Genomic DNA, 281,531 nt, shown 5'->3' on the forward strand with positions numbered 1-281,531 from the left:
GAGAGTTTCACTTCTTCTTTGCTGATTCAGATGCCTTTTATTTCTTTTTGTTGTCTGATTGCTGAGGCTAGGACTTCTAGTACTATGTTAAATAGCAGTGGTGATAGTGGACATTCCTGCCATTTCACCTCTATTCTTAGAGCAACAAGAAGGCATGGAGAGCCAGGGTTCCATTACAACCTGTGATTATATTCGAATTTGGGTGAGAGTAAGTAATAATAATTGTTATAATTTAAAAATAGCTAAAAATACACTCAGTATGGGCCAGCCACTGTTGCAAGTGCTTTCCATATATTAACTAATATGCATCTCACACAAACCCTATCAATTAGTACTATTTTGATGCCCAATTTATAAGTGTGGAAAGTGAGATATACCAATATCTCATATTATGTAACTTGTCCAAGTTCACACAGCTCACAGGTGGCAGAGCTTGTGAGGAGACCCATTAGGAGGCTGTTGCAGAATTATCAGCAAAAGATGCTCAGGGCTTTGATGGAAGTAAATGGCAGTGGGGAGTCATTAGGGTAATGGCATTAAGATATATATGAGCTGTAAAATTTATAGGATTTACATCAAAAGTACTACATTTCTAATTGTTTGGTATCCTTAAAAATTACTCATTATGGAAAGAGCACTTAACATGAGATCTGCCCTCTTAACAAATATTTAAGTGTACAATACGGTATTGTTAACTATGGCCAGACACTTTTCAACTTGACTATCTTGCTGTTACTCAGTTTTCTACTAAGACTCTTTCTCACCAGTTTTTCCTATTCCTGTTAAAAGTATTATCTGTAATTATGCAGACCGAAAGCCTCAAAGTAATTTTTTTCTATTTATCTCTCCCTTTTTCCTAGTGAGTGAATAGTCACAAAGCCCATGCCAGTTACCTTTGGCAAAGTCTTCACAATTCATCTCATTTTTCCCATCCCCAGTGTCCTCCCTGTAGAAATTTAAGTGCAAGTCTGCTCGCACAGAAGGCTATCAGCAGGCTGTCCTGACTGAGTCACACAGTTTTACCTTGGTTCTGCATCTAACCCTCAGCTAAACCAATGCTGTAACTGAATTTTGGGAGAATGCAGAGAATGGGCTGTGTATTGCTGTTAGATCCACTTTAACTAAGAGATGGGAACAATTTAAGAAGTGATGGAAGAGGGTAGGAGAGCTTAAGGGGCAAAGGAGAGAGAGAGAGAGGAATAATCACAGCTAGGAGGACCTGAAAAATGTGGTTTATTGGAAGCCAAATTCCTGCTCTGGTCACAGGATTTCCTACTCATGAGAAAGCCTTCTATTTTTCTCTGGCTGAAACATTAGTACCCCAGGTTTTACCACCAAAGACAAGTTATGGACATGAAAATATTTACAGATTCAACACAAAAAGCACTGGGCAGACTTTTCAGATGCATACTCTCGAGTTCTTACATTTATTTTTGTGTTTTATGACATCCACGTATTGAGTCTATATGTCAGTCACTTTACTTCTACTATCTCGAAGTTGAGAACAATCCTGTGAGGTAGGTATTAACATCCCTCACTTTATTAGTAAAAAACTTGAGGGTCAGAGAGTTTTGGCAATTGGCCAGAGGTTACAGGTGGAAAATGAGACACAGAATTCAGGTGCAGCTATGTCTGCCCATGTTTGTCACTCCAGCCCACTGTCTGTGATAGCATTGAGGCATAGGGTATTTAAAGAAATATCTTTAGAAATTTTAACATTTTAAACCTGGAGTTGAAAGCACTGATTTTTCAATGAATTCATCTCAAGATAGTCTAGTTAAGGTTAAGGAATTTAAAAATATCCCCTAAAGTCTCTCCTAGTCTACGGTTCTGTGACATTATTTCATTTGTTTTGACTTAAGTAAAAAGAAAAGATGATCAATAAAATGCCCTTTCCACACGTAAGAACCACACTTAATGAAACGATTACAGTGTTGTTCATGTGAATCCATAGGCTTTGAAAACAATCTTTTTCTTCTATTGGAGGAATAAAGTCATAATGGGTTTTAGAAATTATGTATTTACTTAATAGATGCTTAGACACAAGGGGATGTTTGTAAAATTAAATTTCAGAAAAAAGTCTTAATGACATCACAAGAACATTTCTATAGTAATGTTAATCAAATACTATAGTATAGTAATCAAATAGTTTTGATGTATGGCTAGTCATTTCTTGCACAATGCAATGTGAGACTATTAGCTTCTATTTACTTGGCTATCAGCTAATCTAGTCATAAATATGAAATAAATCATTCAGAATAACTAAGGTAAATAAGGCAAAATATATTGAAAGAATAAAATATACTTAAAATAAATACATGTTTATAACTTGCTTCTCTGATAAACATACTAATATTAAAATGCATTCTTAGACTACATAAAGTGAATATGATTATTTCAACTCTGTTTTAATGGGTAACTGAAAATAATTATTAAAAATTGGTGCAAATTATGGAGGGGAGTGGGAGATACAGGCTTCCGGTTATGGAATGAATAAGTCACAAGAATGAAAGGTACAACATAGGGAATGTAGTCAATCAGGTTGTAATAGTGTTGTATGGTGACCAATGGTAGCTGCACTTGTGATGAGCACTGCATAATATATAGAGTTGTTGAATTACTATGTTGTACACCTAAAACTAATGTAACTTTGTGTGTCAACTCTCCTTCAATAAAAGAAATTGGTGCAAGCTAACTGACCAAGGATGGTGAATAGTTATTCTGGCGTATTTATATTCCTACTTTTTAATGCTATACATAAACACCATAGAGAAAATGTATTTCGTACATGTAAAACATAATAATTCTTGTGGTTGCCTTATTTTTGTATTGATAGTAATTCAGATTTCCTCCCTACCTAGTTCGCTATTTAAAACATCATTTAGGGGGGCACCTGGGTGGCTCAGATGGTTAAGCATCTGCCTTCGGCTCAGGTCATGATCCCAGGGTCCTGGAATCGAGTCCCTCATCGGGCTCCCTGCTCAGCGGGGAGCCTGCTTCTCCCTCTGCCTCTCTCTCTCTCTGTCTCTTATGAATAAATAAATAAAATCTTAAAAAAAAATCATTTAGGGGCATCTGCATGGCTCAGTTAGTTAAGCATCACCTTCAGCTCAGGTCATGATCCCAGGATCCTGGGATCGAGTCCCACATCGGGCTCCCTGCTCAGTGGAGAGCCTGCTTCTCCCTCTCCCTCTGCTACTCCCCCTGCTTGTGTGCTCTCTCTCTGTCAAATAAATAAATAAAATCTTTAAAAAATAAAAAATCATTTAAATCAGAAAACTGCAACAAAATTCTGTGCCGGTTCTTCATTAGCTGAAGTTAGTTTATGTAGATCAACTTTCTATCAGAAAGCTTGTCTTGCTTTGCCCCTAGAAGGTGATCATTGCCTACAAATTTTAAAAAATCCAAGGTTCTTTTTTTCTGCACCTGCCCTTTCATTTAAAATAAAATGATCTTTTGAAGTCATAAGATGCAGAGCTGAGGAGCAAGGATTCCAGAGCCCCACTGCCTGAGTTTGAATGCGAACCTGCCACTTCCTGATGATGGGCTCCGTGCAAGTATCGTGTCTCACGTTCCTTATCGGGATGACAGTAGCAGTACGTGTCTCATAGGACTGCTATGAAGAGAAAATAAACACATAACACACATAATGCCTGGAATACAGAAAACACTATTTAAATAGTCATTGTTACTGCACAACCTGTTACTCAATGGTTGTTATTGAAGTATAACATATCTGCAGAAAGGCATTCATATCACAAGTGTTTAGCTTACTGAAATGTAATAGGCTGACCAATCTTGTGTAAACAGCACATAAATCATGAAACAGAAACTAGTACCTGAAAAGTATGGAAACTAGTCCTCTTCATGCCCACTTCTGGTCACTACCCACTATCTAAGGGTAACCAGTATCCTGACTTCTGATTAGTTTCATTAATGACTACCTGTTAAGCCTTGATATTGCAGCAGTTAATAGGTATTTATTATGTTAGCATTTCATTTTTTTATTTAATATCCAAGACAAACCTACTTGCTGATGAACCTTTTAATATGTATAACAATAAATATACATAAATGTAATATATGATATATATAAGATAATAATAACATATAATATTTTAATATATTTTGCTTCCTAGGTTGAAAAAGCTCCTTGAACAAGAAAAGGCTTACCAAGCCCGAAAAGAAAAGGAAAATGCTAAGCGGCTCAATAAACTAAGAGATGAGCTTGTGAAACTGAAGTCCTTTGCACTCATGCTGGTGGATGAAAGGCAAATGCATATTGAGCAACTTGGCCTCCAGAGCCAGAAAGTACAGGATCTTACTCAGAAACTGAGGGAAGAAGAAGAAAAGCTCAAAGCCATCACTTCCAAATCCAAAGAAGACAGACAGAAACTGCTCAAGTTAGAAGTGGATTTTGAACACAAGGCTTCGAGGTTTTCCCAAGAGCATGAAGAGATGAACGCGAAGTTGGCCAATCAAGAGTCTCACAACAGGCAACTTAGGCTCAAGCTGGTTGGCTTAACTCAGAGAATTGAGGAGCTGGAAGAGACCAACAAAAACCTCCAAAAGGCAGAGGAAGAACTTCAGGAATTAAGAGATAAAATTGCCAAAGGGGAATGTGGCAACTCCAGCCTGATGGCAGAAGTGGAAAATCTCCGTAAGCGTGTGCTTGAAATGGAGGGTAAAGATGAGGAGATCACTAAAACTGAATCCCAGTGCCGGGAATTGCGGAAGAAGCTGCAAGAGGAGGAACACCACAGCCGCGAGCTCAAACTTGAAGTGGAGAAGTTACAGAAGAGAATGTCTGAACTGGAGAAACTGGAAGAAGCATTTAGCAAGAGTAAATCTGAGTGTGGCCAGCTCCATTTAAATCTGGAGAAAGAGAAGAACTTAACCAAAGACCTGTTGAATGAACTGGAGGTGGTCAAGAGTAGAGTTAAAGAACTGGAATGTTCTGAAAGTCGATTGGAAAAGGCTGAATTAAGTCTAAAAGATGATCTTACAAAGTTGAAGTCATTTACTGTGATGCTGGTTGATGAAAGGAAAAATATGATGGAAAAAATAAAGCAAGAGGAGAGAAAAGTGGATGGACTCAATAAAAATTTTAAGGTGGAACAAGGAAAGGTTATGGATGTAACTGAAAAACTAATTGAAGAAAGCAAGAAGCTTTTAAAACTGAAATCTGAAATGGAGGAAAAGGTGTATAATTTGACAAAAGAAAGAGATGAGTTAATAGGTAAACTGAAAAGTGAAGAAGAAAAATCCTCTGAATTAAGCTGCAGTGTTGACTTATTAAAGAAGAGACTTGATGGGATAGAGGAAGTGGAAAGAGAAATAACAAGAGGAAGGTCTCGGAAGGGTTCTGAACTCACCTGCCCAGAAGATAACAAGATTAAGGAACTAACACTGGAAATTGAGAGACTGAAGAAACGCCTTCAACAGCTGGAGGTGGTTGAGGGGGATTTGATGAAGACAGAGGATGAGTATGATCAGCTGGAGCAGAAATTTAGAACTGAGCAGGACAAGGCCAATTTCCTCTCTCAACAACTGGAGGAGATAAAGCACCAAATTGCCAAGAATAAGGCAATTGAGAAAGGCGAGGCCGTGAGTCAGGAAGCAGAGCTGAGACACAGGTTTCGGTTAGAAGAGGCCAAAAGTCGAGACCTAAAAGCTGAAGTCCAAGCTCTTAAAGAGAAGATCCACGAATTAATGAACAAAGAAGATCAGCTTTCTCAACTCCAAGTGGATTATTCTGTCCTTCAACAAAGGTTTATGGAAGAAGAAAATAAGAACAAAAACATGGGGCAGGAGGTCCTCAATCTGACCAAAGAGTTGGAGCTTTCTAAGCGCTATAGCCGAGCTCTTAGGCCCAGTGTGAATGGAAGAAGAATGGTGGATATTCCGGTGACGTCGACTGGAGTGCAGACGGATGCTGTCAGCAGTGAGGCAGCAGAAGAAGAAACACCAGCAGTATTTATACGGAAATCCTTTCAAGAAGAAAATCATATCATGAGTAACCTTCGACAGGTGGGATTGAAGAAACCTATGGAACGATCCTCGGTACTAGACAGGTATCCTCCAGCAGCCAACGAGCTCACTATGAGAAAGTCTTGGATTCCATGGATGAGAAAAAGGGAAAATGGGCCCCCAATCACTCATGAGAAAGGGCCTCGAACAGATGCCAGTCCAGGGCACCCAGGAGAACTGGTCCTTTCGCCAAAACAAGGCCAGCCTCTGCATATTCGAGTGACCCCAGACCATGAGAATAGTACTGCAACTTTGGAAATAACCAGCCCGACGTCTGAAGAATTTTTTTCTAGTACCACCGTCATTCCTACCTTAGGGAATCAGAAACCAAGGATAACCATTATTCCATCACCAAATGTTATGTCTCAAAAGCCAAAAAGCGGAGATGCTACTCTTGGCACAGAACGAGCCATGTCCCCAGTCACGATTACTACATTTTCTAGAGAGAAGACCCCAGAAGGTGGAAGAGGTATGTTTGCAGACAGGCCCACATCCCCCATTCAGATAATGACAGTGTCTACATCGGCAGCACCAGCTGAGATGGGAGTCTCTCCGGAATCCCAGGAAATGCCCATGGGAAGGACTGTCTTCAAAGTCACCCCAGAAAAACAGACTGTTCCAACTCCTCTACGGAAATATAATTCCAATGCCAATATCATAACCACAGAAGACAATAAAATTCACATTCATTTAGGTTCTCAGTTTAAACGATCCCCTGGGACTTCAGCTGAAGGATCGAGTCCAGTTATTACTGTCCGACCTGTCAGTGTGACAGCTGAAAAGGAAGTTTCCACTGGTACGGTCCTTCGCTCTCCTAGGAACCATCTCTCGTCAAGACCTGGCGCTAGCAAGGTGACGAGCACTATCACCATAACGCCAGTCACAACTTCATCTACTCGAGGAACCCAGTCAGTGGTGAGTAGAAGACACTCCCAAGTGTAGGCCTAGGGAGGGCGAAGTGAGTCATGAGAATCACCCAGGGCCCAAAATGAAAGAAAAGCACATGGCTCTTGCTCTACCTGAGTCCACTAGCAGATGTTTCCTAGTGGACAAGCTACACCAAGAAATGAAAATAAAAACGGCCTAATATTTTAATAAATTGAACTAACTGGGGGGGAAATTTTCTTTTTTTTCATATAAATTATGAAGGCCCCCCAAATTCTGGCAATGATGGCCTCTTCATAATATCACCATATGGTAATAATCAGGTTTAAAGTTTAATTTTTATATTTAAAATACTTTTAAAAATGAAGACTGAGAGAAATGGTCAATATGCAGGAAGAATGAAAACTGCTTCCTGGCTTACATTTCTATACCCTAAAATATTCAATATGTGGTTGTGTATGGCCATAGTCATATTTTTACCAAAATATTTTATTCCAAAAATAAGATTAAAAGATTTAAATATTAAAACCTATTTTTAAAAGTAAAAAACAAATGAGTCTGTATGTCTAAACACTACATTTTATTAATAATATCTTGCAGAGAGCAAGTGCTGGATAAATATTTATTTAATAACCAACTAGAAGGCTAAATGAATGATTACAAAAAAGTGTGTCCGAAGTATAAAAACCAGAGCTTAAAAATAAATTCTATTTTTTAAAAATACCTCCAGTGATTGTTTTCATTTACCTGGGACAAACTGGTAAATTAAATTATAAAAGAATGCGTACTATTTAGATTTTAATTTAAACCAACAGAATAGAAATTATGATTCTTAGACTCTGAACAAATTCTATAGCTTGTATTAGACATTCTTAAAGACAGGAAGCTTATTTTTAAGTATAGAGACTGTGGCTTATTCTCCCACATCCTCAATATAATTTACTTAAATTTTCTGTGCACCAGCATAGACTCAAGAAAGACTTCAAAGTGTGAATTACTAATTGCTTTGCTAGTAAAGCTTTTCATTATTGACCCAAAGAAGCTGAATAGCATTCAGAATTGTTCACACATTTCAAATGGTTCAATATAATATTGCTTTTTAAGCAACACAGAGCACAGTTTGGTGTGCATGGTTACTTCTCTCTAATGATTTTTATAAAAAGATGGTGGAGGTGAAGTTGTTGTAATTTAGAGCAGATTTTCTGCTGCAACATCTTCTTCCCATTTTAAGGGTCAGATCAAAATAGCTTTATTTTCTTTGGTAACATTTTTGACTACTGATTAAACCCCATATACAAACAAGACTTCAAATAAGATTTACAAGGCCTAAAGGATGGCCCACGTACTCCAGATATATCAGATTCCATAAAGTCAAGGATGACAAAAAGTTTAGGACACCTCTCTTAGAAATTGAATAGCGAGGCTAGTTCATTTGTGCATTTATTCATCCAACATTTATTAAGTGTTTAGCTACACTCTGGGCACCGGGTTTGGTGCTGACTGCAAAGAGGACCTTCAGAAGTACCCAGCTTAGCAGGAGAGGCAGGATTGGAACCTACCCAATTGGGACCTACCCTCCAGTAGTTCTATGATAGAGGTGTGTACAAAGGAACCCACCAGAGAAGGCTTCCCAGAGGAGCAAGTTTTCACAGATAAGGAGAGATTTTTTTTAAGAAGGAAAAGGGAAGGCGTATGTAGAGAGAACAATCTGTGCAAAGGTATGGCAATGTGAAGGAGCCTGCCATATTTGGGGAACGGTGAGCATTCCCACTGTGCTGCAGCCGTTGGGTGCAGAGACAAAATGCGAGAGCAGAAAATAGAGAGGCAAACTGGGGTCAGATATTGAAGAGAGGTGCATGGCTTATTACGAAATTGACCTTTAATCTCATGGGATAGACAGAGGGAGCCATTGAAAGGGCATTGATGATAGAAGAACGACATGATTTATGTGTTAGAAACATATGTCTATAAAATAGTTTAAAGCATAAATTGGAGGGCACAAAGACGGAGGGCAGGGACACTGTTGCAATTCTCTAGGCTAGAGATGGGGTAGGCTGGAACTGTGGTTGTGAAAATGAGGACAGAGTTGTATTGAAGATAGGATCAAAGATTTCATGACAATCGGCGTATAGAGAGTGGCTCTGGGGTTTCTGGTGTGGCTGTATGGGTAGATAGGATGAGAAACATAGGGGGACTACTGTTTGGGGAGAAGATAAGTCATGTTGGGGGCATTTATATTTGAGATGCCTGAGAGACTGTGGAGATGTCTGGCAAATAGTTGGAAATGTACATGTGTATTCCAGAAGATCACTGGAGGCTCGAGGTCCTGGGACTCATCAACACATGGGGTGACAACTGAGGTGATCATCAAGGTGAATGTGGAAAATGAAAAGAGAGCTGAGGATGGAGCGTGGTGACACCCACATTTAGAAGAAAGGCAAGCTAGGCCAAGGAGCCAACAAGACATTGGATAGGAGTCATCAGAGACAGGAGGCAAATGGGTGAGACTCCAGTAAGAACATATCACAGCGAGAGAGTTTTAGGAGAACTTCAAGAAGAAGGGTATGGCCAGCAGTGACGGGAAAAATGACAAGAGTCTGGCATCATTAAGAGGCGAGGGGAGAGCTGCTTCATCTAAAGAAAGTAGAGATAATTTGGGGGACAGTGGGAGTAAAGTTGCCTGAGTTGATGCCAGGTGGCTGTATTTTCTCTGTGAAATAGGAGTTAAGGTCACTTCAGGAAGGGTAGAGGAAGCAGGTCAGGGGCTTGAGAAAAGAAGGAGGTCTGGCGTAGATGTTTCAGGACAGGGAAGAGGAGGCAGTCAGCGTGGATGAGATCCCAACTCCAACTTCCTAACAGTGTTACCTGGGGAACGGTCATCCGTGGGCATTCCTGTCCTGCCGATGTTCAGGTTGATGGCAAATCACGGCGGAAACTCACCGACATCTCCCTTGTGTCTGTCTCTCCTCTCTTACAGTCAGGACAAGATGGGTCATCCCAGCGACCTACCCCCACCCGCATTCCTATGTCAAAAGGTATGAAAGCAGGAAAGCCAGTAGTGGCAGCCCCAGGAGCAGGAAATCTGACCAAATTCGAGCCTCGAGCTGAGACTCAGTCTATGAAAATAGAGCTGAAGAAATCTGCAGCCGGCAGCGCTACCTCTCTCGGAGGGGGGAAGGGCTGAGGGCAGTGGCTGAGGGGGTATGTCGTGCCGATGCTCCTGCTGCCATGAACACCGACCTTCGTCTGTTTGTGCCAACTCCTTACGTGCACTAACTTCTGTTTTAAATATCTTGTTTATAAAGTAATCCACTAATAGCCATGTGTCTTTCCTATTTTGTAAATGTGTTTCGATGCCAGAGAGAAGAACGAACTAGCAGAACTGCTGCTTGCTGGCTGCTCTGTTGAGGATGCCGGGCCTGAGGCAGGGCTGACTTCTAGTCCCATGATTGCTTCTAGAAAGTGGGCCCGTAGGGTGGCCCGCCTGAGCCTCGGTCTCTTGATGTCAGTAAGATATGGGGGCTGGGTCTCATCCTCTCCAGAGCCAGATCCCATATTTCCTAATTGTAAATCAAATTTAATAGGCCTTGTTCCACAAGAATTGATTTTTCAGAAATTTTATTATGAAATAGGAAATAGCTTAACAGTTGTCATTTGCCTCTATTAAATCCCGAATTTGCTTCATGTGCTGGAAAAAAACATCTCCTAGCTATCACAGGGCCTGGACCCTTAAAGTTTTGCAAAAACAAAAGCCTCTGGGATGATTTCAGGAAATAATTTGAATGTGAAATAAAATGGAAATGAAATATGGATTCCTAAAAACAGAGTTTTACTTATTTGTGTGTGTCTGTGTGTATTATAGGGGTTTTGGCCATCTCCAAAACATTCCCAGAATTTTATGGACAATAATTTTTGAACCATTAATGTCAAACTCATGCTCTATTCAAGTGTGCAATTGATTTAAATTATGGAGCCGTTTGAATAGAGCTGCCAAATGGCCCTTCTACCCATTACAACCTCAACCAAGGTTGTAATGGATAGAAAATAGAAGAAAGTAATTGTGATACATTAATGCCAAGAAAAAAAATGACATCATGCATAGCTTAATTGAATTCAAATATTTTCCTCAGTTGAGTGTGGACTTTACTTGGAAATATAGAACTAGTTCATGAGTGTGTGTGTGTGTGTGTGTGTGTGTGTGTGTGTGTGGTGTGTGTGGTGTGTGGTGTGGTGTGGTGTGGTGAATTATTATTCCTGTCAGTTTTACTTATCTTTGTATCATTTTCATTCATTTCAAGCATGTTTTAATAAGCATGAAACTGTGAATGCAAAATGCCAGGTGTCTTTGTGAGATTAACCATGTTATTAAAGTGGACATTGTGCTTCCTGTCAAATAACCACAAATGAGCTCAAGGCTAATAATCCGCAGCTTAGCATCTGAGATCTCGTGTAGGCAGCACCTTTGTCAAAATTCTTAAGCCAATTGAGTGAACTTTATAAAAATACAATAACTACAAAGTTACAGGTTGTTATTTTTCCACTTCTGAATTGTGAGAATTCCAAGATTATTTGGATAGTCCCTGCCTCTGATATTTGGGGAAAGATAGTTGTTCTTTTAAAAAAAAAAAAAAAAGATAGTTGTTTTTTTTAAAAAAAAATATGATTTAGCTTTTATCATCAAATCATCAAGCTTTGTGATAAAGAGGCTCTTCTCTGAGTTCTTTCCACACCGATTTCCTAGCTCTTGTAGAAGAACTTGGACTTCAATCGTATATGATGGTGGTGGATGCCTCGCAGAATTCATATTCTTTTTAATCAGGTCTCTATTGCCTACAGCTCATCAGTTCTCAGCATATGTATTAAGAGATGTTGAATAACCGTAGGAGACATGCTATAATAGTGGGATTTCAAGGTAGAAGGAGAGAGACTGAGAAAAAAGATTTTATAAAATGTGATTTTGAACAAGTGTAAACAAGAGATCTTTCCATTTCCAATACTGACTTGCCTATTTTTAAGAGGAAATTTTCCCCTTTTGTAAAGTATACATCCATCCCTTGGAAAAACAAAGACATTCTCTGTTTTTCAAATGCCTCCTTGGCATTGAGAGTATTTAGTGCTACTGTGGTGTAACATACTGTATGTGAACAGTGTCAAAAGAACGAGACACTGTGCTCCTTCTGACTCTACCTGTCATTCTCCAGTGACTTTTATCATAATCTATTGTCACCACTGCTGTCTTTTGCTGTTCCCCGCTCACAACATGCTTATGTCGTTTCTGCCGGGAAGTCCATATCATCTGCAGGGAGAGTGCTCCGAGGGGCTGAACAGTGCGTGTACAGGATGTTTATACATCTGGATGCTGGAAGAGAGCCACCTACAAAGTACAACTGCTAAGAAAACTTGGCAGAACAACACATATTCACTTTTCAGAAACGGTAAAGAGCAGCCATGGCAGTTTTTCTTTGTAATTTTAGAACCAACTCTACATTTATTGGATAGCTTTGGTTTAAACCACATATTAGAAATGAAATCCACTGGGGATAGGAAGTGGAGGATTAAATGCACTCCAATTCCAGCTTCTATTTGTGAGGATAATGTTTTCGTGATGCAGCTTAATGTGCTTTTATAAGAGTGAATGGGATTAAAAGTTAGAGTCTTTTCCCTGTCCTGGAACATAGCATCGTGCAGTAAAAGGGCTCACCAAGGCTGCTGTGTACAGCTGTTGCTCAGGTCCCACCCAAGGCAGGGGAGGGAGGGCCATTTCCATAGATTTCAATGGGATGGCTCCCCCTGGGGGTGTGCAGGGCATAATCTGTATGGCTATAGAAGCCCTGGGCTTCCCCTCCAGAGAGTAATTTTCATGGGTTGACTATTTCAGCACAGTATGGTGGTGGCCATTTAGCATGTGTGGTACGAGAAGTGTTCCTGTATGGGACATGACCCTAAGGGTGTTTATCCTTTCTTGAAAATAACCTTCCTGTCTAGGTCACTTGCTTAAACAGAGTCCTTCGGTTTCTACTGGCATTTTTATTATGTTTTCAATGAGGGCAAGCGAATGGGTGGCAACTAGACTCTAGAGATGTTCGTGTATTCATTAAGGGTAGGTCTTACTAGATGTCTTACTTGAACGTCTTCAAGAAAGAAGGGAAGGGATGCCTTTGATGTGTAGTGTGGAAAGAGTGTAGCTTCAGGGAAATGAAAACATGTCCAAGAATATAGGATGTACCAAGATTTGAATTTCTCATTCCCTCAGAGATTTGGAACACTGAGGAAAGCATGAGACTTTCCTGATCAGAAAAGCCCCAGGGACATTAGATAAGAAGAAGGCACTTAGGTGGGAGGCTGGAGGGCAGAGAGAAAGGAAGAGGTAACAAGATGGGCACAGACGGGCTTCCCAGTAAACAGGAACATACAATTCCAAAATTTCCCCAACCTGGATGAAGTTCAGTGTTGCCCTCCTACCTCCTCCTCCATCCTCCAGGGTCTCATGATTGGTTATGTTCTCATCCTCGGCTATTTCAGTTTCTCCTTTTTTTTTTTTTAAGGTTTTATTTATTTATTTGAGAGAGAGAGAACGAGAGACAGAGAGCATGAGACGGAGGAGGGTCAGAGGGAGAAGCAGACTCCCCGCCGAGCAGGGAGCCCGACGTGGGACTCGATCCCGGGACTCCAGGATCATGACCTGAGCCGAAGGCAGTCGCTTGACCATCTGAGCCACCCAGGCGCCCTCAGTTTCTCCTTTTTATCTGCTAGTTGCACACATGATATAAATGTGCTCCGGACTCTTCCATTTGAGCACAATTCCTCCCTCAGCTGCGCAGTCCTCTCTAGGGGCTGCCGGTTAAGCCACGGACAGGACACTTGACCTTTTCTGCCTCCACTTCTACATTTCCATTTATTCTTCAACTTGCTCTTTAAATTTTTATTAAATACGGAGTTAAACTATCAGCCAGCACTAAAAGAAAATGAAAACAGCTGTTCCTGATCTCACCCCTCTTTTCCCTCAGTCCGACTCCCAGGAGAAAATCATTCCTAACCCTTAACTGTTTCTTCTGATATTTGTCTACATATTTCTAAATAATATACTTGTACTCTTTATTTATCAATCATTATTTTTTTCAAAAAAGATTTTATTTGTTTATCTGAGAGAGAGAGAGAGAAAGAGAGAGCACGAAGTGGGGGGAGGGGAGGAGGGAGAGGGAGAAGCAGACTCCCTGCTGAGCAGGGAGCCTGACCCAGGGCTCCATCTGTGGGGCTCAATCCCAGGACCCTGAGATCATGACCTGAGCAGAAGGCAGACGCTTAACACCGAGGTACCCCTCTCCTTTATGTTTTTTTTTTTTTTTTTTTTTTTTTTTGTAGCACTTTTTCATTTTTCCTTTTTCCCTTTTCCCCATCCTCCCAGTATGATTACGACACAAATTTTTTGATAAATCATCAGTCAGCATTTATATATTTATAAGTTTACAGTGTAAATTTAAATGTTGTTCCCTGTTGGGGTGCCTGGCTGGCTCAGTTGGTGGAGCTCACGACTCTTGATCTTGGGGTTGTGGGTTCAAGATCACGTTGTGGGTAGAGATTACTTAAAAATAAAATCTTAAAAAAAATAAAAAAAATATTGTTCCTGCTGAGCCAAATAGTATACCATGTTTGTGTTCCCTTCCTCTTACTCCTTTCACCGTTCAAAGGAATAAGTATTTTAATTTTTCATCTGCTTGCTTTTCTATGTATCTATCTTTATTTTTTCCAAATGCTCCAATAGATCTGCCAAACACCTATCAGTAATTTTTCCAAACACTTAAATACGTCAGTTTCTTATTTTTACCTGGAGGCTTTCCTAGTTCAGCTCCTTAGTTTCCTACGTTAGCCTTCTGCTTCCCTACTTAGTCTGGACTGGTCATGCTCTAGGCCAGGTAAGGCTCTTGTCCTATTGTTCTTTTGCCTAAGTTGAATCCTCTGTTTCCTGGATTTCTTCTTCTGCTTCTTTTGCTTACACACCTGTCTGTATATCTATCTCTCTTGAAGTACATTTGACCCCTGAATAACATGGGAGTTGTTGGTGCTAACCCCCAGCACAGTGTAAATTTTGACTCCCCCAAAACTTAACTACCAAGAGCCTACAGTTGACTGGAAGGCTTACCAATTGCATACACAGTCAATTAACACATACATCATATGTTACATGTATTATATATTGTATTCTTACAGTAAAGTAGAGACAATAAAATATTAAGAAAATCACAAGGAAGATAAAGCACATTTATAGTATATTCGTATACTGTATTTATTGAAAACAATACTGTATTTATTGAATTACTGTATTTATTGTAAACAATCCACATATAAGTGGACCTGCACAGTTCAAATTTATGTTGATCAAGGGTCAACTATATATCTTTTAGGAGTTTCTAAAGAAAAAAATCCTTCAGTAACTTCCTTGGGGTGGGCTACCTGTATTCTGGGGATAGATCAAGGGAAGTGAGATGGGGAATCTTACAGTAAAGTGTGCAAACATTTTTATTCCCCTGCACTCAGTCTATGCTGACCATTCATATACTTGGGTCTAGTAGAACTGCTTAGGTCAGTTTTTTTGTTGTTTTTGTTTTTCCTGGAAAAATAAACCCTGGGTCTCTGGTAAGGGTGACTAAGACATCTAATCTCTTTTGGTTTTCCTTTGACCTCTCTGACCGCTCCACCTCGGTCTCCCTTGCTGACACCTTATTTTATGCATACAATCTAAGGGTCACTGTTCCCCTCATCTCTGCCAGTTACCTACACTACACGCTCATTTTATGCACTCCCATAGCTTCAATTATCACCCATATGTTGATGGCTACCAATCCTCTATCTCCAAATGCATACCCAACTTTGTACTGTATATCTCCAACTTAACTTGTCTAAAAGCAGTTCTCAACACCTCCTCCAACCCTCGTCAAGTCTTCTCCTCCTCTTACTATTCTGCATCTCAGCAAGGGTATTCTGATCTACCCAATCACCCAAGCAAGAAGCCTGGTAGCCATTTTAGGCCTCTCCTCCTCCTTCACCTGTCAAATCCACTCATCAAGCAAGTCTCATAGTCTAACCCCCTAATGCCTCTATCAGCTGAACCCACATCTCCATTTTCCTTGCTACTGCCTGAGTTGAGGTTTTAATTACTTCTCATCTGGATTACTCCAATATGCCCCCTAATTGGTCTCAAAATCTCTAGCCTCAAAACTCTCAGATTCATTCTTCATTTTGTTTTCCAAAGTTCAAATTGATCGTATCACTCCCCTATTTGAAAACCCTCCAAAGGTTCCTCATTACCTATAGAACACAGCACCAACTCCTCCATATGGCCCTTGAGGCTCTCTGTGACTGGGCTCTCTCTCTCTCCCTGCTCTATGAGCATCCCTCCCCTTTCCTTTTCCGTGCCTGGACTCCTGCCCCCCAGGCAGACCGAATGGCTTGCATACCAGGCCAGGTCACCTTTCCTTGACTTGTTCACTTTGTCCCTTCTCCCTACTTTTCCTTCTGGTGGTTGTGTCCATCTCTGTTCAAAATTTCTTTCAAAAACCTTGTCTCTACCAGAGAGACAAGCCATTATTTCAGAATCTAACCTGGGGTTTAAAGCCTGTCTGTTTCTGTAAAAAACTTGGCACTTACTGTAGAGAAAGAAAACCAGAACTTGAAGGATGGCTGGAGGCTAGAGAAGAAAGAGTTATTCTCACTTCTCGCTTCCTCCCTTTGTCTGCAATGCAAACCTGTGAGAATGATGTGGAGGGTCCTGACAAATCATGCGTGGGAACATGGAAATAAAGAGATGATAAAATTAGAGGAAATTCACGTATCACCATTCTGGATAGTGTAAGTTACATCTTTCCCTTCCAAGGCACTATAGGCCCATAATGGGTGCAGAACAGCCAGGGATCCTGGACTGAGGAGTTGTCATCTCTGAAGCCATCACATATGTGGAGAACTAAGGGGGACTGAGAGCTTTCTGTGACATACAAACATACTTGAATGAATTATGAATTGCTCTTTCCTCACCCTCTTTAACTCCCCTGGAGGGACATGAAAGACACTTCTGGAAAGAGAAAATTTCAAGTGATTTATCATGCTCTTCAGGTTCATGAAGGACCTTCTACAATAGGTCAGGGGGCACCTGGGTGGCTCAGTCGGTTAAACGTCTGACTCCTGGTTTTGGCTCAAGTCATGATCTCAGGGTCGTGGGATCGAGCCCTGCATCAGGCTCCATGCTCAGTGAGGAGTCTGCTTGAGATTCTCTGTCTCTGCACCTTCCCCCCACCCTGCTCACACGCTCTCTCTCTCTCTCTCTCAAATAAATAAAATCTTTTAAAAAAATGGGTCAGGAGAGGCTCTTGTTTTAAAAAACCAAACACCACCACCAATAAGCAGACTTCAGATTTAGGATAGATATTAAGGTGAACATCCAGAGAAAGTGGATTGCTGAACAATGCCTAGATACCTGAGCTAGAATTGAAAACCAGGGGACCAGAGTAAGGTTGTGTGACCTTTGGCAAATCGCCTTACTTTGACTTATGGTTTAGCATTTAGCTATAACCTTTTATGATTCTGGCATTCCTCCTTATAGTCATAATATGATAGGTTTCACTATTTAGTATGCAACTTAAAACATTCTACCATAACACTTTTCCTAAGAACTAGTAAATAATTGCTTATCTGGCAAATATAGTTTTGGCCTCTCTACGTGTGCTAATGTTATGTATGTATGATGGTCAGAATTGCAAAATCAAGGGCTGGTAACAGCTGAACCAGACTTTAGAGGTCAAGAAGATAATTATCTCTCTTATTAAAGATGAAAACAAAACCAAGACCAAGAACAAAACAAGAAAGCCCCAAGGCTTAGAGATGTCTAACCATCTTACTAATGATTATGCCAGATTTTCTGTACATTACTCATTATTTCATATGATGAAACAACTTCAGGTAAGCAAAGTATATATTTATATATAGACTAAAATACCCACACTCACTGGGCCAAAATAATACTGCCAAAGGATTTTGAGATATTAAGATATCTACATAGAAACTATATGTGTCAAAGTTATCATAACAGTACTTTGATGAATATTGTTGTCCTTATCTAAAAAGCACAAGGCCCTTCCCAACTTTCACATACAGTGTTATTTTCCACGTGATTTTGTGGCCAGCCATAGACTGAGATCAACGCTAGGCATTTAGCATCTGTGTCCAAAAGGGTAGAACCTAAGCATTCTTGGCTCAAATAGTTAACTATTTTTCCACTGTTGAGTTCCTATTTATAGTTAATGTTATATGTGGGATGATAATTAGTTCCAATTTGCTTGTATCTGGAAACAGTGAACTATTTGAGAGATAAGGATTAGCTTGCCTAAAAAAGAAGTTACCAGTCATAACTGATTATTGGTAATTCCTGCAACCTGTAGGGGTAAGGGGATGATTTGGGCTGATGATGGAGTGGGAAATGTTTTGGAAGGAAGCAAATAAACTATTAGAAGGTTGAGAAACCCCAAGAGAGTGTATATCATCTGGGTCAAAAGTTTCCTGAAGCAAATGACAGAACTGATTAGCGGAAGTATTTTTAATTAGCTGAGCTGAATCCAAAAGAGGGAATACAAGTCCAAGTCAACAGAGGAAGTTTGTTGGACTTCCTATTTAAAACAGATGTTTTATCAGGACTCTGATTAATTTCTGAATGTGATAATAACGGGACTGAATACCGAAGCAGTTTATTAAAATGAGAACCTTAAAAGTAAACAGTATCTAGGCATTCCTACTTCTTTCTAAAAGGTCTAGGACATTTTTGCAGGTGAATAAATGACTCTGTGGACAACATATTAAAGCTGGGGTTTAGTAGCTAGTGGAGAGGAAGAACAACACAGCTCTAAGCCTGGGCACTGCCTTTCAGGCAGAGCCCATGGGGAGTAGGGAGGCATGGAACCCGGAAAGCAGGTCATAAGCCAGCCAAACTGATGCAAAATCCAAGAGGAAATGTTTTCTGTATAATTTGGTATGCAGTTTCCTGTGTATGAAATAGCCTTCCTTTGTGGACGCAAAGTCCTACTATAAGTTGAACTACTACTCTCTTAGTCTTCAGGGTGTGAGCTTAAAGGCTATCTATTAAAGTGATCTTGTCTCATTTACTAGAATAGATTTTTAAAATTCAGAGCTCAAGTGTCCCCTTGCAGAGAGTTTGGCAGAGTATAAGCATATGTATTGCTTGGGAGGAAGGCATTGACTTTCCAGGGAGCACATCTTTACGACTCCACAGCCAAGGAGCTCTCCTGGGAGGAACCAGACTCACAATTTGTTGCCATGTTGCCCCATTCTAGCACTTGAGAGTCTCCCCCAAATTTCTCCCCAAATCCCAGCTTGCATATACAACTTTGGATCTCAAGTCATCTGGCTGGCCAGTAGTTTTGGGTTACCACCAAAGGAGGATGAATAGTAAGGTCAGAAGTCAAGTATAATTAGGAATTGATAATATGTTAAATTTCCTTTCTGTGGACCATTTGCTAAGAGCTAGTGTACTAAAAGAATGAATTCATATTATTGTGAAGCATCATTTCACAATAATATCATAATCACAAATAATGTATTAATGTGTTACCCAAAGTTTCTTAAGGAGAAAATATCAAGATAACACTTGAGAGGAACATACAGAGGAAAGTGTAAGTACTTTCGGTAAACTGTTAATGTCAGAAATACATAAAAACCCAATGTCCCCATATGTGTATGCTGATTAAGATTTAGAGGTTTTTCCTTCTTCCAATTAGGAAAAAAGAAATGATGTTCTTAAATGTTTGCACATCAGAGAGCCCTAAATTTAAGTGCTTTGCTATTTTGAGTTTGCTTATAGAGGTGGAAATTAACTATGGCCTTTGGTCTCAACCTGCCTGTTACATACTCTACAAATTACTAATATCAGAAAAATGGTAACTGTAAAAAGAGAAAAATTAATAGAAAATTATACCTGATTTTACTCAGGTTACTTTAGAGGCCCCAAATAACCTATATTTGGGTCTTAATTCTGAGATGAAATGAAGACAGAGTAAGAAACGGAATAAGATTTGCTCACTGACTTTGTAACTTCAGTAAAATTTATAAATTATTTTATTGTATTAAACCATAAAAAAAAAAGCCAGGGAGAAACTTGGAAACTCTGCCCCCCTTTTTTTTATTAACATATAATGTATTATTTGTTTCAGGGGTACAGGTCTGTGATTCATCAGTCTTATACAATTCACAGCGCTCACCATAGCACATACCCTCCCCAATGTCCATCACCCAGCCACCCCATCCCTCCCTGCAATTAAGAGTCTCTTATGGTGGGAGGATGGGTTAGCCTGGTGGTGGGTATTGAGGAGGGCATGTTCTGCATGGAGCACTGAGTGTTATGCACAAACAATGAATCATGGAACGCTACATCTAAAACTAATGATATAATGTATGGGGATTAACATAAGAATAAAAAAAAAAAGAGAGAGAGAGAGAGAAAAAAAAAGAGTCTCTTATGGTTTGTCTAACTCTGCCCTTAAAAAAAAACCTTAACTAATGGCATAATCCCTGAAGCATTTTTTTTTTTTTTTGCCAGCAACCAAGGACTCTGTATGCATTAGACAGTTTTGCTGTGTAATGAGTCACCTCAAAATCTAATGGCTTAAAGCAAAACTTTTTCTCTCTCACAATTTTGTATATTGGCAGGATGATTCTTTTCTGAGTCAGTTTACAGATTTGGGGAAAACATAGATAATAAGCAAGCATAGATTTAATAAATATGTTTAATAAGTTTCAATTAAAATAGATCTTCTATCATATAGATCTTTTCTCACAATCTCTGGAAACAAGGTGAACTATGTCTCCATGTGTATAAAACAAAATAATTTGGGTTTAATTGTATTCCTTTAAATAAAGTTTATGTGTATAAATATGAAATACCCTCTTTTTAAAAGGATTTATTTATTTATTTGAGAGAGTGAGAGAGCACACAGAGGGAGAGAGAGAGAAGCAGACTCCCCGCTGAGAAGGGAGCCTGATGCAGGGCTCTATCCCAGGACCCTGGGATCATGACCCGAGCTGAGGGCAGATGCTTAACTGACTCAGCCACCCAGGTGCCCCTGAAATACCCCCTTTTATTATTAAAGTAGAATAAAATAAACTGTTAACATTGTCAAGTATTTTTGAGACAATCTTTTTAATAATGCAATCTGATTAGAGGCACCTGGGTGGCTCAGTCAGTTAAGCATCTGACCAGCTCAGGTCATGATCTCAGGGTCCTGGAATCCAGCCCGCAGTTGGGTTCCATGCTTAGCGGGGAGTCTGCTTGTCCCTCTCCCTCCCTCCTGCCCCTCCCCCAGCTCGTGCTCTGTCTCTCAAATAATAAAATCTTTAAAAACATTTTAGGAAATAATGTAATCTGATTAATAGCATTAATATAGATACATATATGTATATATGTATCATGTAATATTACAAGCTTGCTAATTTAAATATAATAATAATAATAATAATAATAATAATAATAATAAAATGAACGGTTCAATGAAGATATTGTTTCTTCTATGTATGGACCCAATTACTGAAAATTCTGAATTCTGAAAATTCTAATTCTGAAAAGCTATTATGATTATGAAGATTGCAACATGTTAAGATTAAGGCAACTCTAGGAATTTAGAGGTTTGCATACTCAAAGTGAGAGTAGTAACACAAAATGTTAGCATTGCAAGGCACTTTAGAGATGATCTCTAATACCCTCATTTTGTGGTAAGGAAACAAATGCTTGCCCATTCTGAATTACATCTAGAATAAGAACAATTCTGGATTTCACTCTTTTTTTTCTTTCCTTTTTTTTTCTTTTTTGAGTAGCTAACACAGGGCTTGAACTCACAACTGAGAGATCAAGAGTCAGACACTTAACTAACTGAGCCACCCAGGTACCCCAGGAATTCACTCTTTTAAATTTAAGTTCTCTATGCTTTCTTAAGGGAGGAAAATGGGGAAGATACTTTAATTCTATTAGGGAGACTTGAGATCTATGCCTTTTGACTCTTCGAAAACTATTACTGAAATTTTAAAAAAGAAAGTGTTGAGTGGGAAGTGGCATTTGAATCTTAGATCCTGATCTTTAAATACATAATATTTTAATTAGTGTTTTTAGTTTTTGCCTGAATATTTTGATATATTTTTAGGTGTTGAAAAAATTTAGAGCTATAACAATTTTTCATTGAGAAAAATGAGTTGATTTTTAAGGGTTTGTAGTATTGCCAAAAATCATATGTATGTCTTAGAAGCATTACAAAACCTTCATATTAAGTATATAAAACCTTTATGTATTTCATTTTACTTTGCTTTGCTGTTTTATCCCAAATTCAAATCAAAAGGTCGAGGGAAGGAATGGAAATATCGCCACCTAGTGGTCAGCATGAAGTGAAGTAAAGTTAATAAACCCAAATTAAGAAAACTTTGAGAAAGGACCATCCACAGTACATAATTAGCACAAATCTATAGGTCTATGATGTAATATGCTTTAATTAATGTTTATTTAGATGTTAACTACTTAAGTAAAAATAAAATGTAAATATTAATTATTTGAAATTAAAATGAAAATAATAGGTGGAAATTTCCTCATGTTATTGATAAACCCTGACATTAGTTTCTATACTTACAACACTGCCATATATTGTCAGGGAGGTAATACATTTTTCAGGTGAAGAAACCATCTGAAGCTTAGTTATTTCTTTGCTTTGTTCTTTATAATCTCAACAATGACAGGACTCTTTCTCGTTTTGATCACTTATGTAGTTCCATGCCTAGCACAGTGATGGGCTGTAGGAGAGCCTCAATAAGTAGTCCTTGACTGAGAGAATGAAAAAAAAAATGATACATTTTCATGAAGGCATAAAGGTTAAGGTAAAAATGAAATCAATCAAATACATACAAATATCATACACCCATAACATGGCTGGTACTATCTCAGTATATATTTTTTTTACTTTTATAAGAATGAATTTAGATTTAAAAGCATATACATAAGGGGCGCCTGGGTGGCTCAGCTGGTTAAGCATCTGCCTTGGGCTCAGGTCATGATCCCAGGGTCCTGGGATCGAGTCCCGCATCGGGCTCCCTGCTCAGCAGGGAACCTGCATCTCCCTATCCCTCTGCCCCTCCATCCTGCTTGTGTTCTCTCTCTCTTGTTCTATCTCAAATAAATAAAATCTTAAAAAAAAGGGCACTCACATAATTTTGCAAAAAGCAGCAGACCAAGATAAATGTGAATCATCTGTGTTTAGTGACTTAAGAACAATGAATATTTCCTTATTAAAACTCAAATCCACACACATAAAAAAAGAAATTAAAAATATGCGAATATTGCTCAGATTAGAAAGCGTATGACTGGAGTAATAGAGTTACTTCTAGAAAATAGTCTGGTTTCCCAGTATGGGGTTTATTATGTAGTAATTAATATCCTTGTGTTCAGTTCTTTCCTTGGGTAAAATCCACCTAAAATTATTAGAATATTAAACATTGTATCTAAAAGACTTTAAGAATCTTGGAAATAAAGCACATATGTCAATATAAAGAAATTACCCAAGAATACTGAGGAACTGCAGGGAAAGCTATTGGGCTCATGTACCTGTTTCTGTTTGTTTTGCTGTTTAACATCTACAGTCTTTTAGTGAAATGATGTGGTATTGATCTTCACAGAAACTACTGATTTTTCAGTTTAATTGAAAATGCTGTATCTTTCTTTTCTTTATAGAAAGCATCGTCATTCACCAGTTACGTATGAACTCCAGATGAAATGGTAAACCAAGCACATACTGGGTGTGTGTACTTCCTCTGAATCCCTGTTGAATGAGTAGTATTTCTACAGCCCTCCATCATCACTAAGGTCCTCCATGCTACTGATCACTACTGGAAATAATTTTCTACTTCCAGTGATTTTTTTTTTTTTTTTGAGGATATAATAATGTAAAAACTGAAAATGGCATTGCTGATAATATGAAAATAGGTAGCAAGAGCAATTCAATCTTTGTGTCAAAATAAATTTCTCTTCCTTTTACAAAGCTTTTAGGTCCATGGGCACATGCTATGTAATTTATTTTTATAATACACTTTATAATGTGATTTTTTTCCTAAAGTGTTTCCTTTTTCATAGTCTATGGCACATATATCTATAGAGTACACTGTCAGTTCTTCAAAGTATTGGTACTGGTGCATTCAAAACGGGAACCTATCATTATTTTCCTTCATCACTTTTTTATTTCTGAGGGAAAAGAAACTACAACACTCTGCATATTTCCTGGGGTAAATTCAGGAGATAAAACAGAAGCAGGAGATTCTAGAAGAGGTTTTATTATTGTTTGTACAATGCTGTGATTCTGATCATGGTTCAACAGTAATAAATAATGTTGATGTAAGAGTTTAATTTTAAATACGTAAAGCCAGTTTTTAAAGTTGCCCTATCTAGTGTTCTGTGCCAAAACCCCTGGATAAATTGAATTTCATATGGAACAAATTAATAAAAGGAGATATGTAAGTTTAACCAGTAAGGGTTATGGGAATAGCTTCGACTGAGAGTTCAATTATATTTCTGTGTGCATTGTTTGCTTATATGTACAAGACTTATAATAAGGACTGTGTATCAAGATATTTCTCACAATCTGCCCAAATGAAAGCCCAAAAAATAAAAAACTGACCTAGGTAATATCTGCATCTTTCAAAAAAAAAATGGTAAGAGAAATCCCATGATAGATAACATTTTTTTTCTTAATAGACAGGATTTGGATAGATTTTCATAACAGCGTGTAGGTTGCAGAATATATTCTTTAAAGATAAAAGCACAACATGCAATACTCAACTCTCAGCATCAGAGCTGCTGTTGAATTTAGGTTTATATGAAAATGTGCATCTAAAGTCTACTTGAAACCCTAATAACACAGGTTTTTAAAAAGACTTTGCTAATGTGGACATGTTTTCAATAAGGTCTTTAAAAAGATAACTTTAAAGATAAATGAAGAGTTGACATATCAGTTTCTGAATGCAGAAATCATATATGATGGAACTTTACCAAGATTAAAGAAAATGCTTCTGAGTGTCACATGGATGACTGAAAACCAAGCAAGTAACACTGTTGGCCCATTTCTCCAGCTGACAGTTTGTATTCAGGTTACAAACCCATAGAGGCAAGTCTACATTGAGTCTCTGGAATAGAAAAATTAATTGAATGTCCTCTCCTATGTAACTTTGGAAGGTTTTAAGTTACACTTTGTGGAATTAGCAATCATATTTGGTAGAATTTAAATTAACTATATTTTATGGAAAATTAGTTTGATTTTTGTAAGTAAAAGAAATGCCACAGTAGGCTTGTCCTAGCTTGAATGATTTTCAATGCATCACATATCTTTCAGGGCTTTTGATTAATGATTAAGAAAACTAGAGTGTGTATGTGTGAAAATTTAAAAAATCGTTGCTATGAGTTTTGTTTTCTGAAAATGTTTCTGAACTGTAATGACATTTTCAAGTAGAAAAGAGTTTTTATCTTGTATTGTTATCTTTTTTGACACACAGTTAAGTTCCCTGTTTGCCTATGTTTATACTTCTGATGGCAAAATATTCTGATAAATCACAAATTAGCATTTGAAGAAAATAGCTTTTTCTCAACTTCTGGGAATTTTAGTACATGAATAGTGAAAAGGCTAGAGGATAAGACTTTACTTCTTGACTTTAAGATATTACAAGTGATTTATGTCTATTTGGATCTGAAGTTTTTATTTCTCTTGAATTTGTAATGAAATTTGGTACTTGCAATGCAGAGTAAGGATGGTGGTGCTATCTGAGTCACTTAGATGGATGCTGAGCTTTTTTCTGCTCATGCTGGGATTAAGTCCTCTGTTTAAACCCAAGTGGAATCTGAGTGACAAATGAGTAAAATTAATAAAGAATAAAAAGTTAATTGTTCTGAAATAAAAGATTAAAAATTAACAGAAAAGTGAAAACACCAAATAGTTATATCCTTACCTAATGAATAAACAAACAAGATCATAAATAGTCTTATCCCAATATCCACATCCAATTGAAAAAACTGCCTCCATGTGCAATCCTGGCACCATCCTAGACTCACATAATTTCTGTCTTTTATTATAAGTAAATCTCCAATCACCAATATGAAAGGGAATCAGTTTTGAATGGAATAATTATATTTTCTGAAATGATTCCAGTTTAAGGTACAACAGCTGAACTAATCCATTATTTTGCCCCTTTCTTTCTGATAAGAGAGTATTTTTTGAGGTATCTTCTGCAGATTTTTTTCAAGTATTTCATAAAATTTTAAGGCTTGATGAAGATAGTGGATACATTTTCCAGATGTTAGATGCCTAGAATGTTCACAAAATGTGAAGAATTAATTGTCTCTTAGGACAGCCACACACACAAAAAATTCATGATGTAGAATTACTAGCTTAAGCATTAAAAAAGATACCGGCGCTATTGAAATAATTCACAGGTTCTAAAAATCAGTGGCAGAGCAAGAATAAATGTTGGATCACAGAATGCAATATGTGTATATCCTTTCTCTTTATGCTGTGGTTGAATTTTCCTGGAAATGAATAAAAAACATAGCAAGAGTTGGGCGTGTTCATGAATTTGATGAGCAATAGTTCTAAAAATAACAAAAATGCAAAATGGGAGTTAAAAACAGCAACAACAACACAAACTGCCACTTGAGGCATATATCCACCTTTGGACTCCAGCGCTATCCCCCTGCTAAAAATACTAATTAGAAGGCAAAGAGGAAAAACAATAAAAGTTATTGTAATAAATTCATAAAAATTGGGAGAGTTTCATGGAACTAACTTTGCTTAGTGAACACTAATATTTTATTGTCTTAAATTTTCAACATTTACTCCATAACTATATGATAACAACTGTGTTTGTTACATAGGGAAAATGCAAAATGCTGTAGATTAGTAAGTTTGAATCGAAATGTTTATTGGTGCCATGATATAATACATTTATTTTTTGGTGTTGTTTTTTCATTTATGTTATTTGGGTAATTTTACCTTAACATTCACAGATTTTGTTATTTTTAATGGTGCAGATTGTATTTATTTAGATTTTGTTTAAAAAACATCAGATGTTAGCTTCTCCAAAATAAGAGGCTTACAGTGTGATAGAGACATTCTTAAAAGTCTTGCAGTTGAATGGATTTTCAAAAGCAAAAGAGTGCATTGAAAAATTTTGGAGTTACATTGTATTTTCACAGCATTCTCAATTTTGTCTTCTTTAAGTTTTATTAAGTACATGAGAAGTTTATTATTTTTCACTACAGCCAAGTGAATTTATGGGTATCTACTTGTCTTTTATATGAATGTAATATCTTGCTTTCAGTTCTTCACAGGTTATTGAAATTATTTAGCCAATTAAGACATTCTCTTTGTGTTATTTCCAAAGTCAACCATGTTTATCAAAATCTCACTATAGAGATTGAGAAAAATAACAATTGTGATATAAAAACATTGTGCAATATTCTTTTTTGAGTTGGAACATAATATTCATAAAATTAAAATCATTTAAAATGAGTATTCAAACTTCACCTCTTTTTATTTAAAATCATTTGCTCTAAAATAGTTTTCACTTCTGCATTTCATATTTTCTTAAAAATATGGTGTTTTTCACTGTGAATAAGCAGAAATGGTACAGCAGATCTGCCAAAATGAGATACTTTTCCCCTGAGTTACAAGCATAGTGTGATTTAGTAGGATGAACACTGCTACACAGCAAGAGATAGAACTGGTTATAGGGTTTCCCTCAGCCCTTTATCGTCACCAAATGCACTGTCAGTCAATATTCAGATACTACTTCACTGCTTTCTGCTGTCAATCTAAAGGTAGGTTACTCAGTAGAATAAATGCTCCTGAGGTTTTGCCCGCAGGCCACAGCCCAGCTTCTAGAGCGGCAGTTGGGTAATGCTTTCAGCAAAGTGGGATGGGGGTGACAGTGGGACTATTCTCTGACCCCTTTTATTTATCAGCTTTGGTCTATAGCCAATCCCCACTTATCTTTGCCTTACTGGGGACAAAAGAATGGCCTTTTCCTGTTTATTGTTTAAAGATCTGCATATCAATAAAGCAGGCAAGCACGTTGTCTAAACAAAGATGCTTTCTACAGGGGAGTTGCAGATGTTGGGGGTCTTGCCCACAAGGCAGTTTGAGGCCTCTATTTGGAGGAGCGGAGCCCCTCGGGTGCACTTGGTTTAAGAGCATTGGCCAAAAGTCATTGTTTATTTTATGACTTCCCAGGAGGAGGAAGGTCTCAGGCTTTCTGTATTTGCTCAAATGCATTTGTTCCCTTGAGCCCTGGGCGAGAGTCACTTTTAATGAGCCCCAGGCTATTTCCGTGTGCAGAAACTGCAGCAAGTTCCCTGGGCTCCATGCATGTTGGCACTAGGGCACATTGCACTATACTTTTTTTTTTTTAATGTCATTAAAATTTACTTTTTAGGGGCGCCTGGGTGGCTCAGTTGTTAAGCGTCTGCCTTCAGCTCAGGTCATGGTCCCAGGGTCCTGGGATCAAGCCCAGCATCGAGCTCCCTGCTCTGTGGGAAGCCTGCTTCTCCCTCTCCCACTCCCACTGCTTGTGCTCTCTCTCTCGCTGTGTCTCTCTCTGTCAAATAAATAAATAAAATTTTTAAAAAAATAATTTACTTTTGAAATTTGTATTTAATGCTATCCCAAGGAACCTATAAAAGTTGTCACACTTTGAGGCCTCCCTTCAACTGGGGCAACCCTCACTGACTGCATAGTTCCAGGCAGAGCGACCTGTCTGCAGATAATGGTTGGAACCCAGTTCCCTGGAGTTCCCGTTTCACCTTTTTTTTTTTTTTTTTTTTTTAAGATAACCAGTCCTTCTTTAGTTTCCACTGGCATTACTTGCAGCATTTCTTTCAGAGACAAGTGTCTCTAAGGAGAAAAGATTTTTTTCTTTCTCTTCAGAAGTCCATTTTCCCATTCTGCCTACATTGGTTAGCATTGGTGTACAAAGTTGTCTCTCGAGTTTGACTGTAAGCTTCTTGAAGACAGGACTTGCATATTCATCAGAGTGAATACAGGATACTGGATAAATGTTTGCAAAAGGCAATACAATTCCTTCTAGGGAGAGGTCTTTTCCCACTCTTCTAGCTGCCCTATCTCCTTTCCTCCAATCTTCACAGACGTTTTCCACGACCATAATCACGTTTTCATTTTTGACTTTTCTGGCTTGGAGGGCACACGTCTTTCTCCTCTTTGACAGCAAGATATATGTTTGGTCAAAGTGGCAGGGTGTTTTGTAGGCACCCAACTACTGACTCCTAACCCCAATTGCTCCTCTAGGAGGAGTACTTCAGCCAGGGTATTCTATGCAGGATCTTCCTTACCAAATTGTTATGGCTGCTGATTCTTCTGTGCCCACTGAAGATTTTAGATGCAGAGTATCTGGATTAAACAAGAAGACTCTCAATAATCACTGATCTTAAGGGAAGATAGGCTCCTGGCAAAGACAGGGGTCCCTCACCTTATCAGACCACTAGATGGCCTATGCCATTTTAACAAGAAAAGTGTGTTCAGTCATTTTCAATTCACAAAAAGGCCAAGCATTGGTTTCCACATGGAGCACTGTTCCGAGTAGACAGGTGGGACAAATGGACTGTATAAGCTAACTCTCAAGAATGGGGAGTACCAGAGATCTTGGTTTCCAGGGAAACAACCTAAGATCTTGAGAAAAAGAACATGATCAGCCAGGGTATGGGGTCTTGCAAATCATCAATAATGAGTGTTGTATATGGTTCAACGTTCTCTACGTTCTTTTATTTTTGATCCTATTCTTTCCTGCATGGAAAACCATAATATCACTCAGACTTTAGGACCCATTTCCTCACAGTTTAGTTTTTGACATCATAAAGAGGATGAGGTGTGGCATCTCCTATAACCCCTTGTGCACACTTCTTATATGGAACTGACCTCATTATATTTCAGTTGTTTGTTGGCAAGTTGTCTCTTCCACTAAAATTTGAGTTGAGAGTAGGTTTGGTTAGTTCAACAAGATTTACTGAATGTCTTTAAGACCTTGGCATTTTTCCAGGTGTTGTAAATACAGAGACAAATAAAAGCAGTCTCTGACCCTGAGAAGCTTTATCTAGTAGGAAAGACAGACATAAACGTATTTCTCAGTATTATGGTAAGTGCAAGGATAGAGGTAAGTATAAGTTGCCTTAAACTCAGAGAGAAACTCTTAGTGCAGCTGAGGGCAAAGAAAGATTCCTCAAATTGGCTACTGTCTTGCTCTTGAAGGATGAGTAGGAATTAGCAAGGCAGTTTCAGTGGAAGTGGGGTCTGAAGTAGAGTCTGAGGTGGGGAAGCAGTAGGTTGGACAGGTTAGGAATTGAAGACAGTGAGTGCAGATTATTCTTCTCAGAAGATTCAGTGAGAATAAAAATGTTGTGGAAGTTTGCTGAACCCCTACCTTTTCCCTTCACCTTGCATTGGTCAGAGGGAAGTCTAGGAGGTCATAGTTATTTGTTGTCATAAACATTTAGTTCCTGGGGCGCCTGCGTGGCTCAGTCGTTAACCACCTGTCTTCGGCTCGGGTCATGATCCCAGGTTTCTGGGATCGAGCCCCGCATCGGGCTCCCTGCTCGGCGGGAAGCCTGCTTCTCCCTCTCCCACTCCCCCTGCTTGTGTTCCCTCTCTCGCTGTGTCTCTCTCTGTCAAATAAATAAATAAAATCTTTGAAAAAAATAAATAAATAAAATAAACATTTAGTTCCATTGACAAAAAAAGTGTTTCCTTTCTCGGGCTCAGTAGAAATGGACTTTCACATTTAAGTTCATTTTGTGAAAAGTCATCTTTCAAGAATACGTTAGAGCTATTTTAAAGAAATAATAACTTCATAGGTAGTAGTGACCCAAGTGTTTCAAAAAACAAATAATAATGAAATGCCTGTCATACCTTCCCTGTCCCCTCAGACTTCCCATAATTTAAAACTTGAAGAAACAGAAAAATGTATGTCTAAAAATAGTCCAAAAGTGATTATAAGTGGTTAAACATGAAAAAAAAAATTTTTTTTAAAGTAGGCTCCATGCCCAGTGTGGAGCCCAATGCGAGGCTTGAACTTAAGACCCAGAGATTAAGACCTGAGCTGAGATCAAGAGTCGGATACTTAACTGGCTGAGCCACCCACGCACCCCTGGTTAAACATTTTTAAAGGTCTACTTTCTTGTGTCTCTCTATTTTCATGGAGTAATAAGTCTCTTTCTTCCTCTGCCTGTTCCCTTTAAAAAATAATTTCACTATAATACATATAATAGATGTCAGTTGGCTGTCAACTCAGAGATGGCAACATCATATTTGAAGGAAAGGCCTTATCTATAATTCATGGCACCATGGGACATAATCAACTGAGAGAGTCTATACAGTGGGAATCATGAAGTCTGAAATCCTATTAGAGTTATATTTTTTCATTTAAAGAAAGTGTGGAATTATGAGAAAGGAAACCTTAATTTCCTTCCCAAAACAAAGTTCTTAAGCTGTCTACTCTTTCCTCTAAGGAGGCTCATCATTAAAATATCTTGTTTGACTTGTTATTTCTGACTACTGACTAAGATTATTATTCATGAACTTGCAAAACCTCTCATCACACCACCAATGACCTCAGGCTAATCAGACAATCTCGTGAGAACAAAAGGATTTTCTTAAATGCCTACATGAAAAAGTTTGATAAATACGAAATACGTAACATAAAATACAGGAAGAGGTCAACTTTAAAAGCAGTAATTTTTCAAAGTCAGTTGGAACCAATCTCTGATGCAATAAATATAACAAATTAAATTTATTATACAAATTCTCTATCATTCTTTCCTTAAAGATCTTCTCAGATAATTAAACATGAATATGAATTAGTCCCACCAAAGTTCTCTAAAGTAAGCTGCCATGATTAACTGAATAGAAATTTTTTTTCCTTCAAAAATAAACAAGCAAAAATACTACCCAGTCACTGAAAACAATTCAAACAATTTCGAGTCCCTAAGAACTTTCTCTGAAACTCATGCTGGTAAAAACTATGGTACATTTTTTAGGTCTCTTCAACTTTCCTAAACATTGTTATGCTACACATGTGAATGAAATGTCTTGAAATATGGCTAGAAACTCGAGAGCTTAAGCAGCACCAAATACTCAAAGGAATCTAACAAGCAAATCTGTATGGCACTTTGGCTAAACAGTAAAAAGACCAGTTTCACAGGGAAATACAAATCAAAACCTCAATGAGATACCATCTCACACCAGTCAGAATGGATAAAATTAACAAGTCAGGAAACGACAGATGTTGGCAAGGATGTGGAGAAAGGGGAACCCTTCTACACTGTTGGTGGGAATGCAAGCTGGTGCAGCCACTCTGGAAAACAGTATGGAAGTTCCTCAAAAAGTTGAAAATAGAGCTACCATACGACCCAGCAATTGCACTACTGGGTATTTGCCCCAAAGATACAAATGTAGTGATCTGAAGGGGCACGTGCACCCCAATGTTTATAGCAGCAATGTCCACAATAGCCAAACTATGGAAAGAGCCTAGATGTCCATCAACAGATGAATGGATAAAGAAGATGTAGTATATATATACAATGGAATATTATGCAGCCATTAAAAAATGAAATCTTGCCATTTGCAATGACATGGATGGAACTAGAGGGTATTATGCTAAGTAAAATAAGTCAATCAGAGAAAGACAATTATCATATGATCTCACTGATACGAGGAATTTGAGAAATAAGACAGAGGATCATAGCAGAAGGGAGGGAAAAATGAAACAAGATGAAACCAGAGAGGGAGACAAACCATAAGAGACTTTTAATCTCAGGAAACAGACTGAGGCTTGCTGGAGTGGAGGGGGGTGGGAGGGATGGGGTGGCTGGGTGATGGACATTCGGGAGGGTATGTAATATGGTGAGCACTGTGAATTGTGTAAGACTGATGAATCACAGACCTGTATCCCTGAAATAATACATTATATGTTAATTTAAATCAATCAATCAATCAATCTGACAGCTATTAAAGGGCAAAAAAAAAAAAAAATTACCAGTTTCAGTTTCCTCTTCATAATTCTTTAAGTTACTCAATAGTTATTCAATTTTTTTCTTTAATGTTTCTCGTTACCTAGTTTGGTGGCTTGAATACACCAATTGAGCTACAAAATAAAAATTATTATTATATAAACTACCCTGTCAAAAGCTATTTATATACATCTTTTCAGATCAAGGGGTTTGCATCTGCTTTATCATTTTGGATTTACTTTTATATTTGGGCTCATGCATTCATGGCACACTTACTGTGTTGACCTGGTAGTTGGCATTAATATCATTTAGCCACATAAATTCTCCTTTTTACCAGGAAATCAGCAAATGAACAATCATTTGAACAATACAAATGTTATCTACATGTATCAATACACACACACACACACACACACATACACCCCAGTCACTCCGAGGAACCACAGTGAAAAATGCATGTATTGGTAATCCATTGTGAGACCCTCGCTTTTGTTACCCCAGAAATGCTGAGTAACATTTTCTTTTAAGAATTTCTACTTCATCAGATTAAATGAAAACAAAAAAAACCAAAAAACTACCTGGTAAGGACAATCATAAAACAATGTGTAACAAAGGAAATCATTAAGTTCTGAGTCCCCTGAGTTAATGATGTGGATGTGAAAAAAATAATAGCTCAGTAAAGCAGCATATTGTGATGGCACAGTACAGAGAGGAAAAGGAACTGTAAGGATATCATCAAGAGATTGAAAAAGGTCATTTCATCTATTTGGCCCTCATCTGAAAATGTAAGTTTTAGACAAGAATCTAAGGAAGCTTTCAGTTCTAAAACTCTGTGTTTCAGTCAAAATAAAATTTCTAATAAGAAAAAAGGAGACAAGGAGTTAATCTTTCTTATAAACAAACAAAACTAAAGAAAAAGCTGATAAACATATTGCCATCACTCAGATCACTAGAACAATTAACAAAAATCTGAGGGCAAAATAACTGACCGTTTATACAGAATGCTGAGATAGCAATTCTCTTAAGGAACTATAACATTTAGTGGATGTGATAATATAGGTAGAAATGGGGAGAAAAAACTTGCCTTACACTTTATATTTTTCATCATGTCCAATATTGTTACACTCATTTTTAGGAACCAAAAGAACTTAGCAAAAGAAAAGTATTCCATGCCTTCTCCATTAACTGTGATAGATGAATGTTTTCCATTTGAGCCCTAGGTTGAAAGTAAACAGGAATAGATCAAAACAAAAAATACTCACCTATGTTAACAGTGCTAAGAATTTGAGAGATAATGGATGTCATATAAAAGCAAAACCAAGCAAGCCAGTTGTCTGCCAGATAAATACTCGATTGGCTCACCTCTTGAGACTTGTAGTCATTTTGAAAACATATTTAATTTTAAATTTGAGGCCTAAACACTCTTCATTTCCCTTTCCTTGGTTTACCTTACAAAAGGCATAAGTACAAAGTCTGAAAGAAAATAAAGTTTGGGTAAGTCAGATGATGTGACTTACTCTCCGGTCTGGATTTCAAAGATGCCAATATAATGTGAAATGTATATAATTTTTTTTAAAAACTTACAAGTATTTGCTTATCCAGAAAATTTGGAAAATACATAAAAGTGCAAAAAATATATAGTGCAAAAAATAGATTGCCACTACTTTTTTGTTGGGCTTTACACTCTATACCTATACTACTTTGGTATCATTTAGCTACTTTTTATATATCAGGAGTTATCTCCTTGGATCATCAAATACTTAGCAGTTTTAAACCGTCTACATAGTATCTCATTTTATAGTGATGCCATAATTTGTTGAGGTTTTTGATTATCCGTAGTAAAGACCTACAGCTTATTACAACAGACTTCTTAAATCAATGTGCAAAAGAGAAGTGGACACAGAAAATAAGGTAAAAGGTAACATTAAGACCATTAGTGGAGGAAAAAAGTGAGAACAAGCGGCAAGATAACAGGGTTAAACAACTGGCATGATTTATTATTGACTTTAGTACAAAAGGGTCACCCACCACGCATGTCACTTAACGTTTACATTTGCGCCTTGGAGGTTTATTTAGAAAAAATCGGTTTTATAACCCAAGCATCCCACCAGGCTCAAGCTCCCTTGGTAGGGTCTTTTAAATGCGCCGATTCCCTTCAGAGAGGGCTTCGAGTAAGACAAAAACCAGTCTGGCGCCGAAGTCACTAGAAAGACTTGTCAGCAGCGCCAGGGCTGATGAGAGTGATTTGGGCCAGGCGGGTCGGACCTGCGATCTAGCACCGCCGTTGCTATGATAACCACAGCAGGAAGCAGAGGAGTGAGAACAGAAGCTTCGGAGACTGAAGCCAAGACACACCTATTGCGTAAGCGTCGAAACCTCTTCGCTCCCAGGGACGCGCAGGCGCAACGTAGCTCCACGCTCTGGGGGTTGAGGCCCTCACTTTGTCGTCACAGGGCAAATGATTAGGGTGCGTCCGCCTTTTCCCTCCCCCTTCTATCCTCCTCCCTTTTCCCCTCCCCTTGTCCCTCAGTCTTCTCCCTCCTTCCTCTCTCCCTCCCTCTGGCGTCCCCAGCCGACTCCCGCTTCCGGTCGGCGGCCGTCTGCGGAAGGGTGTCCCGCCTCTTCCGCCTCTACAGCGGAGGTGGCGGCGGCGGCAGCGGCGCCTGCGCGTCTTCTGTCAGGGTCAGCAGGCGGGTCCCCTGGGTGGTCCACCTGCGTGTCGCGGAGCCGCGCCGTGGGGGTCGATGGCGATGAACTATAACGCGAAGGATGAAGTGGATGGTGGACCCCCGTGTGCTCCCGGGGGTACCGTTAAGAGCCGGAGACCGGATAACACGGCCTTCAAACAGCAACGGTTGCCGGCTTGGCAGCCCATCCTTACGGCTGGCACGGTGCTACCTACCTTCTTCATCATCGGCCTCATCTTCATCCCCATTGGCATCGGCATCTTTGTCACCTCCAACAACATCCGCGAGATCGAGGTGAGGGGAGGGAGCGGCGGTGGGTGTCGGCGCTGCCCCGGAACCGGGTCCTCCCCGTCTGCTCCACTCCAGCCTCAGCTCCCTGGAGGTTGACAGGCTAACTCTGCCCTCCCCTGCGTCTTCCCTCTCTTCCTCTCGTTCTCCTTTTTCTTTCTGTGTGTTTCCGGAATTTTGCAGTTTTGTTCGAGCTTCCTCTTGCGATTTACAGGGTTTCAGACGGAATGAATGTTTAATGCAGGGGGTGGGTCGGGTGAAGAACGCCCTTTTAATGCGCGGTTCGTGTGGTTCTGTTGGGATTTTTGCCTTCAATGGAGGTTAAAAAACAGTGGGGAAAAAAAGAAGTTCTGTCTAGATGTAACTCCGGGAGAACTGACTTGGTCGGAGTGTCATTACTCGTGTGGGGATTACAGAGATTAACGCGTTGGCCATTGTTAGGGAAAGGAGCAGGGTAATAGAGGCATTGATGATTTTTATGTAAAGAAGTTGTGTTACCAAGTCACGTATTAGGACATATAACCGAAGTGCGCACAGTACCTTTCATTTGGGGCTCATAACTGCTTTTAGTTGTAAGGCATGATATAGGTAAAAGATAACCAGAATCTTCAATTCTAGTTTTGCTTTTAGGCTGCGTGTAATAACCATGCCATGCCCTACGTTCGCCCTAGTTTGTTTTTTCTTTTTTCCTCCTAGAATTTAAATTTTAAAAAGAATCAAGGACTACACAGAATTAGTTGTACATTATCTACTGAACATTTTACTGATATAAAACATGACAAACTTGGAGAAGCATCTTGATTGTCAGAGCAGCAATCATAGTATCTTCATCTGTTTGTAGTGGTTAAGGTAGGTTGATACTAGAATGTAAATACTTCCTAGAGATGTCCGATATTAAAATCTGCACATTCTCTTTTCTTGTACACCAGCGGGTATTTTTATCTGTTTGAAAGGTCAGGAACTGGCATCAAGTTCTTTTGATTTCTTCTGTCCTATCAGGTTATGCCATTTTTTCTAATTTTATTAAATACTTTAAATTTGTGTGTGTGATTTAATAAGGACTTTCAGAGTAATTTTATTTCAACTACTGGAATAGGCATGAAGATACCTATTTTACAGTATAATCTACAATGTTACTTCTAAAAACAAAATATTTCCTTTAATTGTACAATGCTCACTTTGAAGTTAATAGTAATAAGAATAGTATCAATAGCATAGTTTTTAAATCTTTTACTAAAAATTCATTTTTGGTTTATTAACTGGAGAAAGTGCCACAGTATGTTTCCTCAGCATGTATTTTTATTTGTTTTATCATTTTTATCTCCCTAATAATCCTGCAAATACGGTATTCACTCAACCAGACTAGAATCACACATATCAGGATATGAGCAAAATAGTGTAATGCAAGGACCTATAGGCTCTAGGTTGGTGTTAGGCAGAGCTGGTGTTAAATTCCAGCTCAGCTACTAACTAGCTCAGTTTCTTGGAAAACTTTCTCTCTCCATGCCTAAGTTTCCTCACCTGTAAAATAGGTGAATAATGCCTATCTTAAAAATGTGAGAGTTAGAAACAATACAGATAACATTCCTGGCACTAAGTTTTTACAATAAATAGTTACTGTCAATATGATAATCACTGATCAGGAGATGAGAAATGGAATCAGAGAGGTTGATATTTGTTACTAAGCTAGCAGAGTATTGTATGTCTTGATTCCCAGCCTTAATCTTTTACACTATGCTGGAATCCTAACTGCATTATGAGTAGTTAAGTAGAAGAAAATAATTTAACATTAGAAATTTGATCATTTTACTTAAATTTAAGAGATTAAGATGAAAGTGGCGATAATTTGGAATTTTACACTATGGGAATTTACTAAATTATCAGAACTCAACTTTGTTAGTATTTACTATACCATGAAAATAAATACGTACTTTGCTTAAAACTTAGGGTTCTGAAATAAATAAAGTTCTTCACACTAAGTAATTGTTGAAATGGAAATTTCTTGACTAGTTCTCATATATGTAATTTTGATTTCGAGGTGCCTGAGGAGTCTCCTGCACCTTGGTCTGGTTAAAAGGGCACTGAAGAGTCAAGGCAGTAGAGTTGAGGTCTCAGCTCTGTTACTCTCTAGTTTGTGATCCTAGGTATGTTTTTGAGTCTTAGTTTCTTTTTCTTGAAGAAGCAAAAAATTCAGACTAGATGATCTCTGATACACTGTTCAACTCTAAAAATCTATGACTTCCAGCTTTAATGAGGCTTAAAAAAATGCTGCGTATTCAAATTGGATCACCTTTAGAACCAGAGGAAATGAAAATTAGGAATGATTAGGAATTTTGTACCAACACTGACAATAGTTATATAAATAAAATCACAATTTTTTAAAAATTTGGCTGTTAGGGGCACCTGGGTGGCTCAGTTGGTTAAGCAACTGCCTTCGGCTCATGTCATGATCCTGGAGTCCCAGGATTGAGTCTGCATCAGGCTCCCTGCTTCTCCCTCTGACCCTCCCCCCTCTCATGTTCTTTCTCTCTCTCTCAAATAAATAAATAAAATTAAAAAAAAAAATTTGGCTGTTAAATATATAGAAAATTGGTTCTGGTTCAGGTGTGGAATACTAGAAAAACCTAGGGAACTTTGCCAAAATATACGTGCTTGTTTCTGCCAGCTCTCCACCCTATATTAGCCACTAGTTTAGGTTAAAATATGTTGAGGGTTGGGGTGCCTGGGTGGCTCAGTCAGTTAAGTGACTAACTTTGGCTCAGGTCATAATCCCGGGGTCCTGGGATCCAGCCCCACATGGCATGTCGGGGCTTCCTGCTCAGCGGGGAGTCTGATTTCTCCCTCGCCCTTTGACCTTGCCCTCTGCTCAAGCTCTTGCTGGCATGCTCTCTCTCAAATGAATAAATAAAAAATCTAGGAAAAAAAAATATCTTGAGGGTTATTAAAAGTAAATGAGTAATGAGAAATTCTTGCCAACTTCTACACTGTTAAGTTGCTCACATTTAGCTTATTTCCTCAATTTTGAAAATTTTAAGAACTTTCATTGCTGTATTACATCAAATTACTAGGCAAGAGGAGACTTGTCAAATAAGAATGCTTTTGTAATAGAGCATAAAGTGCTAAGATCAGAAATCCAGATTTTTTAGATACAAATATCAGTGGGTCTTTACCCTTCTCCCAGAAATGTTACGTTAAAAAATTATTCTTGTAAAGTGCTTTGGACTCTCTTGGAAAAGGTATAAGAAAGATATTTTTAAATTTTAATGCTTATATTTGGCAGTATTATCTCTCCAGCCCCCATACTGTTGGGCTTGTATATCTTGTTTAGTTGGTTTTTAGATTTTCCACCATCTAATTCAGTGAAGTTATTAGAAAACTAAAGTTGTTAATTTTATCATTCATAAGAAAATATTTTAAATATTTAGTGTGTCACTTAACACTAAGATTTAATATCTTCATTTATGATTAGCAGCAAGGAATTTTCTTTAATTTGGCAGTTGTAGTATTCAGGCACATCCTTTTATGGCAAAAATAATGATTTTCTAGCCTAGGGCCCTTGTTGGTGAGGCTGAGCTATTACTTGAACAGAGCTAACTCGAAAAAGTTAATGAGGTATTCTTAACTATTGCAAAGGCATTTATCAGTGTGAAGTTATGTAGTTTTAAATTAATGGTTAGAATTAGATGAGTACATTTTTTCAAAGTAATATTCAGAATATATTTAAAAACTAAATATTTACTTCAAATTAATATTGCCAAAAATGTTCAAGAAACATTTTCATTAAATTTTAGTGGAATCGGACCCCTTCTCCCCCCTCAACATGTTTGATAGAGAAATCCCAACTCTCCTCTGCTTTTATCTTACTGTGTCATTTACTGCCCTCAATTATTTAATCCTGGTTATTTTCTGTTTCCCTCATTCCCTAATTATATTCCTGTATAACTTGGACTCTTACCTAATAAGATTTTTAAAAGGATTAGATTTCTCTTCTGCATTGTATTATTCTTTGTTTATACTTAGCCTACAGCTAAGAGTCAAGGAAGAATAAATTGCTGTGTAGAAATGATAGTTAAAGATAAGGCACTATATGTTAAGAAATTTAAAATTTTCATATTCAGATGAATTGCAGTGGCTTAGAAGCTGACTCTTGGAAATTAAGAGGTTTGTAGTGTGTTTTGTTTCTCAAGCAACTTTAGTTCTTAGAGCTGCAAGGCATGACAAAGTAAATATGGCTGGCCCAGACCATTTTGTAAAGCTCAGGAACTGAGACTGGTTCTATAGAGGAACATTTGCAGTTGATTTGATGATAGAGAACACTAACTTTGGACCCCAATTATGTGAAATGTTATCCCCCCCCAAGATAATTTCATTCTTATTAGTAGACCTGTGTTACCAGAAAATTGTATGCTAGTGTTAATATATTTTGAATTTCATCAATAAAAATTTGTGTAAAGTTGTTTTCTCTTGTTATATAAAGAACCTACATAATATCCTCAACCTTTGTTTTCTCTTGTTATATAAAGAACCTACATAATATCCTCAACCTTGCTTCTTGGTTTGCAAAGCCTAGAGTGTTTACTTTCTGGCCCTTTAGAGAAAAGAATTTCCTGCCCTTGATTTAGAGTTTTAAAGAAACATACTGGCAAATTTAGCATTTGTTACAAAAATAGCAATGTGTAACTTATACTTTCTAATTCTCAATAATCTTTCAAGGTAGGTATAATGATCTCTGATAATTGCTTGTGTTCAACCGTCTTTGTACATATTTCATAGATAAAAAAGGCCTTAGCTAAACATTAATACTGGCTGAGGTGATACCATTCTTCATTTCTTTGCACAGTCAGATAAAGTTTATGCAACCTTTAAAAAATTGCTTTTGAAATGTTTACTTTGGAGAAAGGATTCCAGCTAAATTCTTTAGTATGGAATTATTAGTTCAAAGAAACAAAAACTTAATCTAATTAATACTTACAATGATTTACCTTATTACTCAGCATTTTGTTGGGTGACCTGTTTAGGTCTTATATTGATTTCCTTTAAGACAGTTTTACATTCAAAAATGGAAGTTTTCCAGTCCTTATATAGTGTAAAAAATGCATGTCCTTCAAAGTCCTCCTTTCCCAGCGCATTAAATTCAGTTTGTTTCTGAGGAGTAGAATGTATTTTTAGAGTTACTAAGAAGAAATGACAGTTTTATTTAGAGGAACAGTTACAGCGGTAGCAAAACAAAGCTGAGAAATATGATAACCTTTAAACTAATCTAGTCATCTACATCTGTTCTGTTTTACCTCTGGTTCTTTGTGTTTTGTATTTAAGCTAATGGGCAGGTCTACAGTTTATCATTGTATTCTTTATTATGCCTTGTATGCTTTTGACATTTAATAAGCATTAATTTTTAAAAATAAGGGAACTGTAGTTCCTCTTCCCCCTGGTAGCCTCTTTCTTCCTAGGATAAGTTATGGACTGTTGTCTTTAGTATGAACTTTTTTCCCCTACCTTTTCTGAGGTATATAATTGACAAATAAAAATTGTATATTTTAAGGTGTTCAGTGTATGATGGTTTGATATATGTATGTATACATTGTGAAATGACCACCATTATCAAGCTGATTAACACAACCATCACCTACCACAGTTAACGTCTTTGGTGAGAATACTTTAAGGTCCACATTTAACAAAAAGATAAGAGATAACAAGTGCTGGTGAGGGTGTAGAGAAAAGGGAACCCTAGTGGAATGTAAATCGGTACAACCATTATGGAAGAGCATCAGAAAATTTAAAAAGGAACTACCGTATGATCCCACAGTCCCACTATTGGGTATATATCCAAAGGAAATGAAATTAGTATCTGAAAGGGTTATCTGCACTCCCATGTTCACAAGCTTTGTGTTTATATCCAATAGATTTTATTACAATCTGGACATGAGGTCAGGCTACCCTTGAATTTTAGCTGATAAAGGATTTAGTGGGTTTGGGTGGTAAAAACTCATAGAATGAGTTAAATTTATCAAGAGTTTTAATTGACATTGGGCACATTCTGTATCAAAGTGCTGCTCTGGACATAGTGAACATTAGAAAAATGTTTGCGAACAGAGCCTCTTAAAATTTTTTTTTTTTTTTTTTTTTTTTTTTGGTCAAGCCTAGAGTCGTCCTTCTTAAGGACCCTAGAATCTTTTGGGGGTTATGAGATTATACATCTAAAAGGAAAACTAAGCCTCGCTAGGTGAGTAACACAAGCAGAACATGGCTTAATAGTTCAAAGGAAGATAAGATCACATCTGTCTTTAATAACCATGGGAGGCTTTGTGGAGGAAGTGGGCTTTGAGCTGGAACTGTAAAGATAAAGAACACTTCTAAATGGGAGGTTGGATGCATTCCAGGAAAGGAGATTAATATGAGCAAAGGTGTAGGGACAGAAAATCAAAAGGTGTATAGAGAATATAGGAGTAAGGGCAAATAAGCCAGTGCCATATTGTGGATAGACTTCAAGTATTTGATAATGAGTATATTAAACTAGGGAAGTGACATGATTTGATACAGTGTGTATCCGTTAGGATTGGGTTCAACAGTGAGGAATTAAGATTTTCATTCTCATGTAAAAATCCCTTAGAAACACAGTTTCTGGCTAGGGTGGAGGTACTGTTTTACTGGGTCCTCACTCTGTCTAGTTTACTGCTCTGCCATTCTTAGGGATTGGAGCTGATGCTAACAGTCCAGAATGGAGGATAGAGCTCTGTTATTACATCCTTTTCCAGGCAGCAGTGTGAAAGAAGAGCTAAAGAACAAAGGGATAGGATATGCCTTTTAAAGAAGGTTTGAGGAAGCTGCCACATACTACCTCCACTTAGTAACAAGGCCACACTAGCTGTAAGGGCAGCTAGAGGCTAGAAATGTGGCCTTTATTTTGATAACAAGATTCTCAGCTGGTAATTGAGGTGTTGTTTTTTTTTTTAAAATTAAGGTTTTTATTTTAATTTCAGTGTAGTTAACATACAGTGTTATATTAGTTTCAGGTGTACAATACAGTGATTCAACAATTCTTTTTTTTTTTTAAGATTTTATTTATTTATTCGACAGAGAGAGCGAGAGAGTACAAGCAGGGGGAGCAGTAGAGGGAGAGGGAGAAGCAGGACCCTGAGATCATGACCTGACCCGAAGGCAGATGCTTAACCATCAGAGCCACCCAGGCGCCCCTGATTCAACAATTCTATACATTACTCAGTGCTCATCATGATAAGTGTACTCTTTAATCCCCATCCCCTATTTCATCCATCCCTCTGCCTATCCCCCCCTCTGGTCATCATCAGTTCTCTATAATTAGTAATTGAGTTTTAAGCTATGGAAGAAAGCACAGAAATTGAGGTTGGAGGATGTTAGGAGTCTCTGCAAAATAAGGCTATATATAGAAAGATTTGTCTGGTGGTAATATATTGACCAGATGATGGGAGCTAAATCATCTAGATGTAAGTCTAGAAAAATAGATTGCATTTTTATATTGATTATAGTATTGAATTGGACTTGATCTCATAGTAAAAGGCAGTATGTTTTTGTATGTGAAAAGCAAATCCAGGTGTATCACTTTGCTGATAAGTTTTTTAAAAAATAAGTTAATAGAAGGAATTTTGAATATCCTCACCTTCTTCCTCTTATTTTCTTTAGCCTCTCTTTTTTCCTTCTCTGTTCAGCATATAAGTGTGTTCCAGTTTTACCTCTTAAAAAATAAAAAGTCCTATCTTAATTCTGTTTAGTAATAAAAATATTAATGACTTACCTTTGAGTTTTTACTGTGCTAAGAATTTTACATACATATGTCATTTGATATGGTGACACAATGGTAATGTTGTTATTCCTTTTTTTTTTTTTGGAAGGGGCTGTTGAATCTGAGATTAAGTCATTGCTTAATCACATAGCTAGAATTCAAATCCTAGCACTCTCAGCTCTTGTTTTGATTCTTGTAGGTGCTGGTCTGTATTCTCTTTTTCCACACAGTCTGTGTGAAAATAAGGGTCCACACTTGTTGATAATGTACATTCTCATCTTTCATTAACTCGTTCCTTAATTCACTGTATCTGAAGTATGTTGTGTAGTGAAAAGTGCTATGAAGAGAAATGAAGGAAAGGGAATAGGAAGGGTTGAAGAATGGTTCACAGTTTTAAATAGAATAGTCAGGGAAGGCTTCAGTAAAGTGGTATTTGAGTAAAGATCTAAAAGAAGTTGGAATGAGCCATATTGATAACGGAGGGAAGGATGTTCCAGGCAGATGAAAGAGTAAGAGCAAAAGTCCTGAAGAGTGTGTTTAGTAGGAAGTTTGAGGAACAGCAAAGAGGCTAGTGTGGCTGGAGTAGAGTGAGAAGTGGAGAGGAATAGTAGAAGATGAGGTTAGAGTGGTAAAGTAGTGGGCTGCACAGCACATGGGCCACTATAAGGATTTTGGAAGCCACTGAAAAGTTTCACACAGATAGGTGACATGATCTTACTTATGGTTAAAAGAGTCACTCTGGCCATGATATGGAGAATATTACCTGGGGGATAAAAGTAGAAGCAGGTATGGGGAAGCAAGAATGTCCTGTCTTCTTCAAAGTCCCTCTAGCTGGACTAAGAATCAAATTGATGTTTAATAGGAGAAAATAAAATTTAATAGCGTACATATGGGGAATCCACACAGACATGGAAATTCCAAAAACAGGCAAAATGAGGTATATATGTCATAATGAACTAAGGAGAAGGGTAGAGGGTCTGGAACTTCAAAGGGAAGGAATGTAGTTCACAGGAAGATAAGTAATTGCTTGGTAAACAAATTTTGCTGGGCCACTCAGAAGCAATGGGACATAAAAGACTGATCAAACAGGCCTTGCTAGGTTCTTCCCTGTCTACCATTTCTAGTTCATTGTATAATGTAGTTATCTATGGTGATAGCTCTCTTCCTGGAGCAGGTCCTCTAAATTATTTTTAGGCAGTTGTGGGGGAGGTAAAACCTTTTCCTGAATCTGCTGGGTTTTGATGGCTTTTTAACTTAAATGATCTTTATACCACAGTGGCCCATCCTGGAGCAGCTTGCTTTCTGTCCCCACACAGGGAAACTAGATAAGGGTCTACTGCAGTAATTCAAGCAGATGATGGTGGCCACAGTAGAATGGTTGCAGTAAAAAGCAGTTAGATTTAGAATATATTATGTGGATATCATGTATAAAATTTATTTGTTTACTTACTGCATATTGAATTGTTAAAACATAGGCAAATGTATTAATAAATTAAATTTTTTATTAAAAAATGGAATATATTATGAACATAGAGCTAATAGAATTTTCTCAGATAGTGAACATGTGGGGGGTGAGAGAAATTGTAGAATCAAAGATAACTTTAAGATATTTTGACCTGCATTAGAAAGATGGAGTTATAATTTATTGAGATAGAGGAAGACTGCCGAAGTAGTCTTGGTACAGTAGTAGGGGTTTTTGCAGGGTGAGAAGCTGAAAAAAAAAGTTCTGTTTTTGACTTATTAGGGTGAGATGCCTTTTAGACATCCAAGTTGGAAATAATGAGTAGGCAATTGAATATATGAGTCTAGGGGGAAGGTTGAGACCTGGGTTACAAATTTTGAGGGTTAATCAGCATAGATGATTTATAAAGACATAAGATGGAGTAAAGTCAAGAGAGTAGTTACAGGTCAAAGAAAAGTGAGAGCATCTAGGCAGCCCGGAGTCACTCCAGTGTTTGTGGAGGTTGGGGAGACGAGGAGGAACAGCAAAGGGGATTGGAAAGGAGCAGCCAGTGAGGTAGGAGAAAAGCAAGGTAAACGTGGTGTCCTGGAAACCAGTTTTAAGGAAAAGCATGTGGAGAGTAATGCCCAGTGCTCCTGCTGATAGCTCACATAAAGGGAGGACTGAGAGCTGACCTTTCATAACATGAAAAGCAGTGATGAACCTGTCCTACAGTGAGTGCCATCACCATCCACATGGTTTTTCACACCAGAAATCCTGGAAGTCAAACTAATTTATCATCATCCCATCTCTGGGTACTAAGTTCTATAGATTCTACTTTATATTTTTTGAATTTGTCTTTTCCCCATTTCCACTGTCGTTTTCTTCGTTTGTGTTCTCAACATTTCCCAACTGGATTATTGCGGTAGTACTCTATTTTCTTTGCTTCTAGTCTGTTATTTTCTTTAGTCTTTCTGCACATTACTGACAGGGTGATTTTTTTTTTTTTTTAAAGCTAGTCTGAATATTTTGTTTCTTGCTTAAAGTTTCTCCTACGGTTCCTTCTAGTATTCAGGCTTATGTTCAGACCCCTTCACGCAGAATGTAATTTTCTTCAAGATAGGCCACTTTTCTGCTTCTTTAGCCTCACCTCCTACCACTCCCCTACTCTTTGCTCTAGCCATAGCAAACTACTGTAGTTTCTGGAATGTGGCATGCTGCCCGATCTACCTAAAATGTCTTTCCTTTTCTTATTCTGCCATTTGTTTCAAATTTCATTCCTGTCAACACTATGGAAAATGTTCCCTGATTCCTCCCTTCCCCACCTGATATAAATGCTGCTCAGGTTCCATAAGTACTAGCTTATGGCCTTTTATAACATTATCAAATTGTATCCTGTAATTATTATTATTATTATTTTTTAAAGATTTTATTTATTTATTTGAGAGAGAGAGAATGAGAGAGAGAAAGCACATGACGGGGGAGGGTCAGAGGGAGAAGCAGACTCCCTGCCGAGCAGGGAGCCTGATGCGGGACTCGATCCAGGGACTCCAGGATCATGACCTGAGCCGAAGGCAGTCGCTTAACCAACTGAGCCACCCAGGCGCCCAGTATCCTGTGATTATTAACATGACTTCCTATTTCACTAGTCTGTAAATTCTTTTGTAGTATGAACAATGTTATTTTTCCATTCATTATGTGTATTCCCATCCTGTAGTACAATGTTTGGTATTTAATAGGGGCTAAGATGTTTTAATGAACAAATTAATTAACTAAACTGAGTACAATCAAGAAATTTTAAAACCATTTATTGAGAGTTTATTGATCATCTGAATGGTAACGTGTTTCTGAAGGAGTTATTGAAACTAGCCAAGGAAAGTGTTACAGGTTACAAGATGAAACTTGTATTAAGATGATATCCACCCATGTCTAAAGGCAAAACAAATTTGCCTGTTGAATAGTCATCTAGAGAGTGCTGAAAATTTAGCAAACAGATTGATTGGCAAATGTTGCAGCAAGGAGGAGGGTGCATAATTTTAAAAATGGCATGAAATACATTCCCTGCTCCTGTACATAAACACAGGCTTTTTTGAGGTTTATTTTAAAAGGAAGTGCTGTTGTATACATATTAGTTCTGAAAAATTGGAAACCATAGACTGACCAACCATTACATAGATTTGTAGTTTAATTTCTAAATTGGAATTTATTTAAGAATGATTATATTATAGCATCTAATAGCATTGTTCATCAGTACACTAAGTTGGCTATTGTTCTAAGTTCTCAGGTCTCACATTATATACAATTATGTTTAGTTTTGAAAAAAACTTTTTTTTTTTAAGATTTTATTTATTTGACAGAGAGAGACACAGAGAGAGAGGGAACACAAGCAGAGGGAATGGGAGAGGGAGAAGCAGGCTTCCCGCAGAGCAGGGAGCCCAATGTGGGGCTCGATCCCAGGACCCTGGGATCATGACCTGAGCCGAAGGCAGATGCTTAATGACTGAGCCACCCAGGCGCCCCGAAAAAAAATTTTTAACTTAATTTTTTTATTAAAAGATACAATGTACTTTACCCCTTCCTTTAAAAATATTAGCATGAGGTCTCAAAGTTTGATCTGTAGTGGAAACAATGAGAGTCAAATTCAGGGATACTAAATATATTGCTAAGGAAGAATTAGCAAAACTTGGAGGCTAATGCTAAAGTTGATGTCGAGATTTTGAACTTGGATGCTTGGGACAGTGGTGATACTGTAGCCAGGGCACAGGGGTGCAAGAGCACCTGGCTCCAGGGGTCCCAAATAGACCAGTTGCCGCTGACAAAATCCAAAGACAGAAGAAAGAGGAGTGGTGGTGAAACAAGAAAAGAATCTATTTCAGTGTGGCCAACATGTGATGGTAGTGGACTAGTTTCCCAAAGGCCATCTCCAAAGTGTTGAAAATACTTCTAGGTTTATATAAGGAAAATGTGGGACAAAGGTCAGTGGGTACATGCAGGTGGGCAATAAAGGTCAGGTGCGTCATTGTCTTGGGAGTCAGTCATGCTGTCTTGCTGGCTCAGGGCAGCCCTTATTGCTGAGAGGGTAATTTTGGTTCCCAATCATGGGGATGCTTTGCCTGTAGGGTCTTTTGCTTGAGTTAAGCGATAAGCTGGAAAGAACTTAATCAATTAGAAAGTACAGACTGAGGTCAAAATGGAGGTAGTTGAAATAAGTCCTCTTTCAGTACCATTTACAGGTATCAAAGACAACCGTTGGGTATGAGATTAAGGGATTCAATGAACTATCATTATTGATTTTCTTAAAGTAAGTTTTTAGGGAAGCACAACCAGACGCCCCAACAAAGTCGTTTTTAATCTGTCTTTAAGTTTAAAAATATGAAGATTTGGTATTTAAAACATCAGCATATTCACAATCGACGCCAATTTTATTCTTTATTTGGAAGGTGTTATTAATTTATTTGAGAGAGAGCAAGCAAGGGAGGAGCAGGGAGAAAGTGTGGGCTCCTATCCAATATGACTGGTGTCCTTATAAGAAGAGACAGACATGCACAGAGGAAAGGTGATGTGGAGACAGAGACATAGGGAGAATCATGTAGCGATAGAGGCAGAGGTGGAGTGATGCAGTTGCAAGCCAAAGAACACCAAGAATTGACGGCCACTACCAGAAGCTAGAAGGAGGCAAGGAAGGAATCTATCCAGAGTCCCAGAGGGGGTATAACCCTGCTGACACCTTGCATTCAGACTTCTAGCCTCCAGAATTGTGAGAGAATAAATTTCACTTTGTGTAAGACACCCAGTTTGTGGCAATTTGTTACAGCAGCCCGAGGAAACTCATTTAGTCACATACCAGCTTTTCGGTTTGGGGTAGTTATTTAACCTCTGAATTTCAGTTTCCTCTCTGTAAAAGATTAAGAGCAGTTCTGGCATGGAGAAGATGTTTGGGAAATAATAGGTAGTTTTGCTATTGCTGTCCTTTCTTTAAAGATAATTTACATTATTACCTAATTCATTAATTTATCATTTCCAAGTGTGAAATTGAAACTCACTGATTGAATTAGAAGTAAAATCCTTGGGGTGCCTGGGTGGGTCAGTTGGTTGAGCAGCTGACTTTGGCTCCAGTAAAACACAGAGTATCATTATGGCTCCAGTTTACCTTCTTTAGCCTTATTCCCTTCCAATATGAAAACTGTCCATAAATCCAAAATGTTTATGCTCATTGTCCTGAAATATACCTGTGCCCTCTAAGTATTCTTTTACAGGGCAAAGGGGACTGATGATTCTTCGGAAAAAGCAGGTCAGTAGAAGAAACTCGGGCTTGGGGTCAGAAATCCTTGGTTTTAGCCTAGTGCAAGCTATTGCTATTTGTGTGACCTTGGGCAGGTTTCTGAATGTGTTCTTTTTGTGTACAGTGGAAATAACAATATAGGATTTTGGTGAGAATCAGATGAAATACAGTATGTGTGTAATAGAAAGGAATGTGTAAACAATATTGAAGCTTAGGTATGATTGCTTTTGTATCTATTTTGTACCATACATTATGCCTTGCATGTAGTAAGGCTTAATATGTTAATGATAATGGTTTTTTAAAAATTCCTTTCAGATTTTCCTGAAATCAAAAGACATGCCAATTTTTTGTACATTTTGAAAACTATATCGAAAGATTGTAATGAAAATGTTATAGCTATCCCCCCTTATTCTTGGCTCCAATAAAATGTTCAGTTTTAATATACTGTAGTATAATTTATAAGATTTCACATTCCATCATATTAATTATTTTTGTTCAAATAAATAATATATATTCTTGCTTAATCACAATTAGTAATCCTTCTTTCCTACTTTGCCCTAGAAACTAAGCTGAAAGAGAGTGATTTGAGAGGTTTTTGTTCAAAGGCGTACAATATGGTAATAGGCACAGCTGGCAGCTTTTTTTAAAATCCTTAAATTAGTCTTAAAAAAGCAAAAATGTGCAGTTTTTTAAAATAAAAATTGAAAAAATTTCAATATAGCTTAATACAGATTTTAAAATATAGTCCTATCTTCTAAATGGTCTCATCTTTCATCTCTTCAGAATCATAAAACTTGGCTTTTAAGTGGGATATTGTGCATGAATAGGCCCTGAGTGGAAAGCTGTGGCCCAGCAGGCATAGTATAAATTACATATGCTTTGCCTCTCTTCATTTAGGAGACCTGTGTTTTTAGCTTGTTTTAGTTATGTATCTAACTTCTCCTAGATATTTGGTGTGAATAAAAATTTTCTCTAAACAAAGTTTTATTAGTAAGCAAATAAGCTTTGATGGAGAACATTTCAATATCAGAATTTGACAAAACCAAGATTTATTAAATAGTTTCGTAGTTTTTGACAAGCAATCAGATGTTGGGGCGCCTGGGTGGCTCAGTGAGTTAAATGTTGGACTCTTGAATTCAGCTTAGGTCATGATCTCAGGGTCCTGTGATCGAGCCAGCCAAGCCCTGCATCCAGCCTGCGCTCAATGGGGAGTCTGCTTGTCTCCCTCTCCCTTTGCCCCTCCCCTCACTTGCCCATGCTCATGTTCTCTCTCTCTCTCGCTGAAATAAATAAATCTTAAAAAAAAATATCAATCAGATGTTGCAATTAGTTACTGACTCTATTTTCCGTATACTGATTTTAGCCTTTTTTTCAATTATAAGGAAAAACAACATATATAAAGTTTAAATGTTCAGTTTTAGAAATAAAGATTAAATGGCTTTTTTTTACTTTATTAAGATAAATAAAAGGCTGTTAATCATAAAATTCTTATTTATCAAAAGAGTGAGAACACAAGCAAGCCACAGAGTAGAAAAAAACATATTTAAAAGGACTATTATCTGAGGATAAAGGACTATTAAAGGACTATTATCCAAAATATGCAAGGAACTCTTAATACTCAGCAATAAGAAAATGAAAAACCCCATCTTATAACAAAAGACCATAGACTAGGTGGCTTAAACAACAGATAGTCATTTCTCACAGTCTTTGAAGCAGAGAAGTCTAAGATCATGATGCTGGTAGATTGATTTCCTGATGAGAACCCTCATCCTGGCTTGTAGGAGGTCGCCTTCTTGCTTTGTCCTTACCATGGCAGAAAGAGAGCTTTGGTCTCTTTTCCTCTTTATTAAGGACACCAGTCCTGTCATAGGGACCACACCGTTATGACCTCATCTAAACCTAATTACCTCCCAAAGGCCCACCTCCAAATGTTATCATATTGGAGGTTAGGGCTGCAACATATAAATTTTGGGGGGACACAATCAGTCTATACATTCCACCCTTTTGTTCCTCAAATTCATGTCCTTCTTGCATGCAAAATATACTTTGATTTCATCCCAACAACCCCCTGAAGTCTCAACTCATTCCAGCATCAACTCTAAAGTCTCATCTAAATATCAGTTAAATCAGATATGGGTGGCACTTGAGGTATGTTCATCCTGAGACAAAATGTCTTTCCAACTGTGAACCTATTTAACCAGATAAGTTATGTGCTTCCAAAATACAGTGGGGGAACTGACAGAGCATAGACATTCCCATTTGAAAGGGGAGAAAGTTAGAGGAAAAAAGGGGTGACAAGTTCTAAGCAAGTCTTCAAAATCTAGCAAGGTAAATACTATTAGATCTTAAGGCTCAAGTGTAATCCTCTTTGGTTTGATGCTTTTCTACCTTCAGGACCCACTGGGCCAGACAGTCTTGCCCCAAGGCTCTTTCTTGGCTGCTGTCATTATCCTTAATGTCTATATTTTTAGCATCCCTCCAATCTCTTCCAGCCTCTACCCCTTACACAGTTCCAAAGCCACTTCTATCTTTGTAGGTATTTGTTACAGCAACACCCCACTTTTTAGTACCAAACTCTGTTTTAGCTTGGGCTGCTACGAAACAGAACAAAAAAACAGAACAGAAAACAGACTGGGTGGCTTAAATAACAGACATTTATTTCTCATGGTTTTGGAGTCTGGGTAGTCTAAGATCAAGGTGCTGGTAGATTCAGTTCCTGGTTAGGACCCTCTTCCTCACTTGCAGATGCTGCCTTCTCACTTTGTTCTCACGGGACAGGGAGAGAAAGAGAGCTCTGGTCTCTGCTCATAAGGACACTAATCCCATCATGGGGGCCATACCTTCAGGACCTCATCTAAACCTAATTACCTTCCAATGGCCCCACCTCCAAATATAACCACATTGAAAATTAGTGCTTCAACATTGAATTTTGGGAGGATACATTTGGTCCCTAATATACAGATTGCAAGTAGTATATGAAAGATGCTTAACATATATCATTAGAGAATTGTAAATTAAAACAAGATACACTGTACACCTATTAGGATGGTGAAAATCCAAAAACCTGACAGCAGCACATGCTGGTGAGGGTGTGGAACAACAGGAACACAGGAACTCATTCACAGCTGGTGGGAATGCAAAATAGTATAGATAGTTTGGCAGCCTCTTAACAAAACTAAGCATGCTCTTACCATACAATCCAGCATTCCTACGCCTTGTAATTTACTCAAATGGGCTGAAAACTTAGGTTCACACAAAACCTGCACACAGATGTTTATAGTAGTTTTACTCATAATTGCCCAAACTTGGAAGCAACCAAGATGTCCTTTAGTAGGTGAATGGATAAATCTGTGTTGCATCCAGAAAATGGAATAATGTTCAATGCTAAAAAGAAATGTTCTATTGGGGCACCTGGGTGGCTCCATCGGTTAAGCAGCTGCCTTCGGCTCAGGTCGTGATCCCTGGGTCCTGGGATCGAGCCCCACGTCCGGCTCCCTGCTCAGCAGGGAGCCTGCTTCTCCCTCTCCCTCTGCCTGCCACTCTGCCTACTTGTGCTCTCTCTCTATCTCTCTGTCAAATAAATAAATAAAATCTTTAAAAAAAAATGTTCTATCAAGCCATGAAAAGACATGGAGTAACCTTAAATGCATATTATTAAGTGAAAGAGACCAATCCAGATAGGCTACGTACTGTGTGATTCCAACTATACAACATTCTGGAAAAGGAACAACTGTGGAGACAGTAAAAAGATCAGTGGTTGCCAGTGGTTAGGGGAGGGAGGGATGAATAGGTAGAGTACAAAGGATTTTTAAGACCATAAAATAATTGATACAATAATGGTATATACATGTCATTATACATTTGTCAAACCCCATGAAATGTACAACATCAAGAATGAATCTTTTTTTTTTTTTAAAGATTTTATTTATTTATTTGACAGAGACACAGCGAGAGAGAGAGGGAACACAAGCAGGGGGAGTGGGAGAGGAAAAAGCAGGCTTCCCGAGGAGCGGGGAACCCGATGTGGGGCTCAATCCCAGGACCCTGGGATCATGACCTGAGCTGAAGGCAGACGCTTAACAACTGAGCCACCCAGGCGCCCCAAGAAGGAATCTTACTTTAACCTGTGGCCTTCGGGTGCTCATGATGTGTCAAGTAGGATCATCAGTTGTAACAAATCTACCGCTTTGGTGGGAGATACTGATAATTGGTAAGCTTGTATATGTATGGGGGCAGAAAGTATATGGGAACTCTGTACTTTCCACTCAGTTTTGCTGTGAGCCTAAAACTGCTCTAAAAAAATAAAATCTATTTTTAAAAAATTCTTATAATGGAAACAAAGGCTCATATTAGCTATCAGGCCAGGTCTTCTGATACCAGCTGGTGTACTGCAATTCAATTCTGATACTAACCACCCTGAAATAGCATCAGACTCCACAGCTGTAAGGGCATGGTTCCCAACAAGATTGCCACCACTTTAGACACCAGCTGCAAGTTAGGTCCCCAGGCTACCCACACTTCTGGTCAACTAGCTACAAATCCAGGGGCTCTCTAAATCCACACCCCCCCCCCCCCCCCCGCCCCCCCGCCGCCCAGACTTTCCTTCAGATGCCAGTTGCAAGTTTAGAGGTCTCCAGGCCATCTGTACTTCTGACCAATTGGCTATAAATCTGGGGTTCTTGTGATCCTTCTCAGTTTCAGTAATTTGCTAGAATGACTTAACTCAGGGAAATGCTATACTTAGGATTACAGTTTTATTGTAAACAATATAAATTAGGACTAGCTAAATGAAGACAACACGTTAAGTTGAGGTCTGGGAGGGTCCTGAGTATAGAATCTTGTGCCCTCTCCCTATAGAATCAGGGCACATCACTCTCCTGCCACATCAGTGGGTTAACCAACCAGGAAGCACCCCTGTGCTTCTGTTTCCAGAGTTTTTTTTGACATTTCATGACACAGGCATGATTGATTGAACATTGGTCTCTATATGATTGAACTAAATTTCCAGCCTTTCCCCTCTCCCCAGAGGTTGGGCTGGGCCAAAGTCCCTAATCACATACAGTCTTTCTGGTGACGAGCCCCTATCCTGGGCAGTCTCTAGCAGAAACTCTAGTGTGTGAATCAAGGGGCTTATAAAAAACAAATACACTCCTGTCATTGGAGAAATTCCAAGGGTTTTAGAAGCTCCCTGACAGGAAACCAGGACAAAGACAAGACAAATTCTTTATTTTACAACACCAGGTTTTTAAGAAAATGGTAGCTCTTGAGATACCTACTAGTTTTTTTTTTTTTTTTTTAATATGAAAATGCACCATGGAAAGCTGAGGTGACTGAAAAGTATTAAAGATTGGAAGATTTAAGAGCAAAACTGATTTACTGATCTCTGTATCAACTTGGTATTTTAATTATTTAGACTTTATGTAGCTATTTAAATCTTAATACATCATGCAGTTAGAATTTTATATCTGATTTTATGCATAAATATATTGCTCCTGGTAAAAAGGAGAGAGGAATTTACTTGGAAAGATGAGCTAGTAGGATAACATAGGACCCTTTTCAGTTTTTATTACCTTAGGTTGTCAAAATAAATTACCTTAAAAACTTTTTTTCTGGGCTATGCGTTGCTTCATTGGACTCATTTTTTTTCTTCTAATAGCAAGTTATTTCACAATGTATCCACTTTCTCCAAGGAAGTGCTTACTTACATTTTTCTCTTACAGATTGATTATACCGGAACAGACCCTTCTAGTCCCTGCAATAAATGTTTGTCTCCAAATGCGACACCTTGTATTTGTACCATTAACTTCACACTGGAACAGTCATTTGAGGTCTGTATTCCCAATGTGTTAGAAAAGCCCTGCTTTTAAAAATATTGATATTTTATTAAAATTTTTTTACTACTTATTTCATTTTTGTAGAGAAGTCCGTATCCTTTTGAGGAAGATTGTTTTGTTGGACTATTGCATTATGCTGTCTGGTAATTAAATACATGTATCTATTTAAATAGTTTAGTACTTTATAAACTACATTTAAAACATTTTATCTTTTCACTGGAAAATTTTATTACTGTACAAATCAATGTATCATTTATATCAAATAAGTTTGCTTACTTTTAGTACTAAAGTAAGTTTACTTTGGAAATTTACTAAGTCATTCATTATTTAATTGTATTATTTTTCTGTTAGATATGAATTACCATAAATGCAAACACATAGTGAAACCTTATTGATCTTTTATGTCTTGATAAGCAATTAGAACACTACTCTGTGTGTGTGTGTGTAGTTGTGTATCTTTTGCATTCATAACTTATTGGAAATTGAGCAGATGCTGAAGTACATAAAGATTCAGAATAGGCATGACAAGACCAGTTTGTGCTTTCATTTACCTAAAAATTGAGCTTAAAAATTGTTTTATTCTTCAGGAAGCAAAACTACTTTAATATTTGTCAACTTTTTAGATTTTTCTACACTTAAAATTTTCTTAAAGGTCCGGTAGACTTTTGTAGTCCCTGGTATGTGGTTGCCATCTAGTGGTTGTAGATGCTCTTGCACTGAAATAAAGGACAATAACACTGTCTTAAAAAACGTGAAAATACATTTGGGAGAAGACAGGAATTTACTCTACCTTGTTTCAGCAGACATAACATATAAGTTAAAAACATAAAAATTCAGATTTTTTCACTGTGATGAAGAAAACTGTAAAGATGGATGCATTAAGTTCTGCTTTTGTCTGAACAGGCAGAATTGAGATAAAACAGACTTGTAATGATTAGAAAGCTTCAGTAGTTTCCTTCCCCATCCAAAAACATCTATTTCAGAACTTCTCTTTCTGAAAAGCCCATTCTTTTATGGGCTCTGTGTTCCTTCACAAGTCCATACTGTGCACTGGACTAACAGCCTTTTCAAAGTTATTTTGTCTCAGTATTCATTGAAAGGATTTCTTTTTCAGTTTATGAGTTGAATTTACTGTACTGCTTCTTAATTGAGATGATCTTTTTTTAAGCATATTCTTTGTTTCTGTGATATTTTTGATAACCAAAAGTAGTTTTTATGTAAACATTTTCTTTATATGGAATGGGAAAGTTTGCATAATTTGACCTTTGAAAATCAAATTTTAAATAAGTAATTGTGTATGTGAAAATAGCAAATCAAATAAAGCCTACTTAAAATGTTATTTTTTTTTTATTGAGTTATTTTTGATTATAGACTATAGAGGTAGCAACCAGAAAGGAGAGAATAGCTTAATGTTTTTGGTACCTCTTAAAACCTTAAGTCATTCAAGATGGTTTTGCGGTGCCTTCTAAATAATTGTAGTGTATGTAGGTCACCCTTCTTTCCCAAGTCATTCCAAATTGGCTCCTCCAACTATATTGAAGTATTTTTCTTGGTTGTTATGTATTGATTCATTATCTTAGATACTTTACTAATTATTAATTTATTAGTTACTAATATTATATAGTATCTTGTTGAGAAATGTATTATGTCTCAGTTCAAGTTCAGAATTTACTTGGGCAATAAATGAAAGATTGACCATTATCCCTTTGAAAAGTTGACTGGGTGGAGACCAATGTGAATTGGAGAAAATTTGAAGTTGAAAGTAGAATAGGCTAATAGATACCTTGAGGGCTTTTTTTTTCATGCAAATAGTACTTCTTTTTTTTTTTTTTTAAAGATTTTATTTATTTGACAGAGAGAGACACAGCGAGAGAGGGAACACAAGCAGAGGGAGTGGGAGAGGGAGAAGCAGGCCTCCTGCCGAGCAGGGAGCCCGATGTGGGGCTCGATCCCAGGACCCTGGGATCATGACCTGAGCCGAAGGCAGACGCCTAACGACTGAGCCACCCAGGCGCCCCGCAAATAGTACTTCTTTGAAGTCTTTAAGGATATTTCAAAGTTTATTCTTGAATTTTTGTAACATACCTTCTTTAACCTTATTTACAATTTGTAGTGTTTTAGGTTGTTAAGAATTAGTAGGATTCACTCCAGGACTTGTTTTTAGTTATCACAAATTCTAAACTAGTAAAGTCCAAATGACATAGCTTTTATGTATGCATGAAACAAGTTTATACACAGTAGTTTCATATGAAAATTGTTTTCCTTCTCTTTCTCTAGGGCAATGTGTTTATGTATTATGGACTGTCTAATTTCTATCAAAACCATCGTCGTTATGTGAAATCTCGAGATGATAGTCAGCTAAATGGAGATTCTAGTGCTTTACTTGTAAGTAAAATGATGGGAATATGAAGATGTGGTAGATATAAATAAGAATATGTGGTAATAGCTTAGTTAGAAATGTTAAATTTAATAATGTTAGGAGGAAATTAAAGTGTTACTTGTTATTTGTAGTTTGTTTAGTGAGGGTTTTTATTTTTTTATTATTTTTTAAAGATTTTATTTTTTTATTTGACAGAGCAAGAGAGCACAAGCAGGGGAAGCATCAGAGGTAGAGGGAGAAGCAGGCTCCCTTCTTTTTTTTTTTTTTCTTCAAGATTTTATTTATTTGAGAGAGAGAGCTCAAGAGATTGAGCAAGAGAGCACAAGCTGAGGGAGAGGGAGAGGGAGAAGCAGGCTCCCCGCTGAGCAGGGAGCCTGATGTGGGGCTCGATCCCAGGGCCCCGGGATTATGACCTGAGCTGAAGGCAGATGCTTAACTGACTGAGCCACCCAGGTGCCCCAAAACAAGCTTCCCTTGTGATGCCCAGCCTGGTTTGGGTTAGAGGATCTTAGTTCCTGACTATTATTCAACTTTCATAGTAATGGTTGGTGCCCAAGTATTTTATGTTATTGCTGCCAATGCAGCAAACCTTCAAGAGTTACAGAGCTACTTAGGATTTCTAGAAACAGTGAATCTCTTAAATGCAATTTAGGACTATATTGTGATCAGAATGCTCCTGGAAAGCATGTGTCTGCTCTATGTTATCTTTACTGGTTTTATTGCTAGTTCCTAATATTCGGGATCTCAAGAAGTAACAAGTCTATTTAAAGATTCTGGTCAGGTCTGCAATATTTTGCAATACCATGTGAGGTTTTAGGACTCAAATCCAGAGAAGGTGATGTTCTGTGAGACACACCAAGTTCTTAGATCTTTCTGAATTTGTTGAGTGGGATTATAGATTGGGCGTGTTTAGAGTTGTTTTACAGTTCTTTTATTTAGATACACCCTCTCTTTGCTAAGAGCAAAAGAAGCTGAGATTGAGTCTTTTCCTACAGGTTGCAAGCAAAAAGCTTTTGATGCATTTGTTTCTGTAAAGCCCAGATAGTAAATATCTTTGGTTTTGCAGGTCATATGGTCTCTGACACAGCTACTCCCCTCTGCCACTGTAGAATGAAAGTAACCAGTAGACAGCACTTATCATGAATGGGTGTACTGTTCCAGTAAAATTTTAGTTATAAAGTTATAAAAACAGGTGGTGGGCTGGATTTGGCCTGTAGTCTGTTATTTATTGATTCCTGAGCTAGACCAAAATACACGATTTTAAGACCAGGTGGCTTTCAAAATTTTTAAGATTTTAAGAATGGACAGATTGAAGTCTAAGTTAACTTAAAACATTGTGTGTAAGGTCTTTCACAATCTGCTATCAACCTACCACTCCATTCTACTTCATTGTTTCCAACTCTTATCTTTAACGTACCTTTGGCTTGGCTGCCTTGGGTGATGTATGCTTCTCCCTAACCATTTCTGGGACCAAGTAGTCTGCCCTTTTGGCATTTACATTTTATTTGCCGAGGATGCTGGTTTAAGTCTTGCCCTGGAGGTCCTCTCACCTGGAGGCCTACTATCTTCTATAGTGCCCTTGGATACAAAATAACTTCTCTACATATTTAGTTCATTCATACCCTATCCCAAGTCACTTCTCACCTAGCTTAACAAACTCTCCTCACATCATGCATTCCCAACTCTCTCCACATTATCTGCCCTGGCCCTACTCTCAGGCCATTTTCTACATAGTTGCTATAGTGATCTTTTATTTTAATTTAATTTAATTTAATTTAATTTAATTTAATTTATTTGAGAGACAGAGAGTGAGTGAGCAAGAGAGAGTACAAGCTGGAGGAGGGGCAGAGGGAGAGGGAGAAGCAGGTTTCCTGCTGAGCAGAGAGCCCAATGCCGGGCTCAGTCCCAGGACCCAATCCCAGGACCCTGGGGTCATGACCTGAGCCAAAGGCAGATGCTCAACCAACTGAGCCACCCAGGCACCCCTATAGTGATCTTTTAAAAAATGTAAATACCACTTAAATAATCTTTCAGTGGTCTCCTAGCATTTGAAGTAAAATCTCAGGATGATCTGAACTATGCATAATTCTCCAGTGTTACCATATGTCATTCTGCTTGTTCCCATACTCTAACTACGTTCCAATTTTACCTTCTCATAAATAACAAGTTCTTTCTCAGTGGCATGTATTATTCTCTCTGCTTAAAACCCTCTTCTGCCTGCTTGTCACATGCTTGTCTCCTATTCTTTTTTAGGTCTTAACTTATGTGATACCACCTCCAGAACAAAGTTTTCCTTATCATAGATTCTCAAGTAATTTATTTTGCCATCCCCCATTAATTACTTGGCATACCACTTTCATACACCTACTGCAGTTTGTAATTATATATTTACTTATTTGTCTTCTGTTTTCCCGATTATACTGTAAGCTCATGAAGGCAAGGAGCATTTTAATCACCATATACCAAGCACCTTGCCAGTGCTTAGCACATGGAAGGCATTTAATAAATACGTGTTGGATGAATATAGACACCTTCATCATGGGTCTTATTTTCATATAATTGTTGTATATGGATCTATTTCCTCTATTACACTGTGAGCTGCTTACTTTATTTATTTTTTCTATGTCTAGCACCTTGCAGGATACATGGTTTATTAGGTACTCAGTAAATGGCGTTCCTAAACCAGTTACTGAAAAATCTCTAGCATTGCTTAGTTCAGGATCTCTGGTGCATAGGTAATAAATAATATTTTCCTTTCTTGTAAAACTTCCTGAAGAATTCAGTGGCTAGAATATATTTGCCCTACTGAGAGTTTATTTATATTTAAAACCTCACCCTCCCACCTTCTTTCCTTTGACATGGGACCATGGGATTAACCCAGAATTACACAATTTGAGATTATCTAGTTGAACATGTTCATTTTCTAAGGGAAGCCCGGGTAAATCAAGAGACTTGCCCAAAGTTACATAGTACATAGGTGGAACTAGAGCCTCCAGTCTACTTTCAGTTGAAGATTCCTTTTATTATGTCACAACTGGATTGACAATAGACTGCTTCTTAATTTTTCTTGAGCAGAAAACTCTTCGTGATATGATTATTGTGTTGATACGAAAATTTTTAAAAAGTCAATTTGATATATGCCTATATGACAAAATATTTGCAAGGAAGGGTTACATAAAAAGGTAATATGGTGATGTTAAGAAATAATTTGAGTATTTAAATGTGGTGTTATAGTCTTTACAATACAGACTTATTCTGTATGCACTGCAAGTGAGACACATACAGGGATTGAATTTTTAATCAGTAATTATGGGTAGCTTATAGGTCTCCCAGAGGCCTATGTGATAATTTTTCTCTTCTTTTCCTTCTAAACATTAGAATCCCAGTAAGGAATGTGAGCCTTATCGAAGAAATGAAGACAAACCAATTGCTCCTTGTGGAGCTATTGCCAACAGCATGTTTAATGGTATGATACAGATAGAAACAAAGATACAGATTATAAACATATATAAATTGGAAAATTTGTATAATTTATTGATATTAATTTGATAGTCTAATAAACATGAATGAAGTTGAGAAATTGAACCTTTTTTTTATTTTTAAAGATTTATTTATTTGAGAGAGAGTGCATGCAAGTATGTGTGCATATGCAAGTGGGGGGAGGGGCAGAGGGAGAGAATCTTCAGGCAGACTCCATGCTTAGCGCAGAGCCCAACTCCACACGGGGCTCCATCTCACGACCCATGAGATCATGACCTGAGACAAAACCAGGAGTCGGATGCTTACCTGACTGAGCCACTCAGGTGCCTGGAGCAACTTTAAAATAAATATATCAATTAATTATTTAATGGGATGTTATAATGTTTTGTGACTTTTTTTTGAGAATTCTTGTATTTTAAGAATGAATCTCTCTCTGGGAAGAAAAAGCAGAGACATTCTGCTAGCCTTCATATTTCATATATTATAAAATAAAAGCCAGGCTGCCTGTTCCACCAACTCTGAATGTTTATACCAATACAAAGAAGCTATAGTTGATCATTTAAAGCAGCACTGTCTGATATTCATATAATGTAAATCATCAGTGTGAGACATGTATGTATGTTAACATTTTCTAATAGTCACATTAAAAACAAAAGCAAGTGAAATTAATTTTAATAATATATTTTATTGAATCCAAATACTACCTTTTTACCTATAAATGATATTCAGTATATAAAATTTATGAGTAAGATATTTTGTATCTGTTTTTTTGTATTGAGTTTTTTATTTCTGAAATATATACTTACAAAACATATTCATTTAGACCAGCCATAATTTCAGTGGCTCTGTAGCCATGTAGCTAGTGGCTACCATATTGGACAGTACAGATAGAGAAATGCATAAGCCAGAAACTATTTAAGAATGTGTTTTTTATTTTATTTTATTTTTTTTATTTGAGAGAGAGAGAATGAGAGACAGAGAGCATGAGAGGGAAGAGGGCAGAGGGAGAAGCAGACCCCCTGCTGAGCAGGGAGCCCGGTATGGGACTCGATCCCGGGACTCCTGGATCATGACCTGAGCCGAAGGCAGTCGCTTAACCAACTGAGCCACCCAGGTGCCCTAAGAATGTGTTTTTTAAAGGAAAGGAGGAGAAGCAGATTTACCCTGCAAATTATTTTATTTGGGTTAATATTAAAACATTTGACCTTATTACGTATCAGTTAGCCATGTAGGAGAAGTGATCTCTAACTGTATTGAGGAAAGAGAAGTCCATCTAGGATGATAAAGTTACCATAGATAATTCACATATAAGTAAATCAAGAGCAAATGTACATTATATGCCTGCCTACTCTGTTACAGACACTTCTGGGGGCAGATACCAGATCCTTATTTCTCATAGAGTACCGTAGGTGCTATGGATCTTCAGTATTTTACAGTTTCTTCTTCTTTCTATTTAGATACATTAGAATTGTTTCTTGTTGGCAATGAATCTTATCCTACACCTATTCCTTTGAAAAAGAAAGGTATTGCTTGGTGGACAGATAAAAATGTGAAATTCCGGAATCCCCCTGGAGGAGAAAGTCTAAAAGAACGATTCAAAGGTAAAATTTACTAATATTTCTTTAAAACGTGATACAAGCTAGGAGTTTTAATGAAGTACCTAAAATTTTCTATCTTTAGAATCTTAAAAATGTTTATGCTTTTTTAAAAAACAACTTTTCTTCATACCGATTTAGGTAAAATATGTTGTATGTTCTAATGTACTGAAATTCTAAAGGAAATGTATATGTACTTCTAATCTTGAATTTTTCTAGTATTTTCTTATAAGCATTTCAGCCATTGTCTTTTTTTTTTTTTTAAAGATTTTATTTATTTGACAGAGATAGAGAGAGGGCACAAGTAGGGAGAGTGGCAGGCAGAGGGAGAGGGAGAAGCAGGCTCTCCGCAGAGCAGGGAGCCCGATGCGGGGCTCGATCCCAGGACCCTGGGATCATGACCTGAGCCAAAGGCAGCCGCTTAACCCACTGAGCCACCCAGGCGCCTCTCAGCCGTTATCTTTTAAAACTGCAGGCAAGGGACGCCTGGGTGGCTCAGTCAGTTAAGCGGCTGCCTTCGGTCCGGATCATGATCCCAGGGTCCTGGGATCGAGTCCCACATCAGGCTCCTTGCTCAGCAGGGAGCCTGCTTCTCCTTCTCTCTCCCTCTGCATGTGCTCTCTCTGTCAAATAAATAAAATCTTTAAAAAATAAATAAATAAAAAATAAATAAAACTGCAGGCAAATTTGTTTTGAACAGACCCAATTTTTTATTATAGTTATAAGTTAAAATTTATTTTTGATTCTGTGCCTCAGTTTCACAGTGCTGCTTTTTGGTATATACTCAAGGGCATACTTTTAGTATTTTCCTAATGGAGGTAGTCATCAAATCTTTTTGATTTTTTGTTACATGAGGAATTGGTTTGTCTCTAGATTTTAAGACTTTCTTAGAATATATTTATACCTTTGAAAATACGAAAAATACTCAGATTGTGTATTGTATATTTTTGTTTTATTTGAGTGAATTTTCAGTGAAACTCTTAATAGAATTGAATATTTTGTTCCCTCCTCTCACCCCCCCCCTTTTTTTAAGGTACAACAAAGCCAGTAAACTGGGTTAAACCAGTGTACATGCTGGATTCTGAACCAGATAATAATGGGTTCATAAATGAGGATTTTATTGTTTGGATGCGTACTGCAGCATTACCTACTTTTCGTAAGTTGTATCGTCTTATAGAACGGAAAAGTGATTTACATCCAACATTACCAGCTGGACGATACTATTTGAATATCACGTACAGTATCCTTTTTTGGCCATGTGCACAGATTCACAGAATTTGAAAGGAGTGTAGTTCAGCCTTATCTCAGTTATGTGAGATGATAACTCTGTTTTAGTTTTGATCTCTGCATTTTTATAAGAGTATGTGTGTATATATGAGAAAGTATCTTTTCATTTTTATCTTCCAGAAGTCTTAAATTTTGATATACTTTGTACTAGGATTCAAGCATATTATTTGGTAACATTATTTAAGATGCTGGTTTTCGGTTTATTATTAAGCTAAATATTTCTACAATGGAGGTAATTGAGCTTAATTCAAAGGCTGGTGAGCATAAGTTGATGCTAAATAAGCATTGGTGGTAGTGGGCTGTTTTAATATATATTTTTAGATATTAAAAATCAGTGGATGTTAGTTCATATCAACATAATTGTTTATAACTATTGTTCCGTTCATAGTACCAAAACATTTTTATCATTAGCTGTATTATTCCACATTAATAATTCAGGTGTACTTTTCAGTGCTTATTAATATCATTTATTTCATTCTAATTATATATTAACATTGTACTAAGTACTGTCCGTGCATTGTTTTATTTAACTGAAGCATTATGAGATGGGTATCATCTCCATGTCATAGATAAGAATACAGGAACATAGAGCATTTAAGTAACTTACCCAAGGTTGTACAGGTAATAAGTAGAAGAGTTGGGGTTCATAATCAAGCTATTGCCTCCAAAGGCCATGACTTTACTGTCAGCCACTGAAACTGTTACGGGCTGTATCCCTAGCTACTTTACTCAGGTAGTCAGACCAAGCCACATTGGCCTGGATACAAAGTCTTCCTTAGCTGGAAATATTGGACACTACCATTTATTCTAAACACAGTCCTTATATTTTTTAATCTGTAGCCCACTGCTTACATATATCATGAATGAAAAGTTTCTCAAATATTAGCATTTGAATGTTTGCTAATGATCTTTGCATTTTTGAGTTTTCATAATCCAAATTAGCCATAAATGTATAGTTTCAGTTTTATAATGCATTAGCAAATGGTTAAATTAATAGACCTAATTTCAAAAGAAATGTCTTTTTGGATCTTAATCTCTTGATTTTGCACCCGAGTATGCAACTGAATAAGACCTGATGGTGACAGGCTAAAAATAGCCAAGTTTTGGAACCTAGGCCCGCATGGGAGCAGTTTTACACAGACAGATCCAGTTGAAGTCCTGATAGATAGAACATTATCCTGAGGCTATTGCGAAAGTAGAAGGCAACTCTATCACAGTTAGCATCCAGAAGATCTAGTAAGGTATAAGGGCATATACAAGCCTGAGAGTATAATAAAGGGAAGTCTTTGGAGTACTCAGTACTTTGTCTTAGTTAACAGACTATTTGCATCCCAGGCATTGAGGAGAGAACTGTCAGGAGGAATGTAGGCTCTCAAAGATTGATGAGACCGGGATTTTGGTCTGCAAAGCATCAAGGGTAGTTACAAAAATTACATATAAGGTGGGAACCTAGATATTAGAATTAAGACAGAAGCCCATTTGGGGGGGTTGGGATACAGAGAGAGGCTAGATGGGTGATTTGATACTTTGTCCCCCAGAGTGTTTTATTGTTAGAACTCTTATTATAGTCATTCCTGCTTCAGATTAGGAATGATTTAAGAAACTGTCAGAGCCTGCTGTTTGGAGTAATAGGGTCCATCTGTGGGGATGGAAAATTGCAGAAGCTAGAGGAACAGATGGGGCCTAAACTTGATTCAGAAGATGCTTTTGAAAAGGTTGTAAACCTTTCATGTAGGGATTTAGTTCTGTCTTCTCTGCCCTAATTCTCGCCAAAATCTTAGAATTGGTCCATGTAGATAGTTTATCCAGTATAATGGTGTCCCATTTCTTTAATCTCTTTAACACTCCACCCTTCACTTCTACTCTGTTTCAGCCATCAGCTCTGTATCACACCATGAGTTTTGTTGTTGCTCCAAATCAGCAAGTTAAAACTTCAGTATACTCTTTGACCTTGTGCTCAGAGTCCTCTCATATTCTCATAATTACTCTCTCGTTCATGCTCTTTGAGCTCACAGAGACCTCCAGTCTCTTCATTCTTCCTTTTTCTTCTGGTCTGTCAATCTCCTCTTCCTTTATGGGTTTTATTGCTGTTCATCTGAAATACTTGTTTCACATTACATTTCTTTGTGGCCTTTTGCCCCTACTGTGTAATGAGAGTAAAAGTACCTGACAAACCATATAACCCTTAGTTTGAATTTGGTTGTTTTTACTTGTAAACTGTATTGTTTTTACTGCTAATGTTTAACTTGCTAAATCAGTGCTTCAAGGTAATAATTATGTAGTTATTTTGTGATTCAGAAAATGTGAGTAAGGTGCCTGTTGTTATAGAATTATATCAGTGAATTAAAAGCAATTAAATGCCAGATTTTTAAGTTGTATTTTAAAAATTGACTAGACATGGAAAAGCCTTCCTATACACTCTTCAGATTACCCTGTACATTCTTTTGATGGACGAAAACGGATGATCTTGAGCACTATTTCATGGATGGGAGGAAAAAATCCTTTTTTGGGGATTGCTTACATCGCTATTGGATCCATCTCCTTTCTTCTGGGAGTTGTACTGCTAGTAATTAATCATAAATATAGAAACAGTAGTAATACTGCTGACATTACCATTTAATTTTATATTCTGAAAACAAATTTACTGCATGTGCATCAAGGCCAGTCCTATTCAACCTAGCTTTCGAATGCCGATGTCTGGTTAGTATGTCATTTTTGAAGTTGGCACATAACTTTTTTTTTTAAAAAGCAGTTTTTGTCCTTTGCTTCTTTATGGATGTCTTATGGAAATATATGACGGGTATGAAACAAATTAACTACATTGATATATCAACACTGTAACTGCTGAAATGGCATTCTACTGTTTGCTTTTTGTTGGGTCAGGCCATATGATGCATAGAGCCTCTTTCCTGTGAAATGCATCTACTGCTTAAATGTTTATGCTGTGTTGATAATATTATATTGACATATGATGCTGTATATGTGTGCCTGTTGTGAAGAAAGGGATTACAAGATGTATGAATATAATGACTTGCTAACTTTGCAGGATTCAGAGTTATAAAACGATGAAGAAAGACCAAATTAAATAAAACACTTCATCATTTTCATGTGTCATGTGTAAAGGCTTAAAGTACCATCTTTGTTGAGGTGGTTCATGTATTCAATTTACCCAGTACAGTTCTTTGTCAAGTTTAGCTTTGATTTCAATGGACAAGGACATACTTATTCTTGTCTAGCGTAGGAATTAATGGTCATGTCTGAAGAGGTCAGGTGGGTTTCAGGTGGGAGAATTTAAAATTCCTTTTTCCATTTGGTTAAGATGTTGCAGTCAGGAACCCCAGCTCACTTGATATGTTTTTACATGTGATCATTTCCCTTGAAGCTTATACTTCATAAGGGATACAAGAATATAGGTGAGATGGGAAAACTTGGCAGACCTTCATCTTCTGCCTCAACTATAAACCAGATGTAAATGTTCAAAGGAGACTGTTTTCATTCTGTGGTATTTAACATTCAGAAGTTTGCTTCAGCATTGGAAATACCTCAAGCTGTTTTTATTTTGCAGGTAAGTTTTGATTTAAGTACTAATGTTATATTGTGGAAATTTTAGAGAACAGTAACCTTCATTTCTTCTATATTCATTCAATTTTTGTATATATGTCAAATGTGGATGTGTATGTACATTCTCTTTACTTAAGGTACCAATTATTTTGGTTGGTTTTTCCTAAAACATACTTTAAAAATAAATTCTTTAAATTTCCTAATTAAATTCTGGAGATTTTACAGTATGCACATGATAAATTATAATATATATATGGTTGAATTTATTTTATTTTCTATTAACTGGAATTATTTTAATATTCCTTGTTGAATAAATGCTGTAATTTGTTTGCTATGGAACTTATTCTTGAATGTAAACTTATTTTTTCACATGCATGAAAATGTATGTCTTAATCAGAGATGGCTTAATTGCATTGAAATTGCCTTTTTTTTTTACTAAAATAACTCATATGTTTGTATAGAAGAATAGCTTTTTATTCAGAGTTTGTAATGACTTCCTTCAGTTATATTTTAAATCAAAATGTCTGGGTAATGTATCAGTTTTGATTAATATATGTTTTTTAAAAAAAAACAAAAATAACGTAATGGTTAATAGAAATGTGCCACACTTCGTAAGTTTTGTATAATATGAAATTCAGTTAAAAGAACTTATAGTTCATAATGACTTTTAACTGGTAGAATATTACTTGCATGAGGTACTTACTGTATGATTATCCTGAAGTTTCTGAGTGCATAGGGTATTCTTTGTCTAAAAATATCCTTTGTTTTGTCAGTCCTTCAGAATATTGTTATTTATTCTGATAATTGACCCTCTTGCACATGGCAGTTTATTTTCTGGGATACATCATTGGGGGGAAAGGTTTTTGCCAGTCTTTCCAGGTTGAGTTTATGTTGTTTAAGGAGGACTGCCATCCTGAATCTCTTTTTCTGATTAGGCGACCAAAGGTGCCGCTAAAGAAAAATTGAAAACCTTTCCAACACTTTCTCATCTGTGGTGAAGACAGAATCTTAAAATATATTTGGAGTTTTATCTATTTTACAAGTTCATTGATGGCCTAATTCCCTTCCGGTCTCCTGCCATTTGAGCTCTGAGGGATTCCTGTTACTAATTATGAAGAATGTGGAACATTCAGATGGCCTATGTGAAGCATGGTGGGGGGAGAAAAACATTTCTTTCTTATGGGTTTTATGCTCATCTTTTGGAAATATTGATGTCATATTCAACTTTCAGAGAATCATATTGCATTTTATTGCATTTAGGTTAAGTAGAAGGCATTGAAGAATGCATTGACTTACAGGAAGTATTTTGATATATGAAGTTTCCCAATTGAAGGAATTATTTAATAAGTAAAAGCTAAGAAATTTCATTGAAATCATAAGGCAGTTAAAAATAAAATGGGAAAAATAACTACTACTTAATGGAGAATTACTCAAGAGGAGAGTCAAGTGAATATTTTTGTTTATTAGTTAGTAACAGTTTATTTGTAACCTTGATTATATTTAAAGATAATGTTCTGCTAGTATGTTCTGTATTAATAAAAGTGAACAAAATTAATTTTGCTGTGTTCAAGTGTCTTGCTAAAATAATAATGCCCAGTGTTTTTGCTAATGTTGAACACTAAATTTTGGCTCAAGGTCAATAAGTCCCAAGTTTTAACATTTCCATGTCTAGATTTGATTGCCAATATGTGTATGTGTTAATCACTTTGACAGCATTAACTGCAAGATTTGTCTGTATTACTGAGAAACATCTCTTACCAGGAGGTGGTCAGATTGTCACCTGAATTATAGGCTGATGGGCTAAATTTGGTATTAGATCAAGGAGATGTCTGATAAATAGAAAAGGAAGAACTGGTAGAGAAGCAAGGATAATGAAAATAATGAGGAGGGCAGGGCATACAGGAAATGAAAAACCAGACCAGGAAAGAGGAACCGCTGACTGTAGGGTTAATCAATGCTGGTGAGCCTGCTCACCTCCTATCTTCATGGAAACACTGCCTTAGAATTATTGTATGGTCCTTTGTTGGTTAAGATGAAAAGTTTTGTTCTTTGTGAACACGGTTATTTTGAGGGGAAGGTGGAGGGAGTAAGGAAGTGCAGTTCCAAGAAGACATTTGATGCATAAATGTTTGTTGTAGAGTTTGGATGATCTAGTCAAGTGTTTTAGAGCTTTTTTTTTTTTCTTTAGCCCATGCCCCATTTAAAAAATATAAATCATATTTCCCCTATGTCATTTGAAATTTCAAAATAAATACGTCTAAAATCAAATCAGACCATGGTGACCTTATTTGATTTTATCTATTCGTAAATATATAAATTTACATCTTATCAAAGTAACGAGTATACACACTTAAAAAACAATCTCCCTGTCCCAACTTTTTGATTTTACATATCCATTTGTCAGAGAGAGAGAGAGCACGAACACACAAGTAGATGGAGTGGAAAGCAGAGGGAGAAGCAGGCTCCCCATCAAGCAAGGAGCCCGATGGTGGGGCTGGATCCCAGGACCCTGGGATCATGACCCGAGCTGAAGGCAGACACTCAACTGACTGAGCCACCCAGGCGTCCCTCCCTGTCCCAACTTTAACTTTCAGAGATAATTACTTTTAGTCCAAAAGTTTCTTTTGGTATTTGTTTTAGTATATCTAAATAATAAAATAATATGACTATTCTACTATTGCTTGATTTAACAGTTTTAGGCATTATTATCTTCTTGATAGTGTTACCTGAGGATTTAGCTCTTTGTGTTACCTACCTCCTTTTCTCCCCATTATGTTATTATAGTTATATTTAGTAAATACAGTAGCTATTGTTTAATTATGACTGTAGAACAAAGCAATGCACCATGATTACATTTTTCATCATTTTATTTTGCCTAGAATTAGTAATTGCCTCATTTTTAACACATAACTTTCTGGAAACCTATCTTAAACTTTCTTCAGTTTCTCTTTCAGGTCCATCATGTTCTCATCAATAGTTTTGAAGGGTTTTTGTCCCCAAATATCAGATAATCTGATTCCCTGTTTTTACTAGGGTGGTCTATTCTGTATTTGTCCTTCTAGGCCCATCTGTACTGTCGTTCTCTCGGCCAGTTACACAGCCATTATCCCATGACCTCCTCTTGTCACCCTTCTGTGTTGGATCTGTGTCCTGGTTTATTCTCTAGTTTACTGGAGCACTTCCTAAAGCACTTAAAGCTTCCCAAGAGGTGGTATATGAGAGGCCAGTTTTCTGAGTCCTTACATGTCTAAAATGCCTTTATTCCGTTCTCACAATTTCATTGATAGTTTGACTACCTATACAAATAAACTAATTTTCCCTCAGGATTTTGAAGCTATTGCTCCACCCTCTTCTAGGTTTCACTGTTACTTTTGAGAAATTGGATTCTGTCCTAATCAGATCTTGGACCTCCTAGACTGATGCTTAATTTTCTTCTCTTTTTCTCCAGTTGTTTAGACACTATTGTGTTTGTGCTTTCTAGAAGATTTCTTCATTTTGATCTTCCAGCATTATCTTCTGTTGAATTTTTTGTATATTTAAAAAGTATTCTAATTTCTAAGCCTTCTTTTATTTCTATTCTGTTTCTGAAATATAGTCGTCTTAGTTCACAGATAAAATATTTTTCTGGGGACATATATGCTTTTCTTTCCTCTATTAGCATCGGTTTTTGTTGTTGCTATTTTAAATTTTAGGTTTTTTTCTCTTGTTCATGTAGGTGACTTTCTTTGTATTTCTGGCTAGTCTTGACAATCTGTCATATATGAATGGCCCCCCAAAAAAACTAATTGAAAGCTTTTTGTGGCCAGTGCTTGACAAGTGATAAGCTTCACTAGTACAGTGCTACTCAAAAATGCCACTCAGCGAATTATTTGTTCCTGTTCATGATAAAAAAGTTAGACAAGTAATAAAGAGTTGGCAGGTCAACAACTGTAGGTGGACCAAATTTTGAGAAGTACTGCATTAGAGAATGATTGTCACAGAGCCAGTCTTTTGGCTGAAGGCCTTTTCTTGGGGCTGTTCAGTTTCTCTAGGGAATTCTCTGGTCTTCTGCAGTAGGAAGGGGTCAAGGAGGGTCTGCTTTTCTCCTGCCTTTAACTGCTTCTGCCTTGTCCTCCACCTCACCTTCTGTTTTCTACTTTATGCATATTTCTGTATACCCGTCCCTCTGCATATCCCTTCTACCTGGTTGTCTTCCATTACTTTCTCCAGATAAAAGTGGAGACAGTGATGGAGGTGAGAGATTCTCTTTGTTTGGCTGAGGGGATAGGACGGAGGTCTTTGGATCTGACCATTCTGTTGTATATAATTTTCAGCTAGTCATTTTCAGGCCTATTCCTTCTTGCTGTAACTTTTATGTCCAAGTCTGAGCTTCTCCGGGGCTGTGGACCAATGAGCATGCTTCTCACTGGTGTCCCCCTTAGAGCCCCTCTGTCCTGCTCAGTCATACCGCATTTGCTGTTTTCTAGAAATCTGCAGAAATCACTTTTCTCCCCCCCCCCAACTCTATCATTTTGGGCCCATGTCTTTAAAAATTGTTTTAGATGATCACACAGTAAACTTTACTTTTTTCTTGTCATGTGTATTTCTGTGCATTTTAACTTAATGTATAGATTAACCATCATAGGATACAGATCAGTACCATCAGCCCCCCCCAAAACTCCCTTATCCTACTCCTTTGTACTCCCCATTTCCCCATCCATAAACCCTGGCAACCGCTGATCTCTTTCCCACCCCCATAGTTCGTCTTCTAGAATGTCATAAATGGAATTATACCAAATGTAACCTTTTGAAACTGGCTTCTTTCATTTAGCATGCCTTTGAAATTCATCTAAGGTAATGATGCCTATCAATACCTCCTACTTTTTCAGTTTCTTTTTCATTTTATTGGGGTGAAAGGGAGAATAGATAAATTCTTGGAGCCAACCCACTTTTTTTAAACCAGAAAACTCCTTGAATTACTTTTTGGTACTTCTATAACATTTTTAAAGATCTTAAAAATAGATTTGTTATGTACTGTCAGTGATATTAACAGGAGCTTGTCTGTTGGTGTGTGACAAGTTTTTTTATCCAGGATAATGTTGAAGAAGTTTGAACTCACTGTACATCACTTTCACTGTCAAGATTTGAATGCTACTGGGGCACCTGGGTGGCTCAGTCGTTGGGCGTCTGCCTTCGGCTCGGGTCATGATCCCAGGGTCCTGGGATCGAGCCCCGCATCGGGCTCCCTGCTCCGCGGGGAAGCCTGCTTCTCCCTCTCCCACTCCCCCTGCTTGTGTTCCTTCTCTCGCTGTGTCTCTCTCTGTCAAATAAATAAATAAAATCTTAAAAAAAAAAAAAAGATTTGAATGCTACTTTGCTCAAGGACCAGAAATACAGGAAAAAATAGCTTTAACAATACATGTTAAATTGCAGTTGAATTAGTGGTCTAAAGTAATCCCTGGAATGTGTTGTCTTTCCTCTTTACAACAAAGCTTGTAAAAGAGTAATTTATACATTGTTGTCATCTTCAGCTTTAGCTAAGGTTTCACCTCACAATTGCACTGTACTCTGTTTTCTATCATCTGTGTCTGAAAAATGCAGTAGAAAGAGTATAGGTTTTAGAAACAAGCTGACCTGGCTCTTACCTATATTAAAAAAACTACCTTCACATTATTTAATCTCCTAAATCATTTGCCATTTCCTGTCAGTAAAATGGGAATTTTAATACCTACTTGACAGATTTTTGTTTTGAGGCATAAGGGAAGTGATAGATGACGAACATTTAGCAGAAAGTATAGAAAAATGACAATGAACAATTCCCACTCCTTTTTGTCATGGGAAATAAACTCAGCCTTGAACTTTTTGCTCCGTTTGATAGTTGGCATCTTCCTTCCCTCTTCATTCTTAGCCTGTGGCTTTGTGAATAACTCTCCTGATTTTCTTCCTACTTATCTGTCATTAGTCTCCCTTATATATTCCTTGGTTATGCTCACCACATAAAATGTTGGGAATTCTTTGAGGTTATATTCCAGGCCCTTTTCTCCCTTTACATATACTCCCTGAGCAATCATAAAGTTCCTAGTCACTTCTACTACCATCTTTACACTGATTTATCTTTTCTTGTGCCTTGACATCTCTTCTGAGCTCTAGATTGTTCCGAATGGATCTCTTCTTGGATTGTCTTTGGATTTCTCAAGCTTAAGAAGGCCAAAACAGGAATCCTTTCATACTAGCCTTAGTTTCTCTTATATTCCTTGATAGAGTGAATGGTATGATCAACCACCTTACCAGTTAAGTCAGGAACCTTGCTGTCTTCTTCAGCTTCTTCAGCTACTTTGATTTTTGAAGGCACTTCCTCATAGTTGGCTCTTTAATCCACCCCCTTATCTACATCTCCTTGCTACTATGTTATTTCAGATTTTCTTTCTTCCTTGTATTATTATTAGAGCCTTCTAATGGGCTTTCAGACCTTTGTAGTTTATGTTCAATCTAGCCTTTCACTACTACCAGAATGATCTTGAAATAGTTCTGACTTGGACAATTCACCCCATAAACTTTTATGTTTTTATTTTTTAAAGATTTTATTTATTAGCCAGAGAGAGAGAGAGCGAGCGAGCACAAGCAGGGGGAGCAGCAGGCAGAGGGAGAAGCAGGCTCCTTGCTCAGCAAGGAGCCTGATGCGGAACTCGATCCCAGGACCCTGGGATTATCACCTGAGCTGAAGGCAGACGCTCAACTGACTGAGCCACCCAGGCGTCCCCCCATAAATTTAAATGGCCCTCATTCACCTTCAGGATAAAATTTAAAATCATTATTAAAATCTCACCCCTGCCTTCTTCCACTGTTCCCTCACCCCCTCATTTGTCTTTCTGCCAACCATAGTATTTGCAGTTCCCTAAGACATCTGTTCACCTCCTCTTCTTAGCCTCTGTCTATGCTATACCTTCTGCCTGGATTTTGTTGATCTCTTTACCCAATTTTTTCTTCCATAATAAATGTTAACTTTAATAGGGACGCCTGAGTGGCTCAGTAGGTTAAGTGGTGGACTCTTGATTTCGGGTCAGGTGGTGGTCTCCACGTGGAGTCTTGCTTGTCCCTCTCCCTGCCCCCAAACATGTGTGCTCTCTTTCTCTCTCTCTCTCTCAAATAAAATCTTTAAAAAGTTAACGTTTATTGAATTATATCATTTAATCTTCACAGCCATCCAATGATGATAGATACTACTATCCATTTTACAGATAAACTGAAGTATAGATTATGAAACTTGCCTTCAGTCATAATCACTATTAAGTGACAGATTCAGGATCTGTCTGACTTCAAGTTATTAACTACAGTTTTTTCTTTTCACTACACCTAGCCATCTGTTTTAAAGTTCCTGCAGTTGATCATGCTTGATTCTAAATCCAGGTTATTAGTCATGTTCTTGCTTTAAGTCTAGAATGTCTTTTAATCTCTACTCCATTTATGCTGTTGGACCCTGCTAAAACTCACTACTTCATTTATTCTAATTATACAAGACTCTGCTGAAATTTAGTCTTTTCAAAACTTTCCTAATGACTGCTATCTTCCTTGAATTTCCCATGAGCAACTTTTGCTAAACCAGTTACCTAAGACTCATTTGTATCCATCCACATCATAACTTACTATTATGTGTTATTACCTTCCTAATTAGATTATATGCTCCAGAAGGTTTGGAATTTTAAAAGTTTTTCCCTGAACATATTGCAAAGTGTTAGAATCATATTAGGTAGCCAATAAATTATTGTTCAACAAGGCGTGAACTCAATATATTTTATATATTATTTTTCATACACAAGGATTTTAGAGCTAGAGATAATTAATCCAAAGCCAGTCCTCAACTTAAATGATGAAAAGACTGAGGCTTGCAATTAGATAAAATTATTTAATAATGAATACAGCAATTAAGAGATAACCAAGTGTTTCTTGATTCCTAACTGTAATAATCAAAGAAAATAAGGAATTATTTTGAAGTGCTATCTTTTCTGTAGCTAGCAGTTTTTGTACATTAAACTTCACATGAAGCTATTCTACTATATTGTTTTTATAAAACTGGAAGTGGATTGGGGCGCCTGGTTGGCTCAGTCGTTAAGCGTCTGCCTTTGGCTCAGGTTGTGATCCCAGGGTCCTGGGATCGAGCCTCCCATCGGCTCCCTGCTCCGCAGGAAGCCTGCTTCTCCCTCTCCCACTCCCCCGCTTGTGTTCCCTCTCTCACTGTCTCTCTGTCAAAAAATAAATAAAATCTTAAAAAAAAAAACTGGAAGTGGATTAAGCATGGTTTCAGAATTAAAACCCACATCCCAATCACACAAATCTCTATTCTGGCTTTCCTCTTTTTATTTATAGATGCTATAGGCAGGATCAAAGTAAGGATTGTAATCTTGTTTGTTTTTTTAAAGGGAAAGATTGAATAACTGTGATTTGGTAACTTTGCATCAGTAATTGTGATTATTTTCGCTAAGTATTTTCACACATCTTACTGACAAGGCTTAAATTAACCATTACCTACCTCTCATTTTCCATATACCTAAATAGTGTACTGCCAGTCCTGTTACAATGTTCAAAAACCCTCTGGATATACTTCCTAATCATGTCTAGTAATCTAATAATAATTTTCCAGTATTACAAACGAACCTCAAACTGATGTTTTGGAGAGGAAACTTTTGAAAATAACTATTCTGCTACAGAGGATAAATTTACAAATCTAGAAACAAATTTCAGGTGTGCTTGAGAAGATCTAATAAAGTTTGATAGGCACCCAGGCAAATTTCAGGTATATTTTTCTGTCAGGATAATCACAATTTACAGAATAAAAGCAAGGAGATGATGAGTGAGGAATCCTGGGACTGAAAAATGTTTGAAAGTAGTACAATGAATATCCAAGATTTTTTGCGTGTTTATTCTCAATAAGTTATTTCATGAGACATACTATTCATTTAACCAATAATTACTGAGCATTTTCTATGTGCCAGTTACTATTCCAGATGCTGCAAGTACAGCAGTGAAGAAAACAGTTGTAAAAACAGTCATTATCTAACTTAAATCTTTAAAAGGATCATCCCTCTGTGGAAAATAGACTTGAGTGTAAAAGTACAAGTAGGGAAGCCAGTTAAAAAGGCTTTTGCAGTCATGCAAGCAAGAGATGGTGGGTTGGCCTGGAGTGGTGGGTAGCAGTCATGAGAAGCGGTCAGAGTCAGATTTTATTTTGAAGGTGTATGTATTCAACAGACTTTTCTAATGGGTTGTTTATAGAGTATGATGGAAAACAGAGTTTGGGCTTGAAGAAGATTGCAGAGGAGAAGCCTTGGAAATAAAGGGTGGAGAGTAGAATTCAGTTTGGGTCATAAGTTGGAGATGTCCATTAGACATCTAAGTGGAGATGTCGGGTTAAAGGAAAAGGTCAGGCTGGAGAGTTGTCAGCACACAAATGGTATTTCATGGCATTGGATGAAATCACAAAAGGGTTGAATGTTAAAAAAAAAAAAAAGGCGGTACTCTAATTTAGAGATTGAGAGGATGAGGTTTCAGGAAACTAAAAACATTGCTGAAATGGAGAACCATCAAAAGAGTAGTGTACAGAGGAAGCTCCTTAAGACTGTGTTTGAAACTATACATATATATGTTATACTGAATGGCATTTGTGGCTTATTTCCAAATTAAAACAAAGTATATTGTGAAGGAGTGATCAACTATGTTAAATGTTGCTGATAGATGGAAAAGATGAAAATTGAGATTGACAGTTTATTTAACAATGTAAAGGCCATTGGGGATCCTAGGAAAAGCACCAAAAGCCTGCCCAAAATGGGATTTTAAAAAAGATTAGAAGAGTAAGAGAAGACAAGTATAAAGAGATCTGTGTTTTATTTTGAAGAGAAATGGGATGGTAACTTAAATGTTTGTTTAATATGGGAATATGTTTATGCTGATGGAATGATCAAGTAAAAAGGGGGAAATTGTACTAAGTGAGTGCAAATAGGGATCTGCACCTATTTTAGGATCTAATTTATGTGAATCTTTGGTTCTTGTTGGACAGAGCCATAAGTGTCCTTCATCCAATATGTAGATCTATTAACCCAATATATCATTAATTCATCTGCTGGCTAACCTTTAGCCCTTTAAGCAGTACTAGGGAATTGGTAAAAAATTAATCTCTGTTCTTGAGAAGTTTACAATCTAGATGGAGAAAATGGTAAGACAGCACATAAAACTTTAACAAGTTCAAATTCTAGAAATCTACTTTTTAAAAATTTGTATGCTCCAGCTATTAGCACTTGGTAACTGTCCTCAAGGATTTGATCACAGTGCATAATACAGAGGGGAGATTAAGCCAGATCCTTTCAGTCCTTATCTAGGGAAGAGAGAGATGAATTGGCTATTTAAAAACCTTGGTGAGGAAGAGAATCTGAACTGGGGACAGATAACTTGGTGGATCTAACCCAAAAGATGAGAAGGAATAATTTTGATATTACTAATTTTTTTTTTTTTTTTTTTTTTGATATTACTAATTTTTATCCACACATTTCACCTATGCTGAACCCATATATCATCCACTATTTGAAATCACAATGGAATAACCAGAAGAGTTTGTAAAAAGGTGGAAAGATTTTAGTACAGGGCAAATATGTTTATATTTATACACACTTGGTGGGCACAGAGAATAAAGATATTTGTAATGTGACATTATTTAGGCAAAACTGATACGAGATACACAGCCTATCTACAATAATTGCTCTGCCTACCCACTCCAATCAAGGAAAGTGCCCCGCTCGACCTGAGACAGTAAGAATTAAGAGCCCAGATTTGCTGTCCCATTTCTTGCCCCACAATTAAATTTCCCCCCCTCTTTTCAGCATTTTCCCAGACACGGAGAAACGAGCGAACAGCTTCCACAATTTCGGGACACTGGTAGTTTATTGCGTGGGGAGTCCTGCAGCGTCCAAAGGTACAAGAAGGTAAAAACTGGTATCCCGACGCAGCTCCTTGCACCATAGTCTCAGCACAAGGAACAGTAACGCCCTCACAAAGTTTCTTCAGCGGAATAAACGGATTGTATCCGTGTAAGAGGAGTTATCCTTTTTGTTTTGTATTTCATGCAGCTTCACAACAGGCCAACCCAGTGTTCTTTCAACGTCTATACAACGGCTCAAAGTTTGCTAAGTTTTAAAAAACGCCTTCTCGTTCCAAATACACTAATTTTCTACGATAGCGTGGTCTCACATTAATTTTATGTAAGCTAGTTAAAAAGTACATGACACGTTACTCTTCGCTTCTCTGGTCTCAAAAGTCCTTTGCTTCTTCCAGCCTTAGCTCCAGCGACCAGCCGCCTGAAAGGCATCGGCCAGGTTGGGAACGAGCTGAAGAGACAGAAACGGCCAGTCGGCTAGAGCGGCCACAGCCATACTGCCGCTCTCGCCTTTCTTTCGCTCTCTATGGTCAGAGAAGCTCAAGCCCCTCCTCCGCCCGGAAATATTTATGTTGCCTGACGCTTGCGCAAGGCCAGAAGGTAGTTCCGGTTCCGGTGTGGGGACTTTCGTTCTTGGTGGTCGGTTGTCGCGGTTGGTGGGTAGTAACTGAGCCAAGATGCGGAATCTGCTGGTGAGGAGCTTCTCGGCTTGTATTCTTAATGTGGGGCGGGAAGGTTGGGAATGGAGGCTAAGGGGCCTTGACTGAGAAACCTCTCCTGGGAGGGAAGAAGGGTGAAAAGGCGACTTCCGAAGTCACCTTGGTCCGTGTCCTTTTCGCCTGCCATTACTTCCCTTCCATCTGTTCCTCTCGCCTCCTGTGTTGGGTAGATGAAGGGAGTGGAGAGGCTGGGAGGGTGACCAGAGGTGAGTTAGGCAGCCTTGGGTTCTTAGTGGCCATCCCTAAACCTATAGGTCATTCATAAAGTCGGTAGCTCCGATATGAGTAAAACTAAGGTCCAACTGGGAAGTTTCTGATACCCGGAAGCTTCAGACAGAAAGATGTTCCAGTGGTATTTTGAAAGGCTTTAAGTTTCAACGTTTCTGAGCTTTGTGACCATCAGAATGCGGTTTAAAAAGCAAGTCATTCACTTTTGGTTGGGATTTTGGGAGCAGTCATGGCAGAAGTGTGGTGTTGCTTCCATCAGGCGGTTCTTCAGTGTCAGTGTCCTTCACCCCTCCACCTGCTTTGAGCATGTGAAATATTTTCCCAAAACTTCGAAAAAGTGAAGGAAAATGTAATCGTGACCGTTCTCTTGTAATTATTCAGTAAGGTTTTACTTAGCCTCTCAGTGTATCATTTATTTTGGAATATACAGTGCATATTTGTTTCATTATTTAATTCAATTGGATATATAATGCAAGTTTCTTTTTTAAAAAAATTATACCCTATTAAAGATTTTTTTAGGAAAAATGTAATGAGGAAAGCATTTTAATTAAGTAGGAATCGTGCCATTTTATTTTGGTATCAAGTAATAGATTTTTAATAATATGGTAGGGTATTAAATGAAAATACTTGAACTTAGTGTTATTTTGTAATCACTATTTTTGTAATATCTGTATGTCAATGTTTTACTTAAGGATTATATGATGCTACTACTAGTTCAGTCAGGTAAAGATGATTTTTTTTTTTCTTTTGCTCAGAATTGCTACTTGAATGTGGTTTTTGGAGACTGCAGAATTTTAATATAAAGAGTAGTGGATGGACAACCAATTGGAAAACCTGACTGCTGGTTTAGGATTCTTACTGACAAATAGGATATGTTTTAACTGTCAATTTCCCTCTTCTGTAATATTAAAGATTGAAAATAGTTGGTTTTGAAGGTTTCTTTAAGACCTAAATCTGCCTAACATCTATGGATTTTTCATTTCAGGCTCTTCGTCACATTGCCCAGAGGACCATAAGTACTGCTTCACGCAGGCAGTTTGAAAATAAAGTTCCAGAGAAACAAAAGCTATTTCAGGTACTGGAATATTTTATAGACAGTTATTACTTGTAATAGTAAAATTACCAAAAGGTGGAGATAGGAAGTAAATTTGGCGATGTTTGATTGTTACTGATCCTGCTATATTAGCAAACGAATAATAAGAAACTGTTGATAGCTAATTGGGCATTTGTTATATACAAGAGGCCCTTGGGGAAGCAGAAGAAATGAGAGGGAAAGGGTATTGGTCAAAGACACTTTGGAGAAGTTACATTAGGTTGGCACTCTTTGGGGGAGTTGCACGAGAATAGACAAACAGACCATAGAAAGGACGCAGAAACAGAACAAATATATATGTAGAAATTTAATATATGTTAAAGGTGCTATTTCATATCAGAGAGGAAAGGATACAATAAGTTGGAAAAATTGGCTATTTTAAAGAAAGTAAAGTTTGATCCCTTCTGTATTATATATTAAAAGGTAAATTGCAGGGGTGCCTGGGTGGCTCAGTTGGTTAGGCATCTGCCTTCAGCCGGTTATGATCCCAGGGTTCTGGGATCGAGCCCCGTGTTGGGCTCCCTGCTCAGTAGGGAGCCTGTTTCTCCCTCTCCCTGTCCATCCCCCATTCCCCCTGCCACTTGTGCGCGTGCACGCGCGCGCTCTCTCTCTCTCTCAAATAAAACCTTAACAAAGATAAATTGCAGATATAAATGCTTCTCCTGCAAAACATTAGAAGAAGATATATTTTTTCCAGTTTTATTGACGTATGATTGACAAAAATTTTATAGAGGGAGCACACTCTCTCCCTTTCTAAAATAAATAAATCTTTTTAAAAAATATTTTCTGCAGAAATAGTAGCATAACAATATTTAAAAAAAGGAAAGAGGTTATTCATTATAGGATTTTAATACCAAAAAAACCCTAACAACCTAAATACCCATTAATAGGAGACTAGCTAATTCAATTATGATATTTTTGCACAATGGAATGCTATGTGGTCATTAAAAGGAATAAGGTGGGCTTAAAGGGACTAACAGAATGGCTTTTAAGATAGCAGTAAGTAGGGACATCTGGGTGGCTCAGTCGGTTAAGTGTCTGCTTTCGGCTCTGGTCATGATCTCAGGGTCCTGGGAAGGGCTCCCTGCTCAGAGGGGAGTTGGCTTCTCCCTCTGCTCCTCCCCCTGCTCGCCCTCCCTCCCTCCCTCTCTCCCTCCCTCCCAAATAAATTCAAATAAAGAAATGAATAAAATATTTAGAAAAATAGCATTAAGTGAAAAATAGTATATGGCAGACCCTTACAGCATAATCTCATTTTGTATATTAAAAAGTGTGTGTGTAAATTAGAAGGTAAGGTAATGTAGGCATTAAAAATATTTGCATATATTGGGGCGCCTGGGTGGCCCAGTCAGTTGAGCGTCTGACTCTTGGTTTTGGCTCAGTTCATGATCTCAGAGTCCAGAGATCACTCGGGCTCTACGCTGAGCAGGGAGTCAGCTTTGGATTCTCTCCCTCTTCCCATGGGTGTGTGGGTGTGTGGGTGTGTGTGTGTGTGAGTGAGAGAGAGAGAGAGATAAATCTTTAAAAAATATATTTATGGATATATATAAATATATTTATGGATATGGATATGTACCATATATATATTATGGATATGTTGTGGTGGTTTTCACATGAGGAAAGATGACGGGATAGAGTCGTTAACCTTTATAAGTAGTTAAATTATTAGTGATTTTTTTGGTTTGTTTTCCTGGGTGATCTCTGGTTTTTCCCAAATAAAATTTTAAGTGATTAAAAAGCCTTGTATTCTACATCCTATAGGTCATACGGATCTTCCTTGACTTATGATGGGGTTATGTCATTATGTCATATACAATAACCCATCATAAGTTGAAAACATTTTAAATTGAAGATTCATTTAATATAGTTAACCTACTAAATATAGCTTAGCCTACCTTAAACAAGCTCAGAACACATACATTAGCTTACAGATGGGCAAAGTCATCTAACACAAAGCCTATTTTATAATAAAGTGTTGAATATCTTATGTAATTTCTTGAATACTGTACTGAAAGTGAAAAAGAGAATGGTTTTATGGATACAGAATAGTTGTAAGTTTATTGGTTGTTTAACTTCATGATTGTGTGGCTGATTGGGAGTTGTTGCTGGCTGCCACTGCCCTGCATCATCAGAGAGTATCGTACTGCATATCACTAGCCTGGGAAAAGGTAAAAATTCAGAATTTAAAGTACAGTTTCTACTGAATGTGTATTACTTTCACACCATTGTAAAGTTGAGAAATCATAAGTTGAACCATTGTTAAGTCAGGGGCCATTTGTATGCTACGTAAAAATAAAATACTTATATTTAACAGATGTATTAAATACTGTATGTCAGGTGCTGGACTAGGGGTTAAGGATATAATTTAAGGTTATAAACAAACCCCTTCCCCCCCCTTTTTTTAAGGAAAAAATAAATCTTACGATTAAATCTAAAGTGTGATGAGTACTGATCTTTATAATAATTCAGTTGATGAACTTAATCAGTATATTTTCACAACTTTAACATTTATATATTCCTTGGAAAGAACAACTTTATTGGATCTCACTAAATTTTAAGAGAAAGAATATTGACTTTTAGGAGTTCTTATTTTAATTTAGTGGAAGTAGAGACAGAATCAGGAAAATTGTAGTCTTTTAATTTTGATGTTTACAATATTTTAATTCCAGGGGTTTAAGGAGGCACTTAATTTTATATAAATGGATTAGTCTTTTGAACTTAGTTGAAAACAAATCACAGATGTATTAATTATTATTGTTTTTTGATCTAGGAGGATAATGGAATTCCAGTGCATCTAAAGGGTGGAGTAGCTGATGCCCTCCTGTATAGAGCCACTATGATGCTTACAGTTGGTGGTAAGATATTTGGAGTGCTTGACTTATAGATGAGTAACAGTAAGGATAACTAACAACTTCATTGCTTTTACTATGCCAGTATTTTAACATAGGAAGTCTGTCTCCAGAATCTGAGATCTTAATGCTTTGCATGTAAGGATTCAACAGGATAATTGATACATATTATATAAGAGCATTTTAATGTCTAAAAAAAAAAATAAACCAATAATGTTTGATGAGTATTTATGATAGAGGTAGCTTTCAGAGTGTGCAGGCCATCTACTCTGCCCCATCTATTTTAACAGGGTTTTTTGAACATTTTTACTTTGATACATAATAAAAAAATATTTTACAACTACACTCAACATCCGTGTTTAGGACAGAAACAACCTGTATAGAACAACACTTATTACAGTACCCAAAGTGCTTTGAAATTTTTTTCTGTGGATTGGGCAGGTCCATTGTTCAGTATTAGCAGTGGAATATCACAAATTGGTATGGTTGGAGCAGAGTGAAGAATTTGAATGATTGCTTTCTGGGGGAGGAAGGGAAACAATATTTGAGTGATTACTGTGTGCTTGTCCTATTGATAAGAATGCCACATAAAGGGATTTTTGGACCCCTTGTATTAAGTCTGTAATGTGTCCTTATTTTAAAGTTGAAGAAATTGTGTTAATTACTCAAGATAATATTGCCTCTGTGTGGAAAAGCTGCAATTTGAACCCTAATTACAAAGTCTTCTGCTCATGCCAAGGTGCCTTCTTTGGCTTGGATTAAATACAGTGAAGGGGCATTTTTGGATGAAGACAACAACTAGATAGTGGCATTTGGGCTCTCTTAAGATAAAGTCCTAAATTCTTTTTGATCAGTGTGACTATTTCATAGGTATTCTGGTAGTTAGTTTTATTTTTTTATTTTTATTTTATTTTTTCTATTATGTTGAGTTAGCCGGTACATGATACAGTACATCATAAGTTCTGGTAGGTCATTTTAATAATTTTTTACTTATTAGCTATTACCTTAAACTTGATAATTTAAGTGTATCACTCTTCCTTGGTTTTACATTGATAATATACTTTAGGGAGTGCTTGCATATCTTGACCTCTTTTTTGGTATTTGAATCATTCTTAGCATTTCTCAGGCAATCTTAGGTTAGTATGGAAATAGCCTTTATATATGTTCTTAATCTTACTTAAAAATTTTTTTACATGTTATTCAAGTTGACATACATTGTACTGTATCTAACACTTTCTATAGAAGTTAACTGATACTAAAACTAGATTAAATGTGTTTAACATATATTTATTTTAAATTTTGCCAGCACCTATCAAAATACTTTTTTATATGTTCCCATAAAAGTAGCAATAATGCCAGACTTGCCTCTTTCTTTTTACAACCTTTTAGCTGGAATATTAGGTTTATGCATATAAATCTCAGAATTTCTTAGAAGTTCTTTTTTTGTTTCTTTTTATTTTTCAGGAACAGCATATGCCATATATCAGCTAGCTATGGCTTCATTTCCCAAGAAGCAGGATTGACTTCAGTTTATCATCTCAGCAGGCAGTTGGTTCAGTTTCATTCAGCTCTCTATGGACCAGTAACTGATAAATAAATGAGTTCTTCTTTGGGGATCAATATTTATTGACTTATACTAACTGCCACCAATAAAGCAGACTTTACCATGCTTTGTCTTATTTTATCACTTTATACCAATAATTTCAATTTTTGATCAGCCTTGTAAATCTTACGGAGCAAAAAAAAAAAATGGTTCTTTTGTCATTAGGGTTGTATAAAATACCATTGTGATAGTTAATGAAATTTTATTTTTATAAATTAATAGAGCAGCTCAGACTTACACAGTGGATGGTCTTCAGCCTTAAATGAATGTGACACTCGAAAGCATATTTCTTTGAATCCCTCCCATCCCTGCTGTATTATATCCAGGGATATGCTAGAACCTGGGGTTAGTGGAAGCAGGTCATTTTTGGCTCCTGGGGTTCAAATGTCTTTTTTCTTTCTCTCAGCTATGTTAGTGTATGTTTAAATAGTGGATGTGTTCCACAGCTTAGAATTAGGCTTTAGTAGAGAAGCTATAAACTAATTCAGGACTTGTTCTTTCACCCTAACAATGGGCTTCTGTTACTTTATAACATAAAGGGTAACTTCCCTTAAAATACTTCGTTCATTTCTAAAAGTTATCTTTTGGGGGAACTTAAGGAATCAAGCTTTGTTGTCTCTTCTGCTAGGTGTACATTTGTAACACTATGAAGTTTAGACTCTAGGTACATTGGATCTAGGGGAAATCGATAAGTAAAGGTTTATAAACAATTTCTGGGCGTGCCTGGGTAGCTGCGTTGGCTATGTGTCCAACTCTCGATTTCGGCTCAGGTCATGATCTCGGGGTTGTAAGATCAAGCCCTGTATTGGGTTCTTCACTGGGTGTGGAGCCTGCTTAAGATTCTCTCTCCCTCTCCGCACCCTGCCCCTCTCTAAAAAAAAATAAATAAACTTCAATTTCTGGATAAAATTGAGAAAAGTATATTTGGAAAAATTGAGTCAAATGTGAAATAGGCAATCTAAATCTTCATGTTGAAACATTGAGGCTTAAAATATAAATCCATCTCAAATGGTACCTGATAAAAGATGTCTCAGCCTTGAATCTCAAAGACTGGGAAGGATCTGGTAGCCACGTTATGTAACCTGCCACTAAATGCAGGAATCTGCATGACTTTTTTTTTTTTTTTTACATTTTTTATTATGTTAATTACCATACATTACATCAATAGTTTTTGATGTAGTGTTACATGATTCATTGTTTGCGTATAACACCCAGTGCTCCATTCTGTACGTGCCCTCTTGAATACCCATCACCAGGCTAACCCAGCCCTCCACCTCTTTCCACTCTAGAACCCTCAGTTTGTTTCTCAGAGTCCATAGTCTCTCAGGTTCGTCTACCCCTCCGATTTCCCCCTCTTCATTTTTCCCTTCCTACTATCCTTTTTTTTTTTTAACATATAATGTATTATTTGTTTCAGGGGTACAGGTCTGTGATTGATCAGTCTTACACAATTCACAGCACTCACCATAGCACATACCCTCCCCAATGTCTATCACCCAGCCACCCCATCCCTCCCACCCCTACCACTCCAGCAACCCTCAGTTTGTTTCCTGAGATTAAGAATTCCTCATATCAGTGAGGTCATATGATACATGTCTTTCTCTGATTGACTTACTTCGCTCAGCATAATACCCTCCAGTTCCATCCACGTCATTGCAAATGGCAAGATTTCATTCCTTTTGATGGCTGCATAATATTTCATTGTATATATATATATATATATATATATATACCAGATCTTCTTTATCCATTCATCTGTCTGCCTGACTTCTGACAGAATCTTATTACTAATAGAGAACACTGCTTTGGAAGGGAGTGGAATAAATATCAGACGTAAATGCTGAGAAAGTTCTTAGGTTGGGCTGGAATTTGGTCAAATTTGGTGATTTGGAGCTAAAAAGCAACCACTGGTAATATTTTTTATAAAACATTTTTCCATGAGAAAATGTTCTGTTTGGGCTATGTTAACATGGGAAGATTGGATAAAGTAAAAGTGGGTTGAATGCTTAAGATACTTGAAAAATTTTAAAAATAAAAGCTGAATTTAAGTATTTGCCCTTCACTTAAAAAGTGCATTGTAACCAGGGGTGGAGATGGGGAAGGACAAAGGGGAAGATACCAGAGTAAGGGTTGCTGGACAGAGTCCTGTGAAAATGTCTGCTATACTTCAGCATTTAGTGAAAGAGCTGTTACAATTATTGGTAGATTTCAAAGACTAACCAAAAGTCCATAGAACAGAGTCCTTAAGAAGTATTTGAAAATGTGGCCATCGGGAAACAAAACCACCTTAATTCTAATCTCCATTTTTATCTTTATCATGCAGTATGATCTCTTTGAGATTAGTATCCATTAATAAATAGAAGGATCTGTGATGGTGTTATCCCGTTAATATAAATACCATAAAGACTGGGAACCAGTATAGCATTGTAATTAATGCTAATTGTAATCATACTAATGATAGAAGACCCAGCTTCAAGCCTTGGATTACCATGGGTAGCTAACCTTGCTAAACATGTATCCTCCTTTGTGTGAATGGAATAATACTTAATGTACATGTTTTTTTTCTAATGCATGTAAAGCGCTAAGGATGGTTTCTGATACATACCAAGTGTGCAATAAAAGTTAGCTGCTTCTATGGTTAGCTTTCTGGGAAAAGGAACTGTTATCTTTTCATCTATCCCTATCAACTTGACACAAAGCAGGACTATGAGCTGATCAGGGCTGGTAGGACAGGCTCAATTTGATCCACGTCCTAGGTGCTTCTTTCACCTCTCCTTAGTGTGTGGTTTTCATTCTTGAGACGGCTGCTGCAGCTCCAGCCTATTTTCTTTGTTACCCTGCAGGAAGAAGGGTTGGCGAAAGAGCACACACTAAATAAGTGAGCTCTTTTTAAAGAGCCTTAGAAGCTCCAAACAGACGTCAGCTTAGATGTCTTTGGCCAGAACTTTGTCGCATGATCATGCCTGGGTTCAGAGTGGCCAGGAAATGTCTTAGCTGGGCAGATTGCCAAGTACAACTGGCATTCTATATAATAAGGGGAGACTGAGTATTGAGTTGGCAACTAACAGTCTTTCCCCCAGGCTTTTTTTTCTTACAGTGGTGTGAATCTTACTTATTTTTTAAGATTTTATTTATTTGAGAGAGAGAGAGCGCAAACGGGGAGAGGGAGAAGCAGACTCCATGATGAGCAGAGAGCCCAACGGGGGCTCAATCCCAGGACCCTGGGATCATGACCTGAGCTGAAGGCAGACGCTTAACCCACTGAGCCACCTGGGTGCCACTGTAAACAGTGTGGAGGTTCCTCAAAAATTTAAAAATAGAGCTACCCTATGACCCAGCAATTGCACTACTGGGTATTTACCCCAAAGACACAGATGTAGTGAAAAGAAGGGCCATATGCACTCCAATGTTCATAGCAGCAATGTCCGCAATAGCCAAACTGTGGAAAGAGCCGAGATGCCCTTCAACAGATGAATGGATAAAGAAGATGTGGTCCATATATACAATGGAATATTACTCAGCCATCAGAAAGGATGAATACCCAACTTTCACATCAACATGGATGGGACTGGAGGAGATTATGCTAAGTGAAATAAGGCAAGCAGAGAAAGTCAATTATCATATGGTTTCACTTATTTGTGGAACATAAGGAATAGCATGGAGGACATTAGGAGAAGGAAGAGAAAAATGGGGGGGGGGGGGAATTGGAGGGAGAGATGAACCATGAGAGACTATGGACTCTGAGAAACAAACAGGGTTTTAAAGTGGAGGGGGGTGGGGGGATGGGTTAGCCCGGTGATGGGTATTAAGGAGGGCACATTCTGCATGGAGCACTGGGTGTTATAGCAAACAATGAATCATGGAACACTACATCAAAAACCAATGATGTATTGTATGGTGACTAACATAACATAATAAAATTAAATTAAAAAAATAAACTTTCTCACCTTTCTCAAATTGAAGACTGCAAAAAATAAAAGCAGTGCTTTACTGGGTTGTCATTAACCCTAGGAGCAGCGCTGCGGCCTCTCCCACGCTCTGCGACCCCTGTGCCCAGGAAACCTCAGCTCACACAGGCCAAAGCTATCCCACCTCACTTTACACAACAGGCCTGGAAGCTTAATCAGATAAGGCTATTGTACACGACATTTACATTAGAAAAAGCGGGATGGAGGCGCCTGGGTGGCTCAGTCTTTGGGCGTCTGCCTTCCGCTGGGGTCGTGATCCTGGGGTCCTGGGATCAAGCCCCGCGCCGGGCTCCCTTCTCAGCGGAAAGCCTGCTTCTCCCTCTCCCACTCCCCACCCTGCTTGTGTAGCGGGAGGTAGGAAAGCCAGGTGTGTTGTTCCCTTTAAGTAAAGTTTGCTCCACTGTCGGGACATCTTCACTTCCTCAAGGAAAAACAGCAGATGAACCCAAATGGGAACAAGATGATGGTCAAGAAGATGCCCAGGGAGGTGAAGATGTCCTCCGAAACCCGACTCTGCAGACCGGGCAGCCTCCAACGACAACAATGAAATTGGCAGGATACCTGGTGGTATTTCGACTGTGGATGTTGTAGACCCTGGCGTGGTGGGTGGGTGTCCCCGTGACCGGGTGAATGTGGGGCGGCGGCAGGCTGCTGGCGAAGTCGCCCTGGCAGGCGTCCAGGTTGTAGGCGCGCGGCCGCTCCTGCAGCAGGTGCTTGTGGTCCTTGGCCTGCGGCGCCCAGCCCGGCTCCCACCCGGACTCCCGCTCCCGCGCCGGTTCGGATTAGCGGGGTCGCCGCTTCCAGTCTGGGTTTTTTTTTTTTTAAATAAAGTCAACACCGAAGGAGACGACCTGGAAGCATTTCGGTTCCTAGCTCTAATTTCTGATGCCCACAACCATATCCATGCCTGTTCTTAGGCTTGGTTGCATTCCATCGGCAAATAACTTCCCCATTTTGCTTAAATTAGTTCTGGTAGGTTTCTCAGCCGGGAACCAACCAAAGCAGGGTTTCCTGACTTTCCCACTTATGTATCATCTAATGGAACCACAACTCTACCATTTACCCTAAACAGTACTTAGATGATTAATAAATGGTGGCCATTACTGGTCTCTTACGGCAGACAGGAGTGTTTCAAAAAGATTTCCGTAGGGAACGCAAAGGCAAATGGATATGGAGAATACAAGAACGATAAAAACAAGAATTATGATGCTGTTTTAAGCAGCTTGGTTCAGGGTTTGCCGAGATCCCTTCCTGCTGTTTGAGATAGTTTTGCACAAGTTCCCCAAAGCTGGCAATTCCACAGGGTTCTAGCTTGAACTCCCTCCTCAGGTCCTGGATGCATTCAGGTGGAGAGAAACATCTTGTAATCCACTACCCAGGATTCTTCTATTTACACATCAAGACCAATAATTCAGGTTAACAGATATTGAGTGCCTACCACGTGCCAGACACTGTTGTATGTGCCTGGGACTCGTGGGTAAACAGAGTTTGCATCAGAGTGAGAGATGGCGGGGAAGATGGTTAATACAATATAAAATAAATTGCACAATATATTAGAAGGCAGTAAGTTCTATGGACAAAAAAGACCAACAGGGAGAGCCGGCATGCGGGTGGGGTGATTGGTCCTGGTAGTAAATAAGGTGTGAGGATAGACTTCAATGGGAAGGTCATATTTAAATAAAGACTAGAAGGTGAGGGAGTTAGTCACTCAGATATATGGGGGAAAAGCATTATAGGAAGAGGGAACAGTCTAAGCAAATGCCTTAGAAGTGCCTGGCATGTTCAGGGAACAGGAAGGTAATAGCAGTTCTCACTGAAGCGTAAAGAGAAGTCAGAGAGGTAAGGAGGGGCCGCACTAAGTGGGGATTTGAGGCTGTTGTAAGGACTTTGGCTTTTACTCTGAGGGATATGGGAAGTCATTGCAGGTTTTTGTTTGTTTGTTTTGTTTTTACAGAAGACTGACTTACATGTTTTTAAGGGTATTAGCTTGACTGCGGTGTTGAAGTAGGCCATAGGGGACCCAGGGTAGAAGCAGGCAGACCCATTAAGAAGCCCACTGCAACAACCCAGTTGGGAAATGTTGGAGGCAATGAGCAGGTGTTCGTCATAGAGGTAATCAAGAGTGGTCGGAGTACGAATAGAGGAGGATCTTTATCAGACCCCATCCTTCCTCATCCATCCATCCATCTATCAGCCATCCATCTCTCCATCCATCTATCCAACCATCCAACCATTGCTTATTGAAAGCCTACTTTGTTTTAGCAATGGAGATAGACAACTAAATACATTCGTAAGCATGATAATGGTCTGTAGTGGAAACTGCCATAAAGGAATCAACAGTGTGATCTCTTAGGAGAAATGATGGAGTGGAAGCTAGAAAAGGCCTCAGTTGAACCGAGACCAGAAAAAAAGGAGCCAGCTGTGATAAATGTCAGGAGAAAAGCAATCCGGGGAAAAGGAAATGACTTTGCATGGTTGAATTACAAAAAGAAGACCAGTGTTGTTGGAACATAGGAAGCTGGAGAAAGCAGCCATTGTGATCTCTTCCCCAGTGACTAACACAACAAATGGCCGTGTCCCTACATACAGTCCCTAGATTGATCTTTTCTGTTTTCATAATATTACACAACACAATCTGATAGCCATAGTACGGATGTAACAAGAAGTTTCAAGATAAACCAACATGTGGGCATTCAACCCAGCCAGTTGTTGTTACTATTATTAGCAAGAATTAGAAACTGAGGAAGTACAGTTAGCGACAGAACAAACACATAGCAATTGCATGTGAACTAGACTTTAAATCTAGATCTGTCTTATTCCAAAACGGATTCTTTATCTGCTATGTATCATGTTACTTCCTAGATGAGGAAAGAAGAAAGAAAAATACTCAGGACAACATTGGACAACAGCTGGGCATGGAGCCTGACGCAGGGCTCGATCTCATGAGCCCTGAGATCATGACCTGAGCAGAAACTGAGTCAGATGCTTAACTGACTGTGTCACCCAGGCACCCCCAGAATGATTTTTTAAAAAGGTTCTTTCCACTTTAGTTGGAACATACTAAGAAAAAATAGACCAGAAATTCCTGTCACAGATGAGAAGCTAGGAGTCTCTTTTTGGTTTACCTCTGTCTGTATTTATCAATAAAGATGTCTACAAAGAACAACTAACAGAATCCCTTCAAAGGATTGAGAGATGTGAAAACAAACAAAATGAAACAAAGTGATACATTTCTCAAGAAGCAATTTTAATGTCAGTTTATTTCTCAAGTCTTAAAAGATACCCTAGCTTCATTTCTCAAAGTGGCCACAGCCCAACTTCAATAATACATTTGTGATCATTGTTTTCCAAATCAAGCTTTTTACTGGTAGAATTTTTTTTATTATAGATGATTATTAAGCATGCTGAGAAAGAAAAAAGATGGATATGTATAGAATACATATATACAATATATTGTAATAAGTACAATATATTACCATTTCAGAAAACATGTTTTAGTATAAAAGCAATTCATGTTCAGTAAGCACATAAAAGAATAAAGAAAAATGCTTCTGCTAATGTTCTAATCTTTGTTCTATGTATAAATAACTGGAGCACAGGAGTGCTTGTAGGACTCTGTCTCTTGTCTCAGCTCATTCTCATTCTCGTCTTCATCATGGCAGAAATGTGTCCTCTGTCAATGCGTCTTTGCAGCTTCACCACCTGTGTTGGTCTGCTCAGGCTGCCGCAGCAAAATACCACAGACTGGGTGGCTTAAACAACAGGCATTTATTTTCTCACAATTCTCGAGGCTAGGAGTCCCAGGTCAATGTGCTGGACACGTCAGTTCCTGGTGAGAGCTCTCTTCCTGGCTCGTAGATGGTCCCCTTCTCACGGCTTCCTCACAGGGCCTTTCCTCTGTGTGGCGTGGAGAGAGAAAGCGAGTGAGCTCTGGTGGCCTTCCTCTTGTAAGGACATCAGTCCCATTGGGTCAGGGCCCAGCTCTTATGATCTCGTTTAATTTTAGTTACCTCCACAAAGACCCTATCTTCAAATAGTCACGTTGAGGGTTAGGGCTTCAACGTACAAATTTTGAGAAACACACCTGAAAAAAAAAGGGGGGCTGTATTTCTGGTCCCATATTAAAAAATTTCAAGAAAGGACTCTGACTAGTCCAGGATGCATCAACTGAAAGTTATCATAATTGACCTTATTTGTTTTAGGGCTCACGCCTTGCCAATCAATAGCTTCAGTTTAAGGAGTTAATACTCTGAAGAGTTTCTCATGGATTAAACATACAGTATTAAAAACATATAGAATTATAGATTTGATACTGCATGCACCTAGTGTGTTCAATTAAGGGTGAGAAGGAGGTAAGCATACTTAAAAGAGTATGATTTTTTTTCCAAGAGTAACAGAAAGATGAAAAACATCTTGGTATGAGAAAAACAAGTTAATTCTAGAAATGCAGAATATTCTGCTCAAGGTTTTTTGTGGCAGGAAAAAAGAAATTCTGCTATGTATGGATCTGAAACTTAAGATATTGTGGCACCCAAAAATCCACTGCCGCATTTCTTGATTTTTTTTTTTTTTTTTTGAGGAGGCTCTCCTGAGGGCAGGAGGAGATATGATTGGAGAAATTCAGAAGGTTTAGGCCATAGCATTGAAGATGGACCAGAGTGGAGACAGAATGGCTAATGAGGAGGATATTATAGTAGACTAAGCAAAATTTGAAAATACTGAAGGAAGTGAATTGTCCTGTTGGGTGAGAGTAAGTAAAGGGTGGCAGGAGGTGTTAGTAAGGATATTAACAATAACCTAAAGTCTTACAAGTCATGTTTTGTGTGAGAATAACCACCATGAAGACAGCAGAAGTAAGAGAAGAGTGGGTGAATTTGTAAAGAGGGCCAGCAACATTATTCTTAGATTTCTACCTTCAATAATCAGATGAAAAGGGAAAGCTGATGGTGGAGATGATCTGGGGCCAGAAATTATAATTTACAGTTGCAGCATCTTCCTTCAGAAATGAAACCTGATCTCTACACACTCAAATTTTAAAATATGGGAATCATAGACCAGAAAAGAGCTGCTCAGGGACCTGAAGTGGCCAATGCTGTGTTGTGCCTACTTATGCTGAAGGTCACACCAGCTTGGGAGCCCGTGGAGGTCACATTTACAATAGTATCCAAATAACCAAAATTCTGAGCTCCCCCCTGTTCACATGGAAGCACTGCTATTTCTCAAGGTGTCCGAGTTCATTTTTGTGAGACATCAGCCCCTCACGTATGACCAGGAGCATGATTTTCCATATTCTTCCCTTTTGCTCCTCTTGTCTGACTACTTCACCAATACCACGCATGAGAAATCAACTCAGCCAGGCACTGCTCTGCCCAGGGTTCTGTCTTCTGTTCCCAAACCTACTGTTCCCTGTGTCCCAGGGCAGAACTGGGTTTGCATGGGGAAATGGGGAACATTTTGCCTTCATGTATTCATTCGAATAACATTGAAATGCCAATTATGAACCCAACAAGGTTCTACGTCCTGGGGAGAACATTCATGAAACAAAACTCCTGCTCTCCCTGGGTTATACTGTGAACCGCAGAACCTCAGTGAGGCCTTGAGGCAGCGATTCTGGAGGCCAAGTCTTGCAAAGTTTCTGGTGAGGATGGCTATTCCAGTTTTCGGCTCCTGTTAGCACCTCTCCAATAAAACGCTCAAGTGCCGTAAAAAGAAGCACCCATTTTTAGACACACAATGTCCCAACCCATATTTAGAAAGCAAAAATTGACATTTTTGTTTTGTGGATGAACAGAAAGTATTCAAAGCTATAATTCTGTCTGCTGCATTGACAATCTTTCACATGATTCTAGAGCCTCAGCTTTTCCTTGAATAGTCACTAGGCCTATCATGGGGGTCATCCCAGAACAAGTCTAGCCTGCTTCCAAAGAGTACCTAAGCTGTCACCGCTTGCAAAACAGAAAACAGCTCCACTTTTGACGTGACAGTATTTTTGGGCTTTTGAGACATGTATCAAGATTTCAACGTTCTTGGGATCATGTTTCAATTAGATTCAAACTCCAGGAACTGTGAGCTTCCTCTTCCCCTTAGCAGTGTCTACAAGGAGGCTGCTCTCAGCTGCAGCCTGGGAACAGGAGTAGGCCCTTCCATGAAGGCAGTGGAAGGTCTCTACTTTTCCCTTTTATGTCCTTCATTGGGGGTCATTGTCTTTTCCTAGGGCACCATGTGATAAAATTCTAGGACCCAGAGTACATGACACTTTTATGGAAGGACACAGTTTTCCTGGGAAGGAAAAATAAGGGAAATGAAGGCTTCATTTGAAATGGCTCAACGTAAAAGTAGTGTTCACAAATCAACTCAGATTCCATAGCCATTCCTTGATGCCATGTTTCCATTTCCCTTTCTGTACCCCTGTGGGGGTGGGGAGAGATGAGAGGCGCTGCAGAGGGGCCTTGGCACCACTAGGAGGCAGTATTGGATAGGAAGAAAAAGGAAAACCCCATTCATCCTCTATAGAATGAAGTAGCATTTCAGGAAACCTAAACTTAAAATATCATCCTCTTGCCAGTCAGAAGTCATCTGCTTTTCTGCACTCCGATGCCATTGCCTACACGTACATGTTAGAGCAAGTATGCTTTGCATTCATTCTTCTTTTTTTTTTTTTAAGATTTATTTATTTACTTGAGGGAGAGAGAGCATGCATGTGTGCGCAGGGGGGAGGGGCAGAGGGAGGAGAGGTTTTTGTCTTTTTTAAGATTTTATTTATTTATTCTAGAGCGAGAAAAACAGAGAGAGTGCGAGCAAGGAGAGGGGCAGAGGCAGAGGGAGAAGCCGACTCCCGGCTGCGTGAGGAGCTGGAGGCGGGGCTCCGTCCCACCGCCCGGAGACCGACACCCGAGCTGAAGGCAGCCGCTTAACCGGCTGAGCCACTCGGGCACCGGGAAGACAGTCTTAGCGGACTCCGCGCTGCAGGAGCCGGAGGCCGGGCTGTATCTCACGCCCCGGAGATTACAGCCTGACCTGAAACGAAGAGTTGGTCGCTCAACTGACTGAGCCACCCAGGTGCCACTGCATCCATTATTTTCTCCATTCACTTGTAAGTTCCTTGAAGATGACTGTCTTAGGCTTCATAAGTTTATTACATAATATTTGTTGAATAACTGAATCTTTTATGAGCCCCCTCTCAGTACATGCTGAGTTCTTAACAGTTGAAATTTTTTTTTTTTATAAAAACACGATTTTGAAGTTTTAATGTAGAGTTGAAGGTATTAAATAAGGAAGACATAACGAACCCAGCATTGAGCTATTTCACAACTAACACAGCCATGCTTATTTCTTTGCAGGGTGCTGCCACCTGCTTACTTTAGGTCATTGGATCCTCATAATAACCCTGGGAGCTCAACTGAGTGACTCCAGGAGTCTACAAGAAGCCACAGCCCTCAGGGACTCATTTTTTTTTTTTTTTTTAAGATTTTATTTATTTGACAGAGAGACACAGTGAGAGAGGGAACACAAGCAGGGGGTGTGGGAGAGGGAGAAGCAGGCTTCCCGTGGAGCAGGGAGCCCGATGTGGGGCTCGATCCAGGACCCTGGGATCATGACCTGAGCTGAAGGCAGACACTTAACGACTGAGCCACCCAGGCGCCCCATCAGAGACTCATTGGATTTTGTGTTTGGATGGGGAGGCTGGACTGAAGGCACCCCACTCCTTTCTTCAGCCTGTGTTAATCCCTTCTGTTCCTGAACATGTTATGAACATGTTGGTCCTGAACTGTGTGGAGTGGCTCAAAGGATTGCATAATAAGGGCTGGACTTAGGGAGCATATAGGCGGCCTCTGCCAGCTTGGGGTGGAGCAAGTTCTTCTGGAAGGCAGAAGGATGAAGACAAGACATACAGGAGTTAGGGAAGAAAAGGGTGTAAGGAGGAAAGGGGGCTGTCCCAGCTGCCCGTGTAACCTCTATACAGTTAGCTAATAGTGCTTACCCTTGAGAGTTTGCCCCTTGAGATGCCAAGAAAGACTTAATACTTTGTGGTGAACACCTGGCTTAAGGAAAGACTATTCATAATGACCACATAGCTCAGTGTGTCTCAGTGTGCCTTATCTATCATAATATTGGAGCATCATCTGTAATGTCCAAACCGATCTTTCATGCCTTTCACTGAGTGCCTGAGAAATGTTAGGCATTATTATTACTATTGATAGTGTTACTCATTGTTATTATTGCTACATCATGACACAGAGGCTTATTCTGACCAATTGTTACATTTAGTTTTGGAGACAGAACCACTGATACCAATAAAGAGAGTACAGCACTTATTTATTTATTTAGATAGATTTTTTCCCTATTATTTATTTATTTAATTTTAATTCTAGTGTAGTTAGCATACAGTGTTCTATTAGTTTCAGGTGTACAATATATGCCTCAATAATTCTATACATTACTCGGTGCTCATCATGATAAGTGTACTCTTTGATCATCCCCATCCCCTATTTCACCCACCTCCCCTCTGGTGACCATCAGTTTGTTCTCTATAGTTCAGAGTCTGTTTCTTGGTTTGCCTCTCTCTTTTTTTACCCCTTTTATTCATTTGTTTTGTTTCTTAAATTCCACATATGAGTAAAATCATATGGTATTTGTCTTTGAACAACTTATTTCACTGAACTTAATACCCTCTAGCTCCATCCGTGTTGAGAGTCCAACACTTTTGACCCCTGGTGGACTTGGTTGGCTGCTGGGGTAACTACACTTTGCCTTTTAGGCTGACATTCACGAGGCAAACGCAGTTGGCATAGTACTGTCCAACAAAGAAATCTAAGGGTGCTTCAAGATTTCTAGACTTGTTTCGTTTCAATGGTGAGGGCCTTAACAACTGGAGAAGGGCACTCCAGCTGGATTTGCTAGTTCTCTTTTGAACCTAACAGGTCCTATCTTCTTAAGCCAACTTTAACATGCCTTTCCTTCTTATTTTAAGAATTAAAAAAATGGGATAAGAATAACATCCATGTACTTTAAAAAACTTTTATTTTGAAATTTTTCAGACATAAAGAAAATTAGAAAAAAGTGTATTCAACACTTCTATCCTCAGTTGTTATCTTGCTACATATACTTCATCTATGTGTTTTTTCACTAAACCATTTTAATTTGTAGACTATATGAAGTTTCAGTCCAAAATACCTCAGCATGTAATCCTATATCACATGGTACCATTATCACTCCTAATGAATGAACAGTTATTTCCTTATATACTGACTATATTCAATTGCTTCAACTGACCTCAAATGTTCTTTATATGTTTTTTTTTTTCAAGTCAGGCTTTTATCAAAGACCATATGCTATATCTGTTAGTCCTAAGGCTTGTATAAGCCATAACAGTGGTCCTCCACCCCTTTTTCTTTTGTCCATCTGTGAAGACACTAGGTTAGTTGTTTTATTGAATATTCCTAACACCCATAAACTTGAACTTCATTGTAACTACAATGCTTGGGGTTGGAAGTGGGGATGCCAGGGTGATGTTAGGAACCTCCATGAGCCACAAATTTCTTTTGTTTTCAGTTTTAATATTGATGTAAATTTTACGCTGTCACCCACAAAAATAGGATTGTGACATATTTCACAATTTCACTCCCTATATTATCTTTTTTCAGTTTTCTATCATACACAGTTTTCTGAGGTATTCATACAGTTTTTTCTTTCGAGATTGAGCTTCCAAATATCCTCCAAATGTGCTCCTTTTTCAGAGTTTGCCATCTATCGGGTGGAATGTCAGAAACTCAAAGAGGCAGGTCTCCATGCCAAGGTTGTGACAAATCAAAATTCTACACTGTGTTTTCAAGTTGGCCTGTTGGAGTTATTTTGTATAATACACTTTTTGCAGGTAAGAACGCTTTTGGCAATGTTCCTAATTTTAAGAAACTGTTCGTAGTGTTTTTGTTTGACTGCTGAGCAAGGTAAAAAATCATTGGACCAGTTGCTCAAGGTTGGTGGATAAAATCAACCTTCCTTGGCAAACAGAGTTTGTAACTCTCTGCAAACACTTTAACAAGTGCAGTTTCAAAGAACAAATATTTATAACATAAAGGTTACAAGTAGGAGTCCTAAAAACTAGTAAGATAAATTTTTGAAGATTATATGGAAGCTCTTTCCTTATCTTAGTCACAGAGTTACGCTGATGACAAAATACAGAATGTTGTGATGACAAAATACAGAATAAATAAAAACTTTACTTATATTTTATGGTAACCAGTATGTATATATGTTCAGTTCTATTTTATCCAAACAAAGCCTATCGTAAATCTTGTGGTTTGCATTCTCAAATGTGCTCCCAGAAACAGCTTCCTAACATTTCCCTCAATGTTTCCTGCTTAAAACAAAACAAAACAAACAAATGAACAAACAAGATAACTTTAATATAAATTAAGACTGAATCAAAGATATTTGGTGTCTTGAGTAATTTATTTCCACTCAGTGGACTCGCTGTCCTAGATTGAGCATCCCTGAATTCCTTTCCTTTCCTCTTACCAATATGCATGAATTATATAAGGTTCTTTTTCTTCCTAAAGTGGCTAAGCTGTCACTGGAAATTTCATTTCATTTTTCTTGGTGAAATTGTTTTTGAGGAATACTCATTACTCCAGGCTCTCACTGCAATTTTGTATTCAAGGGAAGGTTGGTCAGCTTGATTGATACTGAACAGAGAGACCTTCAAGGGAGAAAGAGCTAAGATTCCAGATGCTCATCCTTTCTGCCTAGGGGGACAAAATACAAGCAGTCCACCTTCAGAGGGGTAGGACAACAGGCAGGCATTCTGCACTGGCCCACCTGCTTTTTGTTTCTCTGCTTATGTCCATTGGACAGCTGGTAGTCTTGGTCCTAGCTGGTGTAGGAGAACCTTCCCTACTGCTAGTTGGCTATCTCTGCATTTTGTTTCTTCTTGGGAGACCAAAAAGCATGAGAGGAAATAAGGCCTAAAATTTACTGGTTGGAAACACTGGTTATGAGAATCTTTGTCTTAGCTGGGTTGATTTCGGTTTTATCAAAATAACTTGGGGTTAACGAGAAATCCTGATCCCTCTTCACAAAGACCATGACCTCTCTCTATATATACATCCTGGGAAAGGAGGTATGTGAAGTGAAAGTGGGAATTCTCCACAAGGAGAGTGATGAGAGATGAGGGCCTGGAGGTGTAGATGACCATGGAAAGCAGGTTCTGTAGACTCAGAGGTAAACTAAGGATGGTCCAGCTGAGTAGATGACAAGAGGGCTAGTCTTTAAGGGGTGTGTGGTAGTATTTAAAATATGTCCACCCAGGGAAAGAAACAACAAATGTTGGAGAGGTTGTGGAGAAAGGGGGAACCCTCTTACACTGTTGGTGGGAAGGCAAGTTGGTACAGCCACTTTGGAAAACAGTGTGGAGATTCCTCAAAAATTTAAAAATAGAGCTACCCTATGACCCAGCAATTGCACTACTGGGTATTTACCCCAAAGACACAGATGTAGTGAAAAGAAGGGCCATATGCACTCCAATGTTCATAGCAGCAATGTCCGCAATAGCCAAACTGTGGAAAGAGCCGAGATGCCCTTCAACTGATGAATGGATAAAGAAGATGTGGTCCATATATACAATGGAATATTACTCAGCCATTAGAAAAGATGAATACCCAACTTTTACATCAACATGGATGGGACTGGAGGAGATTATGCTAAGTGAAATAAGGCAAGCAGAGAAAGTCAATTATCATATGGTTTCACTTATTTGTGGAACATGAGGAATAGCATGGAGGACATTAGGACAAGGAAGGGAAAATGGGGGCGGGGCATTGGAGGGGGAGATGAACCATGAGAGACTATAGACTCTGAGAAACAAACAGGGTTTTAGAGGGGAAGAGGGAGGGGGGATGGGTTAGCCCGGTGATGGGTATTAAGGAGGGCACGTACTGCATGGAGCACTGGGTGTTATACGAAAACAACAGATCATGGATCACCACATCAAAAACCAATGATGTATTGTATGGTGACTAACATAACATAATAAAATTTAAAAAATAAAATTAAATAAAATATGTCCACCAATTCTTTGAGACTTCTCCTTTCAAGATGTGGAGTCTCTATTTCCTCCCCTTGAGCCTGGGTGGTCTTACGGCTGCCTTGATGAATAAATGTGGCTGAAGCGATAGTGTGTGACTTCCAATGCTAAATTAGAAAAGGCCAGGCAGCTTCTGATAGTTTCTCCTGGGACGCTCGCTTATGGAGCCTGCATAGCCATGTAAAATGTCCACCTGAGACTATGATGTGGGGAGGAGCCCCAGCTGTTCTAGCCTGTAGCTGTTTGAGTGGCTTTGGCCCAGATGCCAGATAGGTGTGAAGAAGCCTTTAGGATGATCCTAAGCCCCCACTGCCTGACCGCACCTGCACAGAGAACGGAATGAGAACTGCTTAGCTGGGTCAACTCAGCCCAGGATCAGTAAATAAATTAATACTATTTTTAACATGTTTGGGGGTAACTCTTAATGCAGCAATAGGTAATTGAAGCAAGGCATTAAAATAGAACAATGCTGATAAACTCAAGTTCTCAAAAATTCTGGTGAAATGCAAATAAATCCCATGCCTGCTGAAGTGGGTGTTGCTCTTGTGAGCAAAATTAGTTAAAAAGCACTTCGCTCGGGCTTGAGCCCATCTCTGTTGTGTATTTGTGGGAAAAGCAACGGAGTAAATTCCACATCTCTGTACCAGGGATGGCTTAGGGGAGGTTGGGACTAAAGGGGAGGAAAAATAATTTCCCTCCACCCTTCTAAGTTCTTGGCTGAGACCCCTGTAGTAAACGACAGAGGAAAACAAATAGAAGTTGATTACCATGTGTATCTCCTGTGCACATGGAAGCTACCTAGGGAAAAATGAGTAACTCCCTGAGGTGCCTTAGGATTCAGGCTTAAATACCATTTTAATAGGGAAAGAGGAGGAATGTAAGCCTCTTAGGGGAGAGGAAATCATTTTTAGGAAAGACGAATGGGCACTTCGAAGAGTAGATGGGAGGTATGATAGTTTGTGACAAAGTCTGTCTGGGTGTGGTGTCCAATTTTATCAATCTTCCCTGGTTGTTGAAACTCCCAAGGAGGAGATTTATGACAATTGAGTTCCTTTTGGACCATGTGTCTTTAAGTCGAAAAGGGGAGTTCAGAGAAAGCCTCTCCCTGCATTTGCTATTTTCCAAGTGCCTACAGCTCAAGACAATCAATGTACCAAGGTGGCATATTTGGGGGTGGCATGTCCTGAACTCCTACAGTTATATTTTGGGGTGGCATAGTCTGCTACCCTTCTGGGCAAAGCTTTCTTCCTTGATAAAAAGAGATTCAAGAGGATGAAGGCTTACCTTCCAGGCCCCAAGCCTGGGGGCGGGGAGGGGGGGAAACAAGAACCCCCCAGTTCCATCTTCATTTTGGTGCTGAACTCACCAACCTGGAATTTCTGGTCACTGGGCTTCATGTTGGATAATAATTGCCCTTTTGATAGGAAGGTATCCTATTATTTGTGGTTTGACACAATGTATATTTGATATGATGTGGCTTCCAAGGAATGCATGATTTTTAAAAAAAATTCTAAATTTTAAGTCCTTTAGTGCATCTTCCAAGAGGTTTCCTGGTTTCAAAAGTCACAAAGGGAAGCTGAAGATAGAACTTGCATTTGATAAAAACAGGTACTATTTTACTGTTCCCCCCCCCTCAGGATATTAAGCCTACTTCAGCAAGTAGAAGTAAGTTAGGAAACGCATCTGTTTTTGTTCCTTCTGTTTCTGCAAATTTTCTTGTGTAGAAAATGATTTGGAATCCCAAAGTGAAATATGAAATGCCATGGAAAATAGTTACATTTTAGGATTTTGTAATCAAAGGCTGTCAGGGGTTGAAGTAAAGTCCTTCCCTGTTTGATTTTAACATTCTAGAATGGTCAGCTCTTATGGACTGAATTACGTCTTCCCCAAATTCATCTGTTAAAAGCCTCCTAGTATCCCAGAATGTGACCTTATTTTGGAAATAGGGCCTTAAAGAGGTAATTAAGTTAAAGCGGGATTGTCAGGCTGAGCCCTAACCCACTACGCCTGATGTCCTTATAAGAAGAGATTAGGATGCAGAGGGAGCAGCCACACCCGGTACTGGGGAGAGCGGACGGACGGACGGACAGACGTGTGAACACACAGGGAGAAGGCAGCTGTCTGCAGCCAAGAAGAGAGGCCTCAGGAGAAATCAAGCCTGTTGATACTTTGATCTTGGACTTCCAGCCTCTAGAACAATGAGAAAATGAATTTCTGTTATTTAAGCCACCCAGTCTGTGGTATTTTGTTATGGAAGTCCTAGCGAATGAATGTGACAGACATCTGCCCATTGACTTATGGTGATGTAAAGTACAGTTTTTCGTCCCTTCATTTCATCACTCATAAGGGAAGGGATGAAAAAACTGCAAGTTAAGAGACATTTGCAAATAAGTCAAAATACAGAATTATATCCAATGCCACTTCTTTGGAAGGGGCATACAATTTTTATGAATAGGTAATCAGCTTCATCCCACCTGCACTGTATGTTAAATAAATGTTTACGGATTCTGGTTTGAAGGTGACATTACATCATCAGGCTGTCAAGTTTGCTCACAGGTCTCAATCCAACCTCAGAAAGAATAAGGGACTTGGAGCCACTTGTGATAATGAGGTGTTTGTGAAGGAGAAGACTGGGAATAAAATTTGACTCATTGGTTTGACGCAGTGGATAGCTATGAGACAATGATGTTAGAGCTTGTTAATATTTTACATTTATTAGTAGATAAGGAAACACTTGATTTTATTTTTGTTCAGAGTTCCCAAAAGATGAATTAGTTTCCTGAAGAATATGATTCAAGATCTGTTGGACTAACTCCTTTATGTAAGGTTGTTTGGAGGCAAATTTGTTTCCTTTGTATAATACTTCATGTGATTAGTCTTTTGGCCTAATTATAAATTCAGTTCTCAAAACAATTTGTCCTTAAGTAAATCGCAATGCTGTTTTCTATTTGATTTTCTAAAAAAAGAAAATCTAATGGAAATGTCTTCACTAGTATTTCTTTGTTATTATACTGCAATTAATGGAAATATGTAGTTATTACTCTTTTTCCTCCCAGGTCATTTTGATGCTATGGAAATTACCCGGGATGCTTTCTAATAAAATAAAAATAATAGCTCAACAATCTTATCTAGGTTTTCTCAGGCCTGTCTTGCAAAACTGGCCATCAGGAAATATTTTATCTACCAAAATATAGCACTAGTATATACAACAAAATGGTATTTCTTGAACTGTGGCTCACAAAAAAAAAAGATACACAGGGAGCTGAAAATTTTTAGTATTTTCTTGCTCAGTTTTCAGTGACATTCTTGGAAATAAAAGCCTGACTTATAAAAAGAAAGCCAATTCTCTTTGATATGTTGATATGTAAATTTAGGAAAGGTCCTCAATGGCTATGGAATAAAAACTGGAAAGAGCAACTGTAATTTTGTTCAATTTTGTTACCAAGAATGTAGTCGATTTGTTAGAAAAGGTGCCTGCTTCTAATAAGTCAATAATCAATAGTTAAAAAATAAGCATATATGTGTGGAACCTTTTATTAGAAAAAATTTGGCACTATCATCTACAGGAACACAAATTTTGCTCTTCCCAAGTGAGGAAAGAATTCACACAGTTGCACTTAATAGAAGCAGGACCAACTAGGCATATTTGACGAGCCACCTGCTGTGGAAGCTTTAAGGAAGGCCTACAGAGATGAAATTTAATACAGTAAAAAAAAAAAAAATATATATATATATATTTAGTTTTAGTATTTATTATTCACTTATTTATTATTAACATATAATGTATTATTTGTTTCAGGGGTTCAGGTCTGTGATTCATCACTCTTACACAACACACAACATCCACCACAACACATACCCTCCCCAGTGTCCATCACCCAGCCACCCCATCCCTCCCACCCCCCACCACTCCAGCAACCCTCAGTTTGTTTCCTGAGATTGACTCTCTTATGGTTTGTCTCCCTATCTGGTTTCATCTAGTTTCATTTTTTCCTCTCTTCCCCTATGATACTCTGCCTTGTTTCTTAAATTCCACATATCAGTCAGATTATATGATAATTGTCTTTCTCTGATTGACTTATTTTGCATAGTGTAATAACCTTTAGTTCCATCCATGTTGTTACAAATGGCAAGATTTCATTTTTTTGATGGTGCATAATATTCCATTATATATATATCACATCTTCTTTATCCAGTCATTTGTCAATGGACATCTAGGCTCTTCCCATAGTTTGGCTATTGTGGACATTGCTACTATAAACATTGGGGTGCATGTGCCCTTCAGATCACTACATTTGTATCTTTGGGGTAAATACCCAGTAGTGCAATTGCTGGGTCATAGGGTAGCTCTATTTTCAACTTTTTGAAGAAACTCCATACTGTTTTCCAGAGTGGCTGCACCAGCTTGCATTCCCACCAACAGTGTAGGAGGGTTCCCCTTTCTCCGCATCCCCGCCAACATCTGTCGTTTTCTGACTTGTTAATTTTATCCATTCTGACTGGTGTGAGATGGTATCTCATTGAGGTTTTGATTTGGATTTCCCTGATGCCAAATGATGTTGAGCACTTTTTCATGTGTCTGTTGGCCATTTAGATGTCTTCTTTGCAGAAATGTCTGTCCATGTCTTCTGCCCATTTCTTGATTGGATTAGTTGTTCTCTGGGTGTTGAGTTTGGGAAGTTCTTTATAGATTTTGGATACTAGCCCTTTATCTGATATGTCATTTGCAAATATCTTCTCCCATCCTGTCGGTTGTCTTCTGGTTTTGTTGACTGTTTCCTTTGCTGTGCAAAAGCTTTTTATCTTTTTTTTTAAATTTTATTTTATTATGTTATGTTATATGCAAACAATGAATCATGAAATACTACATCAAAAACTAATGTTGTACTGTATGGTGACTAACTAAAGCTTTTTATCTTTTTTTAAAATTTATTTTATTTTATTTTTTAAGATTTTATTTATTTATTTGACAGAGAGAGAGCACAAGCAAGGGGAGCAGCAGGCAGAGGGAGAAGCAGGCTCATCAAGCAAGGATCCCGATACAGGGCTCGATACCAGGACCCTGGGATCATGACCTGAGCCGAAGGCAGACTCAAAAGCTTTTTATCTTGATGAAGTCCCAGTAGTTCATTTTTGCCCTTGCTTCCCTTGCCTTTGGCGATGTGTCTAGGAAGAAGTTGCTGTGGCCAAGGTTGAAGAGGTTGCTGCCTGTGTTCTCCTCAAGGATTTTGATGGATTCCTGTCTCACATTGAAGTCTTTCATCCATTTTGAGTCTATTTTTGTGTGTGGTGTAAGGAAATGGTCCCGTTTTATTCTTCTGCATGTGGCTGTCCAATTTTCCCAACACCATTTGTTGAAGAGACTGTCTTTTTTCCATTGGATATTCTTTCCTGTTTTGTTGAAGATTAGTTGACCATAGAGTTGAGGATCCATTTCTGGGCTCTCTATTCTGTTCCACTGATCTGTGTGTCTGTTTTTGTGCCAGTACCATACTGTCTTGATGATGACAGCTTTGTAATAGAGCTTGAAGTCCAGAATTGGGATGCCACCAGCTTTGCTTTTCTTTTTCAAAATTCCCCTAGCTATTCGGGGTCTTTTCTGGTTCCAAACAAATTTTAGGATTATTTGTTCCATTTCTTTGAAAAAAGTGGATGGTATTTTGATAAGGATTGCATTGAATGTGTAGATTGCTCTAGGTAGCATAGACATTTTAACAATATTTGTTTTTCCAATCCATGAGCATGGAATGTTTTTCCATTCTTTCAATTCTTTCTCAATTTCTTTCATGAATATCCTATAGTTTTCTGAGTACAGATCCTTTGCCTCTTTGGTTAGATTTATTCCTAGGTATCTTATGGTTTTGGGTGCAATTGTAAATGGGATCAACTCCTTAATTTCTCTTACTTCTGTCTTGTTGTTGGTGTATAGGAATGCCACTGATTTCTGTACATTGATTTTATATCCTGCCACTTTGCTGAATTCCTGTATGAGTTCTAGCAGTTTTGGGGTGCAGTCTTTTGGGTTTTCCACATCAAGTATCATATCATCTGCAAAAACTGAGAGTTTGGCTTCTTCTTTGCTAATTCGGATGCCTTTTCTTTCTTTTTGTTGTCTGATTGCTGTGGCTAGGACTTCTAATACTATGTTGAATAGCAGTGGTGATAGTGGACATCCCTGTTGCGTTCCTGACCTAAGGGGGAAAGCTCTCAGTTTTTCCCCATTGAGAATGATATTCGCTGTGGGTTTTTCATAGATGGCTTTTAGGATATTGAGGTATGTACCCTCTATCCCTATCCTCTGAAGAGTTTTAATCAAGAAAGGATGCTGTACTTTGTCAAATGCTTTTTCTGCATCTATTGAGAGGATCATATGGTTCTTGTCCTTTCTTTTATTAATGTATTGTATCATATTGATTGATTTGTGGATGTTGAACCAACCTTGCAGCCCAGGAATAAATCCCACTTGGTCGTGGTGAATAACACTTTTAATGTACTGTTGGATCCTATTGGCTAGTATGTTGGTGAGAATTTTTGCATCCATGTTCATCAGGGATACTGGTCTGTAATTCTTCTTTTTGGTGGGATCTTTGTCTGGTTTTGGGATCAAGGTAATGCTGGCCTCATAAAAAGAGTTTGGAGGTTTTCCTTCCATTTCTATTTTTTGGAACAGTTTCAGAAGGATAGGTATTAATTCTTCTTTAAATGTTTGGTAGAATTCCCCTGGGAAGCCATCTGGCCCTGGGCTCTTGTTTGTTGGGAGATTTTTGTTTACTGCTTCAATTTCCTTGCTGGTTATGGGTCTGTTCAGGTTTTCTCTTTCTTCCTGATTTAGTTTTGGTAGTTTATAGGTCTCTAGGAATGCATCCATTTCTTCCAGATTGTCTAATTTGTTGGCATATAGTTGCTTATAATCTGTTCTTATGATTGTTTGTATTTCTTCAATGTTGGTTTTGATCTCTTTCATTCATGATTTTATTTATTTAGGTCCTTTCTCTTTTCTTTTTGATAAATTTGGTCAGGGGTTTGTCAATTTTATTAATTCTTTCAAAGAACCAGCTCCTAGTTTTGTTGATCTGTTCTATAATGTTCTTTTGGTTTCTATTTCATTGATTTCTGCTCTGATCTTTATTATTTCTCTTCTCCTGCTGGGTTTAGGCTTTATTTGTTGTTCTTTCTCCAGCTCCTTTAGGTGTAGGGTTAGGTTATGTATTTGGGACCTTTCTTGTTTCTTGAGAAAGGCTTGTAGTGCTATATACTTCCCTCTTAGGACTGCCTTTGCTGCATCCCAAAGATTTTGAATGGTTGTGTTTTCATTTTCATTTGTTTCCATGAATTTTTAAAAATTCTTCTTTAATTTCCTGGTTGACCCATTCATTTTTTAGTAGCATGCTCTTTAGCCTCCATGTATTTGAGTTCTTTCCAACCTTCCTCTTGTGATTGAGTTTCAATTTCAAAGCACTGTGGTCTGAAAATATGCAGGGAATGATCCCAATCTTTTGGTACTCGCCAAGACCTGATTTGTGACCCAAGATGTGACCTATTCTGGAGAATGTTCCATGTGCACTAGAGAAGAATGTGTATTTTGTTGCTTTGGGATAGAATGTTCTGAATATATCAGTGAAGTCCATCTGGTCCAGTGTATCATTCAAAGCCCTTATTTCCTTGTTGATCTTTTGCTTAGATGATCTGTCCATTGCAGTGAGGGGGTGTTAAAATTTCCTACTATTGTTATATTATTGTCAATGTGTTTCTTTGATTTTGTTATTAATTGGCTTATATAATTGGCTGCTCCCATGCTAGGGGCATAAATATTTACAATTGTTAGATCTTCTCGTTGGATAGACCCTTTAAGTATGATATAGTGTCCTTCCTCATCTCTTATTACAGTCTTTGGTTTAAAATCTAGCTTGTCTGATATAAGGATTACCACCCCAGCTTTCTTTTGATGTCCATTGGCATGATAAATGGTTTTCCACCCCCTCACTTTCAATCTGGAGGTATCTTTGGGTCTAAAATGAGTCATTTGCAGACAGCATATCAATGGGTTTGCTTTTTTATCCAACATGACACTCTGTGTCTTTGGATTGGGGCATTTACCCCATTTACATTCAGGGTAACTATTGAAAGATATGAATTTAGTGCCATTGTAAGGTGACTGTTACTGTATATTGTCTCTGTTCCTTTCTGGTTTATGTTACTTTTGGGCTCTCTGCTTGCTTAGAGGACCCCTTTCAATATTTCTTGTAGGGCTGGTTTGGTGATCACAAATTCTTTTAGTTTCTGTTTGTCCTGGAAGCTTTTTATCACTCCTATTTTCAATGACAGCCTAGCTGGATAAAGTATTCTTGGCTGCATTGCAGTAAAAAAACATTGTTAAAAGGAGACACAACTCTGCAAAAGACATTTTTCTCATTTTATAAATATATTATTAAATGCTACAGCACTATTCTACCAAATTCATCTCCTTATGTTTCATGAGATTACCAAGATAAATGAACATCTGAGTCAGGGGTGGTAGAGGGGGCAGAGATTAGACTAAATTATCTCTTTTGTAACCTATAAGAGTCTGTGGCTTCAGGACAAAGAAGCAATGAGCGTGATAGCCAGTATTTATCTAGCACTTCCCCTATGCTAGGCACTGTTCTTAGTGCTTTTTAAGTCATCTCTGAGGCTCCAGGGTTATATGGAATGAAAAAACAAATAGCTCCAAATCAGAGGCAAATTTTGACCATTAAATTCTAGAGGTTTTGGTTTAACAAGAAAACACATTATCTCTATAGCCCCAGTATTTTGAGGGATAGGGAAATCTCATCTTTGATTCAGCGATTCCTGGTAATCCTACACTACCCATTCTTCCCATTTCTAGCAGCTGGCCTGTGAGTGCCTAGAATAAAGCCTATGTGTTTCTTCCTCCCTCCCAGTTAGGTAGGGCCATGTGACTAAGTTCTGGCCAACAGAACAGAAACAGAAGTATTATGAGGTAACATGTAGGAACCTGCTTTCTGAGACTATGTATATGCTTTAGGTGGATCATCAGATTGTACTCTTTTTGTTGCCTCTTTGGGAAGGGACTTTTGTCCCATGAAGTAACACATCAGGCTAAATGATTTCTATATGTCTCTTGCAAGGACACAGCATAATAGCCAGCCAGTTTTTTGTGTGCTTAGCTTTTTTTTTTAAAAGGTGAAAATGTAGGGCGCCTGGGTGGCTCAGTTGGTTAAGCGACTGCCTTTGGCTCAGGTCATGATCCTGGAGTCCCAGGATCGAGTCCCGCATCGGGCTCCCTGCTCGGCAGGGAGCCTGCTTCTCCCGCTGACCCTCCCCCCTCTCATGTGCTCTCTGTCTCTCTCATTCTCTCTGTCTCAAATAAATAAAATCTTTAAAAAAAAAATAAAATAAAAGGTGAAAATGTACAAAGAGGAAAGTTGAAGTCAAGCTATTACATTAAGGAATTGAAGTAAGTAGATAGAACATAAAGTAGGAAAGTAGTAAATATTAGAAATGGAACAGATCAGTAAAGTCTGTGTTGATCCTTGAATCACTGAAGAATTAATAGGTCACTATGCTAAAGCAAAGAGTGCTTGTTTTTAACATGTAACAGTCTCATTTATTTTATGAACTTGATTCTCTGGATTCTCAAGATCATCTGCTACTTTCTTGGGAAAATAACAGCTCACATTTTAATAAATCTCACTGCCATGGAACATACTTTCTGATGCATCTAACTTTTCTCCTATTCATTCATTACCTTATTCATTTTGGAAATTTGCAAGACTAGAGCTGATCCATAAAAACTTCATCTCTCTCTTCCTCTGTTTTTGTACTTTATACTTCCTTAGTTAAGGATGTCCTTTTCTTATCTGGCTGACTAACTCCTACAGCACCTTGGCTCAAGCTCAAGCATTCTCTCTCCTTAGGGAGTCCATTGTTTCTAGAAACCTGGTTTAGGTACCCCATTGTGTGCTCCAGCCCACTGAGCCTATCTCTACCAATGCACTTATTACTCAATGTTGTAGCTCTGTTTGCTCCTCTCTTCTTCTCCCCTGGACTATAAGCTCCTTAAAGTCACTATCTTTCATCTCTGTGTTCCTAGATACCAGCAAAGTGCCTGTCTTATAGCAAATCTACAATAAATTCTTCTTTAAAATTTTTTTTTCTCAGATCTGAGATTCCAAATATCTCAAACACATTTTTCTTTAATACATTTTTAAAGTTAAATTTATCAAGGAGTGGGGTGCCTGGGTGGCTCATTTAGTTAAGCATCTGTTTTTGGCTCAGGTCATGATCCCAGGGTCCTGGGATTGAGCCTCTCATTGGGCTCCTTGCTCATTGAGGAGCCTGCTTCTCCCTCTCCCTCTACTTCTCCCCACTGCTCATGCTCTCTCTCTCTCTCTGTCAAATAAATAAAATTATTTATTTATTTAAAAGATTTTTATTTATTTATTTGTCAGAGAGAGAGAGAGCACAAGCAGGGGGAGCAGCAGAGGGAGAGGGAGAAACAGGCTCCCTGCTGAGCAGGGAGCCTGATGCGGGGCTCGATCCCAGGACCCTAGGATCATGACCTGAGCTGAGGGCAGCCGCTTAACTGACAGAGCCACCCAGGTGCCCCAAATAATATCTTTTAAAAAAAAATTTATTGAGTAAATTACATTTACAAAATACAATAAAATTAACATTTAAAATTGTACAGACTGATGAGCTTTGCCAAATGTATACAGTCTTGTAACCACACTGCAGCTGTGGTATAGAACATTTCCATCCCCTCTAAAAGTTCCATTTGCTCCTCCGTAGTCAATCCCCTACCTCATCTGGCCCCTGGAAACCACTGCTCTGATTTCTGTCCCCACAGTTTTGCTAGTGCTATACTGTCATATAAAATGGAATCACGTGTAGCATGTGTGGGCATACATTTTCTTGCACTTTGGTTTATTGCACTTCACAAATATTGTGCTTTTACAAATTGAAAGTTGATGGCAACCCTGCATTGAACAAGTCTTTTGGCACCATTTTTCCACAGCATTTGCTCACGTCCGGGCTCTGTGTCACATTTTGGTAATTCCCGTAATATTTCAAACTTTACTGTTATTATTATATTTGTTATGGTGATCTGTGGTGGACGATCTTTGATGTTACTATTGTATTTGTTTTGGGGTGCTACAAATTGTGCCCATATAAGACAGTGAACATACTTGATAAATATTGGGTGTGTTCTGCCTGTTTCCCGTCTCTACCTCTCCTCGGGCCTCCTACTCCCTGAGACACAACAATATTGAAATTAGGCCAATTAAGAACCTTATAATGGCCTGACAGTGTTCAAATGAAAGGAAGAGCCAATCGATGTGGAAACCTTCACTGTTGTCTTATTTTAAGAAATTGCCACAGCCACCCCAGCCTTCAGCAGCCACCACCCTGATCAGTCAGCAGCCGTCAACACTGATGCAACACCCTCCACCAGCAAAAGGATTATGACTTGCTGAAAGCTCAGATGATGGTTAGCATTTTTAGCAATATAATATTTTTAAATTAGTGTACGTACATTGCTGTTTTAGACATATTGCTATCGCACACTTAACAGACTACAGTTTAGTGTAAAGATAACTTTTATACATGCTGGGAAACCAAAAAATTCATTTGACTCCCTTTATTGCAATATTCACTTGATTGTGGTGGTCTGGAACCAAACCCACAACATCTCTAAGGTGTGTCTGTCTGTATTCCTTTGTGTTTCACTTTTTTCACTGGACAGAATGTGTTTGAGACCCACCCACATTACACATATCAGCAGTTTATTCCTCTCCATGTCTAAGCAGTACCCATCTTATGTGTGGTCTAAATATGTTTAACTACTTGATGGACGTTATAGTTGTTTCCAGTTTTATTATAGGGATAACACTGCTAAAAACATTCACATGTAGATCTTTATATGGGCATATATTTTCATTTCTCTTGGGTAAATGTATAGGATTGGGATTTCTGGGTTGCATGGTAAGCCTGTGTTTAACTTTATAATAAAACATTAGCATTTTGCAGAGTAATCGTGCCAATTTATACTTCTACCAGTAGTTCATAAATGCTTTTAAAACGAGTATCATATGTATACTAGATTTCTGATTCTTTAGTTGTCAGATATTGCTAAGTTGCTTTAAAAAATGTGTAAAAATAAATGGATGGATGTACTGAGGTCTAGCTTTTTTTTGGTTGCCAGAGTAGAAAGAAATTGAATAAGACCCATTCCTCCCAAATAATTCCTCCACTATTTTAATTATCAATATTTGAAATTCCTTCCTTGCAGTGTCATTGTCCCCCCAATACTTTGTTGGAACTCCAAGTCCTCGGGAAGCTGATCTGATAGGATCACTTTGTCGAGATTTATGAGGACTAGTTTCCAAAGCCCTAGCTGTGAGTCGAGTGGGAGGGCCATTCGGGTACGGAGAGTCTGAGTCTGGGGACGAGCCAAAGATGGGAAGAGCAGAGGTCCGGGATGAGGGACACACACAGCAAAGGGCCAACAAGCCGGCTGGAAGGAGACCGGAGCCGGCCGGCCGTTGTATTCCTCTGCCAGCACTAGCAGCCGATTGGGGTTTGAGAACCAGCTGCACCACTTTCTAGGCACGCGGCTTTAAGCAAATCCTGTAACTTTTTATTTAAACGTCAGATTTTTTCCCCCCCTCCATCTGAGATGCTGAGGAAATAATAGTAGCTCCATCTGCTCAAATGATTGTTGTGGGCATTGCACTGAGACGTACTGGTAAGTACAATATATACTGCATGAGTGTCTTTTATTTTTTTAATTTTTAAAAGATTTTATTTATTTATTTGAGAGAGAGGGAGAGAGAGCACAAGCAGCGGAGGAGGGGCTGAGGAGCAGGAGAGGGAGAAGCAGACTGCTGCCAAGCAGGACCCAGGGATCATGACCTGAGCCGAAGGCAGATGCTTAACCGACTGAGCCACCCAGACGCCCCCAGGAGGATCTTTTAATTGGTCAATTTTAAAAGCTGCTTTCCGCCCTAAATTCTCTTCTGTTGAACCTTCTTTTGACTTTTGCTCTATAACTACCATGTCAATGGTCCCCTCTCTCAGATCCATTTAATCTCTTTTCCTGCCCCTTTAGAACATCCTATGTGCTTTAGAGTAGTAGTCTGTGATACTTTCATAAAATTTCTTCCTACCACAGTCCATCTCAGACCCAGAGAACAAAATTGTGAGGTTTTAGACGTGACTGAGATGTGCCTTCAGTTTGGGGTTGTGTGACATGTCCAAGACTACTCAAATTACATTGTGACAAACAGCTCATCAATCTGAGATGCTAGGAGTCTTCTTAATTTCTGAGGGGGTGTAGAGATCCTTCTGTGACTCTTCCCCTGTCTCTCCAACACAAGCATCGTTTCACAGAAGTTCAGACATAGTCATTTATAAAACGCCTACATTTTCCTGGACATTTTCCTATATTCCCTTTCTATTTATAAATTGCATTTGTTTTGCCTTTTTTGTGTTCCAGCATAATGTTTGTTTATAAAAAAGATGTCATGTAATCCTTGCAATGCCCTCCATGATAGGAAAGATGACATGAAGTTTTAGGGGAGTAAATGACTCGCTAGGGAAAACACATGTCTATGCCATGATGTCATCATTGATGAGTCCATGGCCCCTTTGTTCTCTGGGGACCTGCTGTTTCCATAGGCAGTCTAGCTCACAGGTTGGTTTTGCTTTCAAGTAAAGCCAACCTCAAAATTATGCTAAGTGCAAGGGCCAGAAGTTAATAGGGGTTAAGGAATTTCTGAAGACAATAGTGCAAAGAAGTTTCCTCTCTTCTTGGCAGCTAGTTCTCTAGACTGAGCGGAATGAGTCAAAATTCTTATTAAGGTCTTATTAAATCTGATGTCAGTAACCAGGATTATTTGGCACCTTGAATAGGGACTGACTGAGCTTACTTTTTAGCTACCAACTGCCCAGCCCAGCTCAGCTCAGCTCAGCCCAGATGTCCGCAGAAGGTGGATATTTACCACTGCATTGCTATTTATCAGTGATAGTCCGCTGCTCATTCCCTATCTTCTCTTCTCTCTTTCTTCCATAATAATGGAACCTCAGAGTTTTAGATGGGCACCTGGGTGGCCAGAATAAACTACGTTGTCAAGCCTCCTTTGCAGCTAGATGTGGCCACGTGACTAAGTTCTGACCAAAGAAATATAATCACAGTCATCCAAAAGCAGCTTGTGGGACTCTTCCTCTGAAGACAACAAAGATTCCTGTGTGACCACCGTTCCCCACTTTTTTTGTGGTCCTTTGCTTTTTTCCTTTTGGCTAAAATTTGTGTGTCATAACTTAGGTCAGAACAGCCATCTTGGGCCATGTGGTACCTTCAGAGAGAGGCCTCACTGGTGGAACACTAAGATGATGGGAGCCTGCATGTCTGAGGACATCATGGAACTGTCACTGTCTTACCTGTGGACTGCCTACCTCTTGACTTCCAGGAGTGTTTTCGTCCCTGTTAGTTCTGTCCCCTGTTCCTAGCAGCAGAACCCTTCTGAGGCAACAGAGCACCAGCTGTGGATGCTTTGAGGAGAGGTGAGATTGGAAGTGGGGGTGGTGATGTTCTCATGGATTCCCAAAAGTGGTCTCAGGAAGGAAGGAGACACTGCTTGTGGTAGGATGTGAGGCCAGTGGGACGGGTCGGTCCTTCCACCTGCACTCAGACCGCATGGCAACTGCCCTGCTGTTGCTTCAGCATCTGCAGCAGGCAGTCCTCAAGGCTGCCCCCCTTCTTGACTGCTCTGCAGCAGGAACTAATGGTTCTGAGGCACCTGGTCTCCTTATTAGCAGCTCTGTCAGCTGTGCTGGTAAGAGCTAGGTGGGCCAGGCACATCTAGATGCATCCATCACTGCCTATTGGTGGCAGTTTTGTGTTGCTTTAACTTTCAAAGAATTCGGATGCAGATATCCTGTAATGGTGGCAGGCTTCCACTTCCAATCCCGTTCTTGAGGGGGTGCGGCAATGAGTTCCAACATGTTTTGCAAAATGAATGACTTGCCCAAGAATAATGGAAAGAAGACCAACCAGGTGCTGGCACCTGGATCCTAGTCCTGGCACCAATGATAGAAGCAAGACATTGAGCAGGCTCCTGAGCAGCTCTGGTTCTCAGGTTTTGTAAATGTGAAATGGCACACTGGGTCATGTGATTTCTTTCTTTCTTTCTTTTTTTGAAGATTTTATTTATTTATTTGAGAGAGAGAACATGCACAAGCAGGGGGAGAGGCAGAGGCAAAGGGAGAAGCAGGCTCCTCACTGAGCAGGGAGCCCGATGCAGGGCTCGATCCCAGGACCCTGGGATCATGACCTGAGCCGAAGGCAGATGCTTAACCGACTGAGCCACCCAGGCGCTCCAAGGGTTACATAATTTCTAAGACCCCTTTTGGTCTTACAGCCTGCTGGTTGTCCCTCATTATCCTTTCTCTCTTTCTTCCGTAGGAATAGAACATCCGAGTTCTGTTATCATTCCGATAATTTCTATCACCATTAGATAGTTGAGGCCTACCATACAATTCTATTTCTATCTCTGAAAGTATTCAACTCACCTGTGTAATATACGTATAGTAAAACATATTACAGTCTTTCGTTGGAAATGGAAGAAATATAGCAAATTTGTCCTTATCTTTGGTCTTACATTAGTAAGAATAAGAAATAAAGAGCATTTTTGAGTGTCTTTTGGCAAATGAAACTGGACCATGTTTTCATCTGATTTCATCTTTAAAGCCAATGACGACAATGAAGCCGATTGTCTCCAGGTGTCACCTGGAAGGTGGAGTGGTGGAAACTTGGGAAGCAGGTGGGGATGGGTTTGATTCTGGCAGCCCCACTATAGACTCTATGGCCCTGGCCAATCAACTTTCCCTAAGTTTGCTGGTTTCCTCCAAATAATTTTCCAACTACTGCTGGCAACACAGAACCCAAATTTAAACACTTCCTTGGAGCACTGATTTGGGAACCAGCCCTACAGGTGATTGGCCCTCCTAACCTGCCAGTACTAGATGACTCCCTTAGTCTCAGGTAGTAGTTGGGTTCTCAGCCTGCCTTAGCACAGACTTCATGAATAGCCAAGGGGCTTGGCTTAGAACAGCAGGTGTCAACCCTCACAGGCCATCAGAATTTTCCAGGCATCTTCAAAAATGTACAGATGCCCATGCCCCACTATGGAGAACAGATTTGATTAGTCTAAAGGTGGTGCTCAGACATCGGTACAGGACTTTTTCAGACTCATTAAGTGATTATTTTATGCAGGTAGGCTCGAGACCCATTGGCTTAGATCTCCTATAGTCACCTTAAGCCCCATGGTAGGGCAGTAGGGCAGAAGTGGGAGGAATATCCCAAGCCAATCACAGAGCCCACACAAGCCATATTGGGAAAGCCCATTATTTATTTGCTGAAATCCTCACCTTAGCTCCAGTGTAGACATGGGAATGAGCATCACACACTGGTAGAAAACGCAAGACCAGACCTTTCAACTTCATCTTCATAGGTAGCAATAAAAATAGTAAAGGCACAAGACTTCATTTCAAAAGAGTGTTAATAAAAGCATAACCTCAACACTTGGTTCCCTACCTCTGTGTTGTGAGCATGGCCCTAAGTGTTCCTAATGTCAGAGATCAGAATCTTTTATTTTGGCGGCAGTTAGTGGTTCTGTTCAAAGCTATTGCTACCAAGAAAAAACCCAAAAATATAAGAAAAGAAGCCATTCAATAAATAAAACTACACTTAAAAAAAAAACAACAACAAACCTAGACCATGTGTGAAAGTTTGAAATGATTTTCTCAGTTTAAACAATGAGCAAGGACTTTATGTACTTTCAGTCTGATGAGTCCAGCACTTGGGCAGCATAGACAGGGGGAGGATGGAGAAAATTGTTTAAGCATTTCCCAGATGCTTTTTGTAATACATGCAGGGTTATATATTCAGCCACCCATGAACAAGCTTGCAGGAGGGCCAAGGAACAACAGTGCCATCGGTTTCCCTTTGAATAACTAGCTGCCTGTCACACGGAGTGCAACTGTGACTCTTCAGTAGTTCTTCACATTTTGCAAAATTCTGGCAAAAAAGGGAAGGATGCATTTCTCTCTCTTAAAAATATCTGTAATGAAATCTGAGCTATTATTTATATTTTATATATATATATATATATATATAAACATATTAATAAAATGTAGTGGAAAGTTCCTCCAAACTTTCCTTCTTGGGAAAAAATAAACCCCCCAGGGATTTTGGTCATAGGTAAGGCCATTTTGTCATGTTCTCTCTCTCTCTCTCTTTTTTTAAGATTGTATTTATTTGAGAGAGAGAGAGAGCACAAGCAGGGGGAGTGGCAGAAGGAGAAGGAGAAGCAGACTCCCGCTGAGCAGGGAGGGCTCCCCCCGCTGCCCGATGTGGGGGGCAGGGCTCAGGGCTCGATCCCAGGAGGGGCTCCATCCCAGGATCCTGGGATCATGACCTGAGCCAAAGGCAGACACTTAACTGACTGAGCCACCCAGGCGCCCCTTGTCACGTTCTCTTAAAACCAGCTTGCCTGTCCCACTTCCCTAATTTTCCCCACGGCACATCATTCTTTCAGTCATCTGATTTTGCTCAGTCACTTTAAGATATTTTCCCATCCTGACTTCCTAACACCATTCATCTTCCTCTTCGCATGCCACTGTTGTGAGCGCCACAAGACAGACCCTCTGAGTCTCTCACCTGGACTCTGGCCCCCCTCTCCCTGTCTCCTTGCTTGCAGGCTGTCTTCTTAGCAAGTTACTGTGAGCCCCATTGCCAGATTAGTTTTTTTAAAACAAGATTTTTATCATTCTTTTGTGTAACAAGCATTCATTTTAATATACCATGAAAGACTGTGAACTCAGATATCAGAGAGCTGAGTTCAGATCTGAGTTCCAAAATTAACTAGTAAATCACTTGACTCCTCTGAGCCTCAATTCCTTATCTATTAGCATAGAGATAAGAATTAAATATCGTGGACTGACATATGTAAAATGCTTTGTGCAGTGTCTGGAATACAACCTGTCAATTATTTGCTCAGTAATTATTATATTTAAAGGAGTAAACTCCAGAATCTCAGCCACTTCCAAGCTCTAATACTATTCCATTGTGTTCACAAACTTTCTGCTAAAACAACTCTGCTTTATTTATTGCCCGACATTTCCTGTCCCTTTGCTATTTTTTCAACTTCTCATTTTGAATCTTGGGCTTAGAATGTTAACTGCTAGTCCTTTAACGTCTTCCTCCTCCAGAAATTCTTCAGGAACCGCTTCAGCATACGCTGCCTTCTCCTTTCCATGAACTTGCAGCAATTCCTAATGTGGGGAGACATGTCTTCATGGGTCCCTCATGCTTCTCATGTCTTGTGAGCAGGGGCACTTATTGCTTTTGCTTCAGAGGATCCTTCTAGGGCGTTTGTATATTCCTGGCCTGAGAATACAGAGGTAATTTCTCCCTGTGGGGCAAAGGGCAAGTTTGTTTACTGTTGAGTGTAACAAAGAGAATGCCTCCTTTCAGGGCAGAAGTCAGGCAGGCTCACTGCCCTCGGAAAAGACATGGGTTCCCCAAGCTCGGTTCTCTTCCTGTAATGCAACCAGCTGTGTACGGAAGGGTCACTGGGTCTTCTTTGCATTAGCATGGGGGTCGGGTGCAAATGATGATCCTCCAGCTGCTGTGCTTGCTGTCGGGCCCAGTCCTTTGGGTCTGGTTCCTTGTGGTCGGTCCCAGTCCTTTGGGTTCCTGCCAGCATCCGTGAATCTGTAGTATTGTTAACTTGTTAGCTTGCAAGTAGGATACCATTTCAGATCCTAGAATAGTTCTTGACAACTATTACTGTTATTGTTATTATTTGGTTGCTATGGCTCCGAAATATTTTTTCATAACAATCTCCTCTTTCCCCCCGCTTTTTTCTTGTCATGAGTCCGTGGAGAGACTGATATATAGAGCAACTGGTTTGTGGGGAAATTGCTTTTTTTTTTTTTTTCCTGCAGAATGTTCTGAATCATGGGTTGAGTTGATTGCTTCCTACGATGTCATTTGTCTTGGTTCTGTATACCATCATTTCCCCCCAAATTATTTTTCATGTTACACACTGTCTCCAGACCTCTCTTGAATCATTTGACTTTTGTTTATGTTTATTTCTGGCCTTTGTTACTACATTTATGTTTTTTTATGGATAGGATCTCTTTTGATTTGTCTTTAAAAAAAAATTCCCCCACAGTTTCTAGTGAATATCATGATGAGAGCAACAGCGTTTGCTGAATGAATGCTCAAGATAGAAACGATTAAAGGAGGAGTCTAGTCAGATAATGGCCATCCTTTCCCTCTTTTCCACCAGAGGCCGCATTCCATTTCACCTTAGATTTAGGAACATTTCAAAGTCTGGGATTTGGTCTGCTTTGAATACCTGTGTGTCTGCGCTTCATAAATGTAACTGAATGAAGCGGCAAGTGTATAAAAATGCTTTCTTAAGTGAAGCCTTAGTCTGGTTACACTTTAACTTACACTGGAGCTCCAACTGGGGCCAATGAAACCTACTATGATTTCATCACTGTTTCATTTCAGTCTACTAGGTAGTGAGTTTGAAGGCCAAGACCAAATCCTGAAAAATGGGTTCCTGTGATTTTTCACATTTTCCTGCAACCTGAAAGTTTATGTCAGTGCACACATACCAACTGTCCACACACAGAGCAGTGGTCTGACTAGAAATTCTGGACCTTGTGCTACTTTGAGGGTTATAAAATAAATAGATTCCAAGTCCCGAGGTGGTAAGGATGACTTGACCAGTATTGAATCTGATAGAAGTGAAGTGACAAAGCGTTGCTTTCTTAACTCGGAAGTGAACTCATTTCCTTGTATCTTTCACAGTTTCTCAAGGAGGTCAGAGCTAACTGAATAATCAGCTCCCACCAGCATTGGACTTTTATTAAATTTGGAGGGTTCATCCTAAGAAGATACTGAATTAAGATGCAGGGTTGTTTTTTTTTTTTTTAAGCTTCATAGCTCTCCACGCAACCACAACTTTTTAAGGTCACATGCGGTCTGAGCTAGCCACCTTGGGGAGGAGGATAAATATGATGCACTTACTGTTTTCTACTCCAAATTGCTCCCATTCTGACAGGGAGAGATTGTTTCAGGACAAGTGAGAGGTGTGGAGGAGGTACACGCAAAGCCTGTAGACTTCATGAAAGTAGTTCTTTGTGAAGAAGCAGAGATTGTCGAGAAGGCAGGAGTGCAGAATGTCCCCTTTTCCTTCCTTTAGTGATGGCTTTGGCCTCTGGATTCTTCAGCTTTGCTAGTACAGACAGGGCAGTTGTCCACTGCTTCTCATTTTTATTTTATTTTTTTAAAAGATTTTATTTATTTATTTGTGTGTGTGTGAGAAAGAGAGAGAGAGAGAGCGAGCACAGACAAGTAGGGGGAGTGGCAGCTAGAAGGAGAAGCAGGCTCCCCGCTGAGCAGGGAGCCTGATGTGGGACTCGATCCCAGGACCTGAGCTGAAGGCAGCCGCTTAACCGACTGAGCCACCCAGGCATCCCTCATTGCTTCTCATTTTTAATGTTAAAACATTTCGAAGCCATAAACTCTTCAGAGATGTGAGGGGGCCAGTGAAGTTGCCTCAGGTGACCCAGCTCTTCCTTGACAGAGTTTCCAGGGCAAGGCCTCATCTTAATTATCTTCATATCCAGTGCTCTGAGCTTGTCACTGTACAGGCACATGGAAGGTGCTCATTAAGTGCATTTCGACTTCTTGGGTTCTAAAGGAGAGGATTCAGATACACCGTTTCTGATGCGACTTCTTGACTCCTCAGATACACTGCCTCTCTGCTCCTGAGAATTAGTGTAGCTAGAGGACCGCCTCCTCTCTTCACACCCTTACTCAGAGGGCTTGTGAGGGCTTTCTTCACCCAAGACCCTTAAATCCACTCTGGATACAGCCTACGCACAGCCCCCAAAACTGGACAAACAGTGCACGTTCAGCTCGGGTTCCTCTTCCCCTCCCCAACAGGTACCTCAGCAAGCACCCGCACCAGTACCAGGAACGCTGGCTAGGTTAACCACAAGCAAACCAATGAGGAGGCCGCTTTTGCCTTTTTATGAATTAGGGACGCCCCTGTAATCTGAACTCCCTCCTGAAAGTAGCACCTCTTCCTTTGTTTACCCCTGATGGAAGCTTGCTCCAGCTTTGGGGCAAGAATTTCCATAGGCGGTTAGTTAACGGACACAAAGAAAGCTTATGCCACCTCCTCACTTGTTCTGCCATCTTGTCGGCTCTTAGTCATTCCTGGGAATCAGACAGATGAATGACACATTTTTCAAAAACTCACTGAAAACTCTCAACCTCTGGCTCTACATTGTGTAACTTTGACCTCCGGCGCCAGTGCTCGCGCTGACCGCTAGATCGCGCTGTCGGACAAGGAATCCGAAGCTCCGGAACCGCCGGGAACCCCGGAGTCGGAGGGAGAAGAGGTGAGAGCAGAAGACAGGGAGAGTGAGAAGAGGGAGATCCCGGGGTATAACCTGAGGACGAAAAGCCACAGAAAACAATCAAACTGAAAATTCAACCAGCTGTGCCTCAGTCGATAAATATCAATTTGTTGCAAACATTAATGGATTCCAAGGGTGTAAGAACAGGACGCACTACAAAAGGGCAGATTGGAAGAGGATTTACGCGTTTTTTTGTTTTTGTTTGTTTGTTTTTTGTTTTGTTTTGTTTTGTTTTTGTTTTGTTTTTTACCCATTTGTTCACTTACCGTGCTAGAAGTCTAGCTTGCGTAAGAGCCCCCGGAGGCCAAATCTTGCAGATGTCGTGCTGGAAGGCCCCTGAGGAGCTCCTTCGGATATCCTTGAGTTGCACTCCTGTCCCCTGGGAATGGGTGTGTTTGCATTAGCTTGTCGATATTTGTGTACTCCCCGAACCAGTGTCCCTTCCTTCCTCTTCCTCTCATCCTACTTTGGAAGCATTGCAGAGAGATCCTTTTTTTCGAGGGACAGAGGGTGTTTTGAGGCCGGTGGCTTTGTTACAGACCTTTGCAGCAAATGCATTTCAAATGCATTAAACCTGTCTGTGAGCGACAATGCCTTAAGAGAGGATGGCTACGGGGGTCCCCAGGACGCCACTCTGCGTTGGAGGGCGGCATTAAGTGAGCGCTCTTGGGGGCCTCCCGCCCCAGGAAGAGGCACCCCTCAGCTCCCCCGCGGGTGCCTGGCCGCTCAACTCCCGGGCTGACTGATACATGTGCAGCTCTGAGTCACAGCAACAGCAGAGAACTCTTTTCAAACCAGTAATATCAACACCCAGAGTTACACTGCTCCCCAGTCAACAACTTCGCCATCACAAATTAAAAACAACAAAAAGCACGTAAAGAAAAAAACGCGCGCGCACACATGCACACATACATACACACCTGGACGAAATGCAAACCCCAGCCACCCTTGGCTGGCGTGCAAGGCAACAGTTTTCCTTTTCTAGACGGTGGGTGTCGGTTTCCCAAGGGGCGTCCCTGGCCGTTCCAGGCCGCTGCGCGGGCCAGGGCGTCTGCAGGGCGCGGCGCAGCGCGACTGGGTGTCCGGCCGGCGGCTGCTGGGACTTATCTGCCTCTCGGCTCTGTCCTTGACTCCGCCACCAGCCCACGTGCGTCCGTAATAAGGAATTTGAGTGAGGGTGCGGGTGGAGGGCTGGCCCGCGTGCGAAGGCTGGCTCTCCACTGGCTGGGGATAAGAGCTCAATGGCACCCGGCTGATGACCTCGTTCTGCGTTGTGCACGTCGGGTTATTCACGCCCAGGACGCGCTCCGGCCTTGGGGGTTTGTGCCGAACACCCGGGATGTGAGAGTTTGAGAGCGGGGGAGACTGTGCACTGTGCGCGTGTGTGGGCTCTTTGTGAGAGCTGCGCAGCTGGACTTCGAGTGGGCCGTGTGTACTCAGGGAATGTGCAGAGGTGGAGATTCCCATTTTTTTCCCGTTCTTTCCCTCCAGTTTTCTCTCTGGCTTTCGCTGGAGGCAGCTGTAAGTGGGGCAGAGTGGAGTGGGGGCGGGGGAGGGCGCTCAGCAAGTTCTTGTCATTCTAAAGGCAAGTTCAGAGGACATCGCGCCTGTTGGAGGGAAGGCCAAATTTGCAGACGTCAGATCAAATAGGGAAAGAGAGGTTTACATTAGCGACAAAAACTCCGCTTTCACTATTGAGGGCGGTCAATTCCAGGAGCACAGCTCCTGCGTTCGCCTCTGAGCCCTCTCCTCCAACCGGGTTGTTCAACCTTGCGGGGTTAACCTCCCGACGTCAAGAGGCCAAAAGTGCAGAGCTTGTGCCGAGGGCACAGACGTGGGTAATCTGAACCTCTCCTGGAGCGTTTTTCTGATGCCACCGTTTACGAGCCCCGCGCTTCCTCCCGTGCGCCTGGCACCATTTGGCAACCCTGAGTGCCAGGCTCCCTGCTCAGGCCAAGGGGGTGGAGCCGAGGGGGCAGGGGGCGGTAGAAAGGAGAAGATGCTGGCAGAATGTCAGCCCCCATTTGGCCTCCATCTCTTTGGCAGTTGGGGGAAACATAATTTCATTCGTCTCCTTGACCCCGCGGGGTTTTAAGGGCAAAGTTTTTGGTCCAAAGCCTCCGCCCCGGGGTCAGCTTATGCTCACGGTCTCTCCTGTGATTGCAACTGGTTCTCTGGCGGCTTCTTGTTCTGCGAATCCCTAGGTTTCATTGAGTCCCTCGCCCTCTCTCTTGGCTCAAATTAAGCCTCTCAGTTCCGTCCCAAAGCATCAGGGAAGCAAGACAGGACTGGGAAAGCCATCCCGTCGGTGAGCCCCGCGCGGGCTGCTGTACGGGCTTCCAATCGTCGCTCCGAGATTGAAAAAGACAGAAGGCGCGCCGCGTGCACAGACAGTTAGTTAATGGAAACCCTGTAAATCGGTTTTAAGTGCACCCAGGACGGAGGGGGAGGAGAGTGTAGGTGGTGATGATGGGGGATGGGGCGAGGGTGGAGTGGGGTCGGTCGCACATTCTTGCGGTTCTGAATATAAGGCAGTCGCTTCCCTCCCTCCCATTGTTCTTAATTTAGAAAAATAAATTCATTAAAGAAAATCGCAAGGATAGGGAAACCCGAGCTCTCCAGCCCGCCCCAAGCGGAGGAGTGCGCGGCTTCCCTTGGCAGCGAACCCGACTGCGGCTGTCCCCCTCCTCGCTTCCTCCTCCTCCTCCCTGCATCCCTCCCCCCTCCCCGGCGGGGCACTGCTACTACGGGGATCGCCACCTCACGCCGAAGGAATGCTGGAAGTATGCACACGTTCCCAAAAGTAGACCTCCTTCACCGCCGGAGGAGCATACATCACCCCGTGGCAGCCGTCCACCTTCTCAGGCGTTTCGTAACCGAGTAAACTGAGAGCTGGGAACAGCCCTCTATTAAGTAGCCCGCGGCGCGGAGCCTCTTCCCACTCGACGAAGGCGAGCCATCGCAGACGCGTCCGCGCGCGGGCAGCTGCGGTCCCCGGCAGTCTCCGCGGGCTCCGCCGCGTCTGCCGCCCCTCCCGGGATCCTCAGCCTCTTTGCCTCCTCGGTGGCCCTGCCGCTGCCCACCTCCCGGCAGCCGCCAGGTGCTCCTCGAGCGCAGCGCCAATTGCCTGGGCGTGCGGGGGTCACACCGAGCCCCGGCTTCTACGACGCCGGGAAGCCGCTGTCGCCGCCGCTACCTCGGTCACCACCGCCTCAGGTCGGTCCGGCTTCTAACCATTTTCCCTTACCCCGTACCTCACAGAGATAACTAGGGACACTTGCTTCTAGCCTGTTCCCTAAGCCCTTAAGGGTCGCAGGCAAGAACCGTTTGGACTCCTAAGAGTGGAGCTGTGCCCGAGATTTGCCGGGTATCCTGGGGTTCTGTGATTCATTTTATCTTTGAGGGAGAAAGAATTGTAGCTTTTCTTTTCTTTTTTTTTTTTTTAAGATTTTATTTATTTGCGAGAGAGAGAATGAGAGACAGAGAGCATGAGAGGGAGGAGAGTCAGAGGGAGAAGCAGACTCCTTGCTGAGCAGGGAGCCTGACGTGGGACTCGATGCCGGGACTCCGGGATCATGACCTGAGCCGAAGGCAGCCACTTAACCAACTGAGCCACCCAGGCGCCCCGAATTGTAGCTTTTCTTAAGAGCTGTGCAGGGCGGCTGTGTGTGCGTAATGCACCCTGTTCAATGTTTGTGTTTGTAGAGAAATTTCATCTATAGATGCTGTCGATTTCGATGAAGGGCGCCCCAGGTTCTGTGGCCACCTCGTTATCTCTTGTCGGTAGCTTTCCCGGGGGTGCGGTGGTGCAGCCTCGGCGCTGGGAAGGTATTTTAGTGACGCACGGTGCGGAATTCTTTGGAGGGCCGGCTGAGTGCTCTGCAGCTCGTCGAAGCTGCGCGGGTGTGTGTGGCATCTCGAGACAGATTCCTAGTCGAGTGTTCTGGCTCCTTTGCTTTTCAAAGCATCTGAGATGGTGGGTTAATCCAGCTCTAGGGGACTCATCCTGGGACGACTTTCTCAACTTCTGGAGAAAGCTCCCCCTCCCGACCTCTTCCCGAGTGCATTGGTCGAGGCCCTACTCGGGGTCCGTGCAACCTTTGAAGTAGTTTCCATCCAAAATCCCACATAGTGGGAGAGAGATCAGAGAGTTTGGGGCGCCGGGTTCATTTATGGAGCGGAGACGCGAAGCCAGGGAGCAAAAGAGGTACCCCAAGTCGAGTGTCCTTAGGGAAAGGTGACCCATTCAGGGCGTTCCAGGACCCCTTCCCCCGTCCCCCTCCCGCCTCAGCCTGGACTATGTAACCTAAAGTATGCGGGAGCACTGGGCAAGGATGGAGCAAGGAAGGAAATGAGCGCTAAACTCGCCCTTGGCTAACTAATGTCAAGGTCGCAGCGGGTAAAAGAGGAGGTAGGTGACTTGCAAAGGATCTGGAGGAACCCCGCGGGGTGGCGGGGGGGGGAGTGTAATTTTCTTTTTTAACTGGACGCGGGAGTTCAAGAATTGGTCTTTTCCAGCGGGGTGGGGGAGGGGGCAAGTTGGTGGAAGGAGACCAATGCCTTAAGACCTCTCCCCCACCCGCTCCTCCGCAACTGACTCATTTTCATTCATGAGGGTGAAGTGAGGGAATCCTTCCTGACACGTAGGGGCGGCCGTTTTCATACATTTATGTCTGAGAATGTTCAGTGAAGCACTGAGCTAAGTATTCACATAAATGTTTTGGCTAAAAGGAGATAAAACTTTTTTTTTTTTTTTTTAACATATGGACGGAATGACTGGTGGGCTGGTAGAACTGACTGTAGGTTCCGATATCCCAACGCAACATGATTCATTCTTGCCGCTGAGTCAGGCAGCCAATAGGTGGCGCTCTAGACCCAGACAAAAGAACTTCCACGATTAAGGTTTTTGTGAAGAGTTCAGCGTTAAAAAAAAAAAAAAGCTGAACAGAGCTTTTTGATGGGTCGATTGTCAGCCTTTAACTTTTCGCGAGCACGACTGCCAACTGAGTTGGAAATTACTGTAGCAAAGTTAAGGCCAGCTGATGGGAACAATGGGCCAGTCTCACCTCCTGCTTTTCACTGATGGTAGAAAAGGGTTAGAAATGTCAAACAGCTGTTAATTAGGAAGAAAGAAATCGCTGGAGCCCTTGAATCTTCAGAGCAGCGCCAACATTTTAATCTTGGCTTCATAAAAAGGAGCTCTGGGCAATTTGGCACGCCTGCCCATCAGACGTTTAAAATGCAATTTACACTCAGGCCGAGGAAAGATGCCCTAATACATTGTGCCAATAATTTGGAAGGGCATGGTTGGAGCTTGTCAGTTTCTTTTCTCAAAGAGGGCTGGACCTTTGGCTCATTTTTGGATTCCCAAGCAGGACTTCGTTTTTCAAGCGTCCTCGTCTGTTGCCTTACAATAATTTATGTACTTCACCGTCAAATCTCTTTTTATGTTTTGCCTCTGGCAGCTTCCCAGTTCAGTTCATTGCTAGTAGCTTTTGTGTCTGGATTAGACCTTAGAATATTTTAGAAGATTCCTTTCTGCCAACATAGATTAAGCACCTACTGTGTGCTGGGAGTCACAAAAGATGAATAAGACTCTTTGTCTTTAAGGAATTAATAACCTAGTTACAGAATCAGGAAAAATCAGAATAGAACATATTCTCCTGTGGAGTGTATATACCTGTAATCTTTTGGAATCTGTAATCTTCTGTAATAAGTGAAGTGAAAATATGTTAAATGAAAATATTATTACTGAGAATTTTTATAAAAAATATCTTGGGAAAACAGACAAGAGTGTTTTTTTGTCTCTTCTATGGCTTGTCCTTTTCTAATTATGTATCTTAGAGTTGTTTTCCCCTCATCTTGGGTAAAGGATTTATCAGTTGTGAAGACAAAGCAGCTAGCAGTAGGGTCAGGTTTCAGCTGGGCCTTACATATTTCTGTATAATCCATTTCAGACCTTAAAGAGCTGCATATTTGCAGGCAGAACAAAATGAAGAAAAAAAGAGTAGAAGAGGTTTATTATACTTTTCCAAATTACCCTGAGATCACTAAAGTACAGTTACCTAAAGAGTTCAGCAGCTAGGAAAAAGCTGAGGGCCAAATAAAATCCCCAGCTGGAAGAGACATTTAGTTGAGTCAGGGGTAAAATGACCTCTGAATTAGCCATCACCAAGGCAGGATGAAGTCATGTGGGGCCTGGTAGGGGATGCTAAGCAGGACCAACCTCCAGGAAAACAGGACCCTCTTTAAACTAGAAATCCCTCTTAGTGCCATGATTAAACTGCAGTAGATGACCTTGACTTCCACTGCTACACAATAGGCCCCATTATGTGCTGGGTTGGGCCCTGCGGTTATTAAGGCAGATCTGGTCGGGTCCTGGCCTGGTTGCAGGCTCCAGTTCTAACCTGGTTGCAGGCCTGCCCGGACCCGGTCCTGATACGGTCACTGCTTCCTCCCGCAGATCCCTTCATGCGGCTGTGAGCTCGGAGGACGAGCATGCGGACCAGGCTTCCCCCAGCGCTTGCCGCCCTGGGCGCGGCCCTGCTCCTGTCTTCCATTGAGGCGGAAGGTAAATTGCTCTTCCTTCCCCCTCCCTCGGTGACAATGTAGAATTCTAGAAAGGACAAAGCAAACGATCTTGCCACTCTTGCTTGCTCCGTTTTCCCTGTACTGCGTGTTTTCTCGGGATGTTTCTCTCCTCTAAGAGAAACGCCCCCTTCTCCTGAGGTCTGTCCATGTTCCAGCTCTCAGGTCCAGCTCTTTCGCATTCTGCTTAATCCATTCCGTACAGTGCTGTGTGGTCTCCTTGCGCTTGTCCCTGCGGTGTGCTGTCCACACTGCCACCTACACTGCTGCCTTCCGAGAGGACCAGCCGTCCGGGAGGGGGCGACAGCTGCACCCAGCTCTACGAACAGGACGCCTCCTGGTGCTACCCGGGAGCCCCGGAGCGCGGGCGCGCTCGCTCGCGTGGCTGTTCACCACCTGGCTCGGGGCTGCGACCTCGGGGACAGCATGAAATAAAGGACTCCAACAGTGCCGGCTCTGCGCCTCTGTGTGTTTTGTGGGGAGCTCAGTCGTTGAGGCGGGCGGTGCAGGCGAACGAGGTGGCAGCCAAACAGCCTAGAGGATGGGTGGCAAGCAGAGATCCGGACCCAGAATGTGTTCTCATGGCCCAAGGTCACTGCTGTCCCTGTTTGGTTTGCGGGGCTCGGAGGAACGTGGCTCAGGCCCAGCCCCGCGCAGACAGCTTGGGTCTGCGTCAAGTTTTCCAACCCAGGAAGCAAGCGGGAGCTAGGCAAGCCAGGCTCTCTGTCCCTCCCTTCTTCCCTCCCGCATCAGACCTGAGTGGAGTCGGTCAGGGGCTGGGACATGGGTGTCGTGGTCCCCAGGTCTGCAAAACGGCTCCGCCCTGTAGAAAACGAAGGACCTTTGCGAGATTTTTCAACCTCACTTTATTCTTTTCATTGTGTGCCCTCGATACCCTCATTTCTCAGTATTTATTTAAAAAGTTATTTCTGTATATTAACGTAGTGAGAGCTTCTGTTCCCTCAAGTTATCATTCAAGACCTGACAAACTAGAGTTATTGTTTTGCAAGGTAAATCGGGTAATACCATAATAGACATCTTAATTTTTTTTTTCCCAATAAAATGCCCCTGATGGAGTTAAGGGAGGAAAGAAAAGCGTGGGGCAGCTGTGGGAATTCTAGGGTGGATGGCACTTTTTTAGAGGTTATGGGAAAGGAGAGCCGGCTCATCACAACACTGCGATTTTAAAAAACTTTCTATTGTTTGATTTTCCACTTCAGGAGGGCAGGTACCAAAAAAAAAAAAAAAAAAATGAAGATTAGGAAAAACAGAGAGGTTCCAACATTTGTCGCCTGCTTAGAAAAGTGACAGAAACTTGGTGCTCTTCTTATCTGACCACTCTGTGAATGTAGAGGCTTTTCAGAGTGGCATCCGTGAAGTAATACTCAGATGAGGTTGCCTTTAATGTTCCTCTCTATGTCGTTGTTAGGAAGGAATTTTATTTGAGGAGCTTCTGGAAGCCCTACTAAAGATATTTTTAGATAATTCACTGAAGTGACCTATTTATCGCTCATTAAGAAAATACTTATTTGAAAGTCAGAAAGATTTGAGAATTCTTAGGAAAAGAATTAGGCTGGAAATGTCGTAAGTGGAAAAAAATCCATTCTCAATTGGATAATGGCTGGTTAGCAAAGTGCAGTTAAAGAGAACACTTAACATTGTGTGTCAACTATACAGCAATAACAAAAAGAGAACATTTTACTGTCTACATTACTGATTATTTCTGCATTTCTCACATTTTATCTTTTCAATCTGTTGCTTTCTTAAGCTGTGTCTTTCTTGTCTCCCACCTCCTTAGGGTCAGCATTTAATAATTATATTTTAATGTGATTCATTTTTTTGGCCTTATTCTCTAGTTTGCTACTGTCAAAAAGAAATATATTGTAAGCCACAGTAGCAAGCCACATGTGTAACTTAAAATTTTCTGGTTGCCACATTAAAAAAGGAAAAAGAACCAAGAGACATTACTCTTTATAGTATATTTAACTTAACCCACTATATCCACTGTGTTATCACTTCAACATGTAATATAAAAATTTTTAGTGCGATATTTTACAGTTTTGTACTAAGTCTTTGAAATTGGATATGTATTTTACACTTGCAGTGTGTTTCATTTTGAACTGGCCACCTTTCAAGTGTTTGATAGCCCCATGTGGCTGGTGGCTCCCGTATTGGACAGCACAGCTTGGGTGTTCACTACCAACTACGTGGTCTCATGAGCTTGTGAAGGGCTAACAAAATTTGTGGCCAAGGCCTTTCTGGGGACAATGGCTGGAAAGAAAATTTCTTGGACACATTGGGGGGCATTTCAAAATTTCAGCTGGCACCCCTGTTTCCTACTATGTCATTTTGAACTGAGTTGTAAATTGACCATAGTTACTCTTCTTTCCCTTTTACAATGTCATGCTTGAACTCTTGAATTCATACTATTTTCCAACCAATTTCTATTTACTTAACTTTTTATATGTTGAAAGCAATACCTTTTTCGATATTAATTAAAAGGTTTTGGCATACACTTTTTTATCTCCTCTTTTTTATTGTGGTACCACTCTCTTCCTGCTGTTTTCCTTCTATCTGCTTATACAAGGAACTTTATTTTTCATAATATAGTATTTTGTCTTATGGAAATAAGAGTGAAATGAATTTTTTCTGGCCTTTAGTATTTGTAATTCTTAGCCATAGCATAGACTTTATTGGCCTTGTAACTTGGCCAGTGTTCTGTATGACCTAGAATGGATGAATCATTTTTGGTTCATGTATCATATAGTATGTTAATTGCCATTTAGAAAACCTAACACTTTGCATTTAAAGTTTAATGGCCAGTGTTACCTGAGAATTAGACACCTTTCTAATTAATCTAGAATTCAAGATGAACATGTCTTGTGAAAAACAGGGTTTTAATTTTAGTAAGTTTGACTTGTATTTATAATTTATGAGAAATAACTGGATATTATCAATTGACCAGTGAGTTGAGGCCATTAAAGACAAGCTTTAATTGTCTTGTGTCTAGGTTAAAAGGCTAGTTAATATATATTTCTATAGTTCTGTGTCTATGTTTATCTGATAATACTGTGTCATAACAGAAATTTTGGACTACAGGGCAACTTACAGATCTATTCTAATTTTCTCATTGGCAAATGGGAAATGAGGACAAGAGGCTAAATAACTAATGTAGTTACTTCAGGACAAGGTACAGATGAGACCTAGGTTTTCTTGTCTTACTTTAGTGCTAGTTTGCCTACACTGTGCTTCTTGCTGGAAAACTGGTCAACCATGAAAGAACACATTTTGTAATGTGTACGGAATGATCCATCACTTGCTAAGTCTTGCCAGTCCATCAAGATAATATTTTGGTATTATGTTTTGCTTTATCTTTAACATATTTTGTATGTTACCAAAACTTATTAGACAATTCTCCTATCTGTCCATCTTTCCATCCATCCATTCATCTCTGCACAGTTGGTAAATTTCCTTTTGGTTGACATAATGAAAAAAACTGTTTTGTAAAATATATATCAAGATAGATACTTTAGATTTAAACAAAGTGTGTAAAGTTAATTTGTCAAATTCTATCTATATCTGAACTGGAAATATCTGAATACTACATATTTATTATTGAACAGGCATCAACTAATTTTTTTATAGAATAGAAAATATATAGGTATATATTAATAGGCACCTATATACAAATATTGCTTTCTAAAGTTAGTCATTCATTCAAATATTTCTTCTTCTTTACATTGTATGCTTTGGAGTCTGACTATGGGATCAAAGTTTTGCTGCTTATTAGCTGTGTTAATCTCTCTGAATTTCACTGACTCATCTGTGAAACAGGGAAAACAGGGCACATTATGAGGGATTGTTATGAGAAGAAAAAGAGACAATATATAAAGTGACTTGTACTCTGCCTATTGTATAGTAGACACTCAGAAAATGCTAACTATAATTATCATTCCTAAAAAGCCCCACATCCTGCCAATGTAGGTAACAAAAATAATACCAGAATGCAGTTTTTATAGCATAGCTTATTGATAAGGAAAAGCATTGTTCCTAAATGGGAGATTAAAACTACTGGAGTTATGAGTACTTAAAATTTTAGTCTTTTCATTATTGATATTCAGGTTTTTGAATATATGTCTGATTGCAATATTATTTATTTACAATTTGAGTTCTATTTCTCTTGGTTTGGATTCTCATTCTATGCAACTATGGCTCTCTGCAATCATAATCCATTGTAGATAGCTCATATTGGAAATATTCTGGCATCTGCATTGTCTTGGGGAACATAGACACAGCTTGTGACAATGCAATGGCAGTTGTGAATTATTTTTACGCAAAAGAAAAGATTTTCAAAATTAACGAAAATACGTTTTGCATTGATTCAAGTTGACATGGGTCCATACTCACACCTGCCTTGTTATCTTTTTTCATGAAATGAACAAGCAAAAACGTATAAATGGAGTGGCAAGCCTGGAAGGTTTTACACGTGATACAAGTGGCAGGAAGGAAAGTGGAGTGGGCTCTCTGGTGCACACATGCTAGTTGGCCATTCTTTCCTGCTTCTGATTCCCAAGTACCACATCTGAGTTTCTATGAACACCTTAAAATCCTCTGAAATGTTAAAGACTTTTCCCAACAGTCAATTTTTCAGTTTTTCTGGAATCCTGGTCATTTGGAAACCAACAAGGTGGGCCGCTGCTGCCCTTCAGCAGTTTTAACCTAATGTCTGCTGCTTCAGGTCAATTTCCCTGCAAGGTTGGTGGTACTGTTTTTCCATGTACTGATTTTTTTTAAAAAGCATGCTCAGGCCAGTTGTGTCTGCCTTTGCATTAAATTTGTCCTGAGCCATTGCTACTGGAACAATATTTTATAATGATATTCTTAATACCTCTTGTTCTATTAACATTTGTTGCATGCTTGTTATACTAAGAGATGACTCCAGCTAAACCTTGCAATATGACTACAGACAGCAGAATGTTGAATAATTAAACTATGCATGTAGATTAATAGTCTAATCTCACTGCCTGTGTATGGATAGTAAGAAAATAACATTCATTCCATTGCTAGTATATCCAATGAAAATAAAAAGCCATCTCCTACAGTTGGAAGCAGCAGTTCATCAAAGCAAATGTTTGCTTAATTCGTTTTATTTCCATTAAAACATGCTATTAATATTACATAAATCCCTAACCCCAGTTAAATTCTATGACTCATGTCTCAAAGCTACTACTGTATTTCAATTGACCTCTATGAAAACCTAAAAAGGGATTGTAATCCCTCAAAAGCAATGCAAAGAATCTGACTCACAAGGAATACTTTCAGACTTAAATACCTTAAGAAAAGGATGGCTGAAAGTCATCTTACTTTGTTGACTTACTTCAAGAGTAGAAATTTATAATGCATTGACCATGCACTGACAGTGAGTCAGTACAATGCTGCATGATGAGGCATGAACATTGCAGAGAGAATATCATTATAAAATATTTCTGAAACGTCTTTGTGTAATGACTATTGTACATGGAGGCTTTCGTTCATTGTGGGAAACTAAAAACAAGTCAACATTTCATTGACACATGCATGAAGCTGTATAGTTTTGTATGTAAACTATTTCTTTCTGTACTTTTCAATTATTCCTGTCATTGACTTCTCCAAGTTTTTATGCACAGTCATGTCTTCAGATCGCTGATCCTTCTTCACTGTTTCCTTTAAGTTCTGTAAATAAATGTCCATAAATATATGGTTTGATGTTGTCTTTTCATAATTAACCATCATTTTGTAAAGGACCATACTGGCATTTTAATCTAAAATGCCACTTCTAGTATGGAGTATACCTGCTGCAAAGGAAAATAACAGTGTTGGTTTACACCTTGCAAACATACAGCGTATTGGTGTAAACAGGCAGAATATTAGTTTTATAAACATCTGTATATATACTTTTTATATATTTATAAATTATTGACATCTTTTATTACTATTTTTGAATATTTGTCCATGTGAATGTGAATATACATTTAAATGTATATTTCCTTGTGCAACATAACAGTGCTAAATTTCCCATGACTTCTCCCTTTCATTAAATTTCATCTCTGCACAGATTGAGATTTATCAAACAAAAATTATAACAAGACAATGATGCAGAGAATCAAAAACATCAGTGATTCTTTTCCACATTATGGGAAAAAAGTACTATGTCAATGTTCTAAATTAACTTCTATGGTTATAAGCAGGTTGTGATTTGGCATGCTTATTCAAAATGCTCTCCGCATGTATTGAGATCCCTTTAATTGTTATGTGAATTGTTTGCATATGTGGTTATTATCTGTGATTTCATTGTATTTGTATGTACTTGTATCCAAATATGTTTCTATTATGCTTGATTTTGCTGGCCATTCTTGGATGACCTAGCAACTCAAGAATCAAGAGTGTTTTGTGCTGTCTTCTGTAATATGTATACTCTCTGATGTTTTGTCATATCTTGTCAGCTTTTAATTTTATTCTTATCCAACAAGATATCTTCTATATTTGTTGGAAACAAATTTATGCAAAGACAATTTTAGTAAGCTTTGCTCGACACAATTCTTTATTGATTAAATTGACCACTTTGTGACATTGGAAAATGTAATTGATATCAACTCTCTCTTTTGCAGTTGACCCACCTTCAGACTTGAATTTTAAAATAATAGATGAAAATACCGTTCATATGTCATGGGCAAGACCAGCTGATCCAATTGTGGGTTACAGAATAACAGTGGACCCTACAACAGGTAAGTTTTGAGATATTGGGGTTTTAAAACAGAGACATCAAAGATGATATAATCCAGTCTTCTCTCCTCCTTCCATTTCATTATGAGAAAGCTGAAGTTTAGAAAACTTTAGGAATTTAGCCAATGTCACCAGATATTTGGTGAACTCAGGTCTCCAGATTTCCAGCCTAGTACTCACTATTGTATTTTTGTAGTGTTGAGCTTTATTAAAATGGTTCACTGTGCTAAGCTGCTGTTATTAAAAGTGGAGGTTTTTTTTTTTTTTCTGCTTGATCAGAATATTGCTGGTAATATTTGATTTTATAAAATAGAGTTCTCACTTCTTGATATTCTTCTTGAATTAATCTTTTCAATATTTAAAGTGTCAAGTGATGAAGTGAGTTGTTATGCCTTACCCAGTGTCCTACACATTTCAGTACTCAGGAAACATTATTCTGGAATAATGGTGAGCTGCCATGATGGAGGAGAAGAATTTACTTCGGCTAGGTGGATTCCACAGATCCTAGGCTAAGAGTCTTTGAAAAACAAAACAAAACAAAATAAAAAAGCACCTTGTTTTGGTTGTTCTCAGGAGTTATCTTTAGTGTTTATGATGTTGCCCAAAGGTGGAGAACTAATCTCTGTTGATTAACTTTCAGGTTAACTTGGAATGGAAAAACAACCATTTCTACTAGCACTGGCCAGGTGGTAGGAAGAAGTCTTATCTGGCCGATGGTAGAGAGGGATGGTATTAATATAATTTATCACTACAGCTGTGTTTAAATATTAATGGCCTTTAAAAATACTAATGATTTAAAATGCTAATTTCTCAAGGAATTGGGAAAAAATTTTTTTGATAGGATCTGGGAACTTAAGGGGTCAAGAATTTACTTTTTCTTCTTTGAATCTTTTCTTCCCAAATGTACTGGCAGTTAACACATTCATTCATTCCAAAGCAAAAAAGCTGTTGAAAAACAATTCTATCCAGTTTCCATGTGTTGGAAATTACTGACTCCTATACTCCCCAAACTGGCACTGACACCCCCCAACCCGGCAGAGACCTGGTGTCTCGTCCTGCGGGGGCCCGGGTTGGTTCTGCATGCTCCACACTTAAACCAGGAATGTTTCTCAGGGTTCTATTATACTACCTGTTACTTTTCTTGATTATTTCTTTTTTTTTTTTTAAGATTATTTATTTATTTAATTAATTGACAGAGAGAGAGAGAGATCGCAAGAACAGGAACACAAGCAGGGGGAGTGGGAGAGGGAGTAGCAGGCTTCCTGCTGAGGAGGAGCCCGATGTGGGGCTCGATCCCAGGACCCTGGGATCATGACCTGAGCTGAAGGCAGACGCGTAACGACTGAGCCACCTAGGCGCCCCTTGATTATTTCTGTTTTGATGAAAATTTAATATAATTAAAAATCCTAGCAGGCACTTAGTCCCTAGGAACTACTGTTTCCTGATTGAATTAAGAATGAACATAATCTAGAAGGGAGTACATATCTGTCAGTATATAAGTATATACCTAGTATACTGTATTTTGAAATGTTTGATATCTAGTTAAGTCAATTCAGAGGACTGTGGCTACCCATTAATGTATGCAACCATTTGAGGATGGAGAATGCATTGCTTCCACACAGACTGCTTCCCACCAAAGCTTAATTTTAACCTATGTGTTTGTTGTTCTTGAGTTGATTTTCATCCCCTATTTGCCTTCCTTCACTCTCCTCCAGCACATAATTTAAAATTAAATTATTTTCTGTTTTATGTCTCATTTATGAAATAATTTTGTTACTACCATTCACCTTCAGAAAAATGGGAGATTTTGGTTTGATATTCTGGTATATCTTTATTCCAGAGGAATCCTTGAGTCCTCAAACAAATATTGAATATGATTATCATAAGTAAATGCTATGCCAGTCCATTTGTAGAATTTCAAAGTTTTGGTTTCAGAAGATAGAAGAAGATAATGTTTGGATGTTCTGAAAAAATGTATATATATTTAATTTTTAAAATTTTGAGTATATCTGGGAATTACATTATGTTGTGTCATGTTATATGTGAAAGATATTTTATTGCATTCATATTTTCCTTTCTGTATTTCCAGATGGGCCCACTAAAGAATTTACCCTTGCAGCTAGTACCACTGAAACTTTATTATCAGACCTTATACCTGAAATAGAGTATGTGGTGACAATCACTTCATATGATGAAGTAGAAGAAAGTGTACCCGTTATAGGACAATTAACAAGTAAGCACACATATAAAGGACCCTTATGCCTTTTGTTTTGCAGAAGATTTCTCCAACTTTCAGGTTTAATCTGTTATGCAGAGTTACTTTGTATCAGTATTAACTATTCTTTCTATGATCCTACTCATTTATGGATGTTAATAATTCATTCTTGATTTATAACCCTGGTCTTTGGAAGCAGCAGGAATGTTATGAGTGAAAACTATTAAAAACAGCAAACTTTGCCAGGCAGCAATGTCAATGTCTTTTTGAAATATATCTAAAATCTCACTAAAGATAATTTATTTGCAAGGCATTGCTTATTTGGCAGTATTTTCTGAGCAGCTGGGCATGGATCATATATTTGAAAGACAGTGGTGGAAAACAATATGTATTTTTTTTAGGAAGTATTTGTACGGGTTCATTTCTTTTTGTAATAATCAAGTTTTGACTCAGTTCAAACAGGTGGTCCGGCAAAGCCAGGAGAGAAGAAACCTGGAAAACCAGTGATACAAAGTAAGTATTTCCCTTAATATTTTTGCTCAGATTTATAGAAGTTACAAATGTAATATAAAGGAGATGTTCCAACTATATCCATACTTTGAATTTATTCACTTAATAATTTCTATAGGTGTTATCTAGGAGAAATATGGACAATATAATAGTAATATATGACTAAACAATTATACTACTTAACACTCTGAGTTTCTAGTCAATATTTCATTCTACTTACTAAATATTCATTTTACTGAGAGTAAACTGAATTGGTGTGTACCTACATTTTTTTTTTTTGCAGGACTTTGGCAGTAGGTGAAAAACAAAGCTCACCACTAGACTTAACTCATTTCTCAAAGACAAATCAATAGAAATAGGGATATATGAGGAATATAAAGCCAGAACACCAGAGAGATGCCCTCCTTGTGTTTGAAGAGTTTCTTGCCATGAAAATATATTTCTAAATCTCTGGATGTGTTATGCTCACCTCTATGGTATTACATGCCTTTCATTGATGGCAGTGTCACCATTTCCAGTGTCTGTAAGACATCTCTGGTAACACGTGGGTCTTAACATATCTAAAGAATAGTACACATTTTCCAGAGATGATGTTGGGGTGAGAGATGGAAGTGGAGTCTTATGCAGTTTGAAGCAACTTTCCTGGTCATTCTGATACATTCTGGCCCCACCTCTATTATTATTTCACCTCCACAAAGAATCATGGAGGCAAATTAGAAAAGAAAAAGGCACGAGAAACGCTGTTTACAGTGTTATTTATTTATTTATATTATGTTCTTTATAATATACAAATAGGAGCCCAACCCCAAACAAAACAAGATACACAATGATCCTTGGTGCACTTGTAACCAAATAAAAGGGATTTTATTCAATCTAGGTTTGGCAATTTGTAGCCTCCTGCCTCCTTTGTCTTCTATTGCTTCGTCTGACTTACCAGGATGGACCCTTAAGGGGTTTCTTGGACTTCTAATTTGCCACCTTATAAAGGTTGGATTTATAACCCAGGAGGACAATAAAAGGATTTGAATACAAAGTCCCCTTTATATGAAATTTTTCCCTACAAATGCCTGTTTATCATTCTTTCTGATGTCTAATAATCTGAAATGAACTTTGTAGTATGCAGTTATAATGCTAATATTTTCCCTGAACCATTGATATTTATTCTAAATCAAAGCATTATACCAAATATTGACTATTTAATAGACTTAAATGGGCCCATTAAATGGTGTGCAAAAATTATTTAGGCATGCAACTTGTGATTTAGCTTGCAAAATTTTCCAGGACCATTTCCTTCTCTTCGTAGCCAAGTATTTCTTTTATTATCTACCAACTGATTACAAAGATGAAAACATCTTCAGAAAATTCACTTAGTGTTGCCTTTCAATACACATTTTCATGAAAATCAGCTTGTTTTCCTTCTGACTGCGGAGAAAAAGAAAGATATGGTGTTCATTTATAAAAGCCAATCATTGCATTTAAAGATATAATATGCCTTTTTTACTTTTGAATGGAAATATTTTTCTACTCTTTGTTTTGTAAAAGTAGGTTTTAGATGTCAAATTTAAATACACCGATAATTAGGACAGTAAGATATTTTTGACTATCTTGCATCATATTTATACTTCTTTTTACATCTTTTTTTTTTAAAGATTTTATTTATTTATTTGAGAGAGAGAGTGAGAGAGCATAAGCTGGGGGGGGTGGGGAGGGGAAGAAAGAGAGAGAGGGAGAAGCAGACTCCCTGCTGAGCAGGGAGCCCCAATGCAGAGCTTGATGCAGAGCTCGATCCTATGACGCTGGGATCATGACCTGAGCCGAAGGCAGACACTTAACTGACTGAGCAACCCAGGCCCCCTTATGCTTCTTTTTACTTCTGTTAGACTCTATTAACCCTCTAGACTAACCCACTGCAAACTTTAGACAATTATATTCTAAAATGCAGGAGAATTTTAAAAGATTTTCTCTTTTCTTCCACTTAAATACATCTGCTTGAATAGGCCAGCAATTGTTTTGTATTTATTGCTAAATACCAAGGATTGAAGACACTGCTCATTTTATGTATCTCCCAGATGTTTTGTGTAATTTGTACTCGGAGAGAAGAGGAAAAGGATGTTGTTTATAAAAATAGGTTGACAGCATGAATACTTTGGTCACATGCTCTTGGAGAGTAGGTCATGTATCTATTTCTCTCTTCTTTTTTTTTTTTTTTTTTTAAAGTTTTTTTTTTTTTTTTTAAAGGTTTTTCATGTCTCTAAATTTTTTATTCATGAGAGACAGACCGAGAGAGAAAGGCAGAGGGAGAAGCAGGCTCCCAAGGAGCAGGGAGCCCGATGCGGGACTCGATCCCAGGACCCTGAGATCATGACCTGAGCCGAAGGCAGATGCTTAACCATCTGAGCCACCCAGGCGCCCTATTTCTCTCTTCTTGCACAATGTCTTATATAGTAATTTAGAGCCATGTAGTTCCATAAATGCATCTCAATGAAGGCACTGAAAATGCTTCTGTGTTTGTTAATAAAATATTATATTCTTTTGTGCATGTCAGTTGTGGGTGAAGAACAATGTGAATATGTTCTAATAAACAAAATGATTTAAGGATACAACAGTTTTTCAACGTTAGTTTGTATTCATTAAAGGTGGATAAAGTTAAGAATACATCAATTAAAAATATATCAAATGTATTTCAGAATGCTCTGTCAGTGCCTGGACTGATCTAGTGTTCCTCGTGGATGGCTCATGGAGTGTGGGAAGAAATAATTTTAAGTACATTTTAGATTTTATTGGTGCTCTTGTGTCTGCTTTTGACATCGGAGAAGAGAAGACAAGGGTTGGTGTTGTTCAGTACAGCTCTGATACCAGGACTGAATTTAACTTAAATCAGTACTACCAAAGGGATGACCTTCTTGCTGCAATTAAAACAATTCCATACAAAGGTGGCAACACAATGACGGGTATGTTTTACAAATTTTATTATTGTTGAAAATAAATGAAATACCTGTTTGGGGAAGAAATCAAACATTGCACAATTTTCATATCTTAAATAATCTTGAAATTAATCACATGGTTTTTGACTTTGGCAAAACTGTGTGGTAAGGAGTGAATGAACATGTTTCTTTTTCACTTCAGGGGATGCCATTGATTACTTAATTAAAAATACTTTCACGGAATCTGCTGGAGCAAGAGTTGGCTTTCCTAAAGTGGCAATTATTATTACGGATGGCAAATCGCAAGATGAAGTGGAAATTCCAGCAAGAGAGCTTCGAAATATAGGGGTTGAAGTTTTCTCTTTGGGTAGGCCACATTTGGTTAAGTATTTTCTCTTTAGACCTCTCTCAATACCTAATGCTTATGAAGAGGAAAGGTGGATTCCTTAAGGAAGGATGCTATTAGAAGTATTTAGTGCATTTTACAGTGTAGTGTTAAACCATGTCATCTTTGAGTAAAAATTCTGCTTATGTATTTCTCTCCTATAACTCCCTTAGCCTATGCATTGTGAGGTGGTATTCATATTTTTGCCAGCCCTCTCTACTTTTCAAAGAATGCTGGGCCAGTGATTCTAAGAAAGATCCTCCTTGTATTATCATTAAGTGCTTTTTTAAATGTGTTTCCTATATTATGTAATACTTGAAGAATTTGGAGGGTTCCAGCTCATTCAGGACTCTGGAAGAAAAAAGTATTATCTTTACAGATGGCAGGGACAAATGATGGCATGGTTAGGATGAGAGCCTGCTCTGTTTTATTAACCATTCATTTTCCTTTTTGGCTGGCCACTTTCTGTGAAATTATAAAATGCCTTTGTCATTTGAACAGTCGCACATTCGTTATGAAGCAAAGCAATTCTGGTTTATGACTAAATAAGGACTTATAAATGTCTTTACTTTTGAAGGACTGAGAAAGCAAAGAACTTCCCTAATTCAGCACATTTTTCTTTTCAATATATCCTTGTCCTTTTGTTTTTGAAGGCATTAAAGCTGCAGATGCAAAAGAACTCAAACAAATCGCCTCCACACCTTCATTAAACCATGTTTTCAACGTGGCCAACTTTGATGCAATTGTGGATATTCAGAATGAGATCATCTCCCAGGTGTGCTCCGGTGTTGATGAACAACTTGGTGAATTGGTTAGTGGAGAAGAAGGTGAGTGAATTGTTCAGTGTTCCCCTGTGTTAACCTTTTCCATTATTTGATAGCTTTTATAGATTTATAGGTAGTCTAAAAGTAGACACATTTACTCAAACACATCTTCGGTGATTCTCCAATTGTATACTCGATTATATGGTTTTTCAGTAACTCAACTTGTTGATATCATTTCCATTGTTCCCCCTCCCCCAGTAGAGCATGAAGTAAAATCCTTAAAAATCTTTTTTGGAGAAGTTTGACTTGCTCTTTTTCTCTGAGACCATTTTGTGCATATTGAGTGTCCATAATTACGCTATCCAGGTACTTGCTTTAATGATCTTACACTCCGATGTAAACATTGACAAGCTGGGAAGACATGTATTTTAGCATACAGCAACATCAACTAATGAGAACACTGTTTCTATTAAATGGTGAAACAAAAAGATTTTCTATCATCATTCTCTGCATGTTTTCAAAACTTTTAAGAATATTTCAAAGATCAGTTTGATCCTTCCACATCTGGAAAATCTTCCCATTTCTATCAGTTATTGCTTCTAAATACATGGGAGAAAGAAAAGACATTTCAGAAGACATTTCATCAACATCCTTTTGGGCATTAAAAAGTCACAGTTTCCATGATTGTTCTCCTCTTAGCCTGAGAATTGACAAGTGATTAAAGATAAGTTCTAAATAGCTACATCTTCAGTCATATAAACTCTTTAATCTCCAAACCCCAAGTATTTTGGCAATGTTCGCTGGCTCTGATTCTATTTCAGAACCCCTTCTCATTACTTCATGGGCTCCAAGCCTTTTTCTTTGTTTTACTGCCTAATGTCTGATTTTTTTGCTCTGTGTGATTACAAAATTGACCCCTTCATCCCACTTTCCCCTGATTAACCTCTCTTTACTTAGTCTTTTAAACATTCTAATGCTGACCTATTTTCCCTGGGGTGCATGTGTGAGGGTAGACCAAACGTCCGTCCTGCCACTGTTTGAAATCTGCTTGTATGAGGTGCATGGCTGCATTGCAGGTGTTCATGCTGTTCCTCGGGACCTCTCTTTCTTCCTGACTTAGCCTGTGACTTGTTTTCCCTGTACTGTCTCTGCATCCCACAAAAGTTTTGGCCAAACATCCAGTTGGCTCATCTGTTTCTCCTCCTTGCCCCACTACTTGTCATGTTTTAGGCATCATTTTTATGCACTCCGTATGAATGCCTTTTCGAGGAGGCTGTGGGGAGACTTGTGCCTGTTTGATCATCCACTTCTTGCAGGATGAGATAAAAAAAAATTGAAGTATAAATTCTGGGAAGTTGGTTCCACTGATAAATGTAAAAGTGTGAAAATTTGATCTGAAATATCTTAAAATACTTTATGTTATCTGTTAAGTACATGATTATGTTTCTATGTTGTGTAAGGATAGAAATGTTTTAGGGGATCGATATTTCCTTGTTAGTATACGTGTTATAAAACATTGAGTCCCTCTTGGTGGCATTATGAACATAGTTGAACATTTTTCCTTGGCTTAAAATAAGTGAGAATAAAATTGTCTAACATTATAAGAACTGTTGTTTAAGAGCTGCTGAACCCTTCATCTTTATGTATTATAAAGTATCCTTTAAAGATTATATTTTAGTCTTTATAATATCATTAAAAGAGAAGAAGAATTGAGTAAGTCATTGATTTAACAAACATTTATCAAGTGCCTACTTTGGTACCTAAGAATAAAGACAATGAGTAAAATATCAAAACCAGAGTGGAAATCTTGGTCCCAGAGAATTAGGCTTCAGACATCTTATCATTAATTTCTTCCAATGACTTCCTTTTCCCCTAATTTTCTCAGCTCCCTGACTAAAAATCAGGCACTGAGTCTCTTTTGGTTTTGGATAGGTATAGGTGGAACTGGAGAGTTGGGATTAGGCAACTCTTCTTGACTAATTCATGATTAATTTGGATAAGGAGAATTGAATGTCCAAACCTAAAGGTTGTATCTCACTGTTTTTTTTCTTAATAGTTTATTTATTTAAGTAATCTAAACACCCAACGTGGGGCTTGAACTCATGACCCCGAGATCAAGAGTCATAGGCTCCTCCAATTGAGCCAGCCAGGCACCCCTACATTTCACTGTTTTTAATCACTGTTCTGCTTGTTACTTTGTAGTTATTGAACCTCCTTCAAATTTGGTTGCCATGGAAGTCTCATCAAAATACATTAAGCTAAGTTGGAGTCCATCTCCTAGCCCAGTGACTGGCTATAAAGTCCTTCTTACACCAATGATCTCTGGAAGCCGACAGCATGCTCTCAGTGTGGGGCCTCAGACCACCATGCTCAGTGTTCGTGACCTTTCAGCAGACACAGAATACCAGATCAGTGTTTCGGCCATGAAGGGACTGACATCCAGCGAACCCATTTCAATAATGGAGAAGACTCAGCCAATGAAAGTTCAAGTGGGTAAGTGAATAGGTCTATCATTGGGTTTGGTATATGTGATGGTCTGTTTGACAGTATGTCTTACTGGTTCAGGTTTAGTTTCAAAATATTTGCAATGGTTTTCTTTTAAATAAGTGTGCTTATTAAGAAAACCAGATATCTATATTTCATGATTAATTTATATTTGTTGAACTGTAATGGGCTTTTTTTTTCTTTTTACAGAATGCTCACGTGGTGTGGATATAAAAGCCGATATCGTGTTTTTGGTTGATGGTTCCTATAGCATCGGGATTGCAAACTTTGTTAAAGTTAGAGCTTTTCTGGAAGTTCTTGTAAAAAGTTTTGAGATTTCACCAAACAGGGTACAGATAAGTCTTGTCCAGTACAGCCGGGATCCTCATACTGAGTTCACTTTGAAAAAATTCACCAAAGTTGAAGATATAATTGAAGCAATAAACACCTTCCCCTACAGAGGAGGATCTACAAACACTGGGAAAGCAATGACTTATGTCAGAGAGAAAATATTTGTTCCTAGCAAGGGTTCAAGAGGCAACGTACCAAAGGTCATGATTCTTATCACTGATGGGAAATCTTCAGATGCTTTCAGAGATCCTGCTATAAAACTAAGGAATTCGGACGTGGAAATCTTTGCAGTTGGTGTGAAGGATGCTGTTCGCTCAGAATTAGAAGCTATTGCCTCTCCTCCTGCTGACACCCATGTGTTCACAGTGGAAGATTTTGATGCTTTTCAGAGAATATCTTTTGAACTCACACAGTCTATCTGCCTTAGAATTGAGCAAGAATTGGCAGCTATAAAGAAAAAAGGTTAGTAGGCTTTGTAGAGCCAAAATTATCCCTTCATGAACAAAGCATTTTTTGGTTCTAAAATTGTGGATAATACGCTTCTCCAATTCTTTCTACATACAGGAAAAAGCAACTTCCCTGTCTTATAGAAATCTATTGAGCTTAGTTTATTTAGCTGAGATATGACTTTCTCCTGGGTATGGGTCATGTATTTATTGGTGAAAAAGCTATTTACCATGAGTCATGAGATGTTTTTGATCCTAGATCCTTAAGCTGAGCTGGGCACCAGCTTTATCACACCTATTTGTCATATTCAATTCAACAACCTGTAGTTGAGTGTCTACTATGTGCTAATTGGTGAGCCAAGTCCTTTGAATTAAAGGTGACGAGAACATAGTCCTAGAACTTTGAATTCTTCTTATGCATTCCCTTCCCTGGACCAATTTTGGGCACCGTTCCTCACAGCTGGAATTCCTTATCCTCTTTTCTTCATTTGTTCAAATTCTATTTGTCAGCATTCAGTAAAAAGTCCCAACTCTTTGATTAAGTCTTCCTTAGCTGTTCTAGTGCTGTAACGCTTACTACCACTTCCAGTCATCTGGGTTCATAGGTACTGCTCTGTTTTGTTAATAATGTGACACTCTCCTGTCTTTCCAATTTGATTGTACGTTCCTTGAGACCAGCAGTGGGCCTTAAAACATTGGCTCTTCCTATGATTTAGTTTAATGAATATTCTTTGGTTAGGAAGAATTCCTTAATCATTACTTTGAAATATCTGTCTACCACCAAAAGTTAATATCTGATTGCCAAGGATTAATGGGAAAATATTGCTGGGTTCATTTTAGGTCTGTTACTGTTTGAATATTCCAGTTGTGGGCAGGACCATTCCATTACTGCTTTGTGTTTAGAAACCCCATTCAGTTAAATTTTAATTAAGCATTTAAACAGTGTAACTTAGTATTGTGAATGATCAAGACAAATGATCAAGACCTCCTGGTAGGGCTGTAAATGAGAGGCCTTCTCTCAGAGGTCAGGTGTGGAATATTTACTCAGTACATTTGTCTCAATGACTATTCCCCCAATGAACATAAGCCATTTCAGAAACATAGTCATCAGGTCCATTTTTGCTTTATAGATTTAAACATTTTAACTGTGTCCTTTTTTTTTTTTTTTAAATAGCTTATGTGCCTCCAAAGGATCTTAGTTTTTCTGAGACGACTTCTTACAGTTTCAAAACTAACTGGTCTCCTGCTGGAGAAAATGTTTTTTCATACCACATCACCTACAAGGAAGCTACTGGGGATGCTGAGGTCACAGTGGTGGAGCCAGCGTCAAGCACCAGCGTCATTCTCAACAACCTGAAGCCAGAGACGCTGTACTTAGTCAACGTGACTGCAGAGTATGAGGATGGCTTCAGTGTTCCCTTAACTGGAGAGGAGACCACTGTGGAAGGTGAGATGAGATTTCTGACCCTATTTTCCAAAAACTAGCAATTTATTGTGGAACCCAGTTACAGTTTGAAATAACCGTCTCCTCTATAGAGATGGTGAATGCCTCTGTAAGATTCAGCATCTATAAAGTACAGCTCTTCATACATCTGTTTAAAAAGTGAAAAACTTTTATATAAAAAAACCCCTAGATTTATTTTGATGAATTTGAAGTTAAGAGGTATAGAGAACTGTTAATAACTATGGAATTGACTCTTGAAATACTGCTTAAGGCCAGATTTTTCTGTCCCGTATTTCAGCATGTTACGTGCAAATACTTCTGAATTTTGTTTACTTTATCTATGGATGTGATGGCAAATATATTACCAAATGTTTTTTCTTTTTAAAAATTGTGGTAAAATACATATAACATAAAATTACCATTTTAACCATTTTAAGTATACATTTCAGTGGTATTTAGTTCATTCATATTATTATGCTATCATTACCACTATCCGTCTCCAGAACTTTTTTCATCTTGCAAAACTGAATCTCTGTACTAATTAAAAAATAACTCTTCATATCCACCCCCCCCGCCCCACTGACCCTGGCAATCACTATTCTATTTTCTGTTTCTATGAATTTGACTACTCTAGGTACTTCATAGGAGTGGAATTATACAGTATTCAACCTTTTTTTCTGACTTATTTCACTTAGCATAATGTCCTCAAGGTTCATCCATGTTATAGCATGCATCAGAATTTCCTTTCTTCTTATGGCTGAAAGATATTCCATTATATGTTTATATCACATTTTGATTATCCACTCACCCACAGACAGATACTTAGGTTGCTGCCACTTTTCAGCTATTGTAAATAATGCAGCTGAGAACATGAGTGTACAAATTTTACCAAATGTTTTAAGGATTATTTGTTTAGATATATCCTCTTTACTGGATAGAATTGAGTACTTTCTGATACATTTCACTACATTGGACATTTAAAGGATACCAAGGAACCTGGTTACGAGAAGACTAAGACTAGGCAATTACTCTTTAAGATAAATATCGCAAATAGTAAAAGACATGTCAATTGTTCTCTATTTTTACTGGGTATAGGTGAAGAAGATGAAACAGATGCATGAGGAAATTAAGATAGTTACAAAGAAGTATTTGCTAACAGGGAAAACATATATTGGCATATCTTGCTGATAAAAGCTAGAGAATCTTTTTTCTCTGAAAGATTTTAAAAATAAGATTCATCTTTCCTTTTTATGCATAGTTTAGGTATATTTCTACCTGAAGGCCAGCAAATAAAATAATGGCCTAAGTTGACTACTTTTCTTATGATTTTTGTATTGAATAACCTAGAAGTCCGTACTTAGATATTTCTGATTTCCTTTTTTTTTTTTAAGATTTATTTATTTGAGAGAGAGAGAAAATGCGCACATGAGTGGAGGGTGGGGCAGAGGTAGAGAATCTTCAAGCAGACTCCCCGCTGAGCGCAGAGCCCAATGTGGGGCTTGATCTCAAGACCCATGAGATCATGACCTGAGCTGAAATCAAGAGTTGGACCCTTAACTGACTGAGCCATCCAGGCACCCCAATATTTCTGATTTTCTGATGATTTCTCTGTAATGTCCATATTGTTGCTTGAAGAGCCTGGCCCTTTTCCTTCAGCACTTTAGGATGGGGATGGAAATATGTCTCAAGAAGAAATTTAAGTCTAGAGGGTCTTTGAGTAGAGCCAACTGCATTCATATATGCTCTAGTTTTCGCTCATTGGGCTTCAACAAAAGCATTTGGTAATACATTTCCAATTCCATTGTCTGAGTGAAATCTGGAATTTAAACTTTCTTTAGTCAGTAAGGAAGTTTCTGATTTCAGTACCTTTGTTAGGCCAATTATTGAGCTCCAGCTTATGTGTCAGGTACTATGATAATTGCTTTCCATGGATTATCTCATTTAACCACATCAATAATCCTATAAACAGTCTTTTTTTTTTTTTACTATTGGGTAATCTAAGGCTCAAAATTACACATTCAGCTTCAAAACTAGTAAAGTAGTTCCTCTTGATCCTCAGCTTCACTTTCTGTGGTTTCAGTTGCCCATGGTCAACCCCAGTCCAGAAGCAGATGATTTTCCTTCTGACTATTGTTAGAAGGTCAATAGTCGCCTCATGCTGTGTCATGATGCCTGTGTCATTCACCTCACTTTATCCCATCACGTAGGCATTTTATCATCTCACATCATCTCAAGAGGGCTGAGTACAGTAAGATATTTTGAGAGAGAGACCATATTCACATAGTTTTTGTTACAGTATATTGTTATAGTTACTCTATTTTATTATTAGGTATTGTTGTTAATCTCTTACTGTGCCTAATTTATAAATTAAGCTTCATCATAGGTATGTATAAGAAAAACATAGTATATATAAGGTTCAGTACTATTGATGGTTTCAGGCAGCCTCTGGAGATCTTGCAATGTAACCCGTGCAGATAAGTGGGGGGTGGGGAACTATTCAAATTCATCAGTTTATCTGCCTCATTTGTTCTGGCTAATTTAGTCTTTTTCCTTGCCATGTAAAATGAGTCATGGGTGTAAGTCTGCCAGCTGCCATTGCTTTTCTTAAGGGATACACTTTCTTTCTCCCTGAAGTGATCTACTGCTGTGTTGGCTATTTAGATAAACTAATTATATGTGGGATAAATGCAGATGTATTGCACTGTGCTTTCACTCCAGCAGATTGAGAAGAACGTGTGGTCCAAATGGACAATTTACCCCTTAAATGAATAAGTAATTTAAACATGTTTGCCAACTACAGCCAAATGATGTTCTCCTTTAGGCTCAATGAAAATCCCATTTAAGATTGTGAGTCTATGTACATTACCCCCATTGCAATTTGACCTCAAGATTTAGATCCAACTAGCATTCATTAAGTACAGTGTGTTTGGTCCAACACATGTATAATCTAATTATCCAAGTCAAATGACTATATAGATAAAAAAGTTAGCTGTGGAACTGACTGGACAAGACACTTCATTCAGTTGGATAAATATGGTAGAACTGGGTGTTTGGTATTATTTTCCTACTTTTCTGAGAAAATCTAGTTAGAGGGAAAGCCTTGGCTACCTGTTTCAAGAAATAAAGTATTTTTATTCTTGAATTTTATGTCAACATGAATTTACCATTTAACAGAGTATTTATGATTTTAAAAGTTTACTATTAGATACCTCTTTATTTGATTAAAAAAATTAACAGTACTTTGTTTCTTTCTGTGTATTGCAGAGTATTAGTTGTTTCAGCATCTAGTTAATGTCTGGCTAAATGAATGCTGTAACCAGAATGTTTGACAATAAACTGCTTTTGGATTTGTTTAGAAAAATGCTATAATTTGGTGATCAAAAGCTTAGTTTGCATTTTTTATGTAAAATAAACTTTTTTTTTTAAACCAATTTCAGTAAAAGGAGCACCTCGAAACCTAAAGGTGACAGATGAAACTACAGACAGCTTTAAAATCACCTGGACTCAAGCTCCAGGGAGAGTTTTAAGGTACCGAATTATATATAAACCAGTTGCTGGTGGAGAAAGCAAGGAAGTTACGACCCCTGCCCATCAGAGGAGGATAACACTCGAGAACCTGACTCCAGACACAAAATATGAAGTATCTGTAATTCCTGAATATTTCTCAGGACCTGGCTCTCTGTTGGCTGGAAATGCAGCCACTGAAGAAGGTAGAGGAAATATGCTGACTTTATGGTAACAACCCAAATCTTAGACCTCAAGGGATCCTGTAGGCAGCTATCCAGACACTACAGCACATGAGACATTATCTCAATTATCTGAGTATCTTAGACTGTAGTCCTTTCAGACTTGGGTTACTCAAATTTTTCACTTACTTGTGACAGCGATTTTTTGTGTCAATAGAACTCAGATGCTATCATATGGCCTAAATATTCTTTTAAAAATAATATTATTAAATATTCTAATATAAATTGAAGGATGACTAGGGATTAAAAATCAAACTGCTATGCACCATTGAAACAAATTAGCTATTACTTCTTCAGGAAGATTTTAAAATATTAACCTGTTTTTATTTAAATGGGATGGTTAGACTCCCAGGATAGATTCTGATATTTGTTGCAAATTATTAATGTTTAATATTTATTTCATTGAGAAAAATTAAGGCATTTCTAATTTTCATTTTATTCCCTATCTTTAAAGTTAAAAATAACAACAACAACAACAACAACATATTAGCAATAATGAACAGTTATTAAGGACTTATTTGTATCAGGTTCTGTGCAAAGAGCTTTTCATATATTATCTCATTTGATCCATGCACAGAGTCAATGGAATTGTTAATATTATTATCCCTTTTTATAAGGAAATCAAGGCTAAAGATACTAAATAGTAATTGAGTCATGCTGCTGATAAGCAGTGAATCTGAGGCAGACACTCATAAGGAATATCCATTCTCAGCTCAGTCTGCATCCCTACTTCCCTCCCTGGGGAACCTAGCTAAATAGCCTTTTCTGCCGAGACCCTTTCTCTTTCCATCTGCTTTCTTCCTCCTCTCTGCCCTTTGGGAAATCATTACCTTCCTTTTTCTCTTTCTAGTTGGGGATCTAGGGCCCTTTGTGCTGGGGACCATAAAAAAGACCCTGACTCTTCATCTTTCTGTTTTCTAGAGTAAAAGTGGCTAGCTGTTGTGTACCTGGTGGAGAGTGTCACAGGGTTGGGTGACTTAGGACCCTTTGGGGATGACATGACCACTCTACCAGAAAAGTCATGAAATGCCAAACATCATAGTTGTAAAGGGATAGGCAGCCTTTGAGTTTTACCTAAGGCAAGGTCTCACTTGGGCTGTTTCCTCTCTTAAGTTTTTTTCTGGGGATAGCCTTTGATCATTTATCATTTTTATCACATCAGTGTATTTTCTGGCCATTACATTTAGAAGTTCATAGCCAATAAATCCTTTTTTTGAGGCTTTCTTGGGGGCATTGATACCTACATTGTGATACTAATCAATGTATTTACAATTTGTAATGCTTTGTTCCACTTTCAGAGAAAAGACTGTAGTTTTTAATGTCAAAGATTCTAACCTGTGTAAACACAGAAGAGGAATTGGATGCCTTTTGCTTTGTTGCTACTAACACATAAGGCCCAGTTTAGAAGTGCTGAAGCTCTGTTTGCTTGTCAACAGTTAACAATTGCTGTGATAGCTCACAGGATATAAATTTGATGCAGCGTGTACGCGCGCGCGCGCGCACACACACACACACACACACACACACACACACACACACTTAAAGCAACAAAATGTTTTTCAAGTCATTTTATTAAATAATGAATTTCAATGTTGTTGTTGTTTTTAATGAAGTTAGAGGGAACCCAAGAGACTTAAGAGTTTCTGACCCTACAACATCAACTATGAAATTATCTTGGACTGGGGCACCAGGGAAAGTGAAACAGTATCTCATCACATACGTCCCAGCGGCAGGGGGTGAAACTCAAGAGGTCACTGTGAGAGGACATACGACCAGTACTGTGCTGAGAGGATTAAACGAAGGGACACAATACTCCTTGTCTGTGACGGCTTTGTATGCATCTGGGGCTGGAGATGCCCTTCATGGTGAAGGAACGACACTGGAAGGTAATCACTGTCATGTTTTATAGAAATCCCTGAGTTTATTTGGGATTGCATTTAGGAAGTTGCAATTGTTTGCAGAGAATCAAGTCTAGAAATGTGCTTTCCTTTCTCTTAAAAGGAATTTGTATTGAAAAGTAAGTAACTACAAAACTGCCTCTTATTCAGAGATGTAGAATGTAAGCAACTGTAAAAAATTAAATTTAATCAGGAAAAGGCGTACTGGGGAGCTGAGTGCATAAGAAGGCCATAGAAATATGTTCTTAAAGCCATGGGCTGGGTAAGTGGAGAATAGGTAAGTGTGTGACATTTCATAGTGAGAAGCGACCTTGGGAAATATCTGTGGATGAAAAGGATTTGGGTTGCCCACAGTAACAAAGCTGCTTCCATCACTAGGAGCAGACAGGAACCCTTTCTGACTCCGAGTCTCTTCTCATTCACCATGCATAAAAGCATTTAGCTTGAGAAATATGAGGATCCAGGTTTCTGCTTTGTTTGTTTTCTAAATGACCTCTAAAGTTCAGTTCTGTGTTAGAAGGTTGAAGTTAATGCAGTATTTAGCAAGAACCACCAACAAGACTGGAGCTGTGTGCTTGGTTCTCCAGACTTAATTGTCAGAGGGCTTCATATTTCTTTGAATCTTTTGAAATATAATGGCAGCTTCCATTTAACTCATCGCAACTACAAAGTAAGTTGTGTAAGAGAGAGAAAATACAAATTTAGCCTAGCCACAGTAAGAACGTTGTGATGTTAAAAAGAAGTATCAGTGGGTGGTTATGATAATGAGTCAGTACCATAGTCTGGGGCCTAAATGAGAAATCAGGCATTGATTTCTTCTTGTTATCATCATCTTTTATATGACCTATTTAATGTAAGTATAGGAAGAAAATGAATCTGAAGTATCTTTTGTGATGCGAAATCACAGTGACTTTAGGTAAAATATCTGTCAAATTTGGAGGATCCAGGAGTTTGGAGGTTTGTAGATGTTGTAGTTAACAGGGACAAGGCCCACAGTAGGCAGTTTTCATTAAAACTACAAGATTTAGTCAAGAATTAAAAACAAACAGCCGGGACGCCTGGGTGGCTCAGTCAGTTAAACATCTGCCTTCAGCTCAGGTCATGATCCCAGGGTCCTGGGATTGAGTCCCACATCGGGCACCTTGCTCAGCAGGGAGCCTGCTTCTCCCTCTGCCATTCCCCTGCTTGCACACTCTCTCTCTGACAAATAAATAAATAAAATCTTTTAAAAAAACCCACAAATAGACAAAAAATATTCTAATCAATTCTATCTCTAATATTAATCAAGAGTTTAATTCTAATAGTCCATGAAATTTATTTTTAAAAGAGGATTTAAATGAAAGATTAAATACCAGCATGTAAAATACTGATTACTACAAGAGTCCTGGTTTGACTACTTAGCCATGCGACCTTGAAATGGTTCCTTAACCCCTCTGAGCCTCAGTATACCCATCTATAAAGAGGGGATGATCACTGCTTCCCCTGCATCACAGATTTACTGTGGAGATCAAATGGGGAAACTGTACGTGAAACTTTTTGGGAACTGTAAAATACTATATGTATATAAAATTCATCAGGAGGAAATGACATTCACTTTAGAATTGGTATCTAAAAATATGGCTTTTGTAAGTATTTCAGAGATATTGATTAGCTGCACTAAAGTTTTGAAAGTAAGAAGAGGTAGAAATAGAAATTGCCTTAATTACAGACACCTAATCCGAACAATAAAACATGTGATCCTTGTATCTGGAGCAACATCCAGAATTTCTGACAAGTTTGTTCTTCTGTTTTGACCTTTTGAGGTTCTCCTTTTCTTGTGCTTCCCAAAGGCTTTCAACATAGATTGTTTATAGGATGTTTTTTAAGGATAAACTTTTGAGCTTTTGTTTTTTCCAGAATAGTTGTAGATTATTCATGTTTGTGAGAATTTCTCCCTTATAGGGAATATCTTGGAAATACTTTAATAGTTTTCCTTCTTCTTGTACCTTTTAACCTTCTGGTAGTCTTCTGCATTTTCTTACCTTAAAAAAATATATTCATACTTAGAATTTTCTTGGGGTTAAAAATTAGGCATTTTTACTGAGAATGATATATTAATCTTTAGAAAACAAAATACACATTTTAATTTAACAGCAAACACATTCTATCAGGCTTTGATTTTTCTGGGCCAGGTGAACAGCTGAACTGTTTATAATTTTATAGCTTTGTACAAGTAGTATAGAAAATCTACCAAGTTGTATGCATGTGTGAGTATGTGCCCATGCGTGCGCGCGCGTGCACACACACACACACACACGTATTTGATCAGAAATTACGTCTAAGGGAAATACATGTGTAGTAAAATAAATCTTAAAAATTACTGTTTTCCATTTCCTGAGAAGGAGGGAAGCAAGATGATTGACTATAGTTAATTGATAACTAAGTTGTAATAATACATTTTTTTCTATTTACACCAAAGCTCTTTACTACAGTGAAGGATTACATAAAATGCTGACAGCCTGATTTTATGAACATATTTATCCCATTGCATTATGTGTGGTAAACTTGACAAATATGTGAAAGCATAGTTGTGACTAAATTAAAATAGTAGAAGATTTTTGCCCCTGGTTATTCCATTTCATTTTATTGTATTAACTCAGCCAAATCCACATACCATATACAAGAATAGGATATGATGGTAAATGCAGGGAATGGAAAGCCTGAAACAGAGCCAGGCAACTGCTTTTGAGGGCCGCTGTTTTTCTAATCTGTTTTTCTCTTGGGAGAGAAGGTGGTAAGAGCAGACCTTGAAGGAATGTTTCTTCCATCCAGAGGCATGGCTCAGCCGGCAGGAGCCTTCTGTAGGTTGAAAATTTTATAGATCGCCTCAAGTGCATTCTATTCAAATCAAAAAATGTAAAAAAAAATATTTAGTGTGATCTACAACCGTCCCTAACTTGAATCTGTTTCCTAGTTTGTTGAAATGTAGCCAATGATCAGAAAATGCCCCTGTCCCTGGAAGAGACATTTATAGCATTGGCATCAGGGAAGTTCATGGTTTGCTCTAGTACTGTATGAAATAGAATTACACAGGCAGTGTTTATTACTATTTCAGATCCAAACTTTAGAGGAATCTGAGCACAAACTATTAGGTTTGATTTATGTTGTCCCCCCCCCCCCCGGTTGTTGTTGTTAAAATAGATTTAACGTAATTACTAAAAAGACTGTTGTACATGTAAGTGTCCTTCAGGTCATGGTAGAACTTTTAGTTGTCACCGTTAGTGTGTAGAGAGAGGAAAACCTGCTCTTACAAACCTTGAAATGAATAATGTCCATTTTAATTCCGAGATTTACCACAAATGAATGAAAACTTCAGTTTGGGAATAATACGGTTCTTTTTGTTTTTGACTGTTGGTTTTTGGCTATGGAAAAGATGACTTTTCAAAATTTCCTTTGTTTCAGTTGCTATAGCAACCTGCCAATGTCCTAGACACAGACAGCTTCCTGTACATCAAACCAAGCTCACTCAGCTGACATTTTGTTACAATGAGGTTTTTAGCACATCATAGGAATTCCTCTGCATGATGTTGAGTAACATGGGGCCTCTCCAAGACGGACTAAATAAGGTCTCTGTTTCCCTAGATTTACTGCTATCTCATAATTTGAAAAATCATACATTCTGGGTATAGCAACGCTGAGGTTTCCAGGGAACTTTAGCACAATTCCCAAAGAACAATTTGTATTTCATTTCCTGCGCATTAATGGCTCATCAGAGAAATATCTAGATCACATCGGAGACATAACAATTATGGAAGAAATCTCACATAGGCTTTGCGGTTGAAGGGTGATTTAATTGTTAAGAGGTTTTCAAGAACTATGTATTGCTTAATGTAGTTGTTAGCTTATCAATAGGGAACTTTGTACTTTGGGATAGTGGTTCTAATTCACTGGGGTTGTAAATCAAGTGTGTTTCCACATAAACGTGGAAGCAGGTTTTCTGTATTCTGCTGTGGAAAGTTGGATGACTTTTGAGCTGAGCTCTAACGGAAAAGACAAATTGATTTAGAAGAGGATTTACATTACATTTTCAATTTAACTTCTATTTTTGAAAGTGATATGTGAAACTCAATAAAAGCCGACTGGAACAATTTATACAGTTTCATTTCATTATGATTAATTTTTCAGTTATCATCATTGGCTAATTTGTGTTATAATAATTATATTTGAATTGGATGATGATTTGCTTTTCAGAAAGCAAATGGAAAAGGGCTAAGGAAACGTAGGAAAGTTACATAAATGAGGCATTAGTTCTTTGGCCTTGTATGTGGAAAAAAGTAGAAATCAACCCCTTGTGGATGTTCAGATCATGAGAAATACACCTGTCTAAATTACTTCCCACAGTAGTAGCTCAGAGACGCATGTGAGCAGGCATGAGAAAAATGCCTTTTGAATATATCTAAATATGGTTTAAACAGAGCAGAAATGCTGAGTATCAAAATTTCAAAAAACTGATAAATTTTGTGTGTTTAAACGTATGACAGAAAAGAATGTTATTCCTTATAACTATACTGGTACTATACTGGGGAGACTAGGATAGCTGGGAATACTATTGAGAAGGATAAAGTTGAAGGCATACCATCATTATAGAAGAGGACTTATTTGAAACGACTGCCAGAAATTCTATTACCAGAAATAAAAGTAATATACAAAGCATAGGCATATACCCCAGAACAGCAGAAAACAGGTACTGTGAGATTAAATATTATTGAAAACAATGCCACTTATGTGAAGTCCTAAACAAACTGAAACATCATAAAACAAACATTTATAAGTCTTGGGGGCAGAGCAAAAAGAGGAACTTGAGCAAGTTGGGAACCTTTGCTAGAGCAGAAGTGGATTCAGGTTCTGGGAAGCATAGTGACAAAGGGGCAAAAAGACTACTGGATTTGGTTCCTATTCACTGGACCTGTCTATGGCTTCCCCTGTTGAGATACAGTAATGCCTCCTGCAGAAAGGCTATAGGCTTGTCTTCTGACATCTTTCCTTTCTTATTCCTCTCTCTTTCCTTTCTCTTCCCAGGTTCTCTAAAAAGAGACTCCCAAATCCAATCTAACCAAACCAAACCAAATAATCTCTTCTGTGTTATGGATGTCCAAGTTCCTTATGTTGAGGACAAAACCTACAGTTCAGTATTTTATTTATTTATTTATTTATTTAATTTTATTTTTTTAAAGGTTTTATTTATTTGACAGAGAGAAAGACAGCCAGAGAGGGAACACAAGCAGGGGGAGTGGGAGAGGGAGAAGCAGGCTTCCTGCGGAGCAGGGAGCCTGATGCAGGGCTCGATCCCAGGACCCTGGGATCATGACCTGAGCCGAAGGCAGACGCTTAACGACTGAGCCACCCAGGCACCCCTATTTTGTTTATTTTTTAAAAAGATTTTATTTATTTATTTGTCGGAGGGAACACAAGCAGGGACAGTGGCAGGCAGAGGGAGAAGCAGGCTCCCTGCTGAGCAGAGAGCCCGATGTGGGGCTCCATCCCAGGACCCTGGGATCATGACCTGAGCTGATGGCAGACGTTTAACAGACTGAGCCACCCAGGCGTCCAAGAATAATAGAGATTTAAAAGATTTTTCAGTGCTTAGGCATATCTCCAGATATTCCAATTTAATTGATTTGGGCAAGGCCCACTCTTTGACACCCCAGGTGATTCTGCGTATCCTATCCAATCTGGTCCAATTCTTTTGCCCCAGGGCCCCAGGAGGTGACATAGCCTGCTGGTAGCCTGCTCAGCTGGTTACACACCGGGTCTTAAGGCCAAGCTTGGCTTCTTCACAGCCTGCCAATTGTATCACAGGGTACAATTCAATTGCTTCATTTTTTTGTAATCCAATATTTATCCAAGCCAAGATTCCATTAAAAAAATATTTTTTAAAGGGTTATAGGTCTGATAAAATTTGCTTGTCATGAATACATAATATTCTTCAAAATTCTTGGGTGTAATGCAGCAGCTAGGATACCCAACCCTCTAGCTTTTTTGAAAAAAAAAAACTTATCAATGTGCTTGACAATGGTATAAACTTAATATTTAGGAATATTCTTATCAAACTGACTGACTGACATATAAGAAGCTTATTGAAGCAGTTTATCTTTTCAATCCTAGCTTCTGGATGGAGGTGCCTTTCTTCTTTCTTTTGATTCCATATTTCTTTGTTACTAACATGGAATGTTGCAATGACACCTTTGGGTGTCAGAGGCAGATTCTATAATTTTTTGAGGATTGTTTTCTGTTATTGAGAATTTACTCAGTGCTCATTGGAATTAGCATTGTCATGCCATTAATTAGAACTTAAGAATGTTTTTTAGTTAGTATTTCATTTGTATTTTTTAAAAAGTGCTTTTACAGACTCTTTTTTGGGTCACTGATAAACCTTGCAAAGGTCTTTATTGCAATTTCACTAGTATTTTGTTCCAGGTTTACAGGTTCTGAGAGTGTTAAAACAGTTGATTAAAATCCATGGGAATGCATGTCTAGCGAAGTAGGCTCCTTTTGTTTGTAGCCCAGAAATATCTCTGTGAATGTATTTTTGCTTCAACCACAATTCTTTTCCTATTGTTTTCTCACAGTGGAATCATTAGCCTGTGTTTGTGAGATTGATGTCTGTTGTCATGGAAATAAATAATGTCACAAATTCAGTGCTATACAAAGTAGGGAGGAGAATGCGCTGAGAAACACAACCCTGGAGCAGACGAGAAGCTGAAATGATTGTAAACTACTCCAGTGTTAATTTGGAGGATAATTCCCACAGTCTAGCCAACTTATTCATCTTATGAATGTCATCAGTGCCGTTTTTAGCTCATTTAAGTTCAGTCACTTTCAAGTACAACAATTTTACAATGGCTGCAATACCTAACTGCAATTTAGGCAATTTAGAAGGGGCACATGTGAAAAAAAAGGTGTACATCAAGCAAAGGAAACATGTGCTCTACCTTTAAAACTTAGAGACCAGTTGCTGGGATATCAATGATCAAAACAAAATAAGACATAAAAAACAACAACCAAACTAGATCAAAGGAACAGTTTGTTTATATTCCCGTAAGTAGAGAAAATATAAAGATATGTGGCCATTTCAGTAGCCCACACAGTGAAAGAAGGCCTTCAAGTGACAATTAGCCTCAAGTACTGAGGGAGCAAAGTCAGTACATTCTTGAAAATAAGTATTCTTGGTTTCAGTGAAATATGTAACTAATTTCCCTCCAGAGATGAGATGTCCTGTCAGCAGTTACAGTTATTTATAATGGAGTTAGAATTTTCCATTTGTGCTTGGGGTCTGGTAGGATGCCCAGCTCCTGTTTTATTTATTTTTCCCCTCTAAACTCTACAATATGATAGGTTTCTGTCTACCCAGATTTCTTTTTTTTTTTTGTTTTACTTAGTGTTATCTTTATTCTTTGTGTTGAAATTTAGTTGTTTAATTAGGAGTATTTTTAAGGTATTCATTTTTACTCTTTGATTCAAGTAAAGTAATGGTTCAAAAATCTTGTAACAGCATTATATATCATTTGCTTGAATTTACAACAATTACTGGTGAAATGTATGCTGTAGAGGCAGATAGTTTTATGTTTATGTCATGCTGTGGCATAAACCCTAGTAAAGGTAGCCAATATAAAGTGACCTGTATATTTATCTTACATTTAAATTATGGAAAGTGAGGGTTTTATTGGAAGACATCTGTGCCTCCTATTAAGTTTTGGTTTCCATATTTTTCCATTTGGGTTGTATTTTTTTTTTTTAATTGAAAGAGCCAAAATTTAGTAGCAGACATTTTTGATCAGCTAGAACAAGTGGTGTGTTTTATTTTGATGACTAATCGCTTTGAAGTCTTCCAGAAGAATGATGGTTTTTAGTTTCGTTAGAGTTAAGCTATATTGCAAGTTTGCACTTCTCCTTTTAAATTGCATGAGCAAATAGAGTTTTCACCAAAAAATGATGCTGGAATTAATTTTTGCAAGTGATATGCAATTGTTGAAGTTATTATAGGTCATACATTGAAACTGAACTTATTTAAATTACATCAGAGAGAAAAAGATGATGGTAAAGAAATAAAGATCTTTGTGAACAATGGCTATGTCATAAAGTAGACTGACATAGGGTAAAATTTTGGGATTTAGATGACTTTTTTTTCCCTTGGAGAACAATTTTTTTTTAAAGATTTTATTTATTTATTTGACAGAGAGAGAGATAGCGAGAGCAGGAACACAAGAATGGGGGAGTGGGAGAGGGAGAAGTAGGCTTCCCGCTGAGCAGGGAACCTAATGCGGGGTTAGATCCCAGGACCCTGGGATCATGACCTGAGCCGAAGGCAGACACTTAACGACTGAGCCACCCAGGCGCCCCTGGAGAACAATTTTTTTAGGCATGTACTCCTTCATGTTTGGATGGCGTCCTTGTCCTGAAGGGCCTTCCAATCTTACTGAGCATGAGGGGAGCAGGGTGATAGGTAGGAATCAGAAAGGAACCTAGAGTTTTATTCCATCAATCTGCTCCACTAATGGGACAGGACAGACAGCTCAGAAAGAAGAAATGGTCAACTTTAGACAAACTGAGTTTGAGTCCAGCAAGTTAGGATGTCCACCAGGATGAAGGACTATTTACATATCTAGTAGACATTGAAAAATGATTCCCCTTTAATTTCTATTCTAGAACGTGGTTCACCTACGGATTTTGTTACTAAAGATATCACCGACACATCAATTGGGGCGTATTGGACATCTGCTCCAGGAATGGTTCGAGGTTACAGGGTCTCATGGAAATCGCTTTATGATGATATTGAGACTGGAGAGAAAAGTCTTCCCGGAGATGCAATTCATACTGTGATAGAAAATCTGCAGCCAGAGACCAAATACAAGGTTTCAGTCTTTGCAGTTTACAGCAGTGGAGAAGGAGAACCTTTAAATGGAGAAGTCATGACTGAATGTAGGTAACATCATGAGTGTGTTGGGTGTGTGTTGGTGCTAATTAATAGCTATCAGCTCAAGTGACAGTTTAATCACTTGCCTTTATTTTTCGTTATATGATAAATGGGGATGAAAAATTAGGATCTTTAAAGACTGGTTTAAATTCAGGTTGGTTTAGTTCACTTAGCATAAAAATTATATTTTGAAATATTGAATACCATCCAACTACCTATATTTGTCTCTGTCTTTTTTTCCTGATAGGATGGTCAACTAGATAAGAAAGTCAACTAGTGAAAAGATCAGGAGCCTTGGAGACAGAATGCAGGCCCATTTATAGCTGTATGACCTTGGGCAAATTACTTAACCTTCTTTGAGTCTCTGTTTCCTTATCTGTAGGTTGCAGTCTCAAGAGTTGTCTTGATTAAATGAAATAACGATGTGCAAAGCACCAAGCATAGTGCCTAGCCACTTAGAGTTGATTGAGAGTGGCTATGGAGACTATGATTATTATATGCCCAAGACCAATCCTAGAGACTTGACTTTATCCCTCTTGTATTTGGTAAGGTTAAATCAAAAGTCCACTCAGTTTTCTGGTGGCTCAGATGTACCTTAATATCATTAATATTCTTTCTGGCGAATGATTTTGACTGACTTATCATCATTTAGTATCAGCTGGTTGGTGAGAGATGTGCCAACCTTCCTTAATTCTCTTCCCTAAGAAGCCGTTTTTTTTTTTTTTAGATTTTATTTATTTATTTGAGAGAGAGAATGAGAGACAGAGAGCACGAGAGGGAAGAGGGCAGAGGGAGAAGCAGACCCCTGCTGAGCAGGGAGCCCGATGTGGGACTCGATCCCGGGACTCCAGGATCATGACCTGAGCCGAAGGCAGTCGCTTAACCAACTGAGCCACCCAGGCGCCCAGAAGCCGTTTGTTAAGCATAGGCATTTCTAAGAATTTATAGGAGAAAATTTTATTCATTTTGTTCTGGGAAGGTTTTAGGAAAAGGGGAAAGAATGGCACATTCTTGCATTTCCTTTTATTAGAAAGAAATGGAGGGATTGAGGGATTTTTCTGGTAAAGGAGGGGAGGGGGGGTGTCATGAGCAATTTCAGATAAGCCCCATATCCTGATTTTAAGTTGTCCTTGAGTTAAAGTCTTTTGGTCTGAGTTGTCTGAAGAACTCATCTCTCTTTTTTAATCACTGGCAAATTCAGTAGGATGTGTCTAAATTTAAATTTGTGTCAAAATTAACCAGATTAAAAAAAATCAGACTCCTTATTGGAAATTTAAATATGTGAAAAGGCTTACTTCTCAGATATTCACATGATTGGTTTCCATGGTAGTAAATGAAATGTTGTGTCTGAATATATTGGCTCATGTAGTTCAAGAATCTGGCAGAAATTCATTCCTATTTCTGGCAGAAATTTATTTGTTGTAAAGAGAAATCATGATATAAACTAGGTCAGATATGACAAATACAGCTAAATTTATCTGTAGGAGTAAAGATACAATTCACGTGGTTGAGCAATTACGAAAGTATATGTATTTAGAGGGAAGCTTTTCCAAAAATTATCCTCCATTGTGTCTTCTTCCAAAAAGACTGAGTCTTCAGATATTTATTTGGGATTGAAAATTTCCACAAGGGATATGTTTTAGCTAAATGCAAATATGTTAGCAGAAATCCTAAATAAACTTTCTTCTCCAAGAAGCTGAGCCTCTAAGAAATTGTCAGTATTTCTTGGCTAATTGATTGATTTAAAGGTAAGTGAACAGAAAGGTCTCTTTTGAACTAGGAGCAGACTAGGGAGGAATGAAACGTGTTTTTTTTTTTGTTGTTTTTTTGTTTTTTTGAGTTTTATTTCTGTGCAAACTGCTCAAACATCTAAGCAGGTAAGAAAGAAGGCAGGAAACTTTCTTTGTGCTACTACCATTTTGTTATATTTTATTTTGCTCTCTTTGTGGGAAGTAAAGCAATTTAGAAAGTGCTTGAGAAATCTGAGTCAGATGTGCTATTTTGGTGGTGGAAGAATCCTGAAGTATGGATAACTGGGCAGTCACTAGGTCATTCTCTTAGAGTTTCTTATAGACTTCCAAGAGGACATTTTGGAAATATTTTCAGGATTGCTTTTACCTAAAACTCAGCAATATGGTATGCAGACTGTTGATACAATGAAACCATGCATTGTGGCTAGAAAGCTAGCAGATGCGAACCTTTCTATTGGCTCTCCAGTCCATGGCAGCTGGTTTAGCAGAGGTGCAGTGGATGTTGGAAAGCATCTCGTGAGAGTTTCTAAAACGTGAAAAGAACTTACAATGTGAATGTTGCAGCATTTTATAGCGTGTGGCGTACCTGTCAGTGAAGTGAAAAATCTTGCTTTTTACTCATGGGATGCCAAAGGGGCTTTTTTCTTCTCCCTAATATCCAAAGTTTTCCATTAAAGCCAGGGTAAGATATGTTGTACCTTATGCTCACATAGCTGCTTTTAAGATTTTCTTTTTATCACTGATTTGAAGCAATTTGCTTCTGATGTGCTTCATTTTTTTTTTATGCTTCTTGTTCTTCTTGGATCTGTGAGTTTATAGTTTTGTAAAATTAGAAAATATTTAGACCATTATTTTTTCCAAATACTTTATTTATAAACCCCCACTCTCTTTAGGTACTCCAATTATACCTGTATTAGTCTGTTTGAAGTTATCACACAACTTACTGTAGTGCTGTTCAGTTTTTCAATCTTTTTTTCTTGTGTTTCATTTCAGATAGTTTCCATTATCCTGTTAACAGGTTCACTAATGTTTCTTTCTGCAATTTCGAATAAGCTGTCAATACCATCCTATGTATCTTTCATCTCAGACATTGTATTTTCCATCTCTAGAAGTTCGGTTTGAGTCTCTTTTATATGTTCTATGTCTTTACTTAACATGCCTACTATTTCTTCTACCATTATCAATGTCTGGAATACAGTTGTCATAGCTGTTTTACTGTCCCTTTTGAATAATTATGTTCTATGTGTCATTTCTGGTTCTGTTTGATTTTTCTTCTTCTTATGGGGTGTCTTAGTTCCAACTGCCATAACAAAATATCATGAACTGATGGCTTAAGCAACAGAAATTTATTTTCCCACATTTCTGGAGGCTGGACGTCCAAGATCAAAGTTCTGGCATAATTTGATTTCTGGTGAGAACTCTGCTCTTGACTTGCAGATGGCCATCTTCTTGCTATGTCCTCACATGGCCTTTCCTCCTCTCTGCATGTGGGCGGGGTGGGGGGGGGTCACGAGAGTATGCTCTGATGTCTTCTCTTCATTTTATAAGGATTTCAATCCCATCAGATTAGTACTGTACTCTTATGACCTTATGTAATCCTGATTACCTCCCTAAGGTCCCATTGCCAAATACTATCACATTAGAGGTTAAGGCTTTAACAAGTGAATTTTGAGGAGACACAACCATTCAGCCTATAACATATAAATCATATTTTTTTCCTTCTTTGCATGCCTGGCAATTTTTATTAGATGCCAGACTTTGCGAATTTTACTTTGCTGGGTGCCAGATATTTTTACATTTTTATAAATATCCTTATTTTTTTCTCTGGGATTCAGTCAAGTTACTTGGATGTAGTTTAATTTTTCTCAAGCTTTCATTTAAGTTGTGTTAGAACTAGACCAGAGGATCCTTTAGTTTAGGGATAACTTTGTCCCATTAGTGGGGCATTACTGGAGACCTGCATGAACTCTAGGAATTAATTGTTCCTTCTGCTCCTTTTGGGTGGCTCTTTCCCTAGTTTTGGGTAGTTTCCTCACGCATATGCACTGATTAGTACTGGGCTGAAGACTCCAGGAGGACCTCTTGCAGATTTTTGGAGCTTTTCCCTCTGTTACACCATCTCCTCTTCAATACTCTGGTCTACAATTCTAGATGCCTTGGGCATCACAGAACTATCTCCTCAATTAAGCGAGATCACCAGGCTCCATCTGGTTTCTCTCTTCCTGAACTAAGGCTGGAAATTCTCTCTAAGCAATAAGCCAGGACAACTATAAATCTCACTCTTATTTCTTTCTCTCTCTCAGGGATCATTCTCCTACATTGCCTGATGTCCAATGTTTGAAAAATGTTGTTCAATGTATATATTTAGTTTATTCAGATTTTTTAGATGTTTCATGTAGTCCTTGCCTATTTGAACATGAAAATTTCTCATAGGATTAAGGAAGATTCTTTGCAATGTTTCCTTCAGTTTAGTGTCTTCGTTTAGAAAATGCTTATGACCTTTCAATATTAAGATTATTGAATTGAGTGAAATGATCTTGCTTATAAACTCTAACTATGTAAAAGAAAAGAGATGTGTGTTGGCTATTTGTGGATGTGGGATGATCTGTTTCTGATACAGTTATTGATAATTGTGAGATATTAGTAAAAATTATTTAATAAATAATATTGATTATATATTTATGAAACACTTTTTACATATAACGTTTCCTAAAACACTCAGTGTATGCCGATTTATCTTTAGAGCCCTTGAGATATTTTTACGTGTTAGAGTTTCCTATTCTTTTGTATTCAAAGTTTTACATGTCCACGGCAGTCAGAAAGAATAGTGTTAACAATAATAGAGAACTCTAGTTAGTCATTTATAGACTGTACCCTTTTCTGAAAAGACTCAAATAATATTTCTGACCCTAAATTCATGATTTTTAGTATTCCCCACAGCATCATTGCCACAAGAATTATTTACAGCTGGAAATATAATAAAAATTCTAAAAGCTCATCTCCGGAAATGGATGTTTTCTTTACTAAAGTCCCTAGAATGCAAAAGGAAATCCGTGCAATAAGAACTTCCATTTTTTAGTTATTAGCTAGATAAAGAGGAAACATCTTACCATGATCTCACCGAGATTAGGCTCACACGCCATCATGAATTTATGAGAGATCATAATGCTAAGCAAGAGCACAGCGTACATATTTAAGAAACCACAGTTTCTTTTCACATAAATGGGAAAGTAGACGTGTGTATTTTCTTTCAGAGTATACATGTAATCTTCCTTTTATCTCACAGTATCCCAAGATTCAAAAACCTTGAAAGTGGATGAAGAAACAGAAAACACAATGAGAGCTACCTGGAAACCAGCACCTGGGAAAGTCATCAACTACCGGGTTGTGTATCGCCCCCGTGGGGGTGGGAGACAAATGGTTGCCAAAGTGCCACCCACAGTCACCTCAACAGTGTTAAAACGACTTCAACCCCAGACTACATATGACATCACAGTTCTCCCAATGTATAAGACAGGAGAAGGAAAGCTTAGGCAAGGATCAGGAACAACAGGTATAAAATAATAATTTTTTGGGGGGGGGGAAGAGTATGATATTTTAAAGGAAGGCTTTCATACATCTATTTGTAAATATCTAAAATTAATTCTGTAATAAATTAAATTATAATAATTAGATAGGATGCCTAATTAGCATTCTATTTTTACCACTCTAGTTCCTGGTAAAATGATTCTATATATTAATGTTCGAATGCTACTCTAATCTTCTCAGTTGTGAGAATTATTTATATGTCCACTTGGTAGCACTTCGTTATCAGGATTTTTATTGGCTACTATATCCTGTGTTGCCTGACTTAACCCTTTTGATAAATATACAATTTGAAGTGTGATGTATGTGATGATTCCCATGTATATCACTTAGATATTTCTAATTCAATTTCTTACTGCAGGGCGGGGAATAAAAAACCCAAAGCTTAGTCTTATGGATAATATTTTAAAATTTTTTATCTTTACAGCTTCTCGATTTAAGTCGCCCAGAAACCTCAAAACATCTGACCCAACCATGTCGAGCTTCCGAGTGACTTGGGAGCCTGCCCCCGGGGAAGTAAAGGGTTATAAGGTCACATTCCACCCCACAGGGGATGACAGAAGACTGGGGGAGTTAGTGGTTGGACCATATGACAATACAGTTGTTCTGGAGGAACTTAGGTAAGAATGAACTATATTCAGTTTTTGTTAAAAGATTGAATAAGTTATGGAAATTAGTAGGCCTTCCACAGATAATCACTTATGTGTTTGCTAGCGGAGGGTTTAGAATCAGCATCAGCGGAAATTATTCTCTTATTCTTGGACTTGCTGAAGTTGAGGTTAGGATTCAGAGGCTAGCAGAAGTTTTTGTAATGTTTTAATGATTTTTGTTGTTAAGAGATCAGGAATGGCATTTGTTCAATAACATACTGCTTTTTAAAAATTAACGTCCATATTACACAATTTCACCCAAAGCAGCTTGTCCTTAGCCAAGCCCGTGGAAATGTGGGGTTCTTGTGCCTTCTGGAAAGGCCCAGGTGACTCACGCTGAGATGCTGAGTATGAATCCCCTTCCAGGGTGGGCCACGGGAGAGAGAAGCAGGACTTTGTGCTTGGTGGCAGCTGGCAGGATTGGGGAAGGGTGGGCTGATTAAAGGTCTCGCTTCAGGCTGTGCAGCGGAAAACAAGGAAGTCTGAGTTTGAACAGCACCCTACATTCATTACAGTGGGAAGAATGGACTACTGTGCATTGCCTTTTGGAAAGTTTGTTTGTCTCAATCATTCCTGCACCAATATTGAAATCTATATAAACGCTCACTATTTACTTTTATCAGATTAGAGAGAATGAAATTTACTGAGCTCACTATGTGCCAGGCACTTTGTGTTACTTTGTAAGATACAACATTTAAATTATTTTCTTGAAGCCCATTGCTTAGAAGCAGTTTGTTATAACCTGCTTTAAGTGAATGTTTGTAAATCAAGATGAATGTCTTTAATAAAGCCAAATATGCTACCACTTGAGCCAGTATACATACAGACTATATATTTTAACATTTCAGGGCAGGTACCACCTATAAAGTAAATGTTTTTGGAATGTTTGATGGAGGAGAAAGTTCGCCACTTGTTGGACAAGAAATGACAACTCTTTCTGACACAACTGTAATGCCCATTTTATCTTCTGGTAAGAAATTGAGTTACATTCTCCTAGGAAATCTTAATATTATGAAACTATTTCAGGTGTGAACTGTTAGGTTAATCACACAGTGAAAAGCAGCTAAAACATTTTATACTAAAATGTATTTAAGTAATTTACATGCCTAAAAACATATCTTCAAATATCCAGCTAAGCATATCTTTGGCAATATTTTTTTAAGGTCTGTCTTGTCAGCATTGCCATGGTTGCATAGTGCTGTATTATTTAAAGATGAGTTTTTGCAATGGGTAGGTAATATATATTTTCTCTCTTTTTGATGACTGAAATGCAATTTTATTTTATTAATGTAGTTGCAGAAATGATTTATTTGGGCCGAGCAAGCAGAGTTGGGTTATATAAGTAGGTGGACAACCATGACTTGGGAAGCAACACGGTAACATGAACCCTTTAGATATTCCTGCTCCTGCCACAATTACAGCTTCAAAGTGCATGAAGGCTAGTTTTGAACATTCTTAGAGGTGGAAGTAGTGGATAGAATTTACTTCCAAATATTTTCCAGCATTTGATAAAAAAGAGTAGATCTGGGCAGGGTAGGGGAAGGCTCGCAAAGGCTTAGGTGTCTGGAGTAGTATCTGGGAGTCCTCAATCCTGATGGAGTGTACTATATGTGAAAGACACCTTTGTAGTGCGATGAGCATCATTTAATTTTTCTCGATGAGCTTTTTAAAACAATATAAAGATCAGATGCTAAGATGGCAAGAAGTTGGAAAAGTCATAGCTGGTAATGTAAGCTCCCAGAAAAGAGGGCATTTAAAAAATATGGATGTGGATAAAATAAATGGAAGTGTCAAATCCTGCTGTTTTGTATGAATGTTCTACTGTTTCTGTTATGATGATATTAACTGACTTATATTTTTATTTTGTAGCCTGTGCACTGAGGATATTGGGATTTTTCTCTCTTTCCAAAGCACCCTAGCTTTGTATCAGTGTTTGTGCTTGTTGTCTCTACAGCTCTCAATTTGTATATTTGTTTGCATACTTCTTCTAAATTGTCTTCCTTCTTTCTTGTTTTTTTAAATGTGCAGACTTCACCATCTGTATTTACCTGTTATACATAGTAGATGATAAAGTTAAGCAGCTACCAACTCAGTAATATAATAGCTATCAGGTTTTAAAACAAGGTATCTTTATTTCAAAAAGGTCTAATTTTAAGAGTCATGTGTCTAATCCTTCATGATATGTGGAATGATTACCCAGAAACTTAATTATTTTAGAAGAGATGTTTTTAGCTCACTAAAACCTTTCTTAGCTCACACATTTTATCAGTTCATTTCATACTTGTCTGCTAATGACCATTACATCTTATGGAAAACTGCAGCATTTAATCTTTAGATCACATTAAAATTTTATTAAAATTATTAATGCCTTATAGAAAGATGGCTGTACATTCTCATTTTTATTGCAGCTCTTGGGTTTGTGAGCCCATTCCCATTTACAGCGATGGTTTAATTTAAGTCTCCAGGGTCTACAACTGTGGCCAGGAAAGAGAGTCAAAGATGAAGGAAAGATTTGTCATAGAAATAATCATTGGAGGGATTGGTGATTCTCATGAATGTTATTTTAGCTTAACGAACCATATGGACATGTATTCAGAATCTTGACCTCCAAATCACAAAGCTAAGCTACAGAACTGAAGCAGCTAGGCAAGCATCCAGGGATGGCAGAGGCATGGCTAGGAAGTAACCCTGCTAAAAATTTGCTCCTGACTCTGTCCTGTCTCACGATTGCCATGTCAGGGATGGAGTGTCTCACCAGAGCAGAAGCAGACATTGTGTTGCTGGTGGATGGATCATGGAGCATTGGCCGGGCAAATTTTAAAACCGTGAGAAGTTTCATCTCTCGCATTGTGGAAGTCTTTGAGATTGGTCCCAAAAGAGTACAAATTGGTAGGTCTGGCAATATTGAAGACCTTCAGACATTTTCATCATGCTCTTTTATATATGCTAATGCCAGTGATGTTATTTTAGCCCTTGCTCAATATAGTGGGGACCCCAGAACAGAGTGGCAGCTAAATGCTCACAGAGACAAGAAGAGCTTGTTGCAAGCTGTGGCAAACTTACCATACAAAGGAGGCAATACTCTCACAGGTGAGTAAGGATGATGTGGTGCGCTTTTAGCTCTTGCTTTTGGTCAGAACTTGTGGCTGAGTAATGATGTGACTGGTTCTCTTTGAAAAATCCCACTAGGCATGGCTTTGAATTTCATTCGTCAACAGAGCTTCAGGACCCAAGCTGGCATGAGGCCTCGAGCTCGAAAAATTGGTGTTCTCATCACCGATGGGAAATCACAAGATGATGTTGAGGCACCTTCAAAGAAACTCAAGGATGAAGGCGTGGAGCTGTTTGCTATTGGTAAGCACTCAAAAGGCTACTGGTGCCCCTGGGGTTACAAAAGCTGAGGATATTTTTGTAGTTAAAAAATAGTTTTTGAAGCACAAAAAAAACCCAAACAATTTTCCCTATCACATAATTTATCAAAATGATATGCCAAGAAGTTAACTCATTTTCTTCTTTGCCCCTCGTAATGGGACAGAACTACATGGCTTCTTGGAAGAAAGTAATGGATCAAGAGGACAAATGTACTATTAATAGGATTCAGGAAAATTCCTGTTTGGTTTTCCACGGCACCATGTTTATTTTTGATAGCCATTATTTCACTTTCCAGAAAAAACACTCAAGAGACACTTTTTGGTGGGAAATTGGTGCTAGAAGCATTTAGAAGGAGCTAATTAAGAATAGCCTTTAGTTTATATTATTTTTTCTTTGTTTCTATTTTGTAACTATAGATAATCTTTTATTATTGAGGAAAATCACATATATGTTCTGCTTTAACATTGAAAATGCAAATGCTTTTAATTTGAGTATGTCCTTTTTCCTTCAAGGTATTAAAAATGCTGATGAAGATGAATTAAAGATGATTGCTACAGATCCTGATGATACCCATGCATACAATGTGGCAGATTTTGAGTCACTCTCTAAGATTGTAGATGACCTCACCATTAACTTGTGTAACAGTGTCAAAGGTCCAGGTAAGATTAGCCCAGGGTTTCTTACCCTTAGCACTATTGATATTTGGGACAGATAATTATTTTGGGGATGGGGGAAAGGAACCCTTTAGTGTATTGGGAGATATTTAGCAGCATCCCTTGGCCCTGCCCACTGGATGTTGGTGGCATCCACTGAGTTGTGACAACTAAAAATATCTTCAAACGTTGCCAAATGTCTGCTAGGGAAAATAATGCCCTCATTTTAGAATCATTAATTTAGTCCCTAATTTTTTCTCTGATTTGTTTCTGATGGCAGCAAACTAGAAATGGCTTGTAGCTTATTTGAAGGTAAACAAATAATGTGGTAGAAATTGTTCATATGCTTTGGGTATTGAGGATGCATTTATTTGACTTTTCCTTCTTGAGTTTTTCTCTCCAAACATTTACAGATTTTCTTTTTGGATTTTGAACAACAGACTGACCTTTTCCCTGGAGAAATAAACCAGCCAGGAAGCCAGAATTTGTAGGCTTCTGGCTCTGGATTAGCTGAGAGAGTTGTAGTTTTATTTAGTTGGAGAGGACTTTGAGTGGGGATGAAAACATCTTTTATCTGTTTTCCTTTATTTTTTTTTTAATCAACTATGTAATAGTTGCATTCATTCTAGATTCCCAGACAGTAAAATTGCTTGATAATTTTGTAGGCTTGATTATGACCCAACTATAATAAAGGTTAGAGTACTAAGAATGGAAAAGCTTTCCCCAGCTTTACAAAGACAGTTGAAAGAGTTTTTATGAGAATGATTGACATGCTAATGAAGTCATTGGATTAATTCTCTTTAAATTATGACTGGGGACATCTTTCTAATGGTCATAGTGAGCTTAATATATCTATTTTCATTGATGTTAATTCTAGATATTTTTCTGTAGTCATTCTGTTGTTCATTGGTCATTTCACTTTATCGACCCACAGAGAGCACAATCACAGGCAGTAGGGTGTTCCCAAATTTTAAAAGACTTCGTTGTTTTTCTTCTTTCTTGACTAAGAAAGTGGTTAGCTTCTCTTACTACTGAACTAGGTCCTGTAGGGGAACTAAACATAAATAAGAAACCAATTCCTTTCTCACAGAGCATAACCTATAGTTAAGGAGATAAGACATGATGAATATAAATAATCAAATGATAATGAGGGCGGTGAACTTGGGTGGTACCAACAGTGATAGAGACAGTGGAATTGCCAGGACACAAATCCTTCTTCAATAATTATATGTATAAGATTAGAGAAAGGAGGACGTATTCAAGGATGATTCAGAGGTTTTTGAGTTAGGCGAGTGGTAAACTGGTGGTGCCATGAGGAAGGGTGGGACCAAGTTTTAATGAAAGACAATGAGCCCAGGCTTGATTCTTCTGGGACTGAAGAATCCTTTGCCTACCCATTCAGGGTGGTCTTACGAGCAATGGGACTCTAGACTGATATACTGTGTATCAGTATATCAGGATGTGTGTACAGGTTTGAAATATGGGAATAATACTATTTTAATCTAATTTAAAATTTCATCACCTTGCTATGATAATGAAAAAGCGTATGTATTTTATTTCCATGTGTAGGTGACTTGGAAGCACCTTCTAACCTAGTTATTTCTGAGCGAACCCATCGTTCTCTTAGAGTGAGCTGGACACCTCCTTCTGACAGTGTGGATAGGTATAAGGTGGAATACTACCCAGTTTCTGGAGGGAAACGTCAAGAAGTGAGTAGGCAACACCTACAACCCACTCCTTCCTGATAGTGAGATTGAGTCCTTCACATTAGGGTTCAGAAAAATGTTGGGTGTGGAACAAGGAGGATGCAGAGTGGGGCAGAACTGAGTCAGCAATAGTGCTTTCATTTGGGCTTAATTAAAGGGAAAGAGCTTTGCTTAAATTCTATGGTTTCTACAAATTGCGGAATGTCAATATGGTTTTTAATTAAAGGATGCTTGATTTATTTGTGAATTTATATTAGAGTCATGGAGTTGGAAGGAAACATTAAAGATGATCTAGTTTTATGTAATGTATGGTGATTAACATAACAATAAAAATTAAAAAAAATTAAAAAAAAAAGATGATCTAGTTTTACCCACTCCTTTTACAAATAAGGAAACAACAGCTGGGAGAATAAATTATATGAATTGTCTAAGATCTCATTGTAATCTGGTAATTTCCAAAAACAAAAGACAATGGCCTCATTGAAATATAATTTCTAAGTTCAGTGCAGTTAACGACTTTGTAATTATAGTAGAAAAGAGGGAAGCAATTACAACATAAGTTATTATTATTTTTTTTATTTTTTCCCCTAGTTTTATGTGAGCCGACTGGAAAGTAGCACAGTACTGAAAGATCTGAAGCCTGAAACTGAGTATGTTGTTAATGTGTATTCTGTGGTGGAAGATGAATATAGTGAACCTCTGAAGGGCACAGAAAAAACCTGTAAGTCTGATTAAAAAAAAATTTCTCATTATCTTTTTAAAGATAAACAGGAGGCATTCCATTTGGGATTTTTGGCAGCCTTCCAAATCATTCTTTTATTCAATAGCCATTCAACAAATATTTACTGAGTGTGTTCTTCGTACAGGTGCTCAATACTCAACTGCTCTTACTGGTTGTTCTTGCCATCATGGGACCCCACTGGTGGAATGAGTAGTCATGGCCGTAGATGACTTAGAGGGATAACTTACCTTTCATAGAGTTATTCACTTCTTAAGAAAGATATCATGTGGGGAGTGGGACTAAGATTAGGAAGGCGAGCTGTGCAGAGGTGACCTATTTCAGTTTTGCAGGTGGTCAGATCTTCCTGCTGTCAATGAAATCAATCCTTTTTCTGGCCTTCGCCTCCTGGTCTTTACTAGAGAAGCTCTAATGGCTTTGACTTTGAGTAGAACTTTTGGCAGAGATGTTCCTGCTCCTATTCCTGGCAGGGTTTCTGAGGCCTGGTAGGATTTCTGAGGCCATATGAAAAAACTCTTTCCTTCTCCCCTCTTCTTGGCTGGACTCCAGGGGAAGGAGGCCACTAATAAGTCAAAGAAGTGGGCATCACTCTCTCCAAGGCAAGAACTGACTCTACTTAATCTTCAGTTCCATAAGTCTTTATCTCTTCTCTCTCTCTTTACTATATAAGTTGTAGGTGTAGAACATTTTAAGTCAACAGTTGTATATACTAAAAAGTGATCACCCCCCAAAGTCTATTACCATCCATCACTCTACACTTGATCCTCTACCCCTTTCACCCACCCTCCAACCCTGATCCCCTCTGGTAACCACTGATTTGTTCTCTGTATCTATGAATTTGGTTTTGTTTGATTGTTTGGTTTTTGTTTGTTTGTTTATAGGCTCCACATATGAGTGAAATCAGATGCTATTTGTCTTTCTCCTGGTTTATTTCACTTAGCATAATACCCTCAAGGCCCATCACAAATGGCAAGATTTCATTCTTTTTTATGGCTGAGCAGTACTCCATTATATATATATATTTCATTATATACATATTGTATATATATATATATATATATATATATCCCCTCTTCTTTATCCATTTATCCATCAAAGCACATGTCAGTTGTTTCCATATCTTGGTTATTATAAATAATGCTGCAATGAACATAGAGGGGCATATATCTTTTGAATTAGTGGTTTTGTATTCTTTGAATAAATAGCCAGTTGTGGAATAGCTGATCATACGATAGTGCTATTCTTAATCTTTTTTGCAGAATCTCCATAGCATTTTCTATAGTGGCCGCACCAATTTGCAATCCCACCAGTAGTGTGTGAGCTTGCCAGCACTTGTTATTTCTGGTCTTTTTGATAATAATCATTATAACATGTATGAGATGATATCTCATTGTAGTTTTGATTTGCATTTCCATAGTAATTAGTGATGTTGAACATCTTTGCTTGTGTCTGTTAGCCATCTGTATGTCTTCTTTGGAAAAATATTTATTTACATCCTCTGCCCATTTTTTAATTGAGTTGTTTGTTTTATTGTTCTTGTTGCTGTTGAATTCTATGAGTTTTTTATACGTTTTGGATATTAACTTCTTATTGGAGTTATAATTTACAAATATCTTCTCCCATTAAGTAGATTGCCTTTTTGTTTTGATGATGGTTTCCTTTGCTGTGCAGAAGCTTTTTAGTTTGATGTGGTCTCATTTGTCTATTTTACTTTTGTTTTCCTTGCCTTTGCAGTCTGAGCCACAAAAACATCACCAAGACTGATGTCAAGGAGCTTACGATCTATGTTTTGATTCTAGGAGTTTTATGGTTTCAGGTCTTACATTTAAGTCTTTAATCCATTTTGTATTAATTTTTGTGTGTGGTATAAGGTAGTGGTCTAGTTTCATTCTTTTGCCTGTGGCTGACCAGTTTTCCAATACCACTTATTGAAGAGACTGTTTTGATTGCATTGTATATTCTTGGCTCCTCTGTCATAAATTAATTATCCATATATGTGTGGGTTTATTTCTGGACTTTTGATTCTGTTTCATTGACAGGTATGTGTGTGTTTGTGCTAGTGCCATACTGTTTTGATTACTGTATTTTTGTAGTATAGTTTGAAAGCAGGGAGCGTGATACCTTCAACTTTATTCTTCTTTTCCTGTGATTGCTTTGACTATTTGGGATCATTTGTGGTTTCATACAAATTTTAGCGTTATTTGTTCTATTTTTGTGAAACATGCCATTGTAATTTTGATAAGGATTGCATTCAATCTGTAGGTTTCTGTGGATACTGTGGACATTTTAGCAATATTAATTCTTCAATCTATCAGCACAGTATATCTTTCCATGTATTTGTGTATCTTCAATTTCATCAGCATCCTATAGTTTTTAGTCTTTCATCTCCTTGGTTAAATTTATAGGTCTATAGGTCTTTCATTTCCTTGGCTAAATTTATTCCTAGGTATTTTATTCTTTTTGATGCAATCATAAATGAAATTGCTATTCTTAATTTGTCTCATTGATAGTTTGTGATTAGTGTATGGAAACACCACAGATCTCTATATATTGATTTTATATCCTGTGATTTTACTGAATTCATTTATTAGGTCTAACAGCTTTTTGGTGGAATCTTTTAGGGTTTTCTATATATAGTATCATCATTTGCAAATAGTGACAGTTTTACTTCTTTCTTCCTGATTTGAATACCTTTACTTTTCTTGCATAGTTGCTATGTCTAGGACTTCCAATACTATGTTGAATATATGTGGTGAGAGTGAGCATCCTTGTCTTGTTCTTGAACTTGGAAGAAAAACTCTCAGCTTTTTCCCACTGAATGTGATGTTATCTGTGAGTTTGTCATATATAGCCTCTTTATATGAGGTACATTTCCTCTCTAGCCATTTTTTGAGAATTTTTATCAGAAATGGATGTTGAATTTTGTCAAGTGCTTTTTCTGCATCTATTGAGATGATCAGGTGACCTTTATCTTTCATTTTGTTAATATTATGTATCACATGGATTGATTTGTGAACTTGAGCCATTCTTGCATCCCTGGAATAAGTCCCACTTGATCATAATGTATGATGCTTTTAATGTATTGTTGAATTTGGTTTGCTGATATTTTGTTGAGGATTTTTGCATCTATGTTTGTCAAAGATATTGACCTATAATTTTCTTTTTTTGTGTCATCCTTGTCTGGTTTTAGTATCAGGGTAATGTTGGCCTTGTAAAACGTGTTTGGAAGCATTCCCTTCTCTTTAATTTTTGGAAGAGTTTGAGAAGGATAGGTATTAAATCGTATTGGCTATTTGGAAGAGTTCACCAGTGAAGCTGTTTGGTCCTGAACTTTTGTTTATTGGGAGGTTTTTGATTACTGATTCAATCTTCTTGCTAGTAATCAGTCTACTTAGGTTTTCTATTTCTCTCTAATTCAGCCTTGGAAGACTGTATATTTCTAAGAATTTACCCTTTTCTTCTAGGTTGTCTGGTTTGCTGGCATATTATGGTTTGTATTAGTGTCTTATGATCCTGTGTATTTATGTGGTATCAGTTGTAACTTTTTTTTTTTTATTTCTGATTTTATTTGAGTCCTTTTTCTTTTTTCTTTGTTTAGGTTTGTCAGTTTTGTTTATCTTTTCCAGCTCTTCGTTTCATTGATCTTTTCTATTTCATTTTACTCTCTATTTCTGACTCTGATTTTATTATTTCCTTCCTTCTACTAACTTTGGGCTTCCTTTGTTTTTCTTTTCTTAGTTTCTTTAGGTGTAAATTTAGATTGTTTATGTGAGATTTTTCTTGCTTCTTGAGGTAGGCCTATATTGCTATGAACTTCCGTCTAAGAACTTCTTTTGTTGCATATCAGATTTTGGTATGTTATATTTCTTTCAGTTTTCTCTAGGTATTTTTTGATTTCTCCTTTGATTTTCTTGATGACCTCATGGTTGTTCCATTGTATGTTGTTTGATTTTCATGTTTTTGTATTTTTTCCAGTTTTGTTATTATAATTGATTTCTAGTTTCTTACTACTGTTGTCAGAGAAGATGCTTGATGTGATTTCAGTCTTCTTGAATTTACTGAGACTTACTTTGTGGCCCAACATGTAATCTATCTTGGAGAATGTTCCATGTGCACTTGAGAAGAACGTGCATTCTGTGGCTTTTGGATGAAATATTTTGTATATATATATATATACACACATACTACATACATAATATATATATATCTATTATATACATTTCTATTATGTCCATGTGATCTAATGTGTCAATTAAAGTCAATATTTCCTTGTTGATATTCTGTCTTAGGATCTTTCATTGCTATAAGTGAGGTGTCAAAATCCCCTACTATTGTTGTTTTCTTTTCAATTTCTCCCTTTAGGTTTTCAAATATTTGTTTTCTATAGTTTCGTGCTCTTTTGTTGGGTGTTTGTAAATAAACACTTATTTATAAATGTTATATCTTCTGGTTGGATTCATCCCGTTATTGTAATGTGGTGCTCCTCTTTGTCTTTTAGTAGTTTTTGTTTTTAAGTCTATTTTGTCTGATATGAATATAGCTATGCCATCTTTCTTTTCATTTCCATTTGCATAGAATAATTTTTGCCATTCCTTCACAGTCTGTATGTGTCCTTACTTCTGAAGTGAGACTTTTGTAGGTAGCATATAGACAGTTCTTTTTTCTTTTAAATCTATTTAGCCACTCTTTGTCTTTTGATTGCTAAATTTAGTTCATTTATATTTGAAGTAATTATCAATAGCTATGTACTTATTTCCATTTTGTTGTTTTCTGGCTGGTTTTGAAGTTCTTCTTTGTCCTTTTTTTCCCTCTTTCTCTCTTCCCTAGTTGTTTGTTGGCTTCCTTTAGTGTTATGCTTAGATCCTTTCTTATTTTCTTTTATGTATTTAGTATAAGTTTTTCTTTGTGGTTACTGTGAGGTTCACATGTAGCATCCTATGTATATTAACAGTCTCTTTTAAATTGATAGCAACTTAAATTTGAACACATTCCAAAGCTTTACATTTTTATCCCCCATATTTTATATTTTTGATGACACATTTTATGTCTTTTTATTTTATGTGTCCTTTAGCCAATTATTGTAATTTTAATTAATTTTACTACATTTTGACCTTCATACTTTTTGACCTTCAGACTTGCCTTATCAGTGATTGATCTACTACTTTTACTATCTATTTACCTTTTCCAGTGAGATTATTACTTTCATATATTGTCTTCTTATTAATGATTGTCTTTTCTTTTCAGTGTAGAAAAATCCCTTTAACATTTCTTATAAGGTCAGTTTAGAGGTGATGGACTCCTTTAGCTTTTGCTTCTCTGGAAAACTCTTAATCTCTCCTTCAATTCTGAATGATAATCTTGCTGGGTAGGGAATTCTTGTTGGAAAATTTTAACTTCCAGCACTTTGAATATGTCATGACCCTTTCTTCCAGCCTGTAAAATTTCTGCTGAAAAATCTGATAGCCTTATGGGGTTTCCCTTGTATGGAATAAATTGTTTTTCTCTAGCTATTTTAAGGTTCTCTCTTTATTCTTAACTTGCACCCTTTTAATTATAATGTGCCTTGGTGTGGTTTTCTTTGGGTTCATCTTATTTGGAGTTCTCTGGGCTTCCTGAACCCAAATGTCTGTTTTCATCCCCTGATAAGGGAAGTTTTCAGTTACTATTTCTTTGAATAATTTTTCTGGCCCTTTCTCTCTCATCTCCTTCTAGGACCTTTATAATGCCAATATTATACCATTTGATGTTGTCCTAAAGGTCCCTTTAGGTATCCTTATTTTTTAAAATTCTTTCTCATTTTGTTGCTCTGTCTGGTTGAGATTCATTGCTTTGTTTTCCAGCCCACTGATTTGGGCTTCTACTTCATCCATTCTGCTGTTGAACCCCTCTAGTGTATTTTTCATTTCAGTTATAACTTCTGTTTGGTATTTTTTTCTATTTTCTATCTCTTTGTTGAAGTTCTCACTGTGTTCATCCATATTTCTCCTGTGTTCAGTGAACATCTTTATGACCATTACTTTGAACTCTTTATTGAGTAGGTTGCTATCTTCATTTCATTAAAATCTTTTTCTGGGAATTTGTCCGGTTTTTTTGGTTTGGAATATAGTCCTCTTTCTCTTCATTTTGCCTGACTCTCTGTGTGTATGTATCAGGCAAAACTGCTACCTCTCCCAGTCTTGAAGGAGTGATCTTATGTAGGAGAAGATCTATGGGGTCCAGAGTGCAGTCTCCCCTGGCCTCCAGAGCCAGGCACCCATCTTGTGGGTGGGACATCTCTTGTGTGGACTGTGTGCACCTGCTGGCTGTGGTGGGGCCACAGCTGTGGTGCAGGGTAGGTGGGATATGGGGCACTCACCCAGCCTGGTTGTGGTGTGACTGCTACTGGGGTAGGTGGAGCATGTAACATGCACACCGGTGCTAGCAGACATGAGGGAGAACACCAAAAATGGTGCTTCAAGTTCTGTCACTAGCAAGTTAGAATGAGATTGCAAAAATGACACCTGCCAGTGCTTCTGTCCTTAGAGAAAGTCACTGCAGGTTCCTCCCTCTCTGGCAGCTGCTTTAAGATTAGTAAGCACGTCTGCCTCACTTATGATCTAGGCACTTTCCAAACTTGCTTTTATGCTGGATCTCAGGGCAAGTGGGTTTATGTGTGAGCCCTTTAAGAACAGGTTCTCTATTCCCTACAGTTTTATGGTTCCCCTGGACTTCATTCCCTGGACTTTTCAAAATGAGGCATTTTAGGGGCTTCTCTTTCAGGTGCTGGACTCAAAGATCAAGGTGCTTGATGGGGGGCACACTCCTTTCACTGCTTGAGGGAAAGTTCCATATTTTGGGAATTCCTTCCCAATTGTGGGTCACCATGCTTGGGGTGGGGTCCCGGGCAAGGCTGAGTTTCTACTCTTCTACCTGCTTGATATGTCTCTTTTATCTTTGTTGTGGAGGCACTGTTCATCTAGTTCTCAGATCCTTTTCAGAGGATCTGATTTCTTATGTAGCTATAAATTTACTGTAGCCATGGGAGGAAGTGATTTCAGAGTGTTCTTATGCTGCCATCTTGAACCCCTCCTCCATGTTTTCTCTTACTAGCCTTCATATTATACCATAGGAGGTGGAAAATAATGTATTTCATAATGGGCAGGATTACTCTGATAATTTCTTTAAATTTTAAACTCAATCTTTGGACAATACATACCAAGCTATATGGGTATTAAATGAAGAGGAGACTGTAAATCTTTTACTGTGTATCACGAACCTATCTTCAAAAAGCCCATGAATCCCCTAAGTTACAGTTATTAATGTATGACATTCTCACTTAAATTTATTTTTTATGAAAGTTGAAGTAAAATACTGTGCTGGTTACTTATGTATGAAATTCTATGATTGTAGACTGAAAATAGTCAACTTAAAGATATTCCAGAAAAAGAGATTGAAATCTCAGGAAGTTGGTATCTATTTTGGCTTCCATACAGACTTATTGGAATGCCAGTTGACATTTAAACTTTCTTCCTCTATGAAGTAGGTGTAACTTGCAGTCCTGAATATGAGATGAAACAATGAGATTGGGTTTTTCAGGGGAGAGGAAAGGATTCTATTGACACTCACTGACTTCTCACAGCAACTCATTCTCTATTTAGCATATATAAATATCACTTAGTAAGTAGGAAACAACAATTAAAAATGAGTAGAATGACAGGAATTAGACTGATGTCTGCCTTTACATTCCAACAGTACCAGTCCCCGTGGTCAGCATGAATATTTATGATGTTAGCCCTACCACCATGCATGTGCAATGGCAGCCAGTGGGAGGGGCTACTGGCTACACCTTGTCGTACGAACCCATCAATGCCACCGAACCAAGAAAACCCAAAGAGGTGGGAGATATTCGTTTCTTTATCATTAGGTCTTTCTGAGACTTTATAGTTTTCGAGTCCGCATTAAACTGCATATGCATATGAATGCATTTATAACTTTATATGCAAAACAGAAGAATAGAAATTAGACTTGGGGCCTGTGACACATTTTAAGAAACATTGGCATGAAGAAGTAAATTCATTTCAGAGAGATGAAAAAGAAAAGTTGTGCTATCATCTAGCGGTTACAAATAGGTTGTAATGGGCTATCCCCAGTAAGTGGAAACATTTGATTTGAATGTCTTATCTCCCTTTGGCATGTCCATATGCAGATGCGTGTGGGGCCGACAGTGAATGACGTGCCACTGACTGATCTTTTTCCCAACACCGAGTATGCAGTCACAGTCCAGGCTGCTTTGCACGACCTCACTAGCGAACCTGTTACTGCTCGGGAAGTCACGTGTAAGATATTGCCAGCATTCCTTCTTTCCTTATTGCTGTAAACATAATGTTCATTAGGATTTTTCTTTCCCCCAATGGTGCTATCGATAATTTGATAATTTATGCATAAGTAATAGGGTTATTTATTCCTTATGGCAATCAAACTTGAGAATTAAAATTAACTCTGGACTTATGACAGCATCTTAAATTGACCCTAGGATGTCCTTCTTTTTCACATTAAACACAGCTGATACTGAGATGTTTCTTACAATTGATGGTGTACTTTTGGCCAAGTGTCAGGGCATGGAGCATAAAATGACAGTACATCTTAAAGTTGATACTGTTGTAGATCCATGAAGTTGGGTAGATAGCACTGGTGAGAAGGGAATGTTGGGTGAGTGTAATTTTGGAGGAAGATATACTAGACTTAAGATTAAGATGTTCCAAGTTCTTGCTGAAGTAGGTACTTTATGGCACATATGGAAAAGTCTGTTTCAATTAAGTGAGTTAATCAGTTGACTCAATCCAAAAATGTATTGATCATCTGTTATACTCCAGTCACTATGCTAGATATTGAGAATGTACCACTAGGTAATACCAGGCGGCGCAGAGCATGTGGACTCCTTTGTGGTTTGCACTTCTCTTGTGTTTGTTGATCAGTCCCTTTTGTGTTTTTGGTTTGTTTCACTGGCATTTAGGTGCTTTTTCTTGAGGCATGATAAGGATTGCACTTAGGACCCTTGCCTTTCCTGGCTGGACATTTTGTTTTATGCTTGTTGACATCATGATGAGATAGATGACTAGGCTTAAATTTGAGGCTCAGCCCACATTTCTAAGGAAATTAAGAAGATGAAAGAAATCTTCAAGGGAGAAGGGGGACTGAGAAGCTTGATAAGGCAGAAAAGAGAAAGAGCCCCTGAAGGGTGGGACAGTATAAATTCATTGACTACAAATAATCAATTTTTATATATTAGACCCTGGTGGTTTTGCAGAAATGGGGTAGTGGCAGATGGAAAGAGTGGGAAGCCAGCTAGGGATGGAGACATGTATTCTCAAAGTGCTGGGAGAGAAGATCCAAAAGTCATAGTGGGATGAAAGGCAAGTGTGGTCATGGGTTTGATACGGAGTTGACTGCACCAGTGGAGGAAGGGAGGCCACAGAGAGATGCTGAGAGACAAAAACATTGAAGGGACAAAGGTGCAGAATCATGGAAGTGGAGGGAGACATTCAGGAGGAGAGATGTATGTACAGAGTTGAAATGAGAGACTAAAGGAAATTGGTCAACAGGCAGCTAGAAAGTGAGATCTGTCTCATAACAAAAGAAAATTTCTTTGTTAGTTATCCTCATCTCTACTCTTTTTAAGGTAAGACTTTGACTTGGCAAAAATTTATCAATTGGATTTTCTTGTAACAATTTAGGTCCCTGTGGATTTTCTTATAAGCTTATCGGGTGCTTAATTTTGGCCTGTCTTCATTCTTCACTCTCATAACCATTTGTTTTTCTATCATTTTCTATTCTTAAGAGAGCATAAGTCTTTTGATTTTGTTTTCTATCTTAACTGATTTAAATATCTGAGGAAGAAACATGAGCTTTTGTGGTGGTACATTTGTGGTGAATCATGATTTACTCTAGCTGAGCAGTAAGTAAGAGCTTATGAAAATAGAGTAGAAGTTTACATTAAAAAGAGAAATTAGAATTGCAATAACAATTTCAGCTTATCTTATTAAAACACAATCCTTCTTAAAAGGATTTGAGCTCTACCTGGTAGGATCATAGTACTTTTATCATCAGAGCTATTTGTTTGAAGTTATTTTGCTGCACACAGTTTAATTTTCTCTAAACAACTCCTTGAAAGCTTGTGTGACTGCTTTAGAGCTGTGTGGTTGAGAGCCACCTGTGGACCTCATTTCTGATGCATCTCCAGTGCCTTTACCCAAACCTCGAGATCTGAGGCTCAGAGATGTGGCTCATAGCACCATGAATGTCTTATGGGAACACGCGCCTGGAAAAGTCCGTAAATATATCGTCCGCTACAAAACACCAGAAGACGATGTCAAAGAGGTAGGCTGAAGATTAGAATGGATTTGGAAATATTCGTTTTCCTAGTAGGTTTAACAACAGAACCCAAACAAGTACAGAGGATAGCATGTTTTGAATATTTGTCACTTTATTAAATAGTGTTGAAAGCTTGTTATAGTGGTAGAGCAATTTTTGAATATCGATAATATATTGGATTGTGTTGTATTTATTTTAGAAATGTTTTCTTCTGTGATGCTACTCTCAAAATCATCATCCCTTAGTAGACAAAGAGTCATAGAATGTAGATGGTACTTCCTTCTCATCCAGATATCTTTTATGGTGCTCTGCATTCTGTGAATTACTAAAAAATATCATATGATAATGTGTCTAAAAATAAAAGCCAGTTAGGGGTGCAGGAAAGAAGAGGGGAGTTTGTCAGATAATAGGAAGATAGGACAGTGGAGCAGAACTAGAGAAAGGTAAATAAATAGATTCTTAGAGGAGTGTCCTTTTGGCCATGAGATGATGTTGGGGCAGATACCTGTTTCCATGACAACCTAATTCAAAGTGGGAGCAAATTGAGGGCTTTCATTAGAGAATGGGTTTAAAACTTATGTGTGCTTGGGGGCGTATTAATGTCAGAATCTCAGCGACATTTTTGGAAGATAGAAATAGTTCCTGTAAGCCCCTAGTTAGTGACTGTGCTGGTCAGTTGGATTACACCAAAGCTAATTTATACATATGCACGCATTCATTTCATTCTAGGTTTCAATTTCAAAAGAGGCACAGTGACCAGTGGGTCTCACAGGGCTCTTGTGCACAGCAAATGAGATAATGCACAGGAGAACATTTCTGAGAGAAATAAGGCAGTGATACAAAGGGAAACAGAGAAACTCCTGGTGAAAAATGATTAGGTTGTTTGAATCTGTAGACGGTCATTATTTACTGAACCCTAGCATTCAGATAGAGCTCTAGGACATACATTTTCCCACTTTGGAAGCATTTAAACTGTCTCCAGGTCTGGACTCTTATGCATATTGGAAAACATTGCTATTTTTTGTAGTACAATTCTTATGCTCTTGTGCTAAGAGATACAGTGAACAGCAGACATGTTAAAACTAGACCCTTCCTAAAATTGTTCCACTGCTCTATTACAGGTAGAGGTAGACAGGTCACGGACCAGCACCCCTCTCAAAGACCTCATCTCACAAACCCTGTACACAGTAGATGTTTCCGCAGTGTATGACGAGGGGGAGTCTCCCCCAGTGACTGCTCAGGAAACTACCCGTAAGTTGTGATCATGCTTCACTGATAATTAAGAAATGACATCACGTGACTGTGTAACTGAACTTATTGGGTCATTTTGTTGCTTGGTGCTATTATTTTTGAGTATTTAATATTTGAATTCACAGATTGCTTTTCACTTATTTTCTTCCCATCTTCCACCTTCATGTCTATTCTTTTTATTTATTTATTCATTTTTATTTTTCAATTAAGTTTTCAAATTTTAATTTAATTTTATTTTAATTTCACTATAGTTAACATATGGTGTTACATTAGTTTTCGGTATACAATATGGTGATTCAACATGTCCATTCCTTTTATGATAATTTTTATCCTCCTATTATTCTATCAACCACTGTCATTAATTCATCTTCCAGATACTTAACTGGTGTATGTATGTGTGTGTTTTGCGTGTGGGGGTGTGCACATGCATGCGGGTGAGGGGAGCAATGGGGAGGAAGTATATTCTTGATGCATGTTGGACATTTTCTCTGGGAAAGTTGTGTTAGTGATCAAAGATTTTTTGCGATCTTATTGGAGGTAAAGTGCTATCAGGGGTAACAAAATACAAGTATCTTTGCCCTTACTAGTTCATGATTTCATTGTGGAGATAAGAAAAATTAATTGACAACACATGGGATGATGTAGGGAAGGCAAGGTAAGTGGCGCTCAGATTGCACGCTGTTGGATGTCAGGTGAAGGGGAGGCTTGAACAGTGGAGAGGCAGGGGAGATGCAGGGCAGCCCACCTAGGCTCCTCTTCACCTGCTCTATTTTGTTGCTGCTTCCGGAGATGTCTCTTTCTTTCCCTATCAGGGTACTTCCATAGTATTTAACCCAATTATGATTGCCTGTTGGTTTTTTCCTATCTATTCTGCTTTCCCCTTCCTCCCCCCACCAGTGAAGGCAGAGACACTGCCTACTTTGTACAACTTTGCATCTCCAGTGCCTGGCACTGTGCTCAGCACATAACTTCCTACTCGAATAGTGGTTAAGAACTTGAGGTCTAGAGCCCGCAGTGCTCTGAAGAAATATAATGAGAGTTACTTACATAATTCAAAATTTTCTAGTAACCACATTTGAAGAAGTAAAAAGAGGGGAAACTAATTTTGATAATGTATTATATTCAACCCAATATATCAAAAATATTATCATTTCAACATGTATCAGTAGAATAATTATTAAGTTATTTCACATAATTTTTTTCCATAATAATTCTTTGAAATCCAGTGTGCGTTAATTTTACACTTACAGCATATCTCAGTTTGGACTAGCCACATTTCAAGTACTCAGTGGCTGTATATGGCTAGTGACTCTGATAGTAGACAGCACAGGTCAAGAGAATTTAAATGACTTGCCCTGCTTCATCTGGTAAGCTACTGGTGGGATCAGTCCAAACCTGGAACTTTTACTTCCTTGTCCTGTAACTCCCTCACTAGAGCCTCAAAAGCTTCTCCTTTCATACCGAGCTGTCTATACATGATCGGGCCTCTTGTCAAATGGCACAGCTTCCTCCTTAACATCAGACCGTATCTACGTCTGCTTCTTTCTTGCCACGTGATCCCTCTTAGCAATCTCACTTGCCTTCTTGGCGTCGGTTCTTACCTGGTAAGGGCAGTGTCTGGACATGAAAACTGGTACATATGAGTAGCCTGATAGCTTTGCACAAGCATAACAGGTGTAGTAGAGAAAAAAAAAAAAGTCAGGAAAAAAGACTAGTGATTGCAGGTAATTTAGTATACTAAATCAATACTTTCAATATGTGTTTTTTAATCCTTAAGATTTCCTAATAACTTTCAGTGTAGCCAAAGGGCATCCTTAACAGTGGTTTGTTTTCAGTTGTGCTTATGGAAGTGGTACCACTCATTTTATCTCAATGAGCCTTTTCATTGTCATTATTAGAAATACATTTTTGATGGCCCTGGATTTTGTGTAGTCGGCTTTGGTCAGTAGTATGTAGAGAAATAATTGATGATGAAAGTTCAGAACTGAGGGCAGACCTTCCAGATTCTTTGTGCTGCGAACTAACTAGAGTGCCGGGTAATGGAGGGGCTTTTAACTGGGGTTTCAGTAGTCATCTGCACTGTAGGGTTATTCCCATCTCTGGACATGGTCAGTACAGTCTGTTTCACTTGGGTTTAGCATTAGGAAAACCTCATGCATGGATTACTTAGATCATAATATTTCATAGACCATGATAGCCCATGCACTCTCTGATAATTAATACCAATGTTTGTGCTTATGTGTACTGCTGTGTGATCAAGTCCATGGTTGTGACATGTAGATGTTCAGCTTTCAAATATGACATTGAAAAAAAAATGTGTGCGATGCAGAATGATTAACTGGGTTAACTGGGTTAGAAGAGTCTTACTAAGAGGTACTTTTTTTTTAAATCCATTTTAATGGAATACAAATAGTAACCTATTATATCCATATGGTGTTTGAAATTTTCGGAGCTTTCTCTTATACTTCCCTTTCAGATGAACTGAATTGGTAAGATACTTGGTTCTAAACAATGTTTTCAGCCTGTTTCCTCATGTCCATGAAAATAAAACAAGGTGGTTTAATTATATTGTCTGTTCAGAAACTTAGTCCTGCTTCATCTCATGATAGGCACCGTGCCAGCCCCAACAAACCTAAGGATTACCGAAGTAACACCAGAGAGCTTCCGAGGGACTTGGGATCATGGAGCTTCAGATGTGTCCCTCTACAGGATAACCTGGGCACCTTTTGGAAGCTCTGATAAGATGGAGGTAAAGTTAATTCTCTTCCTTCCTCCCTCCCTCCCTCCCACTCTTCCTTTCTCCCTTTTTTCTTCCTTCCTTCCTTCCTTCCTTCCTTCCTTCCTTCCTTCCTTCCTTCCTTCCTTCCTTCCTTCCTACTTTCCTTCCTTCCCTTCTTTCCCTTTTTAAAAAACATCTTATTTCATGACAAGGAATCTTGTTTGAAATACGTATTACCCCTGTTGCCTGAAAAGCCTCCTTTCCTATTAGTGACATTTGAACTCCTGGCATGCATCAAAGATGGAAGAACATCTGACTAAATAATGTCAACAAACTGTCATTGAGAGTATGAGAGACATGGTGACTTAATTTTGTGTTGTTTTTTTTTTTCTCTTTCACTAAGACCATCTTAAATGGAGATGAAAATACTTTGGTGTTTGAAAACCTGAACCCGAACACTCTCTATGAAGTCTCTGTTACTGCCATTTACCCCGATGAGTCAGAAAGCGATGACCTGACCGGCAGTGAGCGCACACGTAGGTGTTCAGCTTTCAAGTAGGACATTGTTATTTTAAAGTTAATTAAGGTAATAGAGCTATAGCTATATTAGTAATATTTCCCCAAATTCTGTTTTTTTTTATGTTAGCACGTTTGATACCCTTAACAACACAAGGTAAGAGTTTAATTTGCTGAGCTGTATGAATGACCAAATCATGAATGAATGAATGAACGAATGAACAAGTGAATGAATGGAAAATACCACAAAATCCATCGTAAATAGGTTTTCTGCTTTTAAATTGGAAGGCATTGATTGGAACCTTTTTAAAAAACCTTTCTTGAAAAACGTTTCTTTACTGTCATTTGTTAAGGAGTCATTTAAGATTCCATGACAATCATTTATCATGAGGTCAAATTTAATCTTTTTTTTATTATGTTATGTTAATCACTGTACATTACATCATTAGTTTTTGATGTAGTGTTCCATGATTCATTGTTTGCGTATAACACCCAGTGCTCCACCTAAAAGTATACTGATTTTCTTGTGAATGGTGCTTATTTTGGGAGGAGGCCTCATTCTATGAGCTTACTCTGTTTCTCAACAATCTTTTTTCAGCTCCAAAAAGTGGCCCACGAAACCTTCAGGTGTACAACGCAACCTCTAACAGCTTGACTGTTAAGTGGGATCCTGCCAGTGGTCGTGTGCAGAAATACAGAATCACTTACCAGCCTTCAACAGGAGAAGGCAATGAGCAAACGGTAATTTTTTTGAAAAAAAATAATAACTTGGACAAATTCTACCTCTTCTCCTCAAACTCCTTCCCCCCCTCCGCCCCACCGCAAATGTGTAGTTAGTCATACTACTTTGAGAGATGCAAAATTTACCGTAATGAATGGAGTTATTTGACTCAATTCCTGACGGGAACTCAGTGGACATTCTCATGGGGGATGAAAGTTGCTTTTCATCGTAGGTGGCCCCACAGCATCAGGCATGTACTTCATGCATAGACATTTCCCTTAAAAACTGTTAGGGTGGATTATCTATGAAGATTTCTAGGTTTTTCTGGTCTTTAGATTTTTAATCTGATCTCTCTAACTTAATCAAATACTTAAAGTTTGCCAAATTTCTGTTATTGTAATTTTCCAGTTTTTGCATATCACAAGGTATCTCTTATATCTGGAGTTTCCAGATCTAGATCTGTTTATCATTTTTATATTTATCCAAATGGAGATTTCTGAGAAAGATGGTATGACTGTCAATAGCCTTCATCTTCTTTATCTTTCTGATCTTCCCTTGTTTAACAGAGTCCTAGTCCATTTACCTTGCTTACGTTAGTTGTCTGTTTTTGAACCTTCTCCAGATTTGCTTTGTGAAATGTATGACTAGAACTGCACATATATGATCATAGGTCAGGAAAACCTCATGATTTTTTATGCCAGGGGGGGGATGCCTCCTGATTTATTTCAAATGCCTCTTTTGGTAAGGCCTAGTATTTTGTTGACATTCTTTGGGCTATAGTATTTCCTCACATGTCTTAGAGAGAGAGATGAGTTATTATCAGTTAGTCACCTGACTTGCTGAGCTCCAGCAAATGGGTTCTACATCTTCCCAGTTTAGAGATGTTAGCAAGGGTGGATGCTGGCAGTGGTTAAAGGTTTCTGATATTGCATATTAAGTGAGCTTAGCTGAACCAGAAACTCTCCCATCCTCAGTGTAACTTTTGAGTTGATCTTTTGAGGTTTCCATACAATTGGTTTTAGGTAGTATTTTTGGATAGAAATTTTGTCTAATTAAATAGGTTACCAATAATAAACTAAATACCAACTGTAGTCAACTGGCTTTTGTAGGAAATAAGATAAGACACATTGGATGAACTGATATTTTCATGTCAGAAACAGAACTTCTTTTTCCTATGCCAGGCCAGATTTAGGTAAAACTATAAAGCAGGGGGGGCTTGTCTTCAGCATTTCCCTGCTCGGTGATAGCAACCCTCCAACTGCTGTCCTTAGTCTCTTTACTGTCTCGCAGGGGCTTGTCACAACTTGAAGGAGTCTCATAAACTCATTCTCTGGAAAGTATTAGCTGATAATCCCTCGAGGTTTGTTATTCTTAGGGATATTTGCCTTTTACTGCTAGTCCATGAAATAAAGTAATGAATCACTGATACTAGAATCATTTTGGAGATTTGGACAGGAGAAGTAGGTAGACAGCTTACTCATAGGGCTAGTTCTACTAAGTGGACGCCTTCAGATTTGTTAAATATCAAATGGCTTGTACAGATGTTGATACTTTTCTCTCATAACATCAAATATTCAATTTAGTAAAATTAGCCACTGTTGTTCAATTTGCCTCATATTGAGGATAAGTGCAGTGTTTCATTGAGGTTTTCTCTGGAACTCAAAGAGTTGATGGGTGGTAAGTTGGAAACATCTGGACTGTTACTAGCGCATCCAGCCTTCCAGATGTGCACTCTTTGTGGGCAGCGGGCCATTTTCATACGATTTTAATTAGTATCACATAAGTATTTGAATTTGGTAGACTGTTAACAAATCATACCAATTTTCTCTCAACAAGATAGCTAGATGGCCTTAAGCACTGAATAAAAAATTCCAAACTCTGTAATTGGAGAAAATTGAAAAGCTTCATACCGCTAGGCTGGTATCACAGAGATGGCTGGGAACCACGGCCTCAGTGTGGTCTGGCCAAGGGTCCATCACATAGTTTGCACAGCTAATGCTGTTAGAATGGCAGTTTTGTGGGGGGGAAATATCAAAGTTTTAGATCTTCTGCTGAATGATTTTAATGTGTTTTCTAAAGCAAATAAAAAAAAACCCTGTACAAAAGTAAAAATAGTAGCAAACGGTGTGGAGCCTCTAATACTTGGCAGTTCTTTGCTATCTTAAAGCTCCTTTCCAGCTCACTCATGATTAATGCCTTTTGGGGGAAGAGATCTGTGAAATGTGTTTTGGATGAAATTTTGCTGTGCTGGTGGCGAGCAAGTTGGAATATCTTTTTGAGGTCACCAGTTTAAGGCTTAGAGTGCCTTTTATGATTTAAGGTGCATATTTTACATTTAAAATGATACCATAACTATCTATGGTGAGCACTGTGAATTGTGTAAGACTGATGAATCACAGACCTGTACCCCTGAAACAAGTAATACGTTATATGTTAATAAAAAAATTTAAAAAAAATGATACCATAAGATATACTTTAAACCTTCAGTGTGGTATGTGTTTCCAGATTTTGGCCAGGGTCTCAAACAGCTCCCTTGCAGAAAGAGCTTTCTCTAACAGATCAGTGAGACGGAGAACAAGGCTAACACTTAGCCCTGTTTTGCTCCAGACCACAATCGGGGGGCGGCAGAACAGTGTGGTCCTGCAGAAACTGAAGCCTGATACTCCTTACACCATCACTGTGTCCTCCCTCTATCCTGATGGCGAAGGAGGTCGGATGACGGGAAGAGGCAAGACCAGTAAGTACCAGACTCCTATAGCTTCTTTAATAACTACCACAGAATCCCATCTTTACCTGGAAACAGTGGGGTGACTCGGTTTTGCTAATCAAATTTTAATGCATTTTTAAAAATGATATTAATTGCTTTTAATGTCCTTGCTTGGAGTTACCGGTCTCTGTTTATGGAGAAAGACATTTATTACTTTCTAGGATTAAAAAACAACAAACTAAAACAAAAAACCACCCTGGGACAAAAATATCTTGTGGAGAGGAGACATATGTACCAGATTACCACAGACTTTCTTTTATTTATTCACTACTTCAACAAATATTTGTAGGGGCCCCACTGTGGGGGTCCCTGCCATGTTCAAGGTGCCTTGGAAATATCAAGGTACCTGCATTTCAAGTGTGCTTGGTGGTTAGGATCATAGTGTCATGTGATTTCTGTGCATTGCAGAACCTCTGAATACTGTGAGGAACCTCAGAGTGTATGACCCTTCTACCAGCACCTTGAATGTTCGCTGGGACCATGCGGAGGGAAACCCTCGTCAGTACAAGCTCTTCTATGCACCAGCAGCAGGTGGTCCAGAGGAACTGGTAATTACATCCTGGAGTGAAAATTACATGTTTATTTAAACTATAGCTGAATGCTTTAAAAGCTGAGCTAAAAATGTTAACTGATTTGCTTTAGGGTTGAAGAAGTTCGTATTCATTTACTAGAACTTGACAGAGGGTAATAGATTGTTGCCTTAGTGCCAGGGTGATGGGGAAGAGGGGGGGATTGAGCTGGGGGAGGTAATTATTTCTGGAAGTTCTAAAGGGGGATCCTAGAGTGAGTTTAAGGGTCTAGAGAAGTCTTTATAACCTCTTGTAACAGTTCATATGGGGTGCACCTTATATCCCAATATTACAGAACTTGCTTCTTGACTTGGTCTTGAGTTAGTATTTTGCGTATTACATTGTTTGAGGTATTATTTCTTTTACAAGTTTTTCAAATCAAGTGCTTTACGTTTATTAAAATGTTTAGGTACCAATCCCTGGGAATACCAATTACGCCATTCTTAGGAATCTGCAGCCAGATACCCCATACACCGTTACAGTAGTTCCTGTTTATACTGAAGGTGATGGAGGACGCACATCAGATACTGGAAGGACATGTAAGTTGAGAAGGAAGAAAAATTTAGCTTTTTCATTATAAATTTTGCTTTTCATTATAAAGGCCACATAGGCCCACTAAGAAAATTTTGAAAATTCTGAATGATAAAATAAATATATACCAATTACCCATGATTTATCTTCCAAACACCACCAACTGTTAACACTTCGATGTATGAAATAACACATTTATTATGGTGTTTTTCTACTGAAATGATACTATCAGGATTTATGAATGTGCATACCATCGTCAGTCTGCTATTTCAGTCATTCTCTTTCACTGACGAAAGTTCATTTTGCTTTGCTTTGTGCTTTATACATTTGTGTGAAGCAGTGCTTTGTAATTGGCTTTGAGAGTGTGAATTGTTTATCACATTACTTGATTGCACATTTCTCTGGTTTGCTCATGAAGTGCTTTTGGTCATCAAAATTCTGTGTGCTTTCGTTTGCTGTTAACATCTTGAGAAACAAGTTTATAGCAGTTTTACTGTTCTTCATGATAGTGCTTACAGGCTTTTGTGCATACTAATAAATAATTTCTTTGGCTTTAAAAATATACTTGCTGATGGCTAAAAGGAAGCAAGTATGGGTGGCTTCTTTTGGTAAGAGATTAGTGCTCTAGATGTCGACTCAAGTGGACTTTGGGGTTAATACATGGATTTAATTTGTATGTTTTTCTAAGTCCCACTTGGGGCAGTTAATTGAGAACTGAATGTATGTTCTATTTTTCCCTACTTTTGCCTTTTATTTTTTAAAAAAATTTTTAAAAAGATTTTATTTTATTTATTTATTTGAGAGAGAGTGAGAGAGAGCACAAGAGGGGGTAGGGTCAGAGGGAGAAGCAGACTCCCCGCTGAACAGGGAGCCCGATGCGGGACTCGATCCCCGGACTCCGGGATCATGACCTGAGCCGAAGGCAGTCGCTTAACCAACTGAGCCACCCAGGTGCCCTTGCCTTTTCTTTTAATCACAGAACACAGCAGTAGCTATTTCTTGTATGAAGAAGGAATGAATGAAAGAATGAATAATTGAAGCCAGAGGACTGAATTAGATGGGCTTCATAGCTGTTGTCAGTTTGTACTTAGAAGGCAGACACTACAATTCCTTTTCTCTCTCTCTCCATTATCTGTGTTGTAAAACCAAAGCTTCTTTTCCAGATTCTTGTCCCTTATTCCTTGTCCTTTTATGGCCAGTCCAGTACTACTACTTTTACTAGCTTGTTTTTATCGGCAACAACTTTGCTTCCATATCGACAAAGGCCATAATTGGCTAACTTCGACTAAATTTGGATGTGGAGGGTTTTAATCTGCTTTTGTGTGTAGATAATTAGAAATAGAAGGAGGACAGTGTTTTATCCTGTTACAGAGCGTAAGTCCTAGAGAAGTGATCGTGAAAGCTCAACGTATATAAACAGACTTCAGCATAGATGTGTCGGCTTTTCTTTCCTCAGTGGTGAGAGGGCTGGCAAGGAATGTCCACGTGTACAATCCGACGCCAAATAGCCTCGATGTCCGCTGGGACCCCGCGCCCGGGCCCGTGCAACAGTATCACATCGTGTATTCTCCTGTGGCTGGCACGAGACCCTCGGAATCTGTAAGTATTTTGTCCTCTATGAGTTCATTCCAAGAATTGTGTAGATTCCCTGCGCCTCCTGCCATGGCTGCTGGGCCAGAACAGTAAGTCAGCTGTTGGTGTGGCCCCCAGTCTCATGGAAATGTCCTTTCCCGATGAACATAATAATGAATAATGCTTAGATGGTTGTTCCTAATGATTCAAGGCAGGTGTACTAACTACAGGGTTAGTTGGCAAAAATGAATTTTGGGAAAATACAAATTAGCTATACGACTTAAAAAGCCCAGTAGTAAATGCAAATCATTGATAGACCTTGTCAATATGGGCTTTTGTTGTAACATAGAAATGTCTCTGTTATGAAAATCTTTTTTTTTAAAGATTTTATTTATTTATTTGAGAGAGAGAGATAGAGATAGTGCAGAGAGAGAGAGAGAGTGCACAAGCAACGGGGAGAGGAAGAAGCAGGCTCCCCACTGAGCAGGGAGCCTGATGCGGGGCTCGATCCCAGGACCCTGGGATTATGACCTAAGCCGAAGGCAGATGCTTAACCCACTGAGCCACCCAGGTGCCCCATGTTATGAAAATATCTTAATGTTTGCCTTCACTGGCTCTTATAAATTGTCCAGTTTATTTTCTGTTCCCAGTACTATTCAGTTTTATAAGTAGATTGACAATGTAAGAATCAGAAACTACTAATTTGAATAAGAGTAGTCTCAGAACACCTAAGGGAAAGTAAATCAATAGACTAATTTATGTCTTTATAAATATGGACAATGGTGGTGAACAAAGAAAAACAAATGATTTGCCTGTCCCTGTGTATGGTAGGACAACATTGCCCTTATCCATTTGTGGAGTGGCTCTCTATTTTAACACCAAATCTCTTCCCTACTAGCGTGTGTGGGGGACCCCTTCTCTTATGTGTGACTAACATTCGGGATGCTCTGTAGGTAACTACCATGAGTCCTGGATGTTGTATTTGGGAATCTTCACAATAAACATAAATGAGAGATGATTGAAGCTAGTAAGGGTAGCTCAGTATGTTTATTAGCTTAGTGAGTGTGAATTCACTTTTTTGGGGGAGGGGGAATTTCTGAGGAGAAATTGTATCTCACGGTGTGGCTTTGACGGATCTCACGAGGAAGTATAGTAGTTAGCTTCTGATGTGCCTAGGCTCAGCTTTTTATTATAAATGTTACTATGTTGACTAATAGAAGACCTGATAAGCATTTGAGTTGCTGTCAAGCAGAATTTGGCATTTCCTCCCCTCCAGATTGTGGTGCCAGGAAACACGCGCACGGTTCACCTGGAGCGGCTGATTCCCGACACACCCTATTCCGTGAACATTATAGCTCTCTACTCGGATGGAGAGGGGAATCCCAGCCCTGGCCAGGGCCGAACGCGTGAGGCAGAAATCCTTTCTCCACCCCATTCCCTTGTAACTCGGTTGGCAGGGCTTCTGTGAGTGAGTGAGAAGAGGGAGGCGGGTGGTGAGAGAGAGGTGGTGAGAGCTTTCTCTACCTCTGCACAGGTGAGGGTAGGCCTGGGCATGCCATTCTGCCTGGGCATCCCCACATTCAAATTCCAGGCTGAGGCTCTGGGCCCGTGACAGCCGTCGGGGCTGAGTGAACTGCTGTGGGCCATTTTCTCATCTGGGACTTAAGTTAAGGAGAGGCTTTTCTCTTCTGCCCTGCAGTGAGTCTTGTCACCAAGCGGGCACTTTAGATATGTGAGGGCTCCGCCTCTATGTTTCATTAAACAGGAGGTGGTTATAGTAGTTTAAGATAATCCCTTGCTCTCCCCATCTCTATATTTAAGCTCAAACCTAGCTCAATGTCACTGAAAGTTCAGCATGTAACCGTAGCTCTGAAATGTAGCACTTTCTGTTGTTTATGGTTTCACATTAAAACCAGAGGAGGTCTATATTTTATCATAAGGGCGTAAACATCCTAATGAGTGTGAAACTCCCACAAATGACTTCCTTAATCTGACCCGGGTAAAACTCTTTTATACCCCTCCCGCCACCCCCATGTCCACTGGGCGCACAGGCAGGCAACTAACTTGATTGTATTTTTATTTATGTAGTACCACGAAGTGGACCAAGAAATATGAGAGTCTTTGGGGAGACAACCAATAGCCTCTCTGTGTCCTGGGATCATGCTGATGGGCCAGTTCAGCAATACAGGATCATTTATTCTCCCACTGTTGGAGATCCCATTGATGAATATGTGAGTCCACTTCTCACTTAGTTGAGCATTTTGTAAACTCTTACCTGGTTGGAAGGTGAAATTAAGCTTTTTTCTTTGGGAGTGTACTGTGATTACAGTTGAGTAATTGTGTGACAGTCATGTATTATATGACTTCCTCTGACATGATATTGGGAACACTCAAATGCGTCTAATGTGGCCTCCCACGTTACAGAGAATCAATGTCTTTGGGCCCATTTCTGTTCTAAAGCCAGATTGGAAAATTGTCTTATTGCATGAAATGCATATTTCTAGCCACCAAATTTTATTCATGGAACTGGGTCTAGTGAGACATGATACCTAATATTCTGAGCTACTTAATGTTCAAAAGATGTGACCATCCAAATCTTATCCTTTCTTTAAATCTCATTTCTCTACAAGATACCACTTAAGTATTCAAGTGCTAACTGATGTCTCTTTTCTTTAAATTTAACATTTTTCATTACACTTTGGTTTTGGAATATACATACTCTCATATTAGTTTCAAACTTTTTGTGTGTCACACTATCTCTCGAGAACCAGATTTAGGTTTCTTGGAGCTTCCTCATTGCCCTCACCAGGCATATCCATTTGCTATGGATGGAAAAACTCACCACTCTTTAAAAAGCGTACTGATTGATAGAAGTCATAGGTCAGGAGAAAATTACACAAAATACTGATAATAAAGCGGTTAGGTCTGTGGTTTGCAACCATTTTGCCACAGACCCTCTTGGATCATTCCACCTTTGTTCTCCCCATGTTATGTTTCATCTATTTGAACTTGATATGTTAAGCTTTAATTCAAACTTGCATTTTTATTCATCAGAAACACATGTAACTGTCATTTAGAGTTTCTGATCAAAATGAGATAAACAGTATTACCACACTTAGTTTGCCAAAGCACAGAAGCTGGTGCTTTAGCGTTTATTCAGCATTGCCACGGACGAGTACTTGACTTCTCCCCACTTTCTGAAAACATTAAAATATAATCCCCCCCAGTTCACTCTTTGTAACCAGGGGACTTGGTGCTGCGAATCACTGGCATAAGCAAGGCACGTTGTTTGTAGAAGTAAAGCATAGTGTTGGAAGAGAGATTGAGAGATTTATCTGGTTTGCATCCTCTTCATGGAGGTAGTTGAATGTATTTTCCATTTCCTGTTTTTCATCTTTTCCACCTAATTATTATCAGCCAAGCTGATACTCCTGAGGGCAGGCTCAGAGCGCATGTGTGCTCACCAATGCATTCCCAGCGGCGATCACTGCGCCCGGCCCACAGTGGCTGCGTGGTGCATACTTGTTGCAGGCATGCATGAAAATGTAACACACAGATGGGAGATGGAGACAAACGTAGGGCTGCTGTGTGCTGCAGTAGTCAGTAGTGTGCACCGAGGTGTCATGCGTGGTCTTACCTTTCCTCCTCACAACTTCCTCCAGAGACAGGAAGTCACAAGGCTGGTAAATGGCTGATCTGGGATTCGAGCTCAGATCTCTCTGACCCTCAAACCATTCTTGCATGCTGCACAGAAACAGTGTAGACCTTGACATGAGCATTGTGTAACAGAAGCAAAACATGAAGAAACCGTTGCTGTTTATAGAAATAAAACGGTGTTGTCTTTTGATCTGGAAGGCCTCTGGCTGATAATTAATTTGTAATTTAACTTCCCTACAGACCACAGTCCCAGGCAGAAGGAATAATGTGATGCTGCAGCCGCTGCAACCTGATACTCCATATAAAATTACTGTTATTGCTGTTTATGAAGATGGAGATGGTGGCCATCTAACCGGAAATGGAAGAACTGGTAAATGTCTTATCCCTTTTATAATCTTTAAGTTTTGCCTTTACCAATGTATCCCAAATACTACATAATGCTGCATTAACATTTACATTAAACATGGAATTTTGGCAAAAATGATATGGGAGCAGAATTTTATGTTAACTTTTTAGAAGTCCACTAAAAGAAGAAAAAGGAGACAAAAATCTGCATCTTCTGCTTTGTTGAGATAGTTTTGTTTCTGCTTTGGAAAACCATCGCATATTTTCTGAATAATGTTTTAGTTTGTGTGGGATCAGTGAAGGAGGTAGCTGTTAACTCAGTCAATATAGTATCAGCAAAAAACACTATCCTGATAGAATCTTAAGTCATAAAGAAGCAAGATGATTATCAATCATCTTTTGTCTTTACAATTTTTTTTCTATTGTACCAAGTAATTTACAGAAAATTATTTGCATTCGGGCCCCTTTCTAACTTACATAGGAATCAGTTTCTTTTCTTTTTTTTTTTTTTAAAGATTTTATTTATTTATTTGACAGAGAGAAACACAGCGAAAGAGGGAACATAAGCAGGGGGAGTGGGAGAGGGAGAAGCAGGCTTTCCGCGGAGCGGAGAGCCTGACGCGGGGCTCAATCAGAGGACCCTGGGATCATGACCTGAGCCGAAGGCAGATGCTTAAGGACTGAGCCACTCAGGCGCCCACAGGAGTCAATTTCTTACTTTTAGAGCAAAGGTTCTCCAGATTGGTTGCTCGTTGGAATCACCTGAGGAGTTTTAAAACATGCTTGTGCCTGGGTACCACCCCCAGAGATACTAATGGATTTGGTCTGAGGTGTGGCCTGGATCTGCTTATGTTCTAGTGTACAGCCAAGATTGAAAGTCACTGGTTCAGCATAAAGGCAGGCTGGGCTATAGGCCTGAGTTCTGTTATTGGTCAACATGGGCGTTCCTCTTTCCACTTCATTCTGCAAAAATCCACTTAAGTAAATGATTTCAGGTGCCTTGCTACATTCAGTTGCCCCAACTCTTTTGGTGCTTAAACAATCTTGACATTACAGAATTTGGGAGAGGTAACATTTGAAAGCTCCCAAGGGAAAAGCGTGACTAGAGTTGTTTTAGCTTAGTCTCTCAAGGCCAGGAAATTTATATATTTATTGATGCTTATTGTCTACAGAACTGAGTCAGTGGAGACTCAGTTTAGTGATTCAACATGATTTAAATTGAACAACCTTTCATTTTTCACATTCCCTTTGGTTTTAGAATATATTTTGGTACTTTTCTGGGGGAAAATGGCATGTTTTAGAATTTTGCGCTTTTCAAAATATATAAAAAAATCTTTACCAGACTTGAATTTTCCAGGATGTGCCAAAGCCGTTTCTAGTTTCTTTTGCAAAAAAAGTTTTTAAGTTGAATTCTCTATTTGTGTAATGAGATAAATAATAACTCAGGGATGACTCAGCATGCTGCCTGACAGCATTGGTTTACAGGGTATATAGTTGGAGGCAGTAAGTACCTCTGGAGGCTTGAGGATTTGCTCTAGGTTATGCTGGGGGAGGATAGGAAGGTGCTGGGAATGAACATCATTTTAGTCACTAGCTAGCTGTGTGGTCTTGGGCAAATCGAAACTTATTTTGTGATAAGTTGGTTGGACTAGACAGTTTCTAAATTGTTTTTTGGCTCTAACAATCTGTAATCTATAACATGTTAAAAATGGTATGAGATCTCTTGTAGTTTCTGTAATTCTACATTATATAACCTAACAGCTCTGGGACACATCAGTTCCTGAGTCCATTTGAGTGCTGTTTGAATTTGGACAACTACTAAACTTTCTGTTGAACATTGCAAAACTTTTAGATTGTTTTCTGGATGAGGGAATTTTATTCCCTCATATATATAGGATTTTATTAAATTATTCCCATGGGACCGCACTATCAGTACTCATAATCAGTACTCATAAAGTTCTATGCCCTCCTTGTGTGTCAATGAAAGGTCAGTAATGTGTGCCAATATTTGCTTGCAGTGGGACTGCTTCCACCACAAAACATACACATCTCTGATGAATGGTACACGAGATTCAGGGTATCCTGGGATCCTTCACCCTCTCCGGTTCTTGGATATAAAATTGTGTATAAACCAATGGGTAAGGAAGAACATTTATTATCATAAAAATGCATCAGAAAGCTGTTTGTTTATGAGGGAGTTCATTAGATTCTCTTGATAGTTCAGTTGTCACATCCCCTCCCACTAGAGGCAATAAATTTTTGGAAATAATGTTCTAAGCCAATAGTCTGAAGTGTCATTGTTACTATGAGTGTAGATGAGACTCTCATTAAATTGCATGATTAAAAACTTTGGCCTGGTTCATAAAATTACACAAATGGAATCTGTGTCCAGACATTCTATAAGTTATTATGATTGTGAAATAATGCATATTTAATCAATATAAACTCTTATATTTTCCATTATGTCAAGGTGTTATTCCATTTGGGGCATATGCATTTTAGTTTATTCTTGCTGGGCTTGCTTTCAACTTCCCATTGACATGTGCACCTAAATGGATATCATCTTGATTAACTGATTTGCTATCTTTATTCCTGTTCTGTCTGTATGCTTAGCAAAATGGAAGAAAAATACTCTTCATACCAAATTTGCCAGGGTCTTTTCCACACCCCAGAAAGGGTGTGAGCTAGGAAAAGATTAAGGAGAGAGGAAAAGATTAAGGAGAGAGGACAAGAGAAAGGAAACGTGGGCCTTAAGAGAGATAACTGAAAGGAGGAGGAAGTGTTGATAACTGAGGACCTTTAGTAACCAAACTTGTGGGACGAGGACCAAGACAGAAGTTCTTAAATCATCTCTACAACAAATTGGAAAAATGTTAATTGAGCACCTACTATATGCAAAGCACTATGCTGCCAAAGTGGGGCTTAGAGAAGAGGCTTGAGGATTTAGAGTAGTTGACCGTGTGATTGAATTTATTCATTAAAGGAACTTTGATGACATATCTACTACATTCTAGGTACTGTGTTATGTATGCTTTGAGAATAAGAGGTGAAGAATTGAGTCTCTGCTTATAGTTTTGTATTCACTATATAATGGAACGTGTGTTACAGTGAGCAAGTGCATGATGGGCTGTGGAATTAATGGTATTCATACTATCATTTGAGTATAAGTTATTTGATTTTAAGGAAAATATGAGACTGGGGTGGAATATTTCTTTGTCTTTCTGTGATTGTTATTAAAGGTTCCAATGAGCCCATGGAAGTTTTTGTTGGAGAAATGACATCATACACGTTGCACAATCTCAATCCTAGCACTACTTATGATGTGAATGTTTACGCTCAGTATGATTCTGGACTCAGTGTCCCTCTGACGGATCAAGGCACTACCTGTGAGTCATGTATCTTTTTTATGGTTGTAAGAAAAATGTAGTACAAATTGCAAGGTCAGCCTGTTTTAATTTTATTTCTTCTTAACATATGCATGTTTCCTCAGCATTAAGTAAGTGGCTCTTTCTTGTCCAGCCAAACAAATATATAAGGAATATAACTGAGTATACAAAGGTGTATGTGATGAGATATTTTTACTTCTCATAAGATATATTTTGAATTTTAAAAGATAAAAAGTATAGAAATTATGATCTTATCCATGAATTATCTGTAAAATTAGATTTGCAATGCTATGTACTTTTTTGACATATGATGTTTAAAAGTATATTACCTAAATGCATTGATTTAATTTAAAGTTTTCACAGAAATGCTGTGATTGCTGACTCAGCCCAAAGATAGATTTTGTTGTCAACAAGTACTGAATAACTATTTAAAGACTTAGGAGATAGCCCTTTAGAAAAATTTCTTATTATTTTACATGACACGATATGTAGTGTCGGGTGGGACTATGTGGAATTTCTTTCTCTTGAAAATTAGTGATAGAGAGAGAGGTCTGATTTAGCTGTACCACATTTTCATGTATGTTTCATATACTAAGAATTTAGGCTTTTTTTTTTTCAGCCACAGAAGTTTTAAAATTGTGTTATGATTAAAAGTATGCTTTTTTGTCTTTATTTGCAAAGTAAATCTATTTCTTTTTTTATTTTGTAGTGTATTTAAATGTGACAGATCTGAAAACTTACCAGGTTGGGTGGGATACATTCTGTGTTAGATGGTCACCTCACCGGGCAGCCACCTCCTACAGGCTAAAATTAAGCCCCGCAGATGGTACGTGTGCCAAAAAAATAAAAAATTAAAAAAAAATAATAAAGAACTGGAGCACATAGTAGCGACATTTTAAACTTCAGTAAAGGAGTGAAAGAGATGAAATGATATATAAAAATGTCTTTAAATATAGTTGATGGTGATACTGGTATTTCCTTTTGTCATAATCAGGAACCAGAGGACAAGAAATCACAGTGCGTGGATCAGAAACCAGTCACTGCTTCACTGGTCTTTCACCAGACGCTGATTATGGTGTCACTGTTTTTGTGCAGACACCAAATCTCGAGGGACCAGGAGTCTCTGTCAAAGAACATACCAGTAAGTTTTTGAGTAATCTGAAAATCTCTGTATGGCTTCAGATTAGAATGTTCTAGGTGAGGGAGACTTAAGTGACTCCCGTGTAGGCACTTCTTCCTATGGACCACAGTAATTATAATGATGGCAGATTCATGAAGAAGGAATCTGTAGCTGGTTCAGGACCTTTCTCTATAACAAATCCATGTTTTCCCTGTTACAGAGTTGGTGTTATTTTAAGGAAAAGGCTACAGGAGGGAGATAAGGTTCTAGCTGGCAGTGAGAAGGTGAATATGCACCCGTAGTAGTGACTTTTACTCACTGACCCTATTCGAAGGTCTTTCATGAGTCCTTTGAGTCATGGCTTTGCTTTCCACAGCTGTAGTCAGCGTTCGAATGACTACAGATGACACCAAATTTGGATAAAATAGAATTTCCAGTCTATCAGTGCCAATGAGACTTGATTTGCTATCTAGGACTTAAATTGCTCATAAAATGGACTTCCTGTGATATGAAATTTGCACAGGTTCTGTTCTTCTAATTATTCTTTTTTAATTCTAGCTGTAAAACCAACAGAAGCCCCTACGGAGCCACCCACACCTCCCCCCGCTCCGACAATTCCACCTGCCCGGGATGGTAAGTGGCGGTACATTCAGCTGGTAGAGATTTATAGCCTTCTTATTTATGTAGCCTATACATGATTTCCAATTGATATAGGGTATTTCTGATTTACTATTACTGCTGAAGAATTTTTAGATTAAAAAAAAAGATTATCAGTAATTGTTCTTCACCCCCCGCTCATTTTGGTGTGTATGAAATCAGTCATGAACTATAGCGCTTCAGTTGGAACTCTGTTTCCTTGATTTTGCGGATTAATGTCTAGTGATACTTTGCATAGTCCATGGTCACATGACGGACATTCTTTCTCCTGGCTGCCGGCATCAATAGGCGCTGTGAACAGTTTTGGCTGTATCTTCAACCTACCCCTGGGGCCTTTGGCTTTGGAATTCCTGGCTTCTGCCCTGGATTGCACAAAGCTAAAAAATGTTCATTCACTGAAGTTTGAGACATAATTGTCACTTGCAGTGAACTGGCAAAAGACATGCTGAGCTAATAGGACTGGTCTCTCAGTAATTTGGGGCAATTCTCAGTGTTTTATCAGATTAAGTTTAAGCTAATTAACTACTGGCTTATTCTTTTTCCCACATTCTGTTTCCAGCATTTAATTGAAAGAGCTTCAGATTTTAAAAACATTTTTCTTTTGTCTTAGAAGGTTCTAGAATGCTACTTTTATTTATTAAATAAATAAAATTAAAAATTAAGAGTGTATTCTTATAGGATAAAATAATATTATACAGGGCAAATAGTGTTATTATAAGGTAAAATAATAATGGGTTTCTTTAAATTAGACTGGCTCCCCGGGCGTCAACATCCAGCACCAGAGTGGTGCATTTGTTACAATCCATGAGTCTACATTGGCACATCATTTTCATGCACAGTCCACAGTTTACATTAGGATTCACTGCTGGTGCTGTATATTCTACATGTTAGGTTTTTATATACTAAAATTTTAATTTTTTTTAACCCTCCAAGTCTGAAAATTCAAATCAAAGACATTGTTTTATTCCTTCCCTTTCTTCCCTCCCTATAATTCTAGTGGCCTAATTTAAAATGAAAAGACACCTTATTTGCACCAAATCTTCGCTAATTATACACAAAATCTCTATACCCACTGATGGCTATTCTTAAATTCTGGACATCATTGCTTTTCATTTGATTTCTTCCTCTTCTATTGTTTGAAGCCACTTGAACAGTTCCATGAGGAAAGAACATATATTTGCATAATGGATCTAAACAGATGGAGTAATTCCAGAGCAGAAATTGAGGGCCAGTTAGACCAGTGCTTCTCAAACTTCATTGTGCATGTGATTTGTCTGGGTATCTTGTTGTTGTTAATCGGATCCAGGAGGCCTGGGGTAGGGCCAAGGATTCTGCATTTCTAAGAAGCTCCCAGGAGATGCTGCTGCTGCTGAACTACACCTTGAGTAGTGGGGTTTTAGGCTACATTTCTTGGTTTTGTAACTTCATTTGAATGAAAAAATTCATGAGATTTGGGGTTTCTCTGTGTTTTTTTTTTTCCCCCAGTATGCAAAGGGGCCAAGGCAGATATTGTATTCTTGACTGATGCCTCCTGGAGTATCGGGGATGATAATTTTAACAAAGTTGTAAAATTCATCTTCAATACTGTGGGAGCTTTTGATGAAATCAGTCCTGCTGGAATTCAGGTGGGTACTGTTTCATTGGTGGCTATTCATTTGTAATGTCTTGCTGTTTCCTTTGAATATTTGTTTGTAAGTAGAAAGGCTTTTCAGTATAAACTATGTTCTAACTTTTGTTATTTACTATTTTCTTGACACATGAATTTTTGGGAAGGAGTTGGGTATAAATGGCAAATAGAAAAATAAACCCTCCTCTAGGTATTCTCTTGGCTAGATGATTCTCCTTTTGAAGAGTTTAGGGCATTCCTACTCTGACTTCCTGCTTAAGACTTCCGATGATGATACATTTCCATAAAAGGTCATGTAATGTTCTGGAAATTAAATGCATTATGATTGTCATACCCAGTTAAGTTAGAGGACTCAGTGATGAATAGGGACTGGAGTGTGTGTGCGGCATTTCGTACTTGGTCATTGTGGCATCTTAGATCATGAAAAGAAGAGATTTTGACATAAGCCACAAATAATTTCATAAACAAATCACTTCTTCCTTTATGGAATATACTAAATTTCAAATCCCCAAATAATCCTGGGAACATTTTTCCAACCCAAGAAGAGTAAAAATTCAAGCTAGTTATAGTCTTAATTTAATGGATTAACAACCAAGCCATCTTTTTCATCCTTTTAGAAATTGAGATTTCTAGTAAAGAGTAAAAAAATAAGTACTGCATTTTATTAACTTCTATGTACCAGCTACTATCTATACATGATTATCAGTCCTTAAAACAACTCTAGAAAGTAAGTATAATTGTCTCCATTTTACTGATATGGAAACAAAAGCTCAGAGATGCAGAGAACTTGCCCTGTGTCACATGGCTGCCAACTGGCAGAACCAGGATTTGGATTCTGACTATGAAGCCTGTACTCTGTCCAGTTAATCATACTGTTACTACACTTGTGGTGAGTGCTGATGATTATCACATAGGCAACATTTTAGTATTACCATGAAGAGTGGATGCAGTTAACGAGAAGAAGCAGTTGGCTGAGAACCAATTGCTTCGCTGACATTTGAGCTCAAGATGGTGTGTTCTCATTTCTAATCCTGGGACCTCACTCTTCCCTAGCTTTGCCCATCCCTTCCTACATCCTAGAGAAAGGTTGTGGATACCATGTGAATACAGCATATTTACAATGTTAATATTATCGACAATTTCATCGAAGAGTAAAAATGAGAGAATTTAATGAGACAATAGTATCAGTGTTATAGCATTAGTTATAAAGAGCTTATAATATTCCGTCAGATCTAAGACACGGACACCAGGAGGGGCCACTGGAAAATTAAAATATAAAAAGAGGCATCCTAACCTCATCACCGACCACATTTCCTTTCAGGTCTCATTTGTGCAGTACAGTGACGAGGTCAAGTCTGAGTTCAAGCTGAACACGTACAATGACAAGGCCCAAGCCCTGGGGGCCCTCCAGAATATTAGGTACCGGGGAGGCAACACAAGGACAGGTACAGTTAATCCAAGTGTACGTAGACCTTCACTCTCCGAAGTGTGGGGAGTGGTAGAACCGAGTGTGCCTTCACGGTTCATTATTCAGATTCCTATCAGTTGAGTGTGACTAATGGCACTTGGATAGTTTTCACAGAACTGACACTAAAATGTTCCATGCCACACTCTATAGGCAAGGCTCTCACATTTATCAAGGAGAAGGTCTTGACCTGGGAGAGCGGCATGAGGAAGAATGTCCCCAAGGTGCTGGTTGTGGTCACAGACGGTCGGTCACAGGATGAGGTCAAGAAGGCGGCTTTGGTCATCCAGCAGTCAGGTAAGCACGAGCAGTTTGATGCCTAGTGATTGCACTCATTATCTTCACATGTTCTACATGTTGAGGAATGATTGCAAAAGATGAAACTGCTGCTTTTACTTTATTGTTCCTGCTTTACTCTGGACTCCGTACCCTTGAAATGTTGGTTTATATTTAATCGTGGATGGTTTAGTAATTGCTCCAAAAGGACATGGTATATATCTTCGTTGAAGATGTGACTCGGGGTGTGTAAAAGAGCAAATCTACCTTCCCCATAGTGGCTGGAAGGCTACAGAATGCAGTAAGAGAACGCTCCTAGAATAGGCTTCGTGCCACAGCGGACATGAATTTTGGTGCTGGGTCCCCATGCAAGGAGAAGCATAGGGAAGCCTTTAGCTTTAGCACGTCCTTGCAGATGCAGACCCGATGCAGATTGCTGAAAAGAGGTGTAGTGAGGCCTCAGGAAGACATCTTTGGGGTCGACCTTGAAAAATCAAATACCCTGAGAGCCTCCTGGCAACACTGCCCATTGCATTCATTTTTTAGGATTACTAGAGATGAAATGAGGTCTTACCAGTACTTGCATTCACACCCTCCACACCCCCGATTCCCAACCCCCAGGCAGAGTCCAAGGTTAACATATTTTGGAGAGAATTCTATTTTGTGCATGACCTATTGTAGTAAATTACAAAACAATTTGTTATATGGAATTTGTCATCTGGACATACAGGATTCTTTGGCTAAAAGTATGAGTCATGATTAGTGCTAAGGCATACTGTCTTCTTTCAATACAGATTGTTCTTTGCACTGACTTTTTTTTTTTTAATAAATTTTTGCCTTTATGTTACACACTTTAAGAAGATATCCACGTATTTTGGGCTTTTGGCTGATTTAAGTTTGGGGTTATGAATACTTGCTCAAGTTACCTTATTCATATCTTGTCAGAGAACTAATTTCTTATATAGTCTATTTTTTCTACTTTCAAATTAAGCTTTTGGAGTGAAGTCTTTGTTTATTTGTATTAGCCTAAATAAATGAAAGTTTATTGCCAGTGGGAATTGTCAATTCCATTTTGCAAGTGGCTAGAGTGCTGCCTTTGAGCCTGAGTTTGAGAATATCAGTTTCAAGAACTCAAATTTTAAAATGAGCCCATTCTTGGGGTACCTGGGTGGCTCAGTCGGTTAAGCATCTGCCTTCGGCTCAGGTCATGATCCCGGAGTCCCAGGATCAGGCCCCGCATCAGGCTTCCTGATCGGCAGGAAGCCTGCTTCTCCCTCTCCCACTCCCCCTTGCTTGTGTTCCCTCTCTCGCTGTCTCTCTCTCTCTCTCTGTTAAATAAATAAATAAAATCTTTAAAGAAGTAAAATAAAATAATATGAGCCCATTCTTGGTTTCTGAATTACATAAGCTTAAAATGTTAATGGTGCCTAAGAGAGCTGTAGAATAGATGGGTATATTAGGACTGGGGGTCTCTGGAAGGAAACGTGCACCACAATAAGACTTGCTGCTGTTAAAATGTGCTTCTCTTAATTGTTAGGATTTTATTTTAGGAAACTCAATTAGTTGAGTTTTCTAAGCCAGAAAACAGGAAGACCTGGAAAAAGTACCCATTTATTAAAGAGAGTTTATGTCAATTAAAAGGACTTGCTGCATCTATTGAGAAAATCCAGCATCATTTCTGAAAAGATTTTATTTTGAATTGCTGAAACAACAAAGGACAGAAAAAGGGATCTGTAATTCACTCTATAAACACTGCTTTGCAGGGTTCAGTGTCTTTGTAGTTGGCGTGGCTGACGTTGACTACAACGAGCTTGCCAACATCGCCAGCAAACCAAGCGAACGGCACGTGTTCATTGTTGATGACTTTGAATCTTTTGAGAAGATTGAGGACAACCTCATTACATTTGTCTGTGAAACTGCCACTTCAAGTAAGTCCTGGTCCAAATGGATCCACAATCTCACCAGTTTTGGAAGATAACAACTTAGTGGACAACTGTCTGTCCTATATGGGATCAAGTCTGTGCATAAATAGATCCCGGGGAAATCACTTGGGAATCTGATGAATCATTGTTCCTATTGAGATTGTGCTAAATGTGTGTTTGTCAGAGGTCCACTTTTAGCCCTGACGATGTAATATTCCTTGTATGGAAATGAAATGTTTTAACATATCCTTTTCCCACCATCCCGATGCTATGACATTTGAGTAAATTAATCTTCAGCTTAGAAACGCATTTCTGTAAGATGAAGGTTTTCTCTATTAGTAATCAATTGGTATTTGTTCTGTAAACATCCGTGCTTCAAGGGAGCAATGAAAACACTGACGTTTGCATGTGCACTCCATAGAAATGCACTTGGTTCTCATTTGTTTTTTTTTTTGTGTGTGTGTAGAGTTTTTATTTTTTGCCAAGACTTCAAGTTCAGTTTTTAAAATACAGTGAAGGACCAAAGATTAATTATTTAAGTCAATTTATCCTCTTCCCCATCTACAAGTGCTGATTCTTGGGATATTATATTATGGAGACAGTTTTGTGGCTAGTATAGACCCCTAGTCCTAGGAAGGGCTATACTTTACAAGTGTTATATTTCCCCCTATTAAGCATTACTAAAAACTCAGAACTCCAGGTCAAGGTGGCAGTAGTCAACAAATGGCCGTGGTTTACTGTGAGAGCTTACACTGAAGCTCGGAATGGAGCTGCGCTGGGGAAGTGGGTCTGGATGTACTGTTGTCTCCCTTGTACTGCAGGGGGTCCTGAAAGCCATCCCCTGGTAACCCTGGCTCTGGGGGTTCAGGGTGAAAACTATGGCACACTTGTCACTGTTAGGTGATGTTTGGTGCCCAACATGAGGCTTGGTGGCGTGTCAAAGATGACTGAATAGGGGCAAACTCCTCCTGCCTTTGCATACATTTAAAATCCCCTGGGAGAAAGCTTCTTTCATCTACTGAGGAACATCTGAAAATTTAATTCTTTTTACTTCTATTTTAACTTATTGCATTCTCTATTAAAATCCTTTCATTCTGTTTTACTATTCATAAGAACACTGTAAAATGCCCACTTGGGCTGGAGAATTAAAGGAGAAAACATTGATTATACTAGTCGGTATGAGAATTTCTACCACACAAAGGAAGTGTGCAAAAAATAACGTATAAAAGGGTAGATTGGTGTTATTTTTTATAAATGAATGAACAATTACTTGGTACATGTACATAGCTGACTTCTGTGCATATACAATGTTTGTATTTCATGTTTATGAATCATACTTAAAGAGCACTGTACATTGCAGGTTGTCCTCTCATTTATTTGGATGGCTACACCTCACCAGGTAAGCGTTTATACCCTTGAACTAATTTATTTCAGGATTTAAGCAATAAAATCATTAAAATAACCTCATTTCAATATTTGTTTTTCTTTTTTTGTTGTAAAGGTTTTAAGATGCTGGAAGCATACAACCTGACGGAAAAGAATTTTGCTTCTGTACCAGGAGTCTCTTTGGAGTCAGGGTCTTTCCCCAGCTACTCAGCTTACAAGCTTCAGAAGAATGCCTTTGTGAATCAGCCTACGGTGTAAGTGTGACAACTAGAAGGTTCCTTTTCTTATAATGGGCCTGACACTTTCCTGAGGTTCTTAGAATTGTGCTGACTTCTTAAAAGCAAGAAGCTTTAGAATTGTCAGCAGTCTCTTTATGGATGATTTAGTTTAGTTTCCTTAAATACAGTCGGGTTAAGTGTCTTCCATCAGGTCCCACAGGAGACTAGGACTCAAGCCTTGCTATTCGCAGGCCCAAGAATGTCATCTGGTTCTGTATTATTATGGCTTATGGACCTTTTAGGATTTAAGGCTAGGATTGTAGATTTAAGGCTTCTTCTAAGGGAGGCTGTTTAAACAGGAAGGCAACTAATTATTCTGAACATTTCTCCCTGTGGTGCAGAGGGACTGAATGGGATAAGTGCAGAATGCGAGCCAGCATTCTTTTTAGTGTTTCAGATCTCCAGAAGATGAAATATTGTGGCAGTTTTGCTTGTCCAAGATCAGACAGGCAGTGGTTAGTTTTTATTGGCCAGGGCTCTGGCAATCTGTTGGGTTAGCTCTAGCTGTTGTTACTTTACTTCATGAAAGTTTGCACCTGGGTATCATAACTAAAATATGTATTTTTTTATTCATTAGAATTAAAACACTTTAATGTTGAAAATATGTGTTTGGCAGCTTATGGAGAGAAAAGAACAAGAAGAAATAAAGCCTTCAGAATCTTAGGGCAGGGCCAGAAAATGATGTCTGAAATTTGAAATGCTTTGGGAAAGCTGATGGAAAATTCAGACTAAGACCAAAGCTAATTTCTTTTAAGAAAGCACAGATCATATTGTTGTAGTTTGACCACACTGGAAGTTCCTAACTCTTTTATGGTTAACCATGTTGGTTCGCAGCTTTAGGTTTGTCAGTGAACCTTAATACCCAGTGTTTAACTTTCAGTCACCACAAGATATGGTTCCTACATTTTAACTTACGACAGCCTACTGTGTTCTCAAGAGTCAGAAGTTGTGGCTGAAAGAAAGAAGCATAAATGCAATTAAAAGTTTTTCATAAGCACTCACTAACTGAGGAAGGAGAAAAATGGATTGGGAGAGAGATGAATTAATATGGAGAAGATAATATTTTTAATATGGATTATTATGAAGATAGTGGGTTTTTGCACATACAAAAGACATTGTGTCAGCTTGCTCAGAACACATGTTTTAAGAAGCAGGGCAGCATGGTATTCCAGAGGCACGAGTGGTGTGATACTGGGACATGAAACTTCAAGAGACATTCTATGCCCTCTGTCAAAGTTTGTGGAGGAATAGCTTCTTTTCTGTCTAAGAGCTGATAAAGCCTTTTTGCTACCTTTAGGAAGAAAGTATTATTAAATGGTCTCAGACAGAAACCCATCAATCCTGCTTCAAAGGCTCCCCCAGAACAATGACTGACTCAACTCTGGAAGAACACACGGGACCACATGTTTTGTCTAATAGTCTTAGAGCCAAGAAACACTTCCTTTTAATTGAATCACATCCTTTATCATCACTAAACGTTTGCACATGTACATGGCTTTAACATTTATTACTGGTTTTATTTTTGGGCACATGTGAGCTTCTGGAGATTATGTGATTTATTTGATTTCAAGGGAGGAATTTGGAAGTGTAAAAATGATTAGAGATAGGGAAGGAGAAATTAAAACCTTAAGCTTAAGCTATATGACTTATGATCTCATACCTTTGACATTGGGAATTAAGTAAGATTCATTCTCTTTAAATTATATCCATAGATATAATGTTTATCACTCTAAAATTATTATGTAATTTTATAATCATCTTTTTGTCTAGAAAAAATTAACAGGATATTAACAGTTTTTAACAGTAGGATGAAAGACCATTGGGCAATTTCCCAGACTTTTGTGCCCTTAGCAGATTGTAAATAATCTATTTACATAATAGATCTTTAATGTGTGTTCTTTTGATGTGTTTCCTAAATTTTTCCTCTTCTCATATGTAACCAGATTATTATGAATGGATTCTAATACTACCGATAATGAGATTATCCTACAAATATTTAAAATATCCTCTATTTCTGGTGAGAAATCCTTATTAACTAATTAATCAATTATGTTTTATCCAACAGAGATCTACATCCAAATGGACTCCCTTCTTCCTACACGATTATATTATTGTTCAGACTTCTCCCAGAAACTCCCAGTGACCCTTTTGCAATTTGGCAAATCACAGATAGAGACTACAAACCACAAGTTGGAGTGATTGCGGATCGTAAGGATTTTTATCTTTTTTTAAAATTTTTTTTAAAAGATTTTATTTATTTATTTGACAGAGAGAGAGATAGTGAAAGCAGGAACACAAGCAGGGGGAGTGGGAGAGGGAGAAGCAGGCTTCCCGCGGAGAAGGGAGCCCGATGCGGGGCTCGATCCCAGGACCCTGGGATCATGACCTGAGCCGAAGGCAGACGCTTAATGACTGAGCCACCCAGGCGCCCCAGGATTTTTATCTTATACTAAGGCACATGCATACATATTTTTGATTATGTTTTCTCTTTCTGTCTCTTTAAGAACCTTCTGAATATATATATATATTTACTTGATATATGCTTTTATGTTTAAAGTTTTAAAAATATATCAGTAAATATTCTAATTACATTTTATCTCAACCTTAAATGATTGAATATTTTAGAAATCTCTACAGCAGATGTTATTTGTTAATACTTTCAACATAAAGCATACCGTGTGTGATTTAATAATAATTACGTGTTGGTTACAGCTTCTAGCAAGACCTTATCATTCTTTAACAAGGATACAAGAGGTGAGGTGCAAACTGTTACATTTGACACAGATGAAGTGAAGACATTATTTTATGGAAGTTTTCACAAGGTAAAAACATAAAATTATCTGTTTTGTTATAGAAAAATAATATGACTTAAAAATTAAAACTAATGTATAATTTATTAAAATGTCAGGTTAAATTGGTAGAAACGTAGCTATGTCTTTTAAGAACAAAATCTTATTTTAGGGAATTTGATTAATTCAAGAATATTTAAAATAAAACAATAATTCTACTAATAAAGAGATAACTAGTACTAACATTTTGATATATTTTCAGTGCTAATATCCTTTCAAAATATGAGTCACGTAGTGTATATAGTATTGGATGCCTATTTTTTCTACCTACCATTTTATTGTGAACCTTTATGTCATCTCATTTCAAAAGCTTAATTTTTGTGGATTGTATTTTAATTGATAAAATTATTCTTTTTTAGAACACAGTAAGCTCCTTCTGCTTGCTTGTTTATTGAAAAGTTATAAACATGCTAGTCCAAAAGTTATGATTATCTACCAAAATAATTAATATACAAATTTATGAGATTAACTTTTCAATAAACACACTTATGAATTCTCTAAAAAATATTAAAAGTTCTAAGATGCATTCTTAGGGGATCGTCTATTCTTGTTGATCTTCATTAGTTTTTTGCATGTCAGCATCAGAGGATAATATAGACTTTCTATCAAAAAATGATTAATTGACACATTAAGTACTAAAGTTGGGAGCGTTAGAAATGAGAAGAACTGTTTAGGTTAGGAACGGTCTTTTTAATGGTATTCCTTCATCCGATGGATTGAGTTAACAGGAGGAGTACCACTTGGGCAACAGTATGGCACTCAGAAAATTAGTCCTTGTGCATAGAAGAAAAATATTTCCAGTTCAGTCTGATTCTCGAGTGAAAATTGAACTTTCCTGTACTTGAATAGTTCAGCTAGATTTCTTGCCGATTCTACTCCTGAGAATCTTGGTTTCTTTCCAGAATGTTTTTTTATTGATGAATCACTCTTGCCAGGGATGGCAAGGGACTTTCCTCATGGAGCTCAAAGTGGCTTCAATGTGCGCGTTAGTGAGAAACATAAAAAAAAAAAGAAGAAGAAGAAAAACAAAGATTTCTGAGTATAATGGCATGTCTACTTAACAGTTTACAGATTTCCATGATGAAGTACAGTAAAATAAATGCCTCACCAGGAAAGCAAACTCTAGTTTGACAGATATTATTAGCTTCAACTGCTCCTTATCTGATAGTAGATGTTGAATTTGGCTAAGTTCTTATGAACTTTTTTGGCTCATTGATACACCTATTAAGCTTACATTTGAGTACTTGCTAAAAAGAACTATTTTATTTTTCCTTCCATACCACTGAAGTTATTAGAAATTTAGTCTTCTATGAGCCAACTGATAACAACTTAAAAACTATTATTTTTAAATTTCTAACTCTCATCAAATACTTCATTTTACTTAAGGAAAAAAGGGCAGTATTTTGCAGAAGTCTGTAGTGACAGTCATTAATTACAAATTAAGATAATTTTTTTTGACATTTCCTTCTTTGCTTGCCTTGATAGAGAGCTATTTGTGTTCTTAGGTTTTATGTAATGCCTCTTCTTTTTCCTTCTGACAAGCTCTCTTGTCTACTCAAATCTCTACCTTCTTTTTTCATCAGACCTTTCTTTTTTTAGTTTCTCCATGCTCTTTTTCCTCCTCCATTCCTCCACCCCATTCTTTTAACCTATTCTCACTTATCAATTCAAGTGCCAAATTCAGTCACTATTGTCTATTTACATTCTTTACTGATCCAAAGATTCACTTTTCTTTCATTTTACATCTAATTTGGGAACTAAAGTTCTTCAGTCTTTTGGATGAGAATGGGTGGTACTCTGATAGCAAGAAATTAATGAACATGACATGTAGGGGGCTCTGGGAAAGAGAGGGTGGATAGGCTAAAAGAGCTTAAATAAGGAACGGCAGACAGCTATGGCTTCTTAAGGATTCTCTTGACAAGTTTTTGTGTCTCTGTTCCAAGTGAGAAGTTTATAGTAAGAAGAAAAAATGAAATAGATGAAAAATAAAGATTTAGGGAATGATAGAGCTTGGGAAGGGAGATGATTTGATAAGAGTGTTCCTATTGTTTTCTACTTGTCTGTGACCAAAAAATGTTTCACAACTGGGAAATAGTTCCTAAATACTTGGGACAGTGGTCTACAGATGAAGAGCCCACTCTGAAATGTTACTATGAATGTGTTTAAAATGTAATGAAACATACTGAAGAGATTGTAGCAAAATATGTTTTTAACATGAGTTTCTTAATGGTTGGTATTGACTGACAATTGGAGAAATTTTGTTACAAATTAAAAGTTTTGATTTTGAGATAATTTTTGGGGGTACTATGATTTTTCAAATACTTTGTGAATGTTTGGCCCTGAGTTTGTTCATACAAGAGCCAACAAATAAATTTTTTTTTAAGCTGGGTGTGGAGCCCAATGCAGGGCTTGAACTCAAGACCCTGAGATCAAGATCTGAGCTGAGATCAAGAGTTGGGCGCTTAACTGACTGAACCACCCAGGCGCCTCAAGTTTTAGTTCTTATTAGATAATAAATATCTTGAGAATGCATATATGATGTTCTTCTTGAATTCAATATTAGATGATTGTTTTAGGAACATTTAAAATTTATTTTTAGTAAGCTATGTATCACTTTTATATAAAAGTAATCAATATGTAATTCACACTTAAAACTTACAGATGCACTAAATTAGTGTTTTGCTGGTGATTCTATATAGGAAAAATATTCACTGTTTAAAGATCTCCGGAGATTATCCTAATGCTTATTGACTCAAAGCATTTAAGAGAATTTCTGTTCCTTTTAACTTGGAGCCAAACTTTTCAAAGTAATCATCAAGTACTTACTTGAGTATATGTGCTGTGATTAGTGGAAACTATGAGCATAACTATAAATGAAAAGATTACCTGCAACCATTTTATACATTGTTGAAATACAAATGTTTTGTTAATTATCTGCACTAATAGATTTCAAATTCTGAGTGTCCTCAATATCAGATAAGAAATCAACATAAGATTCTTTCCTTATAAGGAAATTGAATCTTGTATCTCTTGATTTCCAGAACTAAATCTCTGTAGAAGACATGTGCTAATTCTTTACTATGTTAGGTATCTATATGGTGTGCAAGTTCTTTTTGACTGAGATTAGGGAGTAACAAATTAAAAATTGAATTTAGCAAAGCCAGTGGAAGACATTTGAGGCTCCTTTCTACTGAGTATAATAATATATTAATAATTTCATAACTTGTATTTGAATAGTTCTTTATAGTTAATGGAATCATTTCATCTACTACTCATCTCTGGTCATCTCAGTAAGGTTACATATGGGAAAATAGGAAATTATGCTGTATATGTGGATGAGGGCTCAAACATTCAGTTTGATGTTGTTAATAAATGACATTGACATTGCAACCTGGTTCTTGGATTTTTAGTCCAAGACTTGATTTGGGTTAAGAGTAACTTAAAGAACATATTTTTTAACCTGTGATCTGAAAAATGCAGAAGTCAGCCAAGTTTTTTGGGGTAGAAATTTTATAATGGAAACAAATGATCTTTTTAGGTTCATATTGTAGTGACCTCAAAAAGTGTTAAGATTTACATCGACTGCTATGAAATCATAGAAAAAGACATCAAGGAAGCCGGAAATATCACAACTGATGGTTATGAAATTCTTGGAAAACTTCTTAAAGGGGAGAGGAAATCAGCCACAGTAAGTAACCCTTTTTTTTTTTCTTGGTACCTTGTGTTAAGATTGCAATAACATTTAAAAAATAATCCATGAGTTGTTTTTTTGTTTTTTGTTTTTCTCAGTGAGTTTTTTTTAAGATTTTATTTATTTATTTGAGAGAGAGGCAGAGAGCATGAGCAGGGGGGAAGGGCAGAGGGAGAGGGAGAAGCAGACTCCTCTCTGAGCAAGGGAGCCCGATGCGGGGCTCGATCCCAGGACCCTGGGATCATGACCTGAGCCGAAGGCAGACGCTTAACTGACTGAGCCACCCAGGTACCCCCTCAATGAGTTTTAAGTTGTCAAATTCCTTAGACTGAAACATTGAAAAATTACATTGAGGAAATACGCTACTGACAGAACATAATAATGTGCTTGACTGCTAGAAACAAAATAAGATGTCAAGGCACCAGGGAACATCATGTAGTCATCTTGAAATAGGATCAAGTTGGAGAGTACAACACAAATAGTTGCCAGGATAATCAGTGAAATCTAAAATAACTCATTTTTTGTTCTTCAAAGATAGCGATGGTTAGTACAAATTTTGGCAATCAAGACATTCAGCATTTGTAGCTTAATGACACAGACATGGGCTGTCACTGTCATAGAGCCTATGCTCTATCACAGAGGAGTCATCCTCCGTCTGTCTCAGAAGGAAGATCGGTGTAGTGGGGCAGCCAGCTGACCAACCGCATTACTCACAATTTGCACTGGCTCAAGTTTGAGGCAGAAGCATGCCAAAAGTATTTACAGTGCTATCTAGTAATAAAATTTTAAATTTAGAGTTTTCACTCTCTCAGGCTAATTAAGTTCATATTAAATGTCCATCAATGATAATATTATTCTAAAAGCAAGGTTAACATCTTTGGCTTCTATTATTATTTTTTAATTGCATTTATTTAATTTAGCTTTCTTCCATGGACTGGATTTCCTTCTCCTAGATTCACAAGTGAAGTTTTTATTCCATGATGTAGAAAAAATTAGTGCAAACTTAATATATGGTGATTAACATCTGGACTTTTAATTTAATTAAATTTTTAAATTTTTTAGAGATTAATAGAATAGTTAATATGGTTAACCCTCTAAATTAATAGCAATGCTAGTGATGATTACTAAGATTTATCAAGCACTTAGAGTGTACTTTTTAATTTTTCTTTATTGAAGTATAGGCGACACATAATGTTACGTTACTTTTAAGTGTACAACAGTGATTCAACAAGCTTATACATAGACTTTTTATTGAATATTGGATTTGTTCTTTACATAGAATAATTATAACAGGTTTATAAAAGGATGGCTATATCCAAGCAATCTTTGCCTTTTCACCAAAGGAGCTTTATTTTTAAAATGTAGAAAGATAGAAAACATATACTATATTGAAATAGTTAAACTGAGGGTAATCATAAAAGTTATTAGTCAGCCCCCAGGTAAGAATTTATGAAAAGAAAAGCATCAGTTTTAGGATAAATGAGGAATGGCTTTTTTAAAAATGTTATTTTTCTACAAGGGTGGACTCTTAAAAGTTGATTTAAATGTGTATAGTCTTCAAATTCTTAATTAAAGTCTTAATTCCTAAATAAAGCAATTAATGTTCTCTTTAAAAAGACAAAACTCAGTCAAGCATTTTATTTTAGCCAAGGAAGTGAATCAGAAGTGGGAATTTCACATACGCATTTTGCCTTAACATCTCTTTCTCTCAGGCATAGGTTTTTATGTTCTTTCCTTATGAAGTAAGGATCACATTGCTCTCAAGGGTTTTCACCCTTGAGAGAGTCTTTGTGAGAAATTGGCAAAGGCTAAAATGTGGAAACGTTAATATAAAATGTTTTTCGTGCATCTTTAGCTGATGTTGCTGTTGGTTGTTTGCAGTTCCAAATCCAGAATTTTGATATTGTCTGCAGTCCGGTGTGGACCAGTCGAGATAGATGCTGTGATATTCCCTCTAGGGTAAGTAAAATGGAATGGAATCGTGTCGTGTCTTAATAGTCCTCCCGGAATAAGGGAGGTGGATGCAGATGGTCCGGGAGAGAAAGTAGCACTCAGCAACTGAATCTCCAGGATGGAGCTAAGGGACAGGCATTATGTGCATGCTCATCCCTACCACAGCTCAGGCCAATGACCCCTCCTCCGAAAGCCAGGAATACACAAGACCACATCTGGAAATTCTCCCTAGTGGCCAGAGTGGTTATGTGTAGTTAGAAAAGTCCTGCTGAGTCAGCGGGTTTGATAAATCTACTTTTTACAAAGCCCTCCTATTGCTTGTAAAATATCAGCATTTTACGAATAAACCCTGATCTCTGTGGATATCCAAGGCTTATGGTGGATGTAACAATATTACTTTGTGAGACGATGATTTTCCCTCATTGTATCTGTGTAAGTGGTAATAGGTACGAAGCTGAACATAATGATGGATTGGACTCTTTTGGCAAGCAATGAACTGCATACATCCACAGGATGAATGTGTGTTATTTATTCAGTAAATACTTATTGAGCACCTATTTATTATAAGCCAGGCAGAATTCTATGTGCTTGGGCTACAGCAGTGAAAAGTGAATATTCTAATGAAAGGAAGGCGGAGAGAAAGAATTAACAAGTAGCTATACACTACATTACAAAGTAGAAAGTCCTATGATACAAAGCAAATCAGGGTGAAGGGATAGAGAGCCAGGTGAGTACTGTCAGCCCCCAGTGATAAGGTGAGGTTTAAGCAGAGACCTGAAGAAGCGAGGGAGCGGACAATATGGATAAGGGAGAAACAGCATTCCAGTCAGAGTAGACTGTACATGCAAAGGCCCTAAGGCCACAAAGTGCCCTGAATATCTGAGAAATATTAAGGTGGGGCTGGAGCTACATGAATGGAGGGACGGGGGTAGGCAGTGAGATGGGCAAGGTGGTGCTGGTTTGTAGAACATGTAAGGCCCTGTAGTCCCTGGAAAAGATTTTAGATTTACCCCAAATGAAATGGTATTGATATCTGAGCTACTCAGCATTTCTCTAACACTGGATTAGGGAAAATTGTATTAAATTACCAGTGGTCCCCGTGGTGGTTTCGTAAACATTTCTTTGTTATGTAAGGTTTCCTAAAGTAAAACAAAAAATAAAGACATAAAGGACCAAAGCAAGATTCAACATAAGACTATTTGTCATGCTAAATACAAATTATTTCTTCACGTTGAGAAACAGATTTCCTTGTGTATATAAGATAAATGTGTGTGGGGGAGGGAGGATTGGAAGTCATTTTGATCTCAATTCACAGGCAAATATGCTTTTCAAAATTTCAGAGAGATGAAGCAAAATGCCCTGCTCTTCCAAATGCTTGCACATGTACACAGGACAGCGTTGGACCTCCAGGTCCACCCGGGCCTGCGGTAAGCGAACTGCAGCAGTCCTAGCTTGTCCTCTCAATCTTCGACGTGATCATCTTTTGGCCAATATATAGTGGATAAAATGCTTCCAGCCATCTGTATTTTCTAGGACAGAGCAAGCTAAATTGCAGACCATTTTTTGTGGTATGTTTTGAGATCTGAAATGGAATAAATCAAGAAGGAAATTTGAACACATTTGCACACATTTTTCCAGTCATGCAGGAATGAATGATATTGGCTAGTATTTAAGAGCTTTTCTCTTAAAGATGTGAATCTGGGTTTCCATCTATAATCACATGAATTTGAAAATTTCTTCCATCTCCTAAAAGCTTCCTGTATATATGTTATGGAGCCATGGTTGAAAGGCTGATCCAGAGCAACTTGTTTAGAACCTAGGATATGTATATTTTATGTAGCAGAAATATCATGAGAATAACATGTAAGGAGGGAAATTTACATATGTGATGATATTATAAACCCCAGGTGAAAATATAGGGGTTTGGAATAACTGGAGGAAGAAGTCTATGACCAGGTCTGTTCATGGGGGTGGGGAGGCCAAGAAAGTGCAAGGAACAACATTGAAGATTGCAGTGATAGATTACACTAATCAGCGTGGAACACCTTGATTTTGTCAATCTGGCATCTAACCTGGTGTGGTTTTGTGGGATGGAAGGGATACCTCTAAAGCCTATTGGCCTCTTTTAAGAAAATGGCTAATTAATGTAGGAAAAGCTCAGAGATTCTCAGAACACCAAATTTTATCATACTTGGGTGATAGCAAATAATGTAAATTGATTTTAGGTTAATTACAAACCAGCTCCTCACATATAGAATCAAATGTCACTGGAATTACCACCATTCATTTATTTTTTATTAACAGTGACTTATCTGATTTATATTTGTAATCATAAAATTATATCCTGGATGTAACTTAGATGTTTTTGAGAAGTAAGGATTTTTTTATCCTCTAATTATAAGATAATACTATTGGATGTCATTGTCATATTTATTTTCTCTTTGTTCAGTGAACTCTGAATTCCTGCTACTAAAGTACATGTTCTGAGATTCTGAGAGTTTAAAGATACTCTTCTTTTTGCATATTAATTTCTCTGAAGAATGCATTCATATAATTCCAAAACAGAATTTTCTCCTTACTGTATTTAAGCAATGCTTGTTTTTTTCCATTAAACTTCAAATTTTCAAATAAATTTCAAAACTTGCTAATGATTAAGAAAAGTTCAGAATATAAAAGTGAGACACTTGAAATGTACACGGTTTTGAAATTCTCTTTCCCCACATATTTATATGACATGTAATATTCACTTCAATATTTTGAAGGTAGCTATAGAAGTATTGCCTAGAGAATGCCCTGCTTCTTGAAGTAATTTCTATATATCAACTTCTCCCTACTTTCCTTATTGTCACCCTAAAATGTGTTCTTACTATGTATTTTAGGGAGGACCTGGTGCTAAAGGTCCCAGAGGGGAAAGAGGAATCAGTGGGGCAGTTGTAAGTATATTTTAGAGCGCATTTAAATTTTCATGTATATGTTGAAGTCTGATTGTTCAAATTTCTACTAAGGGGATATGAGACCTTGGGCAAGTTAGTTCAAGTGTAGTGTGCTTTAGGCAATATAAATACTTAGGCCTTGTCTCTGATTGTCAAGACGATGAATTAGACTAGCCAGAGAAAGAATTGTCCAAGGCATCTCACTCCTGTAGGAACTACACATAGGGAATCTGTCCAAGAACCTAAGGGTTCTGCTGCATGCAACACGGAGAAACAGAGCCGGTCACGCATTCATCAGTAGGAAGACCCACAGGGAGCAGAGTCCCGCTGGAACCCTGGAGAGGGCTGGGAGCAGTTGTGCTGCTCTTTATTTCACCTGTCTCAGAGAAAGAGCTGAGTGGCCACGCATGCGTTCACTGGGGGTCATCAACTCCTTTCCACCAGGTCCAACTCAAGCTTATTAGGGCAATCTATTATGACGATAATGTGTACTTTTCGTCATAATATTACTAATGACAATCTAACCCAGTTAGGAAAGGGTGAGGCTGGGATGCTAACCCAGGGTCCTGACTCCAAGTTTTCACCTTTTCCACCTGGACACGTTGCAAAGAAGCTCCAGCATAGCGCATCTTCTTAGTGGATATCTGTGTTTCCTTGCTTGATACACATTACATATATTCGTTAGTCCCAGAAATAAGCCCAAGTCTAAGAGAAATCAGGACTAGCTAAAACTAAATGAAATCCACCAAAATTCAAGCTTTGATCTCATATGAATTCATGAATATAAATCTATGAATGTATCATATTCAGTGTGTTTTACTTCTTTTAAAAATCTACTTCTAATGGGACTTTTGGAAATTTAAGTGCTCTTGTGGTGAAAAGTGTTATTGTGCTTTTCAACTGATCTTTAATGAGTAATAAAGGGAAGAAAGGAATGGTATTAATAAATGCTTTTATAGGTGTGTAGGTTTCTAAAACATTCACAAACATTATATGATTGATATCTTAGAGTTATGATGATAAGCTTCTGATTGGAGGTTAGCCCTGGAAGGTCATTACATGACTTTGTGGTTGTTTCTCTCTGTGTGTTTTAGGGGCCCCCTGGCCCTCGTGGAGACACAGGTCCTCCAGGCCCCCAGGGTCCTCCAGGTCCCCAGGGACCCAACGGACTCTCTATTCCGGGAGAACAAGTAAGCACGAAGGCTTTCTGTATTTCAGTGAGGATGGTGGATTAACATTAAGTTGAAGTGGGATATTTTTTACTGTATTTTGCCAAACTCAAAAGTTTTCTGGGAACTCAACAAGGTTAGTCATTGGGATAGCTTCCTATGACTATAATTTCAGATATGTAAATAGCGTATGTAATAATGTATAAATGTGTAGATAAAATTATTGCCACTAATTTGACCTTTAAAAAGTAATAGGTGATGCATTTATCCTTCAACATCCTGAAAGCTTTGAAATTACTTTCAGCCTTGGAAGCTCGTGGCTAATATTGATGATTTCAAGGCAAGCTTGCATTGTTTAACTAGGTCATTACTTCCTTAAAAAAACTTTGAAATAAAATGTTGACTTTTTGTTCCAAATGCAAATCTGAAGTTATAAAAAGGTTTTTACCCTTTAAGACTCATATTTTATTTAACTACTACCATTTTTTCTATGCCTTAAAATAAACAAAAAAATACAGTAGATGAATAAGCATACGATATAACTGCATAGTTTTAAAATTGAGTCTAAACTCCTTGTTAAGATGCCTTAACAGATAAATTTTTTTGGCACTTAGAGGAAAAATAATCAATATCAGATATAGCTAGAAATGAAACATGTGGAGGGATAGGGCTTTCTCGCTCAAAAGTGTTGACTACATCTACTTTTAGCTTCTTCTGTCCAAAAGGGAGTTTTGGGGCCTTTACCTGTCTTATTACTATTATTAAATTAATCAGTTTTAATTAATTCAACTTGGCCTTTGTAACAATGTCTTTCTAGCATGTAGTTATAAAGACCAAAATTATGTTACAACATAATTTTCATTGATTGACTATCTTTCTATTAATATCGCACCTAATTAGATACATTAAATAAAAAATAGCTTTTTCCCTTCAAATTTTATTTCTGTGAAAACCCCATATGTTAAACTATGTTCTTTTAAAGTAGTAGGTATATCATCCCGTAATTATATAAAATTATCCTCTAATAAGTGGAAATCAGAGCACAACATTTACAGTTTAAAAAGTGAGCATCAATCTCCAAAATGATTTATTCACCTACATAATATAAAATGTATTTATATTGGATTTATGAAGTGATGGAGATTTCAGAAGTGACTCATGTCTTCCCCTTTTACTTAATCTCTGTAAAATGCCTGAGGACTGTTTTCCCATTGCTGCTCTAGGGGCGCCAGGGGATGAAAGGTGATGCTGGGGAACCAGGACTTCCCGGCCGTTCAGTGAGTTGTTCTTCAAGTTGCCTTTTCTTTCCCTCGTCAAGCGCCATTTGAAAAGTTGCCCTTGTAGTGCCCCAAAAGGTGAATCTGGGTGAAGCAGCAGAGCAGAAGCCAGGCTATGGGCTTCCCATGATTTCCATTTCATCCTGTGGTCTTAGTTGTCAAGTTGGTGCTGTTCAATTCAGGTGTTGGCTTCTTGACAATCATCTACTATATGGCGGGCACTGTGATTAGTTCTGGTTTTCTATTGCTTTTCAGAGTCCCCTGAAATATTTTTTAAGCGATTTTATTTACTTGAGAGAGAGTGAATGCGCATGAGTGGGGGGGGAGGGGCCAGGGGAGAGGGAGAAGCAGACTCCCCACTCAGCAGGGAGCCCAGTGCAGGGCTCCAACCCAGGACCCTGAGATCATGATCTGAGCCGAAGGCAGATGCTTAACCGACTGGGCCACCCAGGCGCTCCCCCCCGCCCCCACTGAAATTGTTTTCAAGCATTTTGAAGAATACAAAGTGTTTTTTCCCACGTAGGAACTATATTACAGTGTTTCACTTGTTTGTTTCCTTTTGTGTAGGGAACCCCGGGATTACCTGGTCCACCAGGACCAATGGGACCTCCAGGAGATAGAGTAAGTTACCTTAGGCAGGCTCTGATGATGTTGGATAGGATATCACATTGTTGCCTATTAATTAAGAACCCTCCACAATTCAGTCTTCATGGCTGGAGATGCAGGATTCACAGGTCTTGTGGGAGGCTAAAGAACTAGTATCAGTGGACTACCTGACACCAGATCAATCTCAAGGTCCCATGAAACAAAATGATGGGATTTGGGCAGGTCCTTGAAATTTTCATTTTGGGAATTTTAAAAAACTATCCTATTCCGAAAAAAAGTTCATAAAAGGAGTGTTAGCTGATTGGAAAGAGACTCAAGGATCCCAACAAATTCTTTTAAATCCTAAGATTAAGCTCGTTTCATGAGGCAGCTCTTATGTAACTCTGAGAGTAGTCTTGATTTCCATGGCATTTTCTATGAAGTCAGGACAGCTTTTCTATCACATGTAGAACTCAAATTCCACTTTTACACCTTGAGGATGGGATAGACAACTGGTACTCAGTAGGAATTTTGCTCCTTTGTGGCAACTTTTGGAGTTCTCTTGATTTATGATGGAATCGGTGCAGGAAACCTCATCTTTTCTAGGACAAGTAATGAGAAGCACAGTGAACATAAATTCTATGTTCTTTTTTCTCTTTCTTAAAGATTTTCTTTATTTATTTGACAGAGAGAGAGACAGCGAGAGAGGGAACACAAGCAGGGGGAGTGGGAGAGGGAGAAGCAGACTTCCTGTGGAGTGGGGAGCCCGATATGGGGCTCGATCCCAGGACCCTGGGATCATGACCTGAGCCGAAGGCAGACGCTTAACGACTGAGCCACCCAGGCGCCCTTAAATTCTATGTTCTATTCAATGTTACAGAAACATTTGGTTTCATCGGAAATGACGAATACCTTAATAAGAGATTTTAATGTCACTCAGAAACAAGGAACTGTTGACTTTTCAGTATCTTAGGGGTCAGACAACAGCCCAGAGTAGTCTGTATTCTGACTAACCAAGTTAAAGCTTGTGATTAGCAGCAGGATCTGAGAGAGCTTACTGTAATAGCTGTCACTAACAAGCTGATTTGCTAACCTTAATACCTCTAAGACACCAGGCAGAAGAGGAGGGTAATTCAGTTGGAGCCAAGATTTGCCCAGATAATACCGAATGGTGGCTGATATGCCAGTGAACTTTATTTGCCTACTTTTGAGTTTGAGAGAGAGAGAGGTCAGAGAGAAGACTGTGTTCTTTGGAAATCTGTGACCTGGAGATGGCACTTATGTAATACATTCTTCTGACTCTTCTGAGACTGGCACTTCAGTTTTTTTGAATTCTTATTTTATAATAAAAGACAGTAGTGAGATTGCCGAGGTGACAAGTTGGTCTATTCAATTAGAAAACAAAACCAAAGATACTGCAATTAAGTGATGATGGGCTGACTCACTTGGTGCTGTTATTATGGAAGTCTTGTGGGACCCATCCCGTCCAGCCAGTGTGGGCTTCCTGCAGATACAGTAGGTCGCCAGTGATATCCCATCAACAGATTCTTCCCCGAACTGGTGGTCAGGCAGCCATTGCCACCATCACTGCTTCTCTGAACGAAGGAATGGGAAGGGTCTATGCTTTTTTGCTTTTTCATTCTCAAACTCTAATTTGTGAATCCAACTTTGTGGTGAGGCCACCCAGATCTCCCAGGCTGAGAGTGAGGAAACTTCTCAGGAAATCATTCCCCTCTTTCCCACCCAGCCTTGTTCACCTACCTACCACTTAGTTTCCTACCACTAATGCTGAAAGTAGGGTGCACAGCTGATGGAACATAAACAAGTTTGGAAAGTTAGATAGACTTTGGTATAGGCATCATGGCTGAAAAGAAAGAAAGAAAAAGAAAGAAAGAAAGAAAGAAACTTGAACTCTGTGGTGGAAGAGAAGAAAGCTCAGGAGAGCAAGCCCAAGGACCACAGTGAGGAAGGAAGATTTGTTACCTATATGGAGTTGGGAGGAATTGGATGCGTGTGTTGTCTTCAGCATAGATGATTTGCAAAATGAGGCACAGCTTTGGGGACCGTTAGAAAGAAACAAAAGAATTGCATGTATAGGTATCTAATACATGTGTATTCATGAAAACAACCATGGGTCTTCTCAGCCAGCCTCACTTAAGGGGAAGCAGCAATAACCACTGCAGCTTTGAAAATGGAGAATAAAGTAAAATTATAGCACAAAGTTCTGCAGATGGCTCAGTGGGCAGACCTTCTGAAGACATCAGAATAAGATCCTCTTCAACCCAACTTAGACAATATGTTTCTTCTAAAAGAAAATGGTTGGTTGGACCTAAGTGTTCATGGATGGACATTTGAGATATATATATATATATATATATATATATATATATATATAATATAAATATAATATATAAAATATATTTTATATTTATATATTTATATATATTTTTATATTATATATATTATATATATATTATATATATATTTTATATATATATTTATATTTTATATATATTTAATATATATATAAAATATATTTTATATATTTATATAATATATATACTAGTTCTATATATATATACACTAGTTCTATATATATATATATTATATATATATTATATAAATATCTATATTTATATATTTATAATATATATATAATATATATATATAATATATATATATAATATATATATATAACATTCAGCCTTAAAAAGAAGGAAATCCTGTCATTTGCAACAACATGGATTAAATTTGAACCTGGAGGACATTATGGTAAGTGAAATAAGCCAAGCACAGAAAAAAGAAATACCAAATGATTTCACTTATGTATGGGATCTAAAAAAAGTTGAACTCATGGAGGCAAAAAGTTGCATGGTGGTTTCCATGGGCAGGGGTGAGGGGGATATGGAGAAATGTTGGTTAAAGGCTATAGAGTTGCTGTTTAGGATGGATGAACTTTGGAGATCTAATGCACAGCATGGTGACTATAGTGAATAATACTATACAGTATACTTGGAATTTGCTAATAGAGTAGATCTTTAAATGTTCTCATCGCACTCAAAAAATGATAACTGTGTGAGGTGATGTATCTGTCAATTATCTTGGTTGTGGTCATCATTCCACAGTGTACACATACATCCAAACATCATGTTGTACACCATCAATACATACAACTTTTGTCAATTATACTTCAATAAAGCTGGAGGAAAAAAAAGAAAGCGGTTGATCAGGAATTTCTTAAGCTGACTGAAAGAGGATTATTCAGAAACATAATACTCACCTAAACAAACAAATAAACAAAAGAGTGTCCTATATTGACGTTGGAGAAATTTAGATGGAAGAAATGCAATTCAAACTGCCTAAGCAATACCACCGGGGCATTTTTGCTTCTTCAGTGGCTCTCAGAAGCAATGTTGATGTTACATCAGATGAACTTGGAGTCTGTTTTTTGTTAAGCAGGCCTGGATCTCCCAGAAAACAGTCTGAAATCTTTATCTGTTTAAGTTTCTGCAAAAAAAATGGGTGGTGGTGGAATATTTCTAACATAATTTTAAAGAAATAATTTAAACTTCCTCTGTCGTAAAATCAATGGAAGCATGGATACTTAATGCAGGCAGTTATCCAAATGCTCTTGATTTTTGCTCGAATCCAAGAATATGGATGAAATTATCAATCTTATTCCCTGCAGAAAATGAGACAAAAATCTCCTTTGACAGAGGAATGCAAGAACTATAAAAAAGACCTGACTCAGAAATCCTCTGCTGAATTTCAGAGATCTCGCTGTTGGAATGAGTGCTAACTGGGTAGCAGAGTGACTCATTCCAGGCAGAGGGCATCTGGCACTTGGATGGAGGCAGGTCGTGAGAGCCACAGAGCAGGCCCGCAGGGCAGGGTGTGGCGCTGCAGGGACACATCGGTCTTTCCAGTCAACCTGACACCCATGCGGATCTGGCCTCCTGTGTGAGATGAGGAGAGACAAATCACTAAAACAATTAGCTGAGGATCTGAGGATTTTCTTTCGAGTCGAAGAGGGTTAAGACAACTTCACACCTTTCCAGGGTCGGGGAGAGAAATGCCCCTGGAGTGGAGATATCAGTGGTCCTGCCCTTGGCCGCCTGGCCATTGCTTAGGAAGCGAGGGAATTTTTACTCAGGTGGTTGGCCTTTCCTTCATCTTTTATGATACCATGAGTTTTGGGCAGCAACATTTCCTTTCCTCCCACTTTGATTCTTTTGGGGCTAGTTTGTTAACATTGACTTTTCAGTAGAAAGTGTTATCCTTGCTCTAGGCTTCCTAACACTCGTACAAAAGCAAAAGCTAGCATCTTTATAAAAGGAGTCTACCTTCTTTGGAGAAGATTAGTGTGACTCTTAAAATGACTTTATTTATAACTATATAAATGAATAAGTATGGAAATTAACTATTCAGTAAAAGGCATAACATAAATTGGAAAGCATTTTTTTGGGGGGGTATATTTGTCTTCATAGTGGAAGGTTACTTGCAGTTGGGTACTTCACTCTTCACTCTTAGTGAGCTCTTTAGTGCCTTTCCTTTTCTCTTGGTCATTATTTCACTAATCCGAAATTAATTTTATGTTTACAATAGGGCTTTACGGGAAAAGATGGTGCAATGGGACCCAGGGGCCCCCCTGGGCCACCGGTAAGAACTGAACGGATTACATTGTTGTCTCCCCACCACAACCCCTGCCCCCATTTGCTTGGGAAAAGCCCAGGAACCTGGCCTTTGAGGCACATTCCGTCAGTGCTGTGGGGTACACTGTCAAGGGAGCTGTTGGCTTTATTTTCCTAAATCAAAATGGGCTACAGAAAACAGATGTGTTAAAATACAGAGTCTTTCTTTTTAAACAAGTTATGTTTGAAAAATAGAAAAATACCCCTAAGTTGGCCACTAGCTGGTTAGTGCTCCTGTTCCTTCCAACCCCACACTGAGTGGTAGGGTTTTAAGACCTTACTCGTTACTTTCTGTTCTAAAATTTTAAGAATCTATGGTTTGTTAAGATTTTAAGAATCTAAGTATTTCAATTTTAGGGATATTTATTACTGACCACTATCAGTCATTCTGAGGAAGTAAGTTTCACCCAAGGAGGTCTTCTAATTAAGATCTTTGGGGAAAATACTGAAGCCAATGATTTGGAAAGTGGCATCTATATACCTGCATCTGGGTGAGATCATAATGAACTTGTGTGAGGTGATGGATGCTCTTCATGTCTGGTGGTAGGATATGAAGACTTGAGAGCATGTGTTAAAATAATGTTATTATTTATGTTTAATATGTATGTCCTCAGGTAGAGGAGAATTTAAATGTATAGTAAACTTGCATTTTAAATATTTACTACAGATTTAAATATTTACTATAGAGCTTTGCATAATTGACAAAGTAAAGGATTAACTGTCCTACAAAATTTGATGATTCTATTTTAAGGAAATTTTAGGCTTTAGAACATAAGGTATTGGTTAGGAGATATTATAAATATTTTATGAAAAATATGACTAAGAATTTTAAAACTGTGTTAAAAGCAACAGGGAGAAATTCTTATGGGGTGAAGGGTGCTCACATGATAGAAGAAAGTGGAAGGGTAGAGAAGGCACCAAAAAAAAAAAAAATGAATTTCTAGGGAGAGAGCAGGACTCCCAGCAGCAAGGGAAGACTCGGCCACAGTGGTGCCCAATTTAGCACAAACCCAGCTACTTTCTTAATTTCTTCCCCAACCAAAGTTTTCACTCTTGTCTTTTGATGGGTTTTCTGGTTTTGCAACAGAGATAAACTAAAACACAGGGATTGCTTTCTGCCAATTCATTTCGTAATCAATCTACTAGAATCACAGTCTGTGAATTGTGAAACTGTGTGTAGGTACAGATTTTTTTCAAATGGTCCTAAACTGTGTTTGGGAACTATATGCTCCATAAGATTGAGAATTATCAAGATTTTCTTTTTTCTTCATGCTATCTTAAAATTTGGTTTTACTCTTCCCTATTGCATGCTGCTTCTGTGAAAGGCTTTTAAAGCTGGCCACGTTTGCTAGTTTACTTGAGATGGGATTTTTCTTTCATTGTGTCCTTCCCTTTCTTGGCCTGGCCCGTGTGTTGCAGGGAAGCCCAGGCTCCCCAGGCGTCACAGGACCGAGTGGGAAACCAGGAAAACCCGGAGACCACGGCAGACCTGTAAGTGGACAGATTGTGTGTCAAGAGGCCTTTCCCTGTGGCTATAAATAACGAGGATGCTACAAGGCTTTGGCCTATTTATGTTATCTCTGTCGTAATGGGTTTAAAGCATTTGTTGAAACTATACTAAAACCCATGGATTTCACTTGGTACCAGTTCTAAAATTTTTCTCTCTAAGTTATAACATTTGGGGATGAAAATTGTGGTCATAGGGTTTCTTTAAAAGGAGACTGGGATCTTGAGCCAAGACATATTTTTGCACTGTATAAACACTCAAAGCTGGGTCAGCAGAATGATTCTTTTATTTAGGAATGGTATGCTGCTTAAGATAGAAAAATACGTGATGGTGGTTCTCGGCGCCTCCATCCCGTCCAGAGTTTTGCAGATGTTAACCCTTCATAAAGTCATCCAGCCATGCATTCATTCATTTCTCTCTCACTGAGGATGCTAGAACAGTAGTCCCAGGATTAAAAGGATTTTTCTAATCCACTACTTTACTTTTTTATACAGCCCTGCTCCAATTTATATACAGTTTATCTTTCTTTCAGTCAGATGGTTTGATTAAAATAGTAGTTACGATGGCATTATGCCGATCTGGTATTTTCAAGTTAGTCCCTCCAAAACTGAATTTGAAGTTCCTAAAATCACAAATCCAGAAGTATTTGTAATGACTGTTGAGCATCATCTTCTTCTTTACAACCTTTTTCTTCTTTGTATATATGAATTGTGAAAATATTTTCAGCAGTTTATTTGTCTGAATTGAATTCTAAAAGATAAAAATTTATGTCAGAGATAATGAAGTCCAACTATTAGCAATGACACAAGTCCATCAGGGCTATTCTCTGGACAGAAATCTTTTTTTTAAAGTATTGTCCAAATTATATAAACCCCAACTTAAAAACTGTTTAATGTCAAAGAAACTTAGGGTAGAATCTTTATGTGACAGAGCCTGCCTTCCATGTTTACATAAAATTAAGCAAGCAGCATAAAGATGAAAGGACTCCTGATACACTTTACAATCTGTGTGTACCCTAGCACATGAATTTATTACTCTCTTTTCCTCAATGAATCGTAGCAGAAACTTCACAAGAGCAGTTAAAAGCACATGGAACTTTTCTACCCATTCAGAATTCTATTTCATTTGACTATGACTGAAATGGAGTTTCACATAAGAATCTACCTGATGTAATTGATGGCTGGAGCTAGACACCTAAAAGAAACTTCTGCTCCCTTTACTTGAAATGTGATCTCTAGATACTGGCAATAAAGATGATTCTTACAAATCATATATACTAGAACAATCTCAGAGTGGCAGTAAATTAAAAAACACACGCGCACACACACACCAGGAACAATCTCAAAGTAGCAGTAAATGTAGGATAAAAAATTCCTTGAAATTTACAGAAGGCTCCAAACTAAGTCATAATAGTGTTTTCATAAGAGTCTAATATTTTTGGCAAAGGGAGCACCAAACTCTGGTTTCTTATAATTTGGTAACATTTATTTGGACCTTACCTACCCTCTTTTCTCCCTTTATTTTCCTCATCCTTCTAAGGTGGCAAATTGCTCCTTCTTTTCTTCTCTTTTCTGACGTACCTTTAATTTCTTAAACTACAACTAGCAGATGGGTGTATAAAGGTCTGAGCAAAGAGCTTGGCTCAATCACTGTTAGCTCATGTCATTAGCTATGGTCACCAGTTGGTATCTTCTTGCTAACTTGTAACACATGATGTTGTACAGAGGGTACTTTAAGGAACTGCTTGTGGAATATTTGTAGTCATTCACTCAACACCTGGTTAGTGCTTAAATGTGTTAGCCTGTGTTCCAGGGTCTGGGGATATAACAAAGTTTGTGTAAACAAGACAAAGTCTTGGCCTTCATGGAGATTCTTCTAGTGGGGGATATAGACCAAAAATGTGTAACTAAACAATATCGTTTCTGGTGGTGTTGAGTGATACGAAGAAAAAGGGAAAAGAGTAAGGGGTCAGGGAGTAATTTTTTTTTAAAAGATTTTATTTATTTATTTGAGACAGAGAGAATGAGAGAGAGAGAGCAAATGAGAGGGGGGAGGGTCAGAGGGAGAAGCAGACTCCCCGCCGAGCAGGGAGCCCGATGCGGGACTCGATCCCGGGACTCCAGGATCATGACCTGAGCCGAAGGCAGTTGCTTAACCAACTGAGCCACCCAGGTGCCCAAGGGAGTAATTATGATAATGAGAAGGTGGCTATTTTAGATATAGTAGTCAGGGAGCCCCTTTGAGGAGGTGACACTGTTGTGACGTGAGGGAGGAAGCTGTTTGAAGATCTGTGGGAAGGAGATTCCAGGTACAAACAAAAGCCCCGAGTGAGGAATGAGTATGGCAAGTGACAGAACAGCAGAGAGGCCTGCATACCCTAGATGAAGGGCGTTGAAGGGGAGAGGGATAACAGGCAAGGTCGGAGAGCTGGGCAAGGTGATCATGTGGACCATCTAGCTGATGATACGGAATTCTTATTTTGTGCTAAGTGTGATGGGAAACCCTTAGAGGCAAAGGAGTGACATAATCTTATTTCCCTTTTAAAAATATCACCCTGGCTTCTGTGTGGAAAATAGACTCTATAGGGGCAAAATGGGAAAACAGGAAGGCCAGTGGAGAAGATATTGGAGTTGTTCAGGCAAAATTCTTGGAGGCTGTAAGAAGTGGTTTGGTGTGGGGTATTATCTGAGCATCAGGTTTGTCAATGGTTTGGATGCTCCTTCCATGATAGCAGTTGGCAGCCTAGAAACACATTATGGAAAGACGAAAACTTCTTGCACTTTAGAAAACTTTTTAAAGACCCTCTGGCCAGTGAGAGGCTTGACAGAGTAGGGACAAATATTCTGTGGCTGTGTTTCAATTTGGGACCACCATTTGGATTGAGTTATTTAGTAAGAGAGACACATGGTTCCTTTTATACTCAATGTACACACACACACAATAATTGGAAGAAGTTAGAGATATATATTGAGTTAGGAAATTGACCAAGAGCCCACTGGTTCTTACTAGAACTGAACCTGGATTAACCTCATGGACCATCTAAAATAAGAAGCTGAGCTACCCAGTCATGGTGTAAAGGAAAGTATAATGGTACCGAGGGCAATTTCTCATCCATATTTTAGTTCCAGGCTTATACCATGAACAGCATCATGAATGTATGCAGAATACGTAACTTCTAAATCTGTGATCATAAAATTCACATCTCAGCACTAATTTGGAGGATACGTTTTTCTGAGAGAGACAGACAGAGAGACAGTGAAAGAAAGATTCCTTTTTACAGACAGGCAAAATGCGAGTAACATGGATAAAAATATGCTGTGTCATTTTGCTAATCTGTTAGAAGCAGACCTTGCTGTCTTTCATCATGTGCCTTCATGAATCATTTTAGATCATGTTTGTCAGTTTCTAATCTATGAAATTCCTGTATTTCAGGGTCCATCTGGATTGAAAGGAGAGAAAGGCGATAGAGTATGTATTTCTTAAAATTTGATTTACGTTTATTTTGTGTGTTAAACATTGAAGTCTGAAACTATAGAAATAATATGCTAATGATTCTCATTGATTTAATTAACAAGGGAGACATTGCTTCCCAGAACATGATGCGAGCAGTTGCAAGACAAGTCTGTGAACAATTGATAAGTGGTAAAACTTCTTTTATTTTTAATGTATGAATGGTTTTTAAGTTTATTGCAGGAAAATGCAGAGTTTGAGTCATAAAGTTTCTAAGATACATGTTTCAATTTCATTTTGATGATCTCGTATTTTTATTCATTCTCAGTTTTGGATCTGGTTAGATAAAACTAGTGATATTTTAATGACTGTGTCATTAACATAAAATAAGAACCCAAGGTAAAATAATAACTTGTTATCCTATACTTAATCTGATGCAAAATCATTGAAAGGGCTTTTCAATTTCCTTATTAGGATTTTCAGTGATCTTCATCTGGGTATATGTAGAAGCAGCAAATGTCGGATTTTTAAAGTTTTAAACTTTAAGTTATTCTATGACTTTAAGGAAGGAGGCCCATCAAGATTAATTTGATCATAGAAAGTACATTTTGGTGGGGACGTTTTTATTTGCCTCCTTATTTTTTTCAGACTCTTTCTTCTTATTCTATGAAGTCTACCAAGTAATAAAGTTCAGTGCCCACAAACCGAGTATGGCCTTAAACTCAAGGTTCCCTATTTCAGAAATCTTAACAGTGTTTCTTCAAGTGTGATCCTGAGGAACACCTGCATTAGAATCACCTTGTTAAAAATGAGGGTTCCTGGGCCACACCCCAAACATAGCCAATCCCTGTCTTTGGAGATGAGGCCCAGAAATCTGTATTTTTCAAAGGATCCCACAGGTGATTCTAATTGGCACTACAGCCTGATTATCATTCTTAGGTACACACAAAAATAGTATACTTTCTTAATTTAAGAAAGGTTCTCTTTTGAGTGACATCATCTGGCAAAACATAAGGCTTTCTATCAGAGCCATATTAAACTTTTACAACTCTTCTATGGTTGATAGTAATGCTGTGGCTTACCGGTCAGTATTTTGTGGAGACAATTGTTTATCAGGGATCATTTTATCCTGGATGGCTGGAGTGTTTTATTTTTAGGCTTCTAATTAGAATGTGTCCTAGAGGGGGAGGAATAGAGATGGATTGCACTAGGCACTAAGAGAAAAGAGTTTCACCATCTCATCCCTTCCCTCCTGGGTTTCTTACTAACAAGTCTTCCTTCTGTTTGTAGGTCAGATGAGCAGATTCAATCAGATGCTGAATCAGATTCCAAATGACTATCACTCCAATCGCAACCAACCAGGCCCACCGGGTCCCCCAGGCCCCCCTGGCAGCGCGGGGGCCAGAGGAGAACCAGGACCCGGTGGGCGACCAGGCTTCCCTGGCACACCAGGGATGCAGGGACCCCCAGGTGAACGAGGTGGGTTTCTCTGGCTGCTACGCAGGGATAAAGAAAGTTTGCAAGTGTGGGATCTGGGTCAGGTTGAAAAGCACGTGGAAGACTGAACTTGGCAACTGCTTTAACTATTCTTGTTTGGACAGCCCCCGAAGAGCTGTGTGTCCATGAACCTGTCTTTTCATTCAGGCAGCCCCAGGCCATCGAGATCTGTATCAAAGAACACAGGAAGATTTTGTCAGGAGATCTCAGTAAAGATAATGCTATGTTCTGATGGTTGTTGTCATTGTTGATGGAAGAAACTGTATTTTGGCAAACTGGGACGCTAAAATCTGATTAATTGTTGTGACTGGCAGGAGTTGGGCACCAACTGAATGTACTTAAGCAGCCCTACAGTTTTAGATCCAAATTCTTTTGGTTCCTTTATTCAGGGCCTGACACTGGCCTTACATGTTTGTTTGGCTTTAATTTCATGGTAGATAAGTGTCATTGAAGGAAAAGAAGAAAAACAGGATTATTTGATTCCAGATGTTTCAGGACTCTGGGTGTTCGCTTTGGTCAAAGCAGCAGCTAATATTCTGGAGAAGACTTAGATACTTCGGTAATTCTGACGGTTTGGTTGTTGTGCAATGGGGCTCCCAAAGATAAGATACCTTTAAGATGTTTCTCAATGAGTTGTAACTATTTATTCAAGATTCCTGTTCTAAATTACTGTTTCTAAAAAGAATATATTTGACATGTTTGTTTTCTTCAAATAATTTTTCCCCTGACTTGTAGCCAGATTTGTTTCTTTGCCATGAATCTGGAATTACCCAAATGTCTAGAAAGAATTTGGCTTCAAGAGTGAACTTCTGTGAAAAATTAGGTTCTGCTTTCACTAAAACAAGTGAATTACTTGAATTAAGCATTATCAGTTAAGATGAAAACTATGTGTTTCCCGATAATTTTCTCCTTGTGCTTTCTCTTTTTGTCCTCGCTTAGGGTTGCCGGGAGAGAAAGGTGAAAGGGGTATTGGGTCTGCAGGACCTCGAGGGCTGCCTGGCCCCCCAGGTACGTTTGCCCGGACATCAAATAAGTAAACAGCAGAAACACTGGGAGAACATACAACCCCGAGATTCACCATCTAATCCTCTGAGCTTCAGGCAGGCCTGCCACCACGAATATATTTTAGCAAGAAGTTCAGCTTGTATAACCTTCTCACTTTTATGTTCTCTTTGTTCAAAAAACTATTTGACTGTGTTCCATTAAGCATTTACTATAACTTTAATATAAGAGGGTAAGAGTTTTAGTGACACAGAGGGTTTCTGTTTTCGTTTTTATGGAATTCCTATTTGTTTTGTTTGGCCACATAGCCTTTAAGGATGGTGTTATTTCCTGTTTCTTCTCGTATTCTTCAAGATGTTGCTAGCAGACCGAGAAAATAATATTCTCACTAAAAAGCCTGACACATTGCAAGATTTCATTCACAGTTTCTTTATTGATGTTTTGGAAAGAAATAATAGTCGTCTCGTTGTTTTATGCATTTCATTTCCTAAACTGAAAATGGATTTTTGTTTTTCTTCATTGTAAGGTCCACGAGACCCTTGTAACCAAGGTCAGCCCTAGTGTTAAATCTTTCCATTTATGTTAACCATAAATAAGTATAACTTGATCCAGAAATAACATCCCTTTGCATAGTCTGGAAGTGTGAAGCAGGCGCTCGCATGTTTTCCTGGTAGTCTGATGTGGCTAATATAGCCATTTTCTTCAGAGAGTTTTATCTCTGTAAGAGTGGGAGCCATTTGGGGAACTCATTGATATCTTTAGTTTGGCTTAATTCTTGGTAAGTCAGTTTTCTTTGGATAAAATCGTTAAAGTAGTTCTATCTCTGTCATTAACTCTCGATGGATCACTGGTAAGAAAGTTCCACACTTTAGTTCATACTGGTGATCTCTTAAGGAAATATTTTTTTTCTGTACCCTAGTGCATCGTCTAGTCTTGAAAATTGTTGATTGCCTCAGGAGATGGCATACAACAATGTATCCTTTAACAAAAGGAGAAATCTTTGTTTTAACCCCATACTAGGTCCACAAGGAGAATCCAGAACGGGTCCACCAGGGTCCACAGGATCAAGAGGTCCCCCTGGCCCCCCGGGTCGTCCTGGAAACTCAGGTATCCAAGGCCCCCCAGGTCCTCCTGGATACTGTGACTCGTCCCAGTGTGCCAGCATCCCATACAATGGGCAAGGCTATCCAGGTATGTTGTTGCCCGTGTAGGAACCCAAATTCACCTGAATTAAGAACGTTTATGGCAATCAAGTTCCCTAGGATTGAAGGAAGGTTGATTTGGGGATTTCTTGAAGATATCAACTCTTTCAGTTACGTGTTTTGATTATGTAGTAACATTGTTCTCTCTCAAAGCGTAAAACATTACTTCATTGTTAGGAGTTAAATAATTATTTGCTTTTCCTTCCTGTATTTCTACATTTGCCAAATCACATTGTAAACCTCTCCTTAATTTCTTTTGGAAGTTCAGAGAATGCAATCAAATGACTTTTTTTTTTTTTAAACCTAAAGATTGGGAACAGGGATTTGTTGAATATAATTGTAGAATGTCAAGAGTACATACAAAAAATTGTTTTGAGAATCTAATATTTAGGCAAACTACTTGATAACATGGTGCAGACAACTGAAAATAATTCACTGTCTCACGCTGTCCATAGTATTAACGGTCATAAAATCTGGGACTTGATTTTTTCAAAGAATTGGTAGGGCAAATCTAGTGTTTGACCATTATTGAGGCCAGGTCTCTTATACCTGCTTTTGGGGATGTGGGGACAGGGGAGATATGTTGATCTGGGAATAAGAAACTCATGCTGTGGTCAGTGGTGACCTTTTCATCAGTGCACCCTCAAGCATCTTGCAAGTTTTAAAAATGATACTGCTGTTTGATATGGTTGGCTACTAGCAAATAGTGCATGAGTAGTTGAATATCTAAATATCTATATATCTATATATTTATGTGCATACTTATATATGACCAAAAGTAATAATGAATTTTAATGCCAATTTCTCATGCAACTCGTTCACAAAATTATAATTTACTTCTTTATAAGATAAATTTTAATTACCTCTACCTTATGGTATGTATGAATAACTGGAAATATATGGATATATATATATATATTTTAACCATTACATACTTAGATGGATGTGTATATATATTTTTTGCATAGTAATTCAACTTTTAAAAACTATCATCTTTGACCTGTTTCAGGTTCCGGCTAACAAATTTTCTAAGTCGCCAGTGCTGCTTACAGTTTGAATACATGAAAATCCTGTTTCTGAGATGTTTGCGCACGTGCTTATTAGGAAATGAGTCTGTATGGAAATTTCACCACAGATATGGTTAAAGAAGCGGGTGGACATCATAAAGGAGGGTGGAGACTCTTTATACTAACTTGAATGAGACAAAAGCAGTGGTGTTAGTTTATAAGCCTGATGCATTTCAGTAATAATGTAGAAAAATATTATTAAAAAAAAAAGTGCAAACCCACAACCATGAGGAGCCTCAGTCGTGAAAGAGGCGCATAATAAAACTACTAACCAGCGGAGGTCATGCCATTTTGAGAAAAACAATTAACCTGGTTAAAGAGAAATGTCTTATGTAAATAATAAACTAATTGTGGCTTGTAAATGATTTGTATGTGATCCTGTCCACTAAAATCACTTAACAATTCTACAGTAAGCTTCTGCATCAAAGCCTGCTGCTTGCTCTGTGCCGGAATAACACCGAGGGGAATCTCCTCATCTCTTGCTTGTTAGCGATGTGTCTGATTCAGGGCATGTGTCTTATTATTCGTATTTTTTGTACATGTACTCTCATTTGGGTTTTGTAATTGCAAGTTTCAAACCAAAGTTTTACAATCACTTTTTTTTTTTGCTTCCTGTTTCGCTGTAGTCACTGGGGTTCCTTTACCCACCGAACTGTAACTCAGTCTGTGGGAGAGACAGCCACAGAAAATGTCCTGTACTGTATATTACCTGGTGATAGTTGAATTTCACCTCCACAGTTCAGTTTCTAGGAGCCAATAACACTTCCCTTTATCTCCTCATCTTCCAAATTGTTCTCTGAATTGAGGAGTTTGAACTCATGAACAGTGGCTTGGGGATTCGCGAAAATCCTACCTAGGTTTCTGCGTTTACAGTTCTTTGGCGCAGCCTCTGACCGTTCCCAGGTACTCGTGCAATGATTGTATGTGCTGCTGGATCCTTGAAGGTTAAAAAAAAAAAGTGCCATTTTTATTATTTGATCATCACCAAATTCTCTCTGCAAATGGACGTAATCAGAACATTGTAACTTATCTATTTATAGTGATGAGATTAAGACTGGAGTGCCATCACCTCGGGTGATGATTTAGCTTTTGCTGTGTGTGTGCCTTCCAAATCATGCCATAACTGTAATGTTGAATCGGACAGAGCCGTACGTGCCCGAGGGCGGGGCCTACCTGCCCGAGCGCGAGCCCTTCATCGTGCCGGTGGAGCCCGAGCGGACAGCCGATGAGTACGAGGACTACGGCGCCGATGAGCCTGGCGACGAGCAGCCTCCCCACGGGCGCTGGCGGCGCGCCCTGCCCCGCAGTCCGGGGCAGTGAACCTGAGACCGCGCGCGCAGCGCTGCCACGCTGGGGGGAGGTGTTGGGATTTTCATTGACAGGTCAGACAGCAGTGTACGTCTTATCTGCGATGTTTCTTCCGGCGTTGCTTCATCCAAGAGTATGCTTTCTGACTGTAGAGAACACCTTGTTTCTGCAGGAAACCTAGCTCGCTGCACGCAGTCTTGTAGACATTTTTGCCTTTGCCCTTGAAATGCTTGCAAAATACTTTGCTCGCAAAAGCTGCAAGGAGAGAACGTGCCTTGTGCCTTTAGTTAGCACAAAAGGCAGCCTCAGTGAAACTCTTAGGTTAAGCAGTAAGTCCTGGAACCCAGAACGACTGTATATTTCGAGAGGGCAGTTCATCTTTTCCAGTACTTGTTTGCAATTCAGTTACACCACGATTCAAGTAATTCCCCTCCTCAAACGGAAAAGGAGGAAAAAAACCCAACTCCATTGCAATTATTTATCTTCCTCTTTCTATCTTCTGTTATATGTTAGGGCATAGAATGCTCTTATACATCTCCTTTAACAACCACAAACCTTAAGCCATGTAGCTGAAATTATTGTATCAACTGGATACAGTTCCATATTGCCTTAAACCTCCTTGTTTTAGACACACTAACATTTATGCCAAATTGCAGATTATTCTGCAAAGATGGAATTGCATGTTTGTGTTGTATATTTAGTATGAACTTTTTTTTTTCAGAACATAATGTTTCTTAGTTATCAAAAGCAGTTGGAAAATGTTTGCAAGACTATGAATATAGAATTGCTGCTTTTATATTTTAACTGCAGATTGTGAATTTCACTGCCTTATATTATTTATTTCTGAAACAAAAGAGGCATTTTTCAATAAAACTACTGAAAATTTGACATGGTATGTTTTTTCTTTGAATGGCCTTTTGGAGTGTTCAGGCGGTTGTCACAACAAACAAGTTTATATCCTTGGATATGGTTACAAATCTTGCTAATACTATTAAATTATGCTAAATAACTTTAGATTTTTAATGATACAGTGAAGTCATAGGGAATGTTGAGAGCCTTAAAAAGCTCAGCAGATTCCAAAGGCTTTATTGGGAATCTAGAGGATGTGTGGGTTGGTGGAAAAACAACGAGGTATCCTAGGAGACCACAAACAACCAACTAATCTTTAACAACCCACATGATTTTGATTTAATCACCTTCCTATACCATATTTTACCCAATAACATGTTTAATGCAAAAAGGAAAATTCCTTAAAGGAAATTTTTACATTTAGAAAATTTTTAAAACTAAATGTAAAAATTTCCATTTGCACTTTGGTGAATTCAGTAACTTCATTCTAAATAGCAAAGAAAACAATGTAAATGCTGGTTTGAAAGAAACAACATCAATCGAAGGAGAGAGGTAGTGATAAAAATTTGCTTCAGAGCAAAACATCTGAGTTAAATACTTCCCGGAGATCAAGATCAAAAGGAAACGACAATAAATGAATGCATTGTGTTCAGGAGGTTTCCAGCAGATAGTGCTAAAGTCATAGCATTCACCTGTAATTCCCCAGTACCTACATTTAAAAAAATTTTTTTGTTATTATGTTCAATTAGCCAGCATATAGTACATCATTAGTTTTTGATGTAGTGTGCAACGATTCATTAGTTGCGTATAACACCCAGTGCTCATCACCACACATGCCCTCCTTAATACCCATCACCCAGTTACCCCACACCCCCCTCCCTTCTGTAACTTACATTTTTAAAGTTAGAAGAGACCACTGAGATCATCCCAGTTCAATTTTTTGCTTTATGGAGAAGGAAACAAACTCAGCTAATTAGTATCAGAACAAGACTAAGACTCTAGGTCTTGTGGTTCTTAACCCAGTTTTATTACGAAGTACTCCCCCCTCTCCCCTCCTGGGAACACATACTCTCCGGGCAGGAGCTTTCAACCCTTACAGTTCTATGGATTTATTCTGATTAATTTTCTGATTCACTTGCGTTTCTGATGCTTCTTAATAAAGAGCCTTTGTATCAGGAGACTGAAGACAGGTTCAGTTCCTTGTCACTGACCCAGCTGAGTACCAAGACCACATGAGTTTGGGGCACAAAGGAATTCCATCTTCTCTCACTGGCTCGATGTGGGTTTGATTTTTTTTTTTTAAGATTTTATTTATTTATTTGACACAGAGAGAGACACAGCTAGAGAGGGAACACAAGCAGGGGGAGTGGGAGAGGGAGAAGCAAGCTTCCCGCGGAGCAGGGAGCCCGATGCGGGGCTCGACCCCAGGACTCTGGGATCACAACCTGGGATCACGACCTGAGCCGAAGGCAGATGCCCCTTTGGGTTTGATTCTTGACATCAGCGATGCCCTGAATTAACTACCTGCTAGTCTGTGCTGGGAAAAGGGATGAGGGGCCAAGGGTTCTAACTAGGGGATAAGCACAAAATTAATATCTAGTGGAGCTACATGTTGTGATTTTTATTTTCATAGTATATTTGCTCCTTAGGTTTGGTAAATCTTATGTTAAAATTATTTCTGTAATACCTGATCGAGTGGATACAGACAAGTGATAGGGAGAAGAGGCCAGGTATCCCGGGTTTAAAAACTAATGGTAAAACCCCGCAAAATCAAACATGTGAGTGCTGGTTTATTTATTCAAACTTCCTTTGGAGGAAACATAGCACAACCTGAAACACTTATTCTAGCTCTTTAAATTTGAAAGTGTTATAAGAAATTCATTTTCTATCATTTATATTAGCAGCTAGGGCTCTTATTTTTAAGAAACTAGTCTGAAAGGTCGGAAGGGATTGTAGCTTCGAATGAGGTCTACTGTGGGAGATATTTCAAAAATTTAAAAACAGCACATACATAGGTACTAATTTCTGAGCATTCTTATAAGAATATTTTGTACAGTGGGATTAACAATTTTTTAAGTAAGTTTAACAGGTGGCTGCATGTATATTTTCTCAGATTCGTGAGCATCTGTTTTTGAGTCTGTAAAGAATTATGCTACCTATGGGGTTGCTCAAGCTTGCATTTAATTTTTGTACAAATAAGGTGAATGTAATTGTTCCCAAGTATTTACTATATTTTACATATATTGTACTGTATTTGGCACATTAGGTTATGTCCTCATTTAGTTTTTTGTCATAATTTCTCCATAATTAAAGGGGCTTGATCATACTACCCTCATATGGTTTGAGTGCCTTATAAAGAGTAGCCACTTGGGGCACCTGGGTGGCTCCGTTGTTAAGCGTCTGCCTTTGGCTCAGGTCGTGGTCCTGGGGTCCTGGGGTCCTGGGATTGAGCCCCACATCAGGCTCCCTGCTTTGCGGGAAGCCTGCTTCTCCCTCTCCCACTCCCTCTGCTTGTGTTCCCTCTCTCTCTGTCTCGCTCTCTGTCAAATAAATAAAAAAAATTAAAAAAAATAAAAGAGTAGCCACTTATATAAAGAACAGCTATGGTAAATCTTTTATTTTCAAAGGCAATCCTTTAAATACAAATTAACATTGATTCCTAAGTTTCTCTATACTTGAGGTTGGAAGATGAATTCAAATGTGAATGTCTAAATGAACATTTATTAACTTTTTCACTCTTAGATCTGGCTGCTGAAGTCTATTGGAAAAATCACATGGACTTGCTTTCAGGGAATGACCTACGCGTGGTCACTTACAGACTGTCTCCCATGCTGATGTCTTATCTGGTTCTTTATCAGTACATCCAGCAGTATATCCCTCCTTGAAGTTCTACAGACAACTCAAAATTAACACATTTGATATTTACTAGGATTAGAATTCAGCTGTGACTAACAGAAAGTCACAAAATAGCAGTAGCCTAAACAAGTAGCAATTTCTTTATTTCTCATGTTTAAAAAGCCAAAGACCCAGGCTCTTGCTATCTTGCTGCTCCTTTCTTTGTGGTTTCCATGGCCCAGTTAAACAGATAATCCAAGATTGTTAATCGAACTCTGGCTATGGTGTCCATATTCCCCTGCAGGAAGGAGAAAGGATGGAAAAAACCCCCTGCCCTTCCATTTAAGTACACTTCGTGGAAGTTGTAAACATAACTAATAATAACAAATTTATATTCCATACCATTAGCCAGAATCTAGTCATTTGATCATATCTAGCTCTAAGTGTGAAATGTTACCTTTATTTTGGGTGACCATGTGCCAAACTAAAACCAGATACTCTATTACTGTGTAAGAGGGGAAAGGAATACGGGGGGTCAACTCAAGGCTTCAGTCTTTGACAGAGTGTCCAAATCTCAACATGTCTCTCCATAAATCTAATTTCTTCCATTGTCTGCCGACCCCCCCAACTCTCCTATCGTCAAGTTCCTCAGGCCAGAAATTTGAGAATGACCTTAAATTCTTCCTTCCTTCATTTCTCACATCTGATCAGTGAAGACTAGCTGAGTGAACTCCTACATATATCTGAATCACCCTCATGACTCAATTGTTATTATTCAATTTTAGACCCTTGGGATTTCTTGTCATGACTATAATAAATGGTCTCTTAAAGGGTCTCTTTTCCTGTAGACTTGGCCCCCGTCAAATAAGTCTTCAGATTCCAGAGTGATTCAGCATGTTGGAGATGGAGACCCAAGAATATGTATATTTTAAATATATTCTTCAGGTGAGTCATAATGATCAGCCAGAATGGGAAATTTTTACACCTTCTGTGTTTGGCTTTCGATATACTTTTTATGCCAAAACTATATTTCTGGCCCAGTCCTTTCTTTTGATCCTTTAGGTACATATATCCACCTGCCTTGATACATCTCCAGTTGGACATTTTACAGGCATTTCAAATTCAGTATGAACAAAGTGAAATCCCTCACCCCTTGGTCCTCCCCAGTTTTTTTTTTTTTAAAGACAAGGTTCTTGTCTTTGTGAGTGATAACTCTCTCAATTGCTTAACTTAGAAACCTAATAATTAACATGACTTTTCCTTCCCTCACCTCCTACGTCCCATCAATCACTAAATCCTTTTGATTCTCTCTCCTAAGCGTCTTTCAACTGTTTACCTCTCCCATATCCCCACTGCCATTCTTTCCCCTTAGACCCCATTGACTGGTCTGGATTCCCCAGAAGTCGTCTATCTGGTCTCTTTCCAGACACTCTTTCTTCACTCCAATCCATTTTTCTTACAGCTTAGCAGCCAAATTTGTTAAAAATGCAAATCTGTTCACATCACTAAATTTCTTAAAAATTTTTAGTGGTGTCAAGTTCAGAAACCTTATCATACTCATTAGTCATTAAGGACTTCCTTAAGCTCTTCCTACTTTTTGACATCCTGATACCTCACTTATCTCATTTGATATTCTCCAACTACGCTGGACTCCTGCCCTGCCCTTCCATTATTTTGAACTTTTACAGGTGCTATTTCCTTTCCCTGGAACATGCTATATTCATTTGGTCACATCTTATTAATCCTTTAATTTGATGCTGAAATAATCACTTCCTTTGGGATACCTGTCTTATCACTTCTCAAGTTCAAGATCCCTGCAATGTGGCCGAGATCATATTTATTTTGTTCACTCTTGTGTTTCTAGCAGCCACCAAAGTGCTGGTATTTAGGTGGTGTTTAATACATATTTACTGAATGAATAACTTTGGGTGGAATAAACTATTTTCCTTGACATCTCAGATTCTATTTGAAACATCAAAATACTGTATTAAGATTGAATAATTCATGTGTAATTGAACTTCATGTCCACTTTGTTGCAGAGCAGTATTCTGGCCCCCCCCCCCCCCATAGGAGCCCCCTATCAAGTGATAGAATGTCTTGATTATTCCTTACTTTGGGCTGCTATATAATTATGCTTCTTTTCATGGTACTATCCTACTGTTGGAGGAGGACATCAAGAGAACACGACCACCAGTTGACCTATGAGCTGGACCTGGGCAATTGGAGGCTCTCCCCATTTCTGCCCTTCCCATTTCCACACTGGGAGATGTTTCAAGGATACAGGCTTGAGAGAGTAAGGTGTTGTTGGGAACATCTGGACTGAATACATGACTGAACCAGTTAAGACCTCCGTATATACTTTTTTAAGATTCTGGTGGGTGGATGGGGATATCTACTTGTCTCGTAACCACCCAACACAAGCTTTATAATTTCCCTTGCTTATTAAATCTGCCACCTGGAGTGGTCTGCCTCTTTCTTTGTTTTCCCCTTGTCCTCTCTGTATAAGGGCCAGTTTCAGATTTCACCAGGGAAGCTCCCAAGGTTTTGAACCAACAGTTGGTGAGCCAGCTAGGACAGATGGGTGTTGGGAAAAAGGCATCCATGAGGGAAATCCTGTGTTGACCATTGACCTCTATGTGGGGAAGGGTGACCCATATGTTGAATAGTTGTGGCCCACAGTGTGAGACTGCTGGGCCACCCTGAACATGCTGGCTGGTCTAGTGCACTTACTGGAGGAACTGTGCATGGACGGGGGACACTGCAGCAAAGAGAAACACATGGCTGCCACAGGGGGCTGGGCTTTACTGTGGGCGGTTTGACTGCACACCCATGTGCAATTAGAGCTGAAGCTTGAGCTAGAAAGTTGGAAGTAGAGCTGAGATTAGAGAAGAATGGGAGGTTGTCCACAACTCTGTTGGCTTTGGGGCTGAGAGATGAGGTGAGAGGGCCGGATAATAAGTTGGTGACCTTAGCATGTCATTCTGCAAAGCAAGGAAGTTGCAAGCTGCTGTGGATGAAGGTGAAGCATTGGTGACAAAGCCTCATTGGGACACGAAAGGGTGGAATCCCTGGGAAAGTGAGGTGAACAAAATGGAGGATGCTGTAGTGATTGACAGTGGAATGGATGAACACCCCATGCCTTCTGACGCCTAATACAAAAGAAAGCAAAAGCATAGCAACAGCAACACCAGTCAGTGGGGCAGCCCCCAGTTCATGATGAGAGAATATATGCCCACTGAGCTTATTGATATAGCTGCCAAGTTCCAGCAAAAGGCCAGAGGAAGTATCCAGACATAGTACAGCTATGAAGGTGGGGGAGAAGGGGTAGGGGGTGGGGGGGTGGGAGTGCGACAGGAGTGCGTTTTCTGACTCAGCGGGAAGCAAAGAAAATGAGCAACCTTACTACCCGCCGTGGCCTTCAATAGTACCTGTGCTTAGGGGGTTCAAGGCACTCACTACCTTATAGACTGGATTATTCTAATCTGCAGGGAGGCTCGGCCCAGTGAAGGGGGTTTCTCTTCTCCCTGGGCATGTGTGAACCCAGAAATTTCTAAAGGAGGTACAACAAATTCCTAGGGGGTAGGGAATGAGAGAGATCATATATGCCCCTGTCTTTGAAAGCCCAGATCAGGTCACATTCACTGTAGGAATGAAAGCCATGATACTCCAGTCTGCCCTAGTACCTGGTATGGATGCTGATATCTATGCTGAGCCTAGCTGTGGGACAAGACCTTTATGATATTGAGCAGTCCATTGCTGATCCGGGGGAAATAGACAAGTCCTGGGAATTGGTATGGTTGTGGGAAAAGCCTGAGACAGAGAGGGAGCTTGAAAAGTCAAAAGTTTATTTCAATCAATTGTAAAGTACAGAAGTAACCCAGAAGCAAATGTGGTTTGACTTTATTGCTGCCGAGATCTCACTTGAAAAGACAGACTGAGAGCCTAATAATGTATTGGCCAGCCTATGGAAAGCCTTGAAAATGAACAATGGTTCAGACCTGCCCCACCTGCCCCTACTATCCCTTATGTCCCATCAGCTCCAGCAGAGGCCTCAGGGATGCAGTCCTATCAGGGGTGAGGCCACCCACACCTCAGCGACAGGATGAAGGCCAAGATTGCCTCCAGGTGAGGGCTGTGGGGGCAATCAGAGGCTTCACATTGAGCACTGTTCATTGATAGCCCAGAGATAAACAAAAGGTGATGGTTCTCATTGTTACTAGAGCGAAATGTACTCTAATACATGGTCACCCTCAGAAGTTTTTAGGCCCTCTTAGTACCATCGATGGTTACGATTATGGGTAGCAAGTTCCCTTTGACAATGCAATTTGGACATTCTCTTCCATAAGAATATAAGGCTTTTATCTCTTTAATACCAGAGAAAACACTGGGAATGGACATTTTACAAGGTCAAACTCTGAACACCTGTTCAGGTGAATTCCACCTCTGGGTTATAGTCATCAAACCAGTGCTAAGGAGAAACGCCAACGGGGAGCCAGTAAGAATGGCAACAGTCAAATGATATAAATTGCCTGGGGGACATAAGGAAATAGGAGAATGGAACCAAGTGGGTATTGCACTCCCTGCCCATTGTGCTTTTAACTGCCTGGTAGTGCTGGTAAAAAAGCCAGATAACTCATGGCGGAAGACTGTGGACTACCAAGAATTCAACAAGTATTATTCTCCGTCCATGCATCTGTGCCCAGCACTGACGCCATCTTAGATAACTTTGCCATGGTCCTATGAGTGTGCCACATTGTACTGGACTTAGCAAATGCTAAAATGCAAAAATCTATCTGTCTTGGAGCTGCCTGACACCAGCCTTATAAATAAGTTCTCTTGCTTATTGAATCTGCCACCTACCAATCTGGAGTGATTTGCCTCTCTTCGCTATCTCCTTGACCTCTGCGTACAGGGGCCACTTTGAGATTTTACCTGGGAATTTCCTGATGTTTTGAACCAACACCTATACTTGTGAATTCGAGGCAACGTGAACAATAAAAAGTAGATAATTGAAGGGACGCCTGGGTGGCTCAGTTGGTTAAGCCTTCGACTCAGGTCATGATCCCAGGGTCCTGGGTCCTGGGATCCAGTCCCGCGTCGGGCTTCCTGCTCAGCGGGGATCCAGCTTCTCTCTCTGCCTGCCGCTCCCCCCTGCTTGTGTTCCGCCATCTCTCTCTCTCTGACAAATAAATAAACAAAATCTTTTTTAAAAAAGTAGATAATTGGCTAGATTATAGGAAACATTTCATGTTCTCTTTTTCAAGGTTGATAACTGGAAAATGAGAAATAGAGGTTGTTCCAAAGTCTCACCGAGTTATTAATTCAAAAAGCCTCAGGTGTTCAGGAAATGCCAGAGAGAAGAAAGGATGTTTTTATCTTCTTTCATGAAAAAGAACTCTTTTGCCCAAACCACTCCCTCCAGAACCAGTATCTCATAGGATGGTTAGACAATGGTGTTTGCTATGAAATTGATGTTTTGTTGAGAGAACTGTAGTCAGTCATTGGAGCTTTTGATTGTAGTTAAAGTTACCCCAAATGGGATGAACCAAGCATGTAAAATGGGAAATACCTTTAAGCAGAACATTTCCCAGGGTTGCCAAATCAAAGCAGATGTGAGATATTTATCAATTTAAATTTCTGCTGTTTATATACCTCAAAGCAAAAGCTACTGAAACATGTTTAAGGTCAATTCCTTTGAGTGGAGCTCAACTAACAAAGAGAATTTACACATTTTTCTTCTATATATACCTTTAACTTTACATTTTCTTATAATACGTATTTTGTTTTTCTCAACCTCTCATTTCTTAGTTTCTCAGCCAGCAATATTAATCTTAGAACAGAACGCAAAATGTAATTGATGCAAGGACATATTAAGTTAGATTTTAAGAGAACTTCTAATGAAGTTATAAAATATTTTCCATGGATGTTTTAAAGACAGGAAATAAAACAGACACGTAAGCTCTTTTGTGCCTGGCATGATGCTAAGTGCCTCCACTTAGGCATTCTTGAAAGTATTATTATCCCCATTGTACAAATGAGAAAAAAACTTTCAGAAAATTAAACGACTGCTGTGGTCATACAGTTAGAAAAGAGAGGGGGCTTCCACTCTACGCCTTTCTCCCATGCTGTGCTGTCCTTACCTGTGGCGATGCCGGCCGAGTTCTGTCTACAAGTCATGATGAAGTTCAGAGTGCAACCTCTGCTCTCAAATAGACCTTAAATAAAGCATGGGTGCTTTCTCACTATCTTAAGAAGTTAGTTTACCTCTCTGATTCTAAAGTTCTGAAAACTTGGGCCTTATGCCTACCTCTAGAGTTGTGGGAACATTAATACCAATATTTATTATATTTTTGGCCATATTAAAAAATTAGGCCGGGGCGCCTGGGTGGCTCAGTCGGTTGAGCCTCTGTCTGGGGCTCAGGTCATGATCCCAGGGTCCTGAGATGGAGTCCCACATCGGGCTCCCTGCTCAGCGGGGAGTCTGCTTCTCCCTCTGCCTTTCCCCCAACACACTCTCTCTCTCAAATAAATAAATTAATTAATTAAAAAAAATAAAAAGGCCAAATACAAATCCTGTGAGAAGGCATTAGAGAATATTAGTTATTCCAGCTCATGCAAGGTCATTCAGTTCACTTTTCAGCCGAAGCTTTCTTACTTTCTCTTCAATTTCCATTCCATCATGTGAAGTTTTAACACTTGTTTCTCCTTTTACATGTTGATAGCTTATAGTCCCTATTTTCATTACTCTTCTCAATTGAGTGAGAGGAGATAATTATGTGAACATGTTTAGCACATTGGTCACTAAAAATAAATTCTGTCTCTTTCCCCACAATAGCTCTGGTAAATTGGTCTTAATGTAGTGATTGGATTTCTCAGTGCTTCTTGGGGATCCTGGAGAAAGCTATTGTAAAAAGTTTTAGTAAAGCTCTTACACCACAGGAATTTAATGTTCCCTGCCTTGACTTAACCAGATGGAAGAATGTGGAGGAGGAATGTGGTAGGCCTGCATGAAACAGGGAAACTCTGGGAATAACTTTTTTTTAACCTCTATCAGAATTTGTTAATGAGGAGAGTTTCACAATATTTAAAGGTATTGGAATTATGTCTTTCTTAAATAACATTGTGTTCTTAGGTTGTGAAGCCAAGAGTTACGTTTTAAGAATAAAATAAGAAGGGAAAGCAACTCACCCAGGGCTTGGCAATGCAGTAATGGAAAAAGAAAGGCTCTGGAGCCAGGAAGACCTGGATGCAAGTCTGGACTTTGCCGCTTACTAACTGCTTTGGGAAAGTAATTCAACTTCTCTGAACTTTTCTTTTTTTTTTTTTAAATATTTTTATTTATTTATTTGACACAGAGAGAGACAGCAAGAGAGGGAACACAAGCAGGGGGAGTGGGAGAGGGAGAAGCAGGCTTCCCACTGAGCAGGGAGCCAAACATGGGGCTCGATCCCAGGACCCTGGGATCATGACCTGAGCCGAAGGCAGACACTTAACGGCTGAGCCACCCATGTGCCCCTGAACTTTACTTTTCTAATCTATGAAATGAGTGTATCTCCCTTGTAATGTTGTATCAGAAGTAATACGTGGGCGCCTGGGTGGCTCAGTTGGTTAAGCGACTGCCTTCGGCTCAGGTCATGATCCTGGAGTCCCTGGATCGAGTCCCGCATCAGGCTCCCTGCTCGGCAGGGAGCCTGCTTCTCCCTCTGACCCTCCCCCCTCTCATGTACTTGCTCTCTCTCATTCTCTCTCTCTCAAATAAATAAATAAAAATCTTAAAAAAAAAAAAGAAGTAATACGTGCATAAACACTTGATATGTACTAATTTACTTTTAATCTAGTGGAAATTCTTAAATGGGTAGAATAGCTTTTTCAACATTTGATACAGGGCTTATTTTCATGCAGATGTTCTGTCATTCATTATAATGAGTGGGATACCAGCAAGCTGTTATAAGAGAGGGAATGTACCAGAAAAAAATGTAGCTTTTCGCACAAACATTCTTTTACACTAAGTCTAAATTGGAGCTGACTGGGAATTCCTCTCCTGTCCTCAAGTTAATCAGCTATTTAGCAGAATTATCTTTGTCATGGCCTATTTCTTAGCAGAAATCGATCTTGAATTTAAAGAACTGTCAGTGAAATTAATAACTATCTTTAGAATTGATATAAGAATTAGATACCATCATGTTAGGGAAGCATAGGTTCAAGAAATGATAGGTCTTGTTACTAGTGGAAATACCTTAAAAGACCTATCAATTCAGACAATGGCACCAAGGGTTTAATTACATTTACTATCCAAACTGGATGCAATATAATTGTTTACTGTGCTTTATCTTGAGTATTTTGAGATCTTCCTCAAATTGGACTGGCCATTAAATGAATTGTTAACTGAATTATTCCTTGGACTTCCAGCATATTCCATGTGTAAATATTCTGATCTGCAGATGAATAAAATGTATATCCAGGAAATCACTTCAACAAATTTAGAGCTTAATAATTTATTTGTGAACAGAACAAATGCCTCTTGGCCATCTCCTCAAACACTGACAACATTCCACTCTTTAGAATTGAATAAAAAAAAGTAACATATATCAACCAGGAGTCAAAACACCCTTTGATATACTGTGGCATGCAGCTGGGCAAGAGGGTCACTCAGACATCCTGGACACAGAAGCTTCATATGGGTTTTGTTTGGGGTTTTGATTCTTGTGGACAGGCAGCCTTAACCACTGAGTACTTTCCATGTGAAATCCAAAGTCTCTTCCTGGAACTTGTGGATAGGGAGAAACTTCCTAAAAAGTTGGCCCAACTTGTCATTAAATCTTTGGTCATTAGTGCACTGAAAATGACTGTGCACTTGTACACTAATTCTTCAGTGAAATCTATTAAAGGGATTATTAAGATTGAGTGTGATAAGATGATAACAGCTGAACCACCAGATTGGCAATGTGGGTGAGGGGCAGTGGGGGATTCGTAGGAGGGAATCTTCTTGAAGAAGGTTATGCTTGAGCTACGTCAAAAAAGAGAAGAAGACTTCCTTTTTATCACTCTCAAGCATGGTGCTGATTCAAATATCTTTTGTAAAATGTGGCCTCATTATTCCTACAACATAGTGGAAAACAAATAGTATGGAGAAAAATTACATTCTATAAAGGCTAAGGTAGTCTTTACTGTGATAGAAAGTGATATATCCTTGTTTTAGTTCTGATTTTTAATGAGTAGTCAACACTTAAGTTGATTCACTAACATTATTAATAATATCAAACATCTATTAAGTGTTTTATCATGTGTCACTATGGTGCCAAACATACAATAGGCATTAAATGAGTTAATACATGGCAAGCACTTAGATCAGTTCATGCCATGTAGTGAATGCTCAAGAATATTTTTAGCAATTATTGTTATCACAAATCTACTGTTATATACAACCTATTATATAATGGGTATGTGGACAGAAGTTTGAAGTGATTAAGTAATATACTCAGGATCACAGAGCTAGTAAACAACGAATTTGGGACTGGAATTCAGGAATCTCTAATTCAGAGCCCAAACTCTGAATCATTATGATATACTCTCCAGTTTATTAAAATTATTTTCTAACAGCCTGTAAACTAAATTCATATTTAGTAATGGTGGAGAACATGAGCTTGTACACATTACTTTAACCTAGACTATTGCCAGTCAGTTTTTTAAAGCCCTGATAACATGTTGTATACTGTAAAGAACGATTTATTCATTAGTGGGATTTAAAAATCTCTGGAGATAAAGCAGATATGCATAAATAGGGGGTACAGATGTACCAGGAATCAGATAATCCTGGTGAAAGAAAGTTTCACTGAGCATGAAAAATGAAATTGTGTTGGTGTAAGGAATCACATAGTGGGGAGGAGTCAGGCCACCATGGGAGCCAGTAAAGGCAAGTGGCAGCCCCTGGAAGAATACAAGAAACAAACCTCATAGTCCCTAGATTATATGGGATTTATATGAGTTTTGTCTTCTGTCATTAGATTTGCATAAAGTAATTTGCCAATCCACCACATTTATCAAACTCCAGCAAAATAACAAATCTTGGTTTTGCTTTTGCTTACTTATTTACTCTCTCCTCTTTCTTCCAATTGTTTTTGTTTTCCTTCATTCCTTTCTCTTTCAGCTCCTGTTATATATTCAGGAAATCTCAGGAAAGAAACTCCAATCTGAAAGCCAAAAAGAGAGAGAGAGAGAGAGAATCTGTTTTGAAAACCATAGTCTTCACTCTCTTGGAAACTGGAGTGCCCTGAGATGGAACCATGGGTGCCAGATTTATCTTGAAGAGATGGAAGACTTCTCTTTAGATTTTCTTCTAGGCTGGGGCTAGTTCACTTCTGGGGATCTAAGTAGGTACCTCTAATACTCACTCCCAAACCCATTCCCATTAAACTGACATTTTTTTTTGAAATTCACAAATATGTGGAAATCAAACACATATAAGTAATCAATAGGTCAAAGAAGAAGTCAAAAGGGAAATCAGAAAATACTTGAGATTAATGAAAACAAAACCTGCCAAAATTTGAGATGCAGCTAAAGCTAAACTTGTAACTATAAATGCTCATATTAAAAAAAGGAGAGATCTCAAGTCAATATTCTAATCTTCCACCATAAAACACTAGATAAAGAAAAACACACGAAACCCAAAACAAGCATAAGGAATAAAATAATAAAAATTAGGAAAGACATTATTAAATTAGAGAATGGTGTGCCTGGGTGGCTCAGTAGGCTAAACGTCTGACTCCTGCTTTTGGCTCAGGTCCTGATCTCAGTGTTGTGGGATCAAGTCCTGTGTTGGGCTCCGTGTTCAGCATGGAGTCTGCTTGGGATTCTCTCTCTCCCTCTCCCTATGATCCTCTCCTCTCTTGTACATGCTCTCTCTCTCTTTTTCTAAAATAAATAAATAAAATCTTAAAAAACCAGAGAATAGAAAAAAGCAGGAGAGAAAATCAACAAAACCAAAATTCGATTCTTTGAGAAGATAAACAAAATTGACAAATCTTTAGCTAGACTGACCAAGAAAAAAAGACTCAAATTGGAGAAATCAGGAATGTAAGAGGGATATTACTTCTGACTTTTAGAAATTAAAAGAATTATAAAGAAATAGTATGAACAACTGCATACCAACAAATTAAATAACTTAGATGAAATGGATAAATTTCAAGAAGGATACAAATTATCCAAGTTGACTCAAGAAAGAATCTGAATAGACCTATAGCAAGTGAAGAGATTGAATTAATAATCAAAAACTACCCACAAAGGAAGTCCCACACACAGATGCCTTCACTGGTAAACTCTACCAAACTTTTAAAGAAAAATCAATACCAATTTTAACAAATTTTCCAGAAAATAGAAGTGAAGATAACATTCCCAATTCGTTATATGAGTCTGGTATTGTGCTGATAGCAAAACCAGACACAGATATCAAAGGAAAACAAAACACTGTAAACCAATATCTTTTATGAACATACAAGCCAAAATCTCCAACAAAATACTAGCAAACCAAATTCAGTAGCATATAAAAAGAATTATACCCCATGACCAAGTAGGATTTATCCCAAGAATGCAGTTTATGGTTCAACAGTTGAAAATCAATTGATGTAATACACCACATCAACAGAATAAAGAACCCAAAACCACACAATCACTTCCATAGACCCAGAAAAAGCATTTGACAAAACCCAATACTACTTCAGGATAAAAACATTCAATAAACTTGGACTAGAGGGAAACTTCCTTAATTTGACAAAGGAATTTACAAAAAACCTCACTGCTAAAATCAAACTTGATGGTGGTAGACTGAATCTATCTGTACCCTAAGATGAGGAACAAGACAAAGACCATCACTTTTGCCCCTTCCATTCACATTATTTTAGAGATTCTAGGCAAGAAATTTAGGAAAGAAAAAGAAATAAAATATTTCCAAATGAGAAAGGAAGAAGTAAAATTTTATCTATTTGCAGATGCATGATGTTATGTATAGAAAATCCTAAGAAATCTACTAAAAACTATGAGAACTGGTAAATGAGACGAGTAAGTTTGCAAGATATAAGATCAATATACAATAATCAGCTGAGTTTCTGTATACTAGTAATGAGCAATCTGAAAATTAAGATGAAAAAATCCATTTGTAACAGCATCCAAAAAGAATAAAATGGGAATAAGTTTGACAAAAGAAATACAAAACTTATACTCCGAAAACAAAAGAAAATCCTGAGAGAAATTAAAGAGGTCCTAATTAAGTAGAGAGACATCCCATATTCATGGATTTGAAAACTTAATATCGTTAAGATGGGAATTCTCTTCAGATTGATCTACAAATTCAACACAACTTTTATCAAAACCCCAGGTGGTTTCTTTGCAGAAAGTGACAAGATGCTCCTAAAGTTAATATGGAAGTTCAAGAAATCTAGAACAGCTAGAACAATCTTGAAAGAGAATCATAAAGTTGGAGGACCAAAACTTCCTGATTTCAAAACTTACTCCAAAGCTCTAATATTCAAGACAGTCTGGTACAGGCATAAGAGTAGACAAATAGAACAATAGAATGATATTAAGAGTCTATAAATAAACCCTTATAATTATGTTGAATTGATTTTCAACAAGGGTATCCAGACAATTCAATACAGAAAGAACAGACTTTTCAATAAATGGTGTCGAGACTCCTGGATATCCACACACAAATAGTTTCCTTTCTCACACCATACACAAAAATTAACTCAAAATAGATCATAGGACTAAATGTAAGAGGTAAAATTATAAACCTTTTTGAAGTAAGTGTAGGACTAAATCACTTTGATACTGCTTTAGATAAAACCTTCCTAGAAGTGAACAAAAGCAACAAAATAGTTATGTTAGAGTTCATTAAAATTAAAACTTTTGTGTTTTAAGGGATATATTAAACAAGCAAGGAGACAACCCACAGTATTGGAGAAAATATTTGCAGATCATATATTTGATAAGGGACTTATATATGCGTATAGAAAGAACTCTTACATTTAAGTAATGAAAAGCCTTATAACCCCATTTAAAAATGGGCATAAAATCTCAGTAGACATTTTACCAAAGAAGGCGTAAAAATGGCCATTTAGCAAATGAAATGGTGCTCAACATCATTACCCATCAGGGAAATGCAAATCAAAACCACAGTGGGATACCACTTCAAACTCATTAAGATGATTATAATTAAAAAGAGATAATAACAAATGTTACAAGGTATGTGGAGAAATCAGAACTATCACACATTGGATGATAAGAATGTAACATGGTACAACTTTTTTGAGAATATACCAAAAAATATACCACACCATACACAAAGACAGTATTACTAACTATAGTAAAAACCACAGAATTGAACACTTTAAATGGGTGAATTGTGTCTCAATAAAGCTGTTCTTTTTTTTTTTTTAAGATTTTATTTATTTATTTGAGAGAGAGAATGAGATAGAGAGAGCACGAGAGGGGGGAGGGTCAGAGGGAGAAGCAGACTCCCTGCTGAGCAGGGAGCCCGATGCGGGACTCGATCCCGGGACTCCAGGATCGTGACCTGAGCCGAAGGCAGTCGCTTAACCAACTGAGCCACCCAGGCGCCCTCAATAAAGCTGTTCTATTAAAAAAAAAAAAAAAAAAAGGAGGCTGGCATCTGGATCTGGTAGAGATACAGAATGATCTCAGAATTTTAAGATGGGTAACCAGAAGTTGGGTCAGGGCTGAGTGGTGGCCAGAAACTTAGGGAATTTAATGTCAAACATTTTTTTCTTTTGGAGATCCACCTCAGTCTCCACAGGTGCTTGGCTTGCTCCTTGCATGTCTGACTTCATCACTGCTTATATTCAAATTCTCTTTTGTGTATGTATGTGTGTGTATATGGGGTGAGTGCCATGGGAAACATTTTAAGATTTATTAATGATCTATATTCTAGGGCAAATCAATTTTGGATAAAAGGTTTAATCAGGGAAAAGGGAAAGAACCTCTGAAGGCACCAGATATCATGGAAAGAAGGTGAATGCAATTGCAAAAGGCTGAGAAAAGGAATGTTGGAAGAACCAGAAACCTGCCTTATTAAGATCACAGCTCAGCCAAGAGCTCTACTCAGTTGTCACATTCTTGTAGACATGAATTCCACAGGGCAAGGTCCCATACTATCTGGGTGGGACTGGCCAAGAAAGACTTTGTCTTACTTTTATGAAGACTGTTGGGACCAATAGCTCTACCAGATATATGTTGTGACAGGCTCAGTCTAGATCAAATCATGGAAAGCCGGGGGAAACTCCTCTGTCTGGGTTATTGGAAATACTTGAGGAGAAAACTGGGCTATCAAAATATAGACTAGATATCTTCAGTCTGAATGCTTTCCCCTGTTTGGCCTGAAAATCACGAAACTAGATTTTCAATCACTGGAGGGAACATTTTTCCTGGGAATAGTTGAAGTCCTATCAGAATCTGAGAGTTCGTGGATAGTTGAACATGCATGCTCAATATCCTTATTCTGTTAGTAACACATTACAGACAATGAAGCCCCTTCGTCCTCTTGGTTAGGGGAAATATGCAGGAGAAAAACGAGAAAGCACCGTTAGAGACATGGGATAGAGAGTGCTCTAGACCAACAGGAGGTAAAGAAGTCAGGAACAAAAGATATTCCTTTTTGATGAGATGCAAGGATGCTTTTAGTACTCGGAACAGTGCAGCAAGGGCTGCATTTGACTCAGTGACTGAGTGCTGAGGAAAAGTGTTAGTTCACCCGTTGGGATGTCTTGTGTCGATCACACGTTCAGACCTCCCTCCAGCTTTTTCTACGGAGCCTCTTGTGGGAAAGAGCAATAAAATTTTTAGTGTGGGCCACATAGACTCTCCTAGGGAGGTTCGCACTTCAGAAAGCACATGGCTTATCAACTTGAACTGATGCTAGATGACTGGCCAGAAAACAAGAGTCTTACAGCCTTTAGGAGTGTTTGAGAGCATATGCTCTTTTTATAAGTGAGATTGTGCAAGCAAGGGTGAAATTTCAAGTTAAGTATTAAGCTGACTTTTTTAATGGGAACGATTTGTATCTCTAGTGGTATGAATCTTCAAAAATAGTTCATTAATTCACAAATATGCCTCAATAAAGTGTGCTGGTTATTCTCCTTTTTCTCATCCTTCAGCCCTAACCCCTAGATCTACTCTGTGCTCTTGGCCTCTGGAAGCTAATGTCTTAGGAAGAAATCACTTGGGATCTTTCCCTGGCTGGCTTTAGTTTGGGTTCAGGCAGGGAGAAGCACCAGCAGGAGATCAGAGGAAGGGGGAGACAACTTATTGTGATGCCTCATGTCTGGCAGCAGCTATGCGCTACCACACTGTACCTCCTGCTGGGGTCTTCCTCTCCTCAGGTCCAAGTCTCCGTGAGCTCTGACAACAACAACATTGGTGTTTTCTCGCCAGGTCTCTTCACCGCTGGGGGTGGTAATGCCTTCCTATTAGCAAGTTCCATTGCTAGTTTCTGGATGCTTTACCATTCTTAGTTTATTTTCTTAACTTTCTCACACCTTTGTAAACCTTCTCTTTATTAAAGCCTTATCCTTTGCACCCTTCTGGAGAAATTTCTTTTTCTGAGACTCTGACTGACACACAAGGTGTCAAAATTTAAGAAAAGAACACCGACTGGAATTAGATTGGTGATGAGCTGACTCAGTGGTTCTTGGGGACAAGGCTTTAGCTTTTCTGAGCTTCTAGTTCACCTCATGTAAAAAGAGCAGGAAAGTATCTTCTTACTCTAAACCAAACACAACATAAATGGCTGAAAGAGAAAGTGGCAGAATGGATTAGATGACAAGCCTCAGGGTTTTTAGGTAGTGGAAACAGATACAAGAACAAACAGGCTGAAATCATGTGAAATCAGGGGAAATTTTATCTTTGTAAAGGAGGAATACTAAGAGAAAATTCGGTCTCAAACCACACATAACTGAAGGCTGGATTTCCTTTAGATTAGGAAAACTGATATACTGGCACAGCAAGTTGGGGAGACCTAGAATTTTAAGGAGTTCATGTAGGAAAAGGCAGCCTTTTCCTTGATTCGAAATGCTATAATTCAGGCGAACTAACTCACTGACAAGATATCAGCGGGTTGCCATCATTGCTTAGCACCACGTGCTGAGGGGTGCAGCCTGAAGGCCCCCGAGTCCCTACGGACTCTAGCTTTAGAAGGCTCCAGGCGCCTGCTGGGTCAGAGTCTTCATTCAGTTCTCAGACTTTGTCAAATTCAACTTGCATGCTCCTAAGGAACTATTTTTTTAATCTTACCTTTCCATTCCTAGTCCTCAGGAAGCACAAAAATGGGTGGTTTAAAAATAACGATTACTTTCAGTTTTATTAAAATGCAGACAAATTTTCAATAAAACCAGATTTATTCATTAGCCTTACAGCATTCTGCTTTCCTGGAGGGCTTGAATGGGCTATCAGAACTTGTTCAGAAGGTTAGCTGCCAAAATGTCAAATGTGGGGATGAATGAGAGAGTATGGAGGGAAAGTAAGCATAGAAAAACAAATGAAGAAATTGTGGAGAGAAGGAATGTATTTGGAAAGAGACATACGGAGAGAGATTGAGAGCTAAATTTTGCTCAACAATGGAAAGAGGAATGATGGCTATACTATATTAGCTCATTGACTAACTGTAGAAGAAAGGAAAACTATCCCTGTGATATTTGGAGAACTTTTCATTGAATATTTAATTTGGAAGTAAAATCTCCAACAGAAATGCTGAAAATGATGAATTGCAAAAATATGATATATATATATATAAATATTGGATGAACACATTTACAAGAAGGCTCAACAGTTGTTGTCTAACATAATTTGGTAAATTTTGAAAATCTGAATAAATGGAATAAGATCCACCACTTGATTTTGTTCATTGTTGTCCATTCATCATGGGAAAGGAAAGGGGTCAACAGAGATGAACATAGGCATTCTCAGTGAAGTGAGAACAATCATTTAATTGATGTTTGTAATTGGAATAGCTTCTCTAGGAATAAGTCTCTTGGACTCATCCTTAAGACAAAAGTTAAGTTTTGTCCAAAGATAAGGAACTCTCCCTATTACACCAGTGCTATATGTATTTCTTTTTGAAGTTCTTCCAGCCTTTATCAGTTATATTTGATTTTATTTGGGGTATTTTTTTTTTTCTTAGCCAACATCATCTGCACATAAGTTTCCAAGGAATCCTTATTTCAAGAACAGCTTGAATCAATTCAGCTTTGGCATATCAGAGCAAGACCTAATATGGTCTCATCCTATTAGTATGTCATTTTCTGGCATGTATACTATCATTATTCATGGCAATTAATTCTGTGGTCATCTTATTTTTCCTTGTTGCTTTATCCATAGCTCTTGTTCTCTCCAAAAACACCAAGAAATTATCTCGGGAAAACCAATAGAAAGCCTAATTGTTAGTGTAGAAACCATCAAAACCTGGAGATGTAAGGGGGAAATATATATGGGTAAAACATAAAGGAAGAAATTGGTGGACCAATTCTCTAACTTCCTGTGGATGTGATTAAAATATTATTGTCTCTTGATATTTATCATGGATTATAAGGAACTTCTCATGATTAGTTCCATAAAACGCTAGAATAAATAGCTTTATAAAACTGTAGACTATAAATAATTTCTGGTTATGCCTATGCTGAATGAGATGAACTTCTTGAATACCCAAGTGACTCAAAATCTTAATTTATAGTTTCCAATGATGTTTTAAATGATGACCTTTAATTATGATTTTCAAAGGGCTTTTCACTTAAAAATTTTGATGACACCCATTGACATTGATAAGTCCTTCAGCATTTCATCTGTAAGTGAGCAAAGGCAGGCAGCAACAGTGGCTTCAAATATAATGTATAATATAGTCCAGTGCACAGTTAAGCTGAAAGTCACATTGTACCCATCATATATAGATGATGTTGAGTATTTCTTTTGGTGTTTCATTCATGTTATTGCTGTTTTCGCTTGAATTCTAATGATTTATCAGTTCAAGTAAATACTGATGGTAGAGCTTAGACTTCCCTACACAAGACCAAAAGTAAAGCTTTAAAACTTAGGCTCATTTTGCGGGTGCAAGATATACCATTGAATTACTACCTTTGGGATTTTACTATTTTCTCTGATAAGAACATTGCAACATAACTAAGCGATTTGAGTTTCCTAGAGGAAAGGCATTCCTGGCAGATGGAGGCCCCCGTAAAAATCTGTGAAGGAACATGAAGGGAGGGAAGAGAAGGCTGGGAAGGCACAGGGCTGGGTTTGGAGAGGGAAACAGGAACCAGATGGTGGAGACAGGGTCTTGTGTCAATCTGAGAAACTTAACTTTTGTCTTAAGGATGAGCATGAAGGTGATGTCGAGAAAGGATGAGGGAGATATTTACTCCGAGTGATACATGATCAGAAGTGCCCATTCATCCAACCTCCCCCCGCCCCCGCCGCCAAAGCTGGGTCTTACAGTCACTGTGGAATTCTTTCCTCCAGTCATTGCCTGGGAAAGAGAGGCAGCCATGAGCTGGAAGGGAGAGAATGAGACTGGTGTTTTAGTTCCTTTCTTGCCTGGGGGATGGCTACTTCGCTGAGTTTAAAGGGGAAACTAAACTTGCTTATAAAGTTTCTGTTAGGTGACTTGGCAGTATACTTGTTTGTACAGAGTCAGTAGACCAGATGAGCCGCAGCTCCTCCTCCTCATGCTTCTCTTTTTTTTTGTGCCCTTTGCTGCACTGAGGACACATTTAAATTTCCTAACTAATTCTGACTAAATGGAAACTCAAATCCTACAGATCCCAACAGAGGTATTACATTGTTATTAAGGGACTTCTCTTCGATTGTTCCTCATTCTCCTTTTTCTTTAGGATTAGGTAGGTGGAGACTTGTGAGAACTCTCTTGAGCACGCAGCTATGTTCACTGTTCAGATGGGTAATCATCCTTCTAAACCAATCTTATCGTCGAGGAATGAAAGGGAGAAAATAGGAGACAAGGAGATCCAGTTTCTGCCCCAGGCACAGTGTGTTCTCATTTGAGAATGTATTACGTTTTCCAAACTGGATTTTTGTCCCAGTGGTTGATATTTTTAGATTATACTGATATCAGATAAGTTATCTGAAAAGTAATTAAACAAAAGAGCTTCTTAATCCACACTAATGGAAACCCATATTATAGACAAGTGTTATTATTAAAACATAGTAGGCACTCAAATATGTTTTGAATAGATGATTGAGCAAATATCCTCCTGGGAATTGAAGGACTTATCTTATAAACATATGGTGTTCCAGTATAAAGACTAAACTATTTGGACATGTCCCTCTGTGGGATTTTCACAGTTTTGGCCAGATTTTGTTTTGTTTTGCCTGCTTCTGTTTGCTTGATAGTGAAGATTTGAAATCTGAGGCTTTCCAAGTGCAATTCGTCAATCTTGAGCCCTCTATTTCAACAGAGCACACTTAAAATATGTTTTTTTAATTATTAATTAATTTATTCAGAGGCACTGCGTCAGCCTCTTTTGATAAACTGATGAAGTAGGACACCCGCTGCCCCTCACAAATTCTTAGTTTATAGCACAGGATAATTTCTTAGAAAATATCAAAGTAACATCATTTGGAAGACAGGTCAAATGGTAGTCAATTAGCTATCTAAGCCCTTTATCTGAATAAATTTCCAGAGTTCTCAAATGTGGCACAATTTATGAGTTCCTTCTTGTCTGCCTATAAATGTATTCAGGTCCCCCCCCCCTTAAGAAAATCCCACTTTAGACACTTTATCTCATTCCTTCCTTTCACTGCCAAACTTCTTGAGAAACGTCTTTGCCTGTTACTTTCATCTTCTCGCCATCAACTTCAGCCATAATTCCATGGAACATGGCCGGCGTTCCCATGACTCAGCTCAAGTGACTCTTGCAAGGCCACTGAAGATCATTGTATACAAAGGCTTTTTTCTTTTTATTCTATTCTCTTTGATGTTTGGTGCAGAAGACACTTTTGGCCTCCCCCTCTTTCTTGAAACTTTCTTCCCTTGTTTCCCATGATATTAGCACGTTCTGTTAATTCTGTTATCTGAATGGCTGCTCTTCCTCGCCTGGTGGGCCCACTCCCCTTTGTTTCCTGAACACGTGGGTACCTGCAGGGTTTTCTGACTTGCCTTGTTTCCATTTTTCCTTCTGCTGGTTTTAGCACCTTGGTTTTCCTTCAGAGAATCACCTTCTATGTCATCTTCAGTCCATGTAGTGCCAGAGGGGCTGACCCAGCAACTTGGTGCCAGGGCTCAGCACCTGGCCGCGGCCTCTACAATCAGCGTGTTCCATCCCATTCCTCGTCTCTTTGCTGCCACAGTGATTGGTTACGGGATGGTTGTATGACCCAAACTGAGCCAATCAGAGTCAGCCTCAGAACATTTGCTGGAATTCTGGGGAAAGAAAGCTTTTTTTTTTGTCTCTGGCAAAGTTAACGTTTTAAAATACAAGTCTAGTTACAACTGCAGGTGACAATTCTGCGGCGCAGGGTGTCAGGGCCAAAGCAAATGAGTGTGGGCTCAGGACCGCAGTGGCTTGGAGAGAGGCTTTTGAGCCCAAGTGGTGAAGTTTGAACACTTCCTACCTCTGTGTAAATAGAATTTATTTAATTGCACATTCATATAACTTAAATTTTAATAATTTTAACAAATGATTCACAAAACTCCTGAAGATTTAACAACTGACTCCAGCTTATGGATGCCTCTAGTCTGACTATCCATTGATGTTTCTTGGACGAATTAATTATTACTACGATGGCTGCCAAATGGTAATTTTTTTTATAATTCAATTGTTCCTGCTACACTAATGAGTTGGCCTTTTAACTCTAAAGGACAGCTTATTTATTTATTTTTGTATGTATGTGTGGACTCACTGATACTTTTATTCAATAGGTTAGAATCCATTAATGTCACAATTTATTCTGATGCTTCCGTCATCCACAATCTGTCCAGGGAGGAGCCCTTCAAGCTGGCATCTGTTACCTTTTGACATATCCTCATAATTTTTTTAAGACTTTCTTTTAGGATTTTTAGTTACCTTCTGGTACCAGAAGATAATTCGCTGTATGTTTACATATTGTTTCCGTCTCCTGTGTAGGTTACTATTCTCTCATTGCCATTGTTGCCTACAACATGGATGCCTTCCTCATTGTCCTTGGGTCCCCACAGCTCATTGCAGGGCTCTGAACGGTTGCTCTCTGTCTGCTTGGGCTGCGGTCCCTGTCTCCATGCATAGATGCCCTCCTCCTCGGCTTTGGCTCTGGCATCCACCCCCACCTCAGCTCCCCCCGTGTGGATTTGATCACTATGTAGTTTATGCTTTTACGCATTAGTTGACTCAACTTCGTGGCTGTTTTGTTAAGGAGTATTTCATCTATGTCAGGTCCTGGCAAGCTTTGTAAACGGCTATAGCATCAATATTGTGGATTTGTGGAACATGCATGTTCTGTTGCATCTTCAACTGTTCGCCTCTGCCATAGCAAATGGGTAAATGTGGTTATGTCCCAATAAAACTTTATTTACAAACAGCTGGCTCACAGACTGTAGTTTGTTGACCATTGATCTGTGTTCATGAGGTCCATAGTTTTGGTCGCTAGTTTTCTTTAATATTTCTGTCGATTTTGGTATCAGGGCAATGCTGGTTTTATGAAATGAGTTATCTCTGTTATTTTCTGGAAGAGATTGTACAGAATTGGTATCATTTCTTCCTTAAATTTTTGGTAGAATTCACTTGTGAAACCATCTGCATTAGAGTTCTCTATCAGTCTACTTTCTGTCACAAACTGGGCTGTGGAGGCCGGGAGCTCATTTCATAATAAGCAGGAGGGGTGCTTGGTGAAAGCTCAACAGTGAATCCTTCTCTGACCATCTTTTTTTTTTTTTTTAAACCAAGTAACTGATTACCAAAATACTTTTTTGGCGGGTGTACAGTGCCCAATTTTCTCTGAAATTCTTAGATGAAAGCTTGATCTATTTAGAATATAAAATAAGCCAAGTTTTATTTTTCTCAGTTGAAGAAAATGTAAGACAGGAGTTAAGAATCTATCTATATATCAATCTCTTTTTTTAATCTATCATCTATCTGAAGATGTGGACCCTAGCAAGTAGAAAATATAAAAGACATTCTGGCATACTTTTTATTACAGAGGTAGCAATATACGTGACACTCTTATGTTAACATCTGAACTTACCATGTGTCGAAATCTTATAGCGACGCATCATCTCACAGCCACAAGTCCCGTCGTCAGGTGATATTACTCCTGAAATATTCCGATGAGAGGCCAGGAAGTCTAGGCCCTTCATATAGTGCTGATCATTTGCCGATAGCATGCACAGACACATGGAGTGATTACTGGCCCGAGTGGAGACCAGCACAACACTCTTGCTCCCATGCAGCCAGCAACACAATTTGACCTGCTGGAAACAAATAATGCTTAAAATATGTTCACCTGGCCTACCATAACCTTAAGAACTTTCATTTTCCATATTCTGTGTCCCTTCCCAGTTAATTGTCTTTTTCTATCAGGTGCTGTAATGAAAGCAGCCAAGAAAATGGGCTTGCAGGTTTATGTTGACCCTGAGGATACATATGTTTGTAGTACATTTGGGTCCTACAAACAGATTAGGAGAAGCCAAGTCTCAAATTAGTGACCTTTTTGTTCTTAGAAAAGATACATTCCCTAGCAGTGAATGAATCCCTGTCCTTGACCTCACAGCCAAAGGCATGTTTGTGCCATTCGGTTTGTCATCTGAATGAGATGTGTCTGTTCCATAGACTGTGCCAAAAGATACTGTGTGCTTCCTTCAAGCATTATCAGCCTGACGTCGACTGGTAAGGCAGATGCTGTTCTGGGTATCTTCCTTTGTCTCTTCAGGGCCACTGCGCCCCCCCCTTCTCCACCCTGCTCTACAGACAGCAGGGGGATTACATTTATAGTCTCTCTTGCTCTCTGGTTTTCAGTTGGATTTGGCTAACGGGGAGGCACCCCTCCTTATAGGTTCTCCACTGTCTGGTTAGTCCTTGCACTGAGGGTCACAGCTGCTGTAAGCTGGTCTTCTCCATGTAGCTCTCTCTTGGTAACCACTGCCTCCCCTTCCCTCTTCAGGCATAGCCCTGGTAACTGGAATGACTAGCCCTGAAGATCTTGTGGTTACCTTATATCCTGCCCATATCTCTGCAAAGAGTCCTTTCTTAAAATTTTCATATTTTGGGGGAGCCTGGGTGGCTCAGTCTGTTAAGCGACTGCCTTCAGCTCAGGTCATGATCCTGGAGTCCTGGGATCGAATCCTGCATTGGGGTCCCTGCTCAGCGGGGAGCCTGCTTCTCCCTCTGACCCTCTCCCCTCTCATGCTGTTTCTCACTCTCTCTCTCAAATAAATAAATACAAGCTTTAAAAAAATAAAATTTTCATATTTTCTTTATTTGAGCATACCATCTTTTTCCAGTTGATATCTAGACTGATACAGAAGGATCATTACAACAAATCTTAAATCTTTTTTATTTCTCTGGTTGTCATGCCATAGTACTTCTTAGCTTGGTTCCCATGGATTGAAATCAACTCATCAGAAAATTCCTGTGGGCAATAAAAAAACTGGAAAGTCAAACTTGTATTTCCAGTAGGCAAGTTAGTTTTGTGTATCTGCAAGGTTAATTGAATATAAGCTGGTTAAAGCTTGTTGCTCCCAGGTTCTGTTTTTTAAGTTTTTGGAGTGTTCTTTAACTCTAACTATATATACCTGGTTTGAGATACCTTCCTCCTAGGCCCCAATTTTTGCAATGAATAGAAAGCTCAGATCATGGACTGTTTTTCAACAATTTCTGTTGAAACTTTCTGAGAGCTAGGATATAAGAGGTCTGTATTACATTTTTTTCCTCTCTTTGCTAAATACATGGAAAATTTGGTTGAAATTTCTTCTTTACAACTAATTATTAGACAGCTTCTGTTAGGTCACACTTGGGCAGTGTTTTAGTAAGTAAAATGCTTTGAATCACATGAAGTCTTAGATCAGTCTATTTTTCCATGAGTGACCTGGTTTGAGAGGCCAGATGACAATGGTGGGGACATACGTAGGCAAAAGTACAGATGAAGTTTTAAATTAAAAAAAATATGATCAGCGAACAATGGCACTACATTGCTTTTAGAATATATTTGTATTTTTAAATTCCTAAAGGAATAACGTAGCAAATAAAATATTAGCCATCTCCTTGCTTTTTCTCATCTATAGATCCTCTCTCCCTACTTTTTGAAATTAATGTTAACTATTTGGTATGTTCTATGTTTTCTCCTGCTTAACTACAAATACACTCAGACGCGAAGACTTTTTACATTTTAATATTGTACTACACACATCACTTGGTTCTCTTTTTTATGTGAAAAGAATATAATGAATATCTTTTCAGTTCACTACATATTGATTAAATCTATTCTTTTCAATAGTTGTAGAGTACTCTACAGATTGTCTTGTGTGATGTTATGACAGTTTATCCAGCTCCTCTTCTACTGATAGGGAGGCAGGTTAGCAGCTCGTACTGGTACAAACAGTGCTGCAGAAAGCATTAAGGAACATTCACCTTTACATATTGGTCTTCTTACTTCGGTGGATAGAAGTTTAGATGTGGAATTGTTGGATCAAAAGTACACACGTTTGTAGTTTTGCTGGATAGACCAAATCACGTCCTAGCAATATATCAACTCATATTCCCATCACCACTCTGTGAGAGCCCCAGCTAGTACTGGGGATTATTGACTCCTAATTTCTGCTCCTCTGGTGAGTAAAAAATGGTCTCTTGTTGTTATTTCTTTATTTTTCTTTGCAATTTCAAGACTACCAATGAACTTAAGCACTTTTTATATGCTCATGAGCTACTCTCATGTTCTCTTCTGTGTTCAGTTACTTACTCTTTCACCTTTCTAATTGACAATTTGAGGGGCTCTTTGTTTATAAATATTTACCGGTGGTTAGTCAGGAGGGTTGCAAATATTTTCTTCCAGTGAAAAAAGTGCAATCTTTATCACAGAAACATTTTACATTTTAATGAAGTCAAATTTGCCAAACTTCTCTTTTGGGAATTCTGGGTTTTTTGTCTTTCTAATGAAGGTCTACACAAATCTTCTGTGTTTATATTCATATATAAGTTTATATGTAAAATTAGATCCTGCAATATGTGGGGTTATGTTGTAGCTCTCTTGCCTGGGCAGGAGGGGAAGGGCCCACTCCATGCTACTCTTAAGTTTCCAGTTTCTTCGGTTGGGAGAAGCTGGGAGCTATCTTCAACCTCAGCTATGAATGAATCCCCTTCTCTGTGTGTAGCATGGGAATACTCCACGCCTTGTACTGGCTTTGCTCTGGGGGCGATCAGCTCTGTTCACTCACCTCTTGGTTTGAGCACTGCTTAATCACAGAGCTTCTAGGAATTGTTGCCAGCTCCTCTGGTCAGATGGGGCTGATTCACCTCCTTGCCTGTACATGGGCCAACTGGGCTCTCGAGCCAGCAAAGTTCCTTATTTGAGGATCTGAATCAGGCAGATCGGTAACTTGTCAAGTTCCGTGGTCAGAGTGAACCCCTGTTCTGGTTCTGCCGATGAACAGAGCTGCTGGTTGGGATTAGTACTTGGGCACTGCAGGAGTGAACTCAGTCTGCCAAAATGCTTGTGCTCCTTGTGAGAATTCTCTTCTGCTCCTCTGTCAGTCAGATTCCCAGTGGTTGAACCCTGCAGATTCCTAGGCAATCCCTGTGGTGTGAGATCACGGTAGGGGCTCCCGCAAAGCAACTCATAATGCTGTGGTGGCTGGATGTCCTCCCCAGGTTCTCTTTTTTCCGCTGAAGGAATCAGAGGCTCAGAGGAGACCTCTTTGTGTGGTACTGAGCTATTTTGTGGGTGGGCAATGTGGTCAAACTTACAGTCATTTCTTTTACACTTCTAATTCAGCCTGTCTTAGTCTCTGTGGTGCAGGAGTACTTTAGACTCACCCTGTATTCTAGGATTCTCTCAGTGGTGTTTTGTTCTTGAATAGTTGTTAGTTCTTCTTGTGAGGGAGAGTGAAATCAGAAACAGCTTATGTCACCATTTTGGTGATATCATTCTATTCCTTTTGTTTTCTTTCGCAGTCACATTTTTTTGGGGCATATGTGTGGAACAAACCACACATGCAGAGCTTTATGGATTAATTTAAACAACATGAGGGAAGTGTCCAGACCTTCCTAGTTATAGGATCTCATTTATTATATTAGCAGCAGTAACCATCACTTTCACTGAAAACTAATTTTTGCTCTCCATGGTCATGAGTTTTTTTTTTTTTAAAGATTTTATTTATTTTTTTGACAGAGAGAGACACAGCGAGAGAGGGAACACAAGGAGGGGGAGTGTGAGAGGGAGAAGCAGGCTTCCCGCAGAGCAGGGAGCCCCATGTGGGGCTCGATCCCAGGACTCTGGGATCATGACCTGAGCCAAAGGCAGATGCTAAATGAATGAGCCACCCAGGCGCCCCTCCATGGTCATGACTTTGTCAGCATCTTTTTTTAATACCATTTTAATGCCTTTAAAAAAAGGTCTTAAATTATTGAGGATTGAAGTTGATGGAGAATCTTTGTATTTAATTAAAATAGTTGTTTTATGAGACTGAGAACTTAAACTGCTGTCTGGAGTCCTTATGTGATTACAGATTTGTGTAAGGCAAAAACCAGCTCAAGACATTTGTTCCATTTTCTTGGGGAGAGTATTTATCTTTTGAAAATTAATGATGTCCATGAATTGGAGCACCAAGGCTGTTTTTCATAGACAAGTACTTTATGAAAAGTATGTCTTATATTTATATATTTTTATTTTTTGTTTTATTTTATTTTTTATTATAGTATGTTAATCACCATACATTACATCATTAGTTTTTGATGCAGTGTTCCACGATTCATTATTTGTGTACAACACCCAGTGCTCCATGCAGAATGTGCCCTCCTCAACACCCATCCTCCCACACCCTCCCCTCTAGAACCCCCAGTTTGTTCCTCAGAGTCCATCGTCTCTCATGGTTCATCTCCCCCTCTAATTTCCCCCCCTTCATTCTTCCCCTCCTGCTATCTTCTTCTTCTTTTTTTTTTAAACAGATAATGTATTATTTGTTTCAGATGTACAGATCTGTGATTCAACAGTCTTACACAATTCACAGTGCTCACCATTGCACATACCCTCCCCAGTGTCAATCACCCAGCCACCCCATCGCTCCCACCCCCCACCACTCCAGCAACCCTCAGTTTGTTTCCTGAGATAAAGAATTCCTCATATCAGTGAGGTCATATGATACATGTCTTTCTCTGATTGACTTATTTCGCTCAGCATAACACTCTCGAGTTCTATCCATGTCGTTGCAAATGGACAAGATTTCATTCCTTTTCATGGCTGCATAATATTCCATTGTATATATATACCACATCTTCTTTATCCATTCATCTGTCAATGGACATCTTGGCTCTTTCCACAGTTTGGCTATTGTGGACATTGCTGCTATAAACACTGAGGTGCATGTACCCCTTCGGAACCCTACATTTGTATCTTTGGGGTAAATACCCAGTAGGGCAATTGCTGGATCATATGGTAGCTCTATTTTCAACTTTTTGAAGAACCTCCATACTGTTTTCCAGAGTGGTTGCATCAGCTTTCCTTCCCACCAACAGTATAGGAGGGTTCCCCTTTCTCCACATCCCCGCCAACATCTGTCGTTTCCTGACTTGTTAATTTTAGCCATTCTGGCTGGTGTGAGGTGGTATCTCATTCAGGTTTTGATTTGGATTTCCCTGATGCTGAGCGATGTTGAGCACTTTTTCATGTGTCTGTTGGCCATTTGGATGTCTTCTTTGCAGAAATGTCTGTCCATGTCTTCTGCCCATTTCTTGATTGGATCATTTGTTCTTTGGGTGTTGAGTTTGATAAGTTCTTTATAGACTTTGGATACTAGCCCTTTATCTGATATGTCATTTGCAAATATCTTCTCCCATTCTGTCAGTTGTCCTTCGGTTTTGTTGACTGTTTCTTTTGCTGTGCAAAAGCTTTTTATCTTGATGAGGTCCCAATAGTTCATTTTTGCCCTCGCTTCCCTTGCCTTTGGTGATTTTTCTAGGAAGAAGTTGTTGTGGCTGAGGTCGAAGAGGTTGCTGCCTGTGTTCTCCTCTAGGATTTTGATGGACTCCTGTCTCACAGTGAGGTCTTTCAACCATTTTGAGTCTATTTTTGTGTGTGGTGTAAGGAAATGGTCCCGTTTTATTCTTCTGCATGTGGCTGTCCAATTTTCCCAACACCATTTGTTGAAGAGACTGTCTTTTTTCCACTGGACATTCTTTCCTGTTTTGTCGAAGATTAGTTGACCACAGAGTTGAGGGTCCATTTCTGGGCTCTCTATTCTGTTCCATTGATCTGTGTGTCTGTTTTTGTGGCAGTACCATACTGTCTTGATGATGACAGCTTTGTAATAGAGCTTGAAGTCCAGAATTGGGATGCCACTAGCTTTGCTTTTCTTTTTCAACATTCCTCTGGCTATTCGGGGTCTTTTCTGGTTCCATACAAATTTTAGGATTATTTGTTCCATTTCTTTGAAAAAAGTGGATGGTACTTTGATGGGGATTGCACTGAATGTGTAGATTGCTCTAGGTAGCATTGACATCTTCACAATATTTGTTCTTCCAATCCATGAGCATGGAACGTTTTTCCATTTCTTTGTGTCTTCCTCAATTTCTTTCATGAGTATTTTATAGTTTTTTGAGTACAGATTCTTTGCCTCTTTGGTTAGATTTATTCCTAGGTATCTTATGGTTTTGGGTGCAACTGTAAATGGGATCAACTCCTTAATTTCTCTTTCTTCTGTCTTGTTGGTGGTGTATAGGAATGCCACTGATTTCTGTGCATTGATTTTATATCCTGCCACTTTGCTGAATTCCTGTATGAGTTCCAGCAGTTTTGGGGTGGAGTCTTCTGGGTTTTCCACATAAAGTATCATAACATCTGCAAAGAGTGAGAGTTTGGCTTCTTCTTTGCCGATTCGGATGCCTTTTCTTTCTTTTTGTTGTCTGATTGCTGTGGCTAGGACTTCTAATACTATGTTGAATAGCAGTGATGATAATGGGCATCCCTGCTGCGTTCCTGACCTTAGGGGGAAAGCTCTCAGATTTTCCCCATTGAGAATGATATTTGCTGTGGGTTTTTCATAGATGGCTTTTATGATATTGAGGTATGTACCCTCTATCCCTATACTCTGAAGAGTTTTGATCAAGAAAGATGCTGTACTTTGTCAAATGCTTTTTCTGCATCTATTGAGAGGATCATATGGTTCTTGTTCTTTCTTTTATTATCACATTGATTGATTTGCAGATGTTGAACCAACTTTGCAGCCCAGGGATAAATCCTACTTGGTCGTAGTGAACAATCCTTTTAATGTACTGTTGGATCCTATTGGCTAGTATTTTGGTGAGAATTTTTGCATCCATGTTCATCAGGGATATTGGTCTGTACTTCTCCTTTTTGATGGGGTCTTTGTCTAGTTTTGGGATCAAGGTAATGGTGGCCTCATAAAACGAGTTATTTTATTGTTGTCGATGTGTTTCTTTGCTTTTATTATTAATTGCCTTATATAAGTGGCTGCTTCCATGTTAGGGGCATAAATATTTACAACTGTTAGATCTTCTTGTTGGATAGACCCTTTAAGTAGGATATAGTGTCCTTCCTCATCTCTTATTACAGTCTTTGGTTTAAAATCTAATTTGTCTGATATAAGGATTGCCACCCCAGCTTTCTTTTGGTGTCCATTAGCATGGTAAATCATTTTCCACCCTTTCACTTTCAATCTGGGGGTGTCTTTGGGTCTAAAATGAGTCTCTTGCAGACAGCATATCAATGGGTCTTGTTTTTTAATCCAGTCTGATAGCCTGTGTCTTTTGATTGGGGCATTTAGCCCATTTGCATTCAGGGTAAGTATTGAAAGATGAATTTAGTGCCATTGTATTGCCTGTAAGGTGACTGTTACGTATATTGTCTGTGTTCCTTTCTGGTCTATGTTGCTTTTAGGCTCTCTCTTTGCTTAGAGGACCCCTTTCAATATTTCTTGTAGGGCTGGTTTTGTGTTTGCAAATTCCTTTAGTTTTTGTTTGTCCTGGAAGCTTTTTATCTCTCCTTCTATTTTCAGTGACAGCTGACTAGCTGACAGCCTAGTATTCTTTTTTTTTTTAAAGATTTTATTTATTCATTTGAGACACAGAGATACACAGAGAGAGAGAGAGCATGAGCAGTGGGAGAGGCAGAGGGAGAGGAAGAAGCAGACTCCCCACTGAGTCAGGAGCCCGATGTGGGACTCGATCCCAGGACTCTGGGATCATGACCTGAGCCAAAGGCAGACGCTTAACCATCTGAGCCACCCAGGCGCCCCAGCCTAGTATTCTTGGCTGCATATTTTTCTCGTTTAGTGCTCTGAATATATCCTGCCAGTCCTTTCTGGCCTGTCAGGTCTCTGTGGATAGGTCTGTTGCCAATCTAATGTTTCTACCATTGTAGGTTACATATCTCTTCTCTAATTTGCTCCAATATACCTTCTGCCCTCTCTCTCTTTCTTCTTCTTCTGGGATCCCAATTATTCTCATGTTGTTTCATCTTATGGTATTGCTTATGTCTCAAATTCTGCCCTCGTGATCCAATAGTTGTTTATCTCTCTTTTTCTCAGCTTCTTTATTTTCCATCATTTGGTCTTCTATATCACTGATTCTCTCTTCTGCCTCATTTATCCTAGCAGTTAGAGCCTCATTGATTGCACCTCATTAATAGCCTTTTTGATTTCGACTTGGTTAGATTTTAGTTCTTTTATTTCACCAGAAAGGGTTTCTCTAATAACGTCCATGCTTTTTTCAAGCCCAGCTAGTATCTTTAAAATCATCATTCTGAACTCTAGTTCCAACATCGTACTAATGTCTGTATTGATTAGGTCCCTGGCAGTCGGTACTGCCTCTTGTTCTTTTTGTTGAGATGATTTTTCCATCTTGTCATTTTGTCCAGAGGAGAATAGATGAATGAGAGACCAAAATGCTAACAGGGTAACAACGTCCCCAGAAAATATGCACTAAACAAATCAGAAAAGACCTGAAACTGGGGGAAAAGAAAGACAAACAAAAAAGAAAAAGAAAAAGATAAAAACAAACAAACAAACAAAAAACCAGAATATGATGAAATATGATCAGGCTGGTGCATAGATCAGTGCCACACACCAGATTTTGGGTGTATTTTGGTCTGTTAGAAGAAAGTGCCTCCCAAAATTTTAAAGAAAGAAAAACTTATATATGTACAAAAATAAGGGTTAATATGATGAAGGGATGGAATATGACTGTAAAGATGAAAATTATAAAGACTTTATAAAAGGAATTGATAAGATAAGAAGTTGGTTGAAAAAAGAAAGAAGAGGATTTAAAAAAAAAAGGGAGAGAATGTGATCAGGCAGGAGACTAGAACAAAGCCATACAGTAGAGATTTAGGGTATATTTTGATCTGTTAGAAGAAACTGTATCTCAAAATTTTAAAGAGAGAACAACATATATATATACGCCAAAAATAAGGGTAGCTACTATGAAGGGATAGAATATGACTCTAAAAATGAAAAATAAAAAATACTTTTTAAAAAAGGGATTGATAAGATGTTGGTTGAAAAAGGGAAAAAGAAAAATTAAAAAAAAAAGACAGTTAAAAAAAATTAACTTTGAAAGACTAAAGAATCATGGTAAAAAAGCCTGAATTCTATGTGCAGTATTCCCCTAGCGCTGGAGTTCTGCCATTCTCATTGATCGTTAAACTTGGCCTTGGCTGGCTGTTCTTGTGAATATTCTGGGGGAGGGCCTGTTGCCGTGGTTCCCAAAGGTCTTTGCCAGAGGCGGAATTGCCCCACCCTTGCCGGTCCGGGCTAAGTAATGTGCTCGGGTTTGCTCTCGGGAGCTTTTGTTCCCTGCGAGCTTTCCGTACAGCTTTGGAGGACGAGAGTGAAAATGGCAGCCTCCCAATCTCTGCCCCGGAGGAGCTGAGAACTCGGGACCCCACTCCTCAGTGAGCCCCCAGAGAAAAGCAATCACTCCTGTCTCCCCGGTCTCCGGCCGCACTCTGTGCTCACCCGGCCTGTGACAGAGCATTTCTATCTCTGGCTCACGACCCTGTGTGGAGTCTCCAAACCCAGCAGATCCCTGCGGTGTGCTCCCACGCCACTCCTCCCCGGGGAAGGAAGGAAAGTCTTCCCAGATCTGCTGCTTATTGGGTCCCTGCTGGAGGAGCAGTGGCCCGACTGTGCCCTGGATCACGGTTTATGGCAACCCCGAGCTGAGAGCCCATGCCTCGGCTCCGTCTCTGCAGCTGGCTTCCCTGCTCCGTTACCTGGGAGCTCTGCCACACTCAGGCACCCCCGGTCTTTCTGTGACCCCGAGGGTCCTGAGACCACACTGTCCCGGAGGGTTCCACCCCCCGCTTAGCCACTGGAGTGACGTCCCTCAGCGGAGCCGACTTCTAAAAGTTCCCATTTTGTGCTCTGCTGCTCTATCACTTGCCAGAAGCGGCTGACAGAGGCCCCCTCCCCCGCCGTCTATCCTCCCGAATATCACCTCGGATTCACCTCTCCCCATGTCCTACCTTCCAGAAAGTGGTCGCTTTTCTGTTCAGAGAGTTGTTGCTATTCTTTTCTTCGATCTCCTGTTGTGTTCATAGGTGTTCAGAATGGTTTGATCCCTATCCAGCTGAATTCCTGGGACCAGACAAAATCCGGGTCTCCTACTCCTCCGCCATCTTGCTCCACCCCTATTTATATTTTATTAATCAAATAGTATTTAAGGAAAGTATTTGGGTCTGATTATAGTTAGGAAACTCAGCGATTTCATAGGTTCAAGTCATCAGCAATGAACAAGATTTAGATTAAGAGATGTTTTATAAAGTCACTAAGATAAGTTAAAAACATGGCACCCATTAACTCAGGTTTCCACTAACTTGTATAATTGATAAAAAAATATCTTTTGTCTTGATCCACTGGATAGAGATGGTGCCCTAGTAGATATTTCAATACTTTCCCCCAGTGCCTATCCATCTCTGTCAAGAATTTGTGCAAACATCATGGGACAATTCCAAGCCACTCACCAAGAGACAAGAGAGTTTCCCTCTTCTGAAGTTGTCAGCTGCTAGTCTGAAACCAAGTAATATATGACATATGGCTATTTCCCAAGAAAACTGACTTGTTTTATTATCCGAAGTTAAACCCTTTCATATGCCTCCCAAGATCCTGACTGGCTCAGAAGCACATGAAGTAAATGCATGTAACAAATCCCTTATTTTGAACATGAGCAGAGAACATATATTTCTTATTAGTAGAAAACTCGAATTCTCATCAGACTAAACAAAGGTTTAAAAGAAATGCACGTATTCATGGTTTGAAGGGGGGCTAAATGATTAGCCTTCTCAGGGCACCCTCATGTCTCTTCTAGCTCTGAGGACCAGATAAAACCCACTGGTTCCCAGTATCTGACCAGGGGTCTGGTCTTACCATGTTGTTGTGAGTCAACCCTATTCAATCTTTCAGCATACAAATATAAACTTGGACAAATGCAAAAGCTAGTTTTTATCTTTTTTTTAAGATTTACTTTTATTTATTTGAGAGAGAGAGAGCACACAGGGGGAGAGGCAGAGGGAGAAGGAGAGAGAGAGAATCCCAAGTAGACTCCCTGATGAATGAGGAGCCTGCAGGAGTATGTGTGGGGGGAGGTCAGGGCGGGGGAGGGGGTTGGATCTCACGACCCATGAGATCATGACCTGAGCCAAAACCAAGAGGCAGACATTTAATCGGCTAGCCTACCCAGGTGCCCCTCAAAGCTAATCTTTAAAGAAGACTTGGTCTCCATATCTAAAAGGGGAAAATGTGTCAAGTGAAAGTTGTTCCAGACATATAAGTCAATATTCCTATTATACTCATTTTTCCTCTATAGCTCAACTCATCACCCCCCAAGCAGGGAAAGATCTAATTCAGATGTAGTCATTGATTGAACCAAAAGTGAACACTTGACTCATGTGTTCTTAGAGCAAAGAGTTGTGCCCACACATAACTGATCTTATCTGATCAGATTTCATTTTGTAAAACTTAGAAAAAAGGGACACAGAAGGAAGCAGGCAGTTGGGATTGAGGAGATCACAGGGGAAGCATTGGAGCTGGTCACATAGTTATACCATGTGTTTAACTAGAGTATGAGCAAGTGAGGGAAGGAGATGTAGGGATGTATTACGGGGGCTTAGAGTGGCAGGGACTATTGGCCCCATGAGGTAGCATGAGGCTTTTAGGTCTTTATTCCCAAGTTCTCTTGGTGCCTGGAAATGTCTTCTATCCCCCATGTTTGCGAGAGCCCCTCATCCTTTCAACTTGATTTAGTAGGAGCAATTTCTGTTTCTTGCAACCAAAAGAGTCTTGACTGAAACAAAGATAAAGACATTATTATAAAATCCCAAAGATTTGGAGGCCAACTGATAATAGCAGTATGCTTTAGACAGAACACTGGTCCCTTCTACTCAAGCCCTGGCACTCTTGCCAACAACAGAGCGGCCCCTAGAACGAACTTTAAATTTCTGGGGCACAGATTGTTTACCTGCAAAATGGGAGAGGAGAAAGAGGATTGAATTGCACTATAGGTGAATTTCCCTCAAGTTTTAACATTCTTGGAATCTACCAATTTTGTTGAACTTCAAGTGGGTATAGCTCTTTGGTTTCTTTACTTTTTATATTGGTACCAACTCAGAGGAGAGACAGCCTGGGATAAGAAATGGAAGTTCCTGTATGCTTCAGTTACCCATTGTGGGAGCCCCTTCTCTGGGATTTGGAAGTTTCTACTCAGAGTATCTTCTGTTCTCTAATAGTAATAGACAGTCAACTCTTTTCCTTTCAGTAAAATAGCTGGAAGGGGAGTGGAGACCTTATCTGATCATCTCTGGCTAAAATGGTCTTATGAATATAGAGTAGGATTTAAGGATACTTAGAGGCATGCTGGCGGGTTCTCCTGTTGCTCTTCTTCTCACCCTCCTCCCCCTGTCCTGCCCTCCCTTCCCCTTACCGAGCTCAGATTTTATACTTTAAATTCCATGAGTGATGGTAAGCACTGGCCTCTAGACGCTAGAGTCCCATTCAAGACTTCTAATTTAAAATTAAAATTCTCTCTGGAGATGGACTAATAGCAAGTTTTCTCCTCCTTCCAGGGGAGATAATCTTAGATTATCCAGATGGGCCCAATTTAATCACAAGAATTCTTAAAAGCAGAGAACCTTTCCATGCTGTGGTCAGAATAAGGAGGAGATGTGCTTATGGAAGAATGGCCAGAGAGATGCAATGTCACCAGCACTAAAAGTGGAGAAGGGGGCCACAAACCAAGAAATGGACGTAGTCTCTAAGGCTGGAAAAGTCAAGGAAACAGATTCTCTCCTAGACTTTCCAGAAAGTAATGCAGCCCTGTTTACATCTTGATTTTAGCCCAGGGAGACCTGTGTTGGACTTCTAACCTACAGAACTATACATAATAAATTGCGTTCAGCCACTAAGTTTGTGGTAATTTCTGACAGCAGGAATAGAAAACCAATATGGTCTGCATGACTATGAGCACTGCGGTGTTCGCCTTTTCTCTAGAATTACAGTCTAGATTCCTGCTGATCAAAGTACAGTTGGCAACTTTTTGTGATCTGTAGTCTAGAGCTCTTTCCACTGAACCAGAACTCAGAAGGTCAGAGTGGAAAGAAGACAAGGCCAGGGTTTAAGTTCAGGCTCTGTGCTTGGTAATTATGTAACCTGCAGTGAGTCACTTAAACACTTCGGCTCCAGTTTCCTCAACTCTACCTTAAGGACTTTGAAGTAAGATAACTTCTATTTCATTTTAGTGCTGGCCTTTGATGATTTCTCCGAGGGCTTGCCTTATGCTGGGGGTAGGTTTTAATGGGACACTCTGTTTAAATGGCCCCATCCACCAGGAAGTGGTTTACATATATGTAAACCACTTTCCATTAAACACACACATA

General features: G+C 38.6%; 4 protein-coding genes and 1 pseudogene across 5 annotated transcripts in view; 4 read left to right on the forward strand and 1 right to left on the reverse strand.

Moving 5' to 3' along the window:
* FILIP1 (filamin A interacting protein 1) overlaps positions 1-10,143 on the forward strand; it is a 168,533-nt gene extending 158,390 nt beyond the window's left edge. Inside the window, exons 5-6 of the mRNA XM_021693420.2 lie at positions 4,140-6,945; positions 9,893-10,143. Coding sequence (XP_021549095.1) covers positions 4,140-6,945; positions 9,893-10,099 — 3,013 coding nt within the window. The 3' untranslated portion in view covers positions 10,100-10,143. The remainder of the gene's footprint in view (positions 1-4,139; positions 6,946-9,892) is intronic.
* Positions 10,144-35,459: 25,316 nt separating this feature from the next.
* On the forward strand, positions 35,460-67,137 carry TMEM30A (transmembrane protein 30A). Its single transcript, XM_021693570.1, is given in 8 exon segments — positions 35,460-35,630; positions 35,632-35,982; positions 55,179-55,286; positions 57,570-57,677; positions 61,051-61,138; positions 62,610-62,753; positions 63,781-63,987; positions 66,461-67,137. Coding segments are annotated over 8 exon segments (1,371 nt in total). The 3' UTR covers positions 66,655-67,137.
* An 11,963-nt stretch (positions 67,138-79,100) lies between these two features.
* Positions 79,101-85,054, forward strand: LOC110583520 (cytochrome c oxidase subunit 7A2, mitochondrial). The gene is made up of 4 exons (XM_021693571.2): positions 79,101-79,187; positions 80,428-80,517; positions 83,306-83,390; positions 84,849-85,054. Exons 1-4 carry the CDS (start codon positions 79,173-79,175, stop codon positions 84,905-84,907), a joined length of 249 nt encoding a protein of 82 aa, XP_021549246.1. The 5' UTR covers positions 79,101-79,172; the 3' UTR covers positions 84,908-85,054.
* Positions 85,055-89,336: 4,282 nt separating this feature from the next.
* LOC110583586 lies at positions 89,337-119,807 on the reverse strand (annotated as a pseudogene).
* Positions 119,808-125,495: 5,688 nt separating this feature from the next.
* Positions 125,496-242,654, forward strand: COL12A1 (collagen type XII alpha 1 chain). 2 transcript variants are annotated; one of them, XM_021693681.1, is made up of 66 exons: positions 125,496-125,760; positions 129,008-129,115; positions 135,780-135,896; positions 137,984-138,127; positions 138,563-138,622; positions 141,307-141,570; positions 141,746-141,910; positions 142,582-142,755; positions 144,895-145,185; positions 145,387-145,989; positions 147,148-147,420; positions 150,855-151,127; positions 152,777-153,049; positions 161,747-162,019; positions 167,052-167,318; positions 167,778-167,970; positions 168,849-168,970; positions 170,740-170,889; positions 170,971-171,090; positions 171,190-171,354; positions 171,885-172,031; positions 173,595-173,734; positions 174,323-174,452; positions 182,202-182,344; positions 182,656-182,785; positions 184,690-184,826; positions 185,942-186,071; positions 188,681-188,820; positions 189,194-189,326; positions 189,437-189,463; positions 189,905-190,047; positions 192,635-192,764; positions 193,203-193,342; positions 193,773-193,902; positions 195,351-195,493; positions 196,743-196,872; positions 197,555-197,697; positions 199,364-199,493; positions 201,487-201,606; positions 202,708-202,854; positions 203,564-203,680; positions 203,849-203,995; positions 204,533-204,607; positions 206,117-206,256; positions 207,580-207,703; positions 207,877-208,020; positions 209,763-209,927; positions 211,282-211,320; positions 211,423-211,561; positions 213,651-213,793; positions 214,298-214,407; positions 217,973-218,122; positions 220,007-220,084; positions 221,419-221,505; positions 222,958-223,011; positions 224,106-224,201; positions 225,404-225,457; positions 226,025-226,078; positions 230,648-230,701; positions 232,153-232,224; positions 235,673-235,708; positions 235,816-235,882; positions 236,981-237,169; positions 238,127-238,195; positions 239,210-239,380; positions 240,401-242,654. In XM_021693681.1, the coding sequence occupies exons 2-66, from the start codon at positions 129,043-129,045 to the stop codon at positions 240,409-240,411; spliced, it is 9,198 nt and encodes a 3,065-aa protein (XP_021549356.1). In that variant the 5' UTR covers positions 125,496-125,760; positions 129,008-129,042; the 3' UTR covers positions 240,412-242,654. The 2 variants fall into 2 exon arrangements, with proteins under 2 accessions (XP_021549356.1, XP_021549355.1); XM_021693680.1 differs by lacking the exon at positions 125,496-125,760 and having other exon boundaries at positions 129,043-129,115; positions 241,603-242,654.
* The last annotated feature ends 38,877 nt before the right edge of the window (positions 242,655-281,531 follow it).

This window comes from Neomonachus schauinslandi, chromosome 8, assembly GCF_002201575.2.
Source record: "Neomonachus schauinslandi chromosome 8, ASM220157v2, whole genome shotgun sequence".
NCBI lineage: Eukaryota > Metazoa > Chordata > Mammalia > Carnivora > Phocidae > Neomonachus > Neomonachus schauinslandi.

Excerpts from the sequence above, each read along its gene's own strand:
- LOC110583520 (XM_021693571.2), top strand. Across the intron at positions 80,518-83,305 it reads AGAAACAAAAGCTATTTCAG|GAGGATAATGGAATTCCAGT; the intron begins GTACTGGAATAT and ends TTTTTGATCTAG. Across the intron at positions 83,391-84,848 it reads TATGATGCTTACAGTTGGTG|GAACAGCATATGCCATATAT; the intron begins GTAAGATATTTG and ends TTTATTTTTCAG.
- COL12A1 (XM_021693680.1), top strand. The coding sequence starts at position 129,043 with ATGCGGACCAGGCTTCCCCCAGCGCTTGCCGCCCTGGGCGCGGCCCTG. Across the intron at positions 223,012-224,105 it reads GAGGAATCAGTGGGGCAGTT|GGGCCCCCTGGCCCTCGTGG; the intron begins GTAAGTATATTT and ends TGTGTGTTTTAG. Across the intron at positions 224,202-225,403 it reads TCTCTATTCCGGGAGAACAA|GGGCGCCAGGGGATGAAAGG; the intron begins GTAAGCACGAAG and ends TTGCTGCTCTAG.